Below are 287,742 nucleotides of genomic sequence, written 5' to 3'. Positions count from 1 at the left end.
CACTCCACATCATTTCTTTTTGAAAATGACCTATGAGGACAATTCTCACATGCTATCTTGATCTCCACCCCTCGTTTGGGACACCCTTTACAACGTGGTGGGCAAAAACGGATACACATATTTTATAATGTCTATAAATACCTCTCCTATGAAACTCGGTTACGCCCTGGACGATTCTTTAGTGAACTCCCCACAAAACCAAGAGTAAGATGATTGTGGCGAATTAGAATGGAGATCTCAAAAAAATGATTTTTTAACTCGGTCCATCCAATAACCTATTCCAGTCCCCCATCGACTGTTTGTAAGGGAAAGCTAAATCACACCTTTACAAGTAGCTTGGACCATATTGTAGTCCAACTTCGCAAGTACAAGTAACGTTGAGATCGCATCCATTCTTCTCGAGTAGGCATCAATATACCATCTGGCCTCTAACCTTATAATCCGATGATGCAATGGCAGGTCCAAAGCATGAGTCACTAGTTCAGCAAGGTTCGAGTCCACGTTTCCCTTAACATCCAATAAATGCCGACAGGCAAAGGTGTTGGCCTAATCAAGTATGTCTTCCCCTTCTAAGCCCAGATACGAAGCCTCATACAATCTCATCATACCCTTTACATCTTGGCCGAGACTCTCCATGAAACTGCTTTGGGGCTCCTTAAATATGCTGAAGACATCTGTGCCACATTCACCAATTTACTAAAAAGGAAAATGAAAAAGAGAAACATTTAAAAATAGAAACTGAGGTACATAACTGATGATGAGCATTAGAGATTAGAATTTGAGCCAAAGTAATCGTACCCTGGGAGACCTTGAACCCGTGTTGTCTAAGGAGCCTAAGTACAGAGCTGTAGTTTCAAGACTCTCTTCCAGTTTTATATTATTTTCAATCATAAATCCCAAGGCTGTTCGAATGTTCTTTTTGAAAATGTATCCTAACCCCAGCCTCTGTATTTCATCTATCAGCTCAAGCAACACAAGGGCTGCTAGCATCTTGCACATGGTCCAGTATATGTGTCACCTCGTCTTTTAGAACGTTGGCCTTCATCGCATACACTTCAGCCTGTACAACACTTAAAAATTAGTTCTCTGTTTTTTTTTTTCTTCATGAGGGCATGTATTATTGCAGAAAAAGCATTCTGTAAAACGGCGCAGTAGATCATATTTTAGCAATTGGACATGTAAAGGTCCATGGTGCCTACTGTCACTGTAGAGATAGTATTTGTTCGACTGAACTCGGTTATGTTGAGCTGCCTACGTGTCGAGTTCTTTAGTGAACTCGAATCAAGTCGGACGTAGTTCAAGCTTTTGATTGGTTGATTGGATAGGAGATGCAGATAGATGATTGAGAAGATGGAGAATTGGCCTCCTTTGAGAATGGAGCAGACACCTCTTTTTATAGGCGTAGATCCCCTTTTTGCGCTGTCTTGATGATTGATTTTACTCATTTCGTTACGAAGTAATGATCTCTCATTAATAATGCTGTTGACTAGCTTGTAGCGGTTACGTTTCCTAGGTCGTTTGAACGACCTGACCTTAGGTCGTATGTACGACCTGCTTGTAGTCTAGACACGTGGCAGACTACGTGTGGTTGAGAGTGGAGGGTACTGACACAGTCCCCTTTCTTTATATCATTGTTTGTAGAATAGTGGTGTAAAGAAAGATAATAAAAGAGACCACGTGTCTTACTTGGTTGAAAATGGAGATTGTTGCGAATTGAATTTTCTGTGTTTGTAGGATGGATGTCGTTTGTTGCTTAGAGTTTTGTTGTGAGTTGATGTGGTAGGTCCTATGTTATAGTGTGCAAATTGTAGCTCGTAGCTCGTAGTACGTAGATCGTAAATCGTATGTCGTAGCTCATAGTGCGTAGATTAGATTTGACTGATAATTAGCCTTTGAGTAGTAATTATATTTGAATCAAGCTTAACCATATCAAATGCCTTAAATTGATTTGTGGTCCTTTTGGGGGTACTGTGGATTTGATTTGACTGATAATTAGCATTTGAGTGGTAATTACAGTTGAATCAAGTTTAACCCTGGCGTTGGTGTTAAGTTAATTTGTACGCCTTTTGAGGGCATTTTTGTTGATAGTTAGTCTTTTAGGGGCGTCACTATGGTTGATAGCTAGCCTTTTGGGGGCGTCACTATGGTTATTAGTCTTGAATTAATTGTATGTTGCTAGGCCCAGTTTCGGAGCTTTGAGCGACCAGGTCGGAGATGGTTGTAGCTAGCCCCCAGTTCGTAGTAGAAGCAGCACTTTGTGGGTGTTAATGTTGTTTAGCCCCAGTGTTGGAGCTTGATTGACATGTTTAGATGGCAATAACTTGTCCTAGTTCGGAGATGGCTATGGCTAGCCCCCCAGCTTGATTGACTTGCAATAAACTGAAAGGGAGTGAGCTTCCATTTTGCAATTCGAGCGACTCACTGGTTTGTAGTATATGCAAACTGTCGAGGAGAGAACTTCGTGCTTTGAATTGTTATATCTGATTCGGGAACACTTAGATGCTTCTCGGTTTGGAATTGTTGATTCCTTGATTCGACAAAGTATTGCTTCCCCTTGATTTGTTATTTCAATTGATGATGGATATGTTGACAACCTTTTGTGTGTGGTATAACTCCATGGCGAGCTAGCTTTTTAGATTGATTGACATCATAGATGTGAGGTTTGCGGTGTGGTCAGTCTGGGACGACATGGAATATTGGTGTTCGTTCAAGCTTTAGTGAATTGATGACAACCTGTGTACAAGCTGAATTGACATTGATTGTGTTCTAGTTGAACTGATAGTTGGAATATTGGTTGCTTCTTCCAGGTTATAAACCTGCTCTAACCTGACTTGAGGATGACTTGATTTGAGGACAACTTGACCTGAGGATGACTTGAGTTGAGGACAACCTGATCAGAGGATGACCTGATCTGAGGACGACCTGACTTGAGGATGAGCTGATCTGAGGATGACCTACTTTGACCTTGAGGATGACTTGATCTGAGGATGACCTAACCTGAGGATGACCTGAGTTGAAGATGACCTGATTAGAGGATGAGCTTATCTGAGGATGACCTGACTTGAGGATGACCTGATCAGAGGATGAGCTAATCTGAGGATGACCAGACTTGAGGACAACCTGAGCTGATGATGCGCTGATCTGATGGACGACCTGGCTGAGGTTTTGCATGAGATTTGGCTGAGGTTTTGATATAGCTCTATGATGAGTTGTGCTGGTGTGCACTTCTCTTCATTGATATAGGTCCATAGATTAGCATGCTCTGAAATTTCTGTTTGAGATTGGTTGAACCCACACCTTAGTTGACCTTGTAAGGAGCGATATGTAAGCTGGATTCTTGGATCTGTATTGTCACCGATTCCCTATAAAAGAACGTGTGACATGGTGGTAGTTGCAGCCCTCGGGTTTACTGGATCGACTGCAAGTGATATGTAAGTATGAAGTATATCTTACAACATAGAAGTGTGCACAAGTTATCCAACTGATCCAAAGATTAAAGATTAGTATAAATGAAGATTATCTCTTAGAACGTTGACTTTTCGCTTGCCGCAATTGATAATCCATACCAGCGTCATGGAAACTTCAATGACGTGCTTGTCATAAAAGAATTTTGGAGAGTTTTCATTTGATCGGCTAAAGCTTTGAGCTGTCCTTCTAGGTGGTTTTACCAAGTTTTGTGGGCTTGAGAAAATGGTTTGAATGCTTTTTCTCAAGAAGACGAACCGGCAGACGGCGCCAATGTTGAGGTAGTATTTATTTGACTGAACTTGGTTATGTCGAGCTGCTTACGTATCGAGTTCTTTAGTGAACTCGAATTAAGTTTGACGTAGTTCAAGCTTTTGATTGGTTGATTGGATAGGAGATGGAGATAGATGATCGAGAAAATGGAAAATTGGCCTCCTTTGAGAATGGAGATGACGCCTCCTTTTATAGGCATAGATCCCCCTTTTGCGTTGTCTTGATAATTGCTTTTACTCCTTCCATTACGAAATAATGATATCTTATTAATGATGTTGTTAACTAGCTTGCAGTGGTTACGTTTCCTAGGTCCTAGGTTGTATGCACGACCTGCTTGTAGTCTAGACACGTGGTCTGCCACGAGTGGTTGAGAGTAGAGGGTACTGTCAGTCACCGTTAAGAGAACTACACATAAATAATTTTAGGGAATCAGATATAGTCAAACTAATTGAGATCATTTGGCAGGCCTACAACAGTGGAGAGTTATTGTAATTATGTTACTTAATTATCTTTTTGCTAATGTTACCAAAAAACTCTATAGGAAGTTTTAGAGTTGTAATGACCTTGTAATCATTCTTCAAAGTTTTCATTAATTAATCATGCTCCCATATGTTATTCTTGTAATTTGCAGACCACCTCTCAGTTTGAGCAACGCCATTTTGAGTTGTAGTTAGAGACATGTGTGGAGAAGTTGTGAATGCAACATTACATGATTTTCAGGATGAGGCGGGTTTAGGTATCAGAGCCTCTGGTTTCTGAGAGGTCTCGGGTTCAACTCTTGCTAGGTGAAAATATTTAGTCCTTTTACCTGTTTATTTCCACTCCTGTTAGGTGAAGATGTCTAGTTCTTTTACCTGTGTATTTCCAGCGTGTCCCACTGAAGGGGAGTGTTGACATATATATGTCCCCGAGCCTCTTCTAATATATTAATAGAATTGACCATTCACATAAGTTCGAACTTATGGAGAAATTGACAATTTAACAAAGTATAGGAGCCATTGGTTTCTGGTCTCGGGTTCAACTCCTGCCAGGTAAAGATATCCAGTCCTTTTACCTGTGTATTCGTGTGTACATTAATTATACGTTAGTTGTTTTTGCATAATGCATATCTATTTCAAAACACCTTTAAAGGGGCGTGCCTGTGTTGTTAATCTGGCTTTAGCCACCATGGCATAGAGGCTTTCACGAGCTAGCTTTCCACCGCCATACCCTCTTACTGCTTTTGAACATCTGTTGGTTTTAGTCTTCTAAGCCTTCCGGCTGTGAATCTGTGATTTCCGTCTGTCCGATCCTACCAGAATGGAACACATATTTTTCTTAGCCACTCAAGCCTTCATCAAGCCGTTGTTTAAGGCTGTTCTTATCCTTATCTTCTGCTTTTCATCATCGATCCTTACCAAATATCTTCTCTCGCTAAACTCATAAAATAACGCTAAACTCATAAAACCCCAAATTTCTTCTCACGTAACTGACAACTCTCCTCCAGTCTTCCTCCAAACCTCTTATCTCGCTAACCCAAATCACCCGAACTCCATTGTCGCAAGCTCATTTATTTATTTTTGTTCTACACTATAGCTGAGTGAAGCGTTCTTTGTTGTTTTACCTCGTGTTGGATTGCTTTGAAGCAGTGGAACAACTACTAGACTTAATTTCCCTGAGTTTTTAGTACATAAAGATCATTAACTTAATGATTTATCAGTTGAATCTATTAGAAAAAAAAGCAATAGAGGTTGGTGCCAGAGCAGTTAATCTTTCAATAATAGTATGCTGTCCGGTTCGAGCATATGTCCATAATAAAATGTGAAAATTCTTCATATGTATCAAAGAGATGAAATCTATTCTGTTTTACTGAACCACCTACTCTTTTTAACTTGACAAAGTTTGGAATCGTTGCATCTGGAGCACGTCCTGAGAAGTAGTACAATGTAAATATATTATGAGGTGAAAATTTATTTCCATATGTAGGGGGTACAATTTTATATGCATGCTCATTTGGATTATGGACATTGTAAAACCTCATTTAGTTAGAAACTGCTCATATTAGTAACTTCATGTTCACATGTTAGCCACAATCATATAGTAATCGATGTTAATTTTGCAGACTTTAATGTTTTTGGTGGATTCCTTGGACATTCTACACTGTTCCTATGTTGGGTTTTTCAAGAGGAAAATGTTGTCTTATATATGCAACTTCTGAAAGGGAGGTCCTTAACATTAATTACTTATAATCACAATTGTGAATAATGTCATAGCTTCGGTTGGTCACTGTTTAATTTGGTTTCTTTCCTGCTTTGCTCCTGGTAGGTATAATAAGTAATTGTTGTCAAACCATAGTAGTTGTATATCTATTGCATGGTAGATCTACATATATGTTGTATTATTAATATGATATGCCTAAATTGAAAGTAGAATTAACGTGTCTTTTTTTATTACTTTTTGTGTTTAGATACAAAGAAATCTGAATAGGCAACCATTATGATATTTTGTACTTATTAGAAATTTGAATAGGCAACCATTATGATAAGATTCAGCTATATTTTCTCACTAAGTAGGAAATTCAACAGTCATGTTTCTGTAATAAATTGATTGAGCTAACAAATTTTTTTGATAATCATCTTTGAGACTAATGGTCTCTCTTCTACATTAAGTTTTTTTTTTTTTTTTTTTTTTTTTTTTTATTGTAGTAATTGTTAATTTCTATAATGTCATATATAGGAAATTATTGGAAACAAGGATAATATATGTACTTCCTCTGTAATTTTATGTGTTCATGATTGTATTTGGTCATCTTTATCTTCTATACCAGGCGTAATGGCATTGTCGTGGTTTCCAGTTGACCATTCTTTCATGCCAACATGTGCAAAATGCAAAAGACAATCAGACTATTTGTTGGGATTCGAGGGAGGTAGGGACGTTTTGATTGGAATTCATTTTTTTTTTTTTGGTTGTTTCTTATTGTTTCATTTGGCCATTGCTTCATGCATTTCTTATTACATCTCTTTAATATTTCTGTCATACTTTGCTCTTATTAAAGATAATCTAAGGCGAGTGGATGAAGTCTCTTTCCCAAGTATAGGGCCGAACGATAGGTCTCTTTATTGAGCTCAGATAGCCACGTGTTAAACAAACGGTAGCTTTTTTAGGTTCTTTAGAAAAAACCTTTGAAGTAGATTGATGTAGAAGGAAATCTTTTTATCTTTTAGGAGATGGAAACCCAACAAATGCATATATCTTTGATAAACATATTAGTTAGGAGGTCACAATCATGTAAGACTTCTTAAGTTGTATATGAATTATATAATTGTTGCTTTCTTATTTAGGTGCAATACCATTATTTTAGTGTTGTAGATTGTCCATGTTTGGCATATCTTATCTTTGGCGACGTTCAAAAACAATGCAATGGTGTTGTTATAAATTTGTTTTCTTTCTGTGTTTTGAAAATCATATTTAATTTGATTGCATTGATAGGTAGCCTTCGTTGGTATTCTTAATCATACTTTTATCGTTAGTATATTTTGGGCATACTTTGAAAGGGAGAATGATTATTGATCTACGTTTTTCGTTTTAAACAAGTGTTGGATTTATTGTTAGTTCTTGAATTTGATTTTGATTCCCTCACTCCTGTTAGTGCCTTTAAGATTATTTGATCATAGGGTATCAATTAGGTTCTTCTAAGCTACTATTTATTCAATTCGAACTCTGACAAATATACAACTCTTCATATTGATCTTTTGAATACACTTTGGAGCTCAATTTTAAACCAAGAAAGTCTGCCACTAAAATTGAGGCTCTCTTTAGGCATTCTCTTTGAGACCTTGAACTCTTTTAGTTGTGTTTTACAAATTTGGTGCAGTGCTTTGAAACATAGAGGCTATTGCATTGTCGCATTTGATGTAGAAATCCATTGGACAGGTCGCAATAGTAATTTTGAGCTAAAACTGTGAATGAACCTGAGTGAGCTAACATTTATATGTTTTCATATATGCTTACAAAGAAGTAACCCATCCTTATTATCACTAAATATTGTTTCTCCCCTTGGTTAAGTAATATGCGAAAGTTCATCTCTTATAGGTAGTAATGCAAGTAGTCTATGGACTTTAAATATCCAAGGTTAATGACTTTAGGGATTCACTTTTTCTTTTTTCATTTAAATGAAGTAGGTCTTTTTTTGTCATTGTACATATTATTTAGTAATGAGTCTGTAAGTAAACATTGTAGTCATATTCAAAAGTATTGTTGAACATTTAGTAACTATTTATTTGCTTCCTATTACCTTTGCGGTTTTGCATGACATGAAGAGTAACAGTTGTGTGCATGTCATACATAGTATACATTGGTTGATTGAGCTATAAAGGTTGATTTCTTGACTTAACGTTTGTTCATTTGCTCATAATTTAGTGAAAATCTTTTAGGTGCCTTTAAGTTAGAATTGTAGCTTATATGTGTGAGGTATTAAATGTTGTTTTTCTTATTTTGGCTTATAGAATCACGTCATTTTGCAGCCAATGCACTGTTGGTTTGTTATAGCTTATTTTATATCATTTTTGCTATTGTTTAATAAATAACACTTCCATTCCATTATATTTGTAGTTTACTATGGTGTTTACTATGTTAGAAACTTTTTCTATTCACCACTTTATTTTTCTGGCACTAAATGGTTTCGATGGTTCCACCTGTACATCACCACTTTTGGGGCAATTGTATACACAGGGAGCTTTGGCAATGACTTTATTGCATGGTGTTTAGCCTCGCCAAATATTTGAATAACTACCAAATACCAGTTACCAAGGTCAAGCACTTGAGCCTTATTATTACGGGATTCTGGACTTGCTGTGGATGTGACTAATGGTAGTAAAGGAAGGAACATAGTGGATCAGTGTGTAGACAAACTAGCTAAAGACATCATGAACAATGGAGACTCAACAACTCTCACTGTGTTGGGGATCAGAACCAGAGACTGCAAACATGAAACTATCTGACAGTGCAGGTGGCATCCTCCATTACTAAAGGCAACCTAGGAGTGGCCAACCAGGGAGTGTTACTTCGTTTCACGTTGAGAATTATTTTGTTGGCAGGCGTCATCCAATTCTTTTTAGGGTGGACAATCCCCATAGTATTTATTTCAGGTTTCATTAATTAGACCATGTAACTCATTTGCAAAGGAGTTCATATGGTCCATTTTCTAACATTATAGAATTATTATACATATCTGTTTTATGTTAATCATTACAAAGTAAAAAGAAAGCTAAATAAATAAATAATGGTTTTTTTTAGTTGTTTTTTTATACCTTCCTTGCTGCAGCCATTGTACATTGTACATGTTTTAACCTTATGATGGCACTATTGCTTTGAAGTACCAAGAAAGGAAATATCTATGTGGTAGCAGGTTTACAGTTTGATCATTCAAAGGACGGTTTTCTACGATGTAAAAGCCGGTCATCTACACATATACAAGAGTCAATAGTTTTATGCCAAAGTAGATTACCTGATGACTGATGTAAACAAAATTTGTGTATAGTTAATTCATTTATTAAACAATAACACTCCTATAGCTAGGGCAGGGATTGGGTCGGGTTCGGGTCGGATATAATTATATCCGAATTCGAATCCGAATAGTTTCATAATATCCGAATCCGAATCCAAACCTGATTATATCCAAAATTTAATATTCGAACCCGACCCGAACCCCATTATATCCGAATAACCCGATTGAATAACACGAAAAATTAAAAAAAAACCAAAAAAATATATCCAACCCGAATCCGAATAAGTAAACGGATATAAAAATCAACATGAACTATTTGGATTCGGATCAAACCCGACCCGATTCCCTGCCCCTATATCACTCCCACATCAACACCCACGTGCGAAAGAATTGCACTCCTATTCCATCTAAAAACCCATGTGAAAACCTTTTGCCCACGTGCGTAGCACGGACCCCTACTAATAATCATAGAGGAGCAGCACACGTGATTCCACCACACTCAGATAGGTAATGTCATAGATATAATCCGTATAATATCAACTAAATCTTACTAAAGAGTGTGCATTGGTCCGACGTGAACCTAATTTGATAAGTTTAGACATTTTACCTAATTATGTTATTATTATTATTATTGAGCAGAGGAAATGAACAATCTGTTCAACTTTTAAAGCGAGGTAATGTTGTGCCAAGGTATGTAATAAAGTCCCACAACAGGTATATATATATAGGCTTTAATGGGATATAAACGCATTACCATTAGTCAACACCTGTGAAGGAGAGGTTTTTTCACACAAAGGGGAAGCAATCAACCATAAGCATGGTTTGATAAGATTTCAACATAGTGACATACTACATAGGAAAGGGATCGACAAGTAATGATTGAATTCGGTTCTTAGTCTCGCGGTCTGGGATTCCATGCCCATCTCTGTACTGGTAAAATATTTCTGATGTCCTTGTCAAGTTCGTTACCGCATTAACAAAAGCTCCTGGTAAAGTAGATTCAGCCCATTGCTCTCTGTTCTGCTTCTTCCACGCCTCATCAGCCAAATGCCTTATGCGTTCTCGAGCAACTACAGCAGTAACACCTGTATCATGCATGTGACACTGAATTGCTTTTGGAACATCGCCTCTTGCCAGTTCATCCTGTATTATATGCCACAAGAAGTCCATGCTTAAAAGAGGGTGATTCTTCAATTTGCATACCTATTCTCGATCTGCTCATGAGTCCCTGTTGGTTGTGATCCAAGCTAGTACAACATACCAATAAGTTTTTTACTTCAATATAAGTTCTTTGTTAAATAAATGTCAACCGACATATTTTAGTGTACAAATCGTGGTAGTAATTGATAGCAATGTTTAAAAGGTGAAAGGCGCGACCGCAAGGCTTTTGGCTAGCCTTAGACGCAAGGGCGTAAGCCTCAAAGCGTAATGCGTAATCCTCAAGCACAAGACATTCTTTTAATTATGAAAAATTGCTATTATGTAAAGATAAAGATCCAAGTTGTATAATTAAAAGTAAAACCAGAAAAATCAATAAAATGAAGTACACTAACTACACTTCATGAACGCTTCCGGTGTAAAAGCGCCTCGCTCAACATTTCTAGGGCGCTTTAGGTACGCCTCAAATGCCTTTTAAAACACTGATAGATATATTAATTACATTCACGTATGACACATATATTAAAGTTATTGAGAAGCATCAAAGATTTTGTCTGAATTCGGATTTATGGAGGGAAGGAAATTAAAAATATATATATAGCTGTAAGACAAGGGGGGATTATGTAACAGTTTGCATACCTCTGAAGTTCCCAAATCGTCTATTAATCGTAAGGCCATTGAGCCCCAATGAATAAGATCTGGATAGCTCTGTATGTATTCCAACTCTTCCTTGGTGATTGTGGGAGTCATGGAGATGTATAAATGAAAGTCTAGCATAGGTGCCGTAATTGAAACGCATCCATTCTCTAGATACTCCCCGAGTGTCGCCTTATATCCAGTGTGGAACCACTTCGACTCGAGTAGGTAAGATTTGCATTGGTTTACCCACTATAACAAGCATAGAAGTTGGTCAGGGAAAGTAGTCGATTTCCCTAATGCTAAACACAAATGAAGTATACTAATGGTCAAACCTGTTTCCTCAAGTATGGAAGGATGTTCATCCCATGCTCCTTGAGAGCATTGTAAGCAAATTCATTGACAGTGTTGTACAAAGCAAAGAAACACAACTTTATATAGTCTGGAAGTTGTTCCACTGCATTAATATCCCATCTGCGCGCATATATTTCAGTCAACATGTTTTAGTGCTTCAAGTAAATTTCAACAGAAAATATAAAATAGAAAAAACATTGAACAAAAAGAGAGTAATGTTCCAAACCTTTCAACTGCATCAGTGAACAGTTTGGCTTCGTCATATGTAGCATAAACATCATAAAAATCGTCAATTACGGTAATTAGAGTAATTATCTTCGTTGCCACTTCTCTACAATAACTATATTGTGGTTCATCAGTCACTCCCACAGACCATAAGAAAGATTCTGCCAACCTATCTCTTGAGAAGGGCATGTTCTTAATTATGTCTAAATTTTTCCACCACCTATAATACGAACAGAGGAAACGTTCTTAAGTGATAACAAATACTAAAATAGTGCAAACATCTTTTGTGCGGGTACATAATTCTGAAGTGGACACTGCAGGGAATCTATTGAACGGTCACCTTGACATCTCCATGAGATCTTTCTGGTAAGTTGCTTGAACCTTATTGTAGTCCAACTTCGCAAGTTCAAGTAAAGTTGAGTTTGCATCCTTTCTTCTCGAGTAGGCATCAATGTACCATCTAGCCTCCAACCTTCCAATTCTATAATGCAATGGCAAGTCCAAAGCATGAGTTACTAGTTCAGCAAGGTTTGGGTTCATATTTCCCTTAACTTCCATTAAATGCCTACGGGAAAAGGTGTTGGCCTCATCAATTACGTCTTCTCCTTCTAAGCCGAGATAAGAAGCCTCAAACAATCTCACCATACTCTTAATGTCTTGGCAGAGATGTTCCTTGAAACTGCCTTGGGGGTCCTTAAATACTCTGAAGACATCTATATCACATTTACCAATTACGCCACAAAAAAAAAAACACTTGAGAGCATAAAGGACGGAAAATGTATTCTGAAACAGAAAAATGGGCGAAATCTATTGAAGTAAAACTTGAAGCAAAAGAATTTATCGTACCTTGGGAGATATTAAACCCGTGTTGTCTAAGGAGCCTGAAGTATAGAGCTGTAGTTTCCAAACTATCTTCCATTTTTAGATTCTTTTCATTCAGAAACCTCAAGGCATTCCTGATGTTCCTTTCAAATACGTATCCTAATCCCAGTCTCTCTATGTCATCTATCAGCTCAAGCAATGCCAAAGCCCCGTTCTCATCGTGCATATGGTCCAGTAGTTGTGTCACCTTGTCCTTTAGAATGTTGGCCCTCATCACATACACTTCGGCCTGTATAACACTTGAAGATTAGTACTTTTTATTTGAGGTAAATACATTTATTTGTTGCAATTAATATGAAGTGTTTAGTAAAAAGGCTTGAAGGTCATAATTTTATAGTGGAGGGCTGGAGGCCGCACCAAAAATAATCATACGGAGAAGTTTTTACGATTTAATCCATCACTTGCTAATAATATTAATATACTACGCCTATGAACCACAGTTCCACACTATCTTTTTCAACGTTATCGAAAAAATTCTAGATGAAGATTTAGAGCTGTAATCACCGTGTAACCATTTTTCTGAGTATTCATTAAGTCGTCATGATTCCATATGCTTTCCATATAATTAGCCGACCGCCTCTCAGTTCGAGCAATATCATTTTGAGCTGTAGCTAGAGACATGTATGGAGATACTGTGAATGCAACATTACACGATTTTCGCAATCGGGCATATTTCGAAAGGGAGGAGCGAGTGAAAGAACTAAACTTAGCTGACAAGTTTAGGTTGAGGAGAGCCATTTTCAAAATAACTCCAGAAAAACCACAAGGATGAACAGATCGTGCAGTGAAATAAGCTTGGTACGTACTTACAGAGTTATAGTCCAACGAGCTCCAAGTTTATACGCAAAATATGAGTGGGGCCATTTGGCATATACTATAATACTATATTACGAGTCCCATTATTGTTTTTAGACTTAAAAAAAATTTGTTTGATAAAATTTTTTAAGAAACCATTATCTCTCAAAATGAGGAATTCATTAAAACATAGAAAATGCTAGCGGGACAGTTACTGTGTTGTACCAGGCTAATAGCCCAATCAAGTGAAGCCTGAAAAACTTGCTAATACTCTTTCATCCGGTTTTCTCTCTCTCCTTTTTCTTTGTTTAAAGAAAATTAAGAAAAACAAAATAAAACCAAAACAAAAAGAAAAACACAAATATTAATTCTCTTCTTCCTACTACTATTGTTAGTAGAAAACCACTTATCCCTTTCAGTTTTGCTTAATTAAGTCATTAATATAAGGAAAGAACACTAATACAATGAAAACCAACAAGCAACAATACAAATTAAAGTTGTATTTTTCATATTAAAATCCTATTTTTTGTGTTGAAAGTAATACAATCATTTGGATTTCATCCAGAAAATGAGCGATCTTGCAAGTATACTGAAAGATTGTGTTTCTTTAGGTGATTTGTTATTTGAGATATTTTAAAATTATGAATTTTCTCAATATTTGAGATGGTTTATTTAGTAGTAGTGAAAATCATGACTGTTTTTGGGCTACTATTGCCATTCGAGACAAATACTATACTCCACAACAAGATGAATTCCTTGGTTTCCTGACCCTACTTTCTTTTTTATTTTTATTATTTTTTAAAGCTAAAATGTGAATTAGATTGAATGAGTAACACATTTCTCGTGTGATCTGACATTAGTTTATTGGGCTGTTAGCCAGATACAATACAATAGTTGTCCATCTAGCACTACTCTTAATATATATAGTATAGTTTAAAGAATAAGAAACAAAATTTATGGAGTTTACGTCTATAACTGAGTTACCATATTTTAATTTTTTTTGGTTTTTGGCAATTTCAGTTTCCATTTTTGGTTTAGTCATAAAATAAAAAAATTGATTTGTATTTGATTGTTTGGTATCATTTATTCAATAAAAGATTGTCTCAAAAATATTTAGGTTATAATATATTTAGGTTAGAATTGATTTTAAAAAACATAATTCTTTCTAGTAATAATAGTTGCCAAACGGCCTCTCAATAATGCTTAAATAGGTAGTAAGTTTCATTTATCATATACGTCCTTGCAATGGGAACCCACAAATAATGCTTATTAAAGTACTCCTTAATTAATTTAGTAGTTGATTCTAATTCATGTGCGGTTTAATGGCGATTAATAGGCGCTATAAGCTACTTGACCGATACGATTAGCATAAAAAACTCCAATCTAAACGGGATCAATTAATAGCCCGATTTATGCCAATTAATAAGGCTATTTAGTACAAATAGGTGTCAAAAAAGGCGATTAATAGGTATGAGGGTTTGTTGTTTGAGTCTGGCTACACAGTAATCGGTTACTGGGATCAAATCCCAGCAACCATTACAGCAATCCGATGGTTTAATTTTTTTTAATTTCATAACAACTTTTGACAATGTTAAACATACTCAATTGAACTGATTTTTTGTAGGGGTGCATGTGATGTATATCTCCACAAAAAATTAGCTCTCAATTTATCTTGTAAATATACTTTTAAGAATGGAATAATTTTGAAGTCAATATAAAGTGAGTTCATATAACCATACCCTTTTAGGAGTGAACGTGAATCAAGACCAATATAAGATGTTGTTTTTCCTTATTTGGGAAAGTCACCCAATGAATGTATTGAATTAGAATTAGAATCAACTACTAAATTAGGTAAGGAGTACTTTTTATAAGCATTATTTGTGTTGCCCATTGCATGTGCTTTGGATATACATGATAAAATCAGACTTACTACCTACTCATGCATTATTGAGCATAAACTTTAAAGTTTAAACGATTGATTTAGAATTTAGCCAAAAAATCTAATACAGAATTACATACCGCCTTGCATGGATCAATGAAATCATTTCCACTAATAAATGATGTAGGGCGTCGCCAAAAATGTTAGAAGTACGGTTTTTCTAAAGATTTTGTGCTTGCAATGCAACTCACCTGCTCTCTATTACATATTCGTAAAGAAAAAATGAATTTCATCTAGGCATCCAACTATGACCAATTTCACATAGTGGGTAACATATTTTTTTTAAAACACTTTGGGCATCTAAAATTTCAATTTTAACAATGTGGGGATTCTGTTAGTTTTCCATCCAAACACACTTAACAGTTCTATTTTTTTTTAAAAAAAATCATCAAAAATTAAGAAATTAATCTACATGGAAAAATTAAATTGATGTGGCAGATGATGGTAACTTTCATTTATCCAATAGACTTGACCGAAAAATGAGAGTAGACTAGAGACTGGACCGAAAAAGTTACTTTAAAGTAAACAAAAGTCAACACTCTTTACGTGAGAAACGTGGAAACTACACCACTAGACAATGCACCACCATCTAGAAGAAGGGGTGGGAGAGAGGTGATTCCAGAAGGATATGGGTCGTACTACACATCTACTTTCACTGGTTTCTCATTTATAAGGGTATGTATATTAGTTTATTTTTCTGTTTTATGTGTTTGTTGTATACTATTTGTTCCTAGAAACTCATTTCCTTCATTTATTGCTATTATTTTAATTTTTTTTTGTTATCATAGTGTCAATTATTAGCTATTCCATAGATGGCAGGCCAGAAAAAACATGTTATGTTAGAAAAGGGAAACAAGTATAAACAAAAAAGAACAACATTTTCCATAAAGCTGAGTTCAACACCATCTTTGTCTATCTCAAGCTCTGCATCACCATTGTTAGTCACAAGTGAACCACTAGCTCCAATTGTCAATCCTCCAAATTAAGCAACTACAAATGAACCACCAGCTAAGAAGATTATGACTAAAATAGTAGAATAATGCCAAAACCTTAGAAATGAAGATAGTGTGTTATTTGAATACTTTGTGCTCTGTTTTTGAATTAATATATGTATGTTCCTTTTGGATTTCAAACAGAGTACTTTGTGCATTGTCAGATGATACATTTGGATTTCTTTTTGAATTGTCAGATAATATTTTGTCAATATAAGTGCTTTGTTAGATTGTTTTGTGTGAAAATATTGGCTCTTCGAAGAGACACCAATTTAGGGGAACAATTATAGTATTATTGGGTAAAAGGGCGCCAGCATGGACCATCCATACACAAAATTTAAACAAAAATTATTGGCTGTTAAGAAAAATAAGAATGTAATCTAACCTATTCTATGCATCAAGCTTTCTCTTAAACGGACGTCTGTTTACAGACATGTTATATAGTCTCTTGAGCGGTTTATATAGTGTTTTGTACAACTTATATAATGTTATATATAAATGTAAATAAAAAAGTTGTTCAAGACATTATATAAGTTATTTCAAGACACTATATAAGCTGCCCCATGAACATGTCCGTTAACGAATTAGTCCGTTTAAGAGAAAACTTGTTCTATACATATCAAAGCAATCTATCGAAAATAATATGTCGTTTCCTTTTTTATTCTTACAAACTCTAAAGTCACTACAGAATGTCTAGAAACAACAAATTGCATGAAGTTATTGTAAATTACTCAATGTAAATTACTATAAGACGAAAACTATAAGGAACATGACAATAAAATACTCATTAGTATTACCAAATTAAGGTTGAATTGAAGGCACAAAATTGAAAGATGAGATGTAAATTTTTTTTATTAGATGTACTCCAAATTGCAGGCACTCAACTCTCAGTTTTTTTTAATCAAGCACCTATTATTTTGAATCAAGCACATATAAACAACCTTGTAAACAATGTAAACACTTTACTAGTAACCTGTAAACAATGAAGATTGAATACTGCAACACAACTTGATAAAAAAAAAAAAAAACAACAACAACTACAACAACACAACCAATCAAAGACAACACAAATGCCAAATACAAACAACTTTTCATTAATCAATTTCTTCAATACCGCACAACTACATTCACTTACAACACTCCATTGCCACATTTCAGACAAACCTACCTCTATTACACTTAAACAAATTAAAGCAAATGAAACAAACCAAGAACAACAATGATCAATTTCTTCATTTCATTCGCCTTCCTCAGCTATGAAACTTGGTTCTCCAATTGTTCCTTTTCCATCTCAAGTGTTTTGACCTTTTCATTTGGTGGATCATCGACCCAATCGAAGAATTCATACCTTTTCGGATAGTATTTACACCCGATGAATTTTCTCCTTAGATTTTTTCGGTGTACCCAATGTTCTTATTTTTGTCTCAACCCCACAAAAACAAGAACCTACTGAATTCACCAATGGAAGAGAATTGATAAGAATTAGTGATAGGATTGTGGAGTATTGAAGAGAAGATGATGGCTAGGGTTGGAGTTAGAGAAGAGAGTCTTGGAGATTATGACCGTTGTTTTTTTTTTTTTTTAGAAAAACTTGTTTGCACGAATGTAATTTAGTGTCCACACAACTGTTAAGTGTATTTGGATGGAAAACTTACAGAATCCCCACATTGTTAAAATTGAAAACTTGGATGCCCCAAAATATATTTTTTAAAAAATATGTTGCCCACTATGCGGATGTTCTTATTTTTGTCTCAACCCCACAAAAACAAGAACCTACTGAATTCACCAATGGAAGAGAATTGATTAGAATTAGTGATAGGATTGTGGAGTATTGAAGAGAAGATGATGGCTAGGGTTGGAGTTAGAGAAGAGAGTCTTGGAGATTATGACCGTTGTTTTTTTTTTTTTAGAAAAACTTGTTTGCACGAATGTAATTTAGTGTCCACATAAGCAACTGTTAAGTGTATTTGGATGGAAAACTGACAGAATCCCACATGTTAAGTGTATTTGGATGGAAAAGAAGATGATGGCTAGGGTTGGAGTTAGAATCTCCACATTGTTAAAATTGAAAACTTGGATGCCCCAAAATATATTTTTTAAAAAAAATATGTTGCCCACTATGCGGATGTTCTTAATTTTTGTCTCAACCCCATAAAAACAAGAACCTACTGAATTCACCAATGGAAGAGAATTGATAAGAATTAGTGATAGGATTGTGGAGTATTGAAGAGAAGATGATGGCTAGGGTTGGAGTTAGAGAAGAGAGTCTTGGAGATTATGACCGTTGTTTTTTTTTTTTTTTAGAAAAACTTGTTTGCACGAATGTAATTTAGTGTCCACATAAGCAACTGTTACGTGTATTTGGATGGAAAACTGACAGAATCCCCACATTGTTAAAATTGAAAACTTGGATGCCCCAAAATATTTTTTTTAAAAAAAATATGTTGCCCACTATGCGAAATTGGCCATAGTTGGATGCCCATAAATTCATTTTTTTCTATTCTTAATACCGATTATGTCTGAATTCGAGCATAAGATTGGAAGTCTGGAACTTATGCACTTAGCGATATTTGGGATATTTGGGATATTTTGATATTCTTTTAAGAATTTAATCAAGGAATGGAAAATAAATTTTAGTATCAGATGCTATAAGAAAATTACATGGACCTAGCTTCATATAATACTCAGCTTATTTATGCAGCAATCGATCAATTATCTGATGCTTGCTGGATAGATAAGAAAGCAAATAAACGCTACAAACATACACAGTTGATATCATCTTATAATACAACAAATCGCTAAAAACAGTGAGGAGTTGCAACAAGAAGCAGGGGAAATTTCTTATACGCAAGAGCCCCAGAGGCTTCAGCAATGTCTAGAACCTCTCGTAAGTATCGACACTGTACTGCAAGCCAGTTGAGATATATCTTGGGCGCACAAGGACAACTTCTAGACTTCTAGTCCTACTTCATTTAAGTATTTAACGTGATACCCGTCTTGCTGTAGTCATATTAGAGCCCAAAATTTTCCTTGCTGTTCATAGCTATGTACTCTATGCCCCATGCAGATAAGTCTCTTGATATACTCAAGAAAACTTCACTCCAATTGTCAATTATTTCCCTTCAATTGTGTCTCTGTATAACCACATCCAAATATCCATTAACTTGAATGAATTTTTCAACTTTTGGGAGTAAAAGGGGATCATCCTTCCTCAAGATAATAAGTTGGGTGTAAACCACAAAGGCGCCGACATGGTTAAAGTAGTGTCACTTGGATAAAGAAACTTCTCAACGCTCTGATCTTCAAGATTAAATATTCCAAAATCATGACCCCGTATCCTTTCTTAAAAAATCCCCAAGAGCCATCAGTGAAGTAGATACAATTGGGCTTGCATGATTTGCATCCCGAGTAATCAGTAGAACATAACGAGAAGGAACTGTTGTACCCCAAGAACAAGAACGATCACCAAGGTTGTTTATTTCCACCCAATTGTTGTTAGGTGTTCCAAACTCTAACTTGAGGACATTAAATCCAACAGTTTTATACTTGTTGACATCGCGATCCTGTTTCATTACATTGACTGTCCTAAGAACCACTAATAAATCTCCGGATGAGTCGAGAATATAAGAACAAGCAGCCATGCTTTTACGGGGGTCATGGTCTATAACAAGTTCTGCATAAGGATGTGTACCTTCCAAATCCAAATTTTTAATAGCAACAACATATCCATTGTTGTGTATGGCGTAGTTGTGACATCATACAACAGCCCTTGTCCTGACATGGAGGAGTAGCCGGAGCCCAAGTTTTCTGAGTTCCACCAATCTTAGAATAAGCCAAGGTACCAGACTGGCCATAACCACCGTGCCGCTAGTAACTGCAGTGGACGACATAGCAACTTTCTGAACAAACCTATGGAAACCAACTTGGTCGTCATCGAAAGCCATTGAGTCTTCAGAGTTGTGGATAGGAACAACAAACCATGGGAGATGATTAGGATATTTTGAAGGACCACAGACTGATCTCCATGGCTTGGATACGCCACCAGATCGACAAAGATCGAGGAAACTCAGCCGCCCTACGATCTCGTCAACTAGCAACTCTTCTGGTAATTTCTCCGTCTCTAAATTTTCCTTTCAGTATCAACACAAGTGGGTTGAGCCGTTGTCGCGTAGAAGTTCAGCAAGCCAGAAATGGAAACTAATGACAATGGAAGCCTAGCTTCCATTCCTAGGCTTTAAGCGTTAGGTCGTAAATACAGAACCCTTTACAGCATCTTTGGGAGCGATACCAAAAAAAAACCAAAATTTTGAACCAAACCAAATTTAGACTAACCACCTTCAGGAGCAAGTTGACATCAAATGCCGCGGTTTTGGATAAACCACGCCATATAGTCCACGCTGCTTTCGCAAAACCGCGGCATAAACGCCCACCACAGAAGCCCAAGTCCAAGCGGTTTTCCAGAAACCACGCGGTATGTCGCACACCACATGCTATCATCTTTTAACCCCGTGTTTCCTGCGTAGCTCTCTTCATTTTTCATGTTCCCTTTAATCCTAAACTCATCTCCTTAGCAAAAAAAAAAAAAAACAGAAACTCTTGACGATTTTTCAATGGATCATTCATCTTCTTCTTCTTCATCGAGCTCGAGCTCTTCAAATGATAATACTGCAATTAAGCGTTGTAAAAAATTAGTGGCTATTGCTCTACCTTTGGTCCGACATTGTTTGGGTTTATTGCGTCAGCAAGAAGCGGAGTCTTCTTATAAACCACATGGTGGTTTGAAGAAAGAAATAAAATGCAATAATCGTTAGTACGAGGCAACACTGGCTCGTATAAATGCTAACTACTTTGGTGCAAATTCTATATTCACTGACCACGACTTTCGACGCCGATTTCATATGAGTGAGTCATTGTTTATTTGTATTTTCAATCATTTTAACCATCATGTACCATATTTTCAACAAAAAGTTAATAATGCGGGTAAGTTTGGGATTCACCCAAAAATCAAAGTAATTGCTGCTATACAAATGCTTGCTTATGGGTCTTCAGCTGATCTAGTAGATGATATGTTACATATTGCTGAGCCAACTGTTCATGAAAGAATGCACTATTTATGTGATGGAATTATTAGAATTTTTTGAGGTGAATACTTGCAAACTAAATGCTGTAGATATTCAGCGTTTGCTTGAAGAGTTTGAGGAATGCAGATGACCTGGAATGCTAGGAAGCATTAATTGCATGCACTAACAATGGAAAAATTGCCCATCCGCGTGGCAAAGGTCTCACACTGGCCATATGCATAAACCAACAGTGATTCTGGAGGCGGTTGCTTCTCGTGACACGTAGATTTTGCATGTTTTTTTTGGAATGGCGGGTTCTGCACAATGATCTTAATGTGCTTGAGTGCTCACCAATATTTGATGATATAGTCAATGATGAAGTTATTCCTTGTAACTACACTATGAATGGGCGTCATTATGATATGGGCCATTACTTGGCTAACGGTATATATCCTAATTATGTCACCTTGATTCAAATAATTTCTAAGCCGACTATTGCACAAGACAAATATTTTGCAAAGAAGCAAGAAGCTGCTAGAAAATAATAGAGTGGGCGTTTGGTATATTGCAGTAGCGTTGGGCTATTTTAGCGAATCCATGCAGGTTATGGTATTTGGAGACCATGAGTATTGTTATGAGGGATTGCATCATTTTACACAATATGATTGTGGAAGATGAACGCGAAACGGATATCCCACAGTATATTCCTGATTATAAAAGGCCAAGTAGAGAAGGTGCATCTGAAGATTAATGCCACTTTGTTCTATCTCGTTGGGCATCTGGCGTTGAGAGAGTTCATTCACAAGTTGTTCATGATAGATTGAAGAATGACTTGGTTGAGCATTTGTGGAGTAGGCGTGGTCGGCGTTGATTTATATTTCTATTTGGACTTCATTTGGACTTTGTGTTTATTTATCGTTTCAATTTTATGTATTTGTGGTTTTATGAAAGGATTTGTATATATGAGAATTTTGAAAATACAAAATAGACTACCCTGATTTTTTTTTAGAATGATAAAAAGTATCAACTTTAAATTAAGGTAACTCAAATTAAAAGAAAATATTCAATTAAAATACATTCTAATTAAAATCAAGATACAAACTCAAATTAAAGTACGTCATAAATTAAAAGACATAAGTAGGAGGTAAACCATTTAGACTCTACACTACTTTGACTACTACCAGTGATATTGCCAACTCGATTATTCATTTTTTGTAAAATTTCTGCCTTTTTGAGTTTTGCCAAATTTTGCGCTCATCTTTGGGTAATCCTTCTAATTTCCTTCATAGTATTTTAGTATCATTTTCATCTTCTCGAACTCAGAGCGCATCTTTCTTCATTTGAAGTTTCTCTTTTTGGATTTGGAGCTTCCAATCCATCTCATTTTCTTCAATTGAAGTTTTTTGGATTCCATCTCATATTTCTTCAATTGTCTTTGAGCTTCCAATTCATTGCCTTCTTTGGTGATTTTAGAAAGTTCCGTAAGAAAATCATCAAGTTTCTTAGTGGATTCCTCCACTTTAGAATCACATTTTTATTTTTCTTTTTGCTTTCTTCTCTTTTCTTCTTTCTTTTCAATAGGCCTATCCTCAAGCCCATTAACTTGGTGTGGATCTTAATCCATTGGTTGAGTTGTCGCAGGTGATATTGGAACTGATGAACCTCTTTCCCCACTGTTTGACTTTGACTTTTTGGTGGGTCGCAATTCATTTCTCAATTGTAGCCTCTTCCATTTGGGTGAGTCTTTCACCATATTATAGCATTGCATCCATAAACTTCCAAACACCATATATTATGCATCCTATATGCACTTATTGCTTCCTCAACCTACCAATTAAGAAAAAACTAAATTAGAATTGAAAAATGTATTTGTGAATCAAAATAACAAATATAAAGTAAATAATACTTACAATCATATTGTCATTATAGCCACTTGGAGGAGATGCTTGAATCTTAGAAAGAATAGCACGGAACTTGTTGATATTAGCTTGAATGAGAGTCAAACGGTGTTTCATGCTCGTGAAGTTGCATTCGGTCACTCTTCCTAGATTTGCATGAAATGCATTTAGAATCCTATTCCAAAATTTGTTTGACTTTTGCTCATTTCATACTACACCATCTTGACTAACTTGTAGCCAACTATTGGTGAGAGCAACATTTTCTTCTTATATCCATGAACACCCCCTAGATTTTGTTTTTGGCTATTCACTAGTCATTGTGGTTTAGAGTAGAGAGTAGATAGTAGAGAGTAGAGAGTGGAGAATAGAAGTGAGTGCAAAACCTATTGTGTGAGTGCTTAAATTTATAGTGAAAGAAAAATATAGTCGTCTTTTCATTTAGAGCACGTGTGTTGTAAACACCGTGCGGTTTCGCAAAACCGCGTCATTGAAGCCCACACTCTAGCCTCTGTATATATTTCATCTATCAACTCAAGCAACACAAGGGCTGCTAGCATCTTGCACACGGTCCAGTATATGTGTCACCTTGTCTTTTAGAACGTTGGCCTTCATCACATACACTTCAACCTGTACAACACTTAAAAATTAGTTCTCTGTTTTTTTTCTCTTCATGAGGGAATGTATTTATTGCAGAAAAAGCATTCTGTAAAACGGCGCAATAGATCATATTTTAGCAATTAGATATGAAAATATTTATAGTGCCTACTGTCACTGTAGAGGTAGTATTTGTTCGACTGAACTCGGTTATGTTGAGCTGCCTAGGTATCGAGTTCTTTAGTGAACTCAAATCAAGTCGGACATAGTTCAAGCTTTTTTGGTTGATTGGATGAGAGATGGAGATAGATAATCAAGAAGATGGAGAATTGGCCTCCTTTGAGAATGGAGAAGAAGCCTCTTTTTATAGGAGTAGATCCCCATTTTGTGCTATCTTGATGATTGTTTTACTTCTTCCGTTAAGAAGTAATGATCTCTCATTAATGATGTTGTTGATTAGCTTGCAGCAGTTATGTTTCCTAGGTCGTTTGGATGACCTGACTTTAGGTCGTATGCACAACCTGCTTGTAGTCTAGACACGTGGTCTGCCACAAGTGGTTGAGAGTGGATGGTACTGACACAACCTCCTTTCTTTATATCATTGTTTGTAGAATAGTGATGTAAAGAAAGATAATAAAGGAGGCCGCATGTCTTACTTGGTTGAAAATGGAGATTGTTGCGAATTGAATTTTCTGTATTTGTAGGTTGGATGTTGTTTGTTGCTTAGAGTTTTGTTGTGAGTTGATGTGGTAGGTCCTACGTCGTAGTGCGCAAATCGTAGCTCATAGTGCATAGATTGGATTTGACTGATAATTAGCCTTTGAGTGGTAATTATATTTGAATTAAGCTTAATCCTATAAGAGGCCTTAAGTTGATTTGTGGTCTTTTTGGAGGTACCATGGATTGGATTTGACTGATAATTAGCCTTTAAGTGGTAATTACAGTTGAATCAAGTTTAACTCTGGCGTTGGTGTTAAGTTGATTTGTCCGCCTTTTGGGGAGTTTTGTTGATAGTTAGTCTTTTGGGGGCGTCAATATGGTTGATAGCTAGCCTTTTGGGGGCATCACTATAGTTATTAGTTTTGAATTGGTTATATGTTGCTAGGCCCAGTTTTGGAGCTTTGAGCGACTAGGTCGGAGATGATTGTAGCTAGCCCCTAGTTCGTAGTAGAAGCACCCCTTTGTGGGTGTTAATTTTGTTTAGCCCCAGTGTTGGAGCTTGATTGACATGTTTAGATGGCAATAACTTGTCCTAGTTCGGAGATGGCTATGGCTACCCCCTAACTTGATTGGCTTGCAATAAACTGCAAGGGAGTGAGCTTCCATTTTGTAATTCTAGCAACTCACTAGTTTGTAGTATATGCGAACTGTTGAGGAGGGAAATGTGTGCTTTGAATTGTTATATCTAATTTGGGAACACTTAGATGCTTCTCGGTTTAGAATTGTTGATTCCTTGATTCAACAAAGTATTTGCTTCCCCTTGATTTGTTATTTCAATTGATGATGGATATGCTGGCAACCTTTTGTGTGTGGTATAACTCCATGGCGAGCGAGCTTTTTAGATTGATTGACATTATCGACGTGAGCTTTGCGGTGTGGTAAGTCTGGGACGACCTGGAATATTGGTGTTCGTTCAAGCTCCAGTGAACTGATGACAACCTATGTATAAGCTGAACTGACAGTGATTGTGTTCGAGTTGAACTGATAGTTGGAATATTGGTTGCTTCTTCTAGGTTGTAGACCTGCTCTGACCTGACTTGAGGATGACTTGATCTGAGGACGACCTAACCTGAAGATGACCTGAGCAGAGGACAACCTAATCAGAGGATGACCTGATCTGAGAATGACCTGACTTGAGGATGAGATAATCTGAGGATGACCTGCTCTGACCTGACTTGAGGGTGACTTGATCTGAGGATGACCTGAGCTGAAGAAAACCTTATTAGAGGATGAGGTGATCTGAGGATGACTTGACTTGAGGACGACCTGATCAGAGGATGAGCTAATTTGAGGATGACCTGACTTGATGACGACCTGAGCTGATGATGCAGTGATCTGATGGACGACCTGGCGGAGGTCTTTGTATGAGATATGGCTGAGGTTTTGATATAGCTCTGTGATGAGTTGTGATGGTGTGCGCTTCTCCTCATTGATTTATGTCCATAGATTAGCATGCTTTGAAATTTCTGTTTGAGATTGGTTGAACCAACACCTTAGTTGACCTAGTAAGGAGGGACCTGTAAGCTAGATTCCTGGATCTGTATTGCCACCAATTCGTTGTGAAGGAACGTGTGACATGGTGGTAGTTGCAACCCTCGGGTTGGTACTGGATCAACTGTAAGTGATTTATAAGTATGAAGTATATCTTGCAACATAGAAGTGTGCACAGGTTATCCGAACTGATCCAAAAATTAAAGATTAGTATAAATGAAGAATAGTTGAATGTAGACTTATCTCTTAGAACGCTGACTTTTCACTTGCCGCCATTGATAATCCACACCAGCGTCATGGAAACTTTAATGACGTGCTTGACCGTAAAAGAATCTTGGAGAGTTTTCATTTGATCGGCTAAAGCTTTGAGCTGTCATTCAATGGTGGTTTTACCAAGTTTCGTGGGTTTGAGAAAATGGTTTGAATGCTTTTTCTCAAGAAGACGAACCGGCAGACGGCACCAATGTAGAGGTAGTATTTGTTCGATTGAACTTGGTTATGTCGAGCTGCCTACGTATTGAGTTCTTTAGTGAACTCGAATCAAGTCGGACGTAGTTCAAGCTTTTGATTGGTTGATTGGATGAGAGATGGAGATAAATAATTGAGAAGATGGAGAATTAGCCTCCTTTGATAATGGAGAAGACGCCTCCTTTTATAGGCGTATATCCCCCTTTTGCGCTATCTTGATGATTGTTTTTATTCCTTCCGTTACGAAGTAATGATCTCTCATTAATGATGTTGTTGACTAGCTTACAGCGGTTACGTTTTCTAAGTCGTTTGGACGACCTGACTTTAGGTTACACGACCTGCTTGTAGTCTGGACACGTGGTCTGCCACGAGTGGTTGAGAGTGGAGGGTACTGACAGTCATCGTTAAGAGAACTACATAGAAATAATTTTAGGGAATCAGATATAGTCAGACTAATTGAGATCATTTGACAGGCCTACAACAGAGGAGAGTTATTGTAATTATGTTACTTAATTATCTTTTTGCCTATGTTACCAAAAAACTCTATAGGAAGTTTTAGAGTTGTAATGACCGTGTAATCATTTTTCAAAGTTTTCATAAATTAATCATGCTCCCATATGCTATCTTTGTAATTTGCAGACCACCTCTCAGTTTGAGCAACGCCATTTCGAAGTTGTAGCTAGAGACATGCGTGGAGAAGTTGTGAATGCAATTTTCAGGATGAGGCGGGTTTAGGTATCGAGTCTCTGGTTTCTGAGAGGTCTCGGGCAAAGGGCGGAGGGGGTACATTTCTCAAAAAAAAACAAAAATATAATTAACACGCACAAAACAAAACCACCGACCGGCATTTTAAAAATCCCTCACGTTCTCTCTACTCTCAACCTTCTTGACTTCTCCCTCCTCCCTCCCTGTATACTAAAAAAAAAAAATTGTATCTAAAATTCTAAATGTTGCATTACCTTTCTCATGTAGTTCTGTTTTAGTAGTCATAGAAGTAGGTATAACTCACTCAATGGGTTGGTTTGTCCGTATGTATTAGGAATTTAGGATCATAGGATGCACTCTTCCTCGGAAGAGTATATCACCTCTAATTTATTTCTAAATTTAGTATACACCGTGTTTAGTATAAAATAATATCTTTTTTGCACATATCCCTAAGATCCATTAGAAGTTCTAAGCTTTGTGTGCAACTCTCAATACTTTTAGAAGTTTTCAGAGACATATAGAGGGTTGTAAACCAAGTGTAATCCATGAATTTTGACTTATTTCATAAATTTTGTGCCTCGGTTCCCATTGTAATAGCAAAGTCTATAAGTTATTCCTCTCTTTTCAGTTTATACTTCTTTTTAGGTGTTTTAATTTCTAAGTTGGATCAATTTATATTATATTCATAAAAAACCACGTAAAGTCATAGTAGCTCCTTTCCCTATGGACCAACCATCTAAATATTGAGGAAATATCTTCTGTACACATTGAGTCCATCCCAAAGTAGTAGCAACTAGCAATAGTCTTAGTTTGGTGTAAAGCAAAAAAATTCAAAACAAAAGATGTGGGAATGTAATGTTTTATACACAAGTTTTATTAGAGAATACAATTTGACTTTCCTTTCTCATCAAATGATAGAGGTGTATGTCCATCAAAACTGTTACAACATATCTTTTGTAAGAATTGAAATCGATATCTCTTTGGTGATATATAATTGGAGCAAAAACAGAACTAGATCAAACTAAAACATTAGTGTCTTAACATACACCAAAATAATTGTATGCAATGCAATCTCTTAGTTTTGTACCAGACAAGGCCTCAAATGTTTCCCTTTTTGTGGCTCACCCTCACTCAAAATCCTGGCTCCGCCACTGGTCTCGAGTTTAACTTTTGCTAGGTGAAAATGTTTAGTCTTTTTACCTGTTTATTTCCACTCCTGCTAGGTGAAGATGTCTAGTTCTTCTACCTGTGTATTTTCAGCGTGTCCCACTGAAGGAGTGTTGACATATATATATATTCCCTCCGAGCCTCCTCTAATATATTAATAGAATTGACCATTCATATAAATTCGAACTTATGGTGAAATTGACAATTTAACAAAATACTGAAACCATTGGTTTATGGTCTCGGCCTTCTACCGGTGTATTGCGTGTGTACATTAATTATACGTTAGTTGTTTTTGCACAATGCATATCCATTTAATCATAGAGGAGCAGCACACGTGATTGCACCACACTCAGATAGGTAATGTCATAGATATAGTCCGTATAATATTAACTAAATCTTACTAAAAAGTTGGTCCGACGTGAACCTAATTTGATAAAATTATACATTTTACCTAATTATGTTATTATTATTATTATTATTATTATGGAGCAGAGGAAATGAGCTATCTGTTCAACTGTTAAAGCGAAGTAATGTAGCGCTTAGGCATGTAATAAACTAATAAAGTCCCACAACAGGTGGTGATATATATAGGCTTTAATGGGATATAAAGGCATTACTATTAGTCAACACCTGTGAAGGAGAGGTTTTTTCACAGTGCACAAAGGGGAAGCAATCAACCATAATCATGGTTTGATTTCAACATAGTGACATAGTGACCCATACTACATAGGAAAGGGGTCGACAAGTAATGATTGAATATAGTTCTTAGTCTCGCGGTCTGGGATTCCATACCCATCTCTGTACTGGTAAAATATTTCTGCTGTCCTTGTCAAGTTCGTTACCGCATTAACAAAAGCTTCTGGTAAAGGAGATTCAGCCCACTGCTCTCTGTTCTGCTTCTTCCACGCCTCATCAGCCAAATGCCTTATGTGTTCTCGAGCAACTACAGCAGTAACACCTGTATCATGCATGTAACACTGAATTGCTTTTGGAACATCGCCTCTTGCCAGTTCATCCTGTATTATATGCCACAAAAAGTCCATGCTTAAAAGAGGGTGATTCTTCATCTGCTCATGAGTCCCTGTTGGTTGTGATCCAAGCTAGTTAAGGCTGTCAACGGGCTGGACTTGAACATGACTCACCTATGTCCAAGTTCTGTCCAAATTATATTTATATTTAGAAAGTCCAAGTCCCGGTCTAGGTCCCGTTGAATATGATCGGATTCGGGTCTAGCCTAGGTCCAATAAAATTACATGGAAATTGTGTATTTTTTTTTTATTTCTCTAACTAAAACTGAAATAGAGTTTAGTAACACTAATCCATCACACTTCTTAACATTTAATATATAATAGTAGTTACAAATTTAATAGTACGTATTCGAAAAACTAAAAAAATAACCTTAGTTTTCGAGCCGGGCCGTTATGTCCATAATGGCCAATAGTCTTTACCAGACAACATTTAAATTCGAAGTCCCTATCTTATCGGTTCGGATTCAATCGGGCACCAGGCCTGGCCCGGCCCATTGACACAATGCCCTAAAGCTAGTACAACATACCAATAAGTTTTTTACTTCAATATAAGTTCTTCGCTAAATAAATGTCAACCGATATATTTTTTATAGTGTACAAATCGTGGTAGTAATTGATAGCAATGCTTTAAAAGGTGAAAGGCGCGACCGCAAGGCTTTTGGCTAGCCTTAGACACAAGGGCGTAATCCTCAAGCACAAGACATTCTTTTAATTCTGAAAAATTAAAAAGATCCAAGTTGTATAATTAAAAGTAAAACCAGAAAAATCAATAAAATGAAGTACACTAACTACACTTCATGAACGCTTCCAGTGTAAAAGCGCCTCGCTCAACGTTTCTAGGGCGCTTTAGGTACGCCTCACCTCGAGGTGTACGACTCAAACGCCTTTTAAAACACTGATTGATATATTAATTACATTCACGTATGACACATAAAGTTATTGAGAAGCATCAAAGATTTTGTCTGAATTCGGATTTATGGAGGGAAGGAAATTAAAAATATATATATAGCTGTAAGACAAGGGGGGATTATGTAACAGTTTGCATACCTCCGAAGTTCCCAAATCGTCTACTAATCGCAAGGCCATTGAGGCCCAATGAATAAGATCTGGATAGCTCTGTAAGCATTCCAACTCTTCCTTGGTGATTGTGGGAGTCATAGAGATGTATAAATGAAAGTCTAGCATAGGTGCCGTAATTGAAACACATCCATTCTCTAGATACTCCCCGAGTGTCGCCTTATATCCAGTGTGGAACCACTTCGACTCGAGTAGGTAAGATTTGCATTGGTTTACCCACTATAACAAGCATAGAAGTTGGTCAGGGAAAGTAGTTGATTTCCCTAACTCTAAACACAAATGAAGTATACTAATGGTCAAAATGTCAAACCTGTTTCCTCAAGTATGGAAGGATGTTCATCCCATGCTCCTTGAGAGCATTGTAAGCAAATTCATTAACAGTGTTGTATAAAGCAAAGAAACACAACTTCATATAGTCTGGAAGTTGTTCCACTGCATTAATATCCCATCTGCGCGCATATATTTCAGTTAACATGTATTAGTGCTTCAAGTAAATTTCAACAGAAAATAGAAAATAGAAAAAACATTGAACAAAAAGAGAGTACTGTTCCAAACCTTTCAACTGCATCAGTGAAGAGTTTGGCTTCGTCATATGTAGCATAAACATCATAAAAATCGTCAATTACGGTAACTAGAATAATTGCCTTCGTTACCACTTCTCTACAATAACTGTATTGTGGTTCATCGGTCACTCCCACAGACCATAAGAAAGCTTCTGCCAATCTATCTCTTGAGAAGGGCATGTTCTTAATTATGTCTAAATTTTTCCACCACCTATAATAGGAACAGAGGAAACGTTCTTAAGTGATAACAAATACTAAAATAGTGCAAACATCTTTTGTGCGGGTACATAATTCTGAAGTGGATACTGCAGGGAATCTATTGAACGGTCACCTTGACATCTCCATGAGATCTTTCTGGCAAGTTGCTTGAACCTTATTGTAGTCCAACTTCGCAAGTTCAAGTAAAGTTGAGTTTGCATCCTTTCTTCTCGAGTAGGCATCAATGTACCATCTAGCCTCCAACCTTCCAATTCTATAATGCAATGGCAAGTCCAAAGCATGAGTTACTAGTTCAGCAAGGTTTGGGTTCATATTTCCCTTAACTTCCATTAAATGCCTACGGGAAAAGGTGTTGGCCTCATCAATTACGTCTTCTCCTTCTAAGCCGAGATAAGAAGCCTCAAACAATCTCACCATACTCTTAATGTCTTGGCAGAGATGTTCCTTGAAACTGCCTTGGGGATCCTTAAATACTCTGAAGACATCTATATCACATTTACCAATTACGCCACAAAAAAATAACACTTGAGAGCATAAAGGACGGAAAATGTATTCTGAAACAGAAAAATGGGCGAAATCTATTTAAGTAAAACTTGAAGCAAAAGAATTTGTCGTACCTTGGGAGATATTAAACCTGTGTTGTCTAAGGAGCCTGAAGTATAGAGCTGTAGTTTCCAAACTATCTTCCATTTTTAGATTCTTTTCATTCAGAAACCTCAAGGCATTCCTGATGTTCCTTTCAAATACGTATCCTAATCCCAGCCTCTGTATGTCATCTATCAGCTCAAGCAATGCCAAAGCACCGTTCTCATCGTGCATATGGTCCAGTAGTTGTGTCACCTTGTCCTTTAGAATGTTGGCCCTCATCACATACACTTCGGCCTGTATAACACTTGAAGATTAGTACTTTTTATTTGAGGTAAATACATTTATTTGTTGCAATTAATATGAAGTGTTCAGTAAAAAGGCTTGAAGGTTATAATTTTATAGTGGTGGGCTGGAGGCCGCACCAAAAATAATCATACGGAGAAGTTTTTACAATTTAATCCATCACTTGCTAATAATATTAATATACTACGCCTATGAACCACAGTTCCACACTATCTTTTTCAACGTTATGGAAAAAAATTTAGATGAAGATTTAGAGCTGTAATCACCGTGTAATCATTCTTCAGAGTATTCATTAAGTCGTCATGATTCCATATGCTTTCCATATAATTAGCCGACCGCCTCTCAGTTCGACCAACATCATTTTGAGCTGTAGCTAGAGACATGTATGGAGATACTGTGAATGCAACATTACACGATTTTCGCAATTGGGCATGTTTCACAAGGGAGGAGCGAGTGAAAGAACAAAACTTAGCTGACATGTTTAGGTTGAGGAGAGCCATTTTCAAAATAACTCCAGAAAAACCACAAGGATGAACAGATCGTGCAGTGAAATAAGCTTGGTACGTACTTACAGAGTTGTAGTCCAACGAGCTGCAAGTTTATAGGCAAAATATGAGTGGGGCCATTTGGCATATACTATAATACTATATTACGAGTCCCATTATTGTTTTTAGACTTAAAAAAATTTACCAAGAAACCATTATCTCTCTGGAAATGAGGAATTCTCGAAACGAGGAATTCATTAAAACATAGAAAATGCTAGCGGGACAGCTACTATGTTGTACCAGGCTAATAGCCCAATCAAGTGAACCCACGTGATATATGAAAAACTTGTTAAGAGCATCTCCGATGGGGGTGTAAACAGTATAAAGTGTAAAGTTTATACTTTTATTGTCAAAAAACTCTTTTCAATGGAAATTATATAGCGTAGGTACTAAGCTAGTAGTTAATAGAGGGGTGGAGAATTCCCCACCGGGATATTAGCTAATAAAAAGCTCGGGACACTCAAACAAACGTAGGGAAGAAAAACCGTTTCGGACGTCACTCCAAGTGACGTTTCAGCAGGTTATAGTAATTTTTTAGGTGGCCCCTTATTCAAGTGTACCTTCTTCTTTATGGCTCATTTTTGTGGATTGCTTCCAAATTCCAATTATACTAGGTCCTGACATGGGATGCTTTTTGTATTATTCATGATAATTTTATTATGTATCTGATGAAGTGTGAAGGATCAAAGTACGACTAGAAAATAATCATCAAAATGTCGGTTGAGGAGGCAGTGCGCTTAGCTGAGTTCTTTGTAGATTATCACGGATGCAAGAGCTGGACTCGCACTCAAGCTTCACAGGGAGCACTACTACAGAATGACACGTATACCACGGTCAATAAGAACGTTTATACCACGGTTCTTCCAAAAACCGTGGAAAATACTTATATACCATGGCGGAAACTTCTTTGGTTATTTGGTTATTGATTTACTAGTATATGCCACAGTTACATGAAAATCGTGGGATAAGTTGGGCCATATACCATGGTTAGTTTTTTTTTTAGCATAAGAGTACTCCACATCCCCACTACCTTAAGGCTTAAACAGAAACAGTGGTATATAAATTTTTCACTTTCTACCGTGGTTTATGCCAAATAGTCAAATACACGAAAAAAAAAATAGAAAAAAAAAATACACATACGAAACTCACTCAAATTGGATTCCCGCTATTCTCTCCCCACAACTTCTACAGTTCTACAACTCTTAACCTTTCCAACTTTTTCCAACTTCTACCACTCTACCACTTTAAGTGGAAGATTACATTACTATCATTATTATTAAAAAATGCGAGAAGACGACAAACTTGTCCGATGGCTCGATCCGCGACTCCATCAACACGGTCCACCGTGAGAACTCATCCCCGGCGGTTTTCCATGGTACAAGGATCGCCACGCAAAGTGAAGCTAGTCCGAAACCGCCACTATAAAGTTTTTCCGAATCGAGAGGATGTTGGAAGGACCACGGATCTTTCAGGTCCTTGGGTCGTCATGCGAAGAGCTTTTCTGATAAGTTAGCTAACATGTTTGGTATAGAAAGATCGAGAGATGCTCACCGTGTGCTCTACCGGGATGCAAATGGTGCGTTAAGTACACGGAGATGAACCTTTTTAGGTAAGGTGCCAGTTTTATTTGCAATATATTGTTTATGTTTATGTGAATTCAATATCGAAGCCGCATTTCTCTTGTGAATCTGCATTCTCAACTCGGACAAGGTTATTTCACTTGTATCATTGCAGCGAGTTCAGCGAAAACTGCAAAAAGACCGCGATTCTAATAGATTTAGGCAAATGATAACAAAGGAAGGTAGTGAAAGAAAGCTCAATTGTTTAAATGTAAAGTTGAATTATTCAAGACTACTGATCGGATCATTCTTCTTCCTAGAGTAGTGGGACAAACCGTTTGATTCATTTTTGAATGTCTGAGGTTGTCTCTTTGGGTAGTTCTGTTATGAAATTTCTAATGAAAGTCGAACTTTTAACTACTGCAATTTGTATTTGGCTATGTCATTGGCCATTTTATTCGAAGAATCCATCCAAATACGAGTCATTAAATATTTTGCAGAAGGTTGATCACAGGGTTGCAGACCGAGGGAAGTGGATTCAACTATTCTTTTAAGAGGGGGCCTTTAAGCATTGTTGCTTAAGATGAGAAAGATTACTTTGTTATGGATTCCTTTTAATTTTTGTGGTATAATATAGAATTCCAATATGTTATATTATGAAACTCAGTATATACCGCACTCTGCTAGAATTGTTACTATTTTTTCTCTTTTCTAATGGGCACCTCACGCTTAGCACATGCATGTACTGAATCCCCAATCCTTTGCTTGCTGTCAACTGCTTGAGCTTACTCTCTATTTGACCATCACAGATCTAGGAGAGAGACCAAAAGCGCTAAGGGGCGCTACGCTAAGGCTGTGCAAGAGATGGAGGAAATAGAAATATGAGTATTCCATTTTTGTTTGTTCGTGCCAGTCTTTAGCAAACTTATAGGCAGAGGGACTTCACCGAGAATTGAGAGCGCGGCAAAAGCGAAAAGGAAGAATGGCTACTTTAGCAAATCAAAAGCGAGCACCTACGACTAAGGGGAATGAAATGTCGACCACACCTGGAGTGAGAGAGAAAATCAACCTAGTTTTGGTTTCTTTTAATTGGTGAAAAGGGAACATGTATGGCTCGGGCTTATGAACCTTCAGTGCACATCATTACTCGTGTGATTGTATGGTATTAGCTCGTATACTTTCGTCTTATCGAATTCTTCCCCGCCTTTTGTAAGACCGAGAAAGGAACGACGAGATGTTAAATTAGTCTTTTCTTGGGGTAGCATGAGCAGCGGAAGTTGTCGCAGTGGATAGTTGGTAGGAGACATAGAAACACATCTCCATGGCTTGCAAACCATACTCAACTGCAAGTAATCGACAACAGAATCGAGCCGATTACAGATGAGAGACAGGAGTTCTTCTGGAATACTAGACCAATCAGCCATTGGAGCAGATAGAATAAGATTGACGAAAACAAAAATAGGAAAAGCAAACTTTGAATTGTAGTTAAAATTGTAATAGGATGTTGTAGACATCAGTGAGAAGACTCTAGAACAATAATATTGCGGGAGAAATTGGATCTTATCTATTTTCCAATTTTTTCTATTTTTTTTGGAACTGTGGGGGTTAGGTTTAGAGATGTGTATTGTTCTTGGGACAGTTGGGAGAAAGACACAAAGTGTCGGTTATTATGTCACGATATCGATATGTACTGGGTTAAAATAATCAGGAGAACATGCCCATAGTTCTTCTTTTATATTGGGTTAAACCTTGTTTGTGTTGGATTAGGAAAGTCAGAGTGAAAAAGGTTATAATGGAAGTTTCCATTTCAATTCTATATATAGTCTAGAATAGGTTTCGAATGTACTATATATTTCTAGAGCACTTGGCTAATTCGATCTATAAATCTTCCCTCATGCCTACTGTTTTCCAGGTCTACTCAGTAATGGTGATTTTGAAATGGCTCCAACAGACAAAGGAGCGAGGGATGGACCTGTTTCTATTCCTGATTGGAAATCAAAAGGAAAAGTCGAGATGATAGAATCTGGACAGAGGTAACGAGGGATGATCCTTATAGTACCTCAAGGTTTACGTGCAGTGCATCTTGGCAACGATGCAGAGATAAGCCAAGAGTTTAAGGTTGAGAAGGGTTCACTGTACTCTGTCACATTTAGAGCTGCAAGGACGTGTGCACAGTTGGAGTCTCTTAACATATCGGTACCTCCTGCACCTCAGACCATTGATCTCCAGACCTTTTATACTGTACCGGGCTGGGATGCATAGTTTGCAGAAGAAAGTGAGGGCAGTACGTACTTATGATACCTCCTTATACTTGTTAGTTGAGTTGGGGATCCCATTCTCATCCCATCACTTGGGGCAAATTTGAGAAGGTTCATCTTCACTCCAATGTGCTGCAACAGTTTCGATAATAGACCTGTCCAAAACAGAAGGTTTAGCAGTTTGAGATCCTCCACTAGATGTGCATCTACAATTCTGATCCCCGGCATTCCTTGTAGATGATGGTGGCTTCACCTAGTGAGACAAGCTTGTATCAATAGCCTCTTTTCTATATGTATTTTCTATGCCTGTGTAAATGACATACGAACGCACAGAACTACCACTTTCATTATGCTCAAGAGATTCACTTTGACTATCAACTTCTTCATGGTTGTAGTAACTGTCTTCTTTCAGTGCCATCAACTGAGATAAATTGTGAATGGGTATTAGTGGTAGAGTTGGTATCCAGGAAAATGGGGTGTTTCAGCCGGAAGCGAATGAGGATGAGTTTTAGCTATGTTCTAATTTATGAGTCTTACCTTTTTAATTTATGAAAAGGAATTTGAAGTTTGTTTTCTTAGTGCACTCAAAAAATTAATGGAATTTTTTTTTTATTATTATTATCTTTTTTTGCAATGTTTGATAATTTTTTGTACATTTTGAAATTTGTTGGGAAGATGAAAATGTTGTGCATAATGAGGCCGTGTAAAAATTTTGTTATGCATGTTAGCTTTTTAAGTGGAAGACATTACTAGCATTATTATTAATATATATATATATATATATATATAAACCGTATATATATAACTATATATATATATAACACATACACTAATATAAACCACGGTTTTAATAGCTTATATGCCACGGTTCTGTTGATAACTGTGGTATATCATGGACATACAAACTACGGTTCTTTAAAAAACCGTGGTATCCGTTAAACATATTTACTACAGTTTTGCTATTATTATATACCACATTATTTATTATCACGGTTGTATAACAGTGGTAAATATATTTATACCACACTTAAAAATATTGGTATAAGTGTCATTCTGTAGTAGGATAAGTCTACTTTTAGAAATAGAGTAATTTTAAAGTCAATATAAGGTGAGTTTATATAACCATTCCATTTGAAGAGTTAACGTGAATCAAGGCCAATTTAAGATGTTGGCTTTTCCTTTTTTGGGAAAGTCACCCAACGTGTTGAATTAGAATTAGAATCAACTACTAAAGTAGGTAAGGAGTACTTTTATAAGCATTATTTGTGGTGCCATTGCATGTGCTTTGGATATCTTCTATCTAACAAAACAGGGAAATAGTGGTATTCCACGTCATAATGTGAGACGGGATACAGTCCTAACTATAGCCAGAAAAACTAAAGGGTGAATTTAAAGTTTTATATAAGTTAAACAGTTTTTCTATAACCATTCCATTTGACAAAAAATTTTATGTTGAATCTTTTATGGGCTTGGAACCATGAGCATGGGCTCAATTAAAAAAGATTGTAATAGTAGGGATAGGCATCCAAAAATCACTCAAAAGGCTGGGTTTATAAACCGTTGGGCCTCCAAATTTGGGGTAAAGTCACCCAACGATTGATGTTATTGGGCTTATGGATAATCAACTACTAAAGTTGTTTCACCCGATAAGTACACTTTGCTACCGAGTACTATTGTTTCGCGTCGCATTATTGTTTCGTGGTGCCCGATTGTTGGGGTAAGCCAGGTCTCATGGGTCTTTGGATATACATGATAAAATCAGACTTACTACCGACTTATGCATTAATGAGCATAAACTTTAAACGATTGATTTAGAATTTAGCCAAAAAATCTAATACAGAATTACAGACCGCCTTGCAATATATTATGCATGGATCAACGAAATCATTTCCACTAATAAATGATGCAGGGCGTCGCCAAAAATGTTAGAAGTACGATTTTTCTAAAGATTTTGTGCTTGCAATACAACTCGCCCGCTCTGTATTCCTATTTATAAGGAAAGAATGAATTTCACATAGTGGGCAACATACTGTTTTTTTAAATATTTTGGGTTTTCAAATTTTCAATTTTAACAATGTGGAGATTCCGTCAGTTTTCATCTAAATACACTTAATAGTTGTATTTTATTTTTTAAAATTATCAAAAATTAAGAAATTAATCTACATAGAAAAATTAAGTTGATGTGGCAAATTATAGTAACTTTCATTTATCCTATAGACTTGACCAAAAAATGAGAATAAACTAGAGACTGGACTGAAAAAGTTACTTTAAAGTAAACAAAAATTAACACCCTTTACGAGAGAAACGTAGAAATTGCACCACCAGACAATGCACCCCCACCAGACAATGCACCCCTAGCTGATAATGCACCACCATCTAGTAGAAGGGGTAGGAGAGAGGTGATTCCAAAAAGATATGGGTACTACACATCTACTTTCACTGGTTTCTCATTTATAAGGGTATGTATATTAGTTTAATTATTTTCCCGTCTTATGTGTTTGTTGTATACTATTTATTCCTAAAAACTCATTTCCTTCATTTATTGCTATTATTTTAGTTTTTTTTTTTTGTTATCTTAGTGTCAATATTTAGCTATTCCACAGATGCTAGGCCAGAAAGAACATATCATGTTAAAAAAGGGAAACAAGTACAAACCAAAAAGAAAAGCATCTTCCATAAAACTAAGTTCAACACCATCTTTGCTATCTCAAGTTCTGCATCGCCATTATATTGTCTGTCACAAGTGAACCACTAGCTCCAATTGTTAATCCTCCAAATTAAACAACTACAAATGAACCACCAGCTAAAAAGATTATGACTAAAACAATGGGGTTGAAAACTAGAACAATGTCAAAACCTTAGAAATGAAGACAACGTGTTATTTAGATACTTTGTGCTTTGTTTTTGAATTAATATATGTATGTTCTTTTTGGATTTCCAGTAGGGTACTTTGTGTATTGTCAGATGATACATTTGGATTCCTTTTTGAATTGTCAGATAATATTTTGTCAATATATATAAGTGCTTTGTTAGATTGTTTTGTGTGAAAATATTGGCTCTTCGAAGCCTGCAAATGAAGAGACACCAATTTAGGGGAACAATTATAGTATTATTGGGTAAAAAGGGCGCCAGCATGGACCATTCATACACAAAATTTAAACAAAAAATATTGGTTGTTAAGAAAAATAAGAATGTAATCTAACCTATTCTATGCATCAGGCTTTCTCTTAAACGGATGTCTGTTTACAGACATGTTATATAGTGGCTTGAGCAGCTTATATAGTGTCTTGCACAACTTATAGTGTTATATATAAACGTAAATTAAAAAGTTGTTCAAGACACTATATAATAAGCTGCCCCATGAACATGTCTGTTAACAAAGCAATCTATCGAAAACAATATGTCGTTTCCTTTTTTATTCTTACAAACTCTAAAGTTATCACTACAAAATATCTAGAGAAGCAACAAATTGCATAAAGTTATTGTAAATTACTCAATGTAAATTACTATAAGATGAAAACTATAAGGAACATGACAGTAAAATACTCATTAGTATTACCAAATTAAGGTCGAATTGAAGGCACAAAATAGATGAGATGTAATTTTTTTTTATTAGATGTACTCCAAATTGCAGGCACTCAACTCTCAGTTTTCTGAATCAAGCACCTGTAAACAACCTTGTAAACAATGTAAACACGTTACTGGTAACCTATAAACAATGAACTGCAGCACAACTTGATAAAAAAAAACAATTCAACACAAAGACAATCAAAGACATCACAAATGTCAAATACAAACAACTTTTCATTAATCAATTTCTTCAATACCGCACAACTACATTCACTTACAACACTCCATTACCACATTTCAGACAAACCCTCTATTATAATCACTTAAACAAATTAAAGCAAATGAAACAAACCAAGAACAACAATTATCAATTTCTTCATTTCATTCGCCTTCCTCAGCTCTGAAACTTGGTTCTCCAATCGTTCCTTTTCTATCTCAAGTGTTTGACCTTTTCATTCGGTGGATCATTGACCCAATCGAAGAATTCACACATTTTCGGATAGTATTTACACCTGATGAATTTTCTCCTTAGATTTTTTTGGTGTACCCGATGTTCTTATTTTTGTCTCAACCTCACAAAAACAAGAACCTACTGAATTCACCAATGTAGATGACATCTTTGCAAAAAACTTGAAATTGAAAAAAAAAAAAAAATAGAAGAGAATTGATAAGAATTAGTGATAAAATTGTTGAGTATTGAAGAGAAGATGATGGCTAGGGTTGGAGTTAGAGAAGAGAGTCTTGGAGATTATGACCGTTGTTGAGTTGACTAGAGCTTATGACCGTTTTTGTTAAGTGTATTTGGATGGGAAACTGACATAATCCCCACATTGTTAAAATTGAAAATTTGGATACCAAAATGTTTTTAAAAAAAAAAATGTTGCCCAGTAAGCGAAATTTGCCATAGTTGGATGCCTAGAAATTCATTTTTTTCTATTCTTAATACCGAATATGTCTGAATTCGAGCATAAGATTGGAAGTTTGGAACTTATGCACTTAGCGATATTTGGGATATTTTGATATTCTTTTAAGAATTTAATCAAGGAATGGAAAATAAATTTTAGTATCAGATGCTATAAGAAAATTACATGGACCTTCATATAATACTCAGCTTATTTATGCAGCAATCGATCAATTATCTGATGCTTGCTGGATAGATAAGAAAGCAAATAAACGCTACAAACATACACAGTTGATATCATCTTATAATACAACAAATCGCTAAAAACAGTGAGGAGTTGCAACAAGAAGCAGGGGAAATTTCTTATACGCAAGAGCCCCAGAGGCTTCAGCAATGTCTAGAACCTCTCGTAAGTATCGACACTGTACTGCAAGCCAGTTGAGATATGTCTTGGGCGCACAAGGACAACTTCTAGACCTCTAGTCCTACTTCATTTAAGTATTTAACGTGATACCCGTCTTGCTGTAGTCATATTAGAGCCCAAAATTTTCCTTGCTGTTCATAGCTATGTACTCTATGCCCCATGCAGATAAGTCTCTTGATATACTCAAGAAAGCTTCACTCCAATTGTCAATTATTTCCCTTCAATTGTGTCTCTGTATAACCACATCCAAATATCCATTAACTTGAATGAATTTTTCAACTTTTGGGAGTAAAAGGGGCTCATCCTTCCTCAAGATAATAAGTTGGGTGTAAACCACAAAGGCGCCGACATGGTTAAAGTAGTGTCACTTGGATAAAGAAACTTCTCAACGCTCTGATCTTCAAGATTAAATATTCCAAAATCATGACCCCGTATCCTTTCTTAAAAAATCCCCAAGAGCCATCAGTGAAGTAGATATAATTGGGCTTGCATGATTTGCATCCCGAGTAATCAGTAGAACATAACGAGAAGGAACTGTTGTACTCCAAGAACAAGAACGATCACCAAGGTTGTTTATTTCCACCCAATTGTTGTTAGGTGTTCCAAACTCTAACTTGAGGACATTAAATCCAACAGTTTTATACTTGTTGACATCGCGATCCTGTTTCATTACATTGACTGTCCTAATAAATCTCCGGATGACTCGAGAATATAAGAACAAGCGGCCATGCTTTTACGGGGGGTCATGGTCTATAACAAGTTCTGCATAAGGATGTGTACCTTCCAAATCCAAATTTTTAATAGCAACAACATATCCATTGTTGTGTATGGCGTAGAAGTGGCCGTTGTAATATGTGACATCATACAACAGCCCTTGTCCTAACATGGAGGAGTAGCCGGAGCCCAAGTTTTCTGAGTTCCACCAATCTTAGAATAAGCCAAGGTACCAGACTGGCCATAACCACCGTGCCGCTAGTAACTGCAGAGGACGACATAGCAACTTTCTGAAATCCTTGTCAGGTTTGAGATAATCAGTACCAACGTAAAACAAGTTGAAACCTTTTTTTATCTTCTCTTTCTTTAACCTTGGTGTAAAGCATTTTGGGTAGTGTCGTTAGAGGAGGAAGATTGATTATAGATCTGGAAAAAGAGTGAAATAATCTAACTTCTGAATTATCGTGCAGTCATCAACCATCCTCCTGGAAATGAACCACAAATTCTCCGCCCTGAAATTTCTTACATATCCGCTTTGTAAACTTGGCCGTCGCATAAACTATAGAAACCATGGGAGATGATTAGGGTACTTTGAAGGACCACAGACTGATCTCCATGGTTTGGATACGCCACCAGATCGACAAAGATCGAGGAAACTCAGCCGCCCTACGATCTCGTCAACTAGTAACTCTTCTGGTAATTTCTCCGTCTCTAAATTTTCCTTTCAGTATCAACACAAAACCCATTTTTATATATACTGTAGTGGGTTGGGCCGTTGTCGCGTAGAAGTTCAGCAGGTCAGAAATGGAAACTAATGACAATGGAAGCTAGGCTTCCATTCCTAGGCTTTAAGTGTTAGTTAAACCTTTAGAGCATATTTAGGGCATCTCCAATGGGGGGTGTAAAATTACACCTCCACCTAGGCTCCACGTAGGTGCCATTAGGATTTTACACCTAATAATTGTATTAAAAAAAATCCAAAAATAACACTAACATACTCCAATGGAAGAGTGTAAAAAATAGATTTTAAACTTCGAGCTTCAAACGTGTGTTGAAGTGACGTCCGAGTTTTTAAGTTAAACAGACGTTATTTTAAGTGACGTCCGGACTTTTTATTAACTAATAGCGAGAGGGGGAATTCCCCACCTTCTCTATTAGCTAATACACTATTACCTATGGTTTAGCACCCCCATTGGAGAGAGTTTTTTTATATTTGAGATGTAAAATTTCCACTCTATACGGTTTACACCCCCCATTGGAGATGCCCTTAGAAGCGATGTAAAAAAAAAACCAAAATTTTGAACCAAACCAAACTTACAATAACCAACTTCAGTTGCGTACCAAAAAGTTAAAGTTGACATCAAATGCGGTTTTGGATAAACCGCGGGATATAGTACATGTTGCTTTCGCAAAACCGCACCATAGACGCCCACCGAAGAAGCCCAAGCCCACGCGGTTTTCTAGAAACCGTGCGGTGTATCGCACACCGTATGATATCATATTTTAACCCCATGTTTCCTAAGTAGCTCTCTTCATTTTTCATGTTCCCTCTAATCCTAAACTCATCTTCTTAGCAAAAAAAAAAAAAAAAAACTACCGAAACTCTTGATGATTTTTCAATGGATCATTCATCTTATTCTGATTCATCTTCTTCTTCTTTATCGAGCTTGAGCTCTTCAAATGATAAACTCCAATTAAGCGTTGTAAAAAATTAGTGGCTATTGCTCTACCTTTGGTCTGACATCATCTGGGTTTATTTTGTCAACAAGAAGCGGAGTCTTCTTATAAACCACATGGTGGTTCGAAGAAAGGAAGAAGATACAAGAATCGTCAGTACGAGGCAATACTGACTCATATAAATGCTAACTACTTTGGCGCAAATTCTATATCCACTTACCACGACTTTCGACGCTGATTTCGTATGAGTGAGTCATTATTTATTAATATTTTCAATCATCTTAACCATCATGTACCATATTTTCAACAAAAAGTTAATAATGCGGGTAAATTTGTTGGGATTCACCCAAAAATCAAAGTAATTGCTGCTATACGAATGCTTGTTTATGAGTCTCTAGTTGATCTAGTAGATAACATGTTACATATTGCTGAGCCAACTGTTCATGAGAGCATGCACTATTTATGTGGTTGAATTATTAGAATTTTTTTAGGTGAATACTTGCGCAAACCAAATGCTGCAGATATTCAGCGTTTGCTTAAAGAGTCTGAGGAACGCAGATGGCCTGGAATGCTATGTAGCATTGATTGCATGCACTGGCAATGTAAGAATTGCACATCCGCGTGGCAAGGGTCTTACACTGGCCATGTGCATAAACCAATAGCGATTCTGGAGGCGGTTGCTTCTCGTGACACGTGGATTTTGCATGCTTTTTTTGGAATGGCGAGTTCTCACAATGATCTTAATGTGCTTAACTACTCACCAATATTTGATGATATAGTCAATGATGAAGCTATTTCTTGTAGCTACATTATGAATGGGCGTCATTATGATATGAGATATTACTTGGCTGACGGTATATATCCTAATTATGTCACCTTGATTCAAATGATTTCTAAGCCGACTATTGCACAAGACAAATATTTTGCAAAAAAGCAAGAAGCTGCTAGAAAAAAAAAGAGCGGGCGTTTGGTATATTGCAGTCGCATTGGGATATTTTGGAGACCATGTCTACTGTTATGAGGGCTTGCATCATTTTACACAATATAATTATGGAAGATGAACGTGAAACGGATATCCCACAATATAATCTTGATTATAAAAGGCCAAGTAGAAAAGGTGCATCTGAAGATGAACGCCACTTTGTTCTATCTCGTTGGGAATCTGGCGTTGAGAGGGTTCGTTCACAAGTTGTTCATGATAGATTGAAGAATAACTTGGTCGAACATTTGTGCAGTAGGCATGGTCGGCATTGATTTCTATTTCTATTTGGACTTCATTTGGACTTTGTGTTAAGTTTATTTATTGTTTCAATTTCTATGTATTTGTGGTTTTATGAAAGGATTTGTGTATATGAGAATTTTGAAAATACAAAATAGACTATGCTAAAAAATTTTAGAATGATAAAAAGTATCAACTTTAAATTAAGGTAACTCAAATTAAAAGAAAATATTCAATTAAAGTACATTCTAATTAAAATCAAGATACAAACTCAAATTAAAGTACGTCATAAATTAAAAGACATAAGTAAGAAGTAAATCACTTAGACTCTGCACTACTTTGACTACTACTAGTGATATTGTCAACTCGATTCTTCATTTTTTGTAAAATTTCTGCCTTTTTGAGTTGCCAAATTTTGCGCTCATCTTCGGATAATCCTTCTAATTTTATTCATAGTATTTTAGCATCATTTTCATCTTCTCGAACTCGGAGCGCATCTTTCTTCAATTGAAGTTTCTCTTTTTGGATTTGCAGCTTCCAATCCATTGCATTTTCTACAATTGAAATTTTTCGGATTCCATCTCATCTTTCTTTAATTGTCTTTGAGCTTCCAATTCATTGCCTTCTTTGGTGGTTTTAGAAAGTTCCACAAGAAAATCATCAAGTTTCTTAGCAGATTCATCCACTTTAGAATCATCATCTTCTTTCTCTTTTTGCTTTCTTCTATTTTCTTCTTTCTTTCTTTCCAATAGGCCTATCCTCAAGCCCATCAATTTGGTGTGGATCATAATCCATTGGTTGAGTTGTCGCAGTTGATATTGGAACTGATGAATCTCCTTCCCCACTGTTTGACTTTGACTTTTTGGCATGGGTCACAATTCATTTCTCAATTGTATAGTAGCCTCTTCTATTTGAGTGAGTCTTTCACTATATTATAGCATTACATCCACTTCCAAACACCATATATTATGCATCCCATATGCACTTATTACTTCCTCAACCTACCAATTAAAAAATAACTAAATTAGAATTGAAAAATGTATTTGTGAATCAAAATAACAAATATAAAGTAAATAATACTTACAATCATATTGTCATTATAGCCACTTGGAGGAGATGCTTGAATCTTAGAAAAAATAGCATGGAACTTGTTGATATTTAGCTTGAATGAGAGTTTAATGGTGTTTCATGCCCGTGAAGTTGCGTTCGGTCACTCTTCCTAGATTTGCATGAAATGCATTTAGAATCCTACTCCAAAATTCGTTTGACTTTTGCTCATTTTCTACTACACCATCTTGACTAACTTGTAGCCAACTATTGGTGAGAGCAACATCTTCTTCTTGTATCCATGAAACCCTCATAGATTTTGTTTTTGGCTCTTCACTAATCATTGTGGCACTGTTCTAAAAATCGGTCTAGGCAGCCGCCTAAGTGGTCTCTAGGCGCTAGGCAGTGCCCAACCGACTCGCCTAGGCCTAAGTCATTTAAAAAATCGGTGGACCGACTAGGCGGACCAATTAGGCAGGCTAGACAGTCTCTAGACGGTCCAATCATTTTTTTTTTAATGATTAAATGTCAAAAATTAAAGGCCCGTGTAGGCTTAAGATTTGAATGAGTTTAAAAGACTAAACTCTAATGTAAATTATGTGTCACTATAACAAATAGTATATTTTTATATGAAGTCGATATTCTTCAACTATTACGCATTTTTGTAATAAGTATCTTTGTTTGTGTTTATTTTTTGAATTATGGTAAATGATTTTCTTCATTTCTTATAGTATAGGTGTGTATTACTATATATATTAGGAAAAAAAAACCACCTAGCGCCTAGCCCGTCTAGGCACTGCCTAGAAGGCCTAGGCGCTCTCCCACCACCCGATTATCGCCTAGCGTTTTTTAGAACACTGCATTATGGTTTAGAGTAGAGAATAGAGAGTAGAGAATGGAGAATAGAAGTGAGTGCAAAACCTATTGTGTGAGTACTTCAATTTATAGTGAAAGAAAAATATAGCTGTTTTTTTCATTTAGAGCATGCGGTGTTGTAAACACCGCGCGGTTTCGCAAAACCGCGTCATTGAAGCTCACACTCTAGCCCAAGCCCATGCGGTGTACGAAACACAGCGCAGTTTTTCCAAAACCGCGAGAGATATTTGATACAGCACCAAAGCAAACACTAAATTTTGGCCGAGTTGGTATTTGTTTTGGTGGTTTTTTGGTGTTTTTATCAAAAGGTGTCTCTCCTGAAGATGAAAAAACACCAAATTATTGTCTTTCTTAAAGATGGTAGGATTTGAAAATTTAGTGTTTGATGCTAGAATAATGTCTTTCTTAAAAATGCTCTTACCTGGGCCATTATGCCCCCTATATATATATCACAATTAATTAAGCTTCAAAATTCCAATATATTTTTGTAACCAATGTTGCACAGACGCGGACGAGGGCGCGGCGACTCAGCTATATCACAAATTCATATGTATATAAATTTATGATATACTTCTTCATATAGGTTTATTCTAACTTTGATGGGTCTAACACCAATGTCCCATCCAGTGAGTGATCGCCCTATCTTCCCACACAAAGCTCAGCCCAAGATCTGATGTCCAAAGGAAACACGAGAACTTTCCTTGCATATCATCCAATTTCTTCAAAAGTAAGTTTTAACATTCACAGATCTAAACTTCATTTCCATAAGCATCAGAAGAGAAGCACTACCAGTGATCACATACCCATCATATAATTGAAGTTCTTATTCTTCAAGAAACTCACCATCAGTAAGTCTATAAACATCCCAACTTGGCAACTCTCTTTCTTCTCTAATAAACTTACAAATACTCCAAAATACTCACCATATTTCTTCTTCGCTTACTCAGAATCTTGTGTACAGAGAACGGAAAATCTCTTTTCACCCATTTTCAAATTTTCTCCATCACCAAATTTGATTTAGTGTTCTTTTTAAATTTGATCGCGTCTTGACCCTTGGTTGACCGCGTCCAAAATGCGTCCTAAGCCACGTCCATTGCAATTGACCGCATCGGACGCACGTCCAAGTTGCGTCCGTCCTCGTCTCTGCGTCCAACACAGACACAACTAACACTTGGGTAGGCGCATTCGTGCATTAGAGGTTTCCACCATGTAAAAGCAGATAACTAATATGGACCTTGTGGAATTAAATTTGAATTTTATTCTTTACAGACTCAAATTTATAATTAATATCGCAATGATTGATTATAACTTGATATATATGACAATTATTGATTATAACTTGATATATATGACAATTTAAAAGTCCCTAGAGAAGAAGATATAGATATACTCACTAGAAAGTAAACTCGGGCATACGCACCTGCTCTTTTAAAAACTTGCTCAGTAATCATAACTATACATATATATAGAAATTTTCTAACAAATTGCGATTCCTGTTTTCATCACTAACCCGTTTTAATTTCGTAACAAATTGTTTTAATTAAGTCTTAAAACTCCGTTTTAATTTTTTAACAAATTATTTTAATTAAGCTTTAAAAACCTGTTTTTTAATTGGGGGAGAGATCTCGTTTTAATTTAGAAGTGTGATTTCCTTTTTAAATAAGAGAAAGATTCTCATTTTAGTTATAAGTGCTAGATTTTTCTTTTTCAATAGAGAATGAATTCTCATTATAATAGGAAAATAATTTCTATTTTAATTAGAAGTATTATAATTTCTTTTTTCAATAGGAGAGGAATTCCGTTTTAATTTAGAAGTGTGATTTCCGTTTTTAATAGGAGAAGGATTCCCGTTTTAATTAGAAGTGTTAGATTTTCTCTTTTCAATAGGAGATAAATTCTCATTTTAATAGGAGTTGATGACGTGGAATTTTAGAAGAGCTAGAAAAATATCCCTTGTGAGAGTTTTAATATTAATATATTGAAGTCATCGAGGTCCTAAAGTTGCTTCTTTGGTCCCAAACTGAGGTAGTCTCTAGGGAAGCAGAATTGAGGACAAGTACGTACAAATTGTAATACCTTTTGGTCCTTGTAGAATGATTGCCCAAGTGGCATTGATTGCGGGAAATCAATAATATTGTTCAAAACAGGACAGAAAATATCGCCAAAATTTTAGGCGATATATATCGAAATTTGGGTACATAATATGGAAATATTCTAATATATCGAATAGATATATTGACACATTTTCAAACTGATATATATTGTATCGATATATATCGACAAATATATCCGACATATATTATTGACTTTGTTAGCTTTGAGCCACTTTTATAAATATTTTCGATATATCGACATACAACAAATAATTTTGACCAGTTAACAAATATATATCCTCATATATATATACAGTCCAGATCTTAGAAGTACATACTTATTTTAAGTTAAAATAAGTACTTAAGTAAAAATTTACTTATAAAATGAATTCAAACCTAAATTTTTTGTGGATATCATCTACTCACCATAAACATCATCTCTACAAAATTTCAACTCATTTGGAAATCTCTAACCTAGGCAAAAGATGATTGCAAAAACACTATGTTCTGGACCGTTAGATTTTTTTTTAAAGATGACAACAATTTTTATCTAGGTTAGAGGTTTGCAAATGAACTGAAATTTACTCACCATAAAGACCATATCTACATAGTAAAGAAATTTCAACCAAGAGACTATCCCATCCATCATCTTTCATCGTCTGTAAGCGTACCTTTGTTATTTTAACAAGAGTCATGCCATTGACAATGTCTTGGTATTTACTATTCACGATGCAAAGCCTCTGACAAATCATTGCTAATTCCTAGTATCGCTTTCATCAAATGCAAATTGAAGATAAATTCAAAAGACTGCACTGAATCTAATAATTCGTAAGCCACACCTTTTCGCTCCGAGCTTGAACCATCTTCCGCTACATTATCAAGTACATCAACTACTGAACCATAAGTGTTTATCATGTTAAGAAGTGTATAATAGTGTAATCCCCATCGAGTGTCACCAAATCGTTTAAGACTAGTCTCTTGATTCAACCCTCTGCCACTTGAAATTTCCCGCTTTGTAATGATACCTAACAACTCTAGCCTTCATTGCATCACGTAGCATATCTCGTTGCTTACATGATAATCCAATAGTATTTACCACATTAAAGAGAATACTAAAAAGGTTAGCGATTGACTCATGGTTCTTTTCAACTGATACAAGGGCTAACTGAAGCTGATGAGCAAAACAATGAACATAAAATGCGCACAGACTCATTCTCCTTCATTATGAATGCTTTTAGGCCATTCAAATCACCTTCCATATTGCTGGCCCCATCATACCCTTGTCCACGCAGTCTAGATATGCTCAATCCATGCTTGGAGAACAACTCATTGATTGCCTTTTTAAGTGTTACCGCACTAGTTTCCTTAACATGCATAACTCCAAAAAATCTCTCAATCACGCAACCTTTCTTGTCGACATAACGCAAAACAACTGTCATTTGCTCCTTAATTGATATATCACGAGCTTCATCAACTAAAATAGCAAACAATGAATTTCATAATCCTTTAGAATAGCATTTGTAGTTTCCACCCTGCATTCACAATATCTTTTTGGATATCAGGTGAGGTCAATTTCCAATTTTTAGAAGCATTATCAAAAACTTTCTTAAAGATTTCGTTATGATCTTTCAGAAACCGTATGTATAAGTTCAAGAAAATTGTCTTTATTGATCAACTCCTTTGATTCATCATGGCCACGGAAAACTAAACTTTGTCTTAAAAGAAACCTAATACAATCAATTATTGCAGTTAGGTGTATTCGATAATCCCTTCGAACTTTGTCAGATTGTCTGTGAAGAAATGTCTCAGTATGCTTCTCTTGATTTAGGATTGCATGTCCTACCCTATAAGCATATTGTGAGCACTATTTGGACCTCCAACGTGCTCTTTTAATTTAGTTTTCCTTTCCCAATTAGCAAACCCCCTGTGAGAAAAAAAAACATCTCGGCCTCCTTGTGCCCCCTTATCAAGTTTAAAGACATAACAATATAGACAAAACACAATATCCCCATGAATACTATATTCCAACAAACTAAACTCTCTATACCATTACTAGCACTCTTGCTGAAAGCGTCGGATTCTCTTGCCTATTATCCTTGAGCAAATATGCTCTTCTCACCGAGTCTTGATCATTAGGATGATAATCTGAAATCATTTTCCTCAGTGCAGGTTCTCCCGGAAGACTAGACAAGTCAAGTTATTCACGATTTTCACATTAAACCCGCTTTGACGTGAGTTGTTCAACACCACCATCCTCAGTTTCTTGGTGACTTCGCTTTGAGGAGGATCCCACTTCAACACTAGCAACATTGTTTGTGTTATTAGTTGGTTGAGCAGGTTGAGCAGGCAACGACTTTCCTAGAGTCAAATATTTTAACATAGTTGTTTAAATAATTAAAATAAATATATCATTAATCAACTGAATTGAAATTGCACCAATTAAAATAAACCACCAATGATATTCACAAAATAAAAATTAAATAAAAATCACAAACATAAAAAAGCTAAATTTGTCATAAAAAATTAATACAAAAAGAATACAAGAAATTAAATAACATGGTTTAGGATTTAGGACTTGAATCAATACAAAAATATTAAAAAAAAAAAAAAGAAATTTAATAATATTAGGCTTACCTAGAAGACTTTAGGAATTATGGGTAGCTGACTAGAATAATAGAGAAAGAAGGAGAAGTGGGTGTATGTGGGGTTTTTTTTTTTTTTTTGGAAATTTTATTGATACTGATAACAAATTTTACAAATAATTAGGACACGCGTGCAACAAGTCCTTTCTGAATAGTAAATCCTATCATTCTAAAAACAAACTCGTTAGAACCAGCTGTCATAACGTTATTGTTCATAACTTTTTGAAGTCTCTTGAGGAGCTCAACAGACTGTTGTTCCAAGAAACCGAAAGTGTCGAAACTAAACGGAATGAAACAATGCTGGTTAGCCCTGCAAGCTTCCTCATGTTTCTCCATTTTTCCTATCGCTGCTCTCTTAGCTGCTTCTCCCACCTCAAAGTCACCATTCTCCAACCCTACCAATGGAGAGACTCCAGTTACATCAACACATGAATATTTTCCCTCAGGCCAACTGTAAATCAAGACATCCGCAGGCCGAAGTGTCAATCTGCCCTCATTCGAATCAGTGAGAAAGTTAACAAGAGTTTCTTTCTTCACTTGTACTCTAGCCCTCTAAAATACATCACACAAAATGTCTCTAACATGATCATGTCGGTATTTAAAACCCAAAAAATATCTACAATGTGCTGCATGGTCTCCATAAGCATCTAATCTACTCTTTTTGCATACAGGGCAAAGACCACCATCAGGGTACAGAGGAATCATAAGACGGTACCGGAGAATAGCATGATACTCCACCTGTGACATACACTGTCCAAGTCCCTCCATCGGAATAGCCAGTAGAAAATCTTTTGCATGTTCCGACTGCAAGCATCCCATGACTGCTTTCTAACGAGCAGATAACTCAAACTCCTTCTCAAGACTAACAACAATCTTACCATAGAAAGCTTCCGCCATTTTTTTATTTTTATTTTTATTTTTTAAGAGACAAAAAGTACGTCCGTTGTTGGGTTTTTTTTTTTTTTTTTTTTCCCTGTTTTGGGGTTTTTGTTCGAGTGATTGAATCAATACAAAATCTATATATATATATATATATATATATATATATATATATATATATATATATATATATATTCCCCTGAGGGTGAGCCAGTATGCCCTAGGCCCCCCTTGGCTTCGCCATTGGTAGTCTCTAACATTGAGAACACCAACTAAGTAATTGAACTCTGTTATCATATTCCAAAACTTCCTACCACCTTCTTATCCTTGAAACTTTCTTCCTAGTGTGACCATACAAATTACGTTGTTCATAAGAGAAGCAAACATTTCGCTCAAATTCAAAATTGGCGATGAGGTAGAAGAACAAGATCGGTGAATCTTATCAACCATAGGATGTGTTTCTTCTTCTTTAATAGATCTAAATGACTCCACTCTATGTGCACTGAGTTGTAAGACACAAATTTTTTCACTTGTCTCCAATACTCACTATAAGGAGTTGATGCAAGTCAAGATCAATGAAATTTATGGAATTCAAAATATTAGTCCATGTAATTTTTTTAACTTTAGAAAATTAGAAATTACTTATATATTTTATGTATTTTCGTTATTTAGGATTCTAGTGTGTTTTTAGATGTTTCCATATTGGTATTTGAAGTGTTTTAAGTAGTTTTAGGCACTTTTAGGTAGCAGTATCAATTTAGGATTTTTCTGGATGTTTCCATATATTTCTAATTTGAAGTGTTTGGAAGCCTATAAATATGGCTGTAAGTTGTAACACAAAATTCATTTATTGATTAATGAAAATTGTTTAGAGAAGTGTTTTCTCTTGTTTATCTCCCATATCTTGGTATTCTATTAGTGGAATCAACAAGTCTTGGATGCCTTTCGATTTTAATATAGAACAATTAGTGATTTAGAATAAAGAAATATGGAAATCTTGATTAGAAGATAAGTGAAGAAGAAAGATAAGAGATTTAATAATTAGATGAAAAAGAACAATAAGTAAGAAGAATATGAAGATTTAGAGTAGAAAGATAGACAATAACAAAGATAACTCAATTGAGAGATTCTTGAATAATAATCAAATCATAATAATCATAATGGGTTGGGTTCACAAAATACTAGAGAAGCCATATTTATAGATATGGTTTCTTGGACTCTAAGCAATACAAAATAAAAACTAATACTAATTCTAATTTGACACAAATTAATAAATAACTTAACTGCTAATAGTATTATTCTAGAATTATCCAGAACATAGGTATTCTATCCTACACTAGATTTTCAAGTAAGTTCTTTATGAATTTCAATTGATTAGAATGAAGTTCGTTGAGTTTTAGGCAACGTTGTTATTACGTTCAACTGATACGATAGAAGAAGCAACTTAACAGTTTCTCCACCACGCACTGCATCAAGGAGAGAAAGTTATGTCTTTACTATAAACCAATCTTTTTGCAAAGCTCACTTTAGGCCTATTTGAGAAGGTAAGATCATGAGTTTTCATGATCTCTTTAGCTGCATCTGCAGAAGATACAATTAATGTCGGTGTATTGCCCTAGTGAAGGAGCATGAGGGGACCATGTTTCTGAGCCAGGGACCGAAGGGTGCGATGTGTCCTGGGAGAGAACCAAGTTGATGAAGGTTTCCTATTATTGGAAGCTTTGTAGGAGAAGGCGGCAAGTTCATGTGTTCGCTAGTTATGGATGATCTAGTGAGACTGATTACTAAGACAATAAGAAAGATGGGTATGTAAAAGATGTCGTGAGCAGAACGTGGAGGACACAACATGGTTTCACTATGCAAACTCATGGCGAGACAATGTACACGTTTAAGTTTGAGAGTGAAGATGATAGACGAAAGGTTCTGGATATGGGGTATTTTCACATCGCAAGCAAGCTTTTTGTTATTCGACCATGGAAGTTGCATGTTCATTGAATCAAAAGTCACAGAGATGAAGACACTACCAATCTGGGTGGTAATGAAAAGGTTTCCAATGGAGCTTTGGGATAAGGAGGGGTTCAGCTTGGTAGGAAGTGCAATAGGAATTCTAATGTTTATTTGCTGATAAACTTACAAAGGAGATGAAAGAACAAGTTACGCACGAGTATGCATAGAGATTGATATTGATTGCAAGTATCCTGAAGGAATCACAGTCATAGTAGATGAAACTAGGGCTATTGATGTTGGGTTTAAGTATAATTGGAAACCACCACGATGTTGAGAGTGTAAGATTTTCGAACACAATGATAGCAATTGTGTTAAGGCTCAAGCAAAGAGAGGACGGGTACCTATATAAAAAAGGAAGTATGGCTGAAGAAAGATATGTTAGGAGAGAAACAGTTGGGGCTGGATCAAAGTATCACAAAGAAGGCATATGATATAGTGCAAGAAGTGCAAAAGATACCTGATGAAGGGGAGTGGGAGACACCGAGTAAGACACATAGCTGCAAACTAAGACAAGAGGATTCAAACAAATCAGCACTGGGTGTCATAGAGGAAAGAAATAGATAAGAGGGTGCAGTATTAGTATTAGGAAGTATACGAGCATAAAACATAAGCCATAATAAGGAAGGATAATGTAGTGCAAAAAGAAGGTGGAGTTGAATACATAAATTCAAAACCAATGGAGCAAGTTGATAAAACAAGAGGACAAACTCATAGGACTGGGAAACTCTCAAATGTAACATCGAGAGCAACACATGGTGGCACGACCAAGAAAGGTTCAGAATCAGGAGGGTCGCGGCATGGCCCCTTATCATCTCAGAATAAACATTAATGATTAGTGTAGGGTGTTGGAATATACAGGGTCTGAATAAAGCGTTTAAGCAGTATGAAATAAGGAACTAATTCAAAAGGAAGAGTTAGGTATCTTCAGAATGGTGGAAACAAAGGTAAAGCAGAAGAACATGCAAAGAGTCCTTAATGGGTGCTGCCCAGGATGGAGTCTAGAGCACAATTATGACTACAATGGAAGGGGGAAAATATGGGTTTGTTGGAACCCACAGAGCTGCAATATGAATCTAATCGGGAAGGATGAGCATAATATAATTATGGATGTGATGTTGGGCAATGGGAAGGAGCTAGTAGTTACAGTGGTGTATGGATCGAATGACCGAGACAAAAGAAGAAAGTTATGGAGTACTTTGATCCAGTTATCGTGCACTATAACAAAACCACGAATTGTCCTTGGAGATTTTAACTCAATACTGAGTTCACAAGAAAGAGTAGGGGGCACAAAAACAAGACCTTAACACTTCCAAAACTTAATGCAATGTGTAACAATGGCTGGATTGGTGGACTTGAAATACAAAGGGAATTTTTTAACATGGAGTAACAAACAAGAAGCAAGGAAGTGGAGAAAATTGGACAGAGTCATGGTTAATGCAGAATGGGTAAATGAATGTGGACACAGAAGCAACATTTAACTTAACAACCCGAGAGCAAGCTCATATCATTCCTCAATGGTGGTGAAGTCCAACACAAGCAGAGGGCAATGCAAGAAGTCCTTTCGGTTTTTTAATTACTGGATTGATGAGGAGGGTTTTGCTGAGACTGTAAAATTAAGGAGCATGCATGGAGCATACCAATAGTGGGAAACCTGATGTACACATTCATGAGAAAACTCAAGCAGGTAAAAAATGACTTGATTAGATGGAACAAAGACAAAGGCAAAACTATTACAAGAAAACAAGATGCAGCAAAAGAACTCGAAGAGATACAAACCATACTAAATACACAACCACTGAACCAACAACTAATCACGAGAGAGAGAATGACCACCAGAAAATATGTTAAAGCAGCATTAGAAGAAGAGTCTGAATGCAAACAGAAATCGAGGGAGCAAGTAGTGACTCTTGGAGACAGTAACACAAAATACTTCTTTAATTCATTAAAGATGAGAAGAATGACAAACAAAATCACATGCCTAAAAGGCAAACAAGGAAAGATGCTAGAAGAGATTGCAGATATCGGGGAAAAGTGTGTTAAGTTCTATCAAGACTTATACAGCCCAAAGCAACTAGAGGAAATAGACTTTACAATGCTTAATGACATTCAGGTGGAACAACTGGATCAAATTACTCAAGCTGAATTGATCAAAGAGATTACTCGAGATGAAATCATAGAGTGTTTATCAATAATAAATAGTGACAAAGCACCAGGGAATGATGGGTTCTCATCTTTATTTTTCAAGGCAACATGGAGAATTGTAGGGGATGATTTTGTCAAGGCAGTGAAAAACTTTTTCATATCAGGCATGCTACTGCAAGAGGTGAATTTCACATGCATAACTCTCATCCCAAAGGTGTCTAAACCCAACTCTCTTGTTGACTAGAGACCTACTGCATGCTGCAACGTGATATACAAATGCATCACAAAGATCATGACATGTAGAATGAAAAGTTTTATGCCCAAAGTGATATCACTCAATCAATCTGCTTTTATTTCTGGAAGAAGTATTCATGATAATATATTGTTATCACATGAGTTGTTGCACAACTACCATGCATAGGGACCATGCCCCCTCTCCCCAAAAGATGTGCAGCAAAAATAGATCTAAGGAAGGCCTATGACTCTGTTAGATAGGAGGCAGTTAGATTTGCGTTAACAAGAATTGGAGTGCCATTACTGTTCGTGAACTGGATACAAAAATGTATAGAAACACCTAGCTATTATATCATGATCAATGGCACACCCTTTGGGTATTTTAAAGGGAAAAGAGGGATCCGAGACAAGGAGACCCAATGTCACCATACCTGTTTGTTCTGGTCATGGATATATTTTCCCATATACTGAGACAAAGAGTTGAGGAGGGGGACTATAGGCTTCATCATAAATGCATAAATCCACCTGTCACTCACTTATCTTTTGCAGACAATCTAATTGCATTTATGAATGGAGATTAGGGGTAGAACTTGGGTTGGGTTAGTCCTAGCCCAATGGACTAAAACCCGACTTTTGTTGGTCCTGTACTAACATGTCAAATCCGTGGTTCGGGCTTGGTTTTGTAAAATCAAAACCCAACTCGGTTTTGGGTTGGGCTCGGGTTAGAATATCAAAAAACCAAAAAATCCAAGCCCATGTACAGAAATGTACGTATATCTTTCTATTATTGTAAAAAATAAGGTTGATAATCTCTATATTTTAGAGAAAATAATGTAATCAACAAGGTTAGTTTCTCTTCCAAACAATCAAATATCTTTTATTTCATTAGAAGATTTCAATTTCGGTGTTTTTTACCTCCTAATTCCAAAAAAAACCCCGATAAGCTTGACCAACCCGACTCAACCAAATTAATCGGGCTAGGACTTGGGCTAAAAATTGAAGGACCGACTAGGGCTTGGTCCCAGGCTCGAGTTGAAACATTTGAAACTCGGGTTGGGTTCGGGTTATGCCTCAACCCTACCCAACCCGCCCAAGTTTCACCCTAATGGAGATCTAGATACAGTGAGATCATTGAAGGACACACTCACTACTAAATTCAAGAGTTGCTCTATGTAGGAATGGATATCGCTACGTGCACGCAGATGGAGAACATTATTCAATTTCTAAAGGGTACTCTACCTGTCAGATATCTCAGGCTACCACTAATAACTACAAGATTGAAGGCTTCTGATTGTATGCCATTGATAGAAAAAGTCAGAAACAAGACACAAGCCTGGAAGGGAAGATTATTGTCCTATGCAGGATGGTTACAGTTATTAAAAGCAGTTTTGAACAATATGAGTATCTACTGGACATCATTTTTCGTCCTTCCACAACAAACAATAGATGCTATCAATCAACTATGTTGAAACTTCATATGGTCTAGACCAGAATGCACTACTTCACATGCTCTCATCAGTTGGGATGACTTGTGTTTCCCTTATGATGAAGGTAGACTCGAGATCCGGAACTTAAGAATTGCTAATTTAGCAGCTAATCTAAAACATATATATATGGAACCTGGTGAGTGGAAAGTGCATGCTATGGGCACAATAGATTAAACAAAATCTGATCAAGGATAAGAACTTTTGGCAGCTGAAGATACCCAATGATTGCTCATGGGTATGGAGAAACATTTTGTGAAATAGAAAGGATGCACGATTCATTGTACATCATTAGATCGTGGATGGAAGGGACACTAAATTCTGGCTAGACCCATGGCATCCTATGCGTATCCTAATAGACTACTTCCCACTTGCTTTGAGTTATGATTCAACTTGTAACATGAAGACTTCAGTACGTAGCAAATCTGATTGAGGATAGAAAATGGAATACACATTGGCGTGTGAGAGCACATTTCCCTGACATTATAACTTACATGGAGGAAGAAGTCAGATCGAGTGGGAAGGGGAGAGGATCGAATTATGTGGTCTGCATCTCAGATAGGAGACTTCAACCTCAAAGACAAATACCACTGTGTACGAAAGACAAAACCTCCTCCTTCATGGCATAGTATTGTGTGGTTTCAAAACAGAATATACCGAGACACTCGTTCATTGCCTGGTTAATGCTCAAAGAAGGGCAAATCGAAGACATTGGTGAAGATGAAGGAATGGAAAAAAGTGCAAGATGACATGTGTGTGCTGTGCTGGAGAGAGAGAGAGAGAGAGAGAGAGAGAGAGAGAGACTGAAGATCGAGCATCTCTTCTATGCTTGTACGTTCTCACAGTTCATTTGGCAGTTACTTCTTGTACATGCTGGCTACAGAATACCGAGAGGAACAACATATATGGCAGTAAAAAATCGAATGGGCAATTCAAACAACAAGGGGAAAGGGGTACAAGCAAGATGCATTGAAACTCATATTCAATGGGTTCATTTACATTGTATGGCAGAAGGTAAACAGAAGAATTTTCCAAAGCACAAAAGCCACAGGCCAACAGGTGGGACAACAGATCATTCAAGATGTTCGATGCAAGTTACAATCGCTTCAAGCTAAAATGGAGGAAGGGCCCTAGAGAAACAGATTCATGCAATTGTGGAATATAAGTGTGGATGCAAAATAAAAATAGGTGAAACACTACCAATGGGTGAGAGTGGGAGTAGACAACCACAACCCAAACACTGATGGAACACTTCAAGGTAACCAAGGAGGATGAGCAGCAATAATACGGGACGATAATGGGGATGTTATTGCGGCAGCACATGGGAAAGCTTATTATAATTCAATAGATTTAATTGAATTACAAGGACTAGAACGTACAGGGACTCAGGTTAGCAGTGCTGAAAGGAATAAGAAGAATCAATGCACAAACAAATTCGACTACTGTGGTCACGTACCTAAAGAGAAGATAACAACAACTATGGAGGGCATATCATCTAATGGACGAAATACAACAATCCATAGGGCAATTAGATGGGTTTTCAATCAGCCATGTTTATAGAGAGTCAAATAGACTAGCTGATGCACTGGCAGCTACTATTCCAACAGTTAGTTATTTAGAGATCACGCCTATACTAGCTCTTTTTCTAAAGATGTAAAAAAGATTATTTATGAAGATGCCTGTAAGAATGTAACCAAGATTCATATTTATTTCTAATAAAATAGGGGTAAGGGACCTCTCAAAAACCCTGCTTGCCATTCAAAAAAATAAGGGGAATAATAAGAAAGATGGAAAGAAGTGAGAGTAATTTGCCATAGTGTCCTAACCCTTCAAACATTTTAGATATATATTTTCCCTATTTGATCAAGAAATTTCATGTACTTTAGACTTAAGAGCATATATGGCTAATGGCTGATGTAGATATACTAAACATTTTTGCCTAACACAAAAACAGAAAGACATGCCAAGTAGTTGTCCCTTTTATAGATTTTTTTTTTTGATCTGTCTATTTTTCTTTTTGCTCTCAACCTTATGTTGGGAGTTTGAACCTGAAGTGCTGGAACTAGGGGTGGAATTTGAGCCGAGTAGTTTGGGCTTGGCTCGGGCTTGGTCCGTTTAAGCTCGGTTCAAGCTCATTCATTTAACTAAATGAGCCAAGCTTGAGCCCATATTATAGCTCGCTTAATAAACGAGCAGGTCAAGCTAGGCTCTATAAGCTCAAATACTATCATCACACTGTAAAATAGTTGTGCTATTCGGACTTGGCTCAGGCTCAGCTTCGTTCATATAAAGATTGAGCCTATATTAAAATTCATTCATTTAAATAAACGGGCTGAGTCTAGCTTAGTGAAACTCAACTCAATTAGCTCGGTCATTTCTGGTCAAACCAACAATCCCCTAATTCCCAAAAGGCTTTGAACTTGAGACCTCATCTTGTAATTGAGTATTGTTGGTGTACTCCAAACCAGTTGAGCTGGGTGTCTTGGGTAGTTGGGTACTATCTCTTTATAGATAATAACTTGCCGATGTATACAGTTTAAGATAATAATGAACCCGTCCACCTCGTTGAAAATGGACTCTTGAACGCTTACCTCCCATCACATCTGTAAGATCCAGGGGATTGTATCCGGATGCTTTATGTTGGGAGTGTTGAAACTCCATCATATGTAGGGTCACTAGGGTGAACCAATTATTTGTTGTTTTTTAGTAATACTTGTTTGATATGATAAAGCACAATTTGCTTATATTTGCTAGTGTGATTTCGAAGTATACATACTCATATGATTCTGGATGTATGGTATATGATATCTTTTGTCGTTGCTCTGATAGATGCAGTAAACGCACAAGGATTTACATGATAAAGGCATGGAAAATGCTAAGTAGAAAATGGGTGAAATCATTTTTTTTTTCATTTGGTCAAATGGATTTCTCAACAGGCAAGACTAGGTCGGAAGTCTGGACTTTTAAACCTGTGGTGCTGGAGCAAGACTGTAGTTAAGCAGCTTGGTAGGCACCCAATCCCCTAGGGGTTTCCGAGGGACTCGAAATTGAGAGTTGAGACCTCTCTTAAGTGTCGGCACTGTACAGCAAGCCAGTTGAGATATATCTTGGGCGCGCACAAAGACAACTTCTAGTCCTACTTCATATAACATATACCCGTCTTGCTGTAGTCATATTAGAGCACAAAAATTTCCTTGCTATTCATAGCTATGTACTCTATGCGACTATGCCCCATGCACATAAGTCTCTTGATTTACTCAAGAAAACTTCCCTCCAAACGTCAATTATTTCCCTTCATTTGTCTCTCTGTATGACCACATCCAAATAACCATTAACTGAATGAATTTTTCAACTTTTGGGAGTCGCTGATCTTCTTGCCATTATTAGTCTTCCAAGTTCTACACGTAGGTGTCCTTAAGTGGCCATTTCACCTAAACGCACCCATGCAGTAATGTATAGTCAAAATCAGTTGGGAACATCATAAAAATGAACTCAAATTTTTAAAATTGACCCATTAACCATTCCATCATATTGGAAACTGTTAATGTTGCGACTTTATGGGATATTTGGTGGTGCACCATTTTATAGTAGCGAAATCGGGATAACAATAAACAAATATACACCAAAGACGTTGATCAGATCGACTGATCAACGCAACGAACATTTTATATATCAGTATGATATCGGGCATATAAAGTTTTGCATAAAAAAATTATATTTTTTTTAATTGGTTTTGAATTGGATGCTCTAAATTTATGGAAAAAAAAATCAGTAAATTTTTGTAGAATTTGCATATCTATTGCATACCGAAGAAAAAAATGCATTTAGATGATGGTGATATAATGCACTTTCGAAAAACAGAGAGTAACTCTCAAGGACAAAACGGAAATAGATATCACTCTCAAAACCATTTTTTTTTTTTTAATTACTTACAAAGGACCGAGTAGATGGAAGGTCAAGTATATTCTTGACGCGAAATAAAAAAAAAAAAATGCTCAGTAGATGAAAAATCAAGTATACCTGTGATGCAAAATAATAAATGAGTCGGCCCAACCGAAACGACCCAATATATATAGTATGAACAATCATTATTTTGTTCATACCTATTTGGGGCATACCTCAACATGAGGTATAAACAATCACTGTTCATACCTCAACATAATGTATGATCAGTAAAAACACTTATTAAAATATGAACAATCATTGTTCATACATTTTTTTTTTTTTTTTGCTAATCGGGTGTTTGGGCCAGCTTACACGCACCTCGACTAATCCTGGGGCCCTGGATTGTTCATACCTATTAGGGGTATAAACAATCATTGTTCATACATTAACATTATTCATACCTCAACAAGAGCTACGAACAATCAATGTTCATACCTATTTAGAGTATGAACAATCATTCTTCCTATCTCAATATAAACTATGAACAATCACTGTTTATATGAACAATCATATCTATTTGGGATATGAACAATCAACATAATGTATGAACAGCAAGAATATCTATTGGAGTATAAACAGTCATTGTTCATACATATTTTGAGTATAAACAATCATTGTTTATATATCAACGTAACATAGTATATGGAGTATATTCACAATAAGAATATCTATTGGAGTATAAACAGTCATTGTTCATACATATTTTGAGTATAAACAATCATTGTTTATATATCAACGTAACATATATAGTATATGGAGTATATTCACCTATTTGGGTAGTCATTGCTCATACATCAAATATACCAGAACGACATAATTGAAATAATAAGATCGGAAAATATTTATTTTAAATTCATACTATTTGTCCTTAAAATTTTCATTTATTTTAAAAAAGTCCATACTATTTGTCCTCTAGACTATTTTCTCGTTCAACCCAGATTTAAGTTTTCAAAATCCAAAATTGTCCTTGTAATTTTGAAAAAAAAAGTTGTCCTATAGAGTGATTTTAGCCTGAAATTGATCCTCTGGACTATTTTCTCGTTCAACCCATAGAGCAGTTAAGTTATACTGAAAATCCATTTCTCCAAATGAAATGCGCGTTTTATCGCGATATCACCCGATTTTAAAGCGTAGTATCTCTAAACATATTGAGATATTTATATATCTTTTTCTAAAATCTGACAACATGAATAATAAGTACTACCACCTCCACCTACAGCAGTCAGTTCTTAATTCTGTGTTGTAAAATATTCACATTTCATAATCTAGTTAACGGTTGTCTTCTGGTTCTGCAGATCTTCCTATTATAATCTTATTAGTGTCACCATTTTCACTGCATCTACCAAAATGTCATTAAAAGACAAACCAATTAATTATCAAGATTCAATTACAGTAGTGTGTAACAGTTCAAAAGTTTCGAATACATGGACTTATCATTGTGCCCAAACATATGAATGAGTATTGGGTAGTTGTTCTAGGCATCGAACTATAACCAAATTCACATAATGGGTAACAAACTTTCTTTGTTAATATTTTGAACATTGTGGTTTCAAATTTTAACAATGTGGAGATTCCGTTTGTTTGCCATCCAAATCAGTTAACATAATAATTTTTTTTTCTTAAATATAGATTATTACATTTTATTTCCAAAATATCTTTTATGTTGTAATCCATTACATTTAACTTGATATAAAATACCACGTGTAGTTTGTTTTTTTTTTTTTTTTTTTGGTTTTTTTTTTTTGGTCCATGTTAACTATTTGAGACGGAACTTAGACCTAATCCCCACATTATTAAAATTGAAAACCAGAATGCCGCCCAAAGTATTAATATGTTGCCCACTATGTGAAATTGGCCATAATAATTAGATGCCCAGAAATTTATTTTTGGGTTAACCAATATTATCCCATGAACTAATTATGAACCAATTAGGGGATTCTCTCTCCCATAGATGGGAAATTAGGGTCTCTATTAAATAAATTTGGCACAAAAAAAAAAATAATTGAGTTTTTGAATGATCGATTTTTTTGTGTGGTTGCATTTAATTGGGAAGATTAATAATTTTCCATCTAAGGTTTGGGGAAAATGATATTTGTATTATTTTTTCATGAATAAAATTGTAAAAATAAAAATAAAAACTTATATACTTATACCCAAAATTCATTTTTTATTATACCTATTGGGAAGGTGTGAATTTAAAAGTATACTAATTTGAATGATCACATACACAACAGCGTAAACTGAGATGTGGGGGTTTGTACGTGTGCACAAAGCCAACAATTAATCGTCTTACCAAAATCAGTTGTGTAGGACATCATTTTGCAATGGGTTTCTATCAGGATTCAGGACTTAAAAATATGGCGCATGCCGGCGAGCAGTGAACATGGTTTGTACAAATTTTATGGTTAATTGCTTGGATGCAACTTCTTAAGTTTTTGCATTAGTACCAGTAATCCAGACTAGAAGACATGCACTGCACTTATAGTATTGACTATTGAGACCCCTTAAAATAGAGAATTTAGTGAAAAATCAAAAGTTAAAAGTTAAACTACTGTTTTTCCTTAAAACAGAGAATCAAGGGAAAAGATCTCAAGACAAAGCTAAAAGGATAAAATTATATAGTTTGGTGGTAAGAATCCAACTCTACTAATAAGAGTGCTGCTTCTTCTGGATGGTTTGCAACTTTTGCTTGTTCAAACTTTTGCCATATGCCATTCAAACTGATGTCAATAGACAAAGAGGAACTGCAATACACTGACCATGAATTGAAATTAACAGATTATTATCCAACTTATTATCATCATCACATGATGTACTGTCTACTTATTGTATGGCTAACTCTGCAATAGACCTGCATCTTGCATGTGGGCCACTTGTACAACCATAGCCATTTGTATAAAATTCCAAGCTTATTTAAAGCTTGCCATGCAAAGCATCCAGAATTCGCTACATATCTTCATTTGGTCATGATGCATGCATGGTACATCAGTCTCTCAATAAATTCAATGCCATAGTACTCCGAGAATTTCATAATATGCATCTGAGTTCTTCAGTTGTGTTCTGACGACTTTTAGAGTGCCAGTGTATCCTAGCTATTTACAATATTTAGTCCGTTTACTAGCTGTTTTGCTTCTGCTATTAAGTACTGTGTGTGTGTATTCGTGAGAGAGAGAGAGAGATGGGGCATCACACTTGTTGCAACAAACAAAAGGTTAGAAGAGGACTATGGTCGCCTGAGGAAGATGAGAAGCTTATAAACTACATTTCCACCTATGGTCATGGTTGCTGGAGCTCAGTTCCAAGACTCGCAGGTAAATAATACTAAATGGACAAAAACCATTTTTCTCCTTCTTGTATAACCCTTCTTTTTCTGTTTGTTTTCATCTCACTCACGCTCTCTCTCCAGACACTGCTGTAACTCAGTGCTTCACTGCTTCTAATATCTTGATCATTTCATTGTACTATTCAAGAAATAGAAAATGTGCATATATATCACACAAATCTGTATCTCTTGTTTTCTGATAATGCAGGCCTGCAAAGATGTGGTAAGAGTTGCAGACTAAGATGGATCAATTACCTTAGACCGGACCTAAAACGTGGGAGCTTCTCACCTCAAGAAGCATCTCTCATCATTGAACTCCATAGAATTTTAGGCAACAGGTAGGTTTCACTCTAATAATTATAGTCCACTACAGCACTACTATATTATATACTACTACATAAACTACTATACTGCTGTTCTAATACTACATGTATATACAAGTGTTTCTGTTATTCGTATATATATATGGTATTATCTCAGTATGATATGATGCCTTTCTTTCTTTATTGCTTCGTACAGATGGGCTCAGATAGCCAAGCACCTACCAGGGAGAACTGATAATGAAGTGAAGAACTTTTGGAACTCAAGTATTAAAAAGAAGCTAATGATATCTGCTGCTGTTTCTGATCCAACTCCACTTACTACTGGTTTCTCCAACTTACTTGGTTCTAATCATGATTATTTATTGTCACACAATGCAAGTCCTGAATTTATGATGGGTGACCAACAAGATCTATTGTACCTCCCAAGTACTGCAACATCCACATTACACTATGGTCTTGATACTGGGGCATTTAAGACTCAAACCACAAGTTACAATATTGATTGGGTTAAACTAGCACCCCCATCACAAAATTTTGATACAACATTTTCACAACACCCTACATGGTCTCTGAGTTTTGAGACTCCTCATCACAAGCAAGATGATCAACATAGTCTTGATGTGTTGGCAAATGTAGCAATTCCAGAATTAACCAAAGACAGATCTGTGGATACAAATTCCACAATGATGGCATATGATGACGCAAAGCTCTATGAGATGATCAACGGAGGTCAATGTGCCACACCATCCACTGCTCCAAATGAAGTCGACACAAGTGCTAGGCTTCCATGTTTTCCACCCCCACCTGATTTTTATGATCCTGTCCCATGTCAAACTGAGTATGGGGGTGCAGTCGCGCCGTTATTGCCCTCATCATCATCTTCTTGTTCTTCTTCATCATCATCAATATCATTATCAGTACCTTCTTCATCATTACCATCATCATTCTCATGTGGGTATTTTTCTATGAATCCTTAATCCTTTTATGTCTTCTAGTTGATTCCTTCAACCTCGAAAAGTTGAAAACTATGGAATCATTTGATGTAACAGCAAGAATGCAACATTTATTGACTAATGCATCGTATATTATAATTACCATTGGTGTTAAATGTGCTCAATGCCATTTTTAGAAGCTATAAAGGTTATTTGTCTATTTGTGGAAGTTTCATTCAATTGCAAGTCATATAGGTTTTTTGTTGTACGTAGCTTCATTCATTGTCACATGCTTGCAAACAAGATAGAGATATGCAAATCAATTGTTTCTAGTTTCTACATATGTATATCACTCATGTTTCATATTTAAGCAAAGTCATATAACATGAATATGGATGCTCTGAATATGTGGCTATATATTGAGGATAACCTCTACAGTGTGAATCACTCGCTCTTCATACAATTGTGCTATTTGTTTTGATTTTATAATTTTTTTCACTTCAAAATTAAATGTTTATAAATCGACAAACAAAAAAATTCAAAGTAAATACTTGCAGTTTTACTCATACAGTCATACAACTTATTATTTCACTATAATATAAGCAATAATGCAGCTACAAGCCTACAAACGTAAGAAACGGAAATATGTCTGTAGAGTAAAATTGATTGTTTGAGTAAAGCCGGCAATGGGGAACACATCCACCCAAGGAATATGCCAGTGTGTACATGTGGACTTTTGGTAGGATCATCGAACAAAATATTTAGCTAGTAACTGTAATTTCTAGATGTTGAGATTATCCTCGCAAATTTAAATCATATCACATCTTCTATAACAGTGCCATGCCATTTTGTATGTTTTTTGGTGTCCAAAACTCAAAATGTATTGTCCCTTCATAAGTTGAAAATACGGAGATGTTGGAGCCTTGGAAATGTTACATATGCTCTGAAGAACACGGGATTTTTACCACTCTAAAAGCTTTCAAGGAGATTAAATCTCCCCTGCAGTCGTATATGTACCTCATATAAATGTCTACTGAAAAGTGGGTGTCCCGTGGCAAAATCCGTCATGCATTCAAAACAGCTGATAAACTACTTCAATTTTAATGGAAAAAGAAAAACAGTGTAATCAACAATTACTTTCAATTGCAACATTGCATGGAGTCAACTTACAGGCATGGACAAATGACAATGATGCAAAACAAAGAGACATTTAGAAGAAAATATGCTTAGATCTTCAAAGAGAGAATGGATTTAAAAAGGGAAATTGAATTGTAGAATTGTAAAAGTTTGAGGGAGAATAGCATCTTAGGCTTTTAAAAATTTAATAAATTGATAATTGATAATTGAATTGTTTGAACTATTAAGATCATCCATTTTATGACATATATATTATGAGTCCCATAATTGTTTTTAGACTTAAAATGAGACAATTCCCCAAAAAAAAAAAAAATCATTTTTACGTTTGATGCCGGTCAACTAGATTTGACTCTTGACCGTTAGTCCAGGTTTTCTATTTTCTTCCAATAAAAAATATAATAATCTAAAACTCCCATGATAAAATGTTGAATATGTCCTCAATGATTTCTTTTTCGTATGCAATTTGCTATTTAAAATCAAGTCTTTCTATCCTACTATTTAACAAGCATGAACCGATAAACACACTCAATGGGTGTTTAAAGTTTTAATTCATGTATTTGATGTCCATTGAGGATATATTTGGCATTTCATCATGGGAGTTTTAGATTATTATTATTATTATTTTATTAGAAGAAAATAAAAATTTTGACTAACGGTCAATGAAAGTCAAACCTATAACATAAAGAAAAAAAAAAATAGCTTAAAGAATGAGAAACAAAATTTATGGAGCTTTCCTCTATAACCGAGTTACCATATTTTAATTCTTTATGGTTTTTGGCAATTTATGTTTCCATTTTTGGTTTAGTCATAAAATAAAATAAAATAAAAAATTTATTTGTATTTGATTGTTTGGTATCATTTATTCCATAAAGGATTATCTCAAAAATATTTACATTAAAATTGATTTTAAAAAACATAATTCTTTATAGTAATAATGGTTAACAAACGACCCTAAACTACAATGATCTCCTTATATAGATAAGCTTTACTTGATAACCAATAAATCTAATTTCTAAATCTAATTAAACTCGTAATAGAAAATACTAAATATATTAAATTTCTAAATAATAATAATTCTAATTTCTAAAACTATCATTGGCTCAAGAAAGAGGGGGTAGTAATTCTACATCAGACAATCACTCCTGAGAAATTCTTGACGAGGCTACTACACATATTGGAATGCTCCACTAATATAAAAGCTTCAAAATCAATTCCAAATAAACAATTGTGTTAACTGCAAAAAAATAAGATACTATGAATGGAGGCGGTGTGAGAGCATGACCAATGGGATTGTGTAAATCACTTTTAGTGTAAATTTAAACATCCAACTCTAAAAATTTCTACCAATGGAGATGTGTAAAAACGCTTTTAGTTTGAAAATGTGTAAACACATGTTTAAAAATAAAAATAGTTTTACACATTTTTAAACTCAATTAGTTCTAACTACCCACTACTTTAAAAATGGGACTCCATAAGTTTTGCATTCTCATTATTTTTAACCAATGGAAAGCCAACACCACTTGTTTTTACATATTTTGCAAAGAGTTTCCATTGTTTCACTATCGATGTGTTTTTTTACCCATTGAACTCATTGTGTAAACGGAGAATGCTTGAATCGGACGTTGACTTAAAGATTAGGACAAACCAGCCCGTTGAATGTGGCAGAGAAGATTTATTCCACTGCAGAACGTAGCCCCACTTTATGATAGTATGAAATACCTTTAATACCCTTCCACATATTAGTGTTTGGTTTTTTGAAAAAATGATATTTCATTATACGAATTTACATATAAACCCTTGAACATCTCCCACCCTCTAGTCACATCTCTTCCTACCTTATACATCAAAATCCTATATGTCTCAAGTCACTTTGATCATTGGATTATTTTCATATGTTGTAAAAGTAAAGCAAAATAGGGATGAAAACTGTATTAAGCGAGTATTTTCAGGTTATTCAAATACGAATTTAACAACACCACATAATAATGTACAAGTGAGATACAATGTTTTACTATGATCATATTTAGTTTAGTTAAACGTGTAATTTCAGGTTATCCAAATACAAATTATTCGAGAATGAAAACCAACTTTTGGAGGAAAATGTCATGTAGAGATGGGAACATTTGATGAGTACTAGATTATTGGAAAGAGTAGACATGAAGCAGTAGTGGCAATAGGGATGATAACCGTATTAAGTGTGCATTTTCAGGTTATCCAAATATGAATTTAACAACACCACATAATGTCGTACAAGTGAGATACAATGTCTTACTATGATCATATTTAGTTCAGTTAAACGTGTCATTTAACAGCATCACGTACATAATATCGTATATGTGAGATACAATGTCTTACTATGATCATATTTAGTTCAGTTAAACGTGTATTTTCAGGTTATCCAAATACAAATGTTACATCACTACATAGTGTCGTACATATGAGATACAATGTCTTCATATATAAATGTTGTGGAAGGGTATTAGGAGTATTTCATACTATCATCAAATCGGGCCACGTCTGGAAGTGGAATAAATCTTCTCTACCACATTCAACAGGCATGTCAGAGCACTACATAATGTCATACATATGAGATACAATGTCTTAATCATAGCTAGTAAATTCGTGGACGGCAAAAGTTCGATATGGAAATTATTCGCCTAAGATTCGAAATGTTTAACAATAATACTTTTAAATATTTGGTCTAATAAAACGCTAACGGCAAAAATACGATATACGTGATATACATGTTTTGAACGGGTATAATACGAATGCATTCCTTTAAAATTCGGCTATATATTTTACATTTAAAACTTTAATATATAACTATATAACGTTTTTATTTTTATTTTTATTTTTACAATTTTATTCATGAAAAAAATAATACAAATGTCAAATTTTTTGTTCTACTTATTATTACTAACACAAACAAAATTAAAAACGTACAACCAACACATCCATTCCTGGTAACACAAGATTGCTTTTGAGTTTTGATCTTCAAGGCTATGGCTTCAAGAACTAAAAAATGGTGAAATATGTTTTCTAGCTATGACTTAAAGCCTTCAAGAACTAAACACATGATTTTCTTATTCTTTAGTCTAATTAAGCATTTAGGGGTTATTTAATATTTACTTTTTTAGTCGGTTGAGTTTTTTCAAGTATTAAAGTATGAGAGTTTTCATTTCCAGTTTCCAACTTTTACAATAAAAAGCCTCGTTTTTTTTAATTTCAATAATTCGAACATTATAATTCGACAATAATAAACCCAGCCCAAAAAATTCGCATATTAAACCGCATCTTTTAAATATTCGTCATCTTGTTCGTTTTATACGGGAATCCTTATATATAATACATTAATAATTCGCGAATTAAACGGCGAATTACTAACTATGGTCTTCATATATAAATATTGTGAAAGGGTATTAAGAGTATTTCATACTATCATTAAGCGGAGGCCACGTCTGGAAGTGAAATAAATCTTTTCTAGATCAGAAAATTACTGGTGTGTAAATGTCTTTTAAAAACAGATGTAGCTCTTATGTGCAGTATATGGAAGCCCATTGGTAATGCTTAAATGTCTTTTAAAAACAGATGTAGCTCTTATGTGGAGTATATGGAAGCCCATTGGTAATGCTCAGACGTGTAAGAGTGAAGACATTTCTCTCTCCTTTAAAGAACGCGCTCCCACCTATAGTATTTTTTCATACGATGTTTTTTCATTTTTCCAATTTTATCTTCACCAAATACTATTATTACAATCCATGTCACAGCACATGCCATCAGAAATTTCGACAATTTTATTGGATATTCCGAACAAATTTTCACACTATTATTACAACTCATGCCATCCGAAATTTCGACAATTTCATCATAAATTCAGGACAAATTTTTAGATTTTTTTTTATCCCAACAAATTTAACATATTTAGTTTAAATTAGTGAGTTAGTGGCATAGTTAGCAATTCGTAATACGGCAAAAATTCGATACGGAAAATATTCAAATAAAATTCAAATTTCGATAAGAATTCGTTTTTTCAATTCAGATTAAAAAAAAAACAGAAACGGTAAAATTTTGGATTCGTAAGTAATTCGAGTATAATACGAAGCTAAAAATAAAAAAATACGATGAAATTTTACAACATACTCAGCAAACTTATAGTGAAAATACGAATAATTCGCAAATAATTCACAAATAATTCGCGAATTAATGATTTCTTGCCGAATTAACAAATTATTCCATATCATTGATAAATACAACATTTTTAAACGTTTTCCGAATTAAACGAATAATTCACAAATAATTCACCGAATTGCTAACTATGGTTAGTAAGACCTCCTTACATCTAGAGCAACAAATCGGGTTGGGGATTCAAATTTGAGTTTTGGAATCGAAATATTTTACTAACCCGATTGATTTCGGTTTCGGATAGGTTTCACGCTCATAAAGCGTGCACAGAATGCTAGTACAATTTTACATTACAGGACCCAGATTAATCATTTGTTTTGGCTTAAGAGTTAAGAAGCAGTTGGATGATTACCCGGCCCCTGCCCTACCACATGACTTTTCTTGTAATTTTATCTCTTAGCTTATATACTTTTTCTTATTAGGGAAAAAGAATATTAAAAACGAATTATTCTGGTTATTCTATTGATATTAGGTTTCTTGCACACTTCTCTCTTGCTTCTACGGAAGGCCAGCTCCCAAAGGGCTGAACAAAAACTCCCTTCTTCTGCCTTACTTTGTACGGTTTGTAGTATTTTGTACCAAACTAACGTTATCTTATCAGGCAAAGTAATGTATTGGTGCAACAGCAAAAGTATCTCGTCTTGTCCACCTACTCGTCTACTGCAACCCAATTTCATAACCATACAACTGTGAAGGTTGTACTTTGTGGACCACACACTAAATCATTCGAATCCAAATCGACTTTCAGAATAAATTTTCGGACACCTTTGATCAAGTGCCTCCTAGAGTGTACATTAAGTGTTTGGATTCATAGTCTAAATATTATATCTAGATATTATTGTTGCATTAGGGGAGCAAACATTTTTGGGCCTACAAGGAGAGGGGGTTTGTTTCCAAAACGTCAATTGGTTGGTGTTCATTTGACTGTCTTAAAGACTCAATCTCTCTACTCTTCTTTTTCTTCCCAAACACTCTCTCTCTCTCGTGTGCAGAAAACCATTCAAACTGTCCAAATAAACCGACCGAACCAAGCCACATACGCTCATCAAATTTATTTCAGTTTTAAAAATTAGACGATTTATAGAATTAAATCAAATATAACCGACCCAAACCATATTATTACCAAAGTTAAGCATATATTATTGCTCTATATGTTTACTTACAATCTATTCAAATATTCTTCAATACTAGTTTTGAGTATGTGGCAATGCCACTTTCTAGGTGGGGTAGTAGAGAGACTCTTCATCTCTGTCAATGTCAATGAAATAATTTTTTTTGTAGAGCCCTCAAAAGATACAACAAAATTTGTGTTGACACCGTGACAACTCCATGACCTGCTCCAATGCATCATATGTAGTATTGATTTTTTGATTAACTTACGGTTAAGATTAGTCAACTGATAAAATAGTAGTTAGGGTCAATTTGCAGTTTTGTGAAAATAGGTCAATTTGGTTTTAGGTTGGTTAACCATAGAGTAACAGTTCGGTTTACATAACAGTTAAAACCGAACCATGCACACCCCTACCTTTTCCTTTCTGTTTCACTTCCCACTGCCTATAACAATTACTAGATAACTAGTAAGCAGAGTTAGAGTTCAATTTACATAACAGTCAAAACCGAACCATGCACACCCCTACCTTCTCCTCTCTGTTTCACTCCCCACTGCCTATAACAATTACTAGATAACTGCTAAGCAGAGTTATCATTTAATTGAGAGAGAAAAATAGCGATAGGTGAGGACAGACAGACAAAAACCTACTTAAATTATATTTTGTCTCACCTCCACCCCTCCCAAAGTCCCAATCCTCTCACTTGATTATAGTATATTTATTTATTACCACTAACAAATCCATATAAAACAAAATCAATTCTCTTAATCAAATAGCTTTTTCATTTCAAGTGACCTACAAAGACAATTTGTAGGACGTTGTAGTTATCCATATATATCTGTAAATCAAAGAGAATTTTGTTGGACGTTGTCCTTATCCATATATATTCTGTAAATCAAATCAAATCAAAGGTGCAACCCACATTTTAGCCTTGGTCTGCACTAAACAACTCTTCCTACGTAATGCTTACTCATTGTCTTACGTTGTCAACCATGTCTATAGCTTACGAAACCACAACAACTACTTGTTCTTCTTCTTCTTCTCCTTCTCTCTCTCTGTGTCCTTTGACTTTCTTCTTGACAAAGTCATGCTTTCTTTCACTCTCTAACAATGGAAGGTAGAAACCTAGTTATTAACACAGACTCAAATGACAACAACAGTGGAAGTAGTAGTATAAGTAACGAAACTCATTCACCCCAAACATCACTTACACATCCTGATATCTTAGCTATAAAACGCTTGTCAACAAACCTTGAATCAATATTTGAGTCCCAAACTTCAGAGTTTTATAATGATGCAAAGATTATTGTTTCCACTTGTTCTAAAGAAGTGGCCATACATCGTTGTATATTGTCAGCAAGAAGCTCTTTTTTCAAGAACTTGTTTTCTATTAATATTGTCCCTGTTGGGAAAAAAGAAAGAGTCTTGAAACTTGATTTGAAAGAACTGTGTAAAGATTTTGAGGTTGGGTATGATTCATTGGTTTGTGTCTTGGGTTACTTGTATAGTGGTAAAGTGAAGGGTGTGCCTAGAAATGTTTGTGTTTGTGTTGATGATGATTGTGAACATTTAGGGTGTAAACCAGCTGTTGATTCAATGGTGGAAGTTCTTTATGCTTCTTTTGTTTTTCAGATCCCTGAATTGATTGCTCTTTATCAGGTATCAAAAATGAACACGCCCCTTGTTGTTCTCAATAATTTGTATTAATTACTAGTATGCAACTATATTAGTGTAGAAAAGAGAATTAATTAGAATAGGATTGTCGATGTGTGCCTATTGTCACAACCATTCGATTATATATGAATGATCTTCTTCCCAATCAATTACTACAGGCTCTACACATATTGGGGGCACTGGCTGGAATGCAAATTAAGACCAATTCTTTATTGTAGCACTTATTGCATCCCCTGCAATAGCCTCTCCGCAGTCACAGGCTAGTATCGAAAACCAGATTCTCCAATTAGCTTAGTCAAATCACTGTAAACAGTTTCACCAACAAATAGCTAATTGTTGTTACGGGCTTGCTAGATATAGACTCGTTCTTATTTCAACATATTTGTCTACTTCTCATGAGGTATATAAATAATAACTAGTTATTCTTTTGATTGTAGCGCCGCCTACTTGACATTCTCAACAAGGTGGCAGTCGATGATATTCTGGTGATATTGTCTGTTGCAAAAATATGTTCTGCAGCTTGTGCGGAATTGCTGGCCGAGTGTATTGAGATTGTTGTTAAGTCTGACATTGATGTCATTACTCTTGAGAAGGCATTGCCTAACGAAATTTTAAAACATATCATGGATTCCCGTTCAGATCTGGGTCTAGGTGGTTCGGAAAGTAATACATTTCCTGATAAACATGTCAAGAGAATTCATAGGGCTCTGGACTCGGATGATGTTGAATTAGTAAGATGGCTACTCAAAGAGGGCCATACTACTCTAGACGATGCTCATGCACTACATTATGCAGTAGCGTATTGTGATTCAAAAACGACAACAGAAGTTCTCGATCTTGGACTTTCAGATGTTAATCATAGGAATCCAAGGGGATATACCGTGCTACATGTTGCTGCAATGAGGAAAGAGCCGAAGATAGTAGTGTCACTTCTGACAAAGGGGGCCAAGCCTTCTGATCTTACATCAGATGGGAGAAAAGCACTGCAAATATCAAAGAGGCTTACTAAGGCCGTGGATTTCAACAGATCAACTGAAGAAGGAAAGTCTTCCCCTAAAGACCGCTTGTGCATAGAGATATTGGAGCAAGCAGAGAGAAGAGATCCACTACTAGGAGAAGCTTCTGTCTCTTTAGCGATGGCTGGGGATGATCTGCGTATGAAACTGTTGTACCTTGAAAATAGAGGTGAGTTACGCTTCTTGGTTTGATTAATTGCAATTAACACCGGTTGGTATGTGTATGAAATTGTTGTACATGACAGTAGACTTTGAATGCACCTTATTTAATTTATAAACTAGGGTGGCTGTTCATTACTTTGGACTAATGTCATTGTTTTGCTAAGTTATATTGACACGGATAGGTGAGTCTGTATCCGACACGGCTACAAAGAGTCTGACACGGCGAATTTTCAAAAATTGAGGTATATCACATACAATGTGTGTCCAATATGTGTCTGACAATTGTCTTTGAACGCATCATATTTAATTCATTAATAAGGGTGGCTGTTCAGTACTTTGGACTGATGTCATCATTTTGATTTTCCTGCCCCCCTTGAATTATAAGACTTCAAAAATAAGAGATGTCTGTTTTTAGTGTAGCTTTCTGGACTATCTGTTGTACTAGGAGATCAGGTGATGGACTCTGACTTTTGGACTTGTGTGCTTTTTCTTTTTTTCTTTCTTTTGTTTTTTTTGATGGTTAGAACTTTATTCCCTACTCCCGTTAAATCCCCATATTCCACAGTGAAGAGGGGATCGAACCCATGACCTTGAGGCCAACCTCCCAAGTCTTGAGTAGTCGGTCATTGGACTAGTGTTCTTGTATGGCTACTATTCTTCTTCTTTAGTTCTTTTTTCCTCTTCGTTATACTCGTAGCCTCGTAGGCCTTTAGACTTCTATATGTTATAATTAAAGCTCGCACAAAGGAACAAATATAATTTTCTTAGAAATCTACGTCATCTCCTATTAAAACGGGGATCCTTTCGCCCTTATATTAGGAGTAATAACAACTCGGAGTTCTATATTGGAGATCTTGCATACAATGCTACTGACCCAAATGTTGAGCTATATAACAATCTCGGCAGGCTTCCTAATTCAGATTAATAGTACCCTCTATGGAGAAGGTCAAACACCCTTATCATTACAGAGCCTACTAACAGGGAAGCTGTTTTTAGGAGATGGTGGTGACTCTATAGCAACTCAAGTTTGTCGTTGCCTTTTGTCTGTGCGTGGTTTTGTGAGGGATAACATCTGTTGCTTTCTGATATTTGTAATGGATGTCAGTGTCATGAAAGGGAACATACATAATTATGCTTTCTTCGTATCGCTAGATGTCAGGCATTAGATAGTTGTAAGACTGATTCGTCACATTAATGAATTAATGGCTTGCTACTTTAATGTTTAATTATCATCACATACATAGGTGATCTTTCTTCATATAATTTTAGTTATCTGTCAGGCTTTCAGATAGTTGCACCAGTACATGAGATATTTCTCTGGAATTATATGTAACACTGTATTCATTATTTGATGGAATTATATGTAACAGTGTATTCATAATTTAATAAAGTAGTGAGTAGCTGCTTTTATGTTTAGCTTTTCATTCCCGAAATATTGAACAAACATGCTTCAGTTTTATCACCCTTTCAAAAAATGGGTTTTATAACCAAGATGGATGCCAATCTTAAAATTTTATAAATTTGGCTTCAGGTATACTGTGTTGATCTTCTTCTTTCTCAGAATTTGCTTCATCTAAAAACAAAAGGTTGTACCCTTTGCGTGGTGGTTTTGTAAGTCAAGTGTTGTTATTGATGAAAGAAATGTGAAAATAAGAGTTACCACTGAAGAAAATTTCGAAAATACAGTGATGCTTTGGAACGAAAGTGCTAAGGATTTGAAAAAGGAATACCAATCATAATCATCTATGAAAAAATGAGTATCAATCCTGTGACAATTCACTAAACCTAACTTATAGAATAAATGTCTCATTAAGATATAGTAGCAGACTTATGTTGTTATGGTTTCTTGGATGGTGATTTTTGTGCAGTTGGTCTGGCAAAACTTTTATTTCCTGTGGAAGCGCAAGTTGCAATGGACATTGCACAAGTGGACGGTACTCTGGAGTTCCCAAGGAAGCTACCCGGTGGGCAGATAACACCAATGGATTTGAATGAGGCACCTTTTAAGATTGAAGAGGAGCATCTAAATAGGATTCGAGCACTATCAAAAACCGGTAATTATACTTTGCAACATTTTGAATACCCAATCTGTAATATCGACTTTGTCAGGGTTCATATTAGGGAAAGGAGAGCGGAGGGAAGATCTGGTTTATTGCTGTCCTAAAGCTTCCTGCCTCCCCTACCTCCCAGTGTAATAAGGGTACCTAATGCTATATCGACTTTGTCGTATATTTTTAAAATGACAACTTGACTAAAATGCCAGCCTATCTCAGTTCATGACTTTTATGGGGACCATTACCAAAGACCTTGGTCCAAAACCCACCAGCACCATGAGAAATCTTACCTATTGAGAGAATCAAAAAGAAAAATCTGCTTGACAATCCGTGAAAAGATTTCTCAATTGGGCAAATAGGCACTTCATGTACTGGCTGTTGTGGTTGTGTTGAGCTCCAATTTACTGCTCTCTGTTCTAAATCTAGTTCTTATTCTCATTGATATCTTGTTTAGCTATGGTCAGTCCACCGAGTCTCTTTATCAATCAAATTGACGAATATTTTGTTGTCCTTTACCTTTATTGGGAGCAGTGGAACTTGGAAAACGCTTTTTCCCTCGTTGCTCAGACGTACTCAACAAGATTATGGACGCAGATGATCTGTCACAGCTTGCATACCTAGGGAACGACACTCCTGAGGAGCGTCAGTTGAAGAAGAGAAGGTATGTGGAACTCCAGGATGTTCTAGTAAAAGCATTCAGTGAAGACAAAGAAGAAATTCAGAAGTCTGCTGCCCTGACATCATCATCTTCGTCGTCATCGCCGTTGGCTCTGTTTAAGGCAAGTAATATGCTCCACTCAAAAGAAAGTTGAAGGAGAATTCCTACTCTTGTATTTTGTACCAATATGATTCTTTTCCGCGCGGCCTGTAACATGGTTAGACTTTGTCACTGTTTAAATAATGTCTTAATTCTTCAAACGATTTTGACAGTTACTTTTATCTTTTAGAGTCTTCACCAATGAAGAGAAGACGAGGTAACTTTTATATTCGCTTAACTACCAAGGCCTTCAGCTGTTCAGCACAATGACTTGGAGAACTATGTAATCTGTATAGTAGTTGTGTATTACTTACTGTATATAAGCAATCGTGTGTATGTTTGTATACTTAAACGTGATCTATGCAAGAAGACTCTCTTGATGAAACCTGGGCTTCCAAAATAATCTCCAAAACAGGTGCATTTTTGTACATTTAGAGATTTGCTAAAATGAAACTCATTGCCAGAAACAGAATAGAAAACCGAAAATTATTGCTTTCCAATACACGAAAGGATCCGTATCAAATTCTTCCCATGTAAAGCATCATATGGTTTCCTCTTTTCTCTGACGCTAAAACTCTACTGTGTGTGGAAATAACATTCTTTTGCGAGTAACTTTCCAGTCTCATCAGCTAACAAGAACTGATGATCAAACCAAGTATTCGTATCAAACTTTGTTAAGACTTAAGAGCACAAATGGAGGCTTGAATACGATCTTGATTTGCACGTTTACTGTGGATCTCGTAGCAAAATGCCCTGCCCATTACGAGCTATTGTGAGCCTGGATGAGCCAGCTAAACATGACATTTTTTTTTGCTGGTATCTAAAGTTCTAAACATGACCCATTTTCTGTATGAACAACCAACGGAACTCAACAGACAGTAATACAGTATATGACTGTATGAGCAATCCATTACAGGTTTATCTTACTCTACCATTAGCATAAAATATCAACAAATTCAGTAGGAAGATGCAACAAGTGACCTAAAGATCAATACATTTGAGGAGTGTGCCACTGACCAAGCTTGGGAGCGCTGATTGTATCAAAATAACACAAGATTAAGTAAAACCTTCAAAACATGTAAATTATGAATGTGATCAAGTATTGTCTAGCATAATATACAAATATTGGACCCTCTTCAAGATTTTCAGCCTTTCCTATTGTTTAGCATATACTAGTTACAAATACGAAAACTTGAGGCACATTACAATGTATCCAAGTAGTAAAACAACAGGCCTAAGTTATGTCTATTGACTGATATTCACAGGACAGCAAAAACGGAAGATGTAGTAGAACCATGATGCTTAAACCAAGAGGAACAGATTCGCCGTGAGTAAAAAGCATTCAGACCTTCGAACCAAGGAACCCCAATTGCTCAACTAGCTCTTTTACACCTTCACACCAGGTAGCTGGTGGGTTTGCTACTAAATCTTCAACTTCAACATTGATTGCTGCTTCATTCGCTACTAACCCCACTTCCGTTTTCTCTTCATCACTCACTATTAGGTCATCATTCAGTAGTTCTTCCCACATTATATCACCCAAATCAGTATCACTTGCATTAGTATCCTGAGTTGGTGTATTAGACTTGTCATCACTAACAGTTGACAATAATGTCTCAATATCAGAGTCAGCTGCCATCACTTGCCCTTGAAATTTCTCTATACTTCTACTGCTAGGCAATCTTCGTTTCTTCGCAATCCCTCCACCACAGTCACAATCACCTAATTCCTTCTTTCGACCGCCCCCACCTATTTCATTCTTTTGATCCATTTGCAGAATCAGTTTCTCAACAAAAGATGGATTCTTAAAAGCTTTAGCTAAGAAAGCCATCATTAAATGCTGCTTCCTCTCAGTACCTTGCAACCTTTCTTCAATGCAGACAAGCTCTTGAAGAGAGTTATGTTGTTGTTGTTGAAGTTCAACGATTTCTACCATCAACATGCTTGTATCCCTCCTCAATGTGTCAATATCTCCATGGAACCCAAGTTCAAGACAGCTGGTCCTTTCATGTTGAAGAAGACTCTTAGGAACACGCCTTCTTCTCTTAATTGTCCTCAATAGATGTTTCTGTCCACCTAAAAATCCTTCATTTGCAAACTCCCATCTATCTGGATCCACTTTCCTAAACCCCTGCACCCAGTAACACAAAATTTCATAAACCTCAAGTTTGTCAAAGTGGCGAACCACACACGTCTACCCAGTTTGAATAGCCATGCCCACAAATTCAAGTATTAATAAACAGCTTCAACACAAAGGGAACCAACCCACACAACTCCTAAAACCTCAAATAATAAAAACTTTGCTATTACAAGCTGCTAAGTCTTAACAATCAGACACTTACTATAAATAAGTCTAGAATCAAATGAATTTATTATTGCACACACACAAATAAAAATACTAATTAAAAATAAATAAAAAAAAAAAAAAATAACCCCACACTCAAAAGAAACTAAAAAAATTGTTGAAATGTCACCCAGAGCTCAAATTCATCATAGGACACAAAATTTAGACACAACTTACGTAAGTATTGAGTTGGCGAATGAAGCTAGAAAAGTTAGTATGCTTGAAATACTTGGGCAGAAGATGAATAGAAAAGTTGTGAGAATCCCAAACAACAAAGCTATTCTTTGCATTACTCCAAGAAACAACAGAGTTAGTTAAAGGGTCTTCCACCATTTCAAAAGTTTTTGTTAAAAATGGAGGTGGGCTCATTTCTTGTAATGCTTCCATTGGTTTAGGTGGTATTGGTATAAAAGAAGTTGAAGAAGAAGAAGAAGAAGAAGAAGAAGAAGACATTATTATTCCACCACCATTACTCACTTCATCTTCTTCTTCTAGTTTCACTACTATTACACTTTCCATAGTACCACTTGTCATAGTAGAAGAAGAGAGAGTGTTGGCCAAGAAATAGAGTGGGGAACAAGTAAAGAGGAGAGAGAAAAAGGTTGACTTCCTGGAAGAGTCTGGAATTATTATCTCTTTTTCTTTGTCGTTTTGACACCTCTTCTGCTCCATTTCAACATGTGCCATCTGTGAAACACAGTCCATTCATCACCACCTACAACCACTCAATAGTCCACCGCATTACCGCATTTCGAGAAATTGAGTATTGATAAATACCCATATTATAATATTTTGTACTATCTAAACTATCTTAAAAATTGCAATTTTTATCTACAGTACTGCAACAGTAGAATAATAGTTTTTTATGTACCTCTAGGTCTCTTCGTCACTTTTTTCTTAAGACTGTTTTGTCCCTATTAAAAAAATTAAACTCTAACAAACACATTAGTTTAGAAATGAGTAAATATCTAAATTTTTGAGGATACAAATGTAATTATAAAATATTCTATATTAAACATTAGTCAACATTCAACAATAACGGCTTTTTAGTTAGTTTCTTTGTCAAGTCTAAACACACGAGAGCACGTGCCATATCTAATCATTTTAACAATCTGAATCCGACTATATCTGAATCCATTTTAACGGATATGATTTCTATGTTTGTGACTAGAATCTAATCTGAATATCTGAATCATTTTAACAAAATTTATATTTTGATGCCTAACAATTAATTTATATCTTACATTTATATATAAAAATCATTAAAATAGTGTATTTTTTTATATTTTTTAATGGATATGGATATCTAAAATCCGATCCGAATCTAAATAGATCTAATTATGGTTAATGGTAAAGAGTTTTGAGTGAGAATCTTACCCGAACCCGCTCCATTTCCAGCCCTAAACACTGGCAAAATTTAGGATTTTGGAATTGTTGAAACTGCAACATTTACAAACACCATAATTCCTACATATTCCAACTAAAAATCGGAATATATATTTACAACCCTAATTTTGTTATTTCAAATTCTTCAAAAATCAAAATATGCAATGGAATTTCAAGGTTCTGTTCAAAATCTTTTGCAACGGAATTTATGGTTGTATCATAGGCTTATCCTTGTAATGGGTCGCACTCATCACTTTTTGGCCCTGAAATATTTTGCAATCAAGGAGAAAGATATGCAAAACTCCCATGTATTGGTGTCAAAAAATTTACATTATACTACAGCAAGTCACCTAGAGTCGTAGACTCTATGAAGCTATACTTTTACTACCTACATGTGCCTATCAAAAAGAGATAATGTTTGTGCTTTTGGCAATATATCTAGGAGTCCTGTATCCTACACCCACCAAATTAGATTGTGCAGCCTCCGGCCCAAGCCCAATATAGAGTCCAATAGAAAGAGTCCAGTTTCACCTCTACCTAAAAAGAGAAACCGGAAAACCGGTTACAACCTTTTCGAACCAGTTACCCTTTATCAAAAGAGGAACCGAAACCGGTTACAACCTTTTCGAACCAATTACCCCTCATCATCATATCTCTTGCAGTTTTGAACTAAACTATGCCGCCATTTTTTCTCATCTCAACCAACACAACACTGGTCCAAAAACAATATTTTCGAGTCTTCTTCCTTCAATCAAACACTAATGGTCACATTCAATTCATTAACTAATTGCTTAATTAACTAATCGATTATTTTGTTTTCGATGTTTCAAATAATTGATTATTAGGTCCAGTACCAATTTCACTTGGAAATAGAAATGAGAATTTGGCCATATATATGTTCAATGCTATTTCATTTCAAGGGAACAATTATCTTTTTTTATACCCATTTCCACCTTCGAAGAGTAAAGGATTATCTTTTCTTCCTATTTTCAGAGCTCATGAAGATGAAACAACATAAACGGAGAAAAAGAACAAGTTAGTGAGGAAACACACCTTTTCCACAAACGTAAAACAATCTCCTTTGACACTCCAAGCAGCGCCGACAACAGATGGTACAACTTTCTTCTCTAGGAGTTTTTTAGATGCCAATAAAGAGAATACGATAACCTCTCTACTTTATATATAGTAGACACAGAAAGATCATCACCGTCAAATAGCAAACCCTCTTCATCCCATCAGTGGCTAAAAATGAGACGTTTCGCATAACTGTTTTGAGCGCCAAGTTTCAATCTAAAAAATCCATATCGACGACCTTGAGTAAAATCATCTAATGGCTCAACCACAACGTTGTACATGCTGAACTTCATCAACGCTTTGACTGCCACGTACACATCTCGAGCTCCATAACCGTCTCTTCAAACAAGAAAGGAATCATAACCACAACAGTTATTATTCCAGTCGTTCAACACTAATCCATGTAACCGTCCCATTACGTAACTACGGTTTCCGAATTTCTCGTCAGCACACCCTTTTCAAAGACGTACTAACAAGAGGGCTATGTAAAGGACATCCTACCCCTCAAGCACATGACACGCACACAGTCCACGTACAATGACTTGCCCACTCATCAAGATCGGTTCAGCATCAATGACTCGACTTCGTCTCATGACATCATCATCTGCCACTCTCATTATTGCTATCATCAATATCAGACATTTACCACTGCAACATTCAAATCATTATCATCATCACATCATTAACTACACTCTTTCTATACAAGCTCAAACAACATAAAACCTAAAACCGCCACACACATGCAACGCTTGTCAGGACATGTCGCTTATCCTGATGGCACACCTATCCATACCACCACATGTGTCCTACCAACTATTTGCTCACAATACCTATAAAAACCAACCCCATAACTACTATACGTTGGCTTGATTCCAGTCTCACCCCAAGGTACTGGATATGTTGGCATCTTTTTACTCATGAAGATCAACCATTTTCATCCACTAAAACACTCCCTTTCATTCCTCATCTAAATTAGAGCTAAGTCAACATTTGGTGTAATATTTTGTTAATCCCCTTAGGATAAAAATAGACATTTACAATAACCAATAAACCTAGACTTCTAAATCTAACCTACACTTTTAAAGCTAATTAATCTCTAAATAGAAAATACTGAAAATTCCAAATTCCTAATAAGTAATAATTCTAATTTCAATGCAATGATATTAGCAACTCAAAATTAGGAATGCTTGCACAAGTAATCAAACAACTCGTTTCTCACTTCACTTTTGGTCACACATGGACGTAGACACAGATGTTGGAGCTCAAGGATGCGTGCACGTGTACGTATGGTGTGAGAGCGTATGCCTCACCGTGTTTCCTTGCCATGTGTTTTGTTAATTTTTGAAACCTAATAATTTGTTGATTCGGACACTGTCACACCCCAAATTTTCAGGAAATTTAAAATAAGAAATTTTCCAAGATATAATTATCTCAATCGTCACCCTATTCAATCATTTGAAAACCTAGGATGAAACGAAACCATAATAACATATTATCAACCACGATATTAAAATCTTAGATCAAATTTAAAACCAAAATGAACAATCCTTCAATCACATTACTAAACTACAAAGAAATTAACCAACTCTATTACATCTGTCTCAAAACAAAACCGTACATTTCAGAAAAACTTAAACCAGAAGACTCCAAGAGCAAATCCAAATCACGTGTCCTCATCCACTGCACTCCACCATCTATGTTTCCAATAACACACCCACGTTGCAAAAGAAAGCAAACATGAGTCAGCAAATTGAATTTGCTGGTATAAGTAAGACTAAAATAAAAATAATATGTTCAATATTTCAAATAAAGAAATATACTATTACAATCATTTCAACTTGGAAGACAAGTTAGTTTCGTTTTCTCAAAACGGCATGTAGTTTCTTCCCAAGTAAGATTTCACCCCCAATATATAATATCCAAGAATCTCATATAACAGTACTCATCATTCCCATTTTCCAAAATAACTCACAACAACATAAATATCATTTACATTTCACTTATTAAATGCACATATAATAACCTAATTAAATATGAGTTTGATACACCTTACCCTTTTAAGCCAACACGTCGTCTTAGGGTAGGATATTTATATCCCTGCATAACAGATTAATAGATCTTACCCTCTTACAAAACAGAGTTAGACATCACAATAAAATGATTTATCTCAACCAGTCAAATTTTCATTTATAATCAAACCTCATTTAAGATATTTAAATATAATTGATACAACCTGGTTCGTCCCGCATATTCGGGGCACATATCATAATACATATATCAAGGGTAGTCATTCACATGACATCATTACGTTATAAAATTTCTGCGTGCATAACCATATATCTCAAACTATCACAAGTCATTAATATTTTGTAATAATATATCAAGTTATAATCATTTTGCAATCACATAAAAGATCACAAGCATTCACTAATATTATTTACAATCACACTTCACATCCATAACATCACACAAATTCACATACTTTTAGTTAATTCAATTCCACAATGTATTTTGTTTATTAATCACTTATTTACTTACCTCACATTTAGTTTCTACTACACGATTTGCACTTCACACATTTGCCAAATCACACATACCCGTGTGCCTCTCTCACACTGAGTGCCACTACAAGACATATGTTCCCAAGCAGGGATATCACCTCCAGGAACATATTTACATCTTGCAAACTCGTAACTTGTGAGTCACAGCTATCTCTGGGCTTTCCATGTGCATAATCATAGCCTTTTATGGGCATTCAATATCTCATGTCATTCATGACACATTCAATGAATACCTTGGGTCATTCTCACCACATTCAAGGAATACTCATCATATACTAACAGGTCATTCATGGCACATTCAATGAATACCTTGGGTCATTCCCACCACATTCAAGGAATATCCATCATAACACTAACAGGTCATTCATGGCACATTCAATGAATACCTTCCTATCACATGACATCTCAAGTCATAATATATTATTATCAAATCCTGAGGCATAAAGAGTTCTGAAGGTGTGGTCGACTCGTTGATAATATTATTCTCAACTCACTTATCATTATACTAGCATTAATCATGTACAACAATTGATCACACGTGCAGAAAGTTATTTTCACGCATCAATGCAAATCAATCACGTATTTAAATATCATTGAACGCAACACGAATGGTCATCAATCAAATATAATTCAAACATCCACAATCACATACACAATTAAATACTAACATTATACACATATAGTTATCACAAAACTAATATATAATATATAATATAGTGGCTGTATTTTTGCTCAAAGCTGCCTACGTATCCAAATATTTCAAGATTGGAATCAAGCCTTCGTAGTTCTTATCAGCCACATAGTCAAAATCAAAATCCATCAGTGCTAAACAACACCAAATCTTTATTAGATAATGACAAATATGTTTATACAAGTTTCGACAACATCCCATTATTGGATTAGTCCACAAAGTTCAATATTTAAAAAATCTGAAAAATTTAAAACAAAACCCCGCCCATGACAACTAAAATAGATCCACATGCATAAAAACACTTAATATGATAAGGGCCCAGCCCACACAAAGTTAAGAATCGGTATAACTAGACCAAACCTAACTAGAACATATTCGGCCCAAAAACAAACTCTAACCAAAGCCCATCTAAATTAATAGAATCCGGTCCATTTAAAATAAAAATGACACAGCCCTCAAAAATAATAGAAACCATCCCAACAGCTCAAGGCCCAAAACCATAAACTAAACTTAAGCCTAATGTGTGTTGTGCTTGCGAGGGTTTTTTCTATGACTATGAGAAAACGCAGACTCATCTTAGGAAGGATCATCCAAAGATAGTGAAACAATTAATGGCCAAAAAGTAAGATAATAAGATAGCATTGTTATCACTTCATTCTTGATCGAGGACCCATTGTGATATGTGTAGCTAGTGAGTAATCTCGTTTATGTCAAGCTTGTTGTTTGTTGATTTTGTAAGGCTTTGTGTGCTTTCCTAATGATCTAACTCTTAGGGAGGCTTTGTAAGGTTCAACGTTCAATAAACACAGGTGGGGATTTGCCTTAACCCCATAAACATTTCAAAAAAAAAGGATGAAATGTGCTTGCAACCCTACTAGCATAGGCCTCCAATATACACCTCACCAAGTACTTCTCCCCTTATCCAAATCGTGTTGTTGTGAAATCGTAAAAACCAATGAATGCAAGGTTCTAGTATTGTTTTAATCGATACTGCTCGACTCTTTATATAGGCTGGAATTTATTTTTGGATAGAGTTGTGTTGTCATTCCTAGACAAGGCGCTGCAAATAAAACGTTTCCATCACTATGATTTCTTCATTGATTAGTAGAGCAGCTCCTTTTTTGAATAGCACATCTACAATAATATTGCCCTTTCTCCAAATAGAAGTGATTTTCGAATCATGAATATTATTCATACAGTTCTGCCATCTTGCTTGCAATTGCCAAGGAAGTTTGCCACTCCTAAAAGTTGTAACTGTTGCTTCCCAATGAGTGAATTTGTGGGCAGATTGGTCTACAAACATCACATTTCTATTGGTCAAATCCATTTTCGGATAGTTTAAAAGTGTTTTTGGGCAGTAAAACAGTTTTTTTGGACAGCCACTCCACCAATCAGCAGCTGAGGTTTTGTAGACAGCAAACAGTTGTTTGTCCACAAACCTATTCTGCTTCCGAATCAGTTTCAACCCACAGTTTAGTAAACCCTTCTCAAAAGTTAACAGATGGACTGCCACGGACCATAAGTTCACTGGCACCCACTAAGCCCACTAGGTTTTAAGGCCCAAACATTTCTGCGTAATATATCCAAGAACACTAAGGTAGGAAGTAGATCCTCAAGTACTAACTAGTAAGGAACATACGACGATTTTGACGCAATATTTTAAGTCTAATGAAACTTTTGATTATGATCATAGCATGGAGCTTACTTCAACTTATTCCAGATCAAACTTTGAGCTGAAAATGAATTAAATTCATGTGGATAAAAATAGTCGGCAGGTTTTAACAGTTCATTTTAGTTTGAAACTCTACCTCGTGATGACCTCAGACCTCGTCTATAAGGGCCTTTACCAGTTTACCATTTATCCTTTTTTTTTTTCGGCCTGGTAAACTCGAAAATATATTAACAAAAAATGGTGCAGTTACAGGTCATTTGGACTTGTACAAGTGATGGGGGCTCGATCATTCAATGAATGAATTGGTGGACCTCTTAGGTGGCCTAGATTCCTTTTAGTGGTGAAAATATATGATAGAATTAAGTATCAAGTGATGATAGAGCCAGCTTTGTATTTATACTGAAGAATCATGGTGGAATTTGTGTTAGTTTCAGAACTGAAAAATATCATGTCAAAGAACCTCAAAATCATATTTGTTACAATATATCAGCAAAAATAATCTGGCACGATCGGCCCCAGAATTATTAAGATATATCGGAATTTAGAACTATTGTATGATTTGTTGGACTCACTTATATTAATGTTTGATGGAAAGCTTGTGTTATATAAACTTTTATTCAACTACCAATAATTAAATAAGCAGAAAGAGAAACAAAAGGTATCATATAATTCAAAGATGCTTCCGCAGTATTGATCATGCCCGACAAACATGAAGTGCCATTAGTGTGGGAAGTTCACATCTATGGTGACACACTTGCACTACCCTTTCTGTCTTTAAAAGACTAGAATCTCTTATGAAGCAACGTAATCTTCTCACCCCCTCACTTTCTGTTCATGGCCTTAACAGAGGACACTGTAAGATGGTTAGTAAAGATGGGAATATCCATTGCTCCAATTTTCTTCACTTTGATTGCCTTACTAGCAACTGTTTTGGTGTATTGTTATGCACCTTATTGGGCTGTTAGAAGGGTACCTGGTCCTCCCCCGATTCCTCTTGTAGGACACTTACCATTGTTAGCTAAGTATGGTCCAGATGTCTTCTCAATCCTCGCAAAACGCTACGGCTCCATCTTCAGGTACGCATAGGTATATGTACGTTTACAAGCTAGTGACCGAATCCGTTGATCATGTGGTATTCCAACAACAACAGCCCAATAAAATCATTTCTGTTGCGCAGAAAGAACACTATCAGCTTTTAGTCTGATGTGTTAATTTATGTACTACAACACAAAATGATCAGCAATTCTGTCTCTCAGTAATACCACCTGGGATGTGACAATCTTAAAACCCCTGAACTGGATTTCATTCGATCTTTCTGTAGCTTCAATTTCAGCCTGCATTGGAACCATATGGTTGGGCTAAAGCTTGGAAAGCTGCCCAAACAACATTTTGGGCCCCACTGTTATCTAGCTAACATCTTTTCTTGGACCAGGTTCCACATGGGGAGGCAACCACTAGTCATAATAGCTGACCCTGAACTGTGCAAGGAGGTGGGAATAAAGAAATTCAAGGATGTGCCCAACAGAAGCATCCCCTCTCCCATTTTGGCATCCCCTCTTCACCGGAAGGGTCTCTTCTTCACCAGGTAAGGTATATATGAAATTAGAAGTATGTAGTACAGTAGTCATGACCAAAAACACTCAAGTGTACCATCAAACTTTAGACTAATTGGAATGCATAAAAATGGAACTACTGCTTTTCTTGGGATAGTTGGCATATTGGAGACAAAAGTTTGACTAAAACTGACTTTGCAGGGATACAAGATGGTCGACAATGAGAAACACCATAATATCACTTTACCAACCATCACACCTTGCTAGCCAAGTCCCCACCATGCAATCAGTTATGGACTCCCTAACAGCAAACCTCCCCAACTCAGAACATGAAGACATTGTATTCTCCAACCATTCCCTTAAAATGGCCACTGACATAATTGGCCAGTCAGCTTTCGGTTTTGACTTTGGCCTATCCAAACAACACTCACTCAGCAATTCTATGAATTGTGGTGAAGGAAGTGATGACATTGACGATGAAGTCTCAGATTTCATCAAACAACATATATACTCCACTACTACCCTCAAAATGGATCTCTCTGGCTCATTTTCAATCATACTTGGGCTTCTACTTCCTATTTTTCAAGAACCATTTCGTCAAATACTGAAGAGAATGCCATGGACTATAGATTATAAAGTATACCAAACAAATCTGAAATTGACACGTCGACTTGATGAGATTGTAGAGAAGAGGTCATCGAATCGTGATGATCGCATACAATCCAAAGACTTCTTGTCACTTATACTGAATGCAAGGGAATCGCAAAAGACGGCCAAAGATCTTTTCACCTCAGACTACATCAGCGCACTTGCTTATGAGCACCTTTTAGCTGGATCAGCAACAACATCATTTACATTGTCTACCATTCTTTATCTTGTGGCTGGTCACCCTGAAGTTGAGAAGAAGTTGGTAAAAGAGATAGATGATTTTGGCCCGCATGATTTGATGCCAACAGCTCATGATCTACAAAATAAATTTCCCTATATTGATCAGGTTGGTCTCCTACCTATGTTTTTCCTTCGATATCCTTTCAAGAAGCCCATCTAACAAAGTCATTTCTCTTCACAGATAATTAAAGAGGCAATGAGATTTTACACTGTATCTCCATTAGTTGCCCGGGAAACCTCCAGAGAAGTAGAAATAGGAGGCTATGTTCTACCAAAGGTATCAGTAACACTTTCACGCATGAATGTGTTAAACTGGTTTATTTGTACGTGTATGAATCTAGTGAGATATCAGGCTTATACTCAGTTATTTCACATATGTGAGTAGGTAAATAGTTTTGGCTGGTTTTGGATCTTTCATAGCAATCAAACTTTTAGGCCATGCTTGACGCAGAGATTAGAGTCATTAAATTACCTACGCTCATCAGTAATGATTCTCATGAAATGTCTGTAGGGAACATGGGTCTGGTTAGCACTTGGAGTCCTGGCAAAAGATCCTAAGCATTTTCCTGAACCACACAAGTTCAAACCAGAGAGGTTTGATCCTAACTGCGAGGAAGAAAAACAACGGCATCCCTACGCAAACATTCCATTTGGGATTGGACCGCGAGCTTGTATTGGAATGAAATTTGCCATACAAGAACTAAGACTGGCGTTAGTTCATCTTTACCAGAGATATACATTTCGGCACTCTCCCAACATGGAAAAGCCTCTGGCCTTCGACTATGGCATCGTCCTTAACTTCAAGCACGGTGTCAAGCTCAGAGTTAAAAAAAGAACTTCATAATTCCAGCTGATGAATGTCGTTGATGATTTAGTGACAGTGTTTGTGAAAAACCAAGTCTAAAGCTATCAGCAGCACTACTGAAGGAGTTGTTACTACTTATACGTAATACTGAAGTAAATTGGATTGTGCATACTTCGTCTCATACATTATAGTATGATAATAGATTGGTATTGGATTTTCTTTGCTGTTGTTTTTATAAATAACAGTATTTCAGTTATTTATTATGTTGAACAGTTTCTGTTTCACTATGGCATTTCTGTTAGGAATATACAATTTAATTGTACTTACTTTTTACCAATTACCAAACTATACAAACCTTTTGTCTTATAAGTGTCTTGTACTTCTTAATTAAATCCGAGCCTAGTGTAGATACACTATATCCTTAAGACAGATTTTCCCCCTCACCGTGCTTGAAGGTTGATGGAAAACTGTTTCCCAAGATAGAACGGATTTCCTTCTATAGAAAGCTAGCACTTCAATTCTATAGAATCAGATAACACAACATAGTATTTGACTAAGAACAAGGGGAGAAGAGAAAGATCAGAACTCTGTGTGATCTGGTGTGTCTTTCTCTCCAAATTCATCCACTATTTATAGGTGAGTGGTGCATCTTCGAAACAACATAGTGACTCTTGGGAAAAAGTAAGTAATTTTTTGAAAAGTCACATGTTTCGAAAAGATACATCATTTCGGCATAAAACACTGTTTCGAACCAGTACCTATTTCGAAAGGTCACACCTTTTCGGCATGATACACTGTTTCAAACCAATACACTATTTCAAAAAGGTTTTTCTCACTTTACATACTGTTTCTTTTCAGAAACCAATTTCATATCAATATAGGATAACTTGGGAGACAAATTACTCATTCATATCTCAAATGGATTTGAGCAAATCATTTTTCTAACAATCCCCCACATGAATGAAAATTTGGTTTCTTCTATCATAAACATCGGATTGCGTTCTTTTTACAAATGAAAAGATACCGCGTCGAGTCAAGTAGCATGGGAGGCCTTGAACTTGCCTTAGTGAAAGATGATCGGATTTAATTGGACGATCGGTAGACTTCAATTAATGTCCTTGAATCGTCGGCCGCTTGTATAAACCTAGACAATCATCTTCACGCAGCACCTTCTCGAATCTTGTTGGTTCTCACGCTTTTGTTCATTTTGGCCTTGAACACTTCTTGGTTTCAAATAGTGCTTTTGAGACATTTGCCTTTAAAATTCTCATAGAAGCGGCCCCACTTCATATGACTAACATAGGTGATTTATATAAAGAGTATTCTCAATGATACTCCACTTGGATAACATAAGTTTCAAGATATAGTAAATTATTAAAAGTTGGACTTATCCTAGTTCTCATGGCCGGCAGATATGCACCGGCCTTATATAGGAATGGGTTAGAGTATAATATTACTCTCCAAAGGCTAATCGAGTCACAAACATAATTCAGTTGGCCCATTGAATCTAGATCTTGGGATCTCCAGTCAACTAAGTTGGTTTTTCCATTATGATGACTTTTGGTTGATTATCTCATAGGTTTTAAGTCCATTCCCCTTGATAATCTTTCTACTTGCTCTCTTGTTAAACCTTTTGTAAGCGAATCCGCAGTGTTATCTTTTAACCTTACATAGTCGATTGAGATAACTCCATTTGAAAGCAATTGTCTAACGGTGTTACATAGTCGATTGAGACGTATGTGTCGAGACTTCCTGTTATACATGCTACTCTGTGCTTTACCAATAGCAGATTGGCTGTCACAGTGTATACACACTGCTAGCACAGGTTTAGCCCAGTTTGGAATATCCTCTAAGAAATTTCGAAGCCACTCTGCTTTTTCTCTAGCCTTGTCCAGTGCAATGAATTCTGATTCAATAGTGGATCTCACTATGCACGTTTGTTTTGAGGATTTCCAAGAAACAGCTACACCTCCAAATTGACATTAAGATGCACAACTGGCGAGGAAAGGTGGACCTGATGGTAGCTCACTTAGACCATTTTCAAGTCATTCTTGGAATAGACTTTTTGAAAGAGAACAAGGTGGTAGTAATACTACACTTGGGGGGAATTATGATCCAAGATTCCGAGAATCCTTATTTCATTCCAGATGTTAGGAATGGTTGGTGCTAAAAATGTTCTAAACATATTTTATTATTTGTAAGATGTATGTGTTTTACTATTGCGCCAAATAGTGCCAATAAAGAAGATTGTTTAAGATATTGTTCTATAAGCATACTTGTCGATTACCAAATTGAGGTCTTTGTATCCGAAGTATTCGTTTCGATTCGGGTACTATATAAAATTTTTGATTTTTTGAATTTTTAGACATTCTTTAACAAGATTCGGCCGGGTTCGGTCGCATCATATATAATCGCTTTGGGTTCGATTCATATATCTAAATAGTTTTCCAATTTATTGACTTTGTCATATTTGAGAAATTGGAAAATGTTTCACATATATAAATGATAATCTCTTTGAATTAATTAATTTAAAATTGGAAATTTGTTGAAGCATTACTTGTCAAAAAAAATGCATCAAATGTGGTGTTTTTAAAATTGGAAATCTCTTACTCAAAAAGGAGAGATGCATAAATTTCTTGGAAAATTGTAGGAAACTTATTCCAAAAATATACTTATTGTTAAGTAAACAAAAAAATCAAATTGATATAACAAATATATCATGAACAAACCTTTGGTTTAACTAATGAACTTAATTTTCCAATTATTAAATCCGAGCCTAGTGAAGATTCATTATGTCCTTAAGACAGATTTTCCCCCTCACGGTGCTTGAAGGTTGATGGAAAACTGTCTCCCAAGATAGAACGGATTTCCTTCTATAGAAAGTTAGCACTTCAATTCTATAGAATCAGCGAACACAACATAGTATTTGACTAAGAACATGGAGAGAAAAAAAAATCAAAACTCTGTGTGATATGGTGTCTTTCTCTCTAAATTCATCCACTATTTATAGGTGAGTCGTGTCTTTTGAAACAACACAGTGACTCTGAGGAAAAAGTAAACAACTCTTTGAAAAGTCACATGTTTCGAAAAGACACACCATTTCGATAAAAAGCATTGTTTCGAACCAGTGCCTATTTCGAAATTAAGTTCATTAGTTGAACTAAAGGTTTATTCATGATATATTTGTTATATCAATTTGATTTTCTTGTTTACTTAACAATAAGTATATTTTTGGAATAAGTTTCCTACAATTTCTTTCCCCATGGACTTGGAGGCTAATTCGAGATTGAGGCAGTCTTCTAAAAATCAGTCTAGGCCGCCCAGGCGGTGCCCAACCAACTCTCCTAGGCTCAAGTCGTTTAAAAAATTGGTGGACCGATTAGGCGGTCTAGGTAGACAATCAGCCTCTAGGCAGTCCAGTCAAGTTTTTTGTTTTTTTTTTTTTTTTTTTTTAATGATTAAATATCGAAAATTAAAGACTCATGTAGGCTTAAGATTTGAATGAATTTAAAAGACTGAAGTCCAATGTAAATTATATGTCACTATAAGAAAGAGAAATAGTATGTTTTTATATGAAGTTGATCTTCTTCAACTATTACGTATTTTTTTAATAAGTATCCTTGTTTGTGTTTTTTTTTTTGAGTTATGGTAAGTATAAGTGTGTACTAAAAAAAAAAAAAAAAAAAAGCCTAGCGCCTTGCACTCTCCCACCACCGACTAACGCCATAGCGTTTTTAAAAATATTGGATTGAGGACTTTACTCTTTTCTCACGCCTGCCCTTTACATACAAAAAATATGTTAAAATTAGTCTATTAGTGTCTTCTCTACAGTCCCATAAGAAGATTCCACCCATATAAGCACATGCAAGATTGATCACAAACAATATCTCCAATCTAATGAGTTCATTTCTCCACAGGATGTTCTCTATCCTCTGTTATCTTAAACCTCTCTGATTACATATACTGTACCATGTTAATGATTCAATAAATTCGTATATCGATTTTTAATCGCTGCAAAAAATAACATCTTCAACTTCATATAATCCAGGCATGAATAGGAGCTACTATCTCATCAACTTACACAGTTCTCTTTTTTAGGTAAAGCTTGTAGCGTTCCCATTAAATTTTAAAAAAAGACTATCACGTGTAAAATTATCGAACAGAAATTTGGAGAAACAGTATCAAAACCATTACAAGATATATTAGTCTAAAGAGTTACAAAATTTATGGGCAATAATCGCCAATTTAACACAAAATTAATTCAGGGAGACAAGGTAACATTGACTGTTTGAAACGCAATGAAACAAATGAGCTCAGGATAGCGAGAAATACATCTCCAAGAATAGCTTTCAATCGTCACCTACCATATGGATGATACCTTCCCCTGGCAGCAGAACCACTCCCATATCCTCTACCACCAGCACCACTGCCATAAGAACCGGCTCCACCGACACCACCATAAGAACTGCCTCCACCGACACCACCATAAGCAGCAGCACCTTCACCACCATAACCACCACCATAGCCACCAGTACCATATGAGCCACCATAGCCCCCGGCACCGTATGAGCCACCATAATAGCCAGCGCCACCATAGCCAGCACCATAACCACCTGGGCTGCTGTAGCTATCGTCGCCATACTCTCCATTCCCATACATGGGCCCACCATACCCAGCCCTATGACTATATCCACCATATGCATCATAAGAACTAGCAGGGCCTGCACCATACCCCCTACCATATCCACCATATCCTTTGTTGGACCTGCCTCCATACCCACCTCCAGATCTATAACCACTTCCGAAACCAGACGCACCAGTCCCATAAGAACTAGCAAATCCACCGCCATAACGATCCCTAGCGTCACTACCACGATCTCCACCGCCTCTTTTAGGTTCTGCCTTCTTGATCTCAACCTGCGAAATCATTTGAATATTCTCACATTAAAAATGAGGGAGGCAGATGGAACAGTCAAAGCACTATCAATTAGAAGTCAAGCTTTCAAACCCACCTGTTTACCTCCGAGTTCATGAGTTCTATCCTCATTGATGATCTGTTCAACAGCTTCCTCGCTCTCAAAGGTGACAAAACCAAAACCTCGTGACCTTCCAGAGCTGTGATCCAGCATTATCTGCTGCTCAACAATGTTACCATAAGATGAGAAGTACTCCTTCAACTCATCTGCATAACGACAAATATACAGTCAAGGAAGATCCATTTAAGAAAAGGATGAGAAGAGCTCCCAGAACTCACGTTTGTGAAAACAAGAATATACAATCAAGGAAAATCCACTTTAAAAGACCAGATTTTAGTGCTACCTTCTGTAATAGAAGGGGGAATGCCACCCACAAAAATTTTCTTTGTCTTCTGACTGCCTTTTACCTCCATATCCTCTCTAGGGACTGTTCTCTTTACTTCCACCTGATAAGGAAAAACAGAATAGTTTAGCCATGAGTGAAAAACTTAACTATGGAAATTAATACGGGCATTAAATTCCAAGCTTACAGTTCTGCCATTGATAATATGTTCATCCTCCAAAACTTTATCCAAAACAGAGGGGTTCGAAAATGTGATGAATCCAAAACCTCGAGGCCTTCTTGTATGCTTCTCCTTCATAATTACCGAATCAATGATTTCTCCGTACTTCTCAAAATGCTTAGTGAAATTCTCTGTAACAAGTCACCCATAAATAAAGATAAAGATGTAATGTTGTCAGATGTCACATACCATAGAACAGCTTAAATTAGAATTGCGACAAGCAAGCCAGATTGCATTGTGCAAGCACACCAACAGCAAAACATTCTCATCTCATTAGCACCAGAAAAAGGAAAAGGCAGACGAGAACAAATAAAATAAGAACAAATTTGTGACACAGACTAGTAAATTTCGAAAAATTATGCTAGCAATTTTGTTTACAAACCAAGTAGGTTTTGCCTGGGTTTGAGCATGAATGAGCAATATAACCAGCAGCAAAGGGTCCAAGGAGCATGTCAATTTTAGGATAGCACCACAAGAATGATACCACAATCTCATTAAGAATATCATTTCTTTAGGGTACTAATAATACAAAGCAGATATATACGGAGCTTAGACCTACCACGTCAATGTACAGATTGCCCATAATTTACATGCATCTCATTGAATCTTGTAAAAACTAAAGAGACTAATTGAAATTCTTTCGTTTCTATATTGAAGGATATAATTGAATTACATCAGCAGGTGGCTTTATTTGTTTAGTCATTTCTTCCAAAGCATTACTGAAGGTGCTGAAACTGGGCTACATAACAATGGAATATAAACACCCTAGATTTCACACAGAGACAGTAAACTGTAGACAGTCATCTCAAACTTCACACCATGTATAGTCAGCAATAAGAGGCTATATGTTCATTCCATATAGACAAACAACACATTTGTGTCATAATCTACTATGACAAGTTGTCTCAAGCAATACAAGTGAAGGCTATACAATTTTTCATATTAGGAGTCGGGACAGATAAAGAATGCCACAACACAAAGTTAAAGTCATCCAATTAAACAGTCTACATAACCACTATTAACTAACTTTGTCTATTTAATATTTCCTAGTAGATGGTCGAGCTTCTAATTCTAGCCGGAACTCAAATACAAGCTCAATTACTCTGGTGTATTCAAAGCCTACAACTAATGCATGTGGGGCAAAAAGATAACAATGGCACTTACCACTATGTATCATTCAACGATATTTCACAACAAATTGGACTACACAATGTCCTAAGTTAACAATAAACATAACGTAATATTATAGTACCTTCAGTGGTGTCCCACGAAACGCCTCCGACGAAGATTTTTCTACCAAACAAAAAAACTTAAAGTTATTCTCATTATCCTCAATTCCCAACAACTCGGGTGAACCGCCCCCATTCCCCTAAACATAACGAAATATCTACAAGACTAAAACTAAACTAAACTAAACTAACCCTGGTGAAGAACTTCCTCCTCGTTCATCATGATGATTATGCTTTCTATCATCATCTCCTGCACTATAATCAACAACAACAACATTACCACGTTCTTCTTCTTCTTCTTCTTCTTCTTCATCTTCTTCCTGAATTTCTTCATGTTCAATCTCTACTTTTTCATTGTTTATTGTGTTATATTCTTCAACCCCATTTTGCGTCTCTTCTTTTACATCCATTACTTTTAATAATCAACAACCTAAAAAAAAACCTGCAAACCAATAGAGATAAACTTTTTTAACTAGCTATTTTAACCTAAAAACCTTACCTTTGACTCGATAACCAACTATAAACCCTAAATTGAACAAAGAATCTAGATTCCAGTACCTACCTATCTAGGAAATTTCAATTGATTTGAAATTTTAGGGTTTATGGATTTGAAGATTGAAACCCTAGAAAGAGTTTTGTGTTTAAAATAGGATGGGTATGGAAATTCAAATTTATTTTATTCCTTTTTACTTCTGGCTATAGTCGACGCACGTGCTATTTTTTCAATTTGGGCCCAAACATGAGGCCCACAACTAGCTCTACAAGCCTACACAGTGTTTATTTTATACAGGGTCTCATTTCTCAAACGTAGCACTCACGGTTAACTCACAATCAGACGACCTAGATGATGGAAGTAGCAAGTTATGTAGTATGTTCACCAAGATGCATATGCCAGATAGAGAAGCAACATTGATAAGGTGTAATATCAGATGAGGAATTGTGCAGGTTTTAAATGTCAAACGTATCGGATGCATCACCTATACCATGATAATGCAATGGAAAGACGTTGAAGCCGGTGGAGTTTCCATAGAACACGTCCACGGTCCACCATAGGGGGGAGGGGTGTAGTCCATTTTGAAACTGACTGATTGAGGCTAAGGCCATTGTAATTCAATGGCTTGTTCTCGAGTACTTGTTTTTTTTTTTTTCGATAATCCCATCAAAGAGCATAAATAGATTTTACAGACTCTAGACACAAGTGTTGGGAGATTTCACTAGAAAGTCACACCTCAATCTAGTTACTTTCTATCCCAAATGATTTCAACTTGGAGCTCACACCAAGAAAATTACCCACCCAAGACTTTGGTAGTTATCACAACAAACTCAACAAGCAAAACCACTAATTTATCATCACAATCATAGCAAACAATAAATATATAAGTAAATGATGCAAAAAAGATACACAAAGATTTAAGGTGGTTCGGTAAATGTTATCTACATCCACACAAGAGCCGAGTTTCCTTTATAGTAAAATTGTATAATTTACAAAAGGTAACTAGAATCAATAACAAAAGGCCTTACTCAAACCCTAGCTCAATAGAGCTCCCACAATTCCCATGAAATGAATCTCTCAAAGTTATTTCAACCCTAACCATAAGTTTCTTAGGTGGGGAGAAAATTTCGTGAGAAAATGGATTTGGTTATTGAAATTTCGACAAACGAATTTTGGTTGGTTTACCTGGGCCATCCAAACTTCTCAAGGTTGGTTATATCGGGCGACTTCAAAATAGAAAGGAAGAAATGTGCATGGATCTCAGTTGGTTCTCTTGGGTCGTTCAAACTTCTTAAAGTTGGTCAGATCAGGCTGACTTCAATGCAAGAGAGAAAAAACTACACAAAGGTGGGACAATGCTGACGGGCCGTCCAAGAGTGAAAAAAACTGGCTTAATCCAGCCATCTATGTTTCACAACTGTTAGTTCCTCGCTACCATCACCGGAGCAAAGCTCGACGGTTCCACAAACCCAACAACAAGGGGGGCTGGCTCCCTGGAACTTGCTTGAGAGTACTTGTTTTAGGAAGTAACAGTAATAACTGAAAGTTGTATATCTGGAGTGAGTTAATGAGTTTGTGAAGAAACAAACTCGAATACTATATGTTTTAGGAAAGTAACAGTAATAATAGAAAGTTGTATATCTGGAGTGAGTTTATGAGTTTGTGAAGAAACAAACTCGAATACTTGTTTTAGGAAAGTAACAGTAATAATAGAAAGTTGTATATCTAGAGTGAGTTTATGAGTTTGTGAAGACACAAAATCTCCTAGTTTTTTTTCCCAGAGAGCTCTGTTTATAAGTCCCTGCCTTTTCTTCAAGTTTCAATCATATATGGCAAATCCTTATTACTATTATCACTTTCTAGGCGAAGAAGAAGAAATAGAAGAAGAAGAAAGAAGAGTGATACTCTAGTACTGGGCCCACAAGTTCAAAAAGACAAAAGAATATTGTGTATGATAGTGATGGAACTGATAGGATTTGTGGTTTGCCTGATCCAATTAGTACTCCATCATATTATGTCTTTCATGGACATGAAGGAACTAAAGCTAACAAGTTTAATTTCAAGAAGATGGAGGTCATTGTGGAAATTGCTTCCTACTCTGAACTTCAGTTACTCTTTATGGAACATAAAAGGAATATATGTTTATGAAATTCGTCAACCAAATTTTGTTACTCCGTGACAATATACTATCACTATAGATAAGCTATATTTATCTTCTTTACCCAAAAATAAAAAAATAAAAAAAAATAAAAAATAAAAAATCCTATTATCATTTTCATTATGAATCACCCAATGAAATAGTACATCCTCGATTGCTGACTAAAGTTCTTCAAGGTCTCTACCATGCCACAACTATTGAATTATCTATATGCATGAGAATTGTATTAATGCCTCGATCAATGAAATGTTAACAAGTATATTGAGGAATGACCCTTTGCAAAGAGCATGATGTTCATATAGTTCACCAAATTCTCTCTAGTTGTAGAAATTTAGCCACATGACGTGCTAAAAAAATACAAACGCGTGGTTATAACTTATAATTAGCATTCAAACAAGTACAACTATTTCTTTACTGCAAAGCTTTGGGAGATGTTATAGGGGACAAATTTCTCAAACTATATTCGTAATTCTCTTACTGCTTAGAATTGGCCACAAGATGGTAATGCTAGACATGCAAGTGATGGAGGCCATGTAAATATGCAATTGAGGCATGTTTTCTGCTTCGTCGTAGTATGATCTTCTATATAACAAAGAAGGGTGGAGTGGGTCAGTGGGACGACAAATTCTACTTCATAAGGTGATATTTGGTCGTGTCTCCCTTTCACCATAGCCACTAGATTGTTTTTCTAGAGTGAGTTAACAGGTTTTTTGGGGTGAGTTTAAAATTTTTTCTCACCTCACCCACTCCACACAAAAAAAGTCTGGATTGTTTTTGGGTTGAATTTTTATAGGTTGTTGGGCTCTGAAAACATAAGTAAAGGAAGAGAATGCAAAAAGCGCCGCCAGATCATCTTTATGACGGATGTGCATCGGGAGCGTCGAAGACGCACGTATCTGTGCCGTACGGGAGAATGCGCGTCGGGGACCAAATGCGAGCCTATCTTTGCCGGGCAAATACTAGTACTTTAAGAAAAACCAAAAAAGACAGGAGGTCGCGTCACATTAATTTAATTTCCCAACATCGATTAAAATGATTGTTTCATTTTTCGTTTATTTGATCACGTTTTAAGGTTGTTGTTAGCTTTGACTTTTAAATTAGTTTCAAAACTATATGCTCCGCTAGTATAATTGCCCGTTTCTGAAGTTTGGGAACCCGGGCCCATAACTTATGCTAGCGAATCTTATTAACACGCTTTAACGCCAACTAATATTCGTTGTTTGTCAGAAAAGTAAGTTTTAAGTACAGAGAAAAAATTCTCCAAAAAACAAAAGAAAGTTTTCATTTTCATTCATGGCGACTAAGACAGAACCAGAGAAAACAGAGAGTTTTTCAGGTATACTTATATTTTTCCATTCCACAAATATTTCTCTGGTTTGTCAATCTTTGTTTCGTTTTCTTCCTTTCATGGAAATTAATTGCTTCTTATTGCCTTTTCCTTGTAAATAAACATCTCTACATTTATGGTATATGGGTTTTGCGTAAAACTGAATTGTTTTCCCATACATCCTTAGTTTTTTTTTAAATGTATTTGTGTTTTTGTTGTTCTTGGATACTTGTAATGAGAAATTATAGGACGTAAATTATAGGGAAAAAAAAAAATTGCATTTTGGAATAAGATGTTTAGTTTTGGAACTTTAAGGGCGTGAAGTTGTGTGGGTTATGCCGAATGACCTGTTAGTCATGCAATGGAGGGTGAACTGGTGTAGTTTGGCACCCCTTTGGCAAAAAGTAAAACAGTAATGGTTATTTTTTATATGTCTTTTTGCACCCAGTATGTTTTATAGTTCTACGGCATCGGGTTGCCGCAAGATTTTATATCCTACGGCAGACAGTTGCTGTGATATCGCACAATCCACGGTATCGGGTCGCTGCGAGATCCCATATCCCGCGGCAGGCAGTTGCCGCGGAATTTTTTTTTTGTGTTTTTTATTTTTTTTCATTTCAAATTTTGTGTATTGAACACACATGACATATGAATACTTCATTTTCTTCTTTAAAGTTTTTTTATACACTCCAAAAACAACACCAAAACCATGACAAAAAAAATATACAATCGAGACATAATTTTGCTATTTCGCGACAAATATTTTCATATACTATAAGAAAAACTTGTGATCAAATTAATGAAGAAGAGTTTTGATAATTAACACAAGCAAAGACTCTATTTTAGTGAACACAACTATCTTGGCAACTATTTTTTTTTACGGTGGCTATAAAAAAAAAAATTTAAGAAAAAAAGACCCATGGCAACCACCTTCCATGGGATATGGATTTTGCGGCAACCCAATGTCGTAGATTGTGCGATCTTGCGGCAACTTTTTGCCGTAAGTGTTTTTTATGTGATTAATTGAAGGGTGTCAGTACTTTTGAATTGGTCAAAGGGTGCCAATTCCATAAAGTGGGGTGTCAATACTGCGACCCATGTTTTATTGAATTTGCATTATAAATTTGGTAGTGAAATATTGAGTTGAAGTATAAAACCACTTAACAAAACACATCCAAAGCACTTAAACTCGATGGTTAGAAAACTTTGCATTATCCTATTTTGACCATGACTCCGAGATCGTCCATTCCTAGTACCATACACCCCAATCTATAATGCTTGTATCTAAGTTCTTACGCTCGGTTTATTTTCAAGTGTGTGTTCTACTTGAAAGGGGCATTCCATGGAAATCTTCTTGTTGGTGTGGTGTATTATTTTTGGATGAATACTGGTCTGCCGTAATTCTATTTGATTCTTACATTATAAGAAACGGAGAGAATGATTTCATTGGTTATATAATTTTGCATTGTCAGATAAAGATGTAAAAGCACCAAATCTACTTGAAAGAGCAAAGGAAGAGATTGAAGCAATCCTGCATCCTGAGAAATCACCACACCATCACAAAGAAACTCATGGAATGAATGACAATATCAATGAGAATACCCCCATTGATGAAGTTAAGGCTCCTGGTGTATTTGAACGTGCTAAGGAAGAGATTGAGGCCCTTGTTGAAGCTATTCATCCAAAGAAAGGATCGGAAAGTCATGATTCTTCTTCCAAGAAACATGGTGGGTTCTTTGTTACACTTGGAAGAAAGTTTGAGAAAATATGTTCTCCTGGTAGTAAAAATAGAGATTAACGTAACAGTCCATTCTAAAAGATAATTGTTACATAATACTCATTCGATTGGTTTTCACTCTCCTCCTACTTTGTATTTTGATATCCATAGCTCTTTCTGCTTTGAGCCTTTGATGTTGTCAGAATATGGAAGGTTTGTAAGTGAAATTTAAAATTTGATAGCTTTTCCTTCAGTTTATTGCATAATGCGTAGTTAGATTAAATTTCACTTCTTGAAGCTCTGCTTCCCATGTCTTCCTCTCTGAACTCACAAATGAAATTTGAACTTTGAATAAGCAAACGATGTGAAATAGAAGAATTTGTTTCACATCCTTGTGCCTATGTGTACCCAAATTGCTTGCATGCTCAATTTATTGGCAATGGAAAAAAAATCAATGTAAGGGGTTGTTTGTTTTTTTATTTTTAAGCATTCAGCACCGCTGAAAACTAAGTTTTCAGCATTCAAAGAAAGTCAAGTTGTTTGTTTTGTTGGAGTCTTCAAAGATTCAAAGGTACCAAACCGACTTGAAGATTCCGCGTTTCTTTTCTTCTCAAGAAGAAAGAGTCGCTCAAGTTAGGTTTCCACCTCTACCCTTCCATAACTTGATAACTCCAACTCATCTTCTCCCACTTTTTTGGTTGTTGGCTTATAATAACAAGGTACATAAAAGTCGTGTTTTATTATTTTTTTTCCAGCAAATATCGATTTCTCTACTATATTTATCTTTGATCCATTCTTAATATGTGTTGTGTGTACTATTTATATATCTGGAAAGTAAAGTGTGGGTGGATCGTGCTAGGTATGAGTATATTTAGAGGGTCTCATCGTTTCTTGTGAAAAACTCAACTAGTACGAGGAGGAAAGGTAGGCAGATTTTGTTTACCTGTGTGATATGTTAATCAGTGCACGAGTCTTTTTTGTAAGGTTTCCTTGTTTGGGTTCCATTCGTGGAAACAGCCTCTCTCTGCATGGTGAGGTAATCAGCGCATGCGTCATTTTTGTTAATCACCGGGTTAAATTCTTTTAAGTCAATGTTGCAGCAACGCACTGAAAGTGCTTATAAGATTGAAATAAAAATTGGACTGAGAAGTCGGTTATAACAACTTAGCAAGGTACTCTTCCTAGTTACTGTTTGTCAATGACAAACGAGTTTGGGATAGATGGAGAGGGTGGCCAATAGCCACAAAAGTGGAAGATGTGATACAAAAGAAGATATAGATAGATCACTCGTCTGGATCTCGTGGGGTGATGAAGGAATTTTTTCCATAATCATGCAGCTACAACTAGCTGCTTAACTGTAAAGTTCTAGGCCCAGTTTACCCGAGTCATTCTGTTTCCATTCGTGGAAACCTAATAATGCAAACTATAGATCTTATATTTGATCTTTCAAATGAGAACTATAAAGTTCTATAGTTGATGTGATTTCATTAAAAAAAAAAATATAGAAATTAGGTGTGTCGTTTAAACAGCATACAGATTGGGCTTCTGATACTTAATTTATGTTGTTTGTGGAATTGCTTGAGTAGTAGGCATGTATGTTTCCATGGCTATGTGTTTGGTAGTTACGGTACTGTTGGTCTTTGGATGACTTGGCGTGTTTGTGTTTTAGATGTCAGATGTTTTAAGCTTAGCGCTGGTCTGATTTCGAGCTTAATTTTGATTTAGTTAGAGTTTGAACTAATTTTTTTTTAAAACACAAAAAAGTAAGGTCTGGAAGTCTGCTTTTCAACCCAATTGACCTCGTCGCATTCCGAGGTTTGTGGATATGGTTATGGTGTTCGGAAGTTAGCACGTCAGAATTTTCTGACTACAGAAATCAGGATCTGTGCCTGTTTTCGAACCACGTTTTCACATAGTTAGATTCAGATTCAAACTCTCGCCAAAACATGAAAGAGTGAGTTTTCTGAGTCTTCTTTCCAACCCAATTGGACTCAACGCATTCCGAGGTCTGTAGAGACAGCTATGATGTCGGGAAGTTTGGTTGACAGAAAACAGTGCGTCAGAATTCCGTTTTTGCGCACTGTGTTCGAGTCCAGTTTTCATACAGTTAGAGTGAGAGTTAGTATTTTTGTAAAACATGAAAGAGTAATTTCTGAGAGTCTTCTTTTCAACGCAAAAAGCCTTGTAGCGTTTGGATACCTGTGGAAAGAGTTGTGTCATTTGGAAGATAGTCCGTCAGAAATCTAGTTTTGTTGCATTTTGAAGCAAAGTATTTTCCTATAGGAGTTATAGGCAAGTATTACCTAGATTCATAACCTATGGTGTATTTTGAAATGGTAACTGTTAGTATAACATCAGTGAGATTGTTCCCATGGATGAAACTATCAGTATCTTAAACCGTCCACCTTTATATGCAAAGACTCGAAAAGTCTTGTGTGTGTTTGAAACAGGGATCATTCATGGTCAGAGATTGAGTCCAGCCACATCATCCATTTCTGACCATTTCATGAATTAGTCTTTTCTATGTCTTTTTTTATTTTACTAGTGCATTACTTTAAATTCATTTAAATAGCTAATGAGTGACATTAGGCATGGGTCCTCGGAAGGAAAAATTAACTCCAAGAGTTAAGAAAGAGAAAAAAGCAACTCAGGAAGTCGTTGAGAAATCTGCTCCAAATCTTAGGTTAAAGACTGATGATATGTGGAAAAAATGTTTCATCGAAATGTGCTTGGACGAGGTTAATAATAAAGGCTTTAGTGGAACTTCGTTAAAATCAGAGTCATGGACTAAGATTAATGAAAAAATGAGCAAGAATTACAATGTCCAATACACACAAAGGCAACTCAAGAACCAATGGGATTACCTTCGAAAGCAATATGCGGCATGGAGGTTACTATCAAAACGGACGGGACATGGAGTCGATTTTGTTGGAGGTGTCTTTGAATTCCCGGATGAAGTTTGGGACGACTTAATTGAGGTAGAAACCCACATTTTTTTGTTCATACAAGTTATATAAGCGTATGCATATTATTTTATTTGTTTAATTTGATTTTTTTTTATATAAACAGAAATATCCGTTGATTGGGTCAATTCGGGCATGCTCCGCTTGATGAATAGGGAGTTGTTAGAATCCTTGTTTGAGCCCACCCTAGCTTCGGCGATGAAATGTTTAATCACAAGCATCCAATTCCAATGACGAATCCCCCCAATGATGATGTTGCAAAGGTTCAGAATATTGAAAGTGATGGAGATGAGGATAACCAGATTCATGGAGCTGATTACTTCCCTAATGTCACAATTTGTGGGGACTATAATCCTTACACATCACAGGATGTACCCATGGATGACACACAATATAATCCTTCTCATGATATCCCATCTGATAATGAAGAATCTCCTACATATGTACAGAATACTCCAGTAGATGAACCACCTAACCAAAGACAAGTTCCGACTACGTCACGAGCAAAGAGTGATGCAAGTAGCTCGCAGCAAAAACGTAAGAGAGATTCGATTGAGCCAGCAGATCCTCTTGTTAAGAGTATTGGGGAGTTTGTGGAGATGGTGAAGGCTGAAACCATGGGAGACAAGAAGCTTGTGGATGAAGGTGATGCTTGTGAGTGCAAGAGTTATATGTTTTGGGTTTGCTAGATGATTCTCTTTATCTTAACTCCTTGGAAGCTCTTTCCCTCCACGCTTCTCATAACAAGAAACTTCAATCTTCAAGAAAAATAGGCTTAAGATCCAATTCCCGAAGAATATTACTTCTAGGATGACATAATCTTTGCAGCGTTAATTATTTGGATGACTATCGTATTTTACATTTTGTTGACTTGGATTATTGTCATATTATGGTTATTATGACTCAACATTTATGAGTATTTTGTTGACTTGATTACTTATGGTTGCTATAAACTTGTTACTTTGAGGTTAATATTTAATTTGATTGATTGATTGATTGATTTATTATTATTATTTTAATTCAGGGAAAATGACACAACGACAATGGTTATTAGTGTATTTAATCATAATATTCACATGGCTTTCGACAAAGCGTAAAAGCGTATAAAAGCGTAAGATATGTATATCTGCAACTTATCGGGAAAAATGTATGTACAAGAGCTTCTACATGGAACTTCCACACATATGTTTAACATGCTAAGGTTGAAGAAGCCTGCCTTCATTATGCTATGTGATCACTTTCGGCAAAGGCAGTGGCTTCATGATAGTAAACATATTGATGTAGAGGAAAAAATAGCTATGTTTTTAATGACTATTGGTCACAATAAGCGAAATCGATCAATAGTGGATCGATTTCAACATTCAACACAAACCATTAGTAAGTGTTTTCATGAGGTGCTAGTGGCAATGCTCCATTTCTCAAAGGAGATGATAATTGATCCGCCATTTGACGGGGTTATTCATAAAGGTGGATCTCGTTACCAACGCCGTCTTAAGAGAGGACCATTTAAAGGAGCAATTGGAGCTTTGGATGGTACATTAGTAGATGCACACATTCTACTTGATAAGCAAATTCCCTTTAGAGGAAGAGGAGGTAAGGATTGTTTCCAAAATGTTCTTAGTGTGTGTGATTTTGATATGAAATTTACTTATGTGATGGCTGGATGGGAAGGGATTGCACATGATGCTCGTGTATTAAATGAGACATTAAGGTGGCCTGAAAAAAACGGATTTCCATTGCCTCCTGAAGGTACGTATCAAAACAACCTCACTGATCAAATATATATTTTTGGTTTACATATTTATGTGTCTCATTATTGTAGGTATGTATTACTTGTGTGATGCTGCATACACACATACTAGGGGCTTTATGTGTCCTTATAGGAATGCTAGGTACTGGTTGGCAGATTTTAATCGCGGTGGTCGTCCTAAAAACAAAGAAGAGAAATTTAATCAGGCACATTCTTCGCTAAGAAATGTAATTGAGAGAACATTTGGTGTCTTGAAAGCAAGATTCAAGATATTGAAGAAGATGGCTCCATATAGTTTTCGCACACAAGTTCAAATTGTTGTAGCATGCATGGCAATACACAATTTTCTCCGTTCTGTGGCCATTGATGATGATGATCGATTGTTCAAGCGATATGAAAAAGAAAATGTGACTATTCCAGTGAGGTCTTCAATTAACTCTGACAGACCAGAAGCACCACCAAGTATAAATCACACATTTGGACCTGAGGCACATGAGTACATGATCAACTTGCGTGATCAAATTGCGGAACAATTGTTTAATGGACATATATGATCAAGTTTACAAGAGCCGAACTTTGGAGTTACTTGTAATGTCATTTAACTTGGTATGCAAATTTTATAGATGACCTTATGGTTATTGAACTATTATTTATGTTTATATTTTTAGTATTTTTTTTTATCTCATATTACTATATGAGTCTTTTAGGCGTCAAAATGTTGAATAAACAAAGGAAATTATGTCAAATCCATTTTTAACTCTTTGGTTTTACAAGTAATCAAGTTAGTGTTCAAAATAGATTGTAAGGGTAAAATGTCTAAATGATTTATATTCAAAGATTCGTGTCGTCAGTCATTCGACAGAAAAAACAAACATGTTTTTCTGAATTCAAAGATTCAAAGATTCAAGATTCGGAAGGTGGGTCATTCAAAGATTCAAAGATTCGTAATTCGGAGGCTAAAAAACAAACAACCCCTAAGTAAGAAAAATTCATAAGCTCAATATAATTCTATGGAAAAATACCCATGGGATTAATTTCCTGAACTAGGTGAAAGAGTCTAGGAGAAAGGAACTAGGATAAATTATAGGAATTAATTTGTACATGCTTCAGTGGAATGGAGTGTGGAATGTATGAAGTAACCCTACGATCCTATGCTGCTTAAAGAGGCTATAAGTTTAGCCGCGTTAATATTGAAGAAAGGAGAAACAGTTTCGCACCAAAAGAGAAATATGAAACGAATAAGAAGACGAAGAAGAACTACTTGGCAAGAGTATGTTTCTTCCGATAGTATAGCCGCTGTAACAATGGAGAAAAGTAAAAAAGGCTTTGGACCAACAAGTGAGTGACCTGAAATAACCAAGACCAACAATTTGGCAAGAACATGACGAAGAAGAAAGGAGAAGTTAGCTTGATTTGCCTTGTGATATTATGATCTTGATCTTCTCCAAACCTGATGTAGTTCAAATTATATCTTATGTTCAGTTTGTCTGACCAAAGAGCCTCAATTTTCGGTCTTTACTTTTTCCAAGCGTATACAGAAATGGTTTTGCAAAACTTCTCGTATAGCTTGTTTGAAGAAGGGATAGTTTTGCAAACCTAGTCTATGGGTAACAACAACCACAACCTATGTCTATGGAGACAACAACCACTCCTATCAAGCAATGAACAAAGCAAACTAGCAAAACAAACCACAACACAAGATATATGTGGTTAGGCTTAATTTGTGCCTACATCCATAAATAATCAATCCTTTAATAAGTATGAGGAAAGAATATTACAATCACTCCTCAAGTCTCTCACTCTTATTAGATCTCTCTTTCTCTTTACAATATATGTATATTTGTAAATGTTTACTCTCAATTTTGGTTTGCCTCTCAAAATTGGGTTTCTCTCTCTTTTTCTTTCAACCCTAAACAATGTTGTTTATACAGTATACAAAGTTTCATGGTTAATATCGGCAAATCTTTAGAAGAGACATTATTCTAGCATCAAACGCCAAATTTTCAATAATTTGGTGTTTTTTCATCTTCAGGAGAGACACATGTTGGTAAAAACACAAAAACAAACACCAAATCGGTGAAAATTTGGTGTTTACTTTGGTACTGTATCAAATCTCTCTCGCGGCTTTGATAAACCATTAGGTTTTGCGAACACCACATGGGCTTTGGTGTTAGTTTGGGCCTCTATCTCGTAGTGTTTCGAACACCAAATTTTGATGTGTCGTGGTTTACTGAAAACTACGTGGGCTTGGGCTTGGTCTCTTGCGCGGTTTTGCGAAAGCCGCGCGTGGTTTGGTGTCGAATATTTGATATTTCTCCTGAAGTTGTTTGGTATTTGGTTTGGTTTAAATATTTAGTGTTTTTTTGGTATCTCTCCTAAAGATGCTCTCACACTCTCATGGTGAGAGATAAAGCCCAACATAAAACCCAACAATTTTAACACCTGTTAGGGATATACCATTGTTCCAAAAATCGGTCTAGGCGGTCTCTAAGCGCTAGGGCGGTACCCAATTGACTCGCTTAGGCCCAAATCGTTTAAAAAATCAGTGGACCGACTAGGGCGGTCCAATCAAGATTATTATTTTTTTAATGACTAAATGTCGAAAATTAAAAGCTCATGTAGACTTAAGATTTGAATAAGTTTAAAAGACCAAAGTATAATGTAAATTATATGCCACTATAACAAAGAATATGTTTTTATATGAAGTCAATATTTTTCAACTATTATGCATTTTTGTAATAAGTATATTTGTTTTGTTTGTGTTTATTTTTTAGAGTTATGGTATATGATTTTCTTCATTTCTTGTAGTATAGGTGTATATTGCTATATATATTAAGAAAAAAAACCGCCTAGACGCCAGACACTCTCCCACCTCCCCGATTACTGCCTAGCAGTTTTTAAAACACTGGGATATGCAGTTCATTGAGTTCACGAAATTTACTAATCAATTTACCTTGGTGGCTAAAAGGACTGTTATGCTGGTGGATTTGCATGTTCATATTGTTATGCGCGGACTGGGCTATGATATTCGATTACTATGTTATACTACCTTTAATTTGGGAGGATGACAAGCCATGACTTATTTAATTTTATCACTCTTTTAATTCACCAAGTAATTTTTCTTTCAAAATAAAGTCATAAACAGTAATTAACAACCGAGTGATTTTTTGCTCCCAGTCTTCGTGCCTCCAAGAGCTCCAAGCGAATTACCAGCCCCACACGTATCACCAGTTCCACAAAAAAAAAAGGATAAATTAAAATTCTCAAAAATTTCAATTTTACTGATTTGTCTCTCTTAAAAAAACAAAAACAAAAGCAAAATACGGCAATGGAATACAAAAAAGAATTGGAACAAAAAGATAAAAAGGTCGAACCTCTTCATCTTTTTCCCAGGCATATTTTCCAGTTCTCTTCTCCAATCCAAAAATGAACACTTCTCTCTCATAAAAAATACTTCTTATTTAGGTGTAACAGACATATACCCAAAGTTTGTCAGAGTTTAAAGTTAGTATTTGAATGAGAAACAATGATCCTACTATGTTGCAAATTTCTTATAGAATTTATAGTAAACAATAGCGTCATTTTTCAAAAAGTTCGGTTAGTTGTTCCTTAGTTGCTTGATATAGTAACAATGCATATTTGATTATTAAAGATGATGTAGGATCAACCAAACCCAACTCTTAATGAATACACGTACGTTTGTGATACATGTGTGGCTATTAATTCGCTTGGAGCCCTTGGAGGCAAGAACGCTATGAGCAAAAAATCACTCATTAACAACCTCCTTGGAGCAGAAGCCATGGATTAAAGTGGCATGGAATAATGGTCAGGTGATGCATTGCTTTCGAGTTTCGATTAAACACATAAATAGTAACTCCTGCCTAGTAGGGGTGGAATTCGAGCTAATCGAGCTGAGTTTCACTAAGCTCGGCTCAACTCGTTTATTTAAACGAGCTTTAATATAGGCTCAAGCTTGGCTCATATATTATATGAACGAGTCCGAGCTGAGCTTAAATGAGCCGAGCCTGAGCCAAGCCCGAGTAGCTCGGCTATCCTTAGATATATATTATAGCTATACCCTTTTGGCTCTATTTTTTGAGCCTTCACAGAGTCTCCAATATTTGCTAAACACTTCGACTAATTCCAAAAAAAATATGAGATATGATTTTTAAAGAAAAATCTGACAAATAAGGAATTGACACTAAGGAAAATCAGACAAATAAAAGATTGACAGCTTCTTTGTTGGACATTTATTATCTTTTTCTTAGATCAGTTTAGCTTCTAGGTTTATGACTCATTGTTTAGTCTTAGTATGGAACAGAATTACCAATATATTATAGCTATACTCTCTTGGCTCTATTTTTTGAGCTTTCACAGAGTCTCCAATATTTGCTAAACATTCCAAAAAAAATATGAGATTTTTAAAGAAAAATCTGACAAATAAGGAATTGACACTAAGGAAAATCATACAAATAAGAGATTGACAACTTCTTTGTTGGACATTTATTATCTTTTTCTTAGATCAGTTTAGCTTCTAGGTTTATGACTCATTGTTTGGTCTTAGTATGGAACAGAATTACCAAGACATTGATACAGCAACAAAATTTAGTACATGTCCATGAACGCTACAATATGGGTTGTATAAGAAATTTGTATTTTGTGTTAGCTTTATCTTACAGTTTTTATAGGCTCATCTTGGGCCCAAGCTAGATGTATAGATGGGTTGCTATTGAGTTGACTCCAAATCTAACCCATCACACGGAAGTTTTAACCATCCACCTGAGTTTCATCTCAGCTTTGGATGTAATTTGAGTTAAAAGCCAAAATAAAGCTCGATTTCATCCAACATAGTATGAAGCACATGAATATAACACTTAAACACAAGTTGGTAACTTGATATAGATCGAGAGAAATCAATAACAAAATCCGTCAGCCCAAAACAACCAAGTGATGAAACCTATGTACATAAATTATGCAAGCTTTGAGGGCTTCAACTACTTAGTGGATGGTTATACTTAATACTTAATAGATATATATTATAGTTATACCCTCTTGGCTCTATTTTTTAGAGCCTTCACAAAGACTCTAATATTTTCACAACACTTAAACTAATTACAAAATTTAGGAAAAATCTTGCGTCTCAAACTAGAAAGGAAAGCTTCTCCCTATTACCAAGTTCTCTTTAACCTCACCAAAATAAGTCAATATACTTCCATCATTATTCTCCGTATTACCAAGTTCTCTTAAACCTCACCAAGAGGATTCAATATACTTCCATCATTATTCAATACCGAAAAAGTAAAAAAAAAAAACAAAATTTAGCAAGTTTGGTTAAGATATCAGATCAGATCGTATACAGCTCGAGCTTCTTCATGTGTTTGTGTTTTCGGAGAACTTGATAGATGGTGACTATGATTATTGTTTGTAATTGCAAATTTTGGATGGTTACCTTCTTCTCCGACGTTGCGACACTTCAAATCAAACTATGCTTATGGGAGTAGTAGAGTAACTTCCGCTTCTTACGTGCTTTAAAGTTACAAATTATTAAAAGAGATAGTGGAACCTGAAATTGTAAATGTGGTGCTAACTCTTAACATGTTTTGATGATTCTGGCTGATAGTTTATACATCAATCTCAATTTTTATTCAATGTCATTTTTTGCCAACAACTTTCAATCAACTTGCTTAGAGAGTTGATGCTTAATCACAATTTGGATCGTTACGTATTCTTGAACTATTTTATTAAATGGATAGTTGGATGCATTATAGACCAGTTAGGTAATTATGTAAAATATGTAAAGTACTTAGCAGTAAATAATCACTAGAGAAAAAAAACATTGTGGTAGTAAACACTCTCAAAACATATATGTAGGTTTATGTTTTAGGAAATTGGTCTACAAGGGACACGCATACCACAAATGAGATGTAGGACCAAAAGAAATATAGGCTATGTATAAGTGTATAGGTAGGATTTGTTAGACGCTAACAGGTGACTAATTCTCAATTTCTATTTTCATATGCACTACTATATCTATAGTGTAGACTCCATATAGTTCAGTTTAATAGGAAATGGAACGAGGCAAAAAGAAAAAGGAAATCAGTTGACTTGAGGCGAGTTTTAAGTATGGGGTAAGATGTATGTTGTATACTTATATTAAACTTTTAAACATGATGTAGGTGAATGAAAAATCCAGCAAAATCAGGATAACACAAAGAAGAAGTTATTACTACTTATTTCGTTCACAGGGGATTCATTAAGAAAGATGTCACGGTTGCTAAGACTAGCAACAGAGTAAATCTCAATGCAAAGTTGCTTGAGAAGGAGGGACACGAAGCAATTTTTATCTACATGCACTGTGTTACTATATATTGCGCATTCAAAAAGCCAAAATGAAATTGGGATTTCCCTTGCTTTAGAGTTGACTCTACTATTTTACCGTACCAATATTTGAGTTGCATTCTAACGTAAACTCATGAACCATGTACTCTGTCTCAATTGGTCTAGATTTTACCAAGAGCATTCAAAATTCACCATTGCTATTTGATGGATTTATTATCTACTTTGAGAAAAGATTCAACTATGTATATTGTAAGAATTATCCCTTTTAACCATTAAATAAAAAATATCTAATGCAGTCAATTCTTAGTTATATTCACAACAATCAATTACAATTGTTTTTTTAAAATAAATGCAGTTAGAATTCTCTGATGATCCCACACAGTGAATCATGTATATATAGCAAACCTCAAAGAATAATTAACGTAAAATCGGAAACTGAATGCAAATGCATCGAACTAACCTCAAAGAATAATTAGCGGAAAATCAGAAAGTGGATGCAAATGCATTGAACTAACCACAATGAATAATTAACTAGAAATTGAAAATTAAAAACTGGATGCAAATGAATTGAACTAACCTCAAAGAATAATTAATGAGAAATCGAAAACTAGATGCAACTGCATTGAACTAACCACAAATAATAATTAATAGAAAATTAGAAACTGGATGCAAATGAATCAAACTAATCTCAAAGAATAATTAACGGAAAATCAGAAACTCAATACAACAACATTGAACTAACCTCAAAGAATAATTAACAGAAAATCAGAAACTGGATGCGAATGTATTAAACTAGCCTAAAAGAATAATAAATCGAAAATCGAAAACTGGATGCAATTGCATGCAAATGCATTGAACTAGCCTCAATTCTCTTAAAAAATAATTAACATGAAATCGAAAACAGTTTGCAATTGCATTATTGAACTATTCTGAAATAATAATTAACAAGAAATCGGAAGTTGTATGCAACTGCATTAAACTAACCTCAAATTATAATTAACGGGAAATCAGAAACTGGATGCAACATCAAACTAACCTAAAAAATAATTAGCAACAAATCGGAAACTTGAATAAACTACAATGAACTAACCTCAAAGAATAATTAACGGAAAATTGAAAACTAGACTGATGCAACTGCATCGAACTAACTTCAAAGAATAATTAACGTGAAATCGAAAACAGTATGCAAATGTAATGAATTAACCTCAATGAATAATTAATGGGAAATCGAAAACATTATGCAAATGCATTGAACCAACCTCAAAGAATAATTAATGGGAAATCAGAAACTGCATAGAACTAACCTTAAAGAATAATTAACAGTAAATCAGAATTTGGACACAAATGCATTGAATCAACCTCAAAGAATAATGAACGAAAAATCGGAAACTAGATGCTAATGCATTGAACTAGCCTAAAAAAATATTTAATGGGAAATCGGAAACTGAATGCAAATGCTTTGAACTAACCTAAAAAAATAATTAACATAAAATAAAAAACTGGATGCAACTGCATGGAAGTAACCTCAGAGAATAATTAACAAGAAATCGGAAACTAGATGTAAATGCATCGAACTAACTTCAAAAAATGATTAACGTGAAATCAGAAACTTAACCTCGGAGAATAATTAACGAGAAATAAAAAACTAAATACAAATGTATCGAACTAACCTCAAAGAATTATTAATTGGAAAATTAGAAACTGGAGGCAAATGCATTGAACTAACCTTTAAAAAAAATGACGGGAAATCGGAAATCGGATGCAACTACATTGAAGTAACCCCATAGAATAATTAATGAAAAATCAGAAATTGGATGCAAATGCGTTGAACTAACCTCAAAGAATCAGAAACTTGATGCAAATGCATCGAACTAACCTCAAAGAATAATTAATGGAAAATTAGCAATTTGAGGCAAATGCATTTAACTAATCTCAAATAATAATTAACAAGAAATCGGAAATGGGATGTAAATGCAAATGCATTGAACTAACCTCAAAGAATAATAAATGGAAAATCAGAAACTTGATACAAATGCATTAAACTAACCTCAAAGAATAATTAACGAGAAATTTGAAACTGGATGCAAATGCATGCATTGATCTAATCTCAAAGAATAATTAATGGGAGATCGAAAACTAAATGCAACTACATTGAACTGAGCTCAAAGAAGAACTAACGGGAAATCGAAAATTGGATGCAAATGTATTGAATTAATATAAAGAATAATTAAAAGGAAATCGGCACCGGGATGCAAAAACATTGAACTAGCCTCAGAAAATAATTATCAGGAAATCGGAAACTAGATGCAACTACATTGAACTAAGCTCAAAAAAATAATTAACGGAAAATAGGACACCAGATGCAAATGCATGAAACTAACCTCAATGAATAATTAACGAGAAATCGGAAACTAGATGCAACAACATTAAGCTATCCTCAAAGACTAATTAATGGGAAATAAAAAATTAGATACAAATGCATTGAACTAAAGTCAAAGACTAATTAACGGAAAATCGGAAACTAGATGCAAATGCATTGAAGTAACCTTAAAAAATAGTTAACAGAAAATCGGTAACTAGACGCAACTGTATAAAAATAACCTCAACGAATAGTTAATAGGAAATTGAAAACTGAATGCAACTGCATTGAACTAACCTTAAAAAATAATTAACGAGAAATCGTAGGCCTCAAAGAATAATTAACGAGAAATGGGAAACTAGATGCAACTGCATTAAACTAGCCTAAAAAAATAATTAACTGGAGAAATCGGAAACCGGATGCAACTGCATTGAACTAATCTCATAAAATAATTAATGAAAAATCAGAAACTGGATGCAAATGCATTGAAACTAATCTCAAAGAATAATTAACAGAAAATCGGAAACTATAACTAATCTCAAAGAATAATTAATTGGGAAATCAAAAACTAGATGCAAATGCATCAAACTAACTTCAAATAATAATTAACGGAAAATCGGAAACTGGATCTAAATGCATTGAATAACTATTCTTAAAGAATAATTAACTAACAGGAAATCAAAAACTTGATAATCTTTGATGACCCTATATAATGTATCATATATAATTACTTTTATGTCATGTTTGCAAGGACATTACATAATGATCAATTAAAGTTGGTATTACACACCACTTTTGGATAATTAATATGATATCAAAAACTAACTGTATGCAAATACATTAAACTAACCTCAAATAATAATTCACGGGAATTCAAAAATTGTATGAAATTGCATTGAAATAACCTAAAAAATATTCAATGGCAAATCGAAAACTGGATGCAAATACATTAAACTAACCTCAAAGAATAATTAACGGGAAATTGAAAACTAGATGCAACTGCATTGAACTAAACTCAAATAATAATTAACGGTAAATTTGAAACTATATGCAAATGCATCGAACTAGCCTCAAAACATAATTGTATTATATGTAGTGAGAATGTCTCGACAAATATAGTTTTGCAATTAAAGTGGTGTTTATCATCTCTCTTTTTGTATAATGGGAATGTCTTTCTATTCAATATCTTTTTGGCTTTATGTGGGCATTCTCAAACTGTGGGGTTTTTATTCAAGTTGCAAAAAATTTAGATGAGTGATCAATATAATATTCATATCTCATTGCTTTGCATAATATTAATATTTTTTAGAATAATTTAATATAATGGCACCCGTTCGTAGGACGGGTTAGAAAGCTAGTTTTACACTATAAGAGCATTTGCAATGCAGGTGATAGTTTCCCCCCCCCTCTATCACCGCCACCTCATCACTTATTCACCCCCTTTTCACCAATCCGGTGAAAAACAAGTGAAGTTTGCATAATCAAAGGTGATAAAAAAATATCTCGGGCCGGGATGTTGGATTCCGTCCCTGGATGTAAAAATCGAAAAAAACTCACGACTAATGAAACATCCCGGCCTGAAATTTAAAAAACCGAAAAAAGTCGAAAAATCATGCGAGGACGAATCTAACATCCCGTCCCGGAAAAAAAACCCATTTTTTTTTAAAAACAACACCACCGAGGCGGAATCCAACATCCCGTCCGAAGTTAACAAGTCGATGAAAAACTTCGGTGGAAGGTTTCACCTTGTTTTGAACCGGGGAAAATTATCACCTTCATTATCACCCTGCATTGCACAGCAGTTTTGGACCCAAGTAGGTGATAGTTTTCACTACCCCCCCTCTATCACCTGCATTGCAAATGCTCTAATGATGGTATTTGAGCTTATTGAGCCGAGCTTCACCCTGCTCATTTATTAAGCGAGCTATAATATGGGCTCAAGCTTGGCTCATTTAGTTAAATGAACGAGCTTGAGCCAAGCTTAAACGAGCCAAGCCCGAGCTACTCGGCTCAAATTCCACCCCTACTACCTAGTTGGACAAAGGTTGCCTACAAATGATCTAGCCATATTACATACGTCTCAGATGGTCTCAAATTTCAGAGCCATTACTGTGACTCACCGTTGCAGCGTTGCTTACTTTTAGTTCTAGTTTGACTGCCATTTAAGTTGGTCCCACACTCCCACTACACGTTAGAGTGGCACTGAAGTCAAATGAAGAAAAATTCTTTTACTCAATTCTTCATTCATGGCGGAGAAATCACAACCAGAGAATATACATTCTTCTTTAGGTAATGTTACATGCCTTTCCATTTCATATTCTTATTTTTTTTTTGGTTGGCAAGCCTGTTTTAAAAGAGATCAATAACTCTTTGATGCTGGCGGGGTTCGAGCCCCAGACCTCTAGTATCATCACTCAAAGGTTTTACCGACTTTGCTAGTCGGCACCTGCATTTTATATTCTTATCGCTCTGCTTAAGATATCAATTGTACGTAGAATGTTTTTTTTTTTTTTTTTTGCTCACTTTATAATTTGGAAGCAATTTTTCCTCATGGGCATGTAGTAGTTTCCTATCTATTTGTACAAAAACATCTAAAGTTTATATCTTTACTTATTTTAGTTCATGGGGTTCGCATGAAAATGCAATTACTGGATAGAACTCATAATAGTGGTTGTAAGGGGTTACATAGTAAACTGGAGGAGGTTTGGATGTGGTCATACCATGGTATAATCTAACTTCAAAGTCATGGTGTGAAGGATTAATTTGATTTAACATATGTAGTCTGGTAGTGGTATGAAGGTTGTGATTGAATTTGCAAACAAAATATAACATTATGGTGAATTTGGTAGTAGAACAACCTACCAGTGTCCTCTGACTACTTTTTCAAACTTCAGTTTTGCGCATATAGTTTTGCTAAATTTGGTATATAACAAGCACAGCAATATTTTTCATGGAACGCTTATGATTGTATTTGGTTATGATTTTTTTGGGAGGATAATATTTTTCTTTTTTTTTTTTTTATGAAGATTTCGTGTCTAGAATTGGAACCATTGATTGAATCTCTGATCTAGTTGGTTAAGGTTGAAGATTTTAAAACTTTTGGCAGAGGTTGTTAATAGAAGCGTTGATAATTACTGAAAATGTTGTGATGTCCTACTTACGCATGATGATTCCATTATTATGAGAGCATTGCATTCCACCTCCTCTACACACAAAATTTTAAAAAATTAAAATTAATAAGTTAGATATCAATCAATTTTGCGAAGGACTTCCTTCAGTCTGGCGTATTCTTCTTTGCTTACTCATTTTGAAAGGAGAGATTTTTCACTATATGGTTTATATTTTCAGAAAAAGATGTGAAAGCACCAGACCATCACAAAGAAACTCATGGAAAGAATGATGACATTGATGAGAAGACCCCAGTTGATGAAGTAAAGGCTCCAGGTGTGTTTCAACGGGCTAAGGAAGAGATCCAGGCCCTTGTTGAGGCTATTCATCCAAAAAAAGATTCGGAAAGCTAAGTGATGATTCTTCATTAAAGAGGGATTGCAGCTTCTTTGCTTCATTAGATTGAGGTTTGAGAAAACGTATTCCAAAAGAGGTCTGTTTCCTCAGAATCATCTGTTTGATGGGTTTTCATTTTGAAACAAAATTAAATTGTTTCTTCTTCAGCTTATTCCAAAACTTAATATAATCTGACAAGTCTATCATATGTATTGATTTTGAACGGTGTGTTTCATATGTGGAATGTGAGCAAATTTTAAATTGTTATGTGATAAGAATTGTATCTGACAACTAATGAATATGTTCTCTTTTCTTGTTGCCCTCTATATAAAGTTTGGGAATGTTTCATAATAAATTTTTGAGTTTGCCTTTCGGTATAGGGTTGGCTCTCAATCTATCTTGTTGTAGGCGCATGGAGATCGGGTTCAGGATCCACAATTGTAGTCCTTAGTCAAATGCTGACATAGTAAAAGTTAAGCACTTAGTTAAATTTAGCTTAATTTGTGGTCCCTCATATAAAGATTGATACGTCTGTAGCATCTGATGTTAACAGCTTATGAGAAGCGCACTTTAGTTAGAGTAGATTTTTGAAGCAGAGCATGAGAAATTGCTGAAGTGGGATGGTGTTGGTTAGGAAGGAGCTGCGCCTAGGATAAGGACTATTGGTTCTATAACTAAGTTCAAAGTCAGTGTCAAATCTGGCGAATGTCAGTGGGTTGTTGGCAGCTTTTAACGGTTTAACCTAGGTTACATGGACACGCTATATTTTGAAAAAAATCCGTGTCGGATATGTATCCAACTGTCCGTGTCGGACACATATTCATGTAATTTATCTCAAATTTTGATATTTTGCCGTGTCCGACAATTCATATCCGTGTCCGATACGGCGTGTCAATGTAACCTAGGGTTTAACCTACTAAAGTTGTCTTAGCTGTAGCGTATTAAGGGCTGCAAATAATCTAGTTTGTTTAGGGCTGTTGAGTTGTTTACTGAATTCAAAATAATGAAATTAGCATTAGATAATGAATTATTGAGTTCTAAACTTCTAAATGCAAGTAACCTACTGTGCGTAGGGCTATTGAGCTTACACCATAGTTAGCTTTGCTATTTAATAAGACAGACTGTGATGTCGTTACAGATCATAATATTAAAAAGTTAAAACATTAGTCCATGACATTATATTATTATACTAAGTGCATCTTTTAATGAAAATGATTGTGATGTCTATGTTCAAGAAAGTAGACTAGAAAAACAGGTTTAGGGAGCTTAAATTTTTGCTATTTCAGGATTCAGGATTTTTCTTTTTTTTTGTGTGTTTGCGTAAACTCAGAAGGTTTATACTGCAATTTTTTGGTGGCTAGGTAGCTGTTCATTTTGGTAGTAACATAGACTTTAGGCCCTAGATTCCAAGGATTGTGAATTTTTCTAGGTTATTGCAGGCATGCAGCTAGTGCATAGCTTCTTCCTGTAGGGGAATGTATTGCAAATTGGTAAATTCCATGAGCCCTAAATTTAAGATGGTAAGTTTTAGGAAGACTGCATTGATTTGCTATTTGTATGCCGAACTCAGACATAGATTTGAGCTTTCTAGAAAGAGGGTTGAAAGCACACATACATACGCCAGCCCATGATGTGAACCTGCAAAGATACCAAACCTTATGAAAATCCAGATCAAGTACTCCGAGGAATAATGTAGTAAGAAGCCTAAGATGTATGTGCTCTAGGAGATGCATACATCTAATATGTAGAAGAAAAACACAGAAGGCTCTATAGGAGCATGAGGCAGAACCTTAGTCCTCCTATGGGCAGACTGCATACATATCATAAGATGACCTCACAGAACAAATTTGTTGAAGCATATGAATCATCTGCATAGATATCATCTATGAGCGCACTCGCGATAATGAAAATTTTGCAGTAGATGTTCTTAGACTTGGCATGATTAGTTGATTACTTTGCACTGCCTTTCTCTTCTAGGTAATCTGTTCATGGCTTCACTCGATTTTAGATTTTGTCATTATATTTCAGTAGCAACAAAGATGCAGGATCCTTTGCATAAACCCTTTTTTTTTTTTGCTAACCGGGTGTCCGGGCCAACTTACTCACACCTCGACTAATCCCGGGCTCTAGTTGGAAATTCCACCGGGTACTGCCTCGCCAGTGGCCTTGAGAGGAATCGAACTAGACTCGCCAGTGGCCTTGAGGATCCTTTGCATAAACCCCTTAGTAAGAAGATAGAAGATAGGTTTTCAACTGAGAGAAGTTCAATTTTTATGTTAGAAGCAGTATTTTGAAGTGGATATTGAAGTGATCATCGAGTGCCAAACAAACGTGGAAATGGGAAATGCTGCGGTAAGTTACTGAGACAAGTATGGACAATGGTGTTAAGTGATTCACGTAGTTGCGTGTGCAGGAGAAATATGGTCTTCAACAAAATTCGATCTACTGAGTTTCAAGTCAACTCACAGTGAGTGATCACATTAGGAAAAGCCGAAGAAGGCATTTACCTATGACTGCTAATATTATATTGAGTGAAATGTAAATATCTATTAGATGCCAAGGTCACTCGGTTATCGCTGAAAATTATTTAGTAGGCATTCTGTACTGCGTCCAATAGCTCGTTAAGCATGGTTAAGTATTCGGCATTTTGCGGTTACATTATTTTCTTATTCTACTACATTTATTAAGTATGTTATCTCTTAATTTCTGTGTCTATCTTGCTTGTCGTTCTGCCTCACAGTCACATTCGACATAAAAATGATCACGAGTGAAGGCAAGTATTCTTCTGTTGGAATTTTTGGTGTAAATTGTGTATATACATGTGTTAGTGAAATGGGTGTTATAGAGGAGAGAGTTTGATGTGAAGTTAAAGAAAATCTGTTTTGTGTATTTAACATGTATTACCCGTCTTTAGTCTTTACTATCCTCATTAGTTTTTTTCTTACTAAAACTCCGAGAATATATTTGACCCTTTTCTACCACACATGAATTTTATCTTGCACTTCCAAAAGCTTTTAGTATAGCAGTGAAGATTATTAAAGCTAGGATCAAGTAAATTAACAAAACATTGTCGTCATTGATTGATGATTTGAGTTTTATACATAGAAAGAAAAACAATGTGAATAAAAGGAAGAAGATGAGTGGAATTTTATTTGACTCATTTGGCATTGAGATTCGTACACTCTATCTTACGGCTCTTGAAAAGTGCGCTCTAATTGTGAGAGCGATCTATCTCTCCTTATCATTTGCCTTCAAAAAAACAATTGGAGAGTAAGCCTAGTTCTTTAGATTTTGTTTTTCAATAGACAAATACTAAGAGTATCTTTAATGTTAAGACCAATTGACCAAACACCAAATTATTGAAAATTTCGTAAAAACCATATTAAGTGGTGAGACCAAATTAAAAAAAAAAAAAACCAAACACCAAATCGGCTCTTATTTGGTATTTGGTTTGATGCTGTAATGTTGACTTTATAACAATGTGGGTTTTGGGCTAAACTGTATGACGCGGTGTTTTTTTTAGACTAAACTGTGGACTTTCTGGCGTGGTGTTTCGAAACCTGCATTGGCTATTCTGATACAGTTTATCCAAAACAGTGTAGTTTGATGTCGAATCTTTGATGTCTAGGCTGAAGATATTTGTTGTTTGTTTAGTTTGGTAAAAATATTTTATGTTTTTGAGGTCTCACTATTAGAGCATTCCTAATGCAAACAACAACTTGCTACTTCTACATAGGCGCCACATACATATGACTATTTTCTCTCACTTTCTTTGATAAGCTACTAACGGTTGTCCAATGTAAATGTGACTTTAAAATTCAGACGGAATATTTTATTTCGTCTGAATTCAAAAAACAAAAAAACTCGCAGGACAGAGTAAAATATCCTATAAAAAAAAAAAAAATGCAAGACGGAATAAAATGTTTTGTCCGAAAATCATAAGTCAACAACTATCTCAGTAGCAAGTGCTATCCTTATTATAATTAGTAAAAATCTATTCTTATTGTCATTTTTATATTGAGTGACAAATTGCTATTTCCCTTTAAAACTGTTCTTAAATATGCTCTCAGCAGGCCAAATCAATATAGGAGGAACAAATTTTCTTATCTGAAACCAAATCCAAAAGAAGGTTCTTATATAAAAAAAAAAAAAAAAAAAAAAAAAAATAAGGAAGGCTCTATTTAAGGGATGCTTTTGAATTTTGATGGGTCTGCTCAGACATTTAATGAAGGAGTACAAAAGAAAGACAGGAACACTTGCTTGGACAGTTGGACCCATGTACCTGTTAATGGAGTGTGGGACTGATTCAGCTTTATGACGTCTATCTTCTTACTTTGGCGGCCCATCCTACACATTTATTTACGTGTTCTTGACTTCTTGTAAAGGAATGTTTAGAGCAACTCTCTTCAGAATTGTGCTGTGCAACCTGGCATAGACTACATGGAGTTATAGACTAGCCCATCAAATTTAGACATTGCTTTTAAACAGGCCTTAAAATATCCCTTATCCCTTATCACTTATCATCAGTAATCTGAATCTGAAAAATAAAAATAACAAAAGACAAAAAGAATACCATTTTTTCTTTGGAAAATCTTTCAGAAAGTTCAGACCCGAAGAAAGAGTGATGCCTTGATAACTTGGTTAAATTAGCTGTGTCAAGCACCTTGCACAAGACTTGTATCAACATGATTGTCATATAATGAGTATGAAATATGGGCCATGAAAAAACGACTGCACAGAAAATATTGCCAATGTCTGAGTGTGTTATTTTAGACTTAGTCCACGCGTGTTATCTAAATTCGCTAATTATCACATTGTTATCATCATCGCAATCGACAAGTTTGTTGAGAGGTTGCTGTTAATTAGTTAGTGCGAATAGTTCAAGTCCTTGCTAAATGCTGATTTTGAACCAAAACATTTTCAAATTTTAGTGAATGATGCCAAGTCTGCTTTCACAATTGAAGATGTTCTCCTGTTCCAAAAGTTTCGTGTTGAAGGTCCGTGTTTACAAATGGTTAGGAAAGAGTGGAAGACAACAATGTGACTTGAAAACGAAGTTGATCTTTGGCATGATATAATTATTTGATAAATTTTTAACTTCAAAAATCGGTGACGTGTGTCTTTTATGAATTTTTTTTAAGGGACCACTGGGTCATAATCTCCATTTTCAAAATTAAAAAAAGCAATAGACGTTGTCAAGGATATCGACACCAATATTGAGAAAAGAGTCTAATATAAGAGGTGTCATGGTATGACGGAAGACCAGTTTGTTGCTTTAGGTTCTTCTTCATCACATCGAGGTGAGACTTGAGACAACTTGAAACTAACTATGAAGATCGAGTTTTTAACAATGGAAATTAATACATGCAGGTCTGTCTTTGTCACATATTTATGCAAACTTCTACACTATAGGATAGCCGTGTCTTTAAGGAGGTACATTTCTCAATGGAACAGTGTATTTCTAATTTCTCTATTTTAAGATTTTATAACCACTTATCTTAATTATTCTAATTTATTTATTTTTTAAACAATTTGTAAAAAACTCCATCATTTTACTGAAATTAAAATTAGTTTCATATTATTTAAAATAATTTAGAAAATTTCATTCACGTCACTGAAATTATATTTAGCAATTCATAATGTTTTTATCAGCTCCCTCATTTTTAAACAATTTATAAAAAACTCCCTCACTTTATTGAAATTAGAATTAGTTTCATATTATTTAAAATAATTTAAAACCTCATTCACGTTATTGAAATTATATTCAACTTCCTAATATTTTTATATTATGTTTCAGATTAGAACTAAAATTAAAAAATCATACCATCCGAGAGATGTTAGAGCGACAAATTTAAAGACTTAAAAACACACCACGACAGGTTTAAAGACTCGAAAAAACACCTATAAATAAGCACAATTCACATACTTGTAATTGTATGCAATATATTATATACAATTAGAAATAGCGAAGATGAGTAAAATACTCAAATTGGAACATGGACATTAGTGGTCCTCCTAGGAATATAAAACTTGATTTGGAATTTTGGACCACGTACCACAGGTAATGCCACTAACTCTTATTAATTTTTTGCCAGTTCATCTTAGGCAATCAAGACTATAATATTAATTCAAAATAATTAACCAAAATAATAACCACCTTAATCTTAAAATATATATATATATATAGGTTGCAGTGTACAACTCTATATATGAAAATAAATAGTTGCACCAAACAACTTAATTTATTATTTCTTCTTTCTAATTTTAGCTAAAAAAAAAAAGACACTGAAATAAAAAAAACCACCGGGAAATCCAATTTACTCGGAAGAGAAAAACAAGAACCCTGCTAAAACCCCTGCTATAATTTCCCTCTCATGATCATATTTCAAATTATGCATGTACTCATAACAACAAAAACATAGCTTTTTAACTCTTAAACACAAGACCAACCTTTGCCCACTATCATAATTCAAGGTACCTTTTTTTTATCCTATCTCATTTTATTTTTTAATCTTCTTCATAGCTGGAGTTCATTTATGTACTTTTTTTTTTTTTTTATAAAAATCAATTCTTTATTATTAAAAGAAGCTATAAATGTGTTGTAGCTAGAAAATGTTTTTTTTTAGCTTTTGAAATATGGTTGGTTTAGTGAGTAGTGATTCTTGTTTTGAGAATTGGAGACTTGGGGTATTGGTTTGTAGGTGAAAGTATATGATTGCCCATTGTGTGTTTATGGTGAATTGTTTATGTGATTTCCAGATCTGAAGATAGAGTGTAGAGATGTTGACTTTTTTTTTTGAGTTGTGTGCTTTTGAGATGAAGTTTTGGATTTAGATTTTTTTAGTATTTAATGAATATATCATTTTTGGACTTTGAACTTTGTACTTAATCAATTAATCAACTTTTCAGCATTGAATATCTGAGTTTGTCAATAGTAACTTCAATTATGTTAGACAGTTTTATAAGTATTCAACTTGTTGATGTTGAATTTGCTTGGGAGCATTGAGAAGGAGTCTGATGGATGAGAATCAGTCATGTTTGTCTGGAATTTTGGTTTTTGGATTATTCTTGGATAACATCAACCCTGAGGTGTGGGTTTTTGGGATTGGTGTTTGTCGATAGTCCCATTTAAGAAAAAAAATGTCTCAGCCGGGTAGGACGAGGGGGAAGCTTCATTTAAGTAATCTGTACAGTTTTTCTTGCTTTAGACCAGATGTCTTACAGTCTGATAGCCAACATTCTTTACAAGGCCCTGGTTTCTCACGGGTTGTATATTGCAATCAACCCCGTCTACATCGGAAAAAACCATTGAAATACCCCACAAATTACATATCAACTACGAAGTACAATATCATCACTTTCCTACCAAAGGCAATATTTGAGCAATTCCGGCGTGTTGCAAATATTTACTTCCTCATGGCTGCTATTTTGTCACTAACACCTGTAAGCCCATTTTCACCTGTGAGTATGATTGCACCACTGGCCTTTGTTATTGGGCTGAGTATGGCGAAGGAAGCTTTGGAAGATTGGCGTAGATTTATGCAGGATATGGAAGTGAATAGCCGAAAGATTAATGTTCACAAAGGAGACGGAGTCTTCAGTTACAGAGCATGGCAAAAGATTCGAGTTGGAGACGTGGTTAAAGTGGAGAAGGATCGCTTCTTCCCTGCTGACTTGCTTCTGTTGTCATCAAGCTACGATGATGGAATTTGCTATGTGGAGACTATGAATTTGGATGGTGAGACGAACTTGAAGGTCAAGAGATCTTTGGAAGTAACATTGTCCTTGGAGGAGGATGCAGCCTTCAGTGATTTTACAGGAACAATTAGATGTGAAGATCCCAATCCTACTCTCTACACGTTTGTTGGTAATCTTGAGTTTGAGCGGCAAGTTTATGCTCTTGATCCAAATCAGATTCTACTTAGAGATTCAAAGCTCAGGAATACACCTTATGTGTATGGAGTGGTGATATTTACCGGCCACGATACTAAAGTCATGCAGAATTCGACAAAGTCGCCCTCGAAAAGGAGTTCAATAGAAAAGAAATTGGACTCTATCATCTATGTCCTATTCACACTTCTTGTTTTGATCTCATTGATCAGCTCAATAGGTTTTGCGGTGAAGATAAAGATTGGGATGCCGGACTGGTGGTACATGCAACCTGAGGATACTACAAACATGTATGATCCACAGAAGCCAGAGACTGCAGGCATTTTACATCTAATAACAGCTCTTATCTTATATGGGTATCTAATACCCATCTCGCTCTATGTCTCCATTGAGCTCGTGAAGGTTTTGCAAGCGATGTTCATTAATAAAGACTTGCACATGTATGATGAAGAGAGTGGGAATCCTGCACAAGCACGAACCTCTAACCTAAATGAGGATCTTGGCCAAGTCGACACAATCCTCTCGGATAAAACAGGAACTCTCACATGCAATCAGATGGATTTTCTAAAATGTTCTATTGCCGGCATTTCCTATGGGGTGGTTTCTAGTGAGGTGGAAATGGCTGCAGCTAAACAGCTAGCCTTTGACCTTAATGGGCAGGTTTCAGGAGCATCAACTCCCATGCATAGCAGGCCACAGTATTTGTCGGAGAACAGAGGAAGCGACTTTGGAAAGTCAGAAATTGAACTGGAAACAATTATTACTCCTACGAGTGAGAGACAGAGGCATATGATAAAGGGGTTCAGTTTTGAGGACAGTCGCCTCATGGATGGAAATTGGTTGAAAGAGCCTGATGCAAATGTCATTTTGTTGTTCTTTCGGATATTGGCAGTTTGTCACACAGCTATTCCCGAACCAAATGAGGAAACTCAGAGTTTCAACTATGAAGCAGAATCACCCGATGAAGCATCTTTTCTGGTTGCAGCTAGAGAGCTTGGGTTCGAGTTCTGCAAAAGAACACAATCAAGTGTTTTCATACGAGAAAGATACTCTTCTTCCGGAAACTTCATTGAAAGGTTAGGACTTAGGACTTCAATTTATTTTATTGTTTTGTTTTTGTGTTGTCCTCCTGTACGTTGACATTATCCGTCAGCTCTTATTGCCTTATATAGCTAGTCTACACTTTCAGGGAGTTTAAAATTCTTAATCTATTGGAGTTCAGTAGCAAACGAAAGCGAATGTCTGTTATTGTGCGTGATGAGGACGGACGCATTTTCCTTATGTGCAAAGGAGCAGACAGGTATGACTCTAAATACTCCAGTCCTACATGTGTATATTTTACCTTGAAGGACCTGGAAGATATGCAATGTGATAATGAGGAGCATCCTACACTTTTTATAAAGTCATCTACTAACTCCAGTTTGCTTCAGCATGGTAGGGGTTTCATAGCCCCTAGCCTTGCCTTAGAAAAATGTTATTTGCTTAAACATATGCCCTGTCTAATGTGAACTGGTGATTTCATTTGGTGTGACATTGACTCGAATCTTTAACATATAAATTACTCTTTTCAGTCATAAGAGTATTTTGATTCCCTTTTTGACGTTGTAAAGCCAAGTAGTAGGAATTGGAATATCTGTAAGGAGAAAAGATTACTCAATTTCCATTGATTTCTTTCAATGCATCTTTGTTTCCTCGAAATGTAGCCATAAGGGTGTGCTTCTAACTTTTCATGGAAGTATTAAATGTACGATTTATGGCTCTAATATCGCAGCATCATATTGGATCGGTTATCAAAAAGTGGAAGAATGTATGAGGAGGAAACGACTAGGCATTTGACTGAATATGGAGAAGCCGGTTTGCGTACGTTGGCTCTCTCTTACAAGGAACTTGAAGAGTCTGAGTATCATGCTTGGAATAATGAATTTCAAAAGGCAAAGACTACTTTAGGGTCCGAAAGGGAGGCTTTGCTTGAGCGAGCATCAGATATGATTGAAAAAGATTTAATTCTTGTCGGTGCAACTGCGGTGGAGGACAAATTACAGAAAGGGGTCAGTTTTCCCCTATGCGCCAGATTGTGCATATATCTTTTCCATGTAGTTTTTAAATTCATTACCTTTTATTGTACTTTTTAATGTTTTTGTATTTCTGTAGGTGCCTCAGTGCATTGATAAACTAGCACAAGCTGGTCTCAAGATCTGGGTGCTAACAGGAGACAAGATGGAAACCGCAATTAACATAGGGTCTGTCACTTTTAAATGTTTAAAATCTACTTAATATTACACAGACATTTTACACGGACACGGACATGCTAGAGCACTATCTCACTCTCTCCCTTGTGAGACCTGCATGTCCCAAAACTGAAACATATGCTCCTGTGATGCAGATTCGCATGCAGTCTACTTCGTCAGGGTATGAAACAGATATGTATAACAACAACGGAGAGTGATATCTTAGCCCAAAATGCTCACAAGGTATGGGGTATTCACTGGTAACGGTTATCAGTTTCCTTAAAAAAGACTTGCATGTGTGCTACTTTGAAATTCAAGTAAGAGAGGGATTGAAGAGAATACTTATGCTACTATTTGTTTGTTTACGTCTTTACTGATCAGGCTGTGAAAGAAAATATTTTAATGCAAATTACCAATGCGTCTCAAATGGTAAAGCTGGAGAAGGACCCTCATGCTGCTTTCGCATTAATTATTGATGGGAAAACTCTATCATATGCTTTAGAAGATGACACGAAGAATCTATTTTTGAGTTTAGCTGTTGGCTGTGCATCTGTCATATGCTGCCGGGTCTCTCCAAAGCAAAAAGCACTGGTAGGATAATTTTTTTTCTCGCAAAGGCTTCACCTGCGAACGTCTTGTTCTATCTTCTCACATCATGATTCGACTTTAGGTGACTAGGCTGGTAAAAGAAGGAACTGGAAAGTTGACTCTAGCAATTGGCGATGGTGCCAATGATGTTGGTATGATTCAAGAGGCAGATATTGGCATAGGAATCAGTGGTGTAGAAGGAATGCAGGTTGGTAACACATCAAACTAGCTGTTTTAAATTTTCTATAGGCATCAGTTATTTTATGAAAGGCTCAATCATTTGGATTTTTTTTTCCTTGACCCTATTCTCTGTTATGTCGAAGTTCTATATGCTTTTGGAATATCGATGTGCCTTCTCTTTTAATTCTTTTGTGGTTGTACAGTTGTAGACATTTCCATCCATCAGCTTGGATCCAATGAGAAGATTCTTTTGTTAATTTTATTTTATTTTTTTTCGGTAAACATCATTTGTTAATTACGCATCATGTGATTGGACAACTTGATAATGTCTTATAAAACTCTTTTTCTAACTTTTTATTGACGAGTAAAATCGGCTTTTGAAAGATTATGTTCAGCCAGTTATGACTTTTAAATTTGGTGTGATTCCTATAGGGCGTGACAATTTTTGTCTTAACTTTACTCATTTCTCGTTGAAATCATTGTCAAGCTCACAACTTCTTTTTCTTTTTATTGCAGGCTGTAATGGCTAGTGATTTTTCTATTTCCCAGTTCCGGTTTCTTGAGAGACTTCTTGTTGTCCATGGACATTGGTGCTATAAGCGGATTGCTCAGATGGTAAGGGTTGAAGAGTGTCCTTGTCATGCTTTTCTCATTGTTGCTGATATATGTATGCTTCCAAATACAACTTACTGATCTCTTCTCATTCATCTGTATGGAATCTGATCAGGTGTGCTATTTCTTCTACAAGAATATTGCCTTTGGCCTCACCCTCTTATACTTTGAAGCATATGCTGGCTTTTCTGGTCAGGCGGTTTATGATGATTGGTACATGACTCTGTTCAATGTAATTCTCACTTCTTTACCTGTCATTTCACTTGGAGTTTTTGAGCAAGATGTCTCTTCAGAAGTCTGCTTACAGGTGAGTTTTGATAAAGCTCAGTCAATTAGTATTTCACTAACACATCACTTGTTACTCATCCATTACCATTCCCTGATGTAGTTCCCAGCACTGTATCAACAAGGACCGAAAAATCTCTTTTTTGATTGGTATAGGATACTTGGGTGGATGGCAAATGGTGTATATTCATCCCTCATCATTTTTTTCCTAAATATTCATATTTTCTGTGAGCAAGCCTTCCGCTCTGGTGGTCAGACAGCAGATATGGCAGCTGTTGGAACCACCATGTTCACCAGCATCATCTGGACTGTAAGCTTACAAATTGCACTCACAATGAGCCATTTCACATGGATCCAGCACCTCTTTGTCTGGGGCAGCATCAGCACGTGGTACATCTTCCTCCTACTCTATGGATTAGCTTCACCACTTGTCTCCGGAAACGCCTACCACATTCTTTTAGAAGCTTTAGCCCCAGCACCCATTTATTGGTCTGCAACCCTACTGGTAACAATTGCGTGTAATATCCCTTATTTAGCCCATGTATCTTTCCAAAGAGCCGTCAACCCTATGGATCATCATGTTATTCAAGAGATCAAGTACTTTAAGATAGATGTGGAGGATCGCCGCATGTGGACAAGGGAACGGTCCAAAGCAAGGCAAAAAACAAAAATAGGGTTCACAGCAAGAGTAGATGCAAAGATCAGACAGTTGAGAGGACGATTGCATAAAAAGCAAGCTGGCGCACAAAATGTAGCATCTCCTCGTTGACCAATTCAATTTTCTGCTACCTTGTTTGTTGTAAGGTAGTTTAGTTTTATTTGATTTTGTAAAGTTTTTTCACACTTCACCCTGTTCATCTCTTTTTGGTTTTCCATTCAGTTACATGGGATGATTTTAAAGTCCCGTTATAGGAGAGGGTTGCTGTTGTTACATTATAGGAGAGCGTTGTTGTTGCTGTTGTTGTTGTCTGTACAATATTTACAAAGCTTTACGAGTTGAAGTTTCAAAGAGGTTGATAGTTCCCTAATTTTCTCCTTGTTATCTTTGTACGTGTTTAAGGGATCAGTGTTGAATGTAGACTTCTGTAGTTGTGTAGAAACTTTGACTTGGAACCATCGCTGTAAATTTCATTTTAGCATAAACTTGTCCGATGTTTTATAAAATGGTGTGATGTGAGCTTTCACTTGATACTTAAGACCAGGTATTGAACTTGTGGAAAAGTTTGATGGCTGCGTGGAAAGAGACGCTGGGGTCTGCCGTCTGCAGCCAAGCTTCTTAATCAAGATGTCTCCTGAAATCGTGTAGTTTTACTCTGCCTAAAGAGGTGATAATATATCATGGTAAATAATTTCAAGAATTCTGATGTTTCGACACTTAAAACTTCATGGGTCCTAAGGTTACCCCCACTAGGAAATTAGGGTCTTTTCTCTAAATACGCAAAAAAAAAAAAATCAAATTGGGTTGACCGTATTTTTTTTTGTGTGTATCCGAGGGAGACTCTAATTTCCCATCAAGCAGGGGGTAATACTCGTTAACCCAAACTTTATAATTGTTATTGAAATTTCGGAACTTCCATAAGACTTTTGGAAATTGGAATATAGTGAGCCTCTAGATTCTAGAACCCCTTCCATCTAAAATGGGGATTGTATGGACCAAAAACCAATATTATGTACCAATGAATATTCCAATCTTTCTGGATATTTTAAACAAAACTTTCGCCATAGATGAGTGTTAAGTTGTGTTTGGCTTCGTTTGCTGCTTGATTATCTGCAAGGCCGGACAAAGAGAAAAGTAAGCAACTGGACCCTTATTGAGTGTTAAGTTGTTTGCTTCCATGGTCTCCATTATAATTTCTAAACTCTTGTTTAAAGGCTTCAAAGACGAGTGAAAGAGCTGCGCCAGTGCTACCCAAGGCAAAAACCTTCCTTGATCTTAGTCAAAATGGATTAATGAGGTATACCTTGATAACCCTACATACGAGAAAACAAATCATCTGAAAATCTATAGTCCGCGTAATCTATTATCATATCCATGTGTATTAAATGGTCTTATAATCCTCAAAAATTAAACTCTTGTCTCAACATTTCCTGAAACCATGCAGTTTGATGTTGGCATGTTGGTTCCTGTAAGGCTGTAATGATACATTTTCTGATCCAGTCTTTGCAATGGTCCGGAATAAACATCAAGGTAGGAGAGATATGGAATTCACTTATTTATATTGAGCTTGTTACCCGAGGCTCTTAGGGTGTGTTTGTTTAGTGGCAAATCTCTAGTGGAAAAACATTAGATTTGTCAGCATTTTTCTACTAGAGTTTTGCCCGGCTAATTTGTAGTGGGAAAATTTCAATTTGCCAGTATTTGTTTGCAAAAATTTATAGTGGGAAAAATTAATGAATGAGAGATAGAGAGATGAAGAGACAAGTGAGAGAGGAGAGCAAATGAAGAGAGAGAGGTGAGAGGAGAGCGAGAGAGAGAGGAGAGGAGAGCGAGAGATTATCTCTTGAGAGCTAGGGCTTGAGAGATCGAGTTGCGGCTGTGAAAGAGAGAGAGGAGATGGTGGCAAATTATTGTTGCCCTAGTGGAAAAATAAGGGGTGGCAAAAAAAGGTTAGGGGGGAGCTGGATTCTATTTTTCCACTTCTAGTGAGAAAATTTCATTTGCCGGCAAATAGCAAATAGTATTTGCCACTACTTTTAAATGCAGCCAAACACTGACAAATAGTGCATCTAGTGGAAAAATTTTATTTGCCACCCCCATTTACCACTAAACAAACACAGCCTTAGTAGATGCCAACTGTTTGACATTAAAATCAGTCCTAATGTATGGAAGTGTAATACACTAATACTATCTCCTTACTAATCCACGCCCTACTACTATGGTAGGACGTCTAGAACTGTCAGTCTATCACTCTTACTAATCTTCTTCTAGAAAATAAATTAAAACACACAAAGAGAAATAGTAGACGTTTAAGTGAATTAATATGCTGAGACATTTGATTGGACACAAAATCGTCTAACAAGCACTTATATTGAACAAAGGAAATGGAATTAGGCCCTTCAGGTTATGGAGTTTTGTTTAGGGATAATAGGTGTCACTTTGTTGCTGTAGTATGCAGACACATAGAATTTGCTACAAATTAATGAAATTATATAGCTGAATGTTTGGCTATACTTGAAGGTGCATGCGGTTTAAAGGAGTTGGAAGAAGTTATGGGTTGAATCGGATTCGGTGGCTGTAATCCATGCTTTTGGGAGCTCACAACTTCCATGGGGGAATGAAGCAAAGATGGGATAAATGTAATGAGAAGCTAGAGTACTGCAAGATAACACCTACATGGAGGGAATGCAACTTCTATGCAGACAAAGTGGCCAAATATGCAGTAGACTTATAGACAAATGAACAACTAGTTTTTGAGGTAAAATGGATTAACACATGGGAGGTTCCACAACAAGTTTACTTTAGATTTGTCTAAAAATCCTAGTAGCGCTACTGTTATAGTCTATAGGATACATATGTACCTTCTCCTCTTTTGTCACACCCCAAAATTTTAAAATATTTAAAATAAGAAATTATCCAAGATGTAATTATCTCAATCGTCACCCTATTCAATCATTTGAAAACCCAGGATAAAATAAAACCCTAATAACATATTATCAACTACGATATTAAAATCTGAGATCAAATTTAAAACCAAAAGGAACAATTCTTCAATCACATTATTAAATTACAAAGAAACTAACCAACTCTAATATATCTGTCTCAAAACAAAATCGTGCATTTCAGAAAAACTTAAACCAAAAAACTCCAAGAGCAAATCCAAATCACATGTCCTCATCCACTGTACTCCACCATCTATGTTTCCAATAACACACTATGTTTCCAATAATACACTCATGTTACAAAATAAAACAAACATGGGTTAACAAATTGGATTTGCTGGTATGAGTAAGACTAAAAATATAAAAACAATATGTTCAATATTTCAAATAAAGAAATATACTATTACAATCAGTTCAACTTGGAAGACAATTGTTAGTTTCGTTTTCTCAAAACGGCATGTAGTTTCTTCCAAAGTAAGATTTCACCCCCAATATACAATTCCAAGAATCTCATATAACAATACTCATCATTCTCACTTTCCAAAATAACTCACAACATAAATATCATTTACATTCCACTTATTAAATGCACATATGATAACCTAATTAAATATGAGTTTGATACACCTTATCTTTAAGCCAACACGTTGTCTTAGGGTAGGATATTTACGTCCATGCATAAAAGATTAATAGATCCTACCCTCCTGCAAAGCAGAGTTAGACATCACAATAAAATGATTTATCTCAGCTAGTCAAATTTCCATTCATAATCAAACCTCATTTAAGACATTTAAGTCTAATTTATACAATCTGGTTCGTCCCGTATATTTGGGAAATACCACTTATCATAATACCTATATCAAGGTTAGTCATTCACATGACATCATTACGTCATAAAGTTTCTGTGTGCATAACCATAGATCTCAGACTATCACAAGTCATTAATATTTTCGTAATAACATATCAAGTTATAGTCATTTCGCAATCACATAAAATATCACAAACATTCACTAATATTATTCACAGACACACTTCACATCCATAACATCACACAATTTCACATACTTTTAGTTCATTCAATTCCACAATGTATCTTGTTTATTAATCACTTATTTGCTGACCTCACCTTTAATTTCTACTCCACGATTTGCATTTCACACATTTGTCAAATCACACATACTTGTGTGTCTCTCTCACACCGAGTACCATTACAAGACATATGTCTCAAGCGGGGATATCGTCTCCAGGAACATATTTACATCTTGCAAACTCGTAACTTGTGAGTCACAGCCATCTCTGGGATTTCCATTCGCATAATCACAATCTCTTATGGGCATTCAATATCTCAGGTCATTTATGGCACATTCAATGAATACCTTTGATCATTCTCACCACATTTAAGGAATACTTACAATATACTAACATGTCATTCATGGCACATTCAATGTATACCTTGGGTCATTCCCGCCACATTCAAGGAATACCCATTATAACACTAACAGATCATTCATAGCACGTTCAATGAATATCTTCCTATCACATGACATCTCAAGTCATAATATATCATTACCAAATCTTGAGGCGTGAAAAGTTCTAAAGGTGTGGCCGACTCATTGAAAATATTATTCTTAGCTCACTTATCATTGTACTATCATTAATCATGCACAACAATTGATCACACGTGCAGAAAGTTATTTTCACGTATCAATGCAAATCAATCACACATTTAAATATCATTGAACGCAACATGAATAGTCATCAATCAAATACAATTCAAACAGCCACAATTACATACACAATTAAATACTAATATTATACACATATAATTATCACAAAAACTAATATATAATATATAATATAGTGGTTGTATCTGTACATAAGGTTACCTACGTATTATATCTTTCAAGATTAGAATCAGGCCTTACGTAGCTCTTAACCAATAAATATCAGCATCCTTGTATATACCTTTAATGAAAACAACAATTTATACTATATAGAATCACATACAATAAGTTTCAAATACTTTCACAATCATATATGTAAAGTTTCATACCCAAATATACACTATGAACTTTTAAATCCAAAAACTCACAAATGGATATTTCTCTACTTTTGATTCTTAAAAAAAAAAAAAAATCTTATGAACCATGTCGGTTCCAAATAAAACCACAGTCTAAAAGTAGACTACAAACATTATATAAAACACCCAAGAAGATTTTAAGAGAATCTTAGTTCATTACTAGATATATTTCCCAAAACAGGTTCATGCACATAAAGGATAACACGGTAGGTTTTCTAGCCAACTTGTCAAAGCAATAACTTTTTTTACAGTCATTCAAATGATACACCACTTGATTATTTGAAAACTAGGATAAGTATACTTATTTCTTCATGTAGAACTCGAAGTCCCAACCTCAGCCCATCTAAAATAAAACTTAGGTCAAAAACGGTAAAAATCCTAATTTTCAGCAGACTAGATTTCTGATGAACTATCTTCCGAATGACACAACTCTTTCCACAGTTATCCAAATGTATCGAGAATTTTTGTGTTTAAAAGTTAACACACAAAATTTACTTTCTTATATTTTACAAAAATACTCAATCTCATTCTAAATGTGCCAAATATAGGCTCAAACACAGTGCACAGAAACTGATTTCTGACGCACTATTTTCTGCCAGTCAAACTTCCAGACGTCATAATTAAATCCATGGGACTTCGAATGCAATGAGGTCAATTGGAATATAAAAGCTTACTCTTTTATGTTTTATAAAAATTCTAACTCTCATCCTAACTATTTTAAAACTGCATTTGAACACAGTGTACAGAAACTGATTTTTGACCCACTGTTTTTTGTCAACCAAACTTCCAGACATTATATCTATCTCCACAGACCTCGGAATTCAATGAGGCCAATTGGGTTAGAAAGAAAACTCAGAAAACTCAACTTTTAATGTTTTGGCGAGAGTTTGAATCTGACTCTAACTAGGTGAAAACTCTATTCCAATCCAGGCACAGACCTGATTTCTGTAGTCAGAAAATTCTGACGTGCCAACTTCCGAAGGGTGTAACTCCTTCTACATAAACCGAAATGCTACGAGGCTTATTAAGTTTGAAAGAGTACAACTGAAACTTAATTAACATGCTTTAATCAAAACCTATATCAATTTTTAAAGACACTGAAAATCATCTCCAAATCAGATAAAATTCCTAACTTGAATAAGAACAAAACAACACCAATATAGGAACAAAGTGTATAGTATGCCCATTTGAGTACTTATCAAATTTAATAGAAGAGTTCGTATTCAGGTAGTATCCTTATACACTAAGAAAATTGTTCAAAACTAATAGATAGGTTATGCTCACGCGGCACATTAAAGTCAGACTTATAACCTTGCAAAATTATTAGGTGGGGTCGTGGGGATAAATGTAAAGGGTGTTGTACCTCCTTGTATTTAAAACCCGTTTCTCCCATGCATGGAAATTATATATCATGACTTATTTTAATATAATAACCAAATCCATACATTAGAGAACCCACCACCAATTAGACGTGTATATATATAACCCACCACCAATTAACAATTCTTAGCCACAAATTAGACCACCGGCCACCAGAAACTACATGTGAAATTTGCTAACAGGAAACTAACATGGAAAATACCTATCCAAACACATATATCAACAAGGGAATCTTAGCGTTTGTACTTATCTCATGCATCAAAATCAAACAATACCCTTCAGTTAAAATAGTAATCTATAAGGTTTTTAACATAGCTTTAGACAACCTTTTAAACAATCCAAAGGTTATAATAAACCATTCAAAGCAATCAACATCTTATAGACTACCAAAGACCACTTAACAATCAGTGAAAAATCTTTATCTAGCAACTGTGAACCTTGCGACAGAAAGACAGTATGTCAAATTGTCAACCTTGCTAAGTAACATATAATATACAATATATGAATTTGATAAAATTAATTAATACATTTTTAAATCTCCAAATCCATTAAATAAAATGTGTAACTATTACAAATTATGTGATAATAAAAAAAATAAAATTTCAAAAGAATTAAGCAAGTTTAAACTACTCACCGAAATTAATCGAAAAGCGAAAACATTAGTTTACGTAACAAACTCGAAATCAGGTGAACTCGAAAACCGGCGTTAAGATAGTCTTTCTCTTTCGAAATCTTCTCTTTACCACTCTCAAGGCAGTAACACTCTATCTCTCTCTTTTCACTCTTTACGCATTTTTTTTTTTTTTTTTTTTTTTTTAATTGAAACCCCTGAAAATTTTCTTTCTAAATAAGCAAATATTGTATTGATGAGAGTAAAAACAGAAGAGATATAACACTCCTATTTTTTTTTATTCCCTTTTTTAATTAAATATATAAAGTTAAGAAATAATAATAAGAAAAGAAGATAAAGATAAAAGAAAAGAGAGAAAACGTGGGGAGGGAGAGACAAGGGGTTTAGTTACAAACGAGCCCTCTTTTGCTCTTATTAGATATTTTCAGGAGTTTAAAAAAAAAAATGTATTATGATAATATTATAAAGGATTAGAAATTTTGAAACAAGCTGATCTTTTGGTATGATGATCTCTATGGCATCAATATGATCCTCATCAGAAGCAAGTTTAAACTTGCTTCTGATACTTTATAATATTACCTTAGATAACACTCTTTGCTTCTAATTTCATTTTTATTTGATACACCTTAGATAACACTCTTTACAATGCAAGTTCATTATTGATAAAAGTCGATGAATTATTGCGAAAAGTTACCATTTTCCATTGGCAAGAGTGTCCCTTAACTTGGTCATAGATAATTCAATGATTTGGAGAAGAATTGTAATTGACTTGGAAGTTCTCCTTCTCCATCAGCATGCATCAGGAATTAAAACGATGAAAGTTTGTCTGGAGTTTGGACTTCATATTTATTACGTGCATTCAACCTTTGTTTTGTGACATGAGCTGGAAATCTGAAATTGTCAACGTTCCTGCCAAACATTCCAAATGAACTAATATAATCTTCGTTCCGTAGCTTGAATGCCCATCAATCAATATACACATCTCAAAACTTTAATTAATAGAGTAGTTGCTGAGTACCTATCAAATGAGTATCAAAATTGAAAAACCTCGGCTGTAAATTAGTATTGATTGTAGAGTATAGACGCCATATATACTCACATGACTTGTTCGCAGTAAAGATTATTACTATTTAATTATTTATTTAATAATTTTGTTTATAGGTAGCAAAATGTTATAATCAAATTCAAGACAATCCAACTTACACTATTCTCATTAGTGTCAACATCTTTAATTAAGATTGTAACTATATATGGTAATAAAATCCATTACACTTAGGCCCTGTTTGGCTGCAGAAGATTTCGTATAGATTAACACCGTTTAATAATCAACATGACACATTTTACTGGTGGACTGTTTGGTTCTCACATATATATGCTAATCATTTTGTTTATCACTTATCCAAGGCTGTCATGTACTCAGAAGACACTCAAATTCTCAGCGATTGGGGCATTCAAGGGAAATTAAGAACTGCTCCCCGAATAGAGAGTGTTAACTAGGTTGCACCAAATGCTCCAACCATCAAAGTCAACACTGATGGGGCATCTAGGGGTAATCCAGGACTTGCCGGGATTGGATCTACTTTCAGAGATCAGAACGGAGATTTTCTCTTAACTTACTGCAGGGCAATGGGAGTGACTACGAGTTACTGGGATGAGTGTTTGGCAATCATTGAAGCCCTTGAACTGGCAGCCACTAAGGGATGGTCCGACATTTGGGTTGAAACAGACTCAAGCAACAACAGTCCGGCTTTTGGATCATCACAAATGCCATGGGTCTTGATGCACAGATGGAAACATGTCCAAAATATACTACAAAAGTTTGTCATCACTTCAATTTGGAGAGAAGCAAACTTCTCTGTTGATGCTGCTGCCAGAAAGGGAGTCACACTTACAGACAACATGGGAAGAACATATCTTGGTAGACCTTCATGGATTACAAGATGGGAGCATCCTGGGAGTACCTACTATAGATTTAGATAGTGCTTTGCACTTTTTTGAATCTTTGTAAAGACCTAGTGCTGATTCTGAGTGAGATGTGAACTTGTCACAATCCACTCACACCATTCTTTTGTTCTTTTTCCTTTTAATACAATCGAACGAGCTTACCCAGCAAAAAAAAAAATCATTTTGTTTATAATGTTTTTTTAATATATCATGTTCTTCCCCAAATTCAATTGTATGAAAAAATTACCAAAACAAACCCAATATATCAAGGTCTTCCCCCCAAAAGGAAACTTTAAATTATCATGTTCTCCTCCAACCAATTTCTTCCACAAATTTGATTATGTTCAATACCCAAATAAATCAAAACACTACTCACATGTTGAAATCCATTATTTGAATCAAAACCAAAAAATAAAGAGGGGATAAGAAAAACAGTTTTTTAGCTTTACCCCCACCCCGAACTTAGGCCAATTAGCTTTACTCCCTCCTCCCCCACCCTAGTTCTTTCATCTAGAGGTTTATCCAGGGCCGTCCCTGAGTTTTCAATGGCCCTGTGCAAACAACAAAATGTGGCCCTCTTCCAGTCTTCCATCAATACAAAATGGATCATCCAAATATTGCTCTTCTCGCATTTTTAGTTGCAAAATCATCAATGAAGCTTTCAAAGTTAATTTTCTTTAAAAATTCATTTTCAATAGATATTAACGCTAGCTCATTTAGTCTTTTTTGTGATATAGTCGATCTAAAATATGATTCCAATCATTTTAATTTTGAAAAACTTCTTCTTGCAGATGCGATAGTAACGGGAACAGTCAACAAAATTCTATAAACTATGCTTACTTGAAGAAAAATCAAAAGTTAGGTGAATACGTAACTGAGATTGATCAAAGTGAAAACTAATACAAATCTACAATTGTAAATAAAGAAATTTTGAGAACGAGATGATACTAGATGATCAGAAGGTAAATGAGGGTTTTTTTTTTACTCTTTCTTTTGTATTTGAGTAATTGAGGGGCGACTCAAGCAACAGTTAATTGGAGTGATTTTCCAAAAGAAAACGTTATTAATTAGGGAGAGAGAGATATCTGGCCGTTGAGAAGATCTCATAATTTATTATATCTCTTATTTCTTTTTTTTTACGAAAATAATTAATGAGGAAAGAGAATATGAGAAGACATTTCAGTTGTTTATTGTGAAATTTCCGGTTTTTTGGGTTTTTGGTTGTTTTGGGATTTTGATTTGCCTAATAGGCATTTTCACCTACACATATTTTTTAGGGCCTTGCATATGCAGGGCTCTATGCGGTCGCCCACATGGCAAGACCTCGTGGTCCTTTTCGGGTTTACCCCCCAAAAATATTTTTAACCATATAATTACATAAATATCGACCGACTCAAACGAAGTTTAGGACAAACGGTTATCCATTTAGTATCGGTTGGGATCAGTTTGATAATTTCCAAAACCGACTATATCGGTTCAGTTGTCGATTTATATTTATAAAATCCAAAAATAACCGACCCGACCCGTGTTGCAGATAAAATAATAACATACCAGCGAATTTGTTGCACGTGTTTGTTAACACTTTCAATTCACATGTACTCTTTTAAATTGGTCCCACGTGTCCACTCACACCTTTAAAGTTTAAACTACAGTAACAATCCAAAGAAAAAAACTATAATTCCCCTTATACCCTCATCCCTACCAAACATCTAGTACGACTGTACGACACATTTAGAGAAACCAGACTTTCAAAAAAAGAAACCAGACATTCAAATCAAAGTCGCGAACGAATTTGATTTTATTTACAGAACTGGATTGCAACAAACTTACCAGATATATTCTTATCATCAAACCTTGAACCCCAACTCGAAAATGAAATAAAAAACTCTAAAATACTAAAACAATTGAGGCCATCTACACAGATTTTTTTTTGGTCAAAATATCGATTAAAATCGTAAAACATTCGGGGTTCGGATCGGATATCGGTTAGTTTGCAAATTAGTCGGTTTGGTTTCAGGGCGGTTAATCCTAGAGTATCGGTTCAGTTCGGATCGTGTAACACATAAACCGATGTGGTCGGTTTCACTCTAAAACTGACCCGAACTGACCCGTGCACACCCCTACTATCTTGGAATAAAACATCACGGTCAAACTCAGTTGACTTGGATGTAAAGCTAATTGGCCTAAGTTTTGGGGGTAAACCTCTAGATGAAAGAACTGGGGGGATAAAGCTAATTAGCCTAAATTCCTAAAGGGGGGGGGGGGGGGGTAAAGCTATAAAACTTTTGAAAGGGGCAAAAGGCAATGAAGTCTTTTTACATATACTGACCAAAATGATAACAGTAAATTAAGCATGGTTGACTTGGATGTGGTGTGATCTTGGGGAGGTAAAGCTAGAAAACTGTAAGAAAAACATATGTAATTTCTAATCTTTCCTTCTCCAATATTTTGCTATTGATGGAACCTTAAAAGCACCAAGTTTATTCCTTTGTTGAAAAAAGTGAGAGGAAGAAGATTAGAAAAGTACTAAAGAAAAAATGAGAGATAAGAGACTTAATTGCAAATAGGAGAAAAGGAAGAAGACGACCCAACAATATGTTTTGGTTTTATTTGTTGACCTCTTTTTATTTATTTTTTCCTTTTTCACTCGGATAGTTTCTATTTTCTAAGAGCATTCCCAAGGCAAGCGATAGTTTTTCACCTCTACGTAAGCTCAATTTATCTTGTTTCCTACCGTTTTGGTGAAAAGCAAGGTGAGGCTGTCCAATGGTGAGTTTGAATCTCGGACGGAATGATTCCGTCTGAATGTAAAAATTGAAAAAACGCGTGTCGGACGAAATGAAACATCCCGTATGAAGTTAAAAAAAAAACTGAAAAAAATTGAAAAAATACGCGAGATGGAATGAAACATTTCGTCCGGGAAAAAAAACCGGTTTTTTTTAAAAAAACACAAGAAGGAATAAAACATCTTGTTCGAAGTTCACAACTCAGCTACTTTCTCGGTAGCAACTGCTACTCTCTTTTTCACTTAGTCACAACTGACCGACTTTGTCACCCTTGCATTGGACAAATGTTTTTTCCCAAAAAATAATGAAAATTGTCAATTTCCCTCTATAGTGACTGTGATTGGGAATGCTCTAACGTCGAGAATAGTCGAATCCATTGGAAACCCAAAGATACTCTTATCCACGTTATTGCGATTATGCAATCCAACGGGCTGCACTCGGTATTCACTGGGTTTACCCACCAAACACCTGATTACTTAAGCTTAACCCGCGCACGTAAGCTATTCATGAATTAGGACTCCTTATTCACACTGCCAAACAAAGCCTAAGTTTAACACAAATCATAATGTACGTACAGTCCTTGCTTATGGAAAAATAGTGTAAAATATGATAAAGCAACAGGGTCCATTGTCTTTACCAAAAAACATGGGCCATTGTCATACAACCAATCTCTCATTTTTTTGTTAGTATTCAGCTGCTATGTGTAGTGCGCCGTATGTGTAGACTTGTAATAGCAACCTAGTTGTCCCTGTGTCTGTTGTTCTAGTTCCAGGAACACCCATATACTCTATTATCAGTATCGTTGTGTCAATAATGAGGGAGCCTGTATGCTTGAACATGCTAGTATTGATCTAGATGCTGACAATTATGAATTTGAGGAGACACCTGGAAATATGGTTGTCATAGACCAATATGTAGAACCAGGGAATGCTGGAACACAATTAGTATTGATGCAAGAATACATGAACTGTCTAGCCCTTGTTGAGGAGGATGCTCAGGTTGAAGAGCATAATATGATGTTGTTAGGATCATTCTGATAGGAGTATGTATCTAGCAGATCAAAGCAACACGCCGCATCTATTGTGCCTCAAAATTATGGAACACACCAATTCTATGCAACGGAAGCGAATAATCGATGATAAATGCAATAAAAACAACAACCCACAACTACGGTATATGAAATCAACTAAATAACTCATAAACAAGTAGTAAACAACATAATTAACTATTCACCAAAATAACAAACCAATCAGCCAAATAAGAGGGACAAAGATTTAAGTGGTTTGGCTTGTGCCTAATCCACAACCAAAGAGAAGCTCCAATTGAAAAAGAATCAAATAGTGTTGGAACAAATCTCTCATACAACAAATAACAAATTGTGTAGACAACTATCAATGAGTTTAGGCATAAACAAAGCTCTTAATAGAGGTACTAAATCTCAAACCCTAGCAACCAATTTTGTCTTATGTATTTGGTTGATTGGTTTGCTATTTTGGTGAGTAGTTTACATTGTTTACTACTTGTTTAAGAATGATTTAGTTGATTTTATACACCACAGTTGTGGGTACGTTGTTCTTTCTACTGCGATTATCATTGATTGTTCGCTTCTATTGCATAGAATTATTGTGCTACATAGTTTTTGGAGCACAACAAATTGTTGGAATAAGTCGGTGCATCAAATTGGAAAACACCACGAATTTTTTTTTTGCTTGTTGCTGAATTTGGTTTGGACTTGAACCGCCATCATGACATCTTCTAATTGGTATTGGGTTAATAATTGTCTAAATAAAGCAATGACTAAATTGTAGTTACACACGGTTTTTTGGAAATCATTGGGTCTACCCATTGATATGTGTATGTTTGGTAAGCAAGAGGAGAGCCAAAGTTTTAGAAAATGGGTGAGAGCCAAAATTGTTGTGAGGAGAAATTGGTGAGAGAGAATTTGCGAGTTCCATTGGGACTTTTGAGTATTGATGAGTGTTTGTAATTTGTTCTCATTATTGGAAATTGAATATCCTTTTGTTAGTGGACGTAGGCATTGCCGAACCACATAAAATCTTTGGTCTCTTATTCTCTTTTTCTTGTTGGTTGATTACCTTGGTAAGAAGTTTAATCTTATTTACTACTTTTGGTTAGAAGTTTGGTTGTTTGTCAATTTCATACACTACTATTGTTGGTTGGTTGTCGATTTCATACCCTCATTGTTTGTTTATCGCTTCCGTTGCAATGGTATTGGCGTGCCTTACTCGTTTTGGGGCACAACAACATCTACACCTGGAAGCGAACAAGAAAGCTTTAATTTAGCCAGCTCAATCATTAGTTGCTTTTTTAGCGTCTCAGACTCTCAGCAGCGGGTTGAAGAGGAAGCCCTATTAGTGTTATCAAGAATGGTGGGTGCCGGGAAAGAATATCAAAGAGAATTCACTCTAGTGACTGGTGATGTAGGGGCGGATCCAGGGGGCAGGGGTTAAGGCTGGTCATCGAGCTACCCGAGTCGAGTTTTGCTATACTTGAGCTCGACTCGCACATGCAGAAGCTCAACTCGAACTCGCATTCGAGCTTAATATTGAAGCTCAAGCTTGACTCGTCTAGTTCTACTAATAGCTCGAGCTCGACTTGGCTCGACTCGTTTTACACTTCGAGCTTGAGCTCAGGTTCGAGCTCGAGTTCAGTTATGCTTGTTTGAACTCGAACTCGAGCTCAAACTCGAAAAAAAATGTATATAAAACATTAAAACTAGTATAAATTGTAAATTATAGTTGGGTATAAAATATAAAATAATGTATAAATTATAAATTATATACGTATGGGCTTATAAAACGAGTAGCTCGCGAGCTACTTGAACTCGAACTACTTGCTATCTAGAATGAACTTTAAAATTAAGCTCAAACTCGACTCATACTTATATGCGGACGAGTTTGAGTTGAGCCTTCGACGAGCCGAGCTCGAGTTACTCACGAATAGCTTGACTCGATGACCAGCCCTAGCGGGGGTGTGCTGCAGCACACCCAACTTTTCCGTCGAAAAAAAAAATAGTTATATAATAGTGTATATTCACCCCAAAAAAAATATTTGTAGTGTGTTAGTTGTGTAGCAGCCCCCTTGAGTGACAATCCTGGATCCGCTCTTGTGGTGATGGGCAAAAACAAAAAAACGAAACAGGTCAAGACAGCTAGTGAGCGGAAGCAGGCTCATGTTTCTCCACCAAATACTAAATCTAAGTTACAACCAAACTAGGTATCGGAACTACTGTGTGGGGCTACATGAGAAGATGGCCTAGATCCTAACTAAAAACGTTTAATGTATGAAGGGTGATCACATTCTTGTAAATGCGAGACCCCTAATTTTATGCGTAGTATAGCCTCGATTGATTAGGTTGTTCCTAAGGTGGTGGTGCATATATAAAACGATGCACTTATCCCTTACGTAACTTTAGTTTTGATTAGTGGTGTATGCATTTCTTTGCACATGAATACATTAACACAATGTCTACCCCCCATATCAGTATCGTTAGTAGGCAGATGTTAAAAAGGTACATTTCCAAAGCCCAAAGAAAAGAAAATGACAAAAATTAAATGATATGAATTTCGAACTACTTACATTGAATGGAGAATTCATGACGGTTTCAACTGCACACAACTAACTTGGGTGCTCACATTAACTACCCTTCTTGTCCATCACCATATAACCCAGAGTCCCAGATGCCTTCATTATCTTCTTCAGTCAATCACATTTCACATCCTTTTTTGGCCTCTTTCTCACATCCACAATGGCTGGAGAACAAGCTCTTCTTTCTACTGAGATTGTTAACCGTGGTATTGAATCATCAGGTCCTGATGCAGGTTCACTAACTTTCTCAGTAAGGGTACGTCGCCGCTTACCTGATTTTGTTCAATCAGTGAACCTTAAGTATGTGAAACTAGGATACCATTATCTTATCAACCATGCGATATATCTTGCAACTATACCAGTGTTGGTGTTGGTGTTTAGTGCTGAAGTAGGAAGTATTAGTAGGGAGGGGCTATGGAACAAGATATGGGAAGATACAGCGCGTTACGACCTTGCTACACTGCTTGCTTTCTTTGGCGTGTTAGTGTTTACGCTGTCGGTTTACTTCATGTCAAGGCCTAGGCCTATATATCTCATCGATTTCGCGTGTTATCGACCTGATGATGAGCTCAAGGTAATGCAATCATTTACTCATAAAGGGCATGAATGGTGTATAGCAAAGTCGGTAAAACTTTTAGGTGATGATACTAAATATCTGGGGCTCGAACCTGTTAGCATCAAAGAGTTATTGATTTTGATCTTTAAAAGCCCCTTACCAATCAAAAAAACAAAAAATAAATACATCTTGATTGATTTCATCAAACAGTACTCATATAGTGTCATATAAATGCATCAAATAGTACTCATATAGTCTTATTTCTTATATTGATTTCATAGCCTTCTAAGCCTACACTGAAATATGGATATCAGTATATTGTGTCAATGGATATGAATGCATCACTACTTTCATAAACCATCTGTTTAAAATTCATAAAACATATGATGCATGAAATCAACCTTTAACCCACGTACATCCGATATGTCTGATTTGTTGTTAGTCGTAGATCAGAAGTGGCAACTTAAGTAGAAACATACTGAAAGTTTAATTAATTAATAGCAGACTAACTTCATGTGAATTTTGGGAAACCGTAGCAATTTAATAAACTCATCACTTCCAGCTGAAGTAGTTGAAGTTGACGTAGTTATAATGCAATTGACTGTAACCAGTAACAATACAAACACGTACCACTAAGTGTCATACTGTCATTGGATATGTAAGAAGTTAGATAAGCAATCTATCTTTCTTCTATATAACAAAACAGGTAGGAGTGGGAGGACAGATTCCATGTCATAAGGTGAGACGTGGTCGACACTCCCTAACCATGGCCCAATGTTTTGAAAACCGAACCGGTGATCGAACCAATTTTTTATTAAAATGGTTCAACCAGGTTCAACCATGGTTCGACTCGGTCGGACCGATTGATGTTTATTTAGCAATTTTTTTAATAATTATAATAATAAAATGAATAAATACATGTTTTAATTCAATATTAATTAGTATTATATATCAAAATAAATTTTTTATACAAGAAATACATAGTAGTATGTTGGTTAGGAGTTTGGATTATCTTGTTTAGGTGTTAGGCTTAACTCCCCACATTATCAATTTTTCAAAAAAAAAAAAAAAAAATTATATAAGGGTGATCCGGTTTAGAGTTGAACCGGTTCAACCGGTTTGCCAGTTTAACTACGGTTTAAGCTTAGACCGAGAGTCCAACCATAAACTCAAGTTTTAACTGAACCGAACCGAAAATTTACCGGTTCTGATCGAACCCCAGTTCAACCACCGGTCCGGTCCGGTTTTTTAAACACTGTCATAGCCACTCAAAACTCATGGAGGATGAATTAAAAAACTTTTATGGGGTGAGTTAAACAGTTTTTCTCACCTCACCCACCCCCACACAAAAAAGTCAACATTGGACAAAAATTTTATGGGTTGAATCTTTTATGGGCTTGGAACCATGAGCATGGGCTCAATTAAAAAAAAATTGTAATAGTGGGGGTAGGCATCCAAAAATCAGCCAAAAAGCTGGGCTTATAAACTGTTGGGTCTCCAAATTTGACATGATATCGCATTATTTGGTCAACCCAATTGATGTTATTGGGCTTATGGATAATAGGCAATTGGGCTGGCCTTGCGCCGCGACGAGTTGTTTCGCGCCGAAGACGCACATACACCTTGCGCCGAAGGCGCGACATGTTGTTTCATGCCGAAAACACGCGTTTCGGCACGCGTACGCCTTGTGCCGAAGGCACAACGAGTTGTCGGGATAGTGCACGGCAGGCGCGTTGAGGTCTCACGGGTCGTAGGCACGGGCATACCCTAGTTATCTAACAAAATAGGGAAGTGTGGGACCCAAAAGGTTTAATCCAATGATAGATAATCATTCTCACCAAAATATGATTTGGCATATCCAAGTGTTTGGACGGTTTGTGCAATTTTGTTAAGTGCAAACAATACCATAGGATCTATTCATAAATCAGCCAAAAGTCAACAGTTGTGGTTGAACTTATAAACTATTGGGCTAGCCTATAAACTGTTGACATGGTACTGCACAATTGACTGGCTCGTCAGGATAGCGCCGCTGGCGCGCCAAGGTCTGGCGGGCCGTAAGCACGGGCATACCCTAGTAATTAACAATACATGGAAGATACTAATATGCGCATTGTCATCAAATTGGAAAGATGATAGCGAGCATACATGACCTCCAAGATAAAGAGACAAGAGTCCGTAATAGACAATGAGCAGAGTAAGGTGCAGAGGATGACATGCATACACAGGACCTAGTTCTGCCAAGGATTTACTATGTTTTTTTTCGTTATAAAATTGCGTGAGTTTTGACGAAAGATACCCTCCTCAAGCTGTATGCTTCATAGAAAGTAAAATTAAAGCTTGCTGATGAACATCAGAACATGTCAATTGGATGTTCTGTTTGTGTCATTATTTGAGGTACAACCAAATGAGCCAACTGCCACATTCACTATCAAAGTTTTCACTTTTCACTACCGAACTACAGGTCTACAGCATGACTTTGGTGTAAGACCTATACCAAGATTTGATCATATCTTAACTCCTTAAAATCTAGTGTCCAATAGAATCAATATACAATTTATACCATGATCACAACCTTTAATTTAAAAAGTGAAGTTAATTATGCTGCTTTACAATGCAATAGTAGTCATGAGGACTGACACCCATCATACGTGATTTTTTTATTTAGAGTGTTTTGTGGGTCTACTGCATTAACATTTGAATTATGGAACAGGTATCCAAGGAGGATTTTATTGAGTTAGCTCGAAAATCTGGTAAATTTGATGAAGCAAGCCTTGAATTTCAAAACCGAATTCTAGAAGCATCTGGCATTGGTGATGAGGCATACATACCCCAGGCAATATGGTCACCGGAGAATTGTTCAACCATGAAAGAAGGCCGCGCAGAAGCTTCAACAGTCATCTTTGGCGCCCTTGATGAACTGTTTGAAAAATGTAGAATTCGTCCAAAGGATGTTGGAGTTCTTGTTGTTAACTGTAGCCTCTTCAACCCTACTCCATCACTGTCAGCCATGATAGTAAATCACTACAAGATGAGAGGGAACATCCTTAGCTTCAATCTTGGGGGCATGGGATGTAGTGCGGGTATCATTTCTATTGATTTGGCTCGGGACATGCTCCAAGCTAATCCAAATAACTATGCTGTCGTGGTGAGCACAGAGATGGTTTCTTTTAACTGGTACCCTGGCCGCAACCGTTCAATGCTTATACCAAATTGTTACTTCCGCATGGGATGCTCTGCTGTACTCCTCTCAAACCGAAGACCAGATTTCCGACGGGCTAAGTATCGTCTTGAGCACCTTGTCCGAACTCATAAAGGTGCTGATGACCGGAGCTTCAGGTATTCAATACATTCTTTAATCGTTTTTGTGTTAGCCCCTAGATTCCGTAGATCCATATACCATTTTTGAGACCCACAATTAACTGACACAAAATATGAATCTTTAGGAGGGATACATAAAATGGAAGTTCGTTATAAAGTATATCTACACCCTATTCCAAACGTTGTTTTTATATAAACAACACATAAAAAGACTGTATGACAGTGCCTCATATTTGTCTCGGTAATTAGAAGTGTTACCCTCATGTCCGTTGTAACAACTAACTAATTTGTTAAAACTGTGAACAATTGTCGTGCCTCAGGTGTGTTTATCAAGAGGAAGATGAGCAAAAATATAAGGGACTATCAATCAGCAAAGACCTAGTGGAAGTAGGAGGAAATGCTCTAAAGGCAAATATCACTACTCTTGGACCACTTGTTCTTCCGTTCTCTGAGCAACTCCTTTTCTTCGCTACACTTGTACGAAGACAAGTATTTGGTGGAAAAGATGCATCAAAACCGTACATTCCTGATTACAAACTTGCATTCGAGCATTTCTGTGTACATGCTGCCAGCAAGACCGTGCTAGACGAACTACAAAGGAACTTAGAGCTCAGTGACAAGAATGTAGAAGCCTCTCGAATGACATTGCACCGCTTTGGCAACACTTCCAGTAGTAGTATCTGGTATGAATTGGCATATCTAGAGGGAAAGGAGAGGGTTAAGCGAGGTGACCGTGTATGGCAACTGGCGTTTGGGTCTGGTTTCAAGTGCAACAGTGTTGTGTGGCGATCGATGCGTCGAAGCAGGAGAACTAACAGGAACCCTTGGCTGGATTGCCTTGACCGATACCCGGTCCCCCTATAGAACTGGTTGAATGTGCAATTGACATGTAGGAGAGCATAACGTAAGGTCTGCTCGACTTGTTTAATTATGCACTACATATGTGTGTTCTTTATTAAGATTTCTGTATTTTTTTTCCATAATTGAGGCATCTTCACAATTGAAGAGTAGCTTGGGGTTTAAGAAGGTGGTTCTCTTCATAACAAGTATCATATCAAAGTGATTTTTATTATTGAAGAATGATGTAAAAGATATGGACGCCAAGCGTGAACAAGGGATGCGTCTATAATGAAGTGATTTACACATGTAGCAGTTTATAACACTGCAAATGAGAAAAAAAGAAGGAGAATAACATGCATGGTGATGTTCAAAAGATATCAGCTTCCTTTTATTGTTTCGGATTTCAATTTGGAGGTCGTCATCATCAGACAACATGTAAACTACAAGGACAAAAATAAACTGTTTGATGGAACTTTGTGGTGCATCGGTTTTTCTTTGTTGTGAACAGATCCAAACACTGCACTCTGCAGTGTTATACCTTTCTGTCTGAGGCATGCTTGCTATGGAACTCTTGGCATTTTACTAGCGGGTATGCCTAAAATCCTATAATATAGTTTCACAGAACAGCATCCAATAATGTATTTATGAGAAAAAGGAGGGTGTCACAGTCTTTCATGCACATATCAATTTAGTTCCTAGAGTACCAGACATGATTTCATTAGAACTCAACTAGCATAACAAGACATGGAGTGTTGCAAGTTGCAACCCCAGTTTCATGGATTATCATTCACATTTCAGTCGATATGCACAAAATGGAACTTAATCAAGTCCGATAGAACATCTTGTTACCAGAATTGTTTTTGCTGCAGTATAAACAGTGGCCTTGGGCCTTGGCTAGCCTCCCAATTGCTCCATCTGCCAGTTTTTATGTGGAGCAACGTATTCATCAAAGGTCGTATACTTCTGCAAAATATAAGAATGACACTTTGAGATACATTGTCGATCTAGTCTATAATGAAAAAGCATTTTATTGGATTCATTCGTACCTCCATCTTTACCAACAGTTCTTTTGCAGTTGGAGCGGAGACAACTATACTCCGAGCAGCTGGTCTGAGGAAACCTTCTTTGACACCATTATCAAACAATGCAAGCAAAGGATTGTAATAACCATCAATGTTTAGCAAACCAACCTGTGCAAAATCAAGAATAGCTCTGAACATCTTTAAAAATTTCTTCCAATCCTTACTAACCTAAACATTAATGGCTTACTGGTTTATCATGAATTCCTAATTGTGACCATGTTATCATCTCCAACGTCTCTTCCATGGTTCCATATCCTCCTAAAACAATTAAAAGGTCGCATATAAATTTAGAGTGCCTTGAGAATATATTCACTGAGACTTCTAGTTTTCTGATAAATTTAAACATACATGGTAAAACAATTAAAAGGTCGCATATAAACATACCTGGAAGAGCGATGAAAGCATCAGACTGTTTAGCCATTTCCGCTTTACGCTCATGCATATCTGCAACTATTTTTACTTCACCGACAGTCGATCCAGATATCTGCAAACATTAATTATTTAAGTCAATAACCAGTTGGTGACTTAAAAAATAATAATCTCACGGGATGTCAACATTACATACCTCAATAGGCACCAGAGCTTTTGGAATAACCCTGCATCAACAAAAATAAAACAGAACAAAAATATGAAATAAGTAAATAAAGTGAGACTCTAAAGGTACAGATGTTACCCCGTGAATAGAAAGTTTTACTCACCCTAGAACATGGCAACCTCCATCATAAACAGTTTGGGAAATCAAACCCATCAAGCCAACACTTCCACCTCCATAAACCAAATTGATTGTTCTTTCCACCTGTTAACCAAGTTGTAGATCAAAAGTTAGTGGCATTGCCACAGCAATTGCTCTCTGCCACATGTGCACAATCTTCCTATGGTAGGTGTATGTACATCTTTTGTGTTTCCATTACAAGTTTCTATTAAATTACAATGCCATTGGCTACAAGTTAGTTAGGAGTTGGATCCAACATCCTAACACTTGCAAGATAATTCAACCCACTATAGACGGATCATACTGTAACACAAGAAAAATTCAACCCCTACTAGTCTTTTGTGCTAAAATAGCAAGGATGTGGCACTTATCATACACAGAGACACTTAGTGATACAATATGACATTCTGTTTTACTGTTTGTAAACACAATTATAAACATATTAAGAGATTAATTCCCAATTATAAATAGAATATAAAAAGGAGTGGGTAGAAATAATACTAGTTCATTTCCCAACTCAAGAGCAGCATCACTGAACACTTGTCTATTACCAGATTTGCTCCCACAGAAAACACATATTCTCTTGAACTTAGTACTGCTTGTTTCACAGTTGTTTTCCATTTTGGTTTAGAAAACAGTTATAAAGATCCTTTGCCTTTTAAACTGTCTGTTTCTTTTGCACTTTAAACAGTAAACAAAAGAAAGTAGAGAAACTGTGTGGGTATTCAAGATGTAAATGTTCTGTGAATGTATTGATGGTGACTTCAACATGAAAAGAAGTAAGAACTCAGAAGACATATTAAAAGAAGGAATCCCACGTGTTTTCTCTGTCACTGTCTCTTCAAAAAATATTCATATGGACTCTATTTAAAAGTTGCACCATGCAACCACGCTGCAAAATTCTATCTATAACGAGTAGGCTTCAGGAAAATGTGTGACTTTATATAACATAGTCTTGCACCTCGTCCTCCAGCATTTGACTTTTATACTTTAGAGTGGTCCTCAAATCTCAATCCCTTATCCACCAACAAAACATATTATGAGTTTTTACACCCATCAATAATTCATTTTCACTTTTAATATGCCTTGTAAAAAGTAATTGTTGTTGGGAGATTACGAGTATCCTAATCAAGTCCTCGCGTCTCCATTCTTTTTAAACAGGTACAAACTAACAAAGTTAGTAAAATATTTGGGTGATGATATCAAAAGTCTGAGAACTCGTTACTAATTTCATTTAAAACAGACTTATCAATTAAATATAAAAAAAAAAATTATTAATCATAAAAAAAAAGATAGACACAATTGACTTAATCAAAGACATTGCTAATACGACCCAAAAAAAACGTTAATTACAAAGAACATGAGTTTTTTGGATAAGGAATAAAAGAGTTTGATACGCATGGATAAAGTATATTTTGCATAGCCAATAGAAAAACAAATTTGTCATTTTCTATGTAAAAATACTTTAAAACTTTACAAAGTAAATTAGGAAAGAAATTTTCCTAAAGAAAATAATATCCTAGAAAAAAAAAGAAACCCAATAAATTTCTTTCTCTCTCTTTTTTTTTTTCTCTGTCCTGTTATTCCAACCCCATTAACTTTTATTTTTTTCCCCAAAACCAAACCCTAGATCTCATTTTCATCAAAATTACCCAATATGATTAACTTTCACAATCAATTTCACTACCTATCTTCATTTCTATACAATCAATTTGACTTTTTTTCAAACCCATGAGTTTTAATTTCATGTTTTAAATACTCAATTAGGTCAAATTGGTAATAAAGTTTCAATTTTTGTGTAAAAATTGAGTCTTGAGGTTTATTTTTAGGTTAATTTTGATGGAACCAAGAGTGGGTAACAAGTTTAGACTCGGTCGGAAGATCGGTAGTGGATCATTTGGAGAAATTTATTTGGGTTTGTTATTATCCAGCTTTGTTGATTTTGATGTTTTGGTGATTTGGATGTTTGTTAATTTTGGTGTTATTTGGTTTTTCCAGGTACTAATATTCAGACAAATGAAGAAGTTGCAATTAAACTTGTAAGCATTCATTTATGTGTTTGTGTTAAAATTAGGAAAATAAATAAACTTGGTTGATGTTGTTGTAGTTGAATATCTGTTTTGGGTTTTTATTAAATGTCTGTACTATCAAGTTTTGTGGATATTTATTGCAGAAGTAATCATTGATAAAAATAAGAGGAAACATTTTGGGTTCTGGCAATGTTATAGTATGTCCCAAGTCTTTCACAAGGGAAAATTGTTTTAGTTAATAGTTATTAATCACTATGTGTAGGAGTTATTTGTTGTGGTATAGCACTGTATCTAAACGAGAGAATTTGGTTGTTTGGAATATCATCTAGGTTGGGATTCGATTAAACTCTCCATGCTTCCTAGTATCAGTTATCACTGTCATGATTTATTGGGCTCAATTTCTGTGCGGTCTCTTCTCATTTCCTCTCTGTTTTTGCTTCCTCGTTGGCATCATATACATGCGGTGCTCGTTCATCTTTGTCTGTTCTGCACCATTTCTTTAGGGGTATATATATGTATGCATCTCAACTTTTTTATTCTTTATGGTGATGAATGTGTACAGAGTCCAATTTTCTAGGCTAGTGAAAGTTTGGTAGTTGGCTTCTGACTATGAGAAAAAATTTCTTGTTGTCGGACCTTACGAAATCTATACAAGGAAAATGCCCTGTCATCTCCAACAAATCAGTTCATTTTGGAAGTTTGTAGTTTGTGATTTTGTCGCATCATTTGTTGTGCAGCTTATTGCCCATCACAGTGACTAAATCTCTCTTAATCATCATGTTTTTTTTTGGGCTGCCTTGTTGGTAGTCTTGATGGTCATAGATATCGATCTCCATTTACTGTCTTTTGGTGTGGTTTATTGTTTATGTTATTTTTATCTGGCCTTGCATGCCTTGACGGTAACTTTACGGTTGTGATATATATGTATATGCATATTCGATAATGTGAATCTGTGATATATTTTCTTATAATGTGATTCTGTGATGTCACTTCCTCCTCTTCTTCTTTTTTTGGTCTTTTTTGTTTTGTCATTTTGTGCTTGTAGTATTTTACCATGACATTGGTGTAGAAAACTAACACTAGCTTCCTTATTCAGGAAAATGTCAAGACAAAGCATCCCCAATTGCTATATGAATCAAAGTTGTACCGAATACTTCAGGGAGGAAGTAATTATAATTCTTCACTCCTTTGTTTGTCCGTTATGTGACTCACTACGTTTTCTTTGTTCAATATCATCTCATTATCTTTAACTTTGACAGCTGGGATTCCGAATGTGAGGTGGTTTGGCGTTGAAGGAGATTACAATGTTCTTGTGATGGATTTGCTTGGACCTAGTCTTGAAGATTTATTTAACTTCTGCAGTAGAAAACTTTCTTTAAAGACTGTTCTTATGCTGGCAGATCAAATGGTAGGTGCAATATCTCGTTTGGTCTCTGTTATTTTATATTAATGGTATACGAGATTTCTCATGTACGTATGTTCCCAATTCTTTCATCAGATTAACCGAGTTGAGTTTGTTCATACTAAATCTTTTCTACATCGAGATATCAAACCAGACAATTTCCTCATGGGCTTAGGGAGGCGAGCGAATCAGGTATGTTTTACCTCTTCATTGATAATTTTTCTTTTTTCTTCCAAGTGATTCCTTGTATGTGATGTAATGTGCTTTTTCTCTGGAATTTAGGTGTATATCATTGATTTCGGCTTGGCGAAGAAGTACAGAGATACCTCGACCCACCAACATATTCCATATAGGTTAGTAGGTTAAGAAATTATGAATTTCAAACTTGGTTGCTGCTAATTCTTTCAAGACTTGTGTTTCCTGTAACCTTTTACAGTGTTCATAATTTGCTGAGGAGTTTGCATTTATTTTCGTGGTTGTTTCTACTTCGTTTTCTTTGAATTCATTTGTACAAATTTTGTTTCTCATTCTTGGGTTTATTAGAAGTTTGAAACTAATTAATAGCATTCAAGGAAGAACAAGAAGCCCACAAGGAAAAGGTGGAAAATATGAAGCAAGTGATATGTTAGGATTTAGGTTGTCCACTTTTGTCATATCTTGGCATCTAGCATAAGGAGTGTAGTTGAAAGATTGAAAAGTTGAGAACACAGAGACTAGTACCACAAGATAGATGATACTAGCCAAATGTAGAAGGAACACTGGAACAGGGAAAATTTGTGGTATGAGGAATTTCATGTATCACAAGATAATGCTCTCTGGTGAACTGTATTAGGGTAATAGGAGTGGGATTAACACTGCTAGATCAGATGTGTTCTGTTATCTGTTTGCTTGGTTTAAGCATTTTGCTGTATCTTTCTCTTGAGTTGTTGGGGTAGGCACAGAACATAATATTGCGATAGATGCTGATTTTCTCTCAAATGCCACTGTATGAAAAATATAAACCAATTTTCAGCTCAGTAGAATATTAAAACATATCGGCCATCAATTTGAACCTGAAGCTCTGAACCGCTTTCATGGTTTTGGTTGGGGGGGTGTCGGTCTTCACTTTGTTACTGGGTTGATTAGAGATCTCAACAGAAGCATCAGCACAAGTGCACTGATGTCTGACCTTCACGTGGTTACATATGTTGCAGGGAAAATAAGAATTTGACTGGAACTGCACGATATGCTAGCATGAATACCCACCTTGGCATTGGTAAGTAGCAACCTTTGGATATTATCAATTTAAAGTTGTCAATTAAGATTTATATTTACATTTACTAGGTCTCTTTAGCAGCATGTAGTCCTCAAAGCATCGTATATTAGCTCCACTATTTTAACCATCTGAGTCTCTACAGGTTACTCTTCCTTTTCTTTTTCTGAACTTTGTTTGTTATATTTTTATGTAGAGCAAAGTCGAAGAGATGATTTAGAATCACTTGGATACGTTCTTATGTACTTCTTAAGAGGAAGGTGTGGAGCATTCCTCTTATTTTCTCCTAACTATAGTGAATTTATTTTATAATGAAAGGTCATTAATTTATATAACTTTTGTTTCCCCCCTCTTCACTGCAGTCTTCCCTGGCAGGGACTTAAAGCAGGAACTAAGAAACAGAAGTATGAGAAAATTAGTGAAAAGAAGGTTTCCACCTCTATTGAGGTATATTAAAATGGAAATGGTTCTCTACCTAGTAGGTCTCTACTTTGCTTATATAGGACGAAATATGCCTGAAAGATTGCTTATGCCTTTTCAGTCTTTATGTCGGGGTTATCCTACAGAGTTCGCATCGTACTTCCATTACTGTCGTTCGCTAAGGTTTGACGATAAGCCAGACTATGCTTATCTGAAAAGAATATTTCGTGACCTTTTTATTCGTGAAGGTTTGACATTTCCTTACAATTTAGTTATTAGTTATTCCAGATTAATATTTCTAGACATCACATTGTGAGTATTCTCGCTTTAATACTGTTGCTATATTTATTACAGGTTTTCAGTTTGATTATGTGTTTGATTGGACCATTCTGAAGTATCAGCAATCACAGATTGCTACTCCTGCTCGTGCTCTTGTAAGTGCTATTGCTGCTTACATGTTTCATTGTTTAGCTTATGAATGGTGGCCTTTAATTGTCGGATCTATATTTAGGGCCCTTCTGCTGGAGCAAGCACTGGCATCGCCCCTGCCGTTGCCAATGCTGATAGACAAACAGGTAACGTGTTACCAATACTGCTTCCTTTTATATAGATTATGACATATTAGTTGAACTTTTTTGTTTAGTTAAGTACCTTGGCATAATGGTATGTGAGTTTCCTTGGCACGTGTGTTTTCTTCTTCTGAGTTCTGACTTAATTTCTTGCGATGGTATTTTCTTTTCATGCCTTCATCTTCCATGCTTGTAAATTATCTTTCTTATAGCCAGCTCCTGTTTTCTTTTGAATTCCTTATTTTGCATCCATATTTTTTTTCAATGCTCCAATGTTTAGGACATGTACACCTCGATATTCAGGGAAAAGAACAGAAGAAAGACACTTAAAAGTTATAATTCTTGATGAAGGGGATGGTTATATGAACTCCACTAAAACGAACTCCACCGCTAAAAATAATGAATTAGAAGCTGATTTTTGTTGGAGATCTACACAATAGAGATCATCCTCACAAAAAATGAACTCATTTGAAGATGTACAACCTTGTCAAAAATCATTTGGAATATTATGGAATTATCCATGGTCTAGATTATTCTAATTTCGATATAACTTTTGACAAGGTTAAACAAATTCAATTGAGCTAAATTTTTGCAGGAGTGATCTTCATTATAAGATATATACCTCCACCAAAATTCAGCATTCACTTCATCTTGTAAGTCCACTTTTATGGGTGGAGTAACTTTGGAGTCACTATAAGATGGAGTTCATATAACCACCCCCCTTGATGAAATATATTGAAAGCTTTGGAGAATTCAGAAAAAATGCTTTAAATTTTAACTTCCTTTGTCTCTTTTCCCATGGCCGTGGTCTTTGAATCTTTGAATATTACTAATATTTGCAAATTCTTATGATGCTTGCTCACTCTGATCCAGGTGGTGAAGAAGGAAGACTACCGGGTTGGTCTTCAGTGGACCCTTCTCGTAGGAGAGTTCCTACTCCGGGTATAAATGCTGGAAGCTTATCTAAGCAGAAGAGTCCAGTTGCAAATGATTCATCTAAAGATGCTATGGTATGTAGTCATAGTTGTGCAATTTCAAGTTTCATACTTGTTTATTCCATTCTGTGGTTTGCTATACTGGTTACACATATATCGTAACAACTCTGTCATACACTTGTTTTTGGTATAACTGTTATATTCCACCTGAAATTATCAACAATGGTTAAAAGTAAATGTATTCTCTGGAAAATATGGTGTTCTACTTTGTACTGAAGCCGCTTGTTTTCTGAGCTATCTTCTGAATTGTAATATAAGCTCTAAACGCATGCCCACATCTGTAACTGATAAAAAAACATTTTTTTTCTTTTACTTGCTAATTGCTATAAACATTGTATGAGGTATTAATAACAGTTTATAAGCAGCATATTAAAAAGTGTAAATTGATTTTGTTTTGAGACCTGCTTAGTTGCTTAGCTAAGGTGGTCCCCAATTTTTAACCCACTACCTGGGATTGACTTCCAAGTGCCTACTCACAAATCACAATTGATAAAGTTACCAATTAGGGAATTACTATTGGAAAGAGATATATATATATAGGGAAAGGTGTGTCTTAATCTACTTGTATGTTTAATGTATATATTGGAAACATTGCCCTTCAGGCCTATTATATAAGCCCATATTCAGATGCTAGTATGAACATTTGAACGTTAACCTTTTAAAATCTACATAGTAGCCTTGGATGTGTATCCTTATATTATCTTGACACTTGTGAAAACCAAAAGTCATTATTGTAATTGGCGTGAACTGATAACTAGCTGGACAATTCTTTTTGAGTAAGTGTGAATTTAGAGGTCTGTAGACCACAGAACACCAAGTCATATTGTATTTAATTTACTTGCCATCTAATTTAATAAATTTATAATTATTAAAAAATTAATTAATTATTCCTATCCGGCCCCGTGTCGATCTTCAACTGCTTTCGCCGATCCGACACCCTATCAGTCAGCAGTGCCTGGCAGCCGTATCAGTCAGCGGTGTATGTCTTGTCATCAAGCAAGGTGGAGCCAGGGTTGCCACTAGAGTGCGCGGTTGAGGTTTGGGACCTTGCCAGCTGTTTCCAAACCAACCCCCTTTTCTTGTGGTCATCAATTATGTTACCTAGAAATTTCTATCAATGGCCCTTGGCAGCAGCTCATTCCTTCACTGTTTTGCATATGTTGTCAAAGGCGCAAATAGTTTTTCAGGACCCAAGCGGCACCAAGGAGCCAGTTTTTAAGAAAATGGTTGAATGTTGTTGTCTGAGGCACCGCCGTTAAGGGTCATCAAAGGCGCCACTGCCGTAGTACCTACCTTGTCTGACAACATATTACTGCACTTATGTCAGTGTGCTTATATAAGGATTGCTAGCTTACATTTTAAATTTTATGAGAAAATTTGGCCCTTATTTTGTTGATTAGTTGCATGAATTTGATTCTACTTAGACACTGATTCCTCACCTTTTTGTTTGTCGTGGTTACCTAACAAAACTAATCCCATATCAATGCAGTTCAGTGGGTCTTCTGCTCTTATGGTTCGGTCAAGTGGATCAGCAAGGCGTGCTGCTGTCTCTACCAGTCGTGAAGCAATGGTAAGTGAATCTGATTCATCTCGCCCTCGAACAATGGAGGCGAGCCCTGGAGCATTTCGCAAGGTTGCAAGTGGGCAGAAAAGTTTGCCCTTTGGCTCAGAGCCAAAGCGCTCATCTTCTGGTAGGAATATTACTAACATAAAGAATTATGAGTCTACTCTGAAGGGCATTGAAGGCCTGAATTTTGACAGTGAAGAAAGGTTTCACTATTAGTTGTCTGCTGCCTGAGCCATCTCTCCGGTAAATCGTAAACTAATGTATTACAAAAAACAAGTGGACGCAAGTGTCCTTTCCGCAATTTTTTTTCTTCTGTTTTCTGGAGGGGATCCTGTGATTTGTAACATAAGGTGGAGCTGGTTCAGAGTAAAGGAAGAGAATAAAAGGAGAGCGCTAACTAAGCCACGATGAATCGCCTGTGAATACAATTTAAGTTGGCGGGATCACTTTTACTTTTGCCCTTTATCCAGTGTTCCTAAGAGATTTCTGTACAATTCCAAACGGTTTACTGTGATGAACATTTTTTAGCTCCTTCATTTGGTTTTTGTTCTTCTAGTGTTTTACTATTAGCAATATCGTAAGATTCTTCACTAAATGGATAATGGGTTGGTAATAATTTCTCAATTAGGGATACCCCATTTTCAAAAATATTAGTGATACCCGCCCAGATGTAAGATCCAACCGCTACAAGATATTGGAACTTACAATTTGGGGGTGGGGGTTATCTCTAATTGCAACTATTAATGGGGTATCTTTAACTAACCCAATGTTAAATTAAGATGCTGCTTTTGTATCTAAAATGACTTCAACAGCTACAGAAGATCAATGAGCAATGACTGCAAAAGTTGTCTCAAGATAATCCACTCTGCTCTAATTCGTCCTCTTTCCAGTAAAAAATGTTTTAGACTTTTTTATTCTATGGGTGTTAGGCTGTTAGCGGCTATATGAAAAAGTATTTTCTGTTATTACCAAACCAAACAAAAACCTAAAATATTTAGATTTTCCTAACACAATAATTTTCTACAGAAGACTTCGTTTGAGCAAAAAACACTTTTATGTCTATGGATCTTCAAGTTTAATGCGACTTAAACCAAAATATAGAATGATCGGAAAAACAAACCTAAAATTTGGTAATCTTTGTTTATCTTGGCTACTGGGCTACAGCCTACAGGCTAGGCGTGTAGGGCTGCATCTGACGTGTGTACTAGGTTATTAGGCCGGGCCTAGAACTTTTCTAGTTTCTAATCGTGTGTTTCTCGAATTCTAACCAGAATAGAAATATATAAGTAGTTTCTAATCGTGTGTTTCCTATTTGGACAAAAACGGCATAACAATCATATATAAATATAAATAGATACCCATGCGGTAGTCCAAAACCTCGTTCACAGTTTCATGCATGCAGTAATCATCTACATCTGCCTCTTCTTGTTCTTCTTCTTCGCCCCCAGGCTGGTGTCCACCATTTTCTTGGTGTTCTTAGGCTACTTTTTCCACACCGTTTACCAGTACAAAAAGCAAAAACTCTGTGAGTTTACGTTTTAACAAGATGTCTTCCAAGAAGGATTATAGTACTGCAATATTGGAAAGGAAGAAGGCAGTGAATAGACTTGTTGCTGATGAACCCGTGACTGATGATAATTCAGTGGTTTCAGTGAATCCCACTACCATGGAGAAGCTCAGCCTTTTCAGTGGTGATACCGTTCGTATCAAAGTACGTATACTTTTGTTGCTCTTATTCCATTATTTCTTTTAGAATTATATTTTCTTAGCTAGGTTCATGAGGTTGGAATTGTTTTTTCTGTTTTCCATTCTTTTTCTTTGTTTTTTTTTTCTTACATGGGTTTGATTAGAAGCTTTCTCTGTTTTTTTATCTTTTGAGGTTAAATTCGTGTTTGGAGAAAAAACAGTTGGAGTTCTTGTGTTTTAAAAGCTGGTGGTTGACTCCTTAGTGCTATTATATGTAGGATTGTGTTTGCTTATAGGCCAGGATTTGAGTCTTTTGTAGTTTTGTTCATGTGTTCACTAGTTTTCGCTGTTGTGTGAGTTGTGAGGAGACAAACTTGTTTTCAGATAAATCAAGGTTTTGATAGCTTTTGGCTCAATGTTTACATCAAGTATGAACTAGGTTTTTTAAAATACTACCTACCAGTTACTGCTCAATGTTATTCTTTGAATGGTATTGAAGTACTAAGTGGTTTTTTGTTTGTTTAATTTGTTATCTTTAGGGAAAGAAGAGGAGAGAGACCATTTGCCTTGTTCTTCCTGATGAAACTTGCGAGGAGCCTAGAATCAGAATGAATAGGGTTGTCCGGTCGAATTTGAGGATTCGGCTAGGTGATGTTGTAACTGTGCACCTATGCCCTGATATCCCAGTCGGGAAGCGAGTGCATGTACTGCCTATTGATGACACCATTGAGGGTTTAACTGGGGATCTTTTTTATCCGTATCTGAAAAGTAAGTTCAAGCCATTGTACACTTCAATTAGTCTATTGGATTTTTTTCTTATTGTTTTCCAATTTTGACATGTGCCAGATTGATGTCATTAACAATGTTCTTAAATTTTGTGGGTTTATATATACAGCTTATTTCTTTGAAGCACATCGTCCAGTAAGGGAAGGTGACTGCTTCCTCGTCAGAGGTGGAATGAGAAGTGTAGAATTTAAAGTCATTGAGACTGACCCCGCTGAGTATTGTGTGGTTGTGGCAAGTACTGAAATCTTCTACGAGGGGGAGCCAGTGAAAAGAGAAGATGAAGATAGGCGGGATGAAGTGGGTTATGACGATGTTGGTGGCGTGCGCAAGCAGTTGGCTCAGATCCGGGAGATGTTGGAGCTTCCACTAAGGCATCCTCAGCTCTTTAAAACGATTGGTGTGAAACCTCCAAAGGGAGTTCTATTGTATGGACCACCAGGTTCAGGGAAGACACTGTTAGCCAAGGCAGTCGCCAATGAAACTGGCGCTTTCTTCTTTTGCATCAATGGACCTGAAATCATGTCTAAAATGGCCGGCGAGAGTGAAAGCAATCTTAGGAAAGCTTTTGAGGAAGCTGAAAAGAACGCTCCTTCTATTATTTTCATAGATGAGCTAGACTCCATTGCTCCCAAGCGAGAAAAGACAAATGGAGAGGTTGAGCGCAGAATTGTTTCACAGCTCTTGACACTTATGGATGGCTTGAAATCTCGTGCCAATGTCATGGTTCTTGGGGCTACCAATAGGCCCAACAGCATTGATGGAGCTTTGAGAAGATTTGGGAGGTTTGACAAGGAAATTGAAATTGGTGTTCCGGATGAAGTTGGACGTATTGAGGTTCTACGCATCCACACAAAGAACATGAAGCTATCAGACGATGTTGACCTAGAGCGGGTTGCAAAGGATACCCATGGATATGTTGGTGCTGATCTGGCTGCTTTGTCCACCGAAGCCGCCTTACAGTGCATCAGAGAAAAAATGGACATGTTTGATCTGGAAGATGAAACTATTGATGCTGAGATACTTAATTCCATGGCTGTTACAAATGAGCATTTTACAACTGCCCTTGGAACCAGCAATCCCTCTGCTCTGCGTGAGACGGTTGTTGAAGTGCCTAACGTCAGCTGCGAGGATATAGGGGGCTTGAGAATGTCAAGAGGGAGCTTAAAGAGACTGTGCAATATCCAGTGGAGCATCCTGAGAAGTTTGAGAAGTTTGGCATGTCTCCTTCAAGAGGAGTTCTTTTCTATGGACCTCCTGGGTGTGGTAAAACTCTTTTGGCAAAAATGATTGCCACCGAATGTCGAGCAAACTTCATTAGTATCAAGGGCCCTGAGCTACTCACTATGTGGTTTGGTGAGAGTGAGGCTAATGTTCGGGAAATTTTTGACAAGGCTCGGCAATCTGCACCCTGTGTTCTTTTCTTTGATGAACTCGATTCCATTGCTACTCAGAGAGGCAGCAGTGTCGGAGATGCGGGTGGTGCTGCTGATAGGGTTCTGAACCAACTTTTGACTGAAATGGATGGAATGAATCCAAAGAAGACCGTTTTTATAATTGGTGCTACCAATAGGCCAGATATAATTGATCCTGCTTTGCTGAGGCCAGGCCGTCTTGATCAACTGATCTATATACCTTTACCTGACGAGATGTCGCGCCATCAGATCTTCAAGTCCTGCCTCAGGAAATCACCTGTTGCAGAAGACGTGGACTTCAGCGCCCTGGCCAATTGTACTCAAGGCTTTAGTGGTGCTGATATTACAGAGGTATGCCAACGCGCATGCAAATATGCCATCCGAGAAAACATCGAGAAAGTAAGTGTACTGATCAATTATATTCTTATAGTTTTTGTCCTAACACGTACATCTGCACAAGCATGCGTTTCATATTATGTACATTCATGCAAGTGTTCTACTGTTCCATAATCTTTTATACATTCTTTTCCTAAATAAATGATCCACAGATTGATGCTAATAACAATGATATTGTAAATACAGGATTTAGAAAGGGAGAAAAGGAGAAAGGAGATGGGAGAGGAAATGGAAGTAGACATTGATGATGAAGTGTCAGAGCTTACAGCTGCTCATTTTGAAGAGTCCATGAAGTGTGCTCGTAGGAGCGTGAGTGATACAGACATTCTAAAGTATCAAGCGTTTGCGCAGACATTACAGCAGTCAAGAGGGTTCGGTACTGAGTTTGCGTCTGCAAATACAGGAAGCAAGGATGCTGTTGGAGATCCTTTTGCAGCATATGGTGAAGACGACATGTACATCTAGATGTGGGGAGGACATCAACTGTTTTTATATATGATTCTAATTTTGTTGTACTTTTACACTGAAAATCAGAGCAAAATTTTGGTAGAGTAATTATGTCACGGTAGCTATCAGCCCATTTAGCTAATATCATGAGCCTCACCATTAAAATATTTTTTTAACCATCTAAAATATGAAAAATTAAATTTATTAGCAGGTCAATTGCTTTTGTAATGTTTTGTAAATACCAAGCAATACTAGACTCCTGGGAGCTCAAACTATTGATAACGTTGATGTTGTCCCCCTCAAAAAAAAATTTTTCTCCTCTTAAGTATTGTGCCAGCTTCACTGCTATTTCGGCTGCAAGAAATTCACTGTCTTCTACTGACTTTGCTGTGAATCTCCTTACTGCCGCAAGTAAAGCTTATTCTTCATTCCAAGTCATAGCAACAACAACTCCTTATAGAAATCTCTTATTGAAAGTAGCATCAAACTTAACATTTATAGAATTTGACATGTGAGCGATGTTACTTATATGATAATGCAAAGCAGATATATTATTATTGTTACTAATAGATGTTGAAGCATATGGGTTATGGTTTTAATTTATATTCGTATAGTGTTAATAGAAAAAAATTGGGTTTAGATTCTTCCTGTCAAAAGCTTTGAGTGTTCTTTCCCATTGAATTATTGTAGCTATTAGTATAGACTCTCTATCAAATTTCTCCATATTCCTATTATCCCACATAGTTTGCAATATGGTACATGCATACACACCCAAATTTGTTATGTCAGGGACCTTATTTTCACACAATTCCATGATCTCATTCACCCATCTTCTAATGTATCATCCTCTGTTCGTAAACTCAGTGGCAAAACAAACCACAAAATTTTTGTCAAATCACATTCAAAAAAGATGTGTTCCACAGTTTCTTTTTTCCTAAAACAAAAGCCACACATAATTTATTTATTTTTTTTTAACTTAATTGAGCCTGAAACTGTTTTAAATATTCGGATATTCTTCCTGCATTGGTGGTGTCTGTACGGTGTAACGCTTAGAAAAAGGGGTTGCTTCTGTACTTCTCCTATAAAACCTGTCTTATTCCCAACAACAACAGCAACAAAAACCATTTATTTGTCCTTGTCAAATTTTCTTGAAAGAAACTGAGCTTTTTTTCACATAAACAAACAAAGAAGAAGAAGAAGAAGAAGAAGAAGAAGAGAGATGTGGGAGTCAATAATCTTAACGTTGTTAGCAACAGCTGGAAACAATATAGGCAAAGTTTTACAAAAGAAAGGAACCATTATTCTTCCTCCTCTTTCTTTCAAGCTCAAGGTATTATTATTTATTATTATTATTACATTACCCACCCCTCTTCATTTTTCAATTATTTAGATTAAAGAATCGATTTTTAAGTCTTCCCATGACATTTTCATTGAGCTTAAATTGTTATTTTGGATGATGGGGCTTTTTTTTTTTTTTTTTTTATGATTAGCATTTATAGAAAGAATGTGCATTTTCAATGTTATTGTGTGTTTGCAATTTTCAGACATATTTATTGTTGGGAAATGGATTGATTTTGAGGTCAAGAAAATCTTCTATATACATAAAATTGACCAAATTATCAGATGTTTTTTAAAAGGTAGACAGACCCTTTTTTTGCGTAAATTTGGATATATGTAGTTGTGATTTTCTCATAATGCTTTGGGTTGGAGTGTGTCTTAGCCCTTGAAGACACATACATAGCCAGATTACTGCTTTCTAATTACGTTGTCATGATATATTCTTCTGTGTGGAGTTATTATGTTGTGTTAATGAATGACTTTATATATGAACATTATATACCTCTATGAGATGCTTTAAAGCCCAAAGTAAATCGTACCAAGATATTGTGTACAGAGTAAACCTAGAGTGTACACACAGATGAGGTGCTTGCGAAAATTGTTATGGGGTGTAGGGGAGACACCTAATGATATATCCATTTCATTGCTAGTCTTTGGTGGACTGGTTTTGCTCCTCATCATCTTCATTGAATCTAAGTTGCTTGGGTACTTGCGTTTGGCCATTTAATTGTTTTCTTAATCAGATCTTAGTTCAGTTGGAGTTCACAAATGTTTAAATTGATAACACTTGTGGATGAATGTCACTGAAGAGTTGGAAGAGAAGTAGCGAATATAGTAGTTGATAGCTATGTAACATGGACACTTTGCATTCTTAAAAAAAATCCGTGTATACGGACATGTTATGCATTTACAATTTTCAAACTAGCGTTTCTTTTGACCCTAAAAGACTAGGAATGTAATCTATTAACATTGTTACAATTCCATGATATACCACTTTCGTAGTAATTTATTTGTAAGGAATCTCTTTATAAGGTCTTGACTCTTGAGTAATTAAAGAATAGTAGTAGTTTTCTTTGTAATTAGCTGTGTCCGTCCGTCCTACTTCATATAGGTTGCCATGTCGGTTACTCTGTATCCGTGTCGGACAAAAACACTCATATCCATGTCAATGTGACTTGGGTTGAAAGAAATCATCACCAATCGAAGAAGTTTAGCTCTGCACCTATATTTGAATGCAGGACCTTAGGTACTGTTAACCCAATCAGAAGTAACACACTATAAGAGCTAGCTGCTTTGCAGAGGACCAAGGTGAGCATGGGGTGGGGTGGTAATAATAGAATTGAAGTAACACAATTTGTCTTAAGGTGAGCATGTGTCATGAAAAATCATGATTAGTACTTGAGCAGACCTGAAATGATTAAGACAAGGTCCCATAGTCAATTTTGTATGATATCCGGTCATAGACAATTATCAAACTTGACCGACTGAATTCTAATGTTGTTGTTGGTTCTTTGCAAGTTGTTAGATATGTTATGAGGTCTGTGATTAGTGATTATTCTTACATCCTGCAGATATTGTTTACTGTCTAATCTGGTATTGTACATATGGTGAATGGTTATTGTACTTCTCCGTTAGGTAATAAAAGCATATGCTTTCAACAAGGCTTGGACTGTAGGTTTTCTAATGGATATATTTGGAGCTCTTCTGATGCTAAAGGCTTTATCTCAAGCTCCGGTGAGTTTCAATCTATATCAGGTTTTTACATTATATGATTATATCAGCAATAAGTGATGGTACAGCACCTGGGTTTCCTTCTTGTACCTTTTCCTGATAACTTTAATCAATCTCCTTAATGCAGGTGTCAGTTATTCAACCAGTTTCTGGCTGTGGACTTGCTATTCTTTGCATTTTTTCGCATTTCTATCTTAAAGAGGTTATGAATGCTATTGACTGGGTTGGGATTGTCATGGCCGGTGTTGGCACAATAGGTATTCTAAGTTCAGAATAAATCTTTTCTTAATGTAAATAGTTCTCTCTTTTTTCTAAGTAAAACTGCTTCCTATTCATACAGAGGTCATAATGATTGTGGAGATGGAAATGTTTCATTTGGCATAGGGAACTATTAGTCTATTACAATGCTCGTGGGACTGCCAGAGTTATAAATGATGTGGACAATGCTTGTATATGAGGAGGCTTATTGCAAGCCACCTCCAACTCCATTTACAGTTTACGCCAGGACTTTTAAAACAAAATTCATAATACAATAGGTTCTCAAACTTCTCATCATAATTTTCTTTAACGGATATGCACAGAAAATGAACTCAGGATTTTTTGACACTTGACATATATGAGCTAATACATCTTTGACACGTCAGATACTAAATTATATGGTGGCCAGTATATTGGTCTTGACACAGCCAATGCTAACTTATATGAATTGGTGGCCAAGTATATTGATCTTTCAGGTTATAATGAATACACATTCATATTTTGCAGGAGTTGGTGTTGGAGGAGAGGAGCAAAAAGCTTCTGCTGTATCAGTTGTCCATCTCCCTTTGCTGATTTTCGTCGTCTTGATCTTGTTTGTAGGTATCATATCCATGCACCATATGACATGAATAGTGTATACTTTTCCTTAAAAATCAATTGTATTGTGGAATCATTGAATTGTAGAAGAGGTTTTCTATGTTGGAAAGTTGCCATTCTTAATTGTTACCACTGTAAAAACATGAAGCAGTTTTGCAGAGTGTCGGTGCTTCATAGTAAAAAATAAATATATTGTTTTTTGAATCTTTTTGAGGATATGGAAAGACCTAGTTTTAGTTACAGTGAATCTTTGTGGTGTGATTACTGCTAATAGTAAAACTGATGGAACTCTTGGGTTTACAGGCCCTACTTAGTGGATGGCTTCGCATCTACAGGCGTCAAAGGAGAGAACAAGAATTGGTAAGTTTCGTTTTCTGCTCGGTTGACAACAGATAGTTCTATGTGTTGATAAACTATATCCATTCAATTTTATACATAGTTCAGTGGTGTTGTCTTTTTTCTTTTGATTTTCTTTTTCCATTGTGGCTTTTTCAACTATCCATGCAGATGCAATCTGAAGTTCTTGAGGAAATCATCTATGGCTTGGAGTCAGGCATTCTATTCGGGTGATTTACTATTTCCTTGCAGTATTATTCTTTTTTATGTTTTTCAGGATAATGGTCCTGATCTACTAAAAATATGAATCCTTAAAAATGCAAAATTATGAAGGGCTTCTTATAGAACTAACACCTCCAAGCAATTTGCAGGATGGCATCTGTGATATCTAAGATGGGGTTTGTTTTCTTAGAGCAAGGCTTCTCTAAGATGCTGGTTCCTATTTGCATCTCTCTCAGCATATGTTGTAGTGGCACAGGATTTGTTTATCAGGTATGTTATAGAAATTATCGTTTCAACTATCCAACTGAATGTATTTCATGCATTGTTTTTCTCCTAATAGTATATAACTTCCTAGAGTAAAAGAAAATTTGGGATCATTGTGAGATCACTTGAATACCCCCTGTTGCTAGATTGAGATCACTTGAACTTGTTAGCCACTTGATTATGTCTCACATCCAGAATATAGGAGATATCAATATGAGTAAGATTGGTGGCTTCTGTGCTGCAACTTTTAGCATGCCAATGCATTTTTATTCGTTCATATTGTGAATTCTGTTATGTTTTCACTCTCTTGAGCTTGTGACCTTGTGATCTTATCTCAAGTTCTTTCTTTTTTTTTTTCCTGCATAGCTCCTTTGCTTTGTTCTTGACTAGAAACTGCTATTATCTTTCTTCAAAAGAATTATTTAGTGTAGTAACCAACTACAAAATGTCTTTATTTAGTTTCAGTCAGTAAAAGAGGACAAGGGAAAAATGCTACTTACTGAAAATTAAAGCAACGATTTATTGAAAATACAGTGCTTTTAGCTTGACTTTGTAACCCAAGCATTCCAGTATGACTGTATTTACGAGCCGATGTGCAAACTGAGTGCATCTTTAAAACATCATCAACACAAGTCTAAGTCTTTAATTTCAGTCTTGTGCTTCCTGTCCCAGATTTTTTATTTTCTCATTTTTTCCATCTTCTATTTGTTCTTTCTTGATTCTTTGATGTTGTATAGATTAAAAATCCTTAGAACCAAAAAAGTGGGGGTAGAACACTTTGAAGTCATTCAATAGCACCCAATCAGTTTGGAGATGCGAGCAAGTAGAGATATTGATCCTAAGATTATTTGCAGATTGCTACGCATATGTAATAGTCCATGTCTATGAAGCTTCCCACCCAATATTCCTTGTTCAGTATGATTTCTGATGGTCTTTCCAGTACAGCTTCTTTCTTTCTGATCTGATCACTGCTTGTTGACAGACACGGGGGTTAAAACATGGAAGGGCCATTGTGGTGTCCACTTGTGCTGCTGTTGCATCGATAGTGACTGGTGTACTTGCTGGAATGCTTGCTCTAGGGGAACAATTACCTTCTTCTCCAGTTGGTCGTTTTTGGCTCTTGCTTGGATGGTAATCCCTTAGATTTTCTAAAATGTCCTTTTTCCTTTGCGAACATATTGAGATTTTTCCTTGCAAACTCATCTGTAGGCTATCCATCATTGGTGGAGTGGTTTTATTGGTTAGTTCGGCAAGGTTGTTACAACATCTTCCATGGCCAGCTAAACGATTCCTAAGTGGTGTTGAGAAGAATATCAGCCTCAGACGATCTGGGTCTATACGTTCTAGGGATTCAGACTCAAGCACGGTCATACAGGCATCGACATTGCATCACTTGATATCACATGTTAAAGAAAAGCCTTGAACTAATGCAGGACTGCCACATTACCTGGATTATGTTTCATTGTTTGCTGGAGTGTGTACATGTGGCAGAGCAATCAGTTTGATGCCATTGGAGGGCACCGATCTCATTCATTTACTTTTCTTTTTCTGGGGGAGGGTTGTCTCACCCTTTACATTTGACATATAGCAAATTAGTAAGTCAGGTTATTTGCTCAATTTGCTCAAATATTGGTGTACTTTAGATGGAAAATGTGCGTTCTTTTCAGATATGGTTGTCAATAATCATTCTGGTAGACCTGTTCTCTTTCGTTGGAAAATGTGCCTTATTTTCATCTACACTGTTACTTCCGGAAAATTGTCAACAGTTGAATCATTCTGTTGCTAAACCCATCGTGCTTATTGCAACTTTTTACTTCATTTTAGGGTTTTTTCAAACTAAAACAATGGTTTAAGCAAAATTGCAAGATCGTCATTTTCTTATTGACGCGTCAGCTTCTTAAAAATGATTACTGACTTCCAATGGGGGTGTTACACCTCCACTAATTCCGGAAAATTTTACACCTCTAATAACAGTTGAACTTAAATATCCACACTTGGGCGTTGCTACATGCCCATCGTGCTGCATATTGCAACTTTTTACTTCATTTTAAAGAGTTGTAATTTTTAACCAAACTGAAAACATTATGGCAGAATTTAAGCATGAGCTTGCTGATCGTCATTAGTTCTTATTGACGCATCAGCAATTCTTAAAAAATGATTACTGAGTGGCGGCTATTGAAGCGTTTTTTTTAATAGGATAGGGAGGACAACGTTGTGCCGATCGATGGCAACCGAAAGTGTGATCAGTGAATGATGCACCAAAAACAAAAGGTTATATTAAGAATGAATAAAGATATAAAACTAAAAACTCCCCATTGCCTGAATTCGATGCCTATAATGGTCAATATCAAACAAAAATGAGATTATGGATACTGCAAATGCAGCTACATATCAAATTATCAATATCTAATTTCAAACATCTTACTGCCTAAATTTGGTTACTACCTTTCCTATAAATTAGGCTGGTTAGACTATAGAATATGAGTTCCTGAAAAGTATTCACTTAAAATTTGGAGTTAACATATGATTACTTCTTTACAATAATTCAGATAGAATAACTGGGACAGCAGACTGAAAATCACTGAATGTATCACTTTTACAAGTCTACAATTGCTTTTGTAATGGCTCTTTGCTTGATTGAAACGCAAAGCCACTATGGTAATGGAAAGTAGTACTGATTGAGAATGAATAGGATTGGTTGTGCAGTTTATTCAGGTAATGCGGACAGTGAAATCCCAAGATAATAATACTCCAAGGTCAAATAACAAATATGGACAAATCAAGGTCTTGAAAAAACTGCAAAACCAACATTTAGCTTAAGATGTGACAAACTCTTGATCCATGAAACTGCTAAAAGAAGAAAAAACACCCAACGACACATGTATGTATGCAAAAGCCAAGTACAAGCCAGAATAACCAAAGAAGAAAGAAATGGAGATAAATTAAGCACCATCGATGCTTTAAGGCCATAAATCACCTCCATCCATAGACAGCCTGTGTGTATCTATCCTTAAGCCACCTAAAACTTTTCCTGAAAGAACCTTTCATCTTGCCTTCAACAGCATAAACCTTGTAACTAGCAACCCTTTTCTTCCTTTGTATCTCAGGATCATTGAAACTCCAATTTTTAGAAGATGACCCACCACCCTTACCTTTCTTAAACTTCATCTCTCTGTTATCCATCTGAACTTGTGGCATAGAAGATGCATAAGAAGTACTGTAACTTCTAAAATCATGCACACCGTGAGAAGTTGTATAACTCTCTATCTGCATCTTATCATCACCACATGACTTGGATCTAAAATCTTCCATGACTAGTATTTATCTTGCAAGACTTGTTGGGACAAAAGAGAAAAGAGTAAAGAGAAAAGAGGTTGGCTTTTCTGTAGGGCTGTATTACAGTTTGTGAATTAAAAGGAAAGTGGTGCATATTTAATGATTCCTTGTATGGTTTTGGTGCGGCATTTAGCATATTTTGATGACTGGTGGTTAACTCTCATCAGGTGGCTAAGTGTCATTTTAGTTTGACTAAACGGTTGCGTTAAACTCTGTGCCTTAAGTCAAACAAGAAGGCAATCGATGTATATGGGAAATAAAATGGTTACCTTACATTTTAAAAACTCATCGCCTTTGAACTTGATACGCGTAATACCATCGACTGGTCAACCAAATTTTTGCTGCCGACTTATTTAGTACCGTCGACTGGTCAACCAAATTTTTGTTGCCGACTTATTAGTGTCTGTCTTACTGGTGAAATCAAAATGAAAGAAAGTAACCAGTATAAGAAGTTGAGAACTAACGTTTAATTATTGTTAACTTATCATTATTAACGCTAATGATTTCCTGTTCTAAGTTACTCACACCAATAAATTTAGGGAAGAGGAAAAACTGAGCAGATTAGCAAAACATTGGCTAACCATTAGAGTTAAGAGGTGTCTATCTTTGCCAAATAACTCTGAAAATTTGCAAAAACTCGTGTTGATTAGATATCTTTTTCCATCCATCCACCAAACTTACCAAGCAGTAATACAATCGAATGCAACAAAGAATTTCTTCATTAAAGATTAAATAATAGTCTAGCTGATGTGGTTGTAATGTGGTCCGTCAATACCCCGTACTTGTACATAAGAAAATCTGTTAAGCTTGGTGATAACTTTTTGTACTTTGGTCATTTTAAATACTAGGAATGGGTCTAACACGAACCAATCCATGCACTGGACATAAACAATACTTCCCAATTAGCAGAAGACTGCCATCATAGATGTCATCATACCAAAAATTGAATAAACAATACAAATCAGACCTAGTCCATACAACTCTAATACGAATTTTCATACCTCCAAAAGTTTAATTCCTTTTTCCAAACTATTTTCCAAGCAGCCACTGTTTACATCAGCAAACACGAGGTATGTCACAATAACCTAGACTTATCTTTATTTGCAGGCTTTCTACTGTTGGTATGGATCAGAAATAGACCACACTACAGTATTTTGCCAATGCTAACTTGCAGTGGACAACTTAAAGCAAGCTACAGTGTGTTATGCTTTCAAGGACTTGATAGCAATATCTAAATTACTATCAATCAGAACTATTATATTACGCCCACCCATTGGTGACCCAAGAACCAAAACCCCTACAGTTTACTTGCACATAAAAGCTGGCATTTCCATCAACATTTTCATATTATAATTTCATAACTCAAGTTAACAATAGTTCAACTGCTAAGCAGTTGCCACTTGCCAACTAATCTAATTCAAAATCTAGATCACTGCAAAAACACTTGTTAAACCAGTACCACATAACATTCTAATGCACAAACCCTACGGAGGTAATACCTCTTGGCTTAGTAATACATTTAACAGCCCAACATCTGATAACGAACTGCTTATCATTAAGAACAAAAGAGTTCTTTTTAATCAGAATCACAATCAACATAAACGATAAAAACTATGTTACATGGACATGCCATATTTCTAAAATAATCTATGTTGGATACGTATCGACGTGTCCGTGTCAGAAACGCATAGTGTGTGATATTCCTCTGCTTTTGATATTTCGCCGTGTCAGACACTCCGTATCCGTGTCCAATATAGACACGCGTATCTGTGTCAATGCAACTTAGGATAAAAAAGAATCTCACTGAATGATCAGCTAAAAAAAGCTTAAATTTCAGCGCATAACACTTCATCAGATTCTACATACGGTTCAGTTCCCTCACCATTTAAAAAAAAAGAAAAGAAAAATATTCGGACCTCAAAGGGGGGGTAAAAAGGAATAAATCCACCAGACCACATCCCCTTATAAATAGTATGAAAGCTTAAAAATACATAACTCCAACTTACGACAAAATCTGCAAACATGGATGCCACACAGCGAAAATGGACAACCACCCCATTGCAAATAAAGACCAACAACACTCAAAAAAGTCAGGTACTTATGACACTAAATTAGGACAAGAAATCTATATAAACGACATAAATAGTGCTAACAAATTCCATACCCATTACCCATTACCTCAACAATACCAAGGAAAAAGCTGATTAGAGGAGATCAGCCACATTAGATGGAAGCTCCTCAATGACCACATTATAGAACTTCTGGATGTCAAAAAGCATTCTTTCGTCGTCACGAGTCACAAAGTTTATCGCCACACCTTTTCTCCCAAAACGTCCACTACGACCAATACGATGCAGATAGTTCTCTGGCTGTGTAGGTAGATCATAGTTGATGACCAGAGAAACCTGTTGCACATCAATACCACGGGCCAAGAGGTCAGTGGTAATGAGCACACGTGAGGACCCAGAACGAAATTCCCGCATAATGATATCCCTGGTATTCTGGTCCATATCTCCATGAGTGGCAGAAACTGTGTGATCACGACCCCTCATCTTGTCGGTCAACCAATCAACCTTGCGTCGAGTATTCACAAAGATGACACTCTGGGTGATGGCCAAAGTCTCATATAGATCACAGAGTGTCTCCAGCTTCCATTCTTCCTTTTCAACGTTAACATAAAATTGCTTAATACCCTCAAGGGTCAACTCATCACGCTTAACCAAGATTCTGACAGGTTTGTTCATGAATTTCCTTGTGATCTCAAGGGCTTCAGGTGGCATGGTTGCAGAAAACACCCCAACCTGAACTTTGGAGGGAAGAAGCTGGAAAATATCATAGATCTGCAGTAAAAAGTATACATATAAGAATGAGAAGTTAATAGAAAGAAAAAGATGTACACTACTGAGGTGTTTATATTCTATATTTAAGTAGCAAATAACTGTTAGTTATAGATGCAGAAACAACTAAAGAGAGTAAAATATTTAAAAAAGACGTCTAAAAAATTATAGATGTACAAAGAACAAACGAGAAATATTTTTAATCGAAAACTTCTAATGTTGCCTCGTGCACAAACCATAACATTTGCAGATGAATGAATTACAAGTACATTCAAATGAAACCCTCATGCACAAACCATAACATTTGCAGATAAATGAATTAAAAGTACACTCAAATGAAACCCGCATGCACAAACCATAGCATTTGCAGATGAATGAATTATGAGTACATTCAAATGAAACCTCATGCACAAACTATAACATTTGCAAATGAATGAATTATGAGTACATTCAAATGAAACAAGTAACCAGAAAACATTTCCATGTGTTCAAAAAGTTGCAAGTAACAATCAGACAAAAACAAGAACAGTATCTAGGATCAGCTAAACAATGTGTGCCTTGCAAAACCATGAATATTTTGTTTGTAATGATCTATTTACTTATTAGCTACAATCACCAAGCAAAAAACACAACTCAAACCCTACACATACAGTTACACACTGATATGGCACAAGTGAATTGAAACATGAACAGTACACTTAAGTATAGTAGTAAAAGTTTACTAACTGAATTTTAGTACAGTCAGTAATATAACAGAGAGAAAGAAACAATAAATTTTGTAGTTATAGACAGTCACAAGAGGGGACTCCACACTGTCAAATTTGTCCTATGCTTCACTATCTGTTATAATAACAAAAAGGATGATAAACTCTGCATTACTGAAAACAAATGACAAATGACCCAGTTCTTCTTCGCCCAGTCACCAAACTATAGACAATGATCCGGGTACCATGGTCATTAGGAGATTTTTTTCCCCACTTTGATACAAAAGCTTACAGAATTTCACTAACAAGGGTGCATCCAATTATAAACAGGACGAAAGCCAGAAACCAAAATTCAAAAGAACTCCTTTAAGACAATTATGCTCTTTGCTAGTACACCATGTATTCCAAATGTTAGACAAGATATCCCAATTTCCTACCCAATCACTAAAAAATTCCCCATAACTAGCAATACATACAGTTCATCTAAATGATCATATTCATGTTCCCTCTCAATGACAGGTTGATTATTATATGTGCCAAATGTAAACCCTAAATTTTTTTGAAAGACGTGACAAAATTATAATTAATGATAACATACACAAAGAGTCCAAGGGATAAAAGGAATGACCTGATCCTTAAATCCTCTGGAGAGCATTTCATCAGCCTCATCCAGTACAAACATCTTGATGCTATCAGGGCGGAGGGAGCCCCTTCGCAACATGTCAAAGACACGACCAGGTGTGCCAACAACAACATGAACCCCAGCTGAAAGAATGCGTTGATCCTCGCGAACACTAGTTCCACCTACACAAGCATGAACTTTAACACCAAGATAATCACCAAGTGCCCGCATAACCTTCTCAATTTGTTGAGCGAGCTCTCTAGTTGGAGCAAGGACCAAAGCCTGACATTCAACCAGGTTATAATCAAGCTGCTGCAAAATTCCAGAACAGAAAGTAGCAGTCTTTCCTGTTCCAGACTGTGCTTGTTGGATCACATCAAGCCCCTTGCAGAAGGGTACAATCCCCCTTTGCTGAATAGCAGAGGGCTTCTCAAAACCTACAAAAACAAAAAGTAAAGTAAATCACATGGAACCAAGAGCTACTCAGGATGCAGTACAATATGCAAAACACAACAGATAATCCAACACAATGAGAGCAGGCAGCTTATGCAACACATACCGCCAAATAATCATTCAGTAAAAAACCCAACAAACTCGATTTCCCTTGTAAATTCAACCAGTACGCAGCTAAAAAAATATTATTCGAATATTTCATAAACTCCCAAAGAAAATATCTCACACGCTTATGAAAAACTGAAAGGCGCAACTGATACTTACCATAAGCATAAATTCCCCTGAGAAGGTTCTCTTGCAAATTCATTGCATCAAAACTTTCATAAACTTCATCATACGAAGTGAAGAAAGTTTCCCCGTCAGCACTGAGTCTGCACACATCCAATCAAAAAACCCAAAAATACAATATCATATTCCACATCCAATAATAAAAACTCAAATATATAAATAAATCCAGTAAAACATACAAATCATTCATCTTCGAATCATACTGACGACCATCGAACTGAGATCCTTCTGCTGCCAATCCTGCCATATCTACACAACAACAATCGATTATTTGTAAATCACCACAAAATTAAATAAAATAGATCTAAATCTATTCAATTAGATTATTTTCAATCCTTTATTACAAAACATAAAACCTTAAAGTAAAACCCATCCTTTAAAACAACAAAGTTTCAATCTTTTTATCAAAATTTAATCTAAAACACAATCCAAACATCGATCTACAAAACTAACCACAAATCGAATAAAAAAAAACACATATATTAATATAAAACAAAAAAATTCCTAACCTATCCATACAATATATGAAATCTACATCTATAAACAAAACAGAAGAAGAAAAAAGGTACCTGCTGTAATAAGATTGAAGAAAAGTTAGTGAAAAGCGAGAGAGAGAAAAAAAAGTTTATGAAAAGAGAGAGTTTTTAGGGTTTTCCTCAAAACTCCTGTTTTTGCTGTTGGAGTTTGAAGGAACGAATAATGAGGAATGGGAAAAAGTATACAAAACTCTCGCTATAATAGTGTTTTCCCACTAGGGTTCCCCCACTTATTGGGTCGGGTTTTCTATTTTGGGTGTCTCAATGGGCTTTTTACCCATACTAAGCCCAGGCCCATCAAATCTTTGTTAGTGACAACGTTAAATATTAGTTGAGAGTTGAGACACGTGCGTTGCATTAATTTAACTTTAGATTCTCTTGGAAAGTACATTAAAACTAAGTAAATTGTCATGTAAAGTACATCTTTGGAATCTTTGGAATCTGAGAGAAAATTATTAAGAATCTTCAGGTTTGGAACTGTTGGTACTGTCCCCTGATGAGGCCAAGCGTGTGGGTCTTTTGAAAAGAAGAGATAGTTCATCAGCAAAAAGGAGATTCTTCATGAGTTGTAATTGTTCCCATTCTTTCTCCACCTGCAGTTCAATTTCTTCAAATTGAAAGATTTTGTCTTGAAGATCCTTCATCTGCAACATTTATTAGGACAATAGCAAGAGAGTTAGGAATAAAGGCAGTGTTTCGAAGAAATCCTGAGATAATAAAAGGTTTTATAAATATAAGCACCTGAACTCCTAGAATGTCTGTGATGGATCTCTGGATATCTTGCTCTTCCTTCTGGATTTGCTCCTGTGCTTCTGCAACAGCCTCTACCAATCTATTCATATCATCACTCCCATTGGCACCAGAAGCTGATTCTGAATCAGAAGAAAGACCATAAGTTTCTAGAAGTACAAGTGACCCTGTTTCTTAGATCCAAGTATAGTTGGTGTCGCATAGAAATAAGGGGGGAAAATCATGTGGATCCTGTTTCTACACAAGCATGCACTCATACATTGTGGAGAAACAGGATCCACGTGATCTTTTCCACGTTAAAATTTTGTTAAAAGAGATAAATAAATTTTGTAAGTCTGTCCTTAAATATGACCGTGGTCCTGTGACATCCGAGATTGTGTTCAGAAAACTATTTTAATTTGTTTAATGATGTTTCCAATAAGTATAGTTGGTTACCCGTACCATATTGATCTCTCTTCTCAGGGAGAGAATTGGAACGTCTTTCTATACGTCTTTGGTCAGTGGGAAGGTTAGTATCAGACAGAGCTCCCACAGCAGCTCGAGCTGCAGCTTCAGCAACCCCAGAGCCTACCATAGCTGATAAGAAAGCAACCTGAGAAATACCAAAATCTTTTCAGAATCAGTAGAGTTTCAAGATATTTACTACAACATAGTGAAAACAAAAAAAAATTACGGTAGGTTCAACTAGAGAGCTATTACAAAATAGTGCATGGATCAAGTCCATACCTGAGCCATAATTGGGTTGCTTGTGTCAGAGAATGGAGTCAGACGCGTTTTCTTTGCTGGAGATGATGAGATAGAATTATCTTCTCCAGTTTCAGCCTCAGAGGGAGTCCTTGTCTGCTGATACTCGACAACTGCCAGAGAGTCTGGACGGTTAATAAATTGTTCCGCAAATGGAAGCTTAACGAAGCGAGCAACACATTCTTTCTCAGTTCTGCCACCCACATGCTCCGCAATTTTCTTCCAATCATCACCATAATGCGTAACTGCTTCAAGAAGGTTCAGTGTCTCTTTATCTGTCCATTCTGACATATTTTGTTCGCTGATCTCCACCCTCCTGAAGTCATTATTACTTGGACCTATTCGGTACTGGCCACGAACAAAACACCTCGCACAGAGCGTCTGGTCAAGCTGACAACAACAAAAAGATAGAATTCAGTAGTTGCAACTGACAACACATTTTCTACGTTTCAGCATACTAAAAGAAATTCTAAGCAGAAGACACAAAAAATGTAGTACCAGCAAAATACTCAAAGACCAAACTTAGTTACACAGGATACGTTTACACCATACATGATGATACCACACAGGTTCTAGGACAGAGATATTCTATCTACCCAATCCCAATTATGAATCATTCTGATCTAATCGCAGCTGCCGATGTTGTGCGAGCATCTACAGGACCCAAATTATCAATAAAATCTGGGAAGGAAGAACAACACGAAACTAATACAAGTCCTTATTCTTAAAGAATCTTACATAAAATGAATAAAGTATCAGTGGTGTACATCTGTCAAGTGTCAACCACAAAGAGATTACAAACTTTTCATAGGAATGTGCTAATGCAGGGGTCAATGACCTCCCAAGTGCTGATTTCTTCAATTAGATATTATGTGCTGCAGATGCCACTAGTTAGGGGGGGGAGGCATTCCTGGTGATAAGACATAATTTAGAAATCTCGGTCAAAAACCTAGTTATGGGATTATAGCAACATATTCCTGTATAGCCTTTGCTTGTTTCCATGCAAATTTGGCAACAGTTTCTGTTTAAAATAGAGCTAAAAGTTAGGTGATTCCAAGGGTTAGTTTTTCTTGAACTCTGGGTAGGTGATTCCACCATGAAATTTTCTTTCAAAGAGGCTCACATAATTACAGCTGAAAACACGGCAGCAACAGCATGATTATATTTGCATCTCCTTTGGTAGAGGTATTTGTGGAAGGACCACCTACCACGCCAACTGAAGCCTAGAATCATCTTACTTCCAACTCTATTCTACTTTTGCTAGACTTATAGGGATACCGTGCACTGCACAATGTTCGTAAACGAATAAGGTCAAATGAATTCTTCTCTCAAACAGTTAGGAGATTCCACGTCAACAGATGATTTCATATGCCAAGTAGCCATAAATTTGTCCAGTGAAATCTATCCTCAGTGTTTTTGACAAACAAAGTTTTTATTAGGGTTGTGTCTGAATTGCATTGTGTGTAAACAACATTAACAAAGCATAACCCCCCCTCACCAACATCCTACTATCATCATGGAAAAGCAATCTAATAGAGTATTCATAGCATTCCCTTGTTTACATGTTTATCTTGACAATGTATAGTCCCAAACACGCAACATCAAATTCATGAGTTCTTCGACCAGGACGCATATAACTTTCACCAATGGTTATGATAAGTATTAGAATTGAAATGTAACGGGAAGACTTTGTTATTAACACAATCACACACAAAGAAAATAAATAAGTGTAAAATGAAGATGAAATAATAGGACAACTAAAGATCGAAAAAAGAAAATGTACAAGTACAGTACTTCAAAGTATAAACATTGTAAAAGCCAAATATAGACAATAAATTACCTTATCAGAAACGAAGCAAGCAATGCTGCAAACAGTCTTGCATAAACTGCAAAATCTCTTCGATGTCTCTTTCTTTGACAACAAAGAACTATCTCCAAAATCACCACTCAATTTATTCTCCTTATCATCCAACTTTGAATGTGACTTCTGCACTGCCCCAGTATAATTAATCAAACCCCAACCCTCAAGAAAATCAAAAACCCTTCGCGTCGACCCAACATCCCCAACAAGCACTTTCCTAACTTGAGTAAATGTAATTTTCCTAGAAGGGTGTTTTCTAAACAATTTGATTATTGAATTCCTAATGTACATATAAACTTTAGGATTCTTCAAAGGCAACCTTCCCTCGAAAAACTCAGGTAATGAACGTTGCTCGCATTCGTGTACTTTATCCCATGAAAACCATCCTAACACAAGATATAAAACAATACTAAGTACATAATTACTACAAAAAAATAGATAAAGATTATAACTTTATGGTCTAATTACCAAAATTTTAAAATGAGGCCTTACTTGAATGACTGGGAATGGTGATGACATCATTGCTCGAATCCTGCAGCTTAGAATCTGATGAATTGGCTGTTTCCTTGTTTTTATTAGTTGGTAAAACTGAGGTTGGGGTAACTTGTTCTTTGATTGGCGACACTGTTGCCATGTTAGTGATATCAGTTGTGCAGTGCAGTAGAATACCGTTGCTGCTTATCAAACATTCAAAACCTTAACTTCGTTTTGGAGAAATATTTTTTCTCGGACTTGGACTATTTCGTGCGTATTTTCGAGTAACGACCTTTTTTTTAATCCACCGCCTAATATTTTGAGGGCACCCAAAAATATTATGTCTCGGACTTGGACTATTTGTATTAGGTTGGGCTGAAAGCCCAACTAAAATCTGGACTCGAATAGGGGACCATCCAAAGGATCTCCAACGAGGTGTAAAAAGGTATAGAGTGTAAAGTTTACATTCCAAATGTCAAAAACTCTTTCTAATGGGAAAACAAAAAAATTTTCAATAGGGATGGTGTAACGTAGGTAATAGAGTATTAGTTGATAAATGAGGTGGGGAATTTCTCATCGTTGTTATCGGTTGGTAAATAGCTTCGGCGATACTTTAACCAATGTCCAAACAAAAAAATTCACTTTAAGTAAAGTCCTTTTCTAATTCTAAAATTGATTTTTTTTTTAACTCGGGTGGCGTCCCAATTTAAATTAAAGAGAGACGTTCACTTTAAGTTCATGACGTTGGATGATTTTAAAATCCATTTTTTTGAGAATACACTTTTCCATTTGAAGAATATAGAAGTGTGGATATTTATAGACTATGCAATAATATGCAATTAGAGTTGTAAAATCCTAATGGCACCTACGTGGAGCCAAGATGGAGATGTAATTTTACACCCCCATTGGAGATGCCCTTAAGAGTCGAAACATTCCGATCCGACTGCTTCAAGTTATTTTGTTTGCACATTAGACAAAAATAAACGTGCGTTGACACTTGCCAGTATGACATAATCTGCCACATTTTGCTGAGATATGGTGTTGAGTAAATATATGGATCGAGCAGTTGAATGCCTGAAACGCAAGGTATATTTATTTTTTGGTAAAAAAAACGCAAGGTATATGGTATATATACTATATACACTATTTTGAATTATACACTGTACAAGAGTTGATCATGACTACATGCATTTTAGTATTACTGCGGACTAGGTTCGCCACAAAAATCATCTGGCTCAAATAATCTGGCAGAATCATCCTTATATACTCCAACAACAGACCTTCCTCCCGGTTCCTGTGATGAAAAGTATGAAACCTTTTGGCTGCCTTCTATGTTAACAAGAAGGAAGATGCATACAGTTGTAAGGACGTCGCCAGTCCTACTAGTGTTAACTTTAATCTGCTAAGTACAGGTTTAACCTGAATGAGAGAAACAAATAATGTCACACTATAATCAGGCGAATTCATAAGATCAATTGTTGAAAACGTGGTCATGCATGTCACTGTATCATGCTCTCATTGGTTTTTTGACAAGCTTATTAGGTGAATATATATATATATGATACAGGTCCACCTGACTCTAATATGAAAAGGCAAAGATAGGTCAACTGATGTACACAAACCACAATTCTGTATATCAATCTCAAGTTACTAATAACCTAATGCATGGTTGGTAGCAGTAGATCACAAAATCTAAAGAAACTCACTGAATATGAACCGAGAAGACGATCTCTAGCTAAAACTTGAGCACTCTTTATCCATACCTGTTAAATAGAAAAACTTGAGTATAGGAAGTAGTAATTCTTGAACACCAACGCAGTTTGTTTAAAAATATAAATCTTAGCAAGCTAGTTCTGTTTTCCCTATTGTTTACGCGAAAACTTGTTCTCTTAAAATGCAACATTTTCTTTATACACCCATATAAAATGTGGCATCCAACAGGAGGGAGGGAAAATGAAAAAATATATATATAAAGCTTCATTATCCAACACTCAATGGTGATCACTATGATGGAGCTTTCTGCTCCTGAAGGAGGCAAGGAATAGTATACAAAAGCCAAGCAAAGGGTGGACACTGGATACAATTATAATTCGACGTGGGGCGAAGTAAGCTGCACCATATTATAATCATAACTGAATGCAGAAATTATACTACAGCATGTATCAAAAATTGGCAAAAGGCCAGGTGAGTTGGATTTCAGTCAATATATGTGGAGAAAATGTAGATAAAAAGCATTGGAAACATTAAAAATAAATTATACCCTTGTAATTTGTAAAAATTGGTTAAAAGATTGCTTGTATAATTGATCGAATACCAAATATAAGGATATAAAGGAAGGGATACCAAGGAGTTAGTTTACCTGGCCGTCATACCATCCTGTTTCCTCATCTGCAAAAACAAATTAAACAGAAAATTCCACAATGTTTAGTAACACTAGTCACTCAGTTCACCAATCAGCAATTCACACTAAGAACAACGTAAAAAGAATTTGATGAAGGTTACATTCAACTGTGGCGCTAAGAAGACGATTCCCTACATAAGCCCAACCAAGGTACATACGGAGTACTGCTAAAGTTACAACAAATAATCCACTTGACAAAGCTCCAATACCACACTTAAGAGGTTGAGATTCAGGATTCACTACACCAAACCAAGCAACAGGAAGACCGATGAAAAAAGCAAATGATGCACCAGTGGCGATAAGACGAATGGAATACTCGACCAAGTCATCAGTAACTGCCCAGGAAAATGGGAAAGAACTGGAAAGACTTTGGTATTCATTTATAGGTTGTTGATCAAATGGAACAGGGCACTCTGCTTCCAGGTGGTCTAAAGGATGATGATTTAGATGAAAGTATGATGGTATGTTTGTGTTGGAGATTTGGAAGTGTAGTTTGTTTGTTGATGGATATTGGATTGTGAAGGAAGATAGTTTTAAGGGGTGGTTTTGGTGAGAGGATAGAGAGTGTGGCCATGGCAATTGGATTGGATCTTGTGGCCTAAGCTATTCTTCCCTCCAATGAGGTAAGAGTTAGGAAAGCATATGTTTGTGGTTCTTGTTCTACAATGAAAGAGGACTAGAGTTCTTTGTTCCTGTCCTGGGACCAGAAACTTGCTTCACCTTCATGGAATTGTGCAACACTTTCAAAGCCTCAAGAACTTAAGTTACTGTATTAAGGTCTAAGATACTGTATTAAGGAACTTACTAACATGCAATTTCACACATACCATCAGCATCCGCTAGCCTTGCATTACACGCCATGTTATGGAAGCTCCTTTACTTAAGTTTATACACCTCACGGCTCTCGCTATCAGACCTACATCATCCACATAATCAAGTTTAAACACGACGAAACATTGTTGTTCCTAATCTCCTATTACCATTAATTATTGATGCTTCTCAGTTCTACATCAAATACCTAGCAATACCAAAAATTTCAAGGGTCAGTGGAAGTTGGCATCACAATTCACAACTACTCAACTTACGTTACTCGATCAAGCCATTTTAGATTAACAAGTAAGAACAGAATTTGTTTAACACAACATGAATATGTGACACCCATTTTTGTATGATCAGTTCACAAATAATCAAGTTTGAAGCAGAGAAACATTTTGGGATAACGTAAAAGAGAGGGGTTATGTGAACAAAAGTCGTTTGGTTGGTTTACATTATTCCCTATCCTCCTCTCCTCATTCCAAAGCGCTCTCAGAGGAAGCCGATGAAAAGCTCTCCAATCTCCTCTCCCTCTCCCTCTCAAATGGAACTCCACGTATAATATATATCTCTGGAGCCTTGGATTGAATTTGTTTGGAAGACATATTATAAGTTTATACACCCCCTTAAACACAAGAGATCAACAACCATATTATATGAATCTATATAAAATGTAAAATATTCTTATTCTACAACTTACGTTAATAGTTTTGTGTCCTGGGACCCTTTATTTTGTATGTGTTGGTTTTAAATTACATTATCCTCACTTTTAAGGAACTTACTAACCTCTTTCACCATACCATCCTCATCCGCTTCGCCTTTACTCTCCTTTTTGTTTATATTTTGATTAAGTATCTTCCATCTATCTAATAAAACATAATGGTGTGGGGCCCACATCCATTAAAACCATGATTCTTTTCTCTAAAAATTAACCCAAAAATCAAAAATGGAAGTTGGAGGTTTATAAATTGTAATTGCCATTTAGATTAATAAAAGAACAGTTTGATCCTCCAATTATGATTTTTAAATTTGTAGATAATGGGTATTTGGGATAGGGTTATAGATAATGGGTAATTGGTTTCGGTCGAAAAATTGAGTTGTTTTGGTCTGGGGGTCTTTAATATTTTTGGTTTAAGATGGTACGCATTTTAATAAAAATGTGGGATGAGTTGTCGAGATAGTAGTCATCCTGCGATTATAGTCGAAGTCTCATGTCGTAATAACGGGCATACCCTAAGTTACTTGTCGTATAATATATATCTCCTATAGAAGTGACTTGTGATTTTGTTAAGTGTAATTGGGATGCCCTTCAAAGTTCAAATTAGATTAAGATGGGCTTGTTGGGAGGCTTCAACGGCCGCTAGGGCTCCATTTGATTTTTTTACTAAATGTTAGGGCATCACCAATGGGGTTTGATAAATTGCAGTTATTTTCTTCAAATTTAACATCAATATTTTTTTAAAGAAAACATCTTCCAATGGCAGATAACTAAATGGGCCTCCAATTTTGTCATCCTGAATAACTATCTTCATTTCTATAGATGTTTTTAAAAGAGCCAGAATCCCAAACCTTTGAATGAAAATCCACACATGACTTCACTTAAGTGCTAACGTGACTTTACTTCCTCCAAATTTCTTTCTCTCTTTCTCTGTTAGAACCATAGTACAAAATATCCCGATATATCCCGATATTCGGGGATATTTATCCATATTTCAGAAAAAAAAAATATAAATATCACCAATATGTTCGTGGATATATCAATTTCTTCAAATATCTTATTTCAACGATATTTATGATATTTGCGATATTTAGATATATTTAGGGATATTTTGTGTATATAATAATTTTATTTAATATTTACCATTATATTTCAAATAAATATAAATAATGTATCATGATATATCAAGAAATATCCACAATATCTAGATATTTTTCGAAATATTTTGATATATCTACGAAACCTTTGAAACAAAATCCCCAAAGACTTCATATATCCACGATACATATCCGTGAATTGAATATCGATCCTCCAAATTTCCCGATATTTTTTGTCTGTTAGAACACCCTAACTATTATTGAGATTTAGCTCCTTTTAATGCTCCTGGTTAATCCGACGTGGCCCTCCAAAAAAGTGACGTGGATCTGGGTTTTAAGGGCGCCCTTACACTTGATAACATTGGATTATCGGGCTTGGCCAATAGAAATGCTGAGTCCAAACCCGGCCCATTGAGTTTTCTGAAATATATATATATATCAGTAATAAAGTCCAATATATCGAGAAATATGAAATCAAGTGCCACTTCTCTCTTCTTCTTTGAAACGATTTGTTGAGAAAAGAGGAGGCACCTAAAGGTAATACATTTCTTCTTATATACTTACTATGATTCTAGAGTTATACTGGAAATCACAATATATGTATTTAGTTTGAATGTAAATGACTTGAAGCTTGTATACATTTATGCTCAATGTTGGATTGAATGCATTGCATTAGTAAAATTAGTTTGGCTACTACCTAGAGTCTTGTAACAAAGAAATTGATTGCAAGAAAGCATTAGAATTTTTAAAAGACTTCTTCTTTGGTGTAATTAGGATAGCAAGATATTGGCCATGGGTGGAAAATTTTCGTTATGAAATATTTCAATGCCATGTGTACACTGAGATACACTAAAATAGGCAATCAAAATTACCACATTGCTTAGTTCTATTTGGAATTTGAATTGTTGGGTTCCGGGGTGATGGTCTGCTAGGTAGAGAGATGGGTGAAGTGATTCTTGGCATGCCAGGACCATGGGCCAAGGATTATCGCGAAGCAGCCGATCATTACACAACGAAAATTGGTGGTTTCCCAGTAAGTTTCTGTAATGAAATATGTTGTGTTCTTCCTGACTTTTTGAAGTCTAATGTTTTCCCTTTTGCTCAATGCCAAGGACTGGCCTATCCCAGAAGTGGACGTTAGACCGATTTTCTCGAAAGCGCGGTGCATGTGGAAGTCGTCTATGTCTTGTTGTGCAGGTTTTGCATATTATTTGAACTTTGTAGTTCTTGACAATGATTGGTACATTCAAAGGATGGTGCAGCCCATTTCATCGTTATTTATTTGTTTATTTTCCAGCTCTATGCTCCTGTTTTTAGTGATACTGTGAAGATTGAGGAACGTGTAATCTATGTTTTTGGATGCTCAATGCAAAAGTGTGGAAGCAACCCTCTCAGGTATATCATCTCTTAGTTTTCTAGAAGTCTTCCTTCTTTATTTGTCTATAAATATTTTACTTTTACAATCCTTAGTTATGCTTAGCGCTTTACTCCTGGATCTGTATTTCATTAAGAAGGTTGAAATCTGGATAAGTCTTTTGCTACTCTTCTATGGTGATGGAATTTAGAGAATGGAAGAGTGTTAATCTCCTTCTGGTGAAACACATCAAGATAGTTTTTTTTATATGATCATTAGAGCCCAAGTAAAAAAGGAGTATTAGGTTTTTTTCAATATTTTCATTTAGAAGTTCCTCATAATGTTATGCAGCTGGCGAGCTCTTCGAGTTCAAAAAACTAACAATAAAGAATCAAGCGTTTCCAGTAAGGAAGTCACTTCGTCGGGGAGAACTTCTGCACCCATTTCAAATAACAAGTGGTTGGAGGATATATGGAGTGATGACTGTGGTGATGATGTAAACAATGATGATGTTGATATGGAGAAATTGAGTAGGGCACTTTCCGAAGCTTCACACATTGCTTCTCTAACCAAAAAGCAAAATTCTCGCCAGCAACCAGAGAGTGTCAAGACAGCATCACCGCTACACCCAATTGTCCAATTGACTGATCTTAAGACACCAGGTATAACATACGTCTTATTCTCTGCTAAGGAGTTGAATTGATTACCTATCACTAAAAAAAAGAACAAATATTAAGAAAATATTCTTTCGGGTGCAAAAGAGGGACCTCTTGCTATTTCAACTAGGTTGTTGACTGTAAGAACATGCCATCTTTCTCTTAACAATCCAAAACAGAACTTTGGTTTCATATGGTTGGGAGTCTACTTAACCCCCTTCCACTGGAAAATAGTGCGTAAAAGGTCTTTTTGCATGTTATGTATTCTGGATTTAATATAAATACACCGCAGACTTGAAGTTTTAAATATACAAGGAACTGAAGGAAGTTTGTCTAGCTGCAATATTAGCAGCTTGATCTCTATTGGTGCATTGGAGAAAACCATGTCTATAGTGAACAAGATTATGGTTGCTAATGGAGTTAGTTTGTAGTATTTAAATTAATCCTTATTTCAAAAGTTACACAACCAATTAATGAAAAGGAATGCATTAAAATCAAGATAAATAGACAACATATACCTGTTTGCACTTGTTGAACACTTTTGTTTCTGGAACTGCATTCATGATCCTTTGTGTACTATCAAACACTATTTGCTATGGGAATTAGGATGTCTGGTTATTACAAGGTTCTTTTCAATTCATTTGGTTTGTGTATGTTAATTGCAGTGGTACCTTGCTTCTATATATATCCACAGGACGAGTCATTGCCAGGGAAGTTTAGTGTTGTTTGCTCCAACATCTCATCACTTTCTATAAAGGAGAATGCAGGTGATACTGACGATCAGAGAGAGGAAGAAAAATGGGAAGAAGAAGGTTATGAGTATGATAGAGCTTTGTTTGTTGACAGGACATACATGAAATTTAAGAAACGATTGGATGCATATCCAGAGCAATGCTTTAGGTATGTGATCTGCAACTTCATTAGCGTGTATCAGTTGTATCTGCTTCAGCGTATCTCAGGCCATGGTATTAGTTGTTAAACATGAAGAAGTTCTAGTTCAGACTTCAGAGTACCTTAAGTGCAACAAAATTTAATTCAAGTTGGCTTGAAATCACGGGCTAAACACCAAGTAACCACTCAGTTAGATCTGAGACATGTATATTCTTCTTTTAGGCGAATAATGAACTTTTTCAAATGTGGTTTGGTCCTTAACCTCAAAGCTTTTAATACCAAGTCATATGACCTTTCATTGTTGTCCTGCCATCTGCGTAATGTAACATGGAGCAGTTCTAGCAAGTAGTATCTCCCTAAACAACTTGAACTCTAAAAGTTTATTAATTATTGTGATGAACTTCAAGATAACCATATAACCCTCACAGCTGCTGTTGCTTCACGTATGTAACAGGAATCCATCTGATGGAAATTACTGATGTGTCATCAAGAAAGCATAGCTTTCATGTCCCTTACGTCTTTTATGTGTCAGGTATTACTATGGTGGGAAGCCGCTTTTGGCTACAAAAGAGTCTGATGTACCTGCAAAATGCAGACATTGTGGTGCATCCAGACACTATGAGATGCAGCTGATGCCTCCATTGTTGTTTTTTCTACGGGAAGCAAGTGATGGTTTATCTACTCTTTCTCCAGAGCACTGGGAATGGATGACACTGTTTGTGTACACTTGTTCCAAGGTGGATTTTCTGATTCCCATATAGCCAATTTTATAAGTTTGATCACCCTAGCTGTCAGTAGTCTGTTATAATTCAGCATGACTACCAAGACTATCTGACAACAGCATTCTTATAAAAAATCAGTACATGCAAGACTCTGGAACAAAGCGGAACCTATTGTCGATGTGCCTTGCTGAAAGTTTGCCAATTGTATATGTTATATATTTCTTTTAATTGTTACCCTTTTTTCTGACTGGTGTATGGGAAGACCCTAGTTGGCTTTTTTCTTTTTCTTTTTTGTCTTTAGCTCGACATCGTACACATCTTCCAGTCAGCCAATGGAAGAGTGGGAACTTAATTAGACCTTTCTCTGTATTTGTTGCCATGTTTGTGACTGTGTGTGCTATTTCAGCCTAGCTGTATTTATATTTATTCTGGACACATGAACCATTCAGAAGGTGGCCCCAGACAAGTGGGAGAAACCCATGTATGAGCACCATCTATATTTATTGCCTGTTATAAGATTGTCTGTTTGCTGTACCTTTAGACCAAATTTTACTGCAGCATATTTAAATTAGGTATTTCCTCATTTGTGCTTGTTTTAAAGCTGATAATTATAACGTTTAACGTTTCCACATGCAACTGGTCATTACTTGCAAATCAGCTTTTCCAATCTGATTAATTAAGTAATATGCTCAATCTAATTTCAGACGAAGACCCACAATGTGGGGTCTTACGCTCAAACCACCATTTTGAAGGCAGTTCTGTTGAAAAGCATGTCAATGTATTTTTTTTACTGGATCGGAAAGCGGGTGCGTTCATGCATGCCCTATAATCTTGCATTACTCTTTTATTGTTTCAGAACTGTTCTTATACAACAAGTCAAGACGATTCCAGCAGCAACGACTGGACCGTAGCTGAGGAGACTGTTATTTTACAGTTTGATTTACAGTTTGAGTAACTGCTGCATGGTCAGATATCCATACTTACTGTAATTCATGTTCTATAGCATTCGACTGAGAAAATTTTGTTTCGTGTAAAATTAAGTTTGGTCCATGTTGCTATTAAACAAGTAGAAAGCTGGGTGACGAATTGTTTCATTTATGAGCTCTGCTGGTAATAAGTTGGAAATTAAATATGTTGGATTTGAGTCGAGTTGGGTGATATCTGAATACTTTATGTAAAATAAATATGTTCTCTGTAATTTACGTAAATTAAATCTGAAAGACCCTATAAGAAAACCCACCTGATAGAGAAAGTAGATGTTTTCTGTTGGCTGTTGCATAGCTGGTACTGTTGCAAGTGAAACGATGGTATATGTAATAAATTGGAATATTACTTCAATTCATTGGTCATAACTCATAAGGTGAACTTAATATCTCTATGATGTGTTTGGTGTTTGGATTTAGAGTGATGGCATTAACTAAGGGCTTAAATCCTATGATTTACTGACAGTGTTTGAATCTATTGATAGAAGACTTTCTTTATAGACACTCTGCCCAAATGCTACATGAGCATATTTGTACATTCCGTTCATATGACTATCTGGTAGCAATAAAGTTATATTAGTTTTTATGTAAATCTTCTGTCTGAGAATTGTGCAGAACGTCTCTGTAAGAGATTTGGCAGTTTGAGCTTGCCTTGTTGGCTGTTGCCTACTTGCCTTCATCTACTCGTTACTTTTTTCTGCAAACAGGAATTCCAAAAGTCCTTCATCTCGTTATCTGTCCTTTCACGCAACTATTGAATCATTCTCCTTGGCGTCATGACTCATGAGCCTATCAAAAGATGTTTCCAGCTCTTAATTTAAAAAAGTCACCACCATATAAGTATATTGTCTAGTATGTTATCTTGTTAGCTTAAACCACAATACCACTTGTAGTAAAAGTTAATGAAATAAAACGAAAAAGTTTAAAGTTGGAGTGTAAATACCGCCGCCCTAATTTTAAGTCAGTACTCAGTAGAAGAGTAGTGGTTCCAACTTCCAAGTTCCAACATACTCTTTGCTTAGTGGGTGTTGGGATCTCATTTTTTTCAAAAAATATATATTCTAAAAACAATATTTGAATAAACATGTTTGGTTGAGATTTTTTTTTAAAAGCTATTTTATCAAACGAGTAAATTTTGTAATATTTTTCGAAATATCTTGACATTTTTTACTAATGCATTGGCAATCCATATAATTTTTTTTTTTAACTTGAAAAACAAATTTTTGCTATTTATTATAAAATATTTTTTTAGGTAAAAAACTACTTTATACTAAAATTATAAAAATAGATACCAAACACGTTTATTTTTTCAAAAAATATATTTACACTATGTTTACTAACAATAAATAAATAGGATCTAAACACCCCTACCCTCTCTTGCAATAATACATTTTCAGTAAGTGTCCTAAACTTTATTTCCCCTCGAGACAAGGTAATAGTCATAGCTTAGATACTTTTATAGCTTACAGATTGAATAGGGCTATAATATACAAAGATTAGGACAAAGATTATAGCCCTGAAAGTCTCTCTCTACAACTCCCAACCCATTCTCCCAACTAACTGAAATTACATGTGTCACATGGAACTTTTATGCCTTTTGCTACATCGATATCTTATATAGAATGATTATTCTTATTATCTCAGTATTATTGATGTTGTTTTATGTCCCCTTGTAAATGATAATTGTCAGTCTAAGAAAATTTGTTGTTCTCTAATTTGGTAAGGTTTTAGTTTTCCAACATCTTATAATTCATATGCAAACACTAAATTTTTGAAAATTTGGTTAAAAACTATTTTTAGTAGTACACCAATGAATCATCAACATAAAAAAAACACCAAACCAAATAAGCGGCACGATTTTTGAAAAATTGCCTGAGTCCATTGTGGGCTTATATTTTTAGCCCATACAGTTTTTCAAAAATTGTGCAGTTTTTGAAATACTGCATGCCCTGATTTAAAAAAAGAAACGTGGCTTTAGGTGTTTTGAAATGTACAACGCTGTTTCAAATACAATATGAGCGTTTTGGTAGGGTGTTTTGAAAACTGAATAGACTATTCTGACGCAGTTTATTCAAAACAGCATTATTTGGTGGTAAAATTTTGATTTCTGTTCAAGATGTTTAGTGATTTTTTTTTTATCTCTTATTTGGTTTGATAAAAAAAAAATAGTGTTTTTAGCATTCAGTATTAAAGTGCTCTTACGAATACAAAAACAAACTGTCATAGAACTTTCTTATACGGCAGGTTTAGATTGATAACCAGAATCTTCAATGTTGTGAGAAGTAGTTGTAGTTTTCCTATTAGCCTCAATTTTGTATAGAAAAATATAATGATGTAGTACGGATATTACACACAAAACCACAATCCACATGCCATGGGGTTCAGGTAACAGCTAACCAGCAGGCATCCATGCCCATACACGACTTTTAGTTTAGACTCAATTACTCAAATACTCAATAAAACCCCACCAATTAATAATGATGAACCTAGCTAAATCGGCCATTACAATTAAAATTGCTGCTTCACATAAATATATATGGGACATAGCCATGTACAGTCTACATTGCCAAGTAGGACAAGAAATTTTGCTCCGTACATATGTCATGAGTCATCATCACCATCTACTTCCAACTTATTGGAGGTGGCATTTGATATGAGAATTGACACTAAGGAGCAAAGTCAGCAAACTGCGAATCTTAAATAAGTGCCCATCGTCTACCAAAAAAAGATATTTCTATGGACGAGGATGCAACTGTAGAATATAAAATATAGCTGCACCATCGTCCATGGAAATATGGAATCCCTCATTGTTAAAAAACAGCAAAAATTCAATTATTTGTATATAAGAGATAGAAATACACTTCAACCTTAAGACAAAAGCTAAATAGTATTAGAATATATCATTTAATCTATTGTAAATTTCCAATTACTATAAAAGCTCAAGTTTGCTAAGAGAGCACTAGAGCAGCTAAACACACTAAAAATAGCACGGATGGATGAACTCATGCTCGGAGTGATTTTAACCTGAGAGTCTGAGACCCCTCTTATAACTAAACACGTACTTAAGCCATTTACTCAATAAGGAGATAGGGATCAAGAAATTAAATTTTGTTTTCGGTCACTATTTTGGTAATCACAGAAAACGAAAATATAAAAAATTTCAAGAAATTTTCGTAAAAAATAAAAAAAATATATATGAATACATTAACAAAAATAAAAAAAATGTAGGTACCAACTACACTTTCAAATTTAAATATCTGTACACCAAAAATGACCAAAATAAACAACTCTCTATCTCAATATTAACAATCCTTTTAAATACGCTATATTACATATTTCAATAATCAAATGTCTAGAGCACAAAAGGAAATCAAAATGGAGAGATTGGAGAGAGAATACAAACTTACCGAGGTGAAGTGGTGAGTCTCTCAAATATTTGGATGGCTAAATATAAGTTTGAGAAAGATTACGGCTTTAATGTTTGGTAACTAATAAATACTAAATGCTAAATTGACATAACTAGCATTTATTTAAAATAATATTGCACTTGCTACAATTTTAAAATTTTCTCTAAATTTCATGAAAAATTGCATATCAATGTATATAATGAACGAAATCGAAAAAAAAACCGAAATTTTTGTGAAAAAACTTTGAAAACTTGCAAATAGAAAATGTATAGTCCGAAATATTTCGGTGCCCACCAAAAATGAAAAATTTCGCAAAATTTTCATGAATTTTTTTGAAATTTAGTCGCATACTCGGGATCAAAGATAGATGATGCATCTAAGGGTGGAATTCGAGCTAATCAAGTCGAGCTTCACTATTCTCAAGCTTGGCGCCTGAGCCAAGCCGAGCCCGAGCAGTTTGCTTATCGAGCCAAGCTTTTTCAAGCTTGTTTGTTACACGAGCTATAATATAGGCTCAAGCTTGGCTCATTTATTAAATGAACGAGTTTGAGCCGAGCCCGAGCCGCTCGACTCAAATTCCACCCTTAGATGCATCTCTAGTAGGGGTGGGCAATAGGCCGGGTCGGGCTAGCCCGACCTTAAACATTTAAAGCCCTTTAGATATTAAGATCAGATCGGTCGGGTCGGGTCAGGCTGGGTCACAAGTCTAAATCTCAAGCCCTGACTTTATCCTAAGCCCTCTTTAAAGGCTTCAGGGTCAGGCCTATATATTTTCTTCTTTTTACTACATTAGTTTTAAAACTCATTTATATTATAAAAATGTACAAAGATCTCTAAACTCAAAGTCCCACCAATCTAGTAATGATCCTGGATAAGTCTAACAATTTTAAATGCACATCCACAATCTAATGAATTGAAGTACATCGAGAGTTCGGAATTTGTTATTCTTTGTACTCAAACCTCACTAAAATTACATCTAACATTGAAAAGTACATAGACAAATAATTATATTATCATTCTAAAGGAAGAAGTAATAGTTATAAAGAAGAAACATGCATAATAGCTTTGGTTAGGGCCAGGGAAGTTGTTAAAATGTTTCTAATATCATAAACTGCTTCCATAATAGACTCAAATGAGTATAATATTATCATACCTTTTTTCTAATTTAAAAGTGATTCAAGCTTTGTATGTGGAAATGAAAAAATTGGCTTTTCAACAAGTGAAGGAGAAAAGTTTGAGATTACAAATGTCATTTTTCTGACAAAGGTTGTTTTTCGGTTTTCGTGTTACAAATGTCTCTGCTCTGTATTTCGTTTTAATGGTGTGGAAGGAAACCTTTAGCTCTAGACTTAGCTTGGATGTGAATAAAAATATAATTTATAAGAAGTAAGTGGGAAAAGAAACTGAGAATAATAAGTTTTAGACTTTGATTTGATGATCAAAGGAATAAAGTCTTATTTTTTATTAGGCTAGTGCTCATTGTTCTTCATGGCTGCTAAGTTGACAAGTTTTTGTTATATAAGACAAATTATTGGAAGTACCTTTGGGTGTAAGTAATAAATTACAAAGGACAATGTCATTTTAATTGAAAATATTTAATAAATAGTTGGACAATTATGGTATGTGTATTTATAGTGAAAGTGTGAAACTATAATTAGGGCTTGGTTAGGGTCGCGCTAATAAGGGCTGAATTAGGGTCGAGCCTATGTTTTAGAACCTTAGTCCTAGCCCTGCCCTAGAAGGCATTAGGGCCGGGCCAACCCTGCCCTAAACTCTGTGAGGGTTTAGGGTCGTTAGGGCCAAATTCCCACCCCTAATCCCTAGTATCCGTTACATGGAATACTGTCAAACTTTTCTCATCATTCATTATTTTATTTTATTTTTAATTTTTTTAAATATTTAGAGGGTTAAGGCAAACCCACACCGTTTACATTGAAGGACCCTAGCCCGAATTAGGGGTGATAATTCGGCCCTCAACCCGACCCTAAAAAATACTTGCAAAAGCCATCAAAAGCTGGCCCTCATGCCTATTAGGGGCGGGCTAGGGCATAGGTTCTAGAACATAAGCCCGACCCTCATTAGGTCCTCACCAGCTCTCATAAATTTTGTTGTTGTTTTACATTGTATATATGTTTTCTAATTTAATTATCTAAGTTATATCAACTTTTTTCACTACAATTAGTATTTAATAAAGAGTAGATTAGAACATAATATATACATTTTTTATAATTAAATGAAAGAGAAATATATATATATTATATAAAGACAAAGTTAATATGCAATTCTAACGTAGTAACATAGTTAAATATTGAAAGTGTAGGGTTCTCATCTCTTACACCATATATATATATATATCTCATTTTCTAAATATATAAGAATAAGTTTTACATCCGTAGTCAAAATTGATATACATAATTGAAAGTATAATAAAAAAAATTAAGTAAATTAGTAGTGTATAATTTCACTGGGTCCGGCCCACCCCTCTTTTGGGCCTCAAAATTGAGGGATGAGGGGCTGGTAAGGGCTTGCGTATTTATGTCCTGACCCTACTCGACCCGGTACTCAACACACATTATGGGCGGGCTGACCCGGCTCTCAGTCATGAGGGCTTTTATGGTTTGAGGGCTGAGCTAGCCCGACCCGGCCCTTTTAACACCGCTAGCCTGAATTGAAGGCTTGCATTGCCCAAAGACTCATCAACCCCGAAAAGAACCTAGCCTGGAAGCTCACCAACCTTGAAGGGATTCTAGCCAGAAGGCTCTCGCCGATGCGCCATTTTGAGTAGACCTAACCATCTCCACCTTGTCCATGAAGACTTGTTTTCACTCTTCAATCCACCCATTGTAGCTGTTGGGGATTATACCAATATCAATCGATTCCCCCACTACACAGATAACTTGTATTTGAACACAATTCAACTCCGGACAAAATCTAAATATCAACTACAGCCTATACTAACATGCCCAACTCGCTAAACAACTATTAACAACAGATAATAATGTAAAGCAGTAAAAGCAAACCACAACACAAAGATTTACCGTGGTTCGGCCAATGATGCCTACTTCCACAAGAGCCAGTTCTTAATAAAGTGGGAAGGAAGATTACAATCACTCCTTGCAGTCTCTCACCTTACTAGATCACTCTTATCTCTTTACAGGGTTGTATCTCTGTAAATGTTATCTCTCAATCTTGATAGCTTTCAAGATTGGGTTTCTCTCTCTTTGTTTTTGTCTGGTTCTTAGTCTTAGTTTTTTCCAAAACCTTGATTTTGGTTTTTATATAAAAACCAAATTTCTCATGGTTCTTGTGAAGAAATAAGCACACAAAGATTACTGACTGGCTGCTCTTTGAGCACGGGTCGCGCCAAAACACTAGAGACTGAGCGCGGGTCGCGCCTAACATCTTGGAGATCCGAGCCGAAGTCGCGCTTCATATGAAGCTGGCGCTCCTCGACATTTTCGATGTCGAATTCGCTCCGTTTCTCTCCAGCTTTGTTTCTCTTCTCATGTGAGGGATAACTCCAACAATCTCCCCCTCCCGAATAGTGATGGGAATACCTCCATGCAATTTCCAAATCAACAGGAGGAGTATGCTACCATTCGGTAGCACAACAAATATCAAACTTACCTTCGGTAAGACTTTGGTCATCATATCCGGCTCGTTCTTGTCGGTATGGATCTTCTCGATACACAAATGCTTGTCTTCGAAAGTACTTCTCTAATCGATGATAACGCACATGTATGTGCTTGGATCTAGAATGAAAACTCGGATTCTTACTCAAGTGGATGGCGCTCTGACTGTCACATAGAACTACAAACTATTTCTGCTTTAGCCCTAGTTCATCGAAGAACCTTTTCATCCATAGCATCTCTTTGCAACACTCAGTGGCTGCAATATACTCGGCTTCTGTAGTGGAGAGGGCAACACACTTTTGCAACTTAGATTGCCAAGAAACTGCTCCCCCTGCAAAAGTAACCAGATAACCGGAGGTGGACTTCATCGAGTCAACATCACCTGCCATGTCTGCATCAGTGTAGCCTTCAAGTAAAGGCTTACTTCCACCAATATCACACCCCGAATTTCGACAGAATTCGGAAAAACATTATTTGTCCCCGACTCTTCGATCTCCGAGGTGTGACGCACTCTCCACTTTCAAAAACCCATAAACAGTTTAAATATCGGGATAATTAAAACCAATAAAAATTTCTATTATACAAAAGTCCTATTCATTTCAAAAATTCTCAAATCGATTACTTACAAATCTCCTTTCAAAGAACTCTTTAATTAAAATTACAAATGAAAATACAAATAATATTGCCTCAACTGAAAAACCTATATCACCTTAAGGGAAAACCAAACACATCCTGAGATGCAATGCTAACGCAAACCACAAGCAACAACCAATTTTCTTCATCACTAAACCTGTCAAGACTTATTAACTATGTTCATTTAATGAACACACCCGATAAGCAAACATGCAAATCGGGTCAGCATTATAAAAATGCTGGTGTGAGTAGCTCTAAAAACAACATATACTTATACAAATATATACATAATCCATACGGCAGTTAGTTCCTCCACCGAGGTGCCTTAACTTTCAACGACTAATATAAAATACTCAAATACAATAATTAAGGCGGGTTTCCTCCACCGAGGCCTTTAACTTCCCACTAACCACACAACAAACTATAATGCATCATAAATAAGGCATGTAGTTCCTCCATCGAGGCCTTAGGTTCTAACTAAACAAATAACCAACCAAACATATTACCATAATTAGATTATTTCAGGCTTTCTTTGTGTGTCCCTAAAAGCACGTCGTATCTATGTCTTACCTAGTTTCCCTGGCAACCACAATCGACCACCACAACCTCCACACACCACCCTACACAAACCCACCGATTTTAATCTCTATAAAAACCCCTACAACTTTAATAAAAGCTAAAACCTCAAATTCTTAAATCCCAACATCACCAAAACTATATCTGGAAATCGTTTCGGCCACCATTAAAGCTTGTTCCAAGCTCCAATCGACAGCCCCACACAAATTCCAACCTTCTAACATACATCAACAACCCACAACACCAAAAAACACAGTTCAAACCCGAGAATCACAAATCAAAAACCCACACCCTCGATTATCCGCGAATGGCGTTCGACGCCATTAAAGCCTTCTCAAGCTTTGTCCTCCCCCATTCGACAGCCCCATGCAATACACTAGCTACTTCAATCATACCTCAACAACCAACCAATCAAACCAAAAAAACAGCCCCACCACCGGTTCGGCCACCGCCATTCTCGCGCCCTTGAAGTTTCAAGCAACGCCCAAACTCCCCACTACCACCAGCAGTTCAACATACATCCACAACTCATCACAGTTTAATAGTCACGCATACGGACAGAGGAGCCGCCATTGACGCTCCTCGAAGCTTTGCTCCACAAAGCGTTGACAGTTCAAAAAAACTAAAACATATCGACCGAACCACATAAATTATAAAAACTGGTCGGAAACACTCGACAGTAAATCCGTAAATAATAGACAGGCGAAAATCATAGTTTATGAAATTTGTAAATTCTAAACAGACAAAAATTATCGTTTAGGTAGTGGTGAGAGATAAACTCTACTCACCTAACGTAACAGCTCGACGAATCCTCCCAGCCCGAATCGTCGTGCTCCAATGCTCGAGTAAACAAAGTCGCCTCCATTTTAATATATTTTATTCTCTATGAACCCTATTTTCCGAAACAATGTGTTTATATATTTGGGTCCTAAACCCAAGCCCAACCTGACTTCGGGCCCAAAACCAGGCCCACATGTCCCGAAGTCCAATCCAACGAATTTTGAAAATAAATAATTAAATTAATTAATTAAATAGATAAAAACGTATTTTAAAAATACGGGCGTTACAGCTATACACATCTCAAAAGAATCTCGTCCCGAGATTCGGAAGTAAAACTATACGAACAAAAACGTTGGTTATTAACTTAGAACATACTCAAGAATGCACGTTGATTAAACTTAAGCAAGATAACATTGGTATTAATTATTTTAATTAATTCCAGAATACATGTCTTCATGCCATTACAAAACCTATTACAGTTTAACTGTCTATATTAAAACAAATTATTACTGTCACTTAAACGCAAGATAAATACATCATTTCTTATTAGCATGCATTTTCTTGACACGTAGCAGACTCTACGAAAAAAATAATATTCTACTTAAATTAATCAATAATACAGGGTAAGTTCATCCCTGTATAAAACATTATGGAGTCTTTCATTATCATGCATAAAAGAAAATTAGTGTCCTGATACACTTAAAACAAAATGTCACTCATGTCATTGATACTACAATAAAACTTTATATTTACTTTAGTCATGCTCCCAGAAATATTAAATTTTAAAACCACCCTTGAATCCTAATTCATGCTTGCAACTGGATCAAATATAACACGTATCAAAAAAATAATTTTTCATATTCATCTATCAAAATCATTTAGACTGAAACAAAACAATTAAGAACAAATACTCGACGCTCATTGCTATTATTATTATTACTAATTATTTTAAACGGTGAAAAGATTCAAAAATTAATCTCCATATACAGTGACAATTGACATAAGACTTGCTACCGTATAACACGAATTTTAAAAATTTTAGGATAATATAAACTCACTTCTAATATATCACCCATAACAAGTTACACTCTCACGGTAATATTTATGAACCATAAATCAAGGTATATATTTAAGAATACTCAAATATGCATAAATTAATGTGAAACTAATTTAACAATATTAATCTATCATGTCATAATTTATCGACACGAAGCACACTTATAAGACAAAATAAAAAGCCGTTTGTTGTTTAAATACGATCATCATTATATTAGGACATCATCTACATAAATTCCAATATAGTTTAAAAATAACAATTATCACCATTATTTTAATTAATCATTAATAACGTAACCCTAAGAAAACAACCTACACATGCATGTCTTATTGGTGAAATCATATTATCATCATATATACACGGTGATAGTTCATCCATATACAATAATATAAGAAAGCGTGTATACGCAAGTATACACATCTCAAAAGGAAACCACGTGTATACGCAAGTATACACATCTCAAAAAGAATACACGTGTATACGCAAGTATACACATCTCAAAAAGAATACACGTATATTTTATTTTTATTATATATTTTTTTTCTATTTATAATTAATCACATCTAACAAATTAATCTCTTATACTTCAAAATATTATTCATTCATTAAAGTGTACGAGTGAGGCGAGATAGTTCCTCCAACACCAAGGCAATTAGTTCCTTACTCAGTACGTCACAAAGTCATCAGTTAATGCAGCTCATTCATCAGTTAATGCAGCTCATTCAATATAGATTAAAATATCTTATTGTTTCTTAAATAATTACCTAACACCCAAATACAAAGTTCACAGACAGATTGTCATACTTAATCCATACTCTACGTGAAAATGATCACCAACAACAAAACCACACTATAGCAGCACACATTATTTTGATCAAATCCGTCAATAATTAACATATTACACATATAACCACTCCTCATATGATAAGGAAAAATAAAAGCATTTCCTATGCACTCCACAAGAGTAACTAATATAAATATAGACATTACACATACAAACCAATCAAGAAAAATATTGACTCTCTTTATTTCTATATCTCTTCTTTTCTTTGTAAAAGTAAAACAACTAGCGGAAATAGTTTTGAAAATAAAACTCTTTAAACACTACCCATAAACCACGATCCGAGAATCACCTAGACTCACCTAAGTCTAAGCTAACCAAATGCTCTGATACCAAAATCACACACCCTAATTTCGAGTGGATCGAAAACGATTTGTCCCCGACTCTTCGATCTCCGAGGTGTGACACACTCTCCACTTCCAAAAACCCATAAACAGTTTAAATATACGGATAATTAAAAACCAATAAAAATTTCTATTATACAAAAGTCCTATTCATTTCAAAAATTCTCAAATCCGATTACTTACAAATCTCCTTTCAAAGAACTCTTTAATTAAAATTACAAATGAAAATACAAATAATATTGCCTCAACCGAAAAACCTATATCACCTTAAGGAAAACCAAACACATCCCGAGATGCAATGCTAATGAAAACCACAAGCAACAACCAATTTTCTTCATCACTAAACCTGTCAAGACTTATCAACTATGTTCATTTAATGAACACACCCGATAAACAAACATGCAAATCGGGCGGATTATAAAAATCTTTGTGTGAGTAGCTCTAAAACAACATATACTTATACAAATATATACATAATCCATAACGGCAGTTAGTTCCTCCAATCGGTCCTTAACTTTCAACGACTAATATAAAATACTCAAATACAATAATTAAAGGCGGTAGTTCCTCCACTGAGGCGCCTTAACTTCCCACTAACCACACAACAAACTATACGCATCATAAATAAGGCATGTAGTTCCTCCATCGAGGCGCCTTAGGTTCTAACTAAACAAATAACCAACCAAACATATTACCATAATTAGATTATTTCAGGCTTTCTTTGTGTGTCCCTAAAAGCACGTCGTATCTATGTCTTACCTAGTTTCCCTGGCTACCACAATCGACCACCACAACCTCCACACACCACCCTACACAAACCCACCGATTTTAATCTCTATAAAAACCCCTACAACTTTAATAAAAGCTAAAACCTCAAATTCTTAAATCCCAACATCACCAAAACTAGATCTGGAAATCGTTTCGGCCACCATTAAAGCTTGTTCCAAGCTCCAATCGACAGCCCCACACAAATTCCAACCTTCTAACATACATCAACAACCCACAACACCAAAAAACACAGTTCAAACCCCGAATCACAAATCAAAACCAGCACCCTTATCCGCGGTAATGGCGTTGGCCCATTAAAACCCTTCTCAAGCTTTGTCATCCCCATTCGACGATACCCACGCCTGATACACTAGCTACTTCAATCATACCTCAACAACCAACAAATCAAACCAAAAAACAGCCCCACCACCGGTTCGGCCACACGCCATTCTCGCCGCCCTTGAAGTTTCAAAAAACGCCCAAACTCCCCACTACCACCGGCAGTTCAACATACATCCACAACTCATCCGCGGTTTAATTGATCCACGATACGGACGGAGGGAGCCGCCATTGGCGGCTCCCGAAGCTTTGCTCCACAAAGCGTTAACGGTTCAAAAACTAAAACATATCGACCGAACCACATAAATTATAAAAACTGGTTGGAAACACTCGACAGTAAATCCGTAAATAATAGATAGGCGAACATCATAGTTTATGAAATTTGTAAATTCTAAACGGACAAAAATTATCGTTTAGGTAGTGGTGAGAGATAAACTCTACTCACTTTGGCGTAGCGATTCGGCCGAATCCTCCCGGCCGGTCGTGGGTGGCTCGATGCTTCGAGTAAACAAAGTCCCTCCATTTTTATATATTTTATTCTCCATGAACCCTATTTTCCAGAACAATGTGTTTATATACTTGGGTCCGAAACCCAAGCCCAACACAGACTCGGGCCCAAAAACCAGGCCCACATGTCTCGAGTCCAATCCAACGAATTTTGAAAATAAATAATTAAATTAATTAATTAAATAGATAAAAACATATTTTAAAAATACGGGCGTTACAACCAAAGCACAAACACGATTTGGAAGTGCCCTTGAGATATCTCAATATCCACTAACACCTTCCCAATGTTCTTTACCGGATTTGGCCAATCGCTTACAACCCCAATGGCGAAAACAATATCGGTCTAGTACACACCATGACATACATCAAAGCGCCCATCAGCGGATGCATAAGGAATCTTTTCCATCGACTCTGCTCATGCTCACCCTTAGGACACATCTCTTTTGGTCATGCGGGGCGGCCACCAAGCGGACAAACCGACCGGCTTGATCTAAGTTGAATCTCTTCAACACCTTCTCAATGTAGCTTTCTTGAAAAGCCCGCAACTTCCCTAGCTCTTTTCTCGTCACGAGTGATCCATCCCAAGTATCTGCTTTGCTTGACCCAAATCCTTCATCTCGAAAGGACTTACTCGAGTCTTTCTTCGACTTGGATATCTTGTTGATGTTTGAGCCAACTATCAACATATCATCCATATACTGGCAATAAGACTATGAAATCCCGTCCGGAAATCTCTTTGAACAAAGCGCCTGATGATGATTCGGGCGGACTTCTTGCATCCTTTCTTCACCATAAAGGAGTCAAACTTTATGTACCATTTGTCTCGGTGCTTGCTTTAACCCATACAAGCTCTTTATCGGCTTGCATACTAGGTGCTCCTTGCCTTTGACCTCAAACCCTACGGTTGGTCCATGTATACATCTTCTTCAAAGTGCTCCATGAAGAAAAGCATCTTAACATCTAGGCTGCTTTCAACCTCTAGGTTCATACTTGCGGCCATACCTAATGCCACCGGGATAGAAGTCATCTTCACTACGGAGAGAAAATCTCATCAAAGTCGATCCCTTTCCTTTGACCCGAATCCGCTTCCACAACAAAGGCGAGGCTTTGTGCCTTGGGTGATGATTGTTCTCCTCATGCTTGACTTTGTATACCACTTATTCTTGAGAACTTTTCTCCCCTCCTGTGGGTTTCTCGACTAACTTCATAAATGTGATTCTTATGCAAAGAATCCATCTCGTCATGCGTGGCCTTGACCACTTTTATTTGTGCGTACGCTTCAGTGCCTCTTGATAGTACATAGGTTCTCCACCATCCGATGGTAAAGCGTGCGTTATGTGGTGGATACTGGTTGAAGCTAGTCTCCTCTGTCGGACCTCCTTGCACCATCTGGCGGTGCCTCGGGAGGTTACGCTTCGCTTTGCTCGGTGGTGGTTCATGCATCTCATCCTGCATCTTCTATACCAATAGGTTCTATCCCGTCATGAAGCGATAGGATTCTCATCATGAGCTTCAAACTCATGGTTCTCTGCATTCTCAATGCCTTCTACCGCGTTCCACGGTAGGAACTTACGGTTGAATCAACAAGATCATTGGTGAAAGCACGTAGCTTCTCACCTCCTCAAAATCTCTGCTATGGTTTGGTCTTCTAAGAACCAACATCTCCGACTTCGGATTACCTTCTTGTTAATCGGATCATAGAGTTTGTAACCAAACTTTTCATCTCCATAACCCGAGGAAAAATGCAGCTTGGCTTTGTCATCAAGCTTGGATCTCTCATCCTTCCGGAATATGCACAAATGCCCCCGCACCCAAATACCCTCAAGTATCCATAATCAACATCTGCGACCCATACTCTCCGGGATAATCACTATTCGAGGCTTTGCGTGACGAGTTGATCACATGCGCGGTATGCGCATTGCTTCTACCCAAGTAGCTTCTAGGTAGCTTAGAGTGAGATAGCATGCATCTCATCCTCTCTACAATAATGCGGTTCATTCTCTCTATTTCCATTACATTTGCGGTGTCTTGGGAGCGATGTGCGCTCATGGCGAATCCCATGACTCGGCAATACTCTTCAAATGGCCCATGTACTCACCCCATTATCGGCGAATACACTTCAACAACTTCCCCAGCCTCTTTCCACCATCTTTGTGGAATTTCTCAAATCGCCAAGTACTTCATCCTTGGTCTTCGGACTATAGGCCCATATCTTTCTTGGCGCATCATCAATGAATGTCAAAGTCACGAAAAACTCCACTGGTGGGACTTTACTCTCATAGGACCACATAAATCGTGTGCACTAGTTCAAGGACGGTGTCGCTTTCGTGAGACGGGAATCTTTGGAAAGACACCTGTGTTGCTTTCTACCAAACGGTGAGAGTACATATATTTAAATGTGTACCTTTAATGTGCGCACGCGACCTTTTGCTTAGCAAGAACTTCCATCCCTTTTATGCCCGTGCGACCACGGTCTCTTGTGCCACGGTTCGGATAAAGCTTCTTCTTACGCGCGTTAAACTTACTTTTACACAAACTAGTGCGTGTTTTGTAAAGAGAGCAAGTTTTCTTTCCTCAAGGCTCTTCTGATGGAACCTCTGCTTTCGGTTTCCATACCCGTTACCAAACGAGTTTACAAAGCCATCGTCATCCAATTTCCCAAATTTAAATTAGGCTTAACCGTATGTTAGGGACATGTCTTACATCCTTGAGTGTCAAGGTGTAGCCGACATTGGTTTCTACATGAACATCTCCATGCCTATAATCTTGAAGACTCCATTTTACCCATCCTTACTTCACCATATTCACCACACGGTAGTGAAGAATCCCTGTCGCGTTGTGGACGTGATAGGATGCTCCTCAGATCTATCACCCACTCGTATCGACATGAGGTACTAAGGCCGCACACCTTCTGATCGACCTGATTCCCGCTGGGTGGATTCGACTAGTCGCGGTAGTCTCTGCGTGTTTCCGTTCCTCACGTACCATGTCTTCATATACCGCGGTTATTCTTCTCATCCCTCTTGGTGTTACGCTTTTCATATCCGAAGTGGCCTTTGGTGGCCAATAGTAACATTGCCTCTCTCCGCCTTAGGAGTTCTAGCTTCACCCCTAGATTTATTTCCGTCATCACCTCTAGAGCGAGATGGTTTTACGTTTTGACCTCTCCCCGTTTCTCTGAAAGGATCTGCGAGAGAGGAGGGCTCTTCTTCCACTCTTCTAGTCTCCTCGTTCAACAAAGGCGTGGTAGCCATCTCCATGGTAACAATTCCATCTTTGACGCTCCATGTAGAGAAATGGCTAATGTCTCCCAACTTTTCGGGTAGAGCCTAATAGAAACAAAGCCTCAACTTCGTCTCCCAAATTGATCTTCATCAAATGCATCGATTGATGATATTCTCAGACTTCATTAAGATGCTTTCGGACGTTGAAGAACCTTCTTGGTACCGTGTCTGCGCAAACTTCTTAACTACTAGCACTTTGTTTCCACCCGGCTTCCTCTCATACAGTCTTCGAGTTTCTTCCACGTGAAGGTCGTAGTCTCTTTAGGACACATGGTGAAAGACATTGTCGTCAATCCATCGAATGTATCCAATCGGCTTTTTTCAAGCTTTTTCCACTTTCGGCCTCATTTCTTTTCTTTACGTTTTACTCCCTCATTCTCAATGGGAAGTGCCAAGTCCTTGCGAGTATAGCAAGTCTTCCATCTTGGCTTTCGGATGGTATAGTTCTTCCTATTCGGGACTCATCATACGAAGTGTTCACGAAATGGTCCATCTCTACAAGTTATTTAACCTCAAATCTTCTCTCGGGAATTTAAATCAAACACCTTCCCCGACCAAGATTCGGATAACACCCAGGCTATTAACCAAGGCTCGATACCACTTGTTGGGGATTATACCAATACCAATCGATTCCCTCATTTCCCACGGATAACTTGTATTTGAACCTGATTGACTCCCGGACAAAATCTAAATATCAACTACTGACCTATACTAACATGCCTAACTCGCTAAACAACTATTAACAATGATAATAATGTAAAGCGGTAAAAGCAAACCACAACACAAAAATTTACGAGGGTTCGACGATGATGATGCCTACTTCCACAAGAGCCAGTTCTTAATAAAGTGGGAAGGAAGATTACAACCACTCCTTGCGGTCTCTCACCTTACTAGATCACTCTTATCTCTTTCTGAGGGTTGTATCTCTCGTAAATGTTATCTATCAATCTTGATAGCTTTCAAGATTGGGTTTCTCTCTTTTGTTTTATGCGGTTCTTAGTCCTTAGGTTTTCCAAAACCTTGATTTTGGTTTTTATATCCAAAACCAAATTTCAGATTCTTGTAAAAGCGAAGCCCACAAAGATTAGACACAGCGCTGCTGGCGCTTTGAGCGGTCGCTAAAATCTTGGAGGACTGAAGTGGTCACTTATATGGCGGGTGTCGCCCATTTATATGAGCGACATTCGATTTTCGAATTAAATTCGTTTCTCTCCAGCTCTGTTTCTCTCCTCATGTGAGGGATAACTCCAACAGTAGCAACATCCTATCTCTAGCCCGAATACCCATATAGCAGTCTCTCTCTAGCTCGAATGCTCACCTGGCCCAAAAACTCATCACATAATTACACAAGAAAGAAATTTCAACCAACATTTAAAAGAATTCGAACTTGTAACCTCCTCCATGAAGAGATTAGTACACAACCAATTGAGCTAGAGGCTCTTTTGTTATTTTCTCATCATTCATACTTGCCCATTAATCCTAGTTTTTTTATATTTTTCATATGATCTACAGGGCTGTTTGTCTACAGTTGGTGTCATGTGGCATTGTACTTTGGGAGTTGCACCATGCAACTCTGGCTGGGAGGAATGGGTTTCTGCCTTTCTGGACTGTTCTTCCTCGTATAAATTCCACATCCATTAAACTAGTTTACTACTATATATAACCAGACAGATGCGGATGCAGAGTTATGGCATTGCACCTTTTATGTTATTATTATTATTATATGTTCATATATATTCGATAATGGTTATTCTATGTTTATACGACGAGTTTTCACACTTTTGATAACTAGTATGCAAGCTGGACCATAGATGCATCAGAGCGTTAATTGGAAGAGCACAACCTCCTACTCCAACCGTGCATTCATGTCTACCATTAATAGATACCAGTTGTAATCAGCTCATTAATTATATGATTCACTATTTCACATTCATGCCCATTTTTTTTTTAAGATTATATATATTTCAACCAGACCAACCACAGATAGCCACATTCAGTGCTAGACTGAGGAAAAAAGTGCTCTCTTGGGACTCTCTTTTTTCTGTCACTGATCAAATTCCTATGGCTTTTGCTTGGTTTCTTAAGCTTTGTCACTTTGCCATTCTTCTCTCGTTCAGCATACAATCTGGTTGTCAAGGTTTTTTTTCTTCTCTGCTTTGTTCTTGAAAGAACTGTTCTTACTTCTTTTCTTGTTTTATATATGCAAGTTTCTGTTTTAAATAATCTTCTTATTACTTCTAAATGATTTGGGGGAGGGTTGGTTGAATATCAAGCGTATGAGCCAAATTAAGGACTCTACTAGTGACCGTGTTGCATCACACCATGTAATATCTAATTCAAATATTTGAATATCTTCGGTTATGGTTGGAATAGGACTTCTGTTGTAAGTGGTTTAATAATATGCTTGAGTTCTAATGATTGTACAAATGATCTAATTTGATACAATTTTCTTTTTTAATGATGAGAGAGTTTATATTTTGACAATTTCGACAATTTATATATGACAATTTTGACAAAATGTGTAATATAGGTGCTGAGGTTCACTTGAAGTATAGATACCCGTTCATCAAAGTGGCAAGTTCTTTTGGATCTCCGGAACCACCACTACCAAGACCATCACCAACGCCATCATCATCAACATGGAAGAACAGAGCTGCTAAAAAATACGATTACATTATAGTAGGAGGGGGGACTGCAGGGTGTCCTTTAGCAGCTACACTTTCGCAGAATTTCAGTGTATTATTACTAGAGAGAGGGGGTGTGCCTTTTGACAATCGAAATGTCTCACATATGGAGAACTTCCACCTTTCTCTTGCTGACATTTCATCTCGTTCTGCTTCCCAAGCTTTCATATCCACCGATGGAGTTATAAATGCAAGGGCCAGGGTATTGGGTGGTGGTTCTTCTATTAATGCTGGATTTTATACAAGGGCAAGTCCAAGGTATGTGATTGAACACTTGTGAATGGATTTCTCTTCTTCAATCATAGATAACTCCAGCATTCTAACTAAGAAACTCTATTACTTTGCAAATGATCATGGATTCCGCAAGAAACCATCCATTGTGAATTAAATGTGTTTGTTGGCACGTCCAATAGCTCGTAGGCGCCATCCCATTTACTCTTGGCGGAATCCAATATCTACCCTTTACCTGAAAGAATGACAAATTAAAAGTGTGAACTCGCACTTACCTCAATGTGTGTGGAAAGATCTACTGTCTTTCTAAGCTTATTGGCACCTAGAGGGATAGCACCAATTTATGAGAAGCCGTTGCACATATAAATAGCACATATTGTTGAGAATGCTTATATTGAATTCAGCTTAATCAGTGCTTCACTTTTTAAGTCGTCCTATTATAGGAGTGGGTAGATTACCTCTGACATTCCTACAGTCCTACCTCATAAATTTTAGTAAGGATTAGGGAATAGGGAGAACGATATATTTTATGTTGCATATTTTAGACACTTCCATTTGTCTCGTGTTATAAGCTCATAGCCTAAGTAGAGAGAGTGAGTGAGAATAAAGAGGATCAAGAGTCAAAGATATGAATAAGCTTGATTGAAATCCTTCTTTTAGACTTAATTATCTAAGACTCTAAGGGTCTACATCAAAATGTAGTCGTCTGTTCTGAATCACTAAGGGATGAACCGATGAAGGACCCCTCTATTTTTTCATTCATAGCATTTTGCAGCATCATTAATATTAAGATGTGACAATAAATTGTCGCATTTATTATTTTCTAGCACTTTGGATGCAGCAATGAGTGTAAAACAAAAACTGTCTTATGAAGATACTATATACGTAGATCAATTCATCAACTGTAAGGAACAGAATGTAGTTACACTTGGTAAACATAATTCTTTGCAAGTCGTGTTTATTGGGAAAAAAAAATCTTTACTACTAACACTATTATTAATGATTTTGCACAGAACATTATCCGTAAATCCGTAATACTCATTTATCTTAGACATTAAACTTCTGGACCATCTCTTTGGTGTGGAGTAGGTGTGTTTGTTAAATTTTAACTCATGGAAAGGAAAGGAAATAAAATGGGTGGTCCACTATGGAATGGAATGGAAATGAAATAATTTTAAATGGTATGTGTTTGGTAAACTGGGGAAAGAAAAGTAAAAACTGGGGAAAGGAATAATCATGTTTGTTTGCAAAAGCTATGGAAAGAAATAATTGTATTGTTGAGTGGAGTGTATTAGTAGTAAGTCCCTATTTATCTATTTCCTTTATTTTCCTTTCCACAAAATTTTCGGGGTTAACTAAAGACACAAAACCTTTTCCATTTTGTTTCCATGGAAAAAGTCAGATTTCCTTTCCATGGATAAACAAACGCCTTAAAAACTATGAAAAAGATGAACCACTTTTATTTTCCTTTCCTTTCCATAGTGTTTCCATCATAACAAACACAAAGTTAAAACATAAGTACATAACAAAAGGCATCGTTAAAGGCTGCAACTGTTAAAGTTTGGTATATCAGGTTGGTTCCAGTTGCAAAATATGTTGGGTATATTATAACATGGTCAATATACAGAATAAGTTTGTGCACATACCACTATTTGCTGTCCACAAGATTTCATGTCTTGATTGGTGGAGAGACTGCCCAGAAAAACTGTTTATCTGCCTGAAAAAACTGTTTATCTAGCCCATAAAGTGTTTGGACCAATGAGAAGGCTGCCGTTTGTGGACAAATCTGTCCACAAATTTGCTTTCGTCAATATATCGTATGTGTGCGTGTAAAGTTCTCAAGTGATCTGTAAATTTATCAAGAAGTGGCCAAGTGGGTGTCAATGTTACTAGAAAACATTATATGTCTCTTGTTTTTGTTTATACGACCTTTACTTTAATAGGGACATGTCTTTTTTTTTTGGCAACTTTTAATAGGGACATGTCAATATGTCATATACTTACTTTTCGAGTTAATGCATATTATTACGTCTGGTAGTTGAGACTTGAGACAGATCATGCATGCTATCAAAGAGTGTTTAATGGCTACTGGTAGATGAATTCCCACGACCCACACCCATCAGAACATTTTTCCTTTTTTCGGACTTTATGCTATTTCTATATTTTTTGTGAAATTTGATGAAGTTGGTGACATTTTGATACTCTAGTGTGGCTCAAGCCAATGCTTTAAATTATCAACCTTACTACAAATGATTTACTTTTACTGGAAATACACTTTGTTTAGACATTAGAATGAAGACTTTATTACTTTTATAGAATTTATTTTTTGGTTTCAAAGTAGAAACTTAATCCAGCTCGGATGGTGCTTAACTCTTAGATTGTAGTCTTATTATTATATATAATATATTCACATTTTACCAAAAAAAATAGAACAGTAGTACTAGAATAGGATATGTGATGTATGTATTAAGTCTGGTAGATGAAATAGGACCATGAGCTGAAAGTGTGCTTAATGGCTAGTGGTTTATATCTTCTGTTCAGGGTAAACTAATTGTGCCATTGTTAGATGTTAGATGTGTATAATATAATTTGATCATATAATTATGTTTGAAGTTCTAATCAATCATTGGATCTCTTACTTTTGACCCAAAAAAGAAAAAACCAATGACAAATTGACAACGAAGAAGCATATTTATTGGACCACATATATTAATGTTACACTTGGAACCGGTGCCAAATACCTTTGAGGTCCAAGAGAAAACTAAATATGCTTTGTAATTGTACCTACACGGCTACACCGGTGATAAATTCATTTGAGTGAAGTTTGTTCCAACAATCAAACTCCCTGCCTACCGTTGAAGGTACAATTGATTTGAATCACAGGAAAGCATCTGGTGCAAACCGGCTAGCAAATAAATGGGTCCTTCAATTCAGGGACAATGATATTATTTCCTTTTATCATGTTGTTGTTAGAAACTTAGAATACAACTCTGATGTTGTCGGAGGGAGCTAAGACAAGTCTTGGTAAAGTAATAGGGGGCTGGTGGTATAATGGGTAAATTCCTGATTCGACAATGATAATGTCATTTTGTTCTTAATCCGGCCATTGTCAGCAACTCAGTACAAAAAGTTGTTGACATTATTCCACTAGTTGCTGACAAAATGCGCTGAGTTGCATTTTGTAGTCGAATTGAAAACACATTAACATTATCATGGCCGAATCAGAAATTTACCCTTGTATAATTGTATCATTCTGTAGTATGGGAGATAATGAGTTTTAAAATTACAATTTATCGCATTTTAGAACACTCAAAATTTCACAATTTTTATTTTTACAATCGTCGTAATTTTTTAATGTAATTGTGCAACATATTTTACTTTTCTGACAGACAAGTATCTTGTGCTGATGTAAAAAAAAACATGAGAAAATGTAATTTCTTGTGCTAATGTTACTATTTGACAAATTTTGTGCTGCAGCTTTGTTAAGCGTGCAGGGTGGGATGGTGAGTTGGTTAACCAATCATATCCATGGGTCGAAAAACAAATTGTTAAACTACCAAAACTAGCACCATGGCAAGATGCAGTAAGAAAAGGACTTCTTGAAGTGGGGATCTCACCATTTAATGGATTCTCTTATGATCACATGTATGGCACTAAAGTGGGAGGGAGCATCTTTGATCATAATGGTACCCGCCACACTGCTGCTGAGCTCCTTCATTCTGCAAACCCACACAATATTCACGTCCTCATCCGTGCTACTGTTCATAGAATTGTTTTCGATACAGCAGGTAAAATATAATCAATTATGAAAAAAAAAAAAAAAAATCCGGCGTAACATACTAACATGTAGGAAGCACAACGGCCAATGGTTATTGCATAGCAACAATTTTCTTTTTATTACTATGCTTTTATTCTCTAAAACATTTGGTGAAGTATATATATCAAATTTTTCACCAGAGAAATGAGTCAAAATTCGCTAATCTCAGTGCTTAGATTACCCATAGTCCCATAGTACTTTGACATGAGCCAATTGGTTTTAAATTGGCTCGTCACAAACAATTGGTTGGCCTCATCCAGCTCCAAAGCCTACCAGGTTGGGTGTAAATCAGTAAATGAACTTGGCACATCAACAGTCTAACACGCCTAATAGTCTAATACAATTTTGTTCTCAAAAAAATCAGGTAAGGTACCCAAGGCTGTTAAGGTGGTATTCACAGATGAAAAGGGACAGAAACATGAAGCTCATCTTTCTAATGACAAACAGAGTGAAGTCATTTTATCATCCGGCGCAATTGGTACTCCTCAGCTCTTGTTATTAAGTGGCATTGGACCTGTGAATGACCTTAAAATGAAGAACATACCCGTGGTTCTCGAGAACAATTACGTTGGTAAAGAAATGGCTGATAATCCCATGAATACTATATTCATACCAACAAAGGAACCGGTCAAACAGTCTCTTATTGAAACTGTGGGGATCACAAAATTGGGTGTGTTCATTGAAGCTAGCAGTGGATTTGGTCAGTCTGGCGATAGCATTCAATGCAATCACGGCATTATGTCTGCTGAGGTTAGTAGTTACATAGTTCAATAGGACTGAATAAGTGACTATTATACGGCACATTAGAACAAATTAAGTAGAAGCACATTTCATAGTATTTCTTTAGCAAATTTACGGTGCATCACATGATTTACTTTGACTATTAATCATGTATGTTACATTATGGCGAAATCAGTTTGGGCAGCTTTCAACCATTCCTCCAAAACAAAGGACCATGGAAGCCATTCAAACCTACAGGGAAAAGAAACCAGACTTACCATATGAGCTATTCAGGGGTGGTTTCATTCTAGGAAAGATTGCACGCCCATTATCAACTGGTGAAGTGAGACTTGACAGTACCAACATCAATGACAATCCAAAGGTCACATTCAACTATTTCAGCCATCCATATGACTTGCAACGATGCGTTGAAGGCGTTAGGTTGATGGAGAAGGTTGTTCGCTCGAAACATTTTGCAGAGTTTACAAATGATGACGCTTTGACGATGAATATGATACTTAACATGAGCGTGAAGGCTAATGTGAATCTGATACCAAAGCACACTGATAACACCAAGTCCTTGCAGCAGTTTTGTAAGGACACCGTGATCACTATATGGCATTATCATGGAGGGTGTCATGTAGGCAAGGTGGTGGATAAAAAGTATCGGGTCTTAGGTGTGGATAGACTCAGGGTCGTCGATGGGTCAGTTTACAATGAATCCCCTGGCACAAATCCTCAAGCCACAGTCATGATGATGGGCAGGTAAGAAATTCTGTGTTTTTTCTTACATATAAAATGAGTGAACAATTTTTATGGATGTTGCATAGCAAACTGACTTGTGTTCGTCGCCTGACGGTGCAGATATATGGGAGTGAAAATACTCCGAGAAAGACTAGGAAGAAGAGCTGGTTTATGATTAGCAGGATTGCAGCAGACAATAAAGATGTCATTTATTATTCTATTTTTTGTGTGGCTCAGTAAGATTGTACAAAACTATTTTATCGCTATGGCTGATGATTATATATTAGCTAATTAATGGGGAAAAAAATTTGATAGCCACTGATCTTGAGGCTATTGAATCTGGCAGTACACTTCTTTTTCATTGATGATCAGTTGATCACATACTAACTAGCGTCAACATGAAAATGAAGTGGCCGATTGACTCCTCGTGTCTCTTCCCTATTGCAATGAATTGTGGTGTCTAATACTGGCCGGAGGAATACTGCAGAGGAACATTTAATTTTAAACCATGAGTGCACTGAGAAGCAATTATTTTTTGGTGAAGGTAATTGTATTGAATAGCCAAAAGTAAAAAGTGTTACAAATGAAAAGAACGAAGCAAAATAATAGTTGTATATGCTGAGACATAATAACTATACACAGATTACATCAAGTAAGAAATCTGCAAGTCTAGGAAGTCTGGTCTTCCATCCGACCATTGAGTGTGTCCTTTGGGCAGAGGTCCTGTTGTGTTGGGGTACTGTTCTTGACTGTTCGTTGGTAAAGAAGAAGGGGCGTCCGCCCGTGCCCAACTTGCGCCCGCCCATTGCCTTTTTTCTCTAACTCTCGAAACAGTCAGGACCAGTACCCCAACACAACAGGAGTCGTTGTTCAGAGACAGTGACGACATTGTGTTGGGGGCATTCATCGGTGGACTAGGAGTGGAAACTAACTTTGTGGCTGAAAGTCAAGCTATTGCAATCAGTCTAGCCAAGGCTATTCAACAAGGTTGGAAGAGAAAATGTATATGTTTTGGTCATGTTACATGAAAATTGTGATAATATATATATTTTTTTGGGTGGGTAAGCGAGGTTTTTATAGAGGTCCCCTACCCATTTTTATTGAATTTAAAAGAACTAAGTTTGTTACACTCTCACATACTCTTTCTCTAATGCATCATCAGTTACAATCCTCCTAAGTTCCTCAGAAAAAGAGCTAGGCTCTATTTCCAACCAGTTTACATTTGGAATATGTGAAGCTAACAAATCCGCTAACCTATTAGTTTCTCTAAAAATATGGCATATAGTAAAATCCTCTATTTGTCCCTTCATTTCTTCAATGCTTCTCGTAGTCTTGTTTGCTACCCATGGGTGCTTTTCTCCACTTTGCATGAAGGATACCACATTGCTGGAGTCTGTTTGTGCTACTAGCCGTGTTACATTATGTTTTTGTGCCAGTTTCATACTTTGTTCCACTGCCTATAGTTCGATCATAACAATACTATGATAGTGAGACTTTCCATGTGCCGCTGCCATTACTACCCCACTGTCATCTCTTATAGCAGTAGCCCATCCTCCTTCCTCCCCTTGAAGTGTTCCATCAGTGTTTAAAATGAACACCCCTCTTCCTGCTGTTTCCCACTTAGCTTGTATATCTTAGTTTATCTTGTTATCACATTAACATTTACATTTCATCTTGACACAAATTGTGATAATATCTCATGACTTTGCAGTTTCATTCTAATACCTTAGAGCCATCTCTAGGTGGAAGTATCATGTCACTTACAAATTTGGCTCCACAATTCGGAATTTCGCGAAAACTCATCTCTAGGTGGAGGCAAATGTGGAAATATCACCTGTCTAGCCGCATCCATGGATGGAAATTTGCGGTTTTGGATGAGGATGCGGCGCGACATTGGTAGTGTCACGCGCCATTGCCAATCCACTACCAATGTCGCGTGGATTTTTTTTTAAACATTTTCAATTTGGCGCGACAGTGGGAATGTCACTTGGGTTGTTTTTTTTATTTTTATTTTTATGTATTTTTTTCAACTTGGGGCGACATTGGGAGTGCCGCGCGGCAGTAGTAGGGTCGCAGGGGTGGTAGGTCGTACTCTAAATTTGCGACTGTTATTTACCTCCACCTAGAGTTGGTCAAAATTTGCGGATACTTGCCTCAAATTTCAGCCTCAAACATGCATGTGATACTACCACTACCTAGAGATGCTCTTATGGGAGTACAAGTATGCAATTGTTATTGAAGTAGTTTAACCTCATGTTCATAATTTATTAAACGGTGAATAAGTGAAAATGGGCAGGTTACTAGTTAATATCAAGGAGCCAGTTAATCAAGTGAGCGGAGCGAACGTTCTGGGGGGGGGTTGTGTTCAAAATATCATTTGTACATTTGGTTGGTTTCTTTGTCCTCATCTCTTCTCTTCGTCCCTCTCCCTCTCTCTCCCCTCTCCCTCTCCACTCTTCACGCCCTCTACTTATATGGCAGTATACTAGTTAATAATGTGTTTTCTCCAAAGTCCAAAGTAAACTACCCACTGGGTAGGGCTTGGGTGTAGGGCTTTGTTTTATCTGTGAAGTCCACAGTACAAATAGGGTAACTTGAGCTTGCCACTCATTTCTCACATTCACTTCAACATGGCTTCTCCTCCTCCTCCTCCAAGAATCCTTCTTTGTGGCGACGTCTTCGGTCGACTCAACCAACTCTACAAACGAGTCTCAACCGTAACAAAAGCAACCGGTCCATTCGATGCTTTATTCTGTGTGGGCCAGTTTTTTCCCGACTCTTCTGATGATCAATTAAACGAATTAATGGACTACATTGATGGGAGATCTCAAATCCCTATTCCTACTTACTTCATTGGTGACTATGGGTTTGGTGCTGCCAAAGTTCTCTCTAATGCTCGAATGGAGAATAAAGGGTTTAAAATGGATGGGTTGAAGATTTGTAATAATCTTTTTTGGTTAAAAGGCAGTGGCAAATTCACTCTTCATGGTAATTTATTAATTCATATATATTTACATTTACAAAATTACTTATTTATTTACTTTTTGGTGTTGCTTATTTGTAGGGTTATGCATTACTTATCTATCAGGTAGATGTCCATTGTACAATCAGGATGACATTGATGCACTTCGAGCGTGGGCGGAAGAGCCTGAAATAGTTGATTTGTTTTTAACATATCCTTTTTCCATTTCAATTGTTTAGTTATCGTCTTTTTTGTGTAAACTATGATAAAGAATTATAAGTACATTCCTTGACACTTTATCACTAATGAATGGCCAAGTGGTGTCTCAGAAGGAGCTGTTGTAGGAGAGGCACAACATGAAGTTACAGATTTGACGTGTACTGATCCTGTCATCTCGGAGTTAGTTGCAGATATCAAGCCTCGGTAAGCTACTACGATAAGTAATATATATTTGGATCTGTAGAATATAGTTGTATTCATGCAATGCTAACCTTGTCAGCTCTTGGACATTTGAAAAAGGATCCCAGATATGAATAGTTTTGTACAAGTTATCCAAATTAATGCCCAACGTTGATGAATTTCATTTTGATACTTTGTCGAAAATTGAACTTCTTCTACTGATCAAACAAAACTGTTCGTGAATTGTTAGGGGCATGTTCTGTTGCTAGGCATCCCTATAGCTTATTTTCTTCTCTTTTTGCTGTTCCTAAAGGAGTGTTTGGCCAATTAGAGATGGTGTTTAAAGGGAAGTAGTCAGGATAAGAAGAAGATTCATTGCGTTAGGTGGGAGACACTTAGTCTTAGTAAAGAAGAAGGCGGTCTTGGGTGTAAGTATTTATCTGCCATGGGAGAAGCATTGCTAGCAAAATGGTTGCAGAGATATGGAGAAGAAAAGGAATATCTTTGGAGGAGGGTAATATTCGATAATTATGGGGATGGGGAGAGTGAATGGAAAACAAAGCAACCTCGGGGTCCTTATTTTATTACAATACGGAGGATCATCTTCTAAAGGGGTTATTCTCCTACATGGAGAGAATGGTTCCATATCTTTTTGGTATGACTCATGGCTAGGAGAGAGACCACAGTGAAAAATATGCTACTATCTATGATCCCGTGACAAACAAAAATGCCAATGTAGGAGATTATGCTAGAAGAGGTGTGAATGGGAGGTAGTGGAAAGTTACCTTGAGGAGTTTAAACGGTTGTGAGTTATCTGATTACATCAACTTTTTGGGTACTATTTATCAAGAGGGGGATACATTTGGGGAAGAAGATGGGTGCCTCTGGAGGGGGGATAAAATGAAAGTATTCACGGTGAAATCTTTTCATAGGGTCTGCCACGAATTTGGTGAGACAAGTGTTGAGACTTGAGACCTCAAGGGATTATTATAGTGGATTTCCCTATTAAGAGGAATTGCTTGCCTTATATTCTTTTGAAGGTGTCATTCTTTACTTGGATGACGTTTCTAAGGAGGGTTCATTCCATAGACAAGCTAATTGCTAAAGGAACATTAATAATGGATGCTATTTTTGCATATAGATTGGAGAGGATGTGGATCATGTCTTCATCTGGTGTTCTTTTGCTAAGAAGATGCTGTAATTATTTTTAAGCTTTGTCAACAATCCTTGGACACCGCCAACTAGGATCGAGGATGCACTTGATGGGGCATTGGGGGGTTTATGAAACACGCTCTATCTTCAAAATAAAGGTCGATTGCTGAGCACCTACCTAGACCAGTATTTCGGGTGGTATAGAACAGAAGAAATCGTAGCCAATTTGAGCAAAAAACTTGGGGAACATTTAAAGTCTTGTTGGAGATCAAGGAAGTACTCTATGATTGGTCCAGGACTCTAGGGGTGGCGGACTTGAAGACCTTAAGATTTCAAGACTTAAATTGGTTTAGCTGGGAAAACATTGTAGATCAAAGGTCTTTCTTTTTCGTTTGGGGGTGTGCATAATCTTGTACCACAATATCTTGCTAAGTGGGGATTACCTTTTTGTAATTTTTGGAATGACTGAACTAACTTCGACTGCTCATAAAAAAAAACAAAAAACAAAAAACAAAAGCCATTTGGAGTCTCAAAAACAGCTGCATTTGAATTGCCTTTTAGAGAATCTACAGTGATCAGTCTTTTATTCCCAGTAGGTTCTGATGCAGGCATACAGAGAAGACCTGCATCCTTTTCTTTTCGGTGAGAGACGTTTATCCTCTCTCTTGCTTGGAAGGCTTGTGGAGCTCGTCATTTTTATTGTCTTTGGTTATGGGTTTGATCCAATGGGTCTCACATGGTATCATTGGAGGCGAGCATTCAACTCTACCCAGTTTACATTTTTTTTTATTGTAGCCTCAGTGTCTGGCATGCTCTTCGTCACGTTGCAATTCCAGGAACTGCAACATTACTTGTTTTGGATCTGATTATGTTTTGTTGTTTTGTCTTATATGTTTTCTATTCATTTATTTATATGCACACATGCATGTTCTAAATGATTTAGAATACCTTTTAAAGAAATTGTGGTGATATCCAGTTGTCTATTGATTAGTTGTTTAGGTGAGGCACTGACTGTTTCTGATGCTATCTAGGTGACCACTTTCATATCAAAGTGAATAATTGTATCAAGTAGAAACGTCTTATGACATTATACAATCAATACAGCTTGTAGTATGAAAGTAATAGCGGTAACTTGTGGCAAAACTTTTTAGGGCAACAAGTTTTTCAATAGTGGCATAGCCAGGGGCAAAAGTATGATTCAAATTCTAATACATAATGTGATCGCATAAAATAAACGCACAACTTATATGCGCTATGTCTTTGCTTTGAGCTTGCCCATAATGAACTTAAGTATTTTTTATTTCAGATCCTATCGTTTGAGTGTGCACTATCTTGTACTCTACAGGTATCACGTTGCAGGTACAAAAGGTGTTTATTATGCACGTGAACCATATCTTAATAATGAGGCTGTTCATGTAACCCGTTTCTTGGGTCTTGCTCCTGTTGGAAACAAAGATAAACAGGTAATTTATTTATTTTTATTTCTTTATTTATTCATAACACACAATAAAGAACTCGTATCATTTACAGTTTTGGATAATTCCAAATGTAGCATTAAATTTATAAAATTTTATTGGTGCTAGAATTGCATATAGATATGTTCTGTTAAGTAGAGAATAATGTCTTTTAGGTGAGCTGGCTGCAAGGCTGCTCATTCGATACTTTGTTTGAGGAAACTGGAGAGATGTTGATACATTTGGTTTACTGCATGTAGTTGATGGCGGTCTGTAATTATATTCCAAGATTCTTTTCTCGTTGTAAAATGATATAAGAAGTTTTTTTGCGATAAATGCAAGAGTAATTTTACTTGCAACTAAGTTTCTAAGCTTGGGAAGCCCGACTTTCTTTTTCACCCTTCACAGTCCTTCCTCGTAAACACTATGGAACTGCGACCAACACGACACCTCCTTCACACAAAAACTCTCTCTCTCTCTCAGATGGTTGCGAAAATCTTGAAAAGCAGGTTTAATAAATCACTGATACGGGAAGAGATTCCAACAGTGGAGGCTCTCTTCTTATAAAATTCTCAGTTTCATTTTCGTTAGCTACTACGCTTTTCCTCATCCATGTTTCAAAGAATACATCTCAACCACATTGTTTTGGAAGTAATCTCTCCCTCTCTCTGAATGCGCCATTTCTTTGGCCAATTAAACCTGACCCCAAAACAAAAAAAAAAGAAAGAAAGAAAGAAAGAAAGAACCAACAGTAAAGCTACATCAGATAAAGTACTTGTAGCTGTTGGGTATTTTTTTTTGGGGGTGGTGGTGGTAGGTCTGCTTGTCAAAGCAAAGACGTTTTGAAGACACCTCAACACTACTGTTTAAAAGAATTGGGGGGGGAATCATGTCTAATTGGCCAAAGTTGTGGGGGTTATGTCTATAAAACTCTTTTTATTTTATTTGTATATAGTTTTCCATATAGATATGTAGACATATGTGCTTACTGGAAAAACTGATGCCTATTCTATGGCACAAAATTTTGCATGTTTGTTAATAAAACAACAGAGGTTGCAATGTAGAAAGTGATGTCTTGGCTTCTTACTCTTGCTTAACCTTGTATTTAGTTCAAAAGCGATAATTGATATTTTTATCTCCAAAACCGTTATGTTCTACTTTACACTAATATATCCTGTACAATTCTTGTTTGAAGAATATCTCTTGCAGTGTAACTTATTTTTTTTTTTTTTCTGGGTGTACAACTTTCCTTTTCCTTAGCTCCTTGCTAAGGGAGTTCAATGTACAATACAACAGTCCAATTTGCATTAGTGGTACGTTTTTTTTATATCAATAGAGAATAAGAAATTTTGTTTGACAACTTAGATTGTTTGAAGGGAGCAAGCTACTCTAGAACTTGAACATGTGATTCTGGACATTGTTCTGGTCACTGGTAAAAACTTTGAAATATCTGTTAAGAATCGGTGAACAGTATTAGAGTTAATATCTGTAGAAGTTCTTAGATATAGTGTGTCTTTCTATCGATAAATGGGAACAGTATTATTGCTCCTGCTGCTCCCTAATAGTAAGCTGAGCATCATACAACATCTGCAAAGTTGTCCCTTGAATTGGACCTTTGACCTTTACAGCTTAAAGTATTTATTTTCGGAGAGGCAGACTTGTTTAGAATGAATGTCCGTGTTTAATGATTTCTATATTTAACTCTTTAAATCATCTGAAGTTTTTACTTTTTTCTGTTCATAATTATGTGAAATTCGTGATCTTATGCTTCTGCATGCAGATTTTCCAATTGTTAATTGGAAGGATAGTTGTTTATCTTATCTGTAGAGAACATAATAGTGTCCTACTTTTTCTGCTACTGTCACTTGGATATAGTTTGAAGATGTATTGTGACTCTTAGTACGTTATACCCTGCTTCTCAGAAATTTATTCATGCGATTTCTCCTACTCCAGCGTCCAACATGTCCGGCACGGAAATTTCTATGAATCCCCCAAACACGACCTTTTCTCCATATTCACATAAAGAGGGTGGAACTCATGCTAAAAACGTCTCAAAGAGGCCTAACAGTGGTGTTTCTGACACACAATATTGGCGCTATGATGTCTCACAAAAAAGGCAGAGGCATGGGAGTGGGAAGAATGAAAAGTTGTGTTTCAAATTTGTTTCTTCAGGTTCTTGTTTACAGGATGAGAAGTGCAACTTTCAGCATGACATGGATGGGAGGGAGCAGTTTTTGAGAGGTGTTTGCTTTGATTTTCTAAACAAAGGAAAATGTGAAAGGGGTCCTGAGTGTAATTTCAAGCATAGCTTAGTTGACATGGCTGAGGAAATTTCTCATGGGAAACAAAGTTCTAAAAAAAGCTAGCAGGTAGGTTTGGTATTGTAGAAACTGTTATACATTTGTGTTCCTCCAGAGCATGTTGGGGCAATTGACAAAATGGGATATTTATTTTCTGTCATGTTCTGTTTGACATCTTGAGCCATTTTGTATTGTAAAGTGATCATTATTTTATTCCAGCACCATTCTTATGTTCTAAAAAAGTTGTAGTAATGTGGATATTTCAGTATAGTCATGCCTTGCCAATCCATGTTTTAACCTGCCACTTCTGCCATTAATTTTCAGGTCTAAAGAATGCTGGTTCTGTTTGTCAAGCCCCAATGTCGAGTCACATCTTATACTATGCATAGGAGAAAACTTCTATTGTACACTTGCTAAGGGGCCGTTAGTCGAAGATCATGCATTAATAGTACCTATTGAGCATTCTTCTAATGTTCTTGATGTAGAACCTGAAATAGAAAAGGAGGTAGAAAGATTGAAAAAAGCACTGAATATGTATTTCAAGAGCCAGGGCAAGGAAGTTGTCTTTTTTGAGTGGGTTTCCAAACACATCGGTCATACTAATATTCAGGTAAGAAGATCTTCTGTCAAGTGTTTGGTTAGAAAGTGCTTGTATTAGTAGTTGATTGCTTATATATCCATGCTAGAGAAAGCAAATGTTATATGTCCTTTTAAAGCTGTTGTCGGGTTTTTATTTCTTTTTGGGTGGGGGCGGGCAAAGCAAGTTGGCTTGCAATTTTTATTTTTTTATTTTTGTATTACTTTATTTAGTTATTTTTTGCTGGTAGGATGTCCATTTATATAAATATGAATTTGCCCTTGTAAAGTTTAAAGAGAGCTGTTGGAGGATGTTCTCCTGCTTGTGTAGATAATCCCCACAAAATCATTGCGTTTGAAAAAAATTCACACCATATTTCTGATAAAATAAATAAGTGCCACCCTAATAATAGCTTACTAGTTGAAGAACTAATGATCGTCTGTTTTCTTTGTGAACTTGAATAGTCATCTGGTGGGGTTAGAAAATTCATAATGCGATGGTATTTTGAAATCCATTTTGATGCTTCTAAGCTGAAGCAGAGGCAGTATGAATTAATACACATAGCCTATGAGTCTATTTATCCCGAGGGTTAATAGGATTATTGGAATTTGCCCTAACCAATTGTTTGGATACATGCAAAACCTTTTCAAGTGGCCTTATACACAGTATCAGGGGGGTTACATTCACAAACTGATAGGCTACAAATGTTAACTCTCCAAAGCAAAAGAATCACTCTTTTTATACTATTGCCATATTTTTGCAAATTTGTTGAATTCGTGTAAAAACAATTTGTAACTTTCGCAGGCTGTTCCCATTCCTGTGCCGAAAGCATCTTTAGTCCAAGGGGTTTTCACTTTAGCTGCTGAAAGAGTAGGATTTAAGTTCGTAGAAAGCAACTCCAGTGAGTTACCTTGTTCTTACTAGTTCTCGTGCAGTGTCCCTAGTATTCTCATGGTTTAAAATCTCATCATGATGTCTTCTTTCTTTTTTATGATGTACACTTTCTTTTCCTAATAAGCAACATTTATTACTATTACTATTATTATTACTTTTATTATTATTATTATTTATTTAATTTTATCATTATTAGTTATTATTATTAGTTTTATTATCGGTAAGTAATAAGCAATGTTCACTTGTTAATTTGTAAAGCAAATGAGTATATTAAGTTCGATCATTATAGGAATTGAACACACCTTAGTGAGATTTTTTTTTTGTTCTTTAAAAAAGAGAAAAAGAACCAAATAGAAAAGGCTCAAGATATGTGAGGCCTCTCCCACAGTAAGAAAACTCCAACAATGAATAGGACCCCAAGTTAATAGTTAAACCAAATGCCTCAAACTTTCTAGTCGTTGAAGAGTCAGACAGTTACCCATGTTGAAATGTAGTTTGACGCTCTGTGATTCAATTCTTTCTTCTTGTCATATGCTTTGCTACAGTTCCTAAAACTTCCAATGACTGTGGTCTGTTGGCCAACTAAGTTTTAGTTAAGTAAACAACTTTGTAGACTGAATTGTCTTCAATGCAAAGGCAGCTCAACCAAGCCTCATCTCAATAACATACAGCATTTCCTAGATTGCCATGATCTCACTTATATTCTCTTGATTCTTTTTGCAGACAAAGATACATCTGAACGGAGATTTTTTTTGAAAATACAATCCAGTAGGAAAGTGAGTATTTTCTATGTGGAACTTCCAGACGGAACACTACTATCACACTCAATTGAGGGAAATGAGAAATTCCCAGCGCAATTCGGACGTGAGGTATGCAGATCAACTTATCCTTCTTATACTCATATTGATGTTTTTTTGAAGTTAGAGCTTATGCATATCAACTTATCTTTCTTTTCAGATTTTCAGAACCTCTAATGCATCAATTTTTTTTTTATGCTTTGCTTGTTCCCATAGAGTTTCAGAACCTCTAATCATCAACTTACCACACAACACAAGCAATATATGTTTTCTGAGAGATATACCTTTCTTCTTTCAGCAATACAATGTTCTGAATACTTTTGTTAGAAGTCTGCATTGATCAGCCGGTTTCAGCTAAAGCCTTTGGGCTGAAATGCTGAATCAACAAATTTATGTTGTTGGTGTGAATTATGTGGATTAACAAATTGAGTGTAAATTTAGGAATGAGGAGAATGAGTTGCACCAAATATTGATGTGAAAGTGACCTTGAAGTATTCAATTGTGGGTCAAAACATGATGGTGGACAAAATCAGGACCTCGCGTTTAACTGTGTTCCTTTTTTATCAGCCATCTCACCATTTGGAGTCCGGGTGATGGGCTACTTTTTATTTTTGTCGCATCTTTTTGTTTTTTTTAGGTGGCATCCTGCTCTTTAGATGATAAACCTTCAACATGCACTCGAGTTAATCATGAAATTGGCTCGGAAAAGTGGAGTGTACTTGTGAATACTGATAATGTTTAGGATGTCTCATTGGAATAGCTCTTGTTACTCCTTTTTTTTTTCCTTCTTGAGAACAATGGATTGGACATACTAACATATAGCAGCATATCCTACATTTCAGGTTTTGGCAGGGTTGTTGAACGTACCAAATAGGGCTGATTGGAGGAACTGTAAGCTTAGTAAAGAAGAGGAAACAAAAATGACAGATGCTTTCAAGAAGCGATTTGAAAATTTTGATCCATTTCGGTGATTTTCTCGGAAGATGTTGCAACAGATACTCGCTATACCATCTTTTGTAATCTTATGATGGAATGTATGAAATCATCCATACTGCATTTTGATTGACGAAAATGTAAACTGGTAATAAGTATGCGCTATTGCACCTTCAAACGCAGTGACTTAGTGTTATTTTCCGAAAATAGGGCGCGAAGCAAAGTAGAGCTTTACAGTTTGTTTGTTGATTTGCTGAGTTTGTTTTATTTGATGTTGAGCTATAGTGAAAGACATATAGAGAAGAATAATAAACTGCACTTTGAGAAGAGTAGTGCGCTACCCGTTACATCAAGAATTCATCTAATTACTGCCTCTTGACATGGTGCGAGTGGTGGTAGATGGTCAACCAACACTGGCACCGTGGCTGGAGGCAGTAAAGTGGGTGAAAAACCGATTCTTTATATGTTAACACCCGAACTATTCATGTAGTCCTCTGCCTACTGCTTTGTACCCTCTTGACATGGACAGTGGTAGTTTGTCTAACAATTCGGTTTTCAACCCATGGTTATGATTGATTAACTAGTTCTCCATCGGAGTTTGCTTTCTCAATGCTGCGCCGGTTCATCAATAGGAATCAGATAAAATATACCCGGCCATGACCTTGTAAACAATTCATAGCCATGAGCTGGTAAATTCTTCATGGTCGGCACATCATATAAAAATTTCTTTAGATTGTATATCATACTTTCAAAGATTGCAAACTAAAATTCAATAAAAAACAGTGATGATCCCCAGAAATAGTCTTCTACTCTTTTTGACACAATTTCTCTAATGAAAGAGATGAAAGTGAAAGAGTTAGGGCATCTCCAATAGGGAGTGTAAACCGTATAGAGTGGAAATTTTACACCCCAAATATAAAAAAACTCTCTCCAATGGGGGTGCTAAACCGTAGGTAATAGTGTATTAGCTAATAGAGAGGGTGAGAAATTCCCTCTCTCACTATTAGTTAATAAAAAGCCCGGACGTCACTTAAAATAATGTCTGTTTAACTTAAAAACTCGGACGTCACTTCAACACACGTTTGAAGCTTTATTTTTTAATTCGGACGTCACTCCGTCCAGTTTAAATTAAAGAGGGGCGTCCACTTGAAAATGACGTCCGAGTTTAAAATATATTTTTTTTTACACTATTCCATTTGGAGAGTATAGAGTGTGGATATTTATGAATCAATACTATCTGATTAGAGGTGTAAAATCCTAATGACACCTACGTGGAGCCTAAGTGGAAGTGTAATTTTACACCCCCATTGGAGATGCCCTTAGTGAAAAATATAGTACTAGGTGTGAGTGTGTGACAGCGGATGAGGATGAATATTGTCTGTTTTATTTCAGTTTCCCTTTCCGTTCTAGCCCTATAAGCTATTTTATTTTATTTGCACCAACCCCATGTCTTACATGATTATATTCGAACGTATCAGCAATAGCCATGTATCGATTGGACCCCATAAATGGTAGTAGTATTTAACTTGTTGAGTGAACATGGCTGAAAGATTGAGGATAAATTCGACTGTAGCCTGTAATCGATTTGGTTGACTAGTGACTAGGGTCGATCAGGCGCGGCCCCAATAAGTCAGTTAGCATGGGTTCTTGTTAATGCAAGTCAACTTAGAGCACGAGTTGACCAGAGTTTGTCCCGAATCAACGAGAGGTTGCAGTAATACAACTCTTTTTTAATAATTGAAAATAGGCTAAAAAAATGTGTGGGAAAGTGAAAAGGTTAAAAAAAATTGAAAATTTGAATTGAAATCTCAAAGTTTCTATAGTCTATAATATAATCACTATCACGAATTGAGAGTTGCGCCAGTTAGAATAGAGAAATGGAGTTTTTCGGAGCCTTGATAAGAGCTCCAATGGAGATTGTTGAGAGAGTCAGTAACAGTTCTGGTCATTTAGCAAATTTTGTGGCAGTAGGGATGGAGAAGGTGTGGCAATTTGTTGGGGATTTACGTATTGTTGTGGAAAGGAAATCTAATCAATCTCGATCAACATCATCATCAGCTACGCCAACCTCGCTATCTCAAGAGCTAAATTGAAAGAGGAAAAATTGAAGTCGTTTTATGAGGGTTCTGGTATGGGTATGGTTAGTCTGGGCGTTTTTATTCTGTTTGTCACCTGGTTTAGGAAGAAGAAAAAAGAAGTTCCACCACCAGCTGGTTATTAATGTTTCTAGAGACAATTTCTCCTTCAAAGTCATAGGTTCACTCTCTATCTCACTCTTTCTCTTTTTCTTCTTCTTCTTCTTCTAATAAATTATTTTCATTGTTATTAGAAAATGGTGATGGCAAAGAAACTCTGAATGGTGCAGGGAGCAGCGATGGAGCTGTTGAGTCTCGTGGAAAGGCAAGTATTCAGTTTTCTGGATAGAAAATATAGGTTTAATTGAGAGTTAGTTTTGATCTTGAGATTTAGAGCTAATGTTTAAGTTATCGACCTTAAGTTATCAGCCTTAATTTTACAGCTCAAGTTTGAGAGCTCCAGGTCAAGTTATCAACATAAATGCCTAAACTCTTAGAGCTCAAGTGAAATAAAAGCACACGTTTATGTAGGTTCTGTGTTCGAGAGTGTAATCAAGAGGAATGTATTAAATTAGTAATAGGTTAATATCATTGGGTTCCTATTTGTATTCGATGTAGGTTAATTAGTAAGGTTTCTATTTTGGAGTCTAACTAGAATTAGGATTGTGGTTTTTAATATAAAGGCATCTAGGCCTTCATTGTTAGATGGTTAGTATCGAATATTAATTCTAAGAGAATTTAGAGAATATTTCTTCTTGTTGAAGGTCTAAACCCTAGTTTTAGGTGTTTCTTTCATTAAAATTAATTGATGTTTATTAGTAGTTGAAGCTTCCACCAGCAATACATGTCTGAAATGATTGTATTTTCATGAATGGTTTTGTTTGGACAACCATTAAATAATTTATTTTCTTTGTTGAACTGTGACAGGCATCAGATGTGCAAGATGTGCAAACAGAGAACTCAGGGAAGAATCCTTCAAGCTCCAAACATCAGTAGGTTACAAGTACCAGTCATGGTAAGTTCCTGTGCTCGCTAAACTAATTTTTTCCGTTACTCTTGAAGTTGTTGGTAGTGGAGCAATGTATGTTTGGATGCGCCCCTCTCATTTGGGTTTCTAGCATATTTTGACTAAGTATTGTGGCATGATAGGGATAGGTCGTATAGTCCTTTCGTAACTTCATGCCTAATAGCAGATATACATTTTGAATTGTTGTTTTCATGTTATGGAATGAGTTGCGGACTGCTCATCATATTTTCAATCTATATGTTTTTTCGTATTGGCTTCAGTTGGAATTTCTAAAAGGATAATACTAAGGCGTCTTATATAAATTGGACTCTGTTGGATATTTTAGTCTCGTCTTAATGTAAAGTCACATGTATTGGCATTATAACTAAAAATTTCGGTCATATATTTTGTTATTGGATCTAGGTTAGCTGATAAATGTTTTCTGAAGATTGAGAGTATCGATAGTGCATACGTCTTGTATTAGTAGTCTAGTAATTGAAATTGTCAATTTAGTAAAACACATAATTTTGTTGTTCTTTTTCCAGATTTGCCAACTACATAGGGTGATTGCTGTTTTACCAGATTCCATGAGTACATATGATGATTGTTCGTGTGTTTTTTCCGGAGGATTGTTCTTTTATCAGATCTTCTGAGTGTGCGGAACTGTAGATTGTTCTTTTACTAGAGGTGTTCTTATATTAGATTTTCTGAGTAGACAGGAGGTTATTGCAAAATTTGGTGGAGACTTATTTCATCAAATGTACTTTTGCTTTGGATTTTTCAAGTTGTAAATGCACTTGCACTCAAGTTTCATATAGCATACAATATATACATTTATATAGTAATACAAAAAGGAAATGGGGTTAAAAGAAAGAAAGAAAAACTGTGTATTGGACTCCTGATACTGCAAAGGAGAGAATCAATTTTGCCAAGGGTCTTATTCTTAATCTTTGAGATGCCCTTAAAACTGTGTATGTAAACTTAAGTGTCTTCCCCCGATTCTCCTAAACAGAAATGTGTTTTCTCCTACACCAACATATAGCAGGTATACCAAAATGAAGTCGCACAATAACCAGATTTTCCCAAAATGGACCGAGAGAGCGGTTACAGGTTTTGGCAGAACGTAATGATGATCTCAGAACACCCACTCTTTCTTGCAACACGCAAGTTTCTGGGAACTTGGCTCCTGTTAACAAACATTTATGCTTCGACTGGCCATTGGAATGAGGTAACTAAGATGAAAACAATAATCAAGGAAATGAAATGGAAGAAAGAATTAAGGTTTTGGGTTATGTTCCTGACACTGGATTTGTATTGCAGGACTTGAATGAAAAGGAGAAAGAGAGATAGTTGAATTATCACAGTGAGAAGCTGGCCATAGCCTTTGGGCTCTTGAATAGTAGAAACAAGACTGCTTTTATCAGGATTTTCAAGAACCTTAGAGTTTGTGGTGATTGTCACACGTGGATAAAGTATGTATCCAAAGCAGTTGGAAGAGAGATAATTGCTAGAGATGCAAAGCGATTTCATCATTTTAGAGAGGGGATGTGTTCTTTTGGAGATTATTGGTGAACATTATGTCTAATTTACTTAGCAGCCATTTTCTCCTTACACCGTGTACACTCCCAGAAATTGTCAAGAAATACAATGCATCCATAATAATGGAGCCAAAGCCTGATTTTTTATTCTTTGTTGTTCAAACAATCATACTGATGTCCTGCTATTTGGAATCTGAAAGTACATTGATGTGCAAAGGAGGCAACTTCTGCTGTATATACTAAAACGATGAATACAAGGGACTTGAACTCAGGTGCTTTCACTTAATCACCAGGAAAACAAACCACTATTAGCTTGTGCAGACGAGCAACCTCCTCAGTCTGCATTTATTTCTGTGATGCTCGGTGACATATCCTCAAATCTTGATCCAAGGCCATCACCAAGTTAAACAAATTGTGGCATTTCGACTTCTATATATCTTGTAATCAATGATATACCGCTCAAGATTGGTGCAGATCACAGTTAAGTCCCCCTCGAGATAAATGCAGTTTGTAGTCAGTTGTATAATACTCCGAGAGTGTTCACCATGTAGAGCCCAACCTTCAGATTAGCACCTCCAACTGAGTTTAGATTGCAGTCAATTATGCTCCCAGAATTGCTAATCTTGTAGAGCCACTGTACTCCAATGCTTTGAAGAAATTAAACCATGGAGTTTCTCTACTCATTGAAGTCCTCATAAGGTGAGGATCCACTTGAATAATCGCGTTCAAACGGTGTATTCTCCATTGTTATATTTGTAGTTGCTTTTTTAGACAGGTTTGAGTGTAGACGGTAAATAGGAATATAGGATCATCTTAGTGAATCATTAGAACTATTGCAGAAACATTGCTGTATGAAACTCCGCTTCACATGTCAGGGTTTTGGGTTTACATTTTTCTTTAATTTTCTCTATTCTGTTTATGTCTTTATGATATGATATCATATATATTCAGTTGCCTTATTTCTGTTAAATCGTTACCCATAACTGCTCATTTATGAACTCGAACTCCAGGCCTCCTGGAACAACCTCCAATGTCTTGGCAAGTGATCCACATGACATAACGAGTAAAATCTAGAACCGTTTCTAGGACACAATTATCAGGCTGAAGCAGTAATGGCAGTAGCATTTGAGTGTCCAGCACCCAGAAATCGAGCCAAGAAGTGAAAGACCCTCGTGAGTTGAATTCCTTAAAACAGAAGTAAATTGTTCAATTTAGCTCTCAGTTTAACAAAGAATTTAAAAACTAATTCAATGTCCAAAAAAAAACAAGAAGAACAAGGCTTCTGAACAGCACCAAAGAACAGCTCACACATGCAAGAGAGTCACACTGGTTTCTTATTTCTGCTTCAACTTCAAGTAATTAAATTAAATTAAATTAATTAAATCTAACCACACATTCCTATTTCGATCACTTCTCTTTCTTTCTCTCTCTCATCCTTCATTACCGTTAACACAAAACACACAGAATTAGAAACTCGTCTCTTATTTCTTGCACTTCAAGAAACCCTATTTCCCCTGCATTACTAGTTTCCTATTTCCATTCCAATAACCTCTCTACTCTTCTCCCATTCCTTCATTCATTCATTGCTTCCTTCATAGTTAACTCGTCTCTCAACAAGCGTTCTTCTCTCTTTTGCCTTGTTACTGCAATTTATCTCTTGTTCTCAGATGGGTGAACTGGATAGCTATTGGGAAGCTTCTTTAACTCTTACTTGGGATGAATACGTTGAGATTACGGAGCGCAAAGTCAATGGCCTATTGCCTACAACAACTTCATTACAAAGATACCAAGTAAAGGACGGTACTGGAAAGCGAAAACATAAAACAGCCAAGAAGAGAAAGAGAACACAGGTTACTAACAGGCACATAACAGAAAAGAAGCTAAAGACACTAGTACAAGTGACATTGCAAAATCAGCATCAAAAAAACATATCAAGAATCAAGTTTGTCTCAAAGGCGCCAGTTAGTGCAATGCAATTCAAGGGGAAGAACAATGCTGTGACTCAAGAAAAGCCAGTAATGCCGGAATATATGATGGAAACAATAGCAAGTGTTGGAGGAATAGACATGACATGGTTGCAGAGGAAAAACGTGTTCAAGACTGATATAAGCCGTGGAGAGAATAGGTGGCTGTTTACAGGAGATATTGAACACATCCTAACTGAAACTGAGAAGATTTGTTTGATGGGTGATAAAAACAAGGAATTGAAAGTGTCGATTGTCGACAATCTAGGTGTGTTTCCATGCCTAACTTTCAAGTATTGGCATGGTTTTAAAAATTTGTTTTAAGACTGAGTGGATGAACTTTGTTCAACGTCATGGGCTGACTCGACCTAATCTCCACGAACTTCAAATCTGGTCGTTTCGAAAACAACAAGAACAGAAACTCTGTTTTGCAATTAATGTCCAAGAAAAGAATTGGAGCAGCGAGAGTAGTGGCTACGCATAATGTGTTTATTAATTTCTACTATTACAAATTCATTCCTTTGATTATTTTCTGTTTATTTAGGTTGAGGTTGTTGTCCCTATACAGGTATTCATAGTGTTAGATTATTTGTTTTTTATCTATCTCAACTCTCAAGTCAACAAGAGTTATTATTAGGATTAGGACTTAATAGTCATCTGTTAGTTGTTGTATCCTATTTTAGGGATTAGTAGAGTTTGGAGTTTGATTGTTGTTTTATAGGCTTCTCTCAATTTTTTGTAAATGCAACTTCATATACATACTTATTGTCCTGTTTCTGAACTAGAATTAACAGCAGTTTTCATTTCCACTTTTGATGCATTTTTTATATAAATTCCATTCCCCAAATTTACAGTTACAGTAAATGGAAGCAGTCTTTGTTGTTTTTCAGGTTTGTTTCTTCGGTTTTGATCTGTTACCTGAAAAGAAAAAAATAAGTGTTTCAACTTTTAACTGCAGAAAATGTTAGATTGACAAGTATATATGAAGTGTCCTATTTCTAGACATTTTTTAAAATGTATTCACTACTACACGTAATTTTCGCAGAACTTGAATGAAAAAGTGAAGAGAGATCCTTAAATTATCACAGTGAGAAGCTGGCCATAGGAGAAACAAGACTTGTTGTATTAAGCCAAAACTCAGCATTGGCAACGACACGTCTTCACGTATCCTAAAGATCGGTTTGGCTTCCTCCCTTCTGTGGCATATCTGCAGAAACCAAATATCTGAAAACCAAAGCAGAATACTATTGCAATTTGCTATGGTTACTAAAGTTTGACCGGTAATAAAATAAATAATGTACATATTGATGCTCATCGTTGATTGTATTTGTCTATGGTGCCCTTCAAATTTTTCAGAGTATAAATGTTGGCACTATTCAGACTGAAACTGGTGAACAAGATTTCTTCTATTAATATACACGCGTGTATGTACACATAAAAGATACAAAAATGTTGACCCCAAAAGTTCTTCAGGTTGGAGTCTGAAAGTACATTGATGTGGCAACTTCTGCTGTATAGACTAAAACGATGAATACATGGGATTTTAACTCAGGTGTGCTTTCACTTAATCACCAGGAAAGCAAACCACTATTAGCTTGTGCAGACGAGCAACCTCCTCAGTCTGCATTTATTTATGTGACACTTGGTGACATATCCTCAAATCTTGATCAAAGGCCATCACCAAGTTAAACAAATTGTGGCATTTCCACTCCTATACATCTTGGAATCAATGGTATACCACTCAAGATTGGTGCAGATCACAGTCAAGTCTCGTACACCACTTGAGATAAATGCAGCTTGTAGTCAGTTGTATAATACTCCAAGTGCTCACCATGTAGAGCCACTTTTGCCCAACCTTCAGATTAGCACCTTGAACTGAATTTAAATTGCAGTCAATTATGCTCCCAGAAGTGCTAATCTTGTAGAGCCACTGTACTCCAATGCTTTGAAATTTTTTGACACCGTGGAGTTTCTCTACTCATTGAAGTCCTCATAAGGTGAGGATCCACTTGAATAATCACTCTCAAACGGTGTATTCTCCCTTGGCGATGGTGGAAGGGACTCAATCTGTTGAGAACCTGTACCTGTAAAAGTGAAGACACACATAAGGAAGAGAAAAAACCAACATAATCTCCCAATTTATGGCCATGCATAACAATTTTACGGTAACACACTAATACATACTCTAGCCATCCCAAATAAGTGAAATCATCCCATGCAGCCACCCCGACCCAAAAAGTGGACTTACACGAGGATTTAAAGGCTCATTTTTGGTGGGTATGTTCTTCCTATCATGGAGATCATATCCACAAAAAATAAGGTCATTTAGTTTTCAAAAATCAAAACACAGGAATGTCTCACAGACTATACCCGACCAACTTGGTAAATGTCTAGTTCTTGTTTTATAAAATATTTTTGTATCTAATTTTACACGCCACGTCCAAATAGTGAGATAATGAATGCTACAAGTCCAAACTGCATAGTAACAAGGACCTGCAAACGGATTGGTAAATGCAAGAGGTGCCTTATGTCTTTTTCTACTTTACATGGACATGCTATATTTTAAAAATAATCCGTTTTGGTTACAACTCCACAAGTCCGTGTCGTGTGTATGTGATCACACCTCAACTTTTGATATTTCACCATGTCATACACGCGTATCCGTGTCAATGTAACTTAGTGTATTGCAGGTGCCGACTAGCAAAGTCGGTAAAACCTTTGGGTGATGATACCATAGGTCTGGGGATCGAACCCCGCCAGCATCAAAGAGTTACTGATCTCATTTAAAACAGGCTTACCAATAAAAAAAAAATGATGGAAATGTCCTTCTATGCTATGTACTGAACTCTACTGTAACAACTTTGTTTTGACGTATCACTACAGTTTTGCTCACTTACCGCTGCTGTTTGGGTGTGTGTGTGTGTGTGTTGAGGGGGGCCTTTTATATTCTACTGCCATCCCATGTGGGACTATATTAAACATCTCAACACGTCCCCTCACAAGTGGCGCTACTTACCCTAATACGTGCACATACTTAGTTGTTGGGGAGTAAACGGGCCTTTTGCGCCAAATACAATAGCTTGTTCCAAAACCATCTAAAACTTTGGAGTATCCAACTCAAAACAAATTGGTGATGAGTTGAGATGGCCGAGGAAGTTTTATACTCTACTGCAATGCATTAGACATTACATCTGCGACTCTACTAAACATCTCAACCAGTATGCAACTAGGAAATGGTAATGATGGTCACCTTCGTTACCCCTTTCTCTATTACATCCTTCTACAAAAATATAATAGGAAACAAAAGGGAAACATGAGACTCATTAGAAACTCGAGGTTGAGCAGCGAAATTCAAACCTTTTTGTCCTCTTGATCTGAACTTTTTCGTGTGCCGCCTAATAAGTCTCCTGGCTTTTGTTATGGTCAGTTGCCTCGCAAAGGGAGAGAACTCGACATCGCTATCGCTCCATTCGCCATGAAATTCACTATCAGGATCACCTCTCATAGTCCTCAAGACAAATGCCTTGGCCTTGCGACGCTGCGAATTGAAAAGACCCCTTATAGAGGTCACAAATCCATCACCTGCTCCATCGCTTGGCCTCTTGAGCCAAGATATAGGGAACTGATCAGATTTTCCTGCCTGGCCATCATCACTGTCACTAAAATTGAGATCGCCGTCAGGAATAGCATTTCCACTAGGTTCCCTTTGACTGTGAGCTTTATCTTTGAACTTCTTGCCCTATACAAATACCAAGAAGCAACATAATAAAATGTCTTTAGGTGAGCTAGAGAATGAGCCTTAACCAAATTTCATACTATAAGTTCATATGAAACTTGCCTGCATTCCTGTTACAGATTTAAGGACACCCCAAATTATATGCTTCTTAATTAACTCGTGAAAACAATCTCCTCCAGGTACCAGTAAATTCAACACGATGGAATGAATCCATTAGTAATCTTAAATCACTCACTGCAAACCTTGACCCCTCATAAATCACCAACAATTCAACCTATAAGATCATTATGAAATGAGTTAATTAAACTATATTTCTATTTGAGAATCATCAGTCTTGACTTGAACTAACCTGACTTATCTTGATATTGTGAAACTCCCTCATCTTTCGGGCTCTTGCTCGTTTCTCATCATGTGATTTTCCAACCTTTTTTTCATCATGGGAAGGACGACCAGATTTGATGATCTTGGAATCTTTTGTTTTACCTCTTGAGGACTCTTCTTGAGGCTCTGCAGTGGAGGTAAGCGGACCACTTCTCGTAGAGATGCTTGAAGAATGAGCATGTAAAACTAGCTCATTAGCCACAGTCTCTTCCCATAAGGTGGGTACAGGCAATAGAACCCTTTTATGGCACGACTCTTGGTATAGTACGTGAAATTCCTTTAGCTATAAGTTTCCATAAGCTTTACCAGTACGTTTACCGAGTTCAAGCATGGAACAGTTGAGATGCATTTATCTACCAAAGGTGTAACTGCATGGGACCCTCACCTTATGAGAAGAAACCTTCGTGAAAGCGAAGCACAAGCACTTGCAGCGTTAAATGCATTACTCCAAGGTGTCCAACCTAACGATGGAGGCAATACACAGGAATGGAAATGGTCAAAGGACAATTTTTTTTAGTAAAGTCTTTCTACATGCAACTTTTTAATGCCAACGTAACGAGGCCATTCTCTTACCTTCAAATCCTTTTTCTCACAAGCTCGTGTGGGAGGTATCTATCCCTTCAAATGTCAAGTTCTTCATATGGTGCTTGCTATGGAATAGGACTCTTACTGTTGACAACTTGAGGAATAGGGAAATGAACTAACATTCCAAGTAGGCGTGTGCTGTGTCTAGGCCAAGAAGAATCCATCTTACATCTTTCCACATCTTGCACGGTCACTCGATCAATTTGGAGCAATTTACTTCCCAGCCACCCCATGTTGGTAAACTCTATTCAGCCGGTTGAGGTAGTTAATTAGCCAAGTTTTCTTAAAATGGCCAGCCTATACTTCATGCAAGAGGAATCGGAGAATACATTTGGGCAATCCTTCCATATGCCATTGTATGGTCAATATGGTGTGCTCAAAATGAAATCATCTTTAGAAATGGAACTCTTTGCATTGACAAACTAATTAATATATAGGATCAAGAGAAGCATTTGGGCATGACTTTGTATGAAAGAAACCACTTTCGCATGAGATCACCACTTTTCCAATTTTGTCTTCAATTCGACAAAGATTATCGACAACCATTGGTAATGTATTTCTTTGTAGTGGTGTACATTCCGTGAGGTTCTCACTCACATTTCCCCACTGACATGGAGAGCACCTGTTTGTAACACAACTATATATAACTCTTTTTACTGATAAAAAAAAACCCCCCCCCAAAATGAAGTCATAAAGTGAACAAATGTCACCTGTTAGATAAATACTAAACTTGAACGTCATTTGACAAGGCTATAACTAGACCGCTAGACACGACAAATGGGCAGATTTCTAGTGAGGACTGAGGATGATCCCCATGATTTGGAGAACATACACATAAAATCAACCATCAAGTCATCTAAAGTCTTCTCCGTATGCCCTTTGTGAAAGCTTGTATCGTTCGTTACTACGTTTAATGTGTCGATTTTAGTTTGTCTCAATATCCTTGTCCATAATTGCAACTCTACGTCTCTGCAGTTGCTTAACTGTCTTGGATTCAGCAGGAGGACCTGGAACTTGAACATAAGTGGACAAACAGTTGCTAATCAAGAAAAAAAAACTGTCCATTAACAATTGATGATGGTTTCGACCTGCAAGGATATGAACTCTCAGTGCCACATTTTATTTATGCAAGTTGTTTGACTGGCTTAAAACTGGAAGAATTTTTCCAAACTAATAAATTGGGCAAAAATAGAATGTGAAGAGAATGTTTCCAAGTTTCGGAGTCTCAGACCACCAAGAACTCATAAAATCTGTGTAACCTCAAAAAATAAAGAAAATCTGTACAAGCCTGAAATAACAAAATTTTGGTGTAGATTATATAAATATATATATATACTAGAAAGTAGACCCGTGCATACGCACCGACTCTTTTAAAAACTTGCTCAACAATCATAACTATACATATATAAATTTTTTAACAAATCGTGATTCCTATTTTCTCAACAATTTGTTTTAATTAAGTTTTAAAAACCCGTTTTTTAATTTGAGGAGGGATCCTGATTTAATTTAGAAGTGTGATTCCCATTTTTAATAGGAGAAAATTTTCCGTTTTAATTAGAAGTGCTAGATTTTTCTTTTTCAATAGGAGATGAATTCCCATTATAATAGGAGAATGATTCCCGTTCTAATTAGAAGTGTTAGAAATTTTCTTTTCAACAATCATAACTATACATATAATTTTTTTAAACAAATCGTGATTCCTATTTTCGTCGCTAATTAACCTGATTTAATTCCTCAATAAATTGTTTTAATTAAGTTTTAAAAACCCGTTTTTTTATTTGAAGAGGGATCCTGTTTTAATTTAGAAGTGTGATTTCCGTTTTTAATAGGAGAAAATTTTCCGTTTTAATTAGAAGTGCTAGATTTTTCTTTTTCAATAGGAGATGATGAATTCCCATTATAATAGGAGAATGATTCCCGTTTTAATTAGAAGTGTTAGAATTTTTCTTTTCAATAGGAGAGAAATTTCTGTTTTAATAGGAGTTGATGACGTTGAATTTTAAGAGAGCTAGAAAAATACCCCTTGTGGGAGCTTTAATATTAAGACTAGCTTGTAGGCCCGTGCATACGCACAAGCTATTTTGAAAATATTTAGATTTTTTGTAAAAAATTAGGACTATTGTTTTAGTCACTAACCCGTTTTAATTTTCTAACAAATTGTTTTAAATTAAGTTTTAAATTTTTTTTCAATTGGGAGAGAGAGATTCTATTTTAATAGGAGGATGATTCCCGTTTTAATTAGATATGTTAGATTTTCTCTTAATTTTCAATAGAGAGAAATTCCCATTTTAACAGGAGAAGTATTCCCGTTTTAATTAGAAGTGCTAGAATTTGTTTTAATAGGAGAAGAATTCCTGTTATAATAGGAGATGAATTCCTGTTTTAATAAGAGATGACATGGAATTTTAATAGAACTCGAAAAATACCCCTTGTGGGAGCTTTAATATTAAGACTAGAAAGTAGACCTATATATATATATATATATATATAGTTTCTAACAAATCGTGATTCATGTTTTCGTCGCTAACTCGTTTTAATTTTTCAATAAATTATTTTAATTAAGTTTTAAAAACATGTTTTTTAACGTGGGGAGAGATACTGTTTTAATAAGAGAATGATTCATGTTTTAATCAGAAGTGCTAGAATTTTTTTTTCTAATAGATGAAAAATTTTCGTTTTAATAGGAGAATGATTCCTGTTTTAATTAGAAATGCCTAAAAAAAAATCAATAGGAGAGGAATTCCCGTTTTAATAGGAGATGATGATGTGGAATTTTAATAGAGCTCGAAAAATACCCCATGTGGGAGTTTTAATATTAAAACTAGAAAGTAGGCCCGTGCATACGCACCGGCTCTTTTGAAAACATGTTCAACAATCATAACTATATACATATAGAAATTTTCTAACAAATCGTGATTCCCGTTTTAGTCGCTAACCTATTGTAATTTCATAACAAATCATTTTAATTAAATTTTAAAAACCCATTTTAATTTTCTAACAAATTATTTTAATTAAGTTTTATAAACCCATTTTTAATAGTTGACTTAATTTAGAAATATGATTTCCGTTTTAATAGGAGAATGATTTTCGTTTTAATTAGATATGCTATATTTTTTCTTTTCAATAGGGAAGGAATTCTCGTTTTAATAGAAAAAAAATTCCCATTTTAATTAGAAGTGTTAGAATTTCTTTTTTCTAATAGAGGAGAAATTTCTGTTTTAATAGGAAATTTATTCCCGTTTTAATTAGAAGTGTCTAATAAACAGGAAAGGAATTCCTGTTTTAATAGGATATGATGATGTGAAATTTTAATAGAGCTCGAAAAATACCCTTTGTGGGAGCTTTACAGGAACTTGATTCCCGTTTTAATTAGAAGTGTCTAATAAACAGGAAAGGAATTCCTGTTTTAATAGGATATGATGATGTGGAATTTTAATAGAGCTCGAAAAATACTCTTTGCGGGAGCTTTAATATTAAGATATATATATATATATATATATATATATATATATATAAAAATCTCTAGTCGGACCAGTCCACAAAAATAAAGTCGGGACCTAAAAACAAGGCGTGACTTTCCTATTCTCTCTCTTATTTTCTCTCTCCTATTCTCTCTCTACTAAAAAATAGCCTAACTCTCTTTTATTTTCTCTCTCCACTAAAAAATAGTCGTTCTCTCTGTCAAGGTCAAGTTCTAAAGGGAACTCATATCGATCATTTATCTACAACATGAAAACTGGTCTGAGAACTCAACAATTATCATCATTTCAGATCGAATGCATTTGCACACATAACAATCTTGAATATTTAGTTTAAAGCTCAATACACAAAAGCAATACAGTTTTTGTGCGTGATATGGAACCACGACGGGGAGTTTGTGACATGGAATTACACACGAGTTATGACTTCATATCATGATAATATTAAGAAAAACACTGGAATGCAAATTGAGGCTGCAAACTCATTCTATGAACTAAAATATACATGCATATATATAAGCACATGCACACCGGAAGGCAAAAGATCAACTTGTCAAAGTTTGGTATCAATTAACAACAACCATCAATTTGATGAATCAAATACTGACCTTTACCACAATATTACGAGCATTATCATATTCAAATCGTTTTAGAATGAAGTTGAAGGACGGTGGGAAATCAAGGAAAAATATACCCTTCATAGCATCCTAAAATGACCATATAACATATCATTGCAACGTCCCATTACTCTGGAAAAGAAAATTGTGTTGGCTATCACTTTAAGTGGTTAAGTAGAAGTGAAGTATCAAGAGGTGCTTATCAGTATCAAGGCGAGAGCCTTCGGGCTAGGGCCGATGCGCCATTTTGAGTAGACCCAACCGCCTCTATTTTGTCCATAAAGACTTGTTTTCGCTCCTCGGTCCACCTATCATAGCAGTACTCTGTCTCTAGTCCGAAGGCTCACATAGCCCTAAAAGCCCATCACATAATTACACAATAAATAAATTCCCACCAAAATTTTGGGAACCTTTCCCATAACTAATTGAGGTAGAAGCTCTAATTTTGGTGTAGACTTGATTATTTGAAAAGTGAGAAGAAAGACATCCTAGACTCCTATTTTGGTACCTCAAGTCATAGTACAAAATATCCCGATATATCGCGATATTTGTCGATATCTATCCAGATTTCAGAGAAAGATATATAAATATCCCGATATGTTCAGAGATATATACGACTGTAAATATCGACGATATTTTCGATATTTACGATATTTGAGGATATTTTGCGATATTTGGAGATATTTGGCAATATTTTGTATATATAACAATTTTATTTAATATTTACCATTATATTTCAAATAAATATAAATAATGTATCATGATATATTAAGAAATATCCACAATATTCACGATATTTGTCGATATTTTGAATATATCCACGATATTTGCATGTGAAACAATGTCAAATATCCCCAAAGAGAGAGATATATCCACGATACATATCCATAAATCAGAGATCGATAAATACCCATATCCTGATATTTTGTACTATGCCTCAAGTCACAAGAATGCAAATCAATTCGACCTTGATTTTAGGCCCAAAAGTTTGAGCCCTAGCCGGGTTTGGGTAAGGGCGAACGAAACCCTTAACAACTTGACCCTATTTCCACCCAAAGACCCAATTACTTTGTCAATCGGTTGTATCTTAAAGGTGAATCCTTGAGCGGCCTCCATCAAAGGCGAAACCAATGATTGGTAGATGGTTCAGTAACATGGTGGGCAACATGTGGGAAAGAGTAATAGAATCATTCTTCGCGAGGCTTTGTGAAGACACACGTTTATCAGTCACTTTTGTCGATAGAATTACTGGTACAAAAAAACATTTATCAGTCACTTTTGTCGATAGATTTACTGGTACAAAAAAACAGCCAGCTCCACCACCCCAACAACCAGTGGTGGAGACTCCACCTTCATCATCGAATATTCTACTCAATCCTACGGTTGCACTAGGGGTTTGTTCTCTTATGTCTCTTGCAGCAGCGATTGTACTCGATAAAATTATCAGGTTTCGTGATGACCAGCCTAAAAAACCACCTAGCTCATTCAACTCTAGATATGCTGCTCTTTTCAAGGTACACTACTTTTCTTTTGGTGTATGCTACTCATGAAAGTACATTAATACTGTTGGGAATTGGGACTTATTTTGTTGTCATATGCTGTCACCTGACTTACTACATGCAGTGGGGAGTGAGAGAGAGAGTTATTTGTATATGTTCGTTCTCAATCTTTTCTTTGAGATGCCTTGGTTGACATAGATTTGACCTTATCAGGAATTTGAAAGATCAGGATGTCAACCAATCAAGTCGCCGAACCTGGCTGAGAAATTTAGATTACAAGGTATTTTACATCAACTTGTTCGTTGTATATTATTTTGTAATGTGTCTGTTTGGACCTTGTATTTACCCTGTGTGATATACTTAACATCATGGCCCAAAATATCGCCGAGATATCCGATATCTCGCCGATATATCTCGGTAAATTGGTACACCGATATCGATATTTCCGACATATATCCACCGAATATTGAACCCCTTTTTTTCCGAGATATATCGGAATTTCCGATATAAAAGTTTATATTGCCGATATAATCGATATTTCCGAGATAATCGATATATATTAGTTGACTTTTTGACCAATTGTTAATAACTTAATATTAAAATTTCCGAAATATCCGAGATATATCAGCGAGATATCCGAGATATATCGGTGAGATATCCGATATTTTAGAAACTTTGGACTGGTCACCGAAAAAACCGAGATATCCGATATATCCGATATATCTCGGTTTTTGGGTACACCGATATATTAACCGATATCGAAATTTTGGGCCTTGCTTAACATAGCAGGAGCAATTTAAGAAAACCTTCATATCCCCCAAGGGCAAGGTTCAAGTTGTGGATAAAAAAACAACACAATTCATCTCTGATTCATGACATTCTAATTTTAATGCCTTAAATTCTTGATACTGTTGTCATTCCTTGGACATTATATTTTATTTATTTATTTTATTATCAGTGAGTATTTCATTGCACATCAAGGCATGCTGACATAGAAACTATTCTCCAAACTCTCATATACTACCATTCCATGGGTGCCTTTCAGACCTTCCTGATAGCAAACAGTAAGCATGTATATTAAACTCTCATGAAACTCCAAATTTAAAGCTACCTGTATCCTAAGGAGCATAACAAAAACTTGATTGGACTTCATAGCAAATCCTAATTATAATGTAGCAACAATAATACAAAAGTCATTCTGATTATAACTATAAATTTTCTTTTCTGAATTACATCTCCCTATGTCCTACATCATTTTTCCCATTTTAGAATAAATATACTTTCCCTTGGCTTTTGTATTGGGACGACAAGAAACTTGGTGCTTCAAATCTTGAAAAGTATATTTCTTGTCTTTCCATCTTTAGTTTCAACTCGGTCTTTTTCAACACTTTTCCATTAGTCATCTAAAAGTTTTGAATTATCTGGAGTCAAAGTTTCATAACAAGTAAAATAAATTGTGGATATGAAGCTCGGAGACTCAGACACCATGTTTTTTTTTGGGTGCGTCAATGCTTTACTATCATTCAGTTAATGTCTGTTCATTGTGTTTATGGTGGCAAGTCACTGGATCATACCCTCACTATCATGTCGTTTCTTGTGGTGAGTCTGGTATACTTTTTTTTCTTTCTGTCTGGTGTTCAGTGGATTTACCTAAGCTCGGTGAAGACACTCTTAGCCTCTTGGAATATGAATGTTCATTCTTGGAAGGGTTACGTCTATGGAGAAAATTTCCTTTCAAAATCTTGAGGGGTTTGTGGTTGGAAAGTAATAGTAGGCGTTATGCAGGAGTATAGGGGGTTTTTGGAGGAGGTTGTTTTGAAGATTAAAGGCCCTTTGTTCTTTCTATAGAAGGTGAATGAGAAGATAAAGGGCGTGTGGCCGAAATAATCAACCTATTGATATGGAAGACCAAAAAGATTCTTCCAATGTATCATTTTTTGGTCCAATGGAATTCATAGGTATAGGAAGAAGCCTCATCTAATATATTTTTTTTTTCTTTCCACCATATTTAGATTGTTAATACGACACATAAGGACTGCTACTACAAGCACTCTTAATATCTTGTTTGTAGATGGGATGCCATTATGTTCTAACTGTCTTGGTTGGGATATGTAGAGTTATTTTTTATTTTTTTTTTTTATTTGTTGTTGTTGTTGTTGTTTCTTGCATTAGAGGATAGCTCACCATATTTCCTCTTGATTGATTGCTTTTTGATAAAGTTCTACTTTTTCCTAAATACCGAATAGAAAAATAAATCTATGTGCGTTAGTGCTCTGAAATCTGAATTACAATGCTTTATAACCTTTCTTTAGGTACTGCATGTCTTATCGGAAAACACCTTTTCATTAGATTTTCTGAAACTTATCTGGTTGATCAATAATTCCTAATGTATTTATATAGCTGCAAATAAAAGAAAATAAAAAGAATAACAGATTCACTGTTTATGGATTTTCTTAATTCCTTTTTTTAGTGCTTTTGGATCTTCTTATTGAAATTGAATTATTTACAATTTGCTTGGTTAGTGGTTGTATCCATCTTTTAGGTTATATATCCTAAAAACATTGTTCTCTTTCTTTCCGTAGGTAACACCGCCATGCAATTGAAGTTGTATTCTGATGCAATCGAGCTGTATAGCTATGCTATTAAACTTAGTGAAAGAAATTCCGTCTGCTACTGTGACAGGTAAGTGTTAGTTTAGATTGTTTTGTTTGGTGTTAATGTTGCAAGGAACAAAACTTCCATAGCAATAGCAATATTGAGCCTTAATCAATTTTTAAGCAGAATTATTATCTAAGAAACTTCTGTCACGACCTCATTTGGAGTTTCTAAGCTTCTGGCTCTTGTTTACAGTCATTGACCAAAAAAGAAAAGAAAGTGATTGCTTACAGTTCTACAATCAAGTTCTGCTGATACAATTGTTTTCTTTTATATCCTCTGTTAATATAACCATTTCTAACCTTTTTTTGAAAAAGAAACGTTACTTACTATTGTGAGTAAAATTCCGTTGTTTTATTAATATAAAATGATAAAGAGATTACAATGTTCTACAGTCAAAGCAATAAAGACTACTAGGCCTCACTCAAACTACTTCTTCCCAAATTACAAAAGCTCGCTTATCTCACTTGCCCATCCCAGTGGAGTAGCACATCCCCTGTCGATTAGAACCTCTCTGATTTACCCTTCCAACGTAAGCATAACTAGCCTCTAAATTTACAGTCTTTAATTTCCAACTTGGTTGGATGGATATCCTACTCAAGTTGTTGGGTTTGTGCTTGTAATATCACATGCTTTCTCTTTGATTACCTTGTACAGTGCATCTCTTATCCTTTTTTGAACTGTAACAGTATTGTGATTTACTACAATGCGTTTTTGTCAGGGCAATCGTGTTTTACAAGATCAACAAATATGTGGAAGCTATTAGAGACTGTAAGAAGTCCATTGAAATTGATCCAAATTGCAGCAGGCCATACATATCTTGGTTATGCCTATTTTGCACAAGGGAAATATCGGGATGCTATTGACAAAGGACTTATGAAAGGTTTGTAGTGGGATGACATTCTATTCACACAAATTCCATGGTACTACTAGCTCAAAGTCAGTTTAAGACTACTTACATTTGTTTAGTAACTTGGGCTACTGGTTGGGTTTACTGCTTTCATACAGAAAAAAAATGTACATTAGATTGAGTTCGACGAAGTTAAAGGGATTGAGCTAATGTTGTGGTCACTGCATTGTGTTGAGTTTTTGCGTACTTGCATTTGTAGACTATTTCTTATTTAATGTATGCAATTCTACTATATTCTCTTCTTAGACATAATGATTAATGCAAACGGTTGCTGACTAGCTATCTCATTTGTGCAGCTCTGCAGTTGGACCCAGATACTGCTCGTCTTGCAGAATATTTACAGGTTTGGTTCTCCTTCTATTAATTTTATCTTGGTGGTTGGGATTTTAGAACATCCACCCAGACACACACAAATATATTAGACGTAGTATTTCTCCATTTTCTGACCTACATAATATATCTCTAAAATAGGTTGCAGAAGAAAGATTGGGAGATGTCCACAGAACTAATCAAAATCAGGTTATTTCTTACTTGATTATTTTGTAATTTTGTGGCCATTTTTTTTTCTTTGCTTTTCGTTTATTTTGATAATAGACATTTCATTAAGAGATATTAAAATTAGTACAGTGGTCCAAAATATTGCCAGGAGGAGGCCTCAAAGCTCTTTGTTTGAGAGCCTACTGCTAAGAGATGGCCTCCAGAAGAAAATATGTAGTAGACCAAACAAAACCAGTATCTAGATCGCATGTAAGAGAGTGCAAAGTGAAAGCTAATCGGTTTCAGACCAGATATAGATTTCTTTTAATTATTTTTTAGTACTTTCGATTTTCTGTCATATGTTTTATTTCTTTTCCTCAAACATAATGGATGGATAACAGTCAGAATGCAACAATAGGTGGTGGTGGCGGTGGATGGCGAGCTAGCCCACGTGGCCGAAGGGTGCTATTTGTCCGTAAATGGCCAGGCAAGAGGTCCAAGGAATTGTGGATGTGTCACTACCATTCCATGGGTGCCTTTCAGACCTTCCTGATGGCAAAACAGTAAGTATATGTATATTGAGCGAAGTGCTGAAGTTCAGATATGACTAAATTAGGCCATTCTTTGATGAACGATCAGTTTAGTGAACTTTGGATTGGCTTCCGAAAATATATCTGAGGAACTTCGCAGAGAGTGTTTTATGGTTTTCTAATTATCGAGGTGTGTAGGAAGAGGATATGGTGTAATATATATAACTTAAAAGGCTTAATTATCTATCTATTGCACTGTAAAGAAGATTGATGCTTTGCAAAGAAAACTTGGTGAATGTTAATTTTGTCTGTTTTATTTACATTAAACTTATCAACATGTAAGTCCTATGATGCCAAGTCTGTTGTGCATATAAAAACTCGATGCAATGTAGAGTAGGAGACTGTTAATATAACAGGTATCGGCCTGTGATGGACTCATGTCCTCTATTTTGGTGTAGATGTTCAAGTAAAATGTCACTGTTTGACAATTAGGTCCACTAAGCAGTAACAGTAAGTACATGAATGGAAGGAGGTACTGCAAGTACAGCACATTGAGCCATACAATGACGAGCAACTATATACAGCGAACAGCAGCAGACAAGGTAAGTAGGACACGAAGTAGAAATGATCCACAAACCTAAAATTGAAAGGAGAATCGTACAATCTGAACAGGGAATTTGGTGAACCTAATGTTGCATCACCCCATACATGTTCACATGTTCACTACTAGTAAATTGCATTGCCTTTCCAAGTTGCTTCGGTAATGGGAGAGCTTATTTATTTCAAAGACTATGTTGAATTGAAGGAACAATGTCTTTATACAAGTTTGTGAAACAGTATGAACAAACTATAGTAGATAGAAGGGAGAAAGAAAATGATGAAGGCTATACAACAAACTATATGAAACCAGTTTTAAAGTTTTCAGCTGGTATTGAAAGGGTTGCAGCTGAGTTTTACACAAAGTCAGTCTTTAAAATGTTTCAAGATCAGTTTCTTCAAAGTATTTCCTACCATAAAAAAAAATTTGAAGAGAATGGCTCAAAGGTTGTTTACAATGTATGGAGAGAAGACTATGAACAGTTAGTTCATACAGTCACATTTGATTCTTCTAACATAACTGTAAAGTGTAGTTGTAAGTTATTTGAGTTTGCATGCTATTTGTGTAGGCACGTGTTAAAGATTTTCTTAGTTGAAAATGTTCATAAGCTTCCAACACATTACATTATTAAAAGGTGGACAAGAGACGCTAAGTTGGGGTCTGTAATTGATGCTCATGGTGAAGAGATGCAAGTTGATTGTCATGAAACTGTCACTGTTTGGTATAGCAAACTTTGTCAAGAGGCAATTAATTAATATTGTAGCAAAAGGTTCAACATTAAAAAAAAAAAAAACTAAAATCCAATAATATATAGAGATTCGTTCACACAACCAGAAGCTTTTGCTCGATCCATTTGTTGCTAAGCATAAAGGTAGAAAAAAAATGAATCACATCATGTATGGACAAGCCTCACAAGAAGAAGATAAGTCCTAATTTGACGACATAAAAAAAGCCAAGTCCTAACTTGAAGATATCAAAAAGATCTAAGGTGTTTTCTGGGTATTTGCTAGTCGCTACTTTTTTCAAGTTGATGGAACCATTAAACATTTTATACTAGCTAATATATATCAAAAACTTTGGTTGCAACCAGTAGCAGTACAAGGACTCTACCTCATGATGGACCCAATATAATAGAGCAAGAGATTATCGGTGGTAAGTAACTATATTTTTTACTGCATAAATACTTGCAGTCCTATTACTTGGTTAACCTGTTGTAAGATGATACATATTATGAAATGTTTGGGTGTGTAGGTAGTTTGTGTAGGACAAGGTCTGCAAGACTCTCCTATAAGAATTGATGATCAACTGGAGACTTTGGAACAACCAATTAAATGTCAAAAACTTGAAGAACTAGGAAGGAGGTATTGATCTATCATATCTTTAATTGGTTACACTATTATTTCGAGTTTTTTCTAACCAATTCAATATTATTTGTTTGTTGTGGCAACCATTAATATCGTCCATCCAACTTAACAAATTTTGAGTTTGGTTCTTTGAGTGAGGTAATATTAGTATTACATTATATGATGTTAACAATAGTTGTGATATGATGCGTTTAACTTGGCTACTTTGATGAACTTCAGAGAGTTCCCACTGAGAGACAAGCAAACATATTCAACTATGGATGGGCATATTACAACTTTGGGTGACGATGATTTGCAATGCCCATTCCCAGTTGTTGCACGTAGCAATCAACTCCACCAATTCAATCAGGTTTTTATTTTTTGTTTCTTTCATTATCAAATATTTGCAATGTGTTTTCACAAAATAAAATTAGTAATACTCGAATGAACAGGGGTCTCTAATGCTTGGACAACTTGGAAGGTCTGTTGATAACCAATATTATGTTGTGGATAGTAATGTGTATCACCAAAGAACTACTATTCTTTCTCAAAACCCCCATTATGGATTGGTATGCTTTAAATCTTTAATTCTATAAACAACTTTTGGTGAAATATAATGGTTGTCATAGACTGCTTGTATTTCACAGGGAACAACTTTTAAGCGTAACGAAAGTTTGCATCAAGGTCATGGAATTTTTTTTCTATATCTGAATGACCCAAATCAGTAAGTGCTTTATTTTGCAATCTATGTATCATGTTTTACGTGATGTTCTTCTTTACAAACTTAAATATGTTAACACCAATTCTTACTTTCACGTAGGAACAATCATTATGAACAATTAATTGGCCACCAGAATCTGAAGAAGTCATCCAATACTCTTAGATAAATGTTTTAGTGTCGTATTAGATTTTCCTAAATTGTTTCAACGCAACAGTTCAATAATTTAGTACATGATTCACTTGGACCTATTGATGATTATTTAGAATGTGATAATTATTCAGATGTCCTATTGATTTATTGATGTAATTGTGCTTAAGCTTATACTGGATTTCAATTTGTCATTTTTTGTAACTTCTTATGTATATAATTTCTAATTCTCTATCACAATCTCCGAGTGTTGATCCAATTTAAAATGAACATTCTATATAGGATATAATAAAACAGTAGATCGAAATTGTCTGAGTCTCAAGTCATCTGAGTTTGATGCCCAGTAGAAAAACACATTAATTGCAACGACGGCCAAACTTGTCGACAAAATTAGGAGACAATGGTTGACAACACGTTCATAGCCACTGTGATGACAAATGAATAGAGTGACGCATCACTTCCAAATCCAAAGTGTATATAGCGGAGGAGTTTGGGCGGGAAGAAGATGGTCTTTTATTTTTCGGTTAGGAAAGAAATTTGTTTATGAAAGGATTTGGAAGAAATAACACGTTCTCTCTCTTGCCAATTGCTTGGTTTAGTTTCCAAAATAAAGGATTTTGATTGCTATATTTTCGGTGACATAGAAGAAAAGGAGTGTTAATGAGTCGTTATCTAATCTCAATCCCAAAGAAGAGCTAACGTTGTAGGGGAGCGATATCCTCATAGGGCATCGCACTCGCGTGGAGCATAAGCGAACTGAAGATATCGACCTCCAAGACGTATTCACGAGAACGGCGCCTCCTAGCGAGGCACTCATAGATTAATCCAAGGCGACCTCCAAGACCGACCTGCGAGTAGCTCGAGTAGGTGGTGCTTAACGAAGACATCTCAAGATCTAAACACTTCATCGGATATAGAACGCTTCGGATAGAAACACATCCCACCTCGGTAATGATTGCCAATATCTTAGTGGTAATCTCAACACCGGAAATAGGGACTACCGCATCTACCCCCAATCATAACAGATCCAACCCAACACTCATCCGCGATCTCCACCCTACATTTGTACAAAAGAATACACGCGGTCGGAAGGATCTCCTCTCTCAAAACTCTATAAATACCACCCTACCGGAACTACGTCGACTGATTCTTCTCTCCCCGAAAAAGGAAAAGCGAGAGAAGATAATAGAGGCGGTTAAGCTTCACAAATGACCTCGGTCACATCCAAAATCCTAACCCTTCCCGCTCATCCTAGTTGTAATTAGGAGAAGACCAAAACGCCCTTTACATTGGCGCGTCTGTGGTTTCGACATCGGAGAACCACTTGAGATCATCTCTAATTCTCCAAAATTTACGGCATGGTTAGCATAGAAGCACAAGTTCAAACCTTGCTCACCACCGGGAGTAACGAATGAGAGCATTTCCTTGCTCAGGGAGGAAAATGCTACCTTACGCGCTCAGAGCTCAGGTGGATAGTTATCAGCAACAACAAGTCGGAAACGGAGCTGAACACAGCATCAATGACGTTAATCAGCAGCTTAACGAGTTGTCCCAAAGAATTGGCCAGACCTCTGCGAAGAAAGACTCGTCACAGATTGTACACAAGATGCTTAAGACGTATCGCGCATCTCCGTTCACCGCAGAGGTCCTCAGCAAATCCTCTCCACACGACTTTATCCAGCCCACGCTTTCCCATGTAATGACGGCAAAGACTGCCTCGGTCGTCATGTGGCTCGCTATATTCAAAGTCCGCACTTTACGCTTCACCCGAAGTTCGATTATCTCCATGCAGATTATTTCCAGCCCGACCTCAGGATGGCGCCTCGATTGGTTCTTCTCAATCGAGTCCGATTCTATCAACACCTTCGAAAGCAAAATTTTATCGATTTGTTCGCCAAGGCCAAGACGCATAACAGCGGCGGAAAGAAGGCGATCTTGATTCTCCGCTTCAATTATCTTTCAAGGAGGGCTAAACTATTCGTGAATTCCTAGGACGGTTCAAGGCCGAATCATTGGCATGGAAAGTGGCTTTGAAAGAATCTTTCGCCATTAATCGCTTTTTCTAATGCTTGCCGAAAGCGCCAAACAAATGACTTTGCTAGGTCGTTGATGAAGGAACGCCGAGAGACATCGGTCGAGCTCTACGCCGCTACGACAAGTACATCAAGTTGCGAAACCTTAAAACTCCGCGGTTTAGCGTAGAGCCACGAGGTCGCCGGTCTCGATCGTTCCCCACGGGCGCAAGAAGCGAAGCCAGTCGCTTCACCGCCGGAACTCGTGCCGGATCGATAACAACAGAGTTTATCGTCCTCACTCGCTCCCCCAGTCACATACTGGATAAGATCAAGCGCGCCTCATTTTTCCGGCCAACCATCAGACAACCCGCAGATCGACCTGGCAAGCCTTTTTGTGCATTTCATAAAGCAAAGTGCCATGAAACTGATGCGTGCTGGGGGCTCAAGCATTATCTCCAAGACCTGGTGGAAGCTGGTTATATCAAACATTACACTAGCATTCCTGATGGCGACCTGCGTCATAAGTTGATAGCTCGCCGTGTACGTAGTCGATCTCCACCTCACCGTTACCGCCAGAGAGTACAGGCTCGTCCTCACAGTAGAGGACGCTCCCCGCTGATCGATCTCGCTCCACGAGAAAGGCAAAGACTCGTCCGATCGCGGACAATGCTCGCGACTATTCATGTGATTACTTTTCCGGACGATTCGCGACCTTCCCGGAGAAAAGACGCCGGGTTAAGCTCTTCAGAAAGTCTATCATTTTACTTCACACAGCAGCTCACGCCCGCTGGTTCAGTCGCAGCCAAGCAGCGATATCACTTTCACGAGGCCGACTTAAGCAAAGTTTGCCTTCCTCATAATGACGCATTGGTCGTTCATGTCAAAATCAGCGACCGGATGACCGTCAAAGCGCCCCCGATCGACCACCGGCAGTTCTTGTGACATCCTATTTTACCACACTATGCAAGAGATGAACCTCCCAAGTCGGTTCGTAACCCAATCGCCCCCCACGGGGTTCAATGGCTCCAGAGTCACCCCATTGGTGACATTATCTTACCAGTATCGGTGGGATCTCGCGAAGATAAAATTACCTGTAATACTCGGTTCTGCGTTCTCGACAAAGAAGTCGCCATACAATGCCATCCTCGGCGACGCTGGATTCATCGATGCAGCCGTACCATCTACTTTTACATCAAGTTCTCCGCTTCCCGACCTCGAGGCATGATGGAACTTCAAGCAATCAACTTGAAGTGCATTCATTGCAACCAGTCCAATCAACGGATGCACTCGCCGTGAATTGCTTCCCACCATACAGAGCCCTCCAGCCTACACAATGGCACGGACTTAGTCGCGAAGTCCAACCCCGAATCGCCAAGCGAACGGTGGGGCTCTTTCCAGTGAAGTTCTCTCCATCGCTGATACCGATACGCACTCGCACCCCGAAGTCCTCGATGCGCCAGTATCCTCTAGCTTCAACCAACGCCGCATTCTGTGTCGATTACCTTTGTCGGGTTAAAGTTTCAGAGATCGTCTCAGCTCATTTCAAGCCGCCACAATTGTCCGCCGCAACCGCTCCATCAATGTGTTTGCGGCGGGGCCCCTCCCCTCGTGTCGTGGATACCCCCGGCAAATACGGTACGGTGAAGGTCGCTTCCACATTCAAATGACACCAGTCGTCCCACCAGTGCTCGCTCGATCTCCTCCGATAGCGAGTCGCTAGGCAGTGCTTCGCCATCAGCTGTAAAGCCTCCAGCGGCAGAAAAAGAAAGAGTGAATCTTGGTACCGAAGACGACCCCAAGTTTGTGTATGTAGGGGCTAACCTCGACCCCACACTCGGATCACAACTTGTAACTTTCTTATCTATGAATAAAGATGTTTTTGCTTGGTCGATATCGATGTGCCGAATCGATCCTAACTTCGCGATGCCACAAATTAAATGTGAACCCCAATGCCGCATCAGGTTCGACAACGACCTCGCCGACTATCCCTCGCTTTCAAAAGCCATCAACGACGAGGTCGAAAAACTCAAGCAAGTCGGTTTCATCGAAAAGGTCGACTACCCCGAAAGTGGATTGCCAATATTGTTGCCGCCCCCAAAAAGAATGGCACAGTTAAACATGTGTCGATTTCACAAAATGTCAATCGCCACCACGCCTAAAAGATAGTTTTCCCCTTGCCTCGCGTTGACCGGGTGGTCGACCAAACCTGTGGTCACTTAACTCCTCTCCTTTATGGATCGCATAAATTAGGTACAACCAAATCCCACTCCGCCGAAGATCAAGAGAAGACTTCGCTCATTACGGAACAAAGGGATATATTGTTACAACGCCCTCCTCCCGTTCGGTCAAAATAAGAACGCGGAGCCACGCACTAACGCTTAGTCACGGACATGTTCAAAGACATGTTAGGCGACACCATGGAGGTCTACATTGACGACATGGTGGTCAAAAGCAAAAAGTCGATCACCTCACCCACCTCGAACAAGCGTTCTCCGGACTCACGCCCAGACGGCATGAAGTCGAACCCGAAAAATGCCTCTTTGGGCGCCCTCCTCGCAAGTTTTTAGGTATCGTGTCGCAATATGGGATCGAGGCCAATCCCCGACCAGATCCGAAGCGTTCTTGGATATGCCCGATCCACGCACAAAGAAACAGATACGTTTGTCGAAATGGTCGCGGCTTTAACAACCGTTCATATCAAGGGCCTCGATAAGTGCGACCGTTCCTACAAATCCTCAAAAGGCGAGCCGTTCTCATGGAAGCGATCAATGTCATCATGCATTCGCTACTTTCAAAGAGTATCACCACGCCTCCGCCTTAGCCAAGCCCGATACATGGAGAGACACCGGGCTTTATCCGGCAGATCCGATTTCGCCATCATCTCGAGCCTCTTTTAAAGAGGAAAACAATTCAGAGAAGCCGATCTACTTCACGAAGTAAGACACTCACGCCAGCCCGAAAAGAATTACTCCTTCCGAACGCGTCCGTACTTTTGTTTGTTGTATTCCGCGACGGAAATTCAGACCGTATTTCAAAGCACATCCAATAAAGTTCTCACCGACCTTCCATTGAAGAAAGTCCTTCATAAAGAAAACAAGACTACTCGAATGGCGGTTTGGGCGAAGAACTTCGGAGAACACCACATCGAAGTTCGTCCCCTCGCGACTTCTCGAAAGGTCGTCGTCGTTTCTTTGAGATTTCCCAAATTTCGATCGAAACCGGGAGCAAGAAACCGAAATTCCCAAACACGCAAACGCGAAGTCAAATCGCCTCGGTCTCTCTTTGTGGATGGTTCGAAAGTAACCTCGGTGGAAGCGCATCGGAGTCGCCTTTAGTTTCCCCGACGGAAATATGATTGAAAAGTCGGTTCGCATTGACTTTGCTACTTCCAACAATGAAGCGGAGTACGGCACTAATTAGGGACTAAGGATGGCGCCGCAGCACCGGTGTCGAAGAGCTCCAAGTCTTTAGTGACTTCAACCGTCGCTCGCCCAGTTGCAAAAGTACACTACCCACGAAGGTAACCTTTCAAAGTATCTTCGTGTCGTTCATCGCTTTATTGCCTTCTTTTAAGCGGTACATACATCATTTCTTGCGCGAGGAGAACCGCCACGCGAGACGGTTTTAGCTTATTTGGCTACCCGGACCCGAAGTTCGTTCCCGACAAAGTTCTCATTGAGGTAGTCGATCGACCTGCATACCAAGTCGACCATACCTTGATGATAAGTTTACCTATTTCCTCTCCCGCCCGGTCGGTTGAGCCAAACATGGATGCAACCCATCATTGATTATATCCAAGACGCGCGCCCCCCGAGGAGATGCATCAAGGTCCGGCAGGTCTCTTATCAAGCTCGGCGTTATTGTTTAGTCCAAAACAAGCTATTCAGAAACTACCGGTGGTCCGCGACTTACGATGCATTACCCCGCATCGTGGTCAATTGATTTTTGCAAAATTCACGGGAGAATGTGGAAATCACGCCGGGCGTCACGCATTAGCCCACAAGGCCATCTCTCAAGGATATTTCGCCCCGATGCGATCGATGCTAAAGCATACGCCCTCAAATGTCTCAAATGCCAAACGTTCGCCACAATATCATCCAACCAACCGCTATGGCCCGACGGCATAGCGCGAGCCCGTGGCCATTTCACATGTGGGGCATGGACATCATGGGACCATTCATTCCACAGAAGAGTACTGGCTTCCGCTTTGTCCTAGCTGCCACCGACTACTTTACCAAGTGGGGTCGAGGCCCATTCCCCTCGCGACACGCCAAAGAGTCTCATGTCCGCAACTTCATCCGGACTCACATTATCACCAGATTTGGGTTACCACATACACCGGTAATGGACAATGGGCCTCAATTCAAAGGCCGAATAAATCAAAGAGTTCCTAGCCAAGTGGAAGATCATTCATGCGTTCTTCTACTCCGCGAAAGACGCTCGAGTAATGGTCAAGGTGAAGCGAACAAAGCTATCTTAGAAAATTTGAAGAAAAAGATTGAAAAGAATAAGAGCCAATGGCCAAATCGGTTGAAAACATTCTATGGGCTCACCGCGACAAATGAACCGCTTCCAAGACCGGCGAAGTCGCCATTCTCCTTATGTTATGGCACGTAGCCGTAATTCCCACGAATCGACCACTACTACAACTCGCTTGTAACTTGTCGAAGTCAGGCATAACGACTCCGTGTTATCACGCGACGCCGACTTTGGAAGAAAAGCGGGACTTAGCTTGCCGCCGAGTCGCCTCTTATCGACAAACTCAAGAACTCCTACAACAAGCGAAGTTCATCCTAGGTCTTTTCAACCCGCGACCTAGTGCTCAAAAAGACGCGCAGATCTACTCCAAGTTAGCACCCACATGGGAAGGCCCCTACATCGTGGAACGCTGGTCGTTGGCAATGGAGCATACCGGATAAGAACCCAAGAGGGGAAGATGTTGCCTCGACCTTGGAATACTTATCTACTGAAAAATTTTATCGAATTTTATTAATGTTGTAAATCTTTTGTTTTCATTAATGAAAGACAAGTTTTGTGCCGACCGATACTATCTACTCCAGCTTAGTTGTATTGGTACACTTTGTTCCGCCGAGCTACTTAGCCTCTCCAATTCTTGTAACGCCGAGGACCTATATTTCTAGGATCGACTACACGAGAACGCCTTCACCTATATTTCGTGATCGACGGGAGATCGCCTCGAGCCCACGAGGCTACTTAGCCTCTCCAATTCTTGTAACGCCGAGGACCTATGTTTCTAGGATCGACTACACGAGAACGCCTTCACCGAAAGCGCATACCTCGGAGCTCACAAAGCTATATAGCCTCTCCAATTCTTGTAACGCCGAGGACCTATATTTCTAGGATCGACTACAGAACGCTTCCGGAAAGCGCATAATTTCGTGAGCTCACGTGCTACATAGCCTCTCCAATTCTTGTTACGCCGAGGACCTATATTTCTAGGATCGACTACACGAACGCCAATCACCGGGCGCATTTCGGATCGACTCTCGAGGGCTCTCACGGGCTACATAGCCTCTCCATTCTTGTTACGCCGACCTATATTTTCTAGGATCGACTACACGAGAACGCCTCTCCGCTGAGCAATACACTCTCGAAGCTCTCGCTACATAGCCTCTACAATTTTTTGTTACGCCGAGGGCCTATATTTCTAGGGTCGACCATAATGAGAACGCTTCTCCTCGAAAGCAAACGCTCCGGAGCTCACAGCACCATAACCCATCCAGTTCTCGCCACATCAACGACCTATATTTCTAGGGTTGACTACTTAACAGACGATATTTCTAAGATCAAGATATTAGTTACACACAAAAACACAAAGAAGATGCATACACATCCAAAACAACGCTACATGACAATACGCCATCATTAACTACGCCCACCGACCGGGATTACCCAGAAATCCAGATCGATGATCATTACAAAAATTCAACAAGTCTTGAACCGCCACTTTCGTGGAAACCGGCCACCCGAATGAAAATGTCGAATCGCCAGGCAGCCCTGAAAACACAGCTCTATTGTTTGCTCTCGATAAGAGAGAGAAATGCAAACTACAATCACAACTTCAAATTTTAACAGAGTCACAGGATCGATCACCTTATCAATTCTCGCGAATGACGTTGCTTGTCTTCGGTCGCTTCGGCTTAAGATGCCGATATGCCGGAGCCGACCTCAAAGATCACACGCGATCTCAGGGCTTTTCTTCCTCCTCCTGCGACTCGTTCTCCTCAGCCAGCATATACTTTTCGTCCCAGTATGCATAGGCGATACAGCTTCAAGATAATGCGCTCTTCGCGGCACCTTCCTTCCGACATTTCTTCGCGATAAGCGATCCAACCGCCAATTCCTTTTCCAAATTCAAAACCGTCCACCAAGATAAATTCTTTCCGATTCGTTACGCTCGTACTTGGTGGACATCACTTCCAGTTTCTTCTTGTCCACCCCCACGCTTCGCGATCAACCCCAAAATTCCACGCAAGGGTTACCACCAGCCTCGAAACGCCCGCGACCTCTTTTCAAATTTTATCATACCCCTCGCAAGAAAAACCGCATGAACATCATTAGAACACCAGCCTCCCCCGAGGTTCGGTTTAACATTTAAGCTCGGGAACTCACCAAACAAGCGCCATATCCATCGTCCCCAGTAGTGTCCCCATGTCCTCGCCCTCAACTTCGCTTTATCTCCATCTAGCACAAATCCCTTCAACGCTTAGTCGCTATGGGGCCGAGTGGAAGCTACAACCGAAAGCGTTTCACCATCCGCTTCTTCCCCGCCTTTCCTGTAGTAGAATTAAGCCCCCACATCCTTACATGGCGGGCCGAACTCTCACAATGTAGAATCGGGCGACCTTGCCCCACTTCGTTAACTTCCAAGGCGACCGGTCATTTATTTCCACTTCACTCACTGGCGACTGAAAGACAATTCGCCACAAATAGGCGACTATCTCTTCTTGCTCGCTTTATGACCCTTCGCTTTCTCCATCGGCAAGAACCTTCCTCTTCCCTCGACGCCATGAACATGAGGCTCAAACTCCATTTCCTCCATTGATAGAGGGGACGCTTTCTCACAAACGCATCGACATCTAGCCATCTTACCCTAGCAAAGAAAAGTTGCAACAAAGAAAGTTAATACTTACTCTAGGTATTTCTCAAACCGAATAACACGATATAGAGAAGAAGCCACATACCGATGAACAAGCGTGAGTGCACAAAGCTGCAAGAGCAGAGCAACGATGAGGAAGGAAAGCTTAAAGTAAAACAATGATGTAACCTCTTGATGATATGTGCGGGCGGTTTATATTCCTTAGAAACGCTTTTTCCTAAGTGCCTCATTATCACCTTGAGACGCCAAACGCCATCCGCCCGCCATCATTATGTCCCATGAACCGCTTCGCGTCTCCCTACACGTATCACGCGACGCGAACGGAACAACACCGCAGTTATGCGATCAATCCAGAGCAATTCGACCTGCATCTCGAGCCAGACTCCAGCGATCTGATGCTCACGTTGCGCGTCGCACTTCGCAATCTCAAGCACTCCAACAACAGGACGCTCCCCCCATTTTACCAATCATAAGTAAGGAGGTCGTCACCACAATGGGCCTACCACGTTCCATTCTAAGCCGTGTCATCCTACATCACTATGAGTGGGCAGACGACTCAGACATACACACAACACAACTATTTACCATCGCATATAAACAAGGGTAAATCTGGTTTAATAGCTTTATCATATAGCCTTTCGGTGTTGAGCCGAAGCACGAGATTACTCGTGAAATCCAACCCGCCCCACACGAAGTTCGTCACATTCGCTACCCCCGAATCAGAAGAAACACCTACTTGTTCGTGATTACAAGATACAAACATAAGAAAGGCGAATCGCCTGTGTTACCCTGTGAAACCAGTTCTATTGTATCCGCAAAGATATAAGCCGATAAAACGGATTAAAGAACAAATTTTACAACTCGTCATCTCCCCGCCACATTAACTACTCCTCCACGCCAAACGCTTCATCGATCGACCTCTCTCCCCGCCCACAATGATCGCTATGCCATCCAACTCTAAGCTCATCATCGATCGTGCAATGCCTTTTCAAATTTCGAAAGCAACCCCGCTTCGGCACGCCACATGAAGAGGTAATCGCCCCACCGGATCCCCTCGAACCTCCTCCACCGAGGGATCGGACGCGACAAATGCGTGTTCCTCCTTCAAGGCATTGTAGTCGGCCTCCGGTTCAACGGTTCATGCGCCCAAATGCGTGTCATAGGCCTGATTAAGCGCCCCGAAAGTAACCTTCTTGCAAGGCAAGGCGTGCTCGCTCAACCTTCCACTTCCACGATGAGGTCGCCGCGACATTATCTTCAAATTCTTCTAGCTTTTGCCTCAAATCTTCCGGCTCAGTATCTTTCAACATCTTGGCGGATTCAACGCTTCACGAGCTCTCTTCAAATCTTCCAGTTCCTCCCATCCATCATGAGGGGCGCCCCGACATTTTTCAGCTCTCACCCAAATTTCAAGACCATTTTCCTATCCGATTCTCGCGGTCAGGCGATCTCTTTCAACTTCGAATCCACTCACCAAATGCATAACATACACATGGTTAACACAACAACAATTTGCATAAGCAAGCAAAGTACCTCGATGAAGTTATAAGACATACCAAGCATTGCGCAATTTCCATTCGCCTCAAGTTGTCGGCTAACCCCTTCTCATCTAGCTCTCTGCGGTTGCCATCCAGAGCTATTTGTTCTAGCAAACAACCCGCTATCCTACCGGATCCGGCCGATGCGCTAGCCGTTTCCTTTCACACAAGCGCCCCATTCTCGCCCGTGATAGACAAAATGTCCTTCCAGATCGTCCAGACGCCACCGCTTTTTCCATTCGCCTTTACGCTGAGCCTTTGCCTTTTCACCGGATCGATCGCGTCCCGCCGAGGCGCGACCGGACCCCACTCCAAAGTGGCCAAGTCCATGACTCCGCCAGTCGGGCTCCACTACGGCGCGATACCGGGGCCCCGCACCACCCACCATCCGATCCCGTGCTAGCACCATCTTCACGCGAGCATGTCGAAGCTACTTTTCGCAGCTTCGTCCGGTCCCCGCCGAGAGACATCATCGTGGCCTCCTCTCCGACCTGCCCCCTAGCACGAAAGCAAATAAAACCATCGGCTCCAACTCTACAGAGCCTCGATCAACCCCCATTCAGCCGATCGCCGATCCTCCAAATTCTCTCGCGGTTCCCCTAACAGCCGCCTTTGCGCCCCTCAGCACTTTGCCGCCTCTCGTTATCGATCACTTGTACGCTTTCTCCATCACCCTTCGCTTCGTTCGACTTAGAGCCCGCCCTTTTGACCTTCCTCTTCTCCCTTGATCGCAGCCCTCCCTTTTCCTCAAAGAAATGAGCAACCTCGGGCAACTTCGCTTTTTTTTTCAAGACGAGTCACCGAGAGCGAATCTTTCTATCTCCCCACGATCGGGCTTCACGCTTCACGTAAAACTCGCGCGGCCCAAAGCAAAACAAAACCTCGTTAGAGCAAATACCAAACGCTCAAAAAATAACAACGAAAAGTATTCCTACCCACCGGATATGTTACAAATCCTAGTTCGCAGCAGATACACCCGCCACACAAGAATTGCCAACTAGCAACAACGGTCTCTTAGTCCAGCCCTCATTGCTTACTCCATCGATCACCGCAGAAACGGCGTCGTCATGGTTTGCAAGCTAAAGTTCATGTTCCCCGATCGACGTATCACATAGTGCTCCACTATATCGATACACCTATGTCATATTCCCCACTCGCTCTCAGTGTGGTCGAACACCTTAAATAATCGCCAGTGTTTACCCACGAACCGACAGGGCGACTTCCAACAAAGCGCCAAGAAGTCGATACCGGTTCGAGAACGGTATGTGCATCCGCGCCTCACCGCCCTCACAGATTATAACTCCACCGCTCGGCGGGTTATACTCCACTACTTAACATTTTCACTTTCGGGCCGTGGCTCAGATATCTCCGTGTCGGGACATTAATCCCATATCGCCTTCAAATTCGGGGAAAGAGTTAGCGGCCGCGACGGTTCACTCTTCTAGGGGCACATCGCTGATGCCGACTCTCCCTCGACTGACGTACTAGCCACGTCATCTCCTGACCGAGATCGGGCGTTACCCCCGCCCATCCTATCTTCTTCTTCTAACTCAACCCCCACGCCGACACTTACTGATTCTTCATCCTCGTACTCTCCACAACTCAAAGATATCTCTCGGACCTCCTCCCTCCGAAAGTGTCATCGAAATCGACATTATAACAACCCTTTTCTATCAAAGATTCAGTTCTAAACCCTATAGCCTTACAATAACCTACTTACTTAAAATAACGAGCCGGACAGAGAGGAAAGCAAATGGAAATGGGAAAGAAAACAAATGACGAGCACTCACCGAAAACCCTAGTCGGGCGTTTTTTAAGAAAGAAGAAAAAACACGGCAACTTTTTCAGATTCCAAATCTGATTTTGTATAAACCGCCCGCTCGGTTACCAAGGAGTAATCATTACATCCTACGCTATAGCCCGCACACGTGTTCCAAGGCACTGTCCTTTCAGCCAGCTTCCGCATAACGTTGACACGCTTCGCTTCAACCGCTACGATTACGTCATTACGCGCACGTAAGATACAACTACCTTTTTCCCCGCCAGCACACCAGCCACAATATTCAAAAGTGGCTCTTCTACCACCGGTTCATCCACTACTCGTTTTAACCACGCTCCACCACCGCCCGTCCGACTCTTTCTTCAAGAAATGCGCTTCCTTACACCAACGCCTCTACCGGTAGGGGTGTGTAGGGGAGCCGATATCCTCATAGGGCATCGCGCTCGCGCGGAGCATAAAGCGAACCAAGATATCGACCTCCAAGACGGACTCGAACAAATATCTAGCGTGCACTCATAGATTAATCCAAGGCGACCTCCAAGACCGACTGCGAGTAGCTCGAGTAGGTGGTGCGAACGAAGACATCTCAAGATTTAACACTTCATCGGATATAGAACGCCGGATAGAAACACATCCCACCGGGGTAATGATTGCCAATATCTTAGTGGTAATCTCAACACCGGAAATAGGGACTACCGCATCTACCCCCAATCATAAATGGATCCAACCCAACACTCATCCGCGATCTCCACCCTACATTTGTACAAAAAGAATACACGCGGTCGGAAGGATCTCCTCTCTCAAACTCTATAAATACCACCTCTTGGAACTACGTCAGACTGATTCTTCTCTCCCCGTAAAAAAGAAAAAGCGAGAAGATATCGTGAGGCGGGTTAAGCTCACAAATAACCTCGGTCACATCCAAAATCCTAACCCTTCCCGTTCATCCTAGTTGTAATTAGGAGAAGACCAAAACGCTCCTTTACAAACGTGATAGAGTGCATCTACACAAGTTACTTTGTGCGGTTAATCTCTGTGAATCCGGACTCAACATTTAATGTGACTTGCTGTAAAGTTTTTTTATTTTAGCTTTTTCGATAATCAATGCTGTGAATTTATCCTGTATGGTTGCTATGCATGCTCTTATTTATTTGTTTTTTGGGAATATTTCCCAATATTTAAAGACTTTGATATTCAAAGACATAATGAAAATTAATGAGTTTCAAATTAGTGCTTCGGTGCGCGAGATGTATCGTGCGCAGGAAGTGAAGGCCGTAGATCAGTACCTGTTGATACAATACACACGCACCCCCCTTGTGATGAGTGACCGAGATGTGAGGGCATAGCCTACATCTCGCGCACAGAAGATTTAGCCTTCAAATTAACATCCATGAGTACAAACACAATCGTTGTTGTCATCACAGTCACCAACCGAACCGTACTTGCCATACTTGTTATCACACCACATACCACAAAATCCCTTATCATTACGGCAATTACCTTTCATTAGTATCTCTTTGCACTGTCGAGGCACCATAGCTACAGCTGCATAAACAAAATTTAGAATAACTTTAGATAACGTGGTGGGAATAAAGTGTTTTTGGTCCAACTATAGTTGATCAAAGATTTATCTAGCTCTTATTTTTATTAAAGTAGTGTGAGTCTATGACACAACACGAGAATGACAAAACTACCACGACCCATTGATCAGTTGATAGAGTGGTTGCCTATCAACAAGTTGGTCATGGGATTAAATCGTGGTGACCAAATAAAAAGACAAAGAAAAGAAAATGACTGAACCATATTGTTAGCTAGATTTTCATAGTAAAAACATACACGAATTAGAGAGTAAATAAAGAGGAATGAAAAAAGAATGCAAACCTGAAGATGCAATAAGAACAAGAACGAACATAAAGGTTAAAGAAAGTTTAGCCATTGTTTTTCACACCTTAATTAGCAAAATTCAGAATGCCTAATACTATTTTATATAACATTATATATATATATATAATAATAATATTTGTACCAAATCTGTTGAGATTTTGAGAATATTTTGTATATACATATATAGTATATACTATTTTACCAATATGGTCCACCTTGCACTATAAGAATTTAAGATTTGATATACAGGATATTGCTTAATTAAGACTAAAGGATTTGACAACACTATATTAATTACTTAGATATGGTGATCCTAATATGCTTACACCTTAGAATACTTTTTGTTTACTATATTTTAGCTTATATTGCAAAGTCGGCTGTTAGGCAGGGTTACTCCTACTCAATCTCGTCTATCTGCTGTTGTAGAGACTCAATGTTGCAGGTGTTACATTGTTGGAAAAGATATTACCAATGCAAGTGATGGTGGATGGAAAGATATTGATTCCAAGAAAGTTGCTACCTGCTCGGTGAAGAACTGATTCCTCTTACTGCTAGATTGTAATTTTCGCGTGGAGGACAGAATTACGATAACCTTTCAAATGTTCAGTACGACTATGCAAGGAGGAATGCTATACTTTTTCCAAAGTTTCATTAAAATATTAAAGTTCCCTCCACATTTTTATCATTTTTTCTGGTTGGTTTCTTTAAAATGGTTGTGCTAGCAGGACGTGTAATGCAAAGGCACAAATTAAGCTAGTTGCAAACACTGACATTGTATGTTTCTCTATCCATGCTTAGGTCCATGAGGAAACTTTTGTTGGAAATGTGAATGAATTTGTGTCCTCATGGGTTTGAACCCATGACCTTTTGTATCTACTACACTCTAATGTGGGGGGCTTTAGTCCCACATTGGTTACTAAACTTAAGACTCTTAAGTTTATATTGGTTGTGTCCTTATGGAGGGATAGTGTAGAGAGATATAAGGAGGTGCTCGCGCCACACAAAGGCCTCCTTGGTTTGGGGGCTCTCGGAGGTGGGAGCTCGAGAAAACCTTAGAATGTTGGCGTGTGCCCACACACGCGCCAGCAGGGGGTGCAAATCCACCCAATTGGGCTTCGCGTGGGTGCGAGTACTGGGCTTGTTTTTGGTCTTCTTTCCAAACACATTTCATCTGTTTTAAAACTGGAGTATGCTGAGGGTTCCTGCAGAGCCGGTCATTGGCTGGTGACACGCTCATACACTGCTGTATCCTGGGAGACGTACGCTTGAGGCTGGCAGCAACCATACCGGCGGCGTTTTTCGTCTTAAGGAAATTGTGCCGAGCACAATCCTCAGTGATAAGTTTTACCTGCTTTATTATTACTGGTTTTCGATTACTAGATTCATACAACTTTATACCCTGGAGATATAAGTTAGCGATAGATGTATAGTGCATCCAAACCAAACAGAGCCACGACCTTGCATACACTCTTATAAAACAAATTTACCTCATGACATGATTTTCCGAAATACCATTGCCCCAACACCACAAATAAACTCTACGTATCCAAAAACACTACAATTTGTAAATGGCATGTAAAGGGAAGCATTTCCAGTAAGTTCAGTGAAAACAACATTTGCCACCATATTATTTAAGAACTCACAAACCATTGTGTGCATTGACGTTGAAGAATGATATATAAACTTCTAGCGAACACAATATACACGCTACAAGTGATGTTGGAACATTGATTTCAAGTGTTTATAATCATTGAAAATTGATACCAAAAGTTAAATACAGAGAAATTCAAGGGAAAAAAAACACTAAACTTTAAATTTTGTTCTTACAATGAGAGCTTGGAGTGAGAGAGAACTAATGCGATCTCAATCCAATAAAAATTTGAGAGAGAGGGAGAAGTGGAGCGAGGGAGAACGAGCACGAACAAGTTTGAGATAGGAACAAGAGAGATGCCACCAGCTCGTTTTTTTCTTTGGTGTCTCAGAGAAAAAAATCGTGAATGAAGGAGTTTTTTTTGGAGAAAAAACAACGTGAAGAAAGAATAAGAAACAAAAGAGAAGAACGTTTTCTTTCACGGAAAAATGAATTGTCCGTTTCGCCCCTTTTCTTTTATTTGTTTGGTTTGTTAATTAGAAAAACATATCTGGATGTTAGATTTTGTTTGATCTAAGGGTTGTATTGGTATGTCAAGATAGTATGTTAGAATAATATGTCGACGTAGTCGTCCCGATATATATATATATATATATATATATATATATATATATATATATATATATATATATATATATATATATAGGTAGGTAGGTTCCGTTTTTACAACACTTTTTATACAACGTTTTATACAATATATCCTACCGGACCCTTTAAGATGATTTAAGGGCAAAGTTTTTGTGGATGAAATGTTCTCACCATGGATATTACCTCCACAAGATATCGGGTCCTTTGAACATTTCTAAGTTTGTCAAAAAAATGTTACAAAATTGATATTTATGGACCGGTGACGAAAATTCATAGATTGAGAGCAATTTTTCTCATGGTTAAGAGTTTTCAAATGAGCTGAATTTTTGTGGAGATGATCTCCATGGTGTGAAGATCATATTTATAAGGAATCAATGCTTAATTTATATTTTCAAGGAATATTGTATAAAAAGTGTTGTAAACGGAACCTGCCCGTATATGAACTCCACTTATATGAACTCCAGAGAAACTCCACCATGAAAATCAATGAATTAGAAGCTGATTTTTGGTGGAGATGTTCTCCCTACAATATAGATCATCATTGGAAAAAACCAACACAATTGAAGATGTCTAGACGTATCAAAATTTGCTTACAATGTTATAAAATTATCCAATGGTCCAGATTTTTCAAATTTCAAAACAACTTTTGACAAGGTTAAACATTTTAGTTTGGGCTGATTTTTTTGTAGGAATATTCTTTATTATGAGAAGACTATCTTCACCAAAAATCAGCCCTCAATTCATCTTATAAATCCATTTTTGGTGGTGGAGTTTATCTAACGAGCTTCGATATATATATATATATATATATATATATATATATATATATATATATATATATATATATATATCAGGCCCGATCTTAGAAGTACATACTTATTTTAAAGTTAAAATAAGTACGTAAGTAAAACATCACCTAGAAAATAAATTCAACTCTAATTTTTTGTGGGTATTACCTACATACCATAAAGATCAACTCCACAAAATTTGAGCTCATTTGGAAATCTCTAACATAGCTAAAACTTGTTGTCATCTTTAAAAAGAAATCTAACGGTCCAGAAAATAGTATTTTTACAATCATCTTTTGCCTAAGTTAGAGATTTCCAAAAGAGTTGAAATTTTGTAGAGATGATGTTTATGGTGAGTAGATGATATCCACAAAAAATTAGGTTTGAATTCATTTTCTAGGTAAAGTTTTACTTACGTACTTATTTTAACTTAAAATAAGTATGTACTTCTAAGATCCGGCCGATATATATATATATATATATATATGGCTACCTTGACAACTTATCTTGACATCCACAACTTACACAATGAACTAAGAGCTGATTTTCTGGGAATATGTTCTCCATACAATAGAGATCATCTCCACAAATTAACAAGACATTTGAACATGTCTAACCTTGTCAAAAGTTGTGTTTAAGTTCAATATTTATCTAACGGTTCACAGTTTTAGCACTCTTTTTAATTAAGCTAGACATATCCAATTGAGACGAGTTTTGGTGGAGATTCTATCCAAGATAGGAGGATCTTCTTTACCAAAAATCAGCCCTTAGTTTAATGTACAAATTCACTTTTAAGTTTTGGATGTCAAGATAAACTGTCAAGGTAGCCAACTCCATATATATATAAAGCATGAATATGGGCTTTGTAGGAGACGAAGCCATAGTTGCAATGGTTTGGTATCAGATTCACATTAGCCTTCACACTCATGTTCACCGGAGGTCCGCAGCGTGGCTAAGTGGGGTCAAGATCGTCGTGTAGTAGGGTGAGGCGGGTCATATATATATATATATATATATATATATATATATATATATATATATATATATATATATATATAATCGGTATGGTGGTGTGGCGGGTCATTATAAAATAGTATTAGAGTCGAGAACAGCTCATTCTTAAGGTGGTGGGATTGTGATACCCCTAGGCATGGCCTGGGAAAGGGTATGATAGAAAGGTGCATAGCCCGGGTTTGGGTAATGGTTGTGTCATGGTGGTCTCTCACTTTGCTTAAGCGACTGTCCAAAGATTCTGACTATAACATATATATATATATATATATGACTACCTTGATAACTTATCTTGACATCCACAACTTACACAATGAACTAAGAGTTGATTTTCTGGGAATATGTTCTCCATACAATAGAAATCATCTCCACAAATTATCAAGACATTTGAACATGTCTAACCTTGTCAAAAGTTGTGTTTAAGTTCAATATTTATCTAACGGTTCACAATTTTAGCACTCTTTTTAATAAAGCTAGACATATCCAATTGAGACGAGTTTTGGTGGAGATTCTATCCAAGATAGGAATATCTTCTCTACCAAAAATCAGCCCTTAGTTTAATGTACAAATTCACTTTTAAGTTTTGGATGTCAAGATAAGCTGTCAAGGTAGCCAACTCCATATATATATATATATATATATATATATATATATATATATATATATATATATAAAGCGTGAATATGGGCTTTGTAGGAGACGAAGCCATAGTTGCAATGGTTTGGTATCAGATTCACATTAGCCTTCACACTCATGTTTAGTATTATATATATTGTGAAAACCCCTAGGCTAAGTGGGGTCAAGATCATCGTGGTAGGGTGAGGCAGGTCATATATATATATAATCGACGTGGTGTGGTGTGGCGGGTCATTATAAAATAGTATTAGAGCCGAGAACAGCTCATTCTTAAGGTGGTGGGATTGTGATACCCCTAGGCATGGCCTGGGAAAGGGTATGATAGAAAGGTGCATAGCCCGGGTTTGGATAATGGTTGCGTCATGGTGGTCTCTCACTTCGCTTAAGCGACTGTCCAAAGATTCTGACTATAACTAATTAATCATCCAAATCCTAACGTCGAGGCCTTTTCCAGAACGTTTGGTTGTGGATTCCATAGGAACTCAATAGTTAAGCATGCTCCGGTAAGAGGAGTCCAAGGATGGGTGACCTCCTAGGGTTTAGACATCCAAAATGAATATCACAAAATCATATTGGTTTTTGGCAAAATAGACATCCAAAATGCCAACCATTGTCTTCCAACTTCAAGCAACACATACAATACAGAATAATGACTGACATATATGCAAACATTACAACCATAATTAACCACTTCTTCACCCTTTTACCTGGCCAAAATTGGTGAGTTGGGGTTTTTCGGATTTTGTAGCAGAGAAACCAATTCAGGGATTTCTTTTGTTTCTTTTGTTTATTAAGAGTGAAAATGGTGTAAGTAGGAAGGTACGTGCTGGTCTCAACTCATGTTGGTATTTACACATTGCAACAACTGACTCGCCACATATCTCTATTAGTAAAGTACACCATAATTAACCTCACCTTTTAAATTAGACCAACCTTTTATCTACCACTAAATACCCTTGATTAGATATTAAAATAAAATATTCAATGCCTTTAAAAAGGACTATTCTGTCATTTCAACTTTTATTTCCATTTATACCCTTAAGTTATAACACCATCACAAAGGAGTTTTGTGTAAATTCAGGTTGAAAACCAAATGCACGCACTATATGACTATATGAATTGTACGCCTATATTTATTAGTCATTAATTAAGACTTAAATTACCATAAATACACTAATCCTTTCCCTTTTCCTCTCCCTCTCAATCTCTACGTATCCCATCTTTTTTTGCAAACAGTAGGTAAAAAAAAATTGTATTATCTCTTGCCTCTTGAAATACTTGGGATCAACAGCCTTCCCTTCTCTGTCTCTTAAATTAAAAAATAACCTCTAATCACTTAACCTCCGGTCTCTTAACCTCAACAAACAATTCAGAAACTTAGCTACATAACTACGATAGTAAAGATTGGAAGCTTCAACTCTTGCCTCCAATTGCACGAATAACCTTGATGGACACTGATGTTGAGGACGTAGAGAAACTACCCACTGCTGCTGATGAATCTGAGTCGTCGGTCAAGAAGTTGATGGATTCTTTCAACCCTTCACTCAAAATGGACAAAATGGTTACTTTGGTTAGCTCTGACGGATATGAATATGAAGTGGAAGAAGAAGTTGCTCTTGAATCTCAGGTTATCAAGGACTGGATCGAAGATAAGTCTATTGATGAGGATGATAGAGAGTTTCTTTTATTTAATGTACACAGTGACACCCTTGATTTGATTATTGACTATTGCGAGAAGCATGTTTCCAGTCGTAAAAGTAAATGTGCTTCTTCTTCTTCTTCTTCTAATGGTGCTGAAGAGCTTAAGGAATGGGATGATGATTTCATTGATCTCGATCTGAATACTTTGGGTTCTCTCCTTAAGGCAAGTGTTTCTTTATTTTTAAGTCCTACATTAATGGATTTGTGAAGATAAAATATTTATTGCATATACATTTTCGAGACAAAATCTGTACTGTAAAAGATTAGATCGAACATTTTCAATGTACCAATCTAGACTTTCACTTGCAGTAGTTTACATGCCTCATATGTATTTGTTGGTTAGAATGTTTCTGCAATTCTACTCACTTATTATTTAATCATCACATGTTACATTTTGCATCTGTTATATTCTTTTGTGCGATTACGTGCATGATTTAAAAAGTGGAGATTGCAGCTACCAATATAACATATTATGGCCAGTGATATATAGACTGGTTAGGGTGTTGTCATATGTGTTCATCGAGTGATTGGCGAACGTTATAGTCTTATAGACTACCCACTTTGATTCTGTTTTTTAATGTGGACTGCGCGCACAAAATAAAGAACCAACACTGGAGAGTAAACAATCACTTACGTTGCCGCTTATCTCAGTCCCAACAACTTCCATCATCGTCTACTCTCACTGTAACAGCCACTGCTACCTCCTCTCTCTCTCTCCATATAATCCATAAGTGATGTGATGGGGAATCCCTCTCAACATGGTTAATAGGAGCAAAGCATTGACTAGAACTTTGCTGATCTGGACGCAATCATCTCAGAAACCCCCATTTATGATGTTGCTGGGGCTTGAGTTCCTCTGTCGTAACTTGCAAGGGTAGTCTCATTTCCATTGCCTTGTGAACTTACTGCCTTAATAACCTCCTGGCACTGGACAGAGACAAATTCTCTTCAACTTTTATGTTTTTTGATCATCACATGACGGATTATAGTTAGGTGAGAGGCAGATTATTGGAGCTTGTGAGTGCAAAAGTAGTAATATATAGTTGCAGTCTTTGACCATCTGTCTTTTTTTTCGTTCTACTTATCTGCTCGATTGGATTTTTCCTCTTTCTTTTCCAGTGTTCTTCATTTTAAGTTTCTCTACAAGAAGTCGCTTCTTTACAATTTTTGCACGTTAAGAGTTGTATTTTTAAGAGTACGTTATCACGCTGTACATTCTCAGTATCACACATTAGATTATTTGGTTTGATGAATAGTTGTTGGTGAAATTAAAATGAGACTATGTTGTTTTTTTTGTTATGATAGCTTCCCTTTCATAACTTTTTTTATTACTCTAGCTTTTTTTTTACTGGTACATGATTTTGATGAATCGTGTATAGTCTCTTCACTAAAGGGCTTCTGTTCGAGTTGGAGATCTAAGAAACTTAGTCTGTACTTATCAAAAAGTTATTTGTTTGATTCCCACAAAATGTGACAGTTCAAACGCTTAGCTTACTGGATCAGGTTCTTTTGCTTCCCTTGAATAGCTATATGGAATCCATGTGGTGATAGATGGTAAAGAGTTGTATGTGTGATAGCGGTTGAATTGGATTGGATTGTATTCTTCTACTCTGTTTGAATATGTGTCTATTGTACTTATATACATAAGAAAAAGAAATATTTTCTGCTCTTTATCTGTTAACTCTATGCGGTACTTCGCAGCAAAGAAGCTATCGAAAGAAGTTGAGAGGCTTCAAAACCTGCAACAGGAGGGACCTCACAGCATTGTCATGGAGGGAAACAGAAAAAGTCCAAGGAAAAGAAAAGAAAACAATGATGATATGCAGTTGGAATCTTCTGGAGGTAATCCTGTTAGTTTGAAGGATCTCTCCACTTGCTCTTTGAGCACGAACCACATATTCAGCAAGCTGTGGTGCAATCTAACACTGTAAGGATAAGAAACTGAAACAATGACAATGTGCAATTGCATTCTTCTGTAGGTACTCAAGTTGGTTTGGACAATCTCTGTACTGGTTCTTTGCGAAAGAAGCCACATCGTCAGCATGCCCAACCAGCTGATGAAGCCAATCAACTAAGTCTACCATTGTTGACAAACTCAAAAGAAAACCTCCCGTGAGAGGCTCTCTATGTGATGATGGTCATGACCTTCAGCAGGTATGCTGTGTAAGATTTATACTGCTGACAACTTACTTACTTTCCCTTTCTACTTACCCCGTGATTATGAGTTATTGAGTTTTTAGACAAATAACCGTGGGAAAGCCCTCAGAAGTTCCGATATGTACAAAGTTGACTAAGTTTCTTCCAATCATATGTGTTCACCACTCCATATGCATGATTCTGTTTTCTGATTACATCCTCTAGAAGACTGCATGAGTACAGCTTTAATACTTTTTAATTCTTCTAGAATCCATAGTTCACTTGAAGTTTTAATTTGTGTGTGAAGCAAAAGGACTATGCATAATTGTTCGCTTCTTCAAAAGTTGATTCTCACCTGTCTTTAACTCCAACAAAGTGCACGCTTTTCTCCCTTCAACATGAGGTCCTGAATATGGGATTTTAATTCTTGAATCTTCCATCCGGTTTCTTGATTAGCCACTTACAATTTTTGCACGCTAAGAGTTGTATTTTTAAGAGTATCGCTATCACTGCATATTCTCGAGATCACACATTAGATTATTTGGTATGATGAATAGTTGTTGGTGAAATTAAAATGAGATCAGAAAGAGTTTTTTTGTTATGATAGCTTCCCTTTCATAACTTTTTTTATTACTATAGCTTTTTTTACACATGATTTTGATGATTTTGTTTTTACCATTGTTGATGCCCTTTGCTTCTTTTCTCATTATTTGTATAAATAAGCCGCCTTCAAATTGAGAGGTGGAGATGTCCCAACACTTATATCCCTTTCAAGATGTCCTTTAGAACACTAACACATCCAAGTATTTGATTTTTAGTAATTGATGTACAAGGGATGGAAGAAGAGCCGGTGCCTTGCCTATAACTCCATTGAAATGGAAGTAAGCTTTAAAGTCAGTTTAGTTCAAGTGTTGCTTGCTTAATCAAAGTTAGGCCGTCATGTATCGAGGTAAAATTCCTACTTTCTTCCATAGCTTATCCCTTAATAGGGCTTTATAATATTAGTTTTGAAACCGGGGTTGTCGAGTTGTTCATATTTGGAAAGAGGTTAAATATTTTTGGTGTGAAATCACGACTAGGCCAAGACAGGGAGAAAAGATTAATTATTTTGCCAACCGGGTCATGAAATTGTGATAAAAAATGAACCCACGGTCTAAATGGATATGGAAACTATGGTGTTTACTTAGTTGTTTAAGTATGTGATTGGCAACAATTTCCATTCTTTTTAGTGGCTTCCAAGAATTTTAGAGTGCTTTGGATACTTAAAGTTCAAAGCATTCTACAGGTATTTTTCCACCAATTGTTTCTGGTTTACTTTCAATTATGCACGACATATAGGTTTGTGTATGGAAACAATTTTTTATATTAAAATTGTTATTGTACGGTATGAGTGTCTTAGGTGTGTTGTTGCTTTGGGCCAAGGTAAGTGTTATCTATTTTGTCAATTGTGTTTATGGACAGTCTTTTCTTCTTCGGCTATGGTTATATACTACTACTACAAATAAGAGGTTGTACCCTCCTCCAACACTTTTGAGGCCCTTTCATTTATCTTCTACCGCCTTAATAGTGTTAGTATGTAATAGACCATTTCTTCTCGTGAGAGTATCAACCGCTACTATGGCCTTCACCCTCTTACCATGTATCTGATTTTACCACATATAGACACCTATTGTTAGTGGAAGAGAGCCTACGGCTTCTGAAGATGAGAGAAAGTTAGGCGTTGAGCGCTCTAAAGAGCTAAGTGGAAAAGCGAATCAGGTAAGTTTTTAAGAAAGATAATATTTACATATAATTTTGTTCAAGATTGTGACTCTATTAACTCAAAATTGTTATTGTTGTGAATTGCACAATATTAGTAGCTTGTAATAGGTTTACGAGGAAGAATTTTTTACCCCTTGTGACTGTGGATATGTTTTTCAGTTTATACTTAGAAGGATCTAATGCTTTGTCACAAATCACTTACCACCGTGAGGTATGTGTCTTGCTTTGCTCTTAATTTGATAGTCGAACTGTTGGTTCTAAGTTTTAGACGTCATAATATTTTCTTTATGATTGTACCAAAGCAGATAGTGGAAGTTGTTTCAGAAGATTGGAGGTTAATGCTTTCTCGACATTCTTTTCCTTGCAAAATTTTTATTTTACAATTGTGCTTGAATCGTTGTTTCATATATCTATTGAACATTTTGTCTAAAAATTCTGTAGTGAGGGTTACAAAAGTTGGCTCTACTACAATTTAAAGGGGTCAAGCAATAAGGGTATATTATTGATGTAATGATTTTCAACTTTTTACTATAAGTTGGAATGTTTTTTAGGACAATAGAACATCTTACAGTATTTTTTTTTATTTGTTTATATAATATTAGTGGATTTATAGAAGCAGAATTTTAGCTTAAACCTATGAAGTATTTAGTTCTTATCTTTAATATTTTCCTTCTAGGAAAGGTTATATGATCTTATGTCATATTTTTGATATGTTGATTCTTAATCGACTTCATTGATTGGTTTCTCCATTTTTTGTAAAGTTCTTTTCTTAGTATATTGTGTTGTATAGGGATTAGGGTTTTGAAGCTTTGAATCAAAGAGTTTTTGTGTTATGATTGATGTTTTTCACTTGGTCAAACCATGCTACTCGGTTAATAACCAAGGGAGACGACATCCGATGTCTGACAATTTAACTAACCCTTCATTTAAGTTTAATAGATCATAAACATATATATGTAACATGTTATTAATTGCTATAACACTTACCCCTCGAATGCACCTTTTAACCAATTCTCTACTAATGACATCCTCTAGCAAATCATCGATTCATGAGGTTTATGATTCATTACTATCACTCAAATACATGAAGAACTTAACTTAAGAAGTCAATCAAATAGAGGAAGATTAAGCTCGAGGAGATGTTGCAAAACCTACGTAAGAAGTGGATTGATGGGTCGAGGCTTCAAAGAATTTGATACCAATCTCGAATCAACTAGCGCACCATCCAAAGTTATTGAATGCTCATTCTTATTACGCCTATTTTCTTCCTATCATTTGTTGTGCTTACCAACCGATTAGACTTACAAATTGACTAGGTCGTGGTTATAATTACAGATTGACTCGACATGGAGCTTTATTGCCCTACAACTATGTGTAATCGGCACTACCACTAATCCCCGCCAATTTGACACACGAAAGCAAACTAAGAGGGAACTTCCAGAGTTCATACATTCTCGCTTCTCAGAGAACATGCACTTATGTTTGCAACTCACTTATTAGTTGTTTAGTAGAATTGTTAGACACAAAAGGATCGAACTTGCTCCACAATTGATGGTGATAAGGATTGAAGTCGAAAACCAATTGGATAGTACTTTAGAATTTTCACTTATTAGTTGCTTTACAAGGCATTATTCAATATTGATTGGTAAGTCTAGCTGATAATAAAGAATCTCTCATAAAAACATCTAAGCCCCGGTTTTGATGTAAAACCAATTAACCTTTGCCTTCATTACAAAGATGTTTTATTTTTGGCCATACTTTTCTTTTTATATTATTTTTCCTTTTGCCTATGTAGAGCTTTTGTTTTAACCTAAAGGTTGATTGCTCTCAAAGAATATATACGCCGTCCCAAGTATGCATTTGTCCCTCCCTTCTCTACTAAACAATTTTCTTGCTTATATATAATTAAGCATATTCCACTTCAACATGTTCGTTAAATTCAGACTTAAGTTTATGTATGTGATAATGTTCACGGGAGATAATCAATATCATTTTTTGGGGGTAGATAAGTTGTTATAGTGATAAGCTATTAAAGTCGGGCTTTGGCCTATGGTTCTTGGGTGGTGATAGATCAAATAAGCTTTCCTTATGTTTCTCTTTTTGTTTCCTCAGAGTTGGTCACCGCAGTACTCCCCGTAGACAAGTGAAAGGCAATGGACTTCATGAGTGGTTCCGCAACACTTATGATTGATTAGTTAAACAATCGCTGGTCTCAGAGTTGGAATTTGAATGATAATTGGCATTAGGTTATCACTATTTTGATTAGACTAAAAGCCCGAAAACCATCAAGGATTTCACCGTCCTCCCGCCTCCATCTTTTCAAGGATTATGCTATTTCGCTTTGGTGAAGAAACCCAACTTAACTCAAAGCCAACAACAATTCTCCTTTCTCCAAAATTTAATTGATGGTTGCATAAGGTACCATTTTTTTCTCATCTTCTTTCTATGTTTGACTATGTTTATGGGCAAGTAAAATAAAAAGACAAAGATCTATATTTTGGTCAGCCTATCCGCTATATATGTCGGAAAATCTATATAGATATTGATAATCAAATTTGATGAGCATGGAGTTGTTGTACTTAATTATTGTTTGTTTCCATGAGAAAATCAAAGGATGTTGAGATCTTACACCAAATGAGTTTAATTATACCAAGCTTAGAAAGTTAGAGTTTGTGATAATTTTTATGTTACTTTTGAACTTTCTTCGTGATATATCTCTACCGTGGTAGCAGTTGATATTCGAAGTTCGCGGACGATTTTCACCCCGAAATTACGATAGTTTACCCAATGCCTTATTTTTAAGGTGTGGATAGAAGAGATGAAACCGCTCTTATGTCAATTATAAGGACTGCAAAACAAAGGAACCAACAGTAGCACTTTCAAATAAATTATACTAAAAGGGAATTGGAAAAAAAAAAGTTACTAAAGTACTTGGCCTTTGCTCAAATATGGAGCAAGTGCTTCCTTAAACTTTAAAGTTTAAGCACTATAGAGTATAGACACAAAACTATAAACGTATCTCAATCAAAAGAATCTCAAAATATAAAATGCAAAGCACATGAAAAATGAGATATATTTTACTGATAATATCGTGGATGTTGAGTCCATTGGAGAAACGCCACTGCACGATGAGTGGGATAGTCGATTCCATATGGATAAGCGTCAAAGACGAAAGCAGCTTGTTAACGTGATAGTTGTTGAATACAAAAATGCACGCTACCGCTTTTGAGGAACAAAATGCCCAACACTATAACTACACTTATTACCATGGAAGCAACAAAAGTCAAGAGTTCTCCATAGTGTTTTCAAATGTCTAGAATAAAAGTGTTGAACACGTAAATCTCTTTGAACTATCTCGTGTTTTAACACACTCAACTCCTCGACACGCATTTAATGATGGGTTTGTGTGCCATTATATAGTATTTTGGTTGTAAACAAACACAGTTGCAAGTTAATATTTCTTGGGGTAGGTTAATAAAAAATGGCGAAGTAAAATTATGTTTACACTTTTCGGCAATTTCTTTTTAACATCGCGTGCATAGCACGTGCATCTTGCTAGTTTGTTTAATTAGTTTATTTCTTTAAAAAAAACATGATTCTCAATTTGGAAGGCAGACAGTCGGAGTGCCTACATTGTTACAGTCGAAATTGATGATGTCCATTTTGTTACAAAAAGAAAAATTGTATGCCCTTTTGTGAGTTGGTCTAAAATTGGATGCCTACATATTCATTTTTTTTCAATAAAAAAAAAAGGGCTCATTTTAAAAGATGATCTCAAACATGAGGAGAAGTACTTTTAACAGTATTGATATTTGTAATCAGCAAGTAGTTAAGCTACAGATAATACTTATTAAACGCCAATTACATCATTATACAATGTTTTTTCTGCTATAAACATGGTGGTTAAGTTAATATTAGGGGTGTCAATGGTCAGGTACGGTTCATGGTGATGTAAGAACCAACAAGATCGAACCAATTAATTTTACGATTCCATCAGTTCTAGTTTTGGTTCTAATTCTTAAAATAGTGGAACATTACTTTTAACTTACCATTGGTTCCTGGCGGGTACCCATCGATTCCAGTTCTTCATCTCAATTCTTAAGATATTCACTATTACACACGTTTTTTTATTGTTCTTGTTATGAAAATGTGTACTAAATACACAATAATACCACATGAACGAGTCACTTTCCAAAGATTTGATAGGTAATTATATCATTCAAAAATTTGTGAAGTAAAACAATATCTTTAAGGTTGTACGTACGTTAAAATTGTAAATATAAAATGAGTATGCATTACATCAGATATAAATGTTAATCTCTATAATGAAATTAACATTATGTAAAGTGGATTTTGCTAAGCTAGAAATAGAGTAAAACAAATTAAGACTACTATTTTATGTGGTTCAGCCATGATCGATCAGCGCCTACGTCCACGAAGAATAGATTGTTGTATATTATTGATGATTGTTGTGGAGAGATTATAATGGAGTAAGTTAGTTGGTGTAATAATATTGAATGAGTTTATAGCTTATTTAATTCCATGTACAAGTGATGGTAGAGAGAATGTATGGTGTTAGGAGGAAGTCATGTGAGAGTGTAGAGAAGGTGAGGCCGAGAGAATGAAGACCTTGCGAGATAGAGCTTTTCTAGCTTGGTTTCGAGGAAAAGGGGGTGTACATACTATAACTTATTTAGGTTGGGAAGAATAACAAACATAACTTATTTATTTGTTTCTCGAGGTCTGTTGCAGGTCCAATTAATGTCACTATAAAATTATTTCTATTGATACTATATACTTATATAGTGGTACGATGAGAGTGAAGCATGCATTTATGTGACAGTGGCATCGCTAAGGTTACTAATAAGCTTGAGAGCTAGATCAAGTAGTACATCAAAGAATTTTTCTATTTCATGATCTATGCATATGGTATAATGGTGCCTGGTGAGGCATTGTCATTACTGGCCTCGTTCTCTATTTATGCAATAACTGACAAGGTTATGAGTTCTGAAGCAGGTGCTTGGTCTAATTAATGGTCAGAAAGTTGCCTCAAACAAACACAGGCCTTAGACAAACCATGTACTTATTCGTGGCTTTTGGAAAGAAATGCCTGATGAAAATTTCCATTTTTATCATGGAACATCATATCACGGCAATAGCCCTAGGTGCCTTTGTCCCATCTATACGTGGTTCGAACACAATCTTTATTACATTTGCATGAATTGAATGAATACGTACGTCCAGATTATTTGCATGGATGAAGGCGTTGGGATTGTTTTGATTCGCAGGGCTGATGAAGATAGGATGTCCACATCTCTAACTAACTATATATGTGTATGAAAATTTCCTATCATCCTCCACCTTCATAAGAATATTCCAACATATATATGGTATGTGAATTATTCGGAACATAAATCCATTGGGTATAATTCGTTTTCATTTTCATAAAAATTTGTGATTCGGTCATATATTCCAGTACGACAAACATTAGTCATTATGATAGTTCATGAATGATTCGATGTTCTTCAATAAAAATTCGATTAAAAGTTCGTAGGTATAAATAAACCACATCGATAACACAAAATATAGGTAGAAACCATATGAAATTACTTATACTGACTGTTATAACTGAAATATAGAACACCTCGATCATCATTGAAAAAACTAAAAAGTAGTTCTTTTGAACCATACATCTCATCATAACAAATTGGATTTTTTTTAAGAAAATTAATAATTTCACTAAACTTGTAAGATAAGAGATTTCAAAAGTTTCCCTAAAGAGTTATATATGTCCCACTTATTACATCTATACAATAAAAGAGAGTGGTTTTTGGAGTATATAAGAAGAAAAATGATTTATATAGCATTAATCATAGCTGCTCAAACAAAAAAAAATAGACTAGATACTTTCGAGGACCATGCATCACATTGTAGACATTTTTTTCGTGTTTTAAATACCGGCTACGATCATGTCGTAGATATTTTATGTGATGTATTTTGGAGGGTTGGAGTACAAGTGAAGAAAGAGACTCCCATGAATTTTCTCACTGATCCGAATGAGGGAATATCAACATTTTTGCCCTGCGGATGTATTGATCTACAATTGGCCGGTTTGAAGGGAGCTGAGGCATGCGTGTGTTGATGTAACTGGAGCCTCTCCGTTGGTAGCGCTTGGAAATGGAGTCTTTGGGGTGGGAGAAACAGCTAATAGAGCAGTGGCAGGAAAGATCGAGAAACATGAAGAGGCATGTAGAGCCAACCAGTATTGTTTCATTCCGTTCAGTTTTGACACTTTTGGTTTCTTGGCACAACAATCTGTTGAACTCTTTAAGAGATTGCAGAAAGTTATAGACTGCAACGTCATGACAGCTAGCTCTAAAGAGTTTGTATCTAAGATGATAAGATTTGTTATTCATAAAAGACATACGGCGCATCTTGTTGCACGTTTGTCCTAATTATTTGTAAAATTCGTTATCATTATCAATAAAATTCTCACTTGCAAAAAAAAAAATAAAAAAAATAAAATAAAAACAACAACAACAACAATTGCATTATATCTCGTTTAAAGATTTTAAGAATATTTGGGTATTTACTTGTTGTAAGAATTTAAAGATAGGCCTACCTAGGATTTGATATGATGTATATACTAGACATAATACTAGATACTAGGGGTGTGCACGGGTCGGTTCGGATTGGGTTTGGGTCTAAACTGACAACCGAACTGACTCTATTAGTTTATATTTTTTTGGAACTGAACCAAACTAATTTTCAACCGAACCGATACCCAAATCGAACCGGATGGATTACGGTTTAACCGATGTTAACTGACCCAAACTAACCAGTTTTTATATATTTTTAAATTAAAATAATTAAATATATATATTCTAAACCGATGACACCCTATCGGTTTTCAAACGTACTTAACCGAACCGAACCGACTCATAAATATAACCGACTCAAAACCAACTGGTTTGGTTCTGTTCAATCGGTTTTGTCGGTTCAACGAATTTTATGCACACCCCTACTAGATACTAGATACAGGCTACTAAGAGTAAGATTTGATACTTGAACTATATATAAGATTTGTTCCAAATGTGTAATTTCATTATGGCCAAATGTGCTAGACTACTCATTCTAAGAACAAAAAAAATATTTATTTCATTAATCAAGTGAGCGGAGTGAACGTTCTGGGACGAGTGGGGGGTATGCGGACAAAAAGTTATTTGGTTGGTTTCTGTCTGTCTGTCCTCATTTTTCGTCTCTTCTCTTCCTCCCTCTCTCTCTCCCTCTTGCCTTCTCAATCTCTCCCTCTCCCCTCTCCCCTCTCCTCCCTCTCCCTCTCCCTCTCCCTCTTCACTCCCCACTCTCACTCTCACTCTCACTCTCACTCTCACTCTCACTCTCCCTCTCCCTCTCCGCTCATGCCCCCACTACATAGTAGTATACTAGT

General features: G+C 36.6%; 25 protein-coding genes, 2 long non-coding RNA genes and 3 pseudogenes across 39 annotated transcripts; 19 read left to right on the top strand and 11 right to left on the bottom strand.

The window, feature by feature from the left end:
* Window positions 1-4,860: 4,860 nt before the first annotated feature.
* Window positions 4,861-9,011, top strand: LOC147507083 (uncharacterized). 2 transcript variants are annotated; one of them, XR_015217538.1, is made up of 3 exons: window positions 4,867-5,679; window positions 6,545-6,643; window positions 8,449-9,011. It is a non-coding gene; the product is annotated as an uncharacterized LOC147507083 (long non-coding RNA). The 2 variants fall into 2 exon arrangements; XR_015217537.1 differs by having other exon boundaries at window positions 4,861-6,643.
* Window positions 9,012-9,916: 905 nt separating this feature from the next.
* LOC147507082 (terpene synthase 10-like) lies at window positions 9,917-13,289 on the bottom strand. 3 transcript variants are annotated; one of them, XM_086599796.1, is made up of 8 exons: window positions 12,983-13,289; window positions 12,443-12,707; window positions 11,937-12,309; window positions 11,598-11,816; window positions 11,353-11,491; window positions 11,021-11,269; window positions 10,427-10,470; window positions 10,024-10,308 (listed from the first exon to the last, which is right to left on the bottom strand). In XM_086599796.1, exons 1-8 carry the CDS (start codon window positions 13,214-13,216, stop codon window positions 10,263-10,265), a joined length of 1,569 nt encoding a protein of 522 aa, XP_086455922.1. In that variant the 5' UTR covers window positions 13,217-13,289; the 3' UTR covers window positions 10,024-10,262. The 3 variants fall into 3 exon arrangements, with proteins under 3 accessions (XP_086455921.1, XP_086455922.1, XP_086455923.1); XM_086599795.1 differs by lacking the exon at window positions 10,427-10,470 and having other exon boundaries at window positions 9,917-10,366; window positions 12,983-13,288; XM_086599797.1 differs by having other exon boundaries at window positions 10,224-10,470.
* Window positions 13,290-28,819: 15,530 nt separating this feature from the next.
* On the bottom strand, window positions 28,820-32,649 carry LOC147507081 (terpene synthase 10-like). The gene is made up of 7 exons (XM_086599021.1): window positions 32,352-32,649; window positions 31,812-32,076; window positions 31,307-31,679; window positions 30,968-31,186; window positions 30,723-30,861; window positions 30,383-30,631; window positions 28,820-29,323 (listed from the first exon to the last, which is right to left on the bottom strand). The coding sequence occupies exons 1-7, from the start codon at window positions 32,583-32,585 to the stop codon at window positions 29,030-29,032; spliced, it is 1,773 nt and encodes a 590-aa protein (XP_086455147.1). The 5' UTR covers window positions 32,586-32,649; the 3' UTR covers window positions 28,820-29,029.
* Window positions 32,650-49,938: 17,289 nt separating this feature from the next.
* On the bottom strand, window positions 49,939-52,507 carry LOC147507080 (uncharacterized; annotated as a pseudogene).
* A 12,972-nt stretch (window positions 52,508-65,479) lies between these two features.
* LOC147507079 (transcription factor MYB16-like) lies at window positions 65,480-66,923 on the top strand. Its single transcript, XM_086599648.1, has 3 exons — window positions 65,480-65,612; window positions 65,832-65,961; window positions 66,143-66,923. The coding sequence occupies exons 1-3, from the start codon at window positions 65,480-65,482 to the stop codon at window positions 66,921-66,923; spliced, it is 1,044 nt and encodes a 347-aa protein (XP_086455774.1).
* Window positions 66,924-74,309: 7,386 nt separating this feature from the next.
* Window positions 74,310-79,354, top strand: NPR1 (regulatory protein (NPR1)). Of its 2 annotated transcripts, XM_086599790.1 has the most exons (5): window positions 74,310-74,965; window positions 75,418-76,165; window positions 78,027-78,212; window positions 78,744-78,991; window positions 79,160-79,354. In XM_086599790.1, exons 1-5 carry the CDS (start codon window positions 74,417-74,419, stop codon window positions 79,172-79,174), a joined length of 1,746 nt encoding a protein of 581 aa, XP_086455916.1. In that variant the 5' UTR covers window positions 74,310-74,416; the 3' UTR covers window positions 79,175-79,354. The 2 variants fall into 2 exon arrangements, with proteins under 2 accessions (XP_086455916.1, XP_086455915.1); XM_086599789.1 differs by having other exon boundaries at window positions 78,744-79,207.
* Window positions 79,355-80,025: 671 nt separating this feature from the next.
* Window positions 80,026-81,892, bottom strand: LOC147507077 (heat shock factor protein HSF30-like). The gene is made up of 2 exons (XM_086599792.1): window positions 81,491-81,892; window positions 80,026-81,100 (listed from the first exon to the last, which is right to left on the bottom strand). Exons 1-2 carry the CDS (start codon window positions 81,845-81,847, stop codon window positions 80,312-80,314), a joined length of 1,146 nt encoding a protein of 381 aa, XP_086455918.1. The 5' UTR covers window positions 81,848-81,892; the 3' UTR covers window positions 80,026-80,311.
* A 7,442-nt stretch (window positions 81,893-89,334) lies between these two features.
* CYP711A1 (cytochrome P450, family 711, subfamily A, polypeptide 1) lies at window positions 89,335-92,227 on the top strand. The gene is made up of 5 exons (XM_086599791.1): window positions 89,335-89,773; window positions 90,130-90,282; window positions 90,452-91,244; window positions 91,320-91,415; window positions 91,650-92,227. The coding sequence occupies exons 1-5, from the start codon at window positions 89,532-89,534 to the stop codon at window positions 91,980-91,982; spliced, it is 1,617 nt and encodes a 538-aa protein (XP_086455917.1). The 5' UTR covers window positions 89,335-89,531; the 3' UTR covers window positions 91,983-92,227.
* Window positions 92,228-96,109: 3,882 nt separating this feature from the next.
* Window positions 96,110-99,361, bottom strand: LOC147507075 (heterogeneous nuclear ribonucleoprotein 1-like). Its single transcript, XM_086599788.1, has 7 exons — window positions 99,272-99,361; window positions 98,904-99,152; window positions 98,735-98,775; window positions 97,450-97,613; window positions 97,263-97,365; window positions 96,956-97,125; window positions 96,110-96,860 (listed from the first exon to the last, which is right to left on the bottom strand). Exons 2-7 carry the CDS (start codon window positions 99,119-99,121, stop codon window positions 96,300-96,302), a joined length of 1,257 nt encoding a protein of 418 aa, XP_086455914.1. The 5' UTR covers window positions 99,122-99,152; window positions 99,272-99,361; the 3' UTR covers window positions 96,110-96,299.
* A 3,185-nt stretch (window positions 99,362-102,546) lies between these two features.
* LOC147507074 (uncharacterized) lies at window positions 102,547-104,659 on the top strand. 2 transcript variants are annotated; one of them, XM_086599793.1, is made up of 2 exons: window positions 102,547-102,698; window positions 104,162-104,659. In XM_086599793.1, exons 1-2 carry the CDS (start codon window positions 102,656-102,658, stop codon window positions 104,485-104,487), a joined length of 369 nt encoding a protein of 122 aa, XP_086455919.1. In that variant the 5' UTR covers window positions 102,547-102,655; the 3' UTR covers window positions 104,488-104,659. The 2 variants fall into 2 exon arrangements, with proteins under 2 accessions (XP_086455919.1, XP_086455920.1); XM_086599794.1 differs by having other exon boundaries at window positions 102,559-102,698; window positions 104,168-104,659.
* Window positions 104,660-106,997: 2,338 nt separating this feature from the next.
* On the top strand, window positions 106,998-107,517 carry LOC147507073 (L10-interacting MYB domain-containing protein-like). The gene is made up of 2 exons (XM_086599647.1): window positions 106,998-107,384; window positions 107,476-107,517. The coding sequence occupies exons 1-2, from the start codon at window positions 106,998-107,000 to the stop codon at window positions 107,515-107,517; spliced, it is 429 nt and encodes a 142-aa protein (XP_086455773.1).
* Window positions 107,518-119,931: 12,414 nt separating this feature from the next.
* Window positions 119,932-121,639, top strand: LOC147507072 (uncharacterized; annotated as a pseudogene). Its single transcript, XR_015217536.1, has 2 exons — window positions 119,932-120,106; window positions 121,166-121,639. The product of XR_015217536.1 is annotated as an uncharacterized LOC147507072 (transcript).
* A 5,961-nt stretch (window positions 121,640-127,600) lies between these two features.
* On the top strand, window positions 127,601-134,293 carry LOC147507071 (putative phospholipid-transporting ATPase 4). 3 transcript variants are annotated; one of them, XM_086599787.1, is made up of 12 exons: window positions 127,654-127,795; window positions 128,231-130,287; window positions 130,401-130,511; window positions 130,983-131,259; window positions 131,363-131,451; window positions 131,595-131,682; window positions 131,821-132,030; window positions 132,110-132,235; window positions 132,724-132,822; window positions 132,935-133,126; window positions 133,208-133,908; window positions 133,985-134,293. In XM_086599787.1, exons 2-11 carry the CDS (start codon window positions 128,462-128,464, stop codon window positions 133,871-133,873), a joined length of 3,684 nt encoding a protein of 1,227 aa, XP_086455913.1. In that variant the 5' UTR covers window positions 127,654-127,795; window positions 128,231-128,461; the 3' UTR covers window positions 133,874-133,908; window positions 133,985-134,293. The 3 variants fall into 3 exon arrangements, with proteins under 3 accessions (XP_086455912.1, XP_086455913.1, XP_086455911.1); XM_086599786.1 differs by having other exon boundaries at window positions 127,601-127,795; window positions 128,279-130,287; window positions 133,208-134,293; XM_086599785.1 differs by having other exon boundaries at window positions 133,208-134,293.
* Window positions 134,294-149,228: 14,935 nt separating this feature from the next.
* Window positions 149,229-154,332, top strand: KCS10 (3-ketoacyl-CoA synthase 10). Its single transcript, XM_086599781.1, has 3 exons — window positions 149,229-149,708; window positions 152,401-153,026; window positions 153,329-154,332. The coding sequence occupies exons 1-3, from the start codon at window positions 149,295-149,297 to the stop codon at window positions 153,870-153,872; spliced, it is 1,584 nt and encodes a 527-aa protein (XP_086455907.1). The 5' UTR covers window positions 149,229-149,294; the 3' UTR covers window positions 153,873-154,332.
* A 203-nt stretch (window positions 154,333-154,535) lies between these two features.
* LOC147507069 (cytokinin riboside 5'-monophosphate phosphoribohydrolase LOG8-like) lies at window positions 154,536-156,552 on the bottom strand. Its single transcript, XM_086599783.1, has 7 exons — window positions 156,144-156,552; window positions 155,629-155,726; window positions 155,496-155,526; window positions 155,315-155,414; window positions 155,118-155,188; window positions 154,895-155,038; window positions 154,536-154,811 (listed from the first exon to the last, which is right to left on the bottom strand). The coding sequence occupies exons 1-7, from the start codon at window positions 156,261-156,263 to the stop codon at window positions 154,743-154,745; spliced, it is 633 nt and encodes a 210-aa protein (XP_086455909.1). The 5' UTR covers window positions 156,264-156,552; the 3' UTR covers window positions 154,536-154,742.
* A 388-nt stretch (window positions 156,553-156,940) lies between these two features.
* On the top strand, window positions 156,941-164,413 carry LOC147507068 (casein kinase 1-like protein 2). Its single transcript, XM_086599782.1, has 14 exons — window positions 156,941-157,557; window positions 157,641-157,681; window positions 158,769-158,838; window positions 158,932-159,080; window positions 159,171-159,266; window positions 159,357-159,427; window positions 160,268-160,329; window positions 160,523-160,586; window positions 160,689-160,773; window positions 160,868-160,994; window positions 161,101-161,180; window positions 161,258-161,321; window positions 162,189-162,325; window positions 163,800-164,413. The coding sequence occupies exons 1-14, from the start codon at window positions 157,482-157,484 to the stop codon at window positions 164,091-164,093; spliced, it is 1,416 nt and encodes a 471-aa protein (XP_086455908.1). The 5' UTR covers window positions 156,941-157,481; the 3' UTR covers window positions 164,094-164,413.
* An 878-nt stretch (window positions 164,414-165,291) lies between these two features.
* On the top strand, window positions 165,292-168,705 carry LOC147507067 (cell division cycle protein 48 homolog). Its single transcript, XM_086599784.1, is given in 5 exon segments — window positions 165,292-165,588; window positions 166,103-166,331; window positions 166,459-167,487; window positions 167,490-168,160; window positions 168,344-168,705. Coding segments are annotated over 5 exon segments (2,373 nt in total). The 5' UTR covers window positions 165,292-165,423; the 3' UTR covers window positions 168,623-168,705.
* Window positions 168,706-169,719: 1,014 nt separating this feature from the next.
* LOC147507066 (magnesium transporter, putative (DUF803)) lies at window positions 169,720-175,087 on the top strand. The gene is made up of 9 exons (XM_086599780.1): window positions 169,720-169,934; window positions 171,578-171,676; window positions 171,801-171,930; window positions 172,439-172,527; window positions 172,832-172,888; window positions 173,036-173,094; window positions 173,236-173,356; window positions 174,333-174,481; window positions 174,560-175,087. Exons 1-9 carry the CDS (start codon window positions 169,824-169,826, stop codon window positions 174,771-174,773), a joined length of 1,029 nt encoding a protein of 342 aa, XP_086455906.1. The 5' UTR covers window positions 169,720-169,823; the 3' UTR covers window positions 174,774-175,087.
* Window positions 175,088-176,137: 1,050 nt separating this feature from the next.
* LOC147507065 (uncharacterized) lies at window positions 176,138-176,800 on the bottom strand. Its single transcript, XM_086599779.1, has one exon. It carries the CDS (start codon window positions 176,660-176,662, stop codon window positions 176,324-176,326), a length of 339 nt encoding a protein of 112 aa, XP_086455905.1. The 5' UTR covers window positions 176,663-176,800; the 3' UTR covers window positions 176,138-176,323.
* A 1,694-nt stretch (window positions 176,801-178,494) lies between these two features.
* Window positions 178,495-182,372, bottom strand: LOC147507064 (eukaryotic initiation factor 4A-11). The gene is made up of 5 exons (XM_086599778.1): window positions 182,160-182,372; window positions 181,770-181,839; window positions 181,567-181,673; window positions 180,856-181,286; window positions 178,495-179,526 (listed from the first exon to the last, which is right to left on the bottom strand). The coding sequence occupies exons 2-5, from the start codon at window positions 181,835-181,837 to the stop codon at window positions 178,891-178,893; spliced, it is 1,242 nt and encodes a 413-aa protein (XP_086455904.1). The 5' UTR covers window positions 181,838-181,839; window positions 182,160-182,372; the 3' UTR covers window positions 178,495-178,890.
* A 106-nt stretch (window positions 182,373-182,478) lies between these two features.
* LOC147507063 (SWI/SNF complex subunit SWI3B-like) lies at window positions 182,479-186,206 on the bottom strand. The gene is made up of 6 exons (XM_086599777.1): window positions 185,974-186,206; window positions 185,461-185,867; window positions 183,603-184,010; window positions 183,318-183,468; window positions 182,868-182,998; window positions 182,479-182,770 (listed from the first exon to the last, which is right to left on the bottom strand). Exons 1-6 carry the CDS (start codon window positions 186,113-186,115, stop codon window positions 182,582-182,584), a joined length of 1,428 nt encoding a protein of 475 aa, XP_086455903.1. The 5' UTR covers window positions 186,116-186,206; the 3' UTR covers window positions 182,479-182,581.
* Window positions 186,207-187,021: 815 nt separating this feature from the next.
* On the bottom strand, window positions 187,022-189,217 carry LOC147507062 (uncharacterized protein ycf36-like). The gene is given in 7 exon segments (XM_086599646.1): window positions 187,022-187,315; window positions 187,318-187,374; window positions 187,662-187,718; window positions 188,315-188,343; window positions 188,458-188,959; window positions 189,077-189,096; window positions 189,184-189,217. Coding segments are annotated over 7 exon segments (861 nt in total). The 3' UTR covers window positions 187,022-187,153.
* Window positions 189,218-191,387: 2,170 nt separating this feature from the next.
* Window positions 191,388-195,962, top strand: LOC147507061 (uncharacterized). Its single transcript, XM_086599776.1, is given in 9 exon segments — window positions 191,388-191,521; window positions 191,917-192,017; window positions 192,097-192,144; window positions 192,146-192,181; window positions 192,282-192,379; window positions 192,690-193,000; window positions 193,660-193,894; window positions 194,418-194,622; window positions 195,464-195,962. Coding segments are annotated over 8 exon segments (1,125 nt in total). The 5' UTR covers window positions 191,388-191,521; window positions 191,917-191,924; the 3' UTR covers window positions 195,563-195,962.
* Window positions 195,963-213,572: 17,610 nt separating this feature from the next.
* Window positions 213,573-220,266, top strand: LOC147507060 (protein HOTHEAD-like). The gene is made up of 6 exons (XM_086599775.1): window positions 213,573-213,895; window positions 214,289-214,700; window positions 218,151-218,461; window positions 218,855-219,240; window positions 219,407-219,975; window positions 220,075-220,266. The coding sequence occupies exons 1-6, from the start codon at window positions 213,670-213,672 to the stop codon at window positions 220,127-220,129; spliced, it is 1,959 nt and encodes a 652-aa protein (XP_086455901.1). The 5' UTR covers window positions 213,573-213,669; the 3' UTR covers window positions 220,130-220,266.
* Window positions 220,267-222,449: 2,183 nt separating this feature from the next.
* LOC147507059 (zinc finger CCCH domain-containing protein 64-like) lies at window positions 222,450-231,671 on the top strand. The gene is given in 9 exon segments (XM_086599774.1): window positions 222,450-222,942; window positions 223,019-223,127; window positions 223,220-223,339; window positions 225,813-225,930; window positions 227,844-228,286; window positions 228,546-228,831; window positions 229,603-229,699; window positions 230,416-230,561; window positions 231,332-231,671. Coding segments are annotated over 9 exon segments (1,806 nt in total). The 5' UTR covers window positions 222,450-222,584; the 3' UTR covers window positions 231,461-231,671.
* A 1,415-nt stretch (window positions 231,672-233,086) lies between these two features.
* On the top strand, window positions 233,087-236,226 carry LOC147507058 (uncharacterized). 4 transcript variants are annotated; one of them, XR_015217527.1, is made up of 5 exons: window positions 233,425-233,678; window positions 233,752-233,822; window positions 234,425-234,512; window positions 235,049-235,731; window positions 235,824-236,226. It is a non-coding gene; the product is annotated as an uncharacterized LOC147507058 (long non-coding RNA). The 4 variants fall into 4 exon arrangements; XR_015217528.1 differs by lacking the exon at window positions 235,824-236,226 and having other exon boundaries at window positions 233,491-233,551; window positions 235,049-235,419; XR_015217529.1 differs by lacking the exon at window positions 235,824-236,226 and having other exon boundaries at window positions 233,491-233,557; window positions 235,049-235,419.
* A 3,061-nt stretch (window positions 236,227-239,287) lies between these two features.
* On the bottom strand, window positions 239,288-242,940 carry LOC147507057 (protein SABRE-like; annotated as a pseudogene). Its single transcript, XR_015217486.1, has 6 exons — window positions 242,793-242,940; window positions 242,508-242,583; window positions 242,091-242,361; window positions 241,844-242,015; window positions 241,363-241,744; window positions 239,288-240,089 (listed from the first exon to the last, which is right to left on the bottom strand). The product of XR_015217486.1 is annotated as a protein SABRE-like (transcript).
* Window positions 242,941-247,218: 4,278 nt separating this feature from the next.
* LOC147507056 (uncharacterized) lies at window positions 247,219-253,176 on the top strand. Its single transcript, XM_086599773.1, has 8 exons — window positions 247,219-247,316; window positions 247,746-248,317; window positions 248,516-248,582; window positions 250,885-250,984; window positions 251,679-251,840; window positions 252,164-252,210; window positions 252,339-252,386; window positions 252,763-253,176. Exons 4-8 carry the CDS (start codon window positions 250,918-250,920, stop codon window positions 252,895-252,897), a joined length of 459 nt encoding a protein of 152 aa, XP_086455899.1. The 5' UTR covers window positions 247,219-247,316; window positions 247,746-248,317; window positions 248,516-248,582; window positions 250,885-250,917; the 3' UTR covers window positions 252,898-253,176.
* Window positions 253,177-254,804: 1,628 nt separating this feature from the next.
* Window positions 254,805-255,823, top strand: LOC147507055 (uncharacterized). Its single transcript, XM_086599020.1, has 5 exons — window positions 254,805-254,974; window positions 255,058-255,185; window positions 255,268-255,384; window positions 255,463-255,539; window positions 255,636-255,823. The coding sequence occupies exons 2-5, from the start codon at window positions 255,093-255,095 to the stop codon at window positions 255,700-255,702; spliced, it is 354 nt and encodes a 117-aa protein (XP_086455146.1). The 5' UTR covers window positions 254,805-254,974; window positions 255,058-255,092; the 3' UTR covers window positions 255,703-255,823.
* A 20,084-nt stretch (window positions 255,824-275,907) lies between these two features.
* LOC147507054 (uncharacterized) lies at window positions 275,908-278,519 on the top strand. The gene is made up of 3 exons (XM_086599019.1): window positions 275,908-276,558; window positions 278,097-278,237; window positions 278,375-278,519. The coding sequence occupies exons 1-3, from the start codon at window positions 276,142-276,144 to the stop codon at window positions 278,468-278,470; spliced, it is 654 nt and encodes a 217-aa protein (XP_086455145.1). The 5' UTR covers window positions 275,908-276,141; the 3' UTR covers window positions 278,471-278,519.
* The last annotated feature ends 9,223 nt before the right edge of the window (window positions 278,520-287,742 follow it).

This window comes from Coptis chinensis, chromosome 3, assembly GCF_015680905.1.
Source record: "Coptis chinensis isolate HL-2020 chromosome 3, ASM1568090v1, whole genome shotgun sequence".
Classification (NCBI taxonomy): Eukaryota; Viridiplantae; Streptophyta; class Magnoliopsida; order Ranunculales; family Ranunculaceae; genus Coptis; species Coptis chinensis.
The sequence above is the reverse complement of the archived record's forward strand: the minus strand, read 5'-3'. Positions and strand labels throughout refer to the sequence as shown.

Bases quoted from the DNA above. Each gene is read 5' to 3' on its own strand.
- LOC147507081 (XM_086599021.1), bottom strand. From the start codon at position 32,585: ATGGCTCTCCTCAACCTAAACATGTCAGCTAAGTTTTGTTCTTTCACT. The intron at 32,077-32,351 runs GTGATTACAGCT...AGTGTTATACAG, and splicing joins CTCTGAAGAATGATTACACG to GCCGAAGTGTATGTGATGAG. The intron at 30,632-30,722 runs GTTTGACATTTT...TGCTTGTTATAG, and splicing joins TTCCATACTTGAGGAAACAG to TGGGTAAACCAATGCAAATC.
- LOC147507069 (XM_086599783.1), bottom strand. From the start codon at position 156,263: ATGGAAAACAACTGTGAAACAAGCAGTACTAAGTTCAAGAGAATATGT. The intron at 155,727-156,143 runs GTATTATTTCTA...CTTGGTTAACAG, and splicing joins TTGAGTTGGGAAATGAACTA to GTGGAAAGAACAATCAATTT. The intron at 155,527-155,628 runs GTGAGTAAAACT...TTGTTGATGCAG, and splicing joins GGAGGTTGCCATGTTCTAGG to GGTTATTCCAAAAGCTCTGG.
- LOC147507064 (XM_086599778.1), bottom strand. From the start codon at position 181,837: ATGGCAGGATTGGCAGCAGAAGGATCTCAGTTCGATGGTCGTCAGTAT. The intron at 181,287-181,566 runs GTAAGTATCAGT...TTGTTTTTGTAG, and splicing joins CAGGGGAATTTATGCTTATG to GTTTTGAGAAGCCCTCTGCT. The intron at 179,527-180,855 runs GTCATTCCTTTT...TTTTTACTGCAG, and splicing joins CCAGAGGATTTAAGGATCAG to ATCTATGATATTTTCCAGCT.
- LOC147507075 (XM_086599788.1), bottom strand. From the start codon at position 99,121: ATGGATGTAAAAGAAGAGACGCAAAATGGGGTTGAAGAATATAACACA. The intron at 97,126-97,262 runs GTAGCACTAAAA...GTCGTTATGCAG, and splicing joins TCCCCCTTCTATTACAGAAG to ATGAGTTGAAGGAGTACTTC. The intron at 96,861-96,955 runs GTGGGTTTGAAA...ATGATTTCGCAG, and splicing joins ATGAACTCGGAGGTAAACAG to GTTGAGATCAAGAAGGCAGA.
- LOC147507054 (XM_086599019.1), top strand. From the start codon at position 276,142: ATGGACACTGATGTTGAGGACGTAGAGAAACTACCCACTGCTGCTGAT. The intron at 276,559-278,096 runs GCAAGTGTTTCT...GGTACTTCGCAG, and splicing joins CTTTGGGTTCTCTCCTTAAG to CAAAGAAGCTATCGAAAGAA. The intron at 278,238-278,374 runs GTAATCCTGTTA...ATTCTTCTGTAG, and splicing joins GCAGTTGGAATCTTCTGGAG to GTACTCAAGTTGGTTTGGAC.
- KCS10 (XM_086599781.1), top strand. From the start codon at position 149,295: ATGGCTGGAGAACAAGCTCTTCTTTCTACTGAGATTGTTAACCGTGGT. The intron at 149,709-152,400 runs GTAATGCAATCA...ATTATGGAACAG, and splicing joins GACCTGATGATGAGCTCAAG to GTATCCAAGGAGGATTTTAT. The intron at 153,027-153,328 runs GTATTCAATACA...GTCGTGCCTCAG, and splicing joins GCTGATGACCGGAGCTTCAG to GTGTGTTTATCAAGAGGAAG.
- LOC147507068 (XM_086599782.1), top strand. From the start codon at position 157,482: ATGGAACCAAGAGTGGGTAACAAGTTTAGACTCGGTCGGAAGATCGGT. The intron at 158,839-158,931 runs GTAATTATAATT...TAACTTTGACAG, and splicing joins CCGAATACTTCAGGGAGGAA to CTGGGATTCCGAATGTGAGG. The intron at 160,330-160,522 runs GTAAGTAGCAAC...ATTTTTATGTAG, and splicing joins GAATACCCACCTTGGCATTG to AGCAAAGTCGAAGAGATGAT.
- LOC147507079 (XM_086599648.1), top strand. From the start codon at position 65,480: ATGGGGCATCACACTTGTTGCAACAAACAAAAGGTTAGAAGAGGACTA. The intron at 65,613-65,831 runs GTAAATAATACT...CTGATAATGCAG, and splicing joins CTCAGTTCCAAGACTCGCAG to GCCTGCAAAGATGTGGTAAG. The intron at 65,962-66,142 runs GTAGGTTTCACT...TGCTTCGTACAG, and splicing joins CATAGAATTTTAGGCAACAG to ATGGGCTCAGATAGCCAAGC.
- LOC147507060 (XM_086599775.1), top strand. From the start codon at position 213,670: ATGATTCACTATTTCACATTCATGCCCATTTTTTTTTTAAGATTATAT. The intron at 213,896-214,288 runs GTTTTTTTTCTT...TGTGTAATATAG, and splicing joins CATACAATCTGGTTGTCAAG to GTGCTGAGGTTCACTTGAAG. The intron at 219,241-219,406 runs GTTAGTAGTTAC...TGGCGAAATCAG, and splicing joins ACGGCATTATGTCTGCTGAG to TTTGGGCAGCTTTCAACCAT.
- LOC147507066 (XM_086599780.1), top strand. From the start codon at position 169,824: ATGTGGGAGTCAATAATCTTAACGTTGTTAGCAACAGCTGGAAACAAT. The intron at 169,935-171,577 runs GTATTATTATTT...CTTCTCCGTTAG, and splicing joins CTCTTTCTTTCAAGCTCAAG to GTAATAAAAGCATATGCTTT. The intron at 172,528-172,831 runs GTAGGTATCATA...TTGGGTTTACAG, and splicing joins TCGTCGTCTTGATCTTGTTT to GCCCTACTTAGTGGATGGCT.
- LOC147507073 (XM_086599647.1), top strand. From the start codon at position 106,998: ATGGGTCCTCGGAAGGAAAAATTAACTCCAAGAGTTAAGAAAGAGAAA. The intron at 107,385-107,475 runs GTAGAAACCCAC...TTATATAAACAG, and splicing joins TTTGGGACGACTTAATTGAG to AAATATCCGTTGATTGGGTC.
- LOC147507071 (XM_086599786.1), top strand. From the start codon at position 128,462: ATGTCTCAGCCGGGTAGGACGAGGGGGAAGCTTCATTTAAGTAATCTG. The intron at 131,260-131,362 runs GTCAGTTTTCCC...GTATTTCTGTAG, and splicing joins AGGACAAATTACAGAAAGGG to GTGCCTCAGTGCATTGATAA. The intron at 132,823-132,934 runs GTAAGGGTTGAA...GAATCTGATCAG, and splicing joins ATAAGCGGATTGCTCAGATG to GTGTGCTATTTCTTCTACAA.
- LOC147507074 (XM_086599793.1), top strand. From the start codon at position 102,656: ATGGCGACTAAGACAGAACCAGAGAAAACAGAGAGTTTTTCAG. The intron at 102,699-104,161 runs GTATACTTATAT...TTGCATTGTCAG, and splicing joins GAAAACAGAGAGTTTTTCAG to ATAAAGATGTAAAAGCACCA.
- LOC147507056 (XM_086599773.1), top strand. From the start codon at position 250,918: ATGCAATCGAGCTGTATAGCTATGCTATTAAACTTAGTGAAAGAAATT. The intron at 252,211-252,338 runs GTTTGGTTCTCC...TCTCTAAAATAG, and splicing joins GTCTTGCAGAATATTTACAG to GTTGCAGAAGAAAGATTGGG. The intron at 252,387-252,762 runs GTTATTTCTTAC...ATGCAACAATAG, and splicing joins ACAGAACTAATCAAAATCAG to GTGGTGGTGGCGGTGGATGG.
- CYP711A1 (XM_086599791.1), top strand. From the start codon at position 89,532: ATGGCCTTAACAGAGGACACTGTAAGATGGTTAGTAAAGATGGGAATA. The intron at 91,245-91,319 runs GTTGGTCTCCTA...TTCTCTTCACAG, and splicing joins AATTTCCCTATATTGATCAG to ATAATTAAAGAGGCAATGAG. The intron at 91,416-91,649 runs GTATCAGTAACA...AAATGTCTGTAG, and splicing joins GAGGCTATGTTCTACCAAAG to GGAACATGGGTCTGGTTAGC.
- LOC147507065 (XM_086599779.1), bottom strand. From the start codon at position 176,662: ATGGAAGATTTTAGATCCAAGTCATGTGGTGATGATAAGATGCAGATA.
- LOC147507082 (XM_086599795.1), bottom strand. From the start codon at position 13,216: ATGGCTCTCCTCAACCTAAACTTGTCAGCTAAGTTTAGTTCTTTCACT. The intron at 12,310-12,442 runs GTACGATAAATT...AATGTGATATAG, and splicing joins CGGGTTTAATATCTCCCAAG to ATGTCTTCAGAGTATTTAAG. The intron at 11,817-11,936 runs GTGACCGTTCAA...TTCGTATTATAG, and splicing joins GATCTCATGGAGATGTCAAG to GTGGTGGAAAAATTTAGACA.
- LOC147507055 (XM_086599020.1), top strand. From the start codon at position 255,093: ATGGATGGGCATATTACAACTTTGGGTGACGATGATTTGCAATGCCCA. The intron at 255,385-255,462 runs GTATGCTTTAAA...TGTATTTCACAG, and splicing joins AAAACCCCCATTATGGATTG to GGAACAACTTTTAAGCGTAA. The intron at 255,540-255,635 runs GTAAGTGCTTTA...ACTTTCACGTAG, and splicing joins TATCTGAATGACCCAAATCA to GAACAATCATTATGAACAAT.
- LOC147507063 (XM_086599777.1), bottom strand. From the start codon at position 186,115: ATGGCAACAGTGTCGCCAATCAAAGAACAAGTTACCCCAACCTCAGTT. The intron at 185,868-185,973 runs GTAAGGCCTCAT...ATCTTGTGTTAG, and splicing joins CACCATTCCCAGTCATTCAA to GATGGTTTTCATGGGATAAA. The intron at 183,469-183,602 runs GTATGGACTTGA...GGTATTTCTCAG, and splicing joins GCAACCCAATTATGGCTCAG to GTTGCTTTCTTATCAGCTAT.
- LOC147507077 (XM_086599792.1), bottom strand. From the start codon at position 81,847: ATGACAAGTGGTACTATGGAAAGTGTAATAGTAGTGAAACTAGAAGAA. The intron at 81,101-81,490 runs GTAAGTTGTGTC...TACTGGGTGCAG, and splicing joins TTCGCCAACTCAATACTTAC to GGGTTTAGGAAAGTGGATCC.
- NPR1 (XM_086599789.1), top strand. From the start codon at position 74,417: ATGGAAGGTAGAAACCTAGTTATTAACACAGACTCAAATGACAACAAC. The intron at 74,966-75,417 runs GTATCAAAAATG...TTTTGATTGTAG, and splicing joins AATTGATTGCTCTTTATCAG to CGCCGCCTACTTGACATTCT. The intron at 78,213-78,743 runs GTAATTATACTT...TATTGGGAGCAG, and splicing joins TCGAGCACTATCAAAAACCG to TGGAACTTGGAAAACGCTTT.